The sequence below is a fragment of the Hyperolius riggenbachi genome, chromosome 5, assembly GCF_040937935.1.
Source record: "Hyperolius riggenbachi isolate aHypRig1 chromosome 5, aHypRig1.pri, whole genome shotgun sequence".
NCBI classification, from domain to species: Eukaryota; Metazoa; Chordata; class Amphibia; order Anura; family Hyperoliidae; genus Hyperolius; species Hyperolius riggenbachi.
The window spans coordinates 422,013,006-422,273,089 of record NC_090650.1 but is presented as its reverse complement, the minus strand read 5'-3'; the positions used below and the strand labels follow the sequence as shown (position 1 = coordinate 422,273,089).

At 45.4% G+C, this 260,084-nt stretch overlaps 2 protein-coding genes across 3 annotated transcripts; both read right to left on the bottom strand.

Annotated features, from left to right (window-relative positions):
• Positions 1 to 19,295: 19,295 nt before the first annotated feature.
• Positions 19,296 to 200,060, bottom strand: EFR3A (EFR3 homolog A). 2 transcript variants are annotated; one of them, XM_068238033.1, is made up of 24 exons: positions 199,984 to 200,038; positions 183,511 to 183,562; positions 125,219 to 125,295; positions 121,627 to 121,754; positions 118,164 to 118,314; positions 110,031 to 110,152; positions 107,882 to 108,031; positions 105,616 to 105,753; positions 94,403 to 94,481; positions 92,759 to 92,894; positions 84,706 to 84,870; positions 74,935 to 75,046; positions 70,694 to 70,745; positions 66,623 to 66,795; positions 62,557 to 62,632; positions 53,609 to 53,770; positions 47,201 to 47,332; positions 45,580 to 45,647; positions 40,017 to 40,144; positions 27,523 to 27,611; positions 24,646 to 24,691; positions 21,728 to 21,831; positions 20,623 to 20,672; positions 19,296 to 19,535 (listed from the first exon to the last, which is right to left on the bottom strand). In XM_068238033.1, the coding sequence occupies exons 2-24, from the start codon at positions 183,518 to 183,520 to the stop codon at positions 19,430 to 19,432; spliced, it is 2,454 nt and encodes an 817-aa protein (XP_068094134.1). In that variant the 5' UTR covers positions 183,521 to 183,562; positions 199,984 to 200,038; the 3' UTR covers positions 19,296 to 19,429. The 2 variants fall into 2 exon arrangements, with proteins under 2 accessions (XP_068094134.1, XP_068094135.1); XM_068238034.1 differs by lacking the exons at positions 19,296 to 19,535; positions 20,623 to 20,672; positions 21,728 to 21,831; positions 24,646 to 24,691; positions 27,523 to 27,611 and adding an exon at positions 34,618 to 34,978 and having other exon boundaries at positions 183,511 to 183,564; positions 199,985 to 200,060.
• On the bottom strand, positions 85,616 to 89,043 carry LOC137517885 (uncharacterized). Its single transcript, XM_068234949.1, has 2 exons — positions 88,169 to 89,043; positions 85,616 to 87,814 (listed from the first exon to the last, which is right to left on the bottom strand). The coding sequence occupies exons 1-2, from the start codon at positions 88,707 to 88,709 to the stop codon at positions 85,764 to 85,766; spliced, it is 2,592 nt and encodes an 863-aa protein (XP_068091050.1). The 5' UTR covers positions 88,710 to 89,043; the 3' UTR covers positions 85,616 to 85,763.
• Positions 200,061 to 260,084: the final 60,024 nt, after the last annotated feature.

Sequence of the window (260,084 nt, the reverse complement as noted above, 5' to 3'; positions counted from 1 at the left end):
GACACGACAGAGGAAAGGAGATAAGATTTATTACAGAGACAGTGCAATTAGGAAAGCCAGAGCACATTAGAACAGGCATAGGAACTTATAGAAGAACTAAGGCTGAAAAATTTGTTACAGAGTCTCTGTAAAGGACATGTGAGCCAAAAGAGAAAAGTTAAGCTTCTTCCAGCCCTTAGAAGTCTTTCTAGTCCAGCTGCCACTGATTTCTTTTTATTAATGGGGGAGGGGGAAGCAGAGGAGACACATGGGGACAGAAGGGGACACACATGGAGTAGCAAAGGAGGACCCATGGAGCACAAAAGGAGACAGACAGGGGACACAGGAGCACAATAATTGAGAAGAACATCTACAAGACACCCTTGCACCATGGATGCACTAGGTTTAGTATATATTTCTCTCCCCTGGAGTTTGCCCTGTAAACCTAGGTGCGTCTTATAGTCCAGAGCGTCCTATATGCTGAAAAATATGGTCATTTTCTCCCAATACTGCGAAGAAAATCATCAGCACCAAAGCTAGCTCTATCAATTTAGTTGATCTCGCCACATATGACCTCTAGTGGCAATTATTTGATCTGCATGAGACAAGCTCACCATTGCCCTGAATAAGAAGCCTTTTCCCCACACAGCTGTTTACTGCACATTGGAGGTAGGAAGGGTATTCTGTACACGAATGAGGCTGTAAACAGAATGGGGAGGCAGCAAACGGAAGATGGAAGCTGCTGCACATTGGAGGAGGGGCTTTTGTTCATTGCTGGGGGATGGGAGGCTTCACATGATAATGGAACTCTGCTGCAGAAGTATAAGGGCATTTGATTTGTTAAGTGCCAAGCTGCATGCAAACCCCAGCATGATTTGCTTCTCATTCACCCATTTCGATTGCTGTACATGGAATCAGAGTGGGATAAGACATTTCACCTGTTTGTTTAATGGTGGTGGGGAATATAAATCAGGCTCATAATATTCAAAACCTGTTATCCCTCATGCTATATGGAGGGGGTAAAATTGTCCACTGAATGGCTGATTGGCCAATCAAAACTCTACATGCGCACCAGACTTTTAACAAGATTAAGAAAGGTTGCTGAGGTTCTTAGAGCTGAACTGGAACAGGAGAACAGTGGGTGGTAAGGATAGAGGCAAAGGGGGCAATTGCCCCCCCCCCCAAAACAATATGCCCCATTACCCTTTTCAATTTGGTCAGCAGCTGGCAACACCACTGTGTAAGAAGAGAAGTGAGGACAAATGGGCAAAACAGCTCTCTGGCACCATCTAACGGCCAAACTGAGCATAGCCAGCATAATTACTGTTGAATAGTGGCATACTTAAAGAGACACTGAAGCGAGAAAAAAAATATGATATAATGAATTGGTTGTGTACTATGAATAATTACTAGAAGATTAGCAGCAAAGAAAATATTCTCATATTTTTATTTTCAGGTATATAGTGTGTTTTCTAACATTGCATCATTCTCTAATATGTGCAGATTACACAACACTCAACATTCAAAATGAGTCTTTCAGAGCAGTCTGTGAAGTAATGACCTCTCCTCTAGCAGAGGAAAAGTAAATAGTCCAGGAACAGTTGAGATAATAAAAGTCAGATAACAGCCCTCTCCACGACTTTGAAAGTCGTAGAGATTAATGGCTTTTTTGCATAGAGATAACAACTGGAGTTTCTTAACTCTTCCTGTACTGGAAACAATTACACTGATGTATCTGATCTTAATGTTTTATTTCTTAGCTGTGCTACACATACAAATCATAATATCATCATTTTTTTTTCGCTTCAGTGTCTCTTTAAAGTGAACCAGAGACGAAGCACCCTCATGTATTTTACCATAGAAATCAGTGGGAACATTAGAGAAAACACCTACCCTGCTCTCTGTTCCATCCTCACTGCTAAAAGTGTCTGTTATCTAGCTGAGATAAGAATCCCGGACTGAGCATTGAGTTTGGCTTTGCTATAATGACTCAGCTATAATGATTTCTGAGCAAAGCCAGCAGGGGGCAGGCTTGGACTTGAAAAGACACAAAAGAACACAGTCTCAGCTATAATCTTTCTGTAGCAAAGCCAGCCGACTGCTTAGTCGGGATTCTTATCTTAGAGGTGATAACAGGCAAATTAAACAGAGAACAATGTAACAAAGAGCAGATTAGGTGTTTACTGTCATGTTCCCACTGATTTATAAGGTAAAATACATGAGGGTGCTTCATCTCTGGTTCTCTTTAAAGAGAAACTCCGACCAAGAATTGAACTTTATCCCAATCAGTAGCTGATACCCCCTTTTACATGAGAAATCTATTTTCACAAACAGACCATCAGGGGGCGCTGTATGACTGATATTGTGGTGAAACCCCTCCCACAAGAAGCTCTGAATACCGAGGTACTCCTAGCAGTTTCCTTTCTGTGAACCCTGTTGCATTGTGGGAAATAGCTGTTTACAGCTGTTTCCAACTGCCCAAACAGCAAGCAGCAGCTACATCACTTGCCAACAGTAAAAATGTCACCATGTAATAAATGTCAGAATGTAAATCAGGGAATTAAAAGATTTTACAATGGGCAAACACTGACAATCATTTATACATAATTATTGTAAAAATGAAGCACTTTTTTTATTACATTATTTTCACTGGAGTTCCTCTTTAAACGTTACATATTAGTGCTGTCAGGCTACACAGTGAGGAAGTGGATAGAAAAATAAATCCCTATTTCTCACTGTCAATTATTTAATCTGGAATGTAACCTGGGAGACCAGGGAGAAAGCAGCTGGCTCAGGATCCTCATTTTCAATAAAGGGCCCCTAATAGCGCTTTAGAGATTATAGGGGCGGTCTGGTCTGTCAGGGGTGCCCCATGGTTACTAGAGCCGGCCCTGGTGTGGAGAGATGATTTCCTAACACAAAGCTCTAAAGCCTTGTACACACTTCCAATTATTAGTGGCCAATCACCGACCAATATCCCCATCTCCATGCAGTATGAGGGTTGACAAATATTAAATACCTTGAGCAGGTTGTGTAGGTAATCTTTCATGCTACATGGGGATGGTAAAATTGGTCAGTAATTGGCCAGTCATAATTGAAAGTGTGTAAGTAGCTTAACCATTTGGGGACCGCCTGCCTAACAAATTTGCATGCTGGGGGGGAGGGGGTCAGGCAGCGGAACCCCAGTGTTGCTTGTTGGGCTGTGTCCCCCCTGTAGCCAGCAGCCTTTACCCACCTTTCAGGCTCCAGCGATGAGTCGCTGTGGACCCCTCCACTCATCAAGCCTGGGACTCAGCACTGACATCGGAGCAAGCGGGGATGTCGGCCAGAGCGGAGGGGAGCGCCAGGAAGATGAGTGGATCTTCTTCTCCCTACCGCCCCAGTTTACTGGTGATTACTACGATCCGCCGCCGATCGCAGTGATCACGTGATCAGTAGCCATACGCAATGGCTTCTGAAAACTGAGGGGAGATGTCAGCTGTCATATGACAGCTTAATCTCCCCTCTCGAGTGCTCAGGATCGTGTCGGGAGTGGACATGGTGGGTGGCATAAAATCCTACACCGCATCAGCCTAGAGCAGCCACAAATGCAGCGTAGGATTTACTGCCAGCGGTCAGGAAAAGGTTACGAGATTCAGTGTTGAGGAAAGACAAGTGTAGGTTTGATTTAACTTTATATGAAACACACTGACATTATTCCATTCATTTTTTCATTACTATTCTTTGCGGAGATTAAATCCTTCATGTATGTAATATGTTCTTGACCAGGGAGGTTGTCTTCCCATTGAAGAAGAACCTCAAAAATACTGTACAGCTATTCTTAGGCCTGGTTCACATTAGCGGTGGCCGTCCGGAATCGCCGTGCCGGAGCCGGACCGCTTGCAGAACGGACGGAACGGACGCACGGCATGGCAATGAAAGCCTATGCGTCCGTTCACATGCGTCCGTTCTGCCGGACCGAAGCCGGACCGGATCCGGGCCGGATCCGGACTCCGGCGTCCGTTCCAACATGCGCTATTTTTGGGTCCGGCTCCTCCGGCAGCCGTATCCGGGGCGGAGCCGGACTGCACCATCCGGCCAATACAAAGCAATGAGAACCGGAGAGCGCACAACACACTGGCTAAAAATCCGGATGTTCTACCCCACTTCCTATGCGGATTGTTGCGGCGATTTTGGATGGGGACACATGGGCAAGCATTTTGGAGTGGAGCAGCAGTGACTTTACACGAGCTGGAGATGTTGGCAGCATGTCGGAGGTGGAGGTGAGTGCTAAACAGCAGAGGGCCTGATTCCACAGGTCCCCCTTCTGCTGACCTCCCAGACCCCAACATTTTATTTGGTTTGTACTTAACTTTTGCCAAACGGATCCGGATCGCATCCTGATGAACACCTGATGCAACCTGACCGGATCCGGATCGGATCCGGATCAGAACCGTACGGTTCCGATCCGGATCCGGTCAGGTCATCCGGTCCGTTTGGCAGACAACCGCAAGTGTGAACCGGGCCTTATACTAACCTGAAGTAATCTAAATGCAGACCCGCTACAACATGACTGTTTGCAATTGCTTGCTATTTGTGTGCATCTTTTCTTTATTATATTAATGTGGTCTGAAATCTTTATAGTTCATTTCTAAGATTTTGAGTCGACTGAAAAATGTAAATATACATGGATACAAACGTTGCATAAAGACCTTCACAAAGACGAGTCCAGAAATGGTTTTTACTCATCTGGTAGTAACAGTCGGGAATCATGGCGGCAGTTCTTTCTGTTGTACAGAACACTCCCAAATTCCTATTTTCGTACACAGAGTATAATTACTTCTTAAAGGAAAACTGAAGTGAGAAGTATATGGAGGCTGCCATATTTATTTCCTTTTAAACAATACCAGTTTCCTGGCAGCCCTGCAGATCTATTTGGCTGCAGTAGTGTCCATGGCCAGATTTCTGGCAAGGCCCGCATAGGCCATGGCCCAGGGCACCAAGAAAGAAAGGGGCAGGCTGTGGGTAGCAGGGTGGCACTAGCAGTTAGCGTGCCAAACACTAGTCCTGCAACACAGAGTTTACACATGGCAGTGGGCGTCTACCAACAGCCAGATCTGGCATACAGGGGATGAAGGGGCAGCGAACAGGCACTACAGTGTTCTTTGAGCTGCCTGTCACTCACTAAATGTGCCGCCCGCCAAGGAGTTTACAATCGAATCTCTTCCATCATGTCACTAACTGTCCTCAGAGAAGCCTACAATCTAATCCCTGCCGTGTTGGGGGGAGGGGGAGTTTAGGATGCTGTTGGACCGGGGGCGGCTGGTCATAGTGGGACTTGGGCGGCAAAAAGTTCAAACCCGGCCCTGGTAGTGTCTGAATAACATATGAAACAAGCATGCAGATAATCTTGTCAGATCTGACAATGTTAGAAATACATATTCTGCATGCTTGTTCAGGGTCTATGGCTACATGTATTAGAGGCAGAGGAACAGCAGAATAGCTAGGCAACTGGTATTGCTTAAAAGGAAAGAAATATGGCAGCCTCCATAAACAATTCTGATGTTGAAACCAGATTACTCACCATTGCAGTATGATTACGTCCAGATTTTAGGGTCTAAAAGTGATGCCATATTTTCACAAGCTTTTAGACCCTAAAAGCAGGGGAAAAAAAATAATCACACCGCTGGATAGTTCTGCGTCAGCCCTGCACTTATTCACATCCCCTGGATCCTACGCTGAAATTCTCCATCTGTACACTGGGTGGCACTCTACCCCTAGTGAGATCTCCATAGACAGGTAGCCTCCGATGACCGGAAGAATGAATGGCTGTCAACATCTGGATCCTGGTGGAGGAGAGTTGGCCATACCTCCCGGTGGCTACCACGAGTCCGGTTTGGGGTCACAGCTCTGAGCTGCAGATTTCCGTCACGAGCCTCACTAGGGGGTTACCGCTAAGGAGGTTAACGTAAGTTTGGGTATCCTGCATAATTTTATGTTCTCCTTTGAGTCGTTACAGGTCCTCTTTAGAAATCACAGGTTTGACCGTCCCTCCTGAATACCTGGAAATGTGAATTTCATGTTTTAAAGTAGATCCAAGATAAACTTTTACTCATTGCATAGTTGTGTTCCTTTCATATAGTTTACAGGGCATTCCTCAAGCCAAATACTTTGTTTTAATACTCTAATTCCCTATAAACTAAACAACCCTTGCCCACAGCTTTTCCAGAGAGCCTTGGCACTCTCAGCCTTAGTAGCAAGGGCTTATGGGAGCTCAGTCTGGGCAGGAGGAGGTGTTACTAGCCAGAGATTTCAAAGGCAGAGGGGAGGAGTGAAGTTTTCACAGGCTGAGGGCTGGAGATGCAGAGCAGCTTGCCTGTGTGTAACGTGACAAACAGAACATGGCTGCCCTCATTGTATCACAGGAATAAATAATCATATACTGTTGAAGCTGTTTGCAGCTAGATTTGCTGTGTAAACCTTCTAAACTTTGGATAAGAAATACAGACAAGTTACTTGTTATAGTTAGTCTTTCAACTCGGATCCGCTTTAAATACACCCATTCTTTAAATGTCATAAAAATAATTTTGTTGGTAGAAAAAAAGCCTTGACACATTAGTCGAGTGGAAATATGCATGGCGTAAATTTATTAAGCTTTATTCTCATGTACAAAATATATTCAACCCTTCTGGCCAACGAAGAGCTGGAAAATATCTATCATATATTAACATTCATTAAGCCAAAATGTACGCGGGTATAAAGAATCGTCTAAGTCAGCGTACAGGTCTACTACAATGGAGTGCACTCAGTACAGGAAACACGGCGATACGAGCGGCACTTGGCGAGGTGACGGGCTAGAAGTGTGAGTGGAACAGGACTGTGAAAGAAGTGATTCTAACAAGTGCTACAAAATTATCTGCTAGATCACGATAAATACTGCAGGACAAAGAGAAGGATATAGAGCCTTATCCACAAACTCTCTGGAGTAGGACCGGTTCTCATCGTCCATACCCACCAATGGCTGTCTCCTCTCGCTCTCCCATAATGCACTGAGAGAACCTTGCTTTACGGTAGAGGCAAGAACCGGCCTTTCTGCAGATAGTTTGTTGGCAAGCGGCTGCGACAGACTCATCCTAGCACAGTAAACCGAACACGTCATACTAACGATATTCAAGCACAGAATTGCGACATTTAGCGCTTCACGTGATCACAATGTCCTGCATCACGGGATATACACACATATAGAAACAGAAATACGTATGTGCAAACATATACTTTGCTCAGTTTTAAGTTAAGTGCACCTGTCGTGTGGAGTCAGCCATTTTGTGAAGTGAAGCAGTGGCTGCTGCATAAAGAGCCTATTGTATCACAAGGAAGAATTTGATTGGTCACTACTGACAACAAAAACTTTGAAAACAAAAACACACAAAACAAAACATGAAACTGCATTTACAAAGTGAAGATATCAAGAGTGACTGACAACCCCATTGTGTCTTTCCCTAAGGGCGTGGTTTCCTGTCCCCCTCGCCCTTCATTGGTTACCGTTGTTCTGCAGCTTTATTCACACAATGGCCGCTGGACACAGATGACCGGTACACTATAAAGCTATGCAATGCACATCCCTAAAGAAACACAGTGGCTCGGTTTTCTCTACCACAAATAATAAATTAGGACATCACATTTCAGTAATTGGCTGTTGATTTTCTCCCTTTACAGAAATACAAATGTAAATTCAAATAAAATAATAAAAAAAAGATGGGGAGACCAGTACAGTACAGCACATGAGTAGCCATAAAGATGTGTAAGAGCATCTAATGATCCTCCTGTAATGTAGATCTGCTAACTTCATTGACCATCCCGGTCAATGAAACGCAAATAATTTTGAGTTGATGCAGGATTATGCAACTTTTGTATGCAAATGTATGCACCTTGCAAATGGACCAATCAAATTTTACCTCAGCAGGATTGGTTCATATTCAAGCTGCATACATTTGCATACAAAATTTGCATGATGCTGAATCAACTCAAAATTATTTGCATCTCATAGGCCATCCCTACTGCTAATTAGTAGGGATGTTTAATGAGACACTAATAATAAAGAAGCAATACAATTTTTTGTGGCTTGGAAATGGACCAATCGAATGCAGCAGCTGCCGCACTGACTGGCTAATTTCCAAGTTGCACCCGACTGCATAAAATTTGCATCACCTCAGTATTAGAGTCTCACTGACCATCCCTACTGCAGAATGGCCAGTTAAAGTAAAACCCCACTTTTACTGGGAAAAAAAACTATGCCTCGAATACACTATATTTTTGGGCGTTGTAGTTCTACTTCACTTACCAAAAGTGACTAAAGTTGAAATTGAACTTCTTTGCATGCTTGGAATCTGTACTCTTTGTAGAGTATGGACTGCCCAGAAACCGCCTATATTACAAGGGGGTGGATTAGCAGCACAGGATAGGAGTTTGTCAACTCATCTCCCACACCTGGATTACCTACAGGCAGCAAAATGTGAATGCTCCCATATCACAGTCTCTGTAAAGAATACTATCGGGTAACTGTTTTATTTGTCGCCATGCAAGCAAGCTCAGATCAGGCTTGTCACTAATACCACATAGAGGGGAACTGAAGGAACTGCCCAGTTCTCATTGATAGCGGAGTGCTGCTTTAACGTTCACTTGAACTGAGAGGAATATGGAGGCTGCCATATTTATTTCATTTTTAAAGAATACCAGTTGCCTGGCTGTTCTGCTCACCATCTACCTCTAAAGCTTTTAGCCATACACCCCAAACAGGAATATAGAGTTGAGTTTTCTGAGTGGATTAGGGCTCGTTTCCACTGTTGCGACGCAATTTCGCCGGCATTCCGACGCTTGTAAAAACGCATGCGAATGCGTTTCTACCCGCGATTAACCATGACACTGCCAGGGCAAAATAACATTGAAAAAGGTGCGAAATCGCACACGAATCGTGGGTAAAAACGCATGAGTTTTTACTATTAAATACATTAGCGGCGATTCGCACGGATTCCCGACGCAGGCGAATTTGGTGGGTCCCGTCGTGCAGATTTGGCCCGCCGCCAAATCGCTCCCGCACGCCGCACATGTGGAAACAGCCCCGGCCACTTCAATGTACCAAGCAAATCCGCATGTCGGCGCCGCATGCGGATTCGCTATGGTGGAAACGAGCCCTTAGTGTGATACAGTCAGTAAAGCAGCAAAAAAGATCAGCTAGCCTGCCAGGCAACTGGTAATGTTTTAGGCTGCTTTCACAGTAGGACGTTACAGGCGCACGTTAGAGCAGCCTGTAACGCAGCTCAACTCACAGTAATGAAAAATCAATGGGCTGTTCACAGTGCCCATGTTGCGTTACATTGTAACGCTGCACGTTATTGCGTTCTAGACTGTTTGCACACGCTGAGTATTTTTTTTTTTTTTTTTTTGAGGAGGGGAGAGTCCGCTATTATTAGCCACATGGCTAATTAATATTCACTGCACTGCCGTGTAATGATGGGAAGTTCGGCTCGATTCATTGAATTGATTCATTTAAATGAGCTGGACTTCCCATCACTACTGCAGTGTTTTCTTCCTGGAGCGATTGCTGATTGGCTGGCGGGACCACGTGATGCGGAGTGTGCCGATCACATGGTCCCCGCAAGGTATGAGACAAAGAAGGCGCACCAACAGCCGCACAACGCGACTTACCCTGGCATCCACCCCCAACACCACCAGGCGTTGCGTTAGGGGCACGTTATGCGACCTTAACTTCCCCTAAAACGCAATGCCTTGGTGTGAAAGAGGCCTAAAAGGAAAAAAATATGGCTGCCTTCATATAACTCTCAGTTCAGATGTCCTTTAAGGTTCTCTGGTTGGTTTGTGGACAGTAGTTCTAGGCTCAATATCAGGAGTCTATTTCTCTACCCAGAGTGGGGCTAAGACCAGAGCACACAGGGGAGCATAAAGAGTATCAAAATATATTTTGAGATATAAACTAGTGTTCCAAAACGTATGCTGACCTTGGATGATCAGAGATCCGGACCACTTCCAAGTATAATGAAGCCCAAATACAGCCAAAACTGAACACGGTAATTTCACAAAGCAATCACGCCAAGACGCATTGATTATTTGCAACCCAGCTATCAAAGTTCAAAAGCTGCCGGGATCAGGGGGTGCTAAGGAGGACGAGTGAAGCCTTATTAGTATCCAGACCCTTCCCCTCCTGAGTTGAACACCCCTAAGGGCACTTTTTCACTACAGGTACTCTTAACATTCACATTTAGCATTTGCCTTGTTCAGTTTTGGGCTTATTGGGGCTTTAATGAGCCAAATTCTGCACATCACCGAATAATCCGTTACGAGTGAAAATAGATTAATTTTTCTACAAAAAAACACCCTAAAACAACCTTATTTAAGAATAATAAGAATAATAGTGCAAAACTGCCATAAACATTCACCTCATATGTGTTGAAGAACTAGCGGTTCATTAATATCCAATCACAGTGGCACATTTAAAAAAAAGGGAAAACATGGCTTCTGATTTATTAAAGCCCTCTTCAGCGATCCCCGAGGATTCCTAGTGTGAATTCATCAAGTGATCCGGGAAACCTGGACTGGATTTATTAACAATTTCCTGTTATTAGGATTTGTCCCCTTCATCTGGGGCAGGTCAGATCATAGCCCTGGTACTGTAGTTGCAGCTACCCAAGCTTACTATAGATTTTCCCACCATATATCTGTCACTTTTTCTCATTAGAATTTGATCTCCTTAAAGGGCCCATACACCTAACGATTTTTCCGCCGATATATGGCCGATTCGATCACAGTGATCGAATCGGCTGTGAAATCGCCGCGCACACCGCTGACAGAACGATCGATTTCCGTCTGAAATCGATCGTTCCCGTCGATCCATCCGTGCGGCAGCTCCACAGATTGTGATTGGTTTCAGGCTGAAATCGATTCACAATCTGTTTGCAGTAAAGGTGGCCATACAATCCCTCTCTGATCAGATTCGATCAGAGAGGGATCTGTCTGTTGGTCGAATCTAAAGGCAAATCGACCAGTGTATGGCCACCTTTAGAATCTGATGAGATATTTTATCTTCTATTTAAAATAACTCAACAATCGAAAAAGTACTAAGAAGTAGGTGAAAAAAGTTAGTCGATAAAATCAACGGGCATCGGCGACCTCTTTACAGACGCTGAATTCATGGGTGCTTCCACAGAGAACCATCAAGCGGGTTTACAGAGCTTTAGGCTATGTTCAAAGTAGGATTTTATTGTCCTATGTTATAAAGTCATTACGCAGGTTTGTTAACCCTATGGGATGTTCACAATGCGACATTAAAGCCACATTGTAAAAGTTGCGTTATGGTAACTCACTGCTTGACGTGCATTACCTCCAAACGCAGACGTTAAACTGATACAGAGAAGCATACTTTTCATTGCCTGTATGCTCCACTGTATCTACTCTATGCCACAGTAACACAGCATTAATGTGCGTTACCACCTTTTTTTTGCGTTGCGTATTTTGCTGTGCTGCGACTCAAACATTGCATCACAACGCAACATCCCACTAAACGTAGCCTTAGATTTGCACAGTCCAAATGATCAGAGTGCAAAGGGGCGGGGCACAGACCAAACTACGATATTGTCATTCATGCACACTGCAGTCTGTTGTAGTAACCGGTGTTTGGACTCCTGGCCAGGTAATTTCCAAGCGTTTTTTGGCTTCGGCCACATCTGAAATGACCCAAGCAAAGGCTGCAACTTTCTGCAGCCACATTTTCATAAAAAGAAATCCAATCCAAGTGAGTGGGATGACTTAAAGAGAACCTAAAGTGAAATTAAAAATAACAAACAGATACTCACCTAAGGAGAGGGACGGCTCTGAGTCCTATAGTGTACTGGTTAAAGGATACCCGAAGTGACATTTGACATGATGAGATAGACATGTGTATGTACAGTGCCTAGAACACAAATAACTATAAAACACTTTCCTAGCAGAAAGAGGTAAAAAGGGGAATTTCTTATCAGTGAAGGTCACACTGTAGTCACTTCCTGACTGAGTCAGCCACTTACATACCTGATATTTAACTCTTTCAGGCAGAGAAAGAAAAAAAGAAACACAGCATAGCTATTTATGTGCTAGGCACTGTACAAACAGGTCTATCTCATGTCACTTCTGGTATCCTTTAAGGACACCACCTTAGACATGGGAGACCAGAGTTTGAATCCTGGCTCGGGTCATTAACGTTTTAGTAAGAAATCCTTGGGCAAGACCCAACACTGCTGGGTGGCCCCTTAAGTGTGCCCTTAGTGGCTGCAGCTTGAGTGCTTTGAATCCGACAGGGGAAAAGCGCTATACAAATGTTCGGATAGAGCCTTCCTCGTCTTCTCGTGGTCCCTGTGTTCCTCTGCAGGCTACCCAGTTAGCAGTCTACGACCCATGGGTTGTAGCCTGCTCTCTTCCGCTTCTGGTGGCCTTTGGGAGCACTCGGGCTTCCGAAGATGGGCCGCTCCTTACTGCGCGCGAGTGCCCTCTTTTGCGCACCTGCGCAGTCTAGAGCCATCCATCTTCAGAAGCCCGAGTGCTCCCGAAGACTTCCAAAGCCTCTCTTGGGGGAAGATTTGAACAGAGGTTCCATCGCTGGATTGCAGGGACCACGTGGAGGACGGGAACGCTCTGTAGGACCCAGAGCCTTCCGTCTCAGTTGAATTTTTTATTTTTACTACAGATTCTCTTTAAGGCCCCCATTCATCACGTATAAGCCTAATTTTTCAGCATAAAAAAAAAAATGTGCTGAAAGTTCCCCCCTCGGTTTATATGAGAGTCAGTGGAGCAGGTTTTGTTAATGGCAGAGGAGCGTAAGGATCGCGCACTAGTGATCCTGCTTGACAGCTGGCTCCCTGCTGTGTCCGTGCCCTTTATCTCCAGCAGCATAGTGCGCAGAGTACGCTGCTCAAGACTACCTGTGTCCCCTGGCTTGTAGAGTGGAGCGTGCAAGCAGCGTGTCAGCGGTACAATGATCGGGAATTCTTCCTGTGTGGCAACTGCTGTGTCTCATATCTATGACGACATCTAGTGGCTTTTTGAGACACAGCTGTATGATCCTTGGGGCACATCTGACTGTGGGGAGGGGGGCTGACTTGTACTGGGGGGAATATCTGGCCACTGTGGAGGGGGCTATATTGGGGAGGAGGCTTATACATGAGTCAATCACTTTTTCCTGGTTTCTGAGGGAAAAGTGGGTACCTTGGCTTATACACGGGTCAGCTTATATGCGAGTTTATACTGATCTATAGATTGATTGACACAGAATCAATTTTTTATTTCAGCTTGGAAGCGTAACATTGTTCAATCGCATACCATTCCGCTTGCAGTGTGTGAGCCACTAGTTGATAGACTTGGTTGACCACACTGTTGATTGCTCAAAAAAGTCAATCAATCGCTCAATGAAAATCAAGTAATGTATGGGTAACTTTTTATCCTCCAGTTTCAATAAAACAAACCCCATAGAATGGGGTTTTAAAAACTGCACAGATTAGCCAAAATATTGCTAAAATCTCTTCGATCTGTAGTTGCCAAACTCTTAACCCCTGCAGGGAATCCTGACCAACAAATATTGGTTATAGTGCTTTAAAAATCAGTTCCATCAATGGCTGCCCTCAACCTGGTGTTGGGAATTATTTCCCTTTCACGGTTTACATTGCAGACTACCGTACTTCTTTAGTTTAATGCATAAACATATCTTTAGATAACTAAGCTAAATAACTTTCAAACACAAGATAAATAATCAGCTATTTAGAAATAAACAAAAAGAAAAGAAAAACAAAACAAAAAAACAATGAAGTATTACAGTCCCTATACAACAAACACAACTGTTGTAAAACTACAACTTCCAGCATGCCCCTGGAGGGATGTATAGGTTTCCCGGGGATGGGGAGAAGAGCTGACACTTTACCAGGGAATGCTGGGATATAAAGCTAATGAATGCTGCACAGCACCAATTCTGACTGCATGGAAATAAAACAATTAAAAACCAAACAAATTAAAAAAGAAAAAACTCTAAAAAATAAAATAAAAAAAAGGGTTAAAACTTTGGTTAAAAACTGAAATGATCTTTCCTTTACAAAGATAGAACAGTTTACACACCCAGCTGTAGGTCCTTTCTCCAGCTAAGCTGCTTCTTGAAACGGACAGTGTTTGAAGACCCATTTGTAGGCAGGCAGATAGATACACATTTTAAAGAGAGTCTGAAGTGTTTAAAATCAAAACAGATACTCATCTAAGGAGGGGGAAGGCTCTGGGTCCTATAGAGCCTTCACGTTCCTCTCATGGTCTCTGCGTTCCACCGCATGCACCTCCGTTTTAATCTCCCGCCACAGGAGGCTTCCGAAGATAGGCTGCTCCGTACTGCACATACGCGAGAGAGCATGCTCACACACGTGTGGTATGGAGCGACCTGTCTTCTGGAGCACTCAGACTCCCGAAGGCTTCCAAAGCGGCATCAGTCGGAGACTGCTAACAGGGGAGGAACACGGGGACCGTAGGGGGAACAGGAAGGCTCTTTGAGACCCAGAGCCTTCCCTCTACTTCGGTAAGTATCTTCTGTACAGATGAGTCGTTAGCCTGCAGGCTGTCTTGGCTGAAAACCATCTAGCGTCTGTACATGGCTTTCCTGTTCCTGGGTCACCAGACCATGCAAGGAGAGTACTCCATGTCCCCCTTGTTTCTAGCAGTCATCACGCTGGGGGATAGTGAAAGGATAAGAGTGATCATGTTGGACATGGGTCATGCATGGTCAGTAGGGATGATCAACAAGATTAAATTATCTCCAAGTTCATGCACAATTATGTACATCTTTATGTAAATAGATGCAGCTTGAAATGGACCAATCCGTTTAAACCTGAGTGGAACTTGATTGGTCCACTTGCAAGCTGCATATATTTGCATAAAAATTTACATAAATCTGCATGAACTCAGAAATATTTGCTTTCACTGATCATCCTCAGTGGTCAGTGAAGAGGAGACAGTTATAAAAAAAAAAGCCTTGGATAAAGCAGGTATTCCGGATGAACTTTCTGTTTCAAGAGTAAACTTATCTGCAAACAAAGAAGTCTGCCGCTGGGCAAGGAGGCTCTCAACATGAAATACTATGGACTAAAACAGGATATAAAAAACAAGCTGTCAGAGGAAATGGCTCTTAGCTCTCACCCGCTCTCTGCACCTCACAGCATAAATCCCAATTTAACTGTTGGTCAGTGGGGTGCTAATAATTTTAAGTTGATGCAAATTCATGCAAATTTTATGTTCATTTAGACACCTTGAAAATGGACCAATCGCTCCAGATCGGTCTATTTCATGTACACCTCTATATCGCTGGTGCAAAAGTTGTAAGTGACGGTCAAAGCATACAAATTGCCACCGACTTTGAACCAATTGATCCTGGAAGCTGCTGATCAAAAAGAGTGTGCAGCTGGTTAAAAAACCAGCAGCCACAGGTTCTAATTGGCTGGATTTAATTCCTTCCCTGTATCAATCTGCTGTTAGAAGTATTTTCCTATGACCACGAACCATTTTATAACAGACTTTTTCCATTTTAGTCTGTGACCAACCATAACTTTATTAAATGCCCAATGATTCAGATCATGCTGGCCTGCAACCATGACAACGTTATAGTGTTTGGCATGCTAAAGGGATTCTAAGAATATGTTGGCTTGCAACCAGACAACGATATGGTGTTTGGCATACTAAAGGGGGATGCAAATTTTGTGCAGCTTTGAATTGGACCAATCAAATGCAATAACGGATTTCTGATTGGTCCATCAACTTCAAAATTATTAGCATCTCAGTGACCATCTTGGATAATTCCTAAAATTCTCATCCGGCCAGGAGTCTGAAATGAGAAAAGACGAACATCTCAGGTATCCCCTGCATGCCTTAAAGGGCAACTGAAGTGAGAGAGATGTGAAGGCTGCCATATTTATTTACTTTTAAGCAATAACCGTTGCCTGGCAGCCCTGCTGATCCTCAGCCTCTAATACTACTAGCCATAGCCCCTGAACAAGCATGCAGCAGATCAGGCGTTTCTGACATTGTCAGATCTGACAAGATTAGCTGCATGCTTGTTTCTGGTGTGATTCAGACACTTCTCCAGCCAAATAGATCAGCAGGACAGCCAGGCAACTGGTATTATTTAAAAGGAGAAAAATATGGCAGCCACCATATCACTCTCACTTCAGTTCCCCTTTAAGGATTACAAGGAAGCATTTCATTTGGTTGGCTGTCCGTCTAGCGGGATGCTGCGCTTATCCAATTCAATGCTGACAGAGGACAAATGAACCGAGAGTGCTATGGAGGTTGCCACATTTATTTCATTTTAAACACCAGTTGCCTATAGGTAATAGGACAAAACAGAGGTGCCAGGAAGAATTAAAATACACTAAAAATCATTTAAAAATGGGTAGTGGTGGGCTTACCCCTCCACTGAAGACTCTACTTGACTGACTCAGGCAACATTTTATTGACTACTACACAAAATAATGCAACATTTGCCTGTTTTTCACCAGCTTCTTCAGACAATTGACAAGAGTAACTGATTACGAGCTCTTAGCAGGCACAGGCTCCTCTGCTAAGAGATCGTAATCAGTTACTTCTGTTAACCTCCTGAAGAAGTAGTGAAACACCTGTGAAACGCGTTGCATTGTTTTGAGGCGTATGCAATAAAATTTTGCCTGAATCAGACCATTTGGTCTTTAGTGGGGAGGCAAGTCCGCTACAACCTCCCATTTTTAACCAGTTTTTAGTATTTTATTCTTCCTGGCTCCTCTGTTTTGTCCTATTACCTATAAGTATGTCCACCCTTCATGGAGGGGTCATACTCCCTATTTTCTGATCTACAGAGAGCAAATTCTAAACCCGAGTGTAGTCAGGTTTAATCTCCCCACCGGCCTATAGAGTGGTTGCATTAGCAGTTACCCTTCCTTGTGAATATTCATTCACATTGATTTTATTCTACTTAAAGGGGCAGTATAGTGAAAAATTGTAAAATTAAAATATATGCAAACATATAAAAATAAGAAGTATGTTTTTTCCAGAGTAAAATGAGCCATAAATTACTTTCCTCCTATGTTGCTGTCACAGTAGGTAGTAGAAATATGACAGAAGCAACAGGTTCTGGACTAGTCCATCTGTTCATGGGGGATTCTCAGGGATTTATGCATTTTCAAAAGCACTTAAAGGGAACCTAAACTGAGAAGGATATGGATTTTTCCTTTTAAAACAATACCTGTTGCCTGACTCTCCTGCTGATCCTGTGTCTCTAATACTTTTAGCCACAGCCCCTCAACAAGCATGCAGATCAGGTGCTCTGACTCAAGTCAGACTGGAATAGCTGCATGCTTGTTTCAGGTGTGTGATTCAGCCCCTACTCGATCCAACGAGTTCAGCAGGACTGCCAGGCAACTGGTATTGTTTAAAAGGAAATATCCATATCCCTCTCAGTTAAGGTTCCCTTTAATAAATGGCAGTTGCTCTGTCTAACTGCCAAAAAACTGTGTAGCAAACAGGGAAGCTGGCCAGCATCATTGTTTAAATCATTTTTAAAGAGGAACTCCAGTGAAAATAATGTAGTAAAAAAAGTGCTTCATTTTTTACCATAATTATGTATAAATGATTTAGTCAGTGTTTGCTCATTGTAAAATCTTTCCTCTCCCAGATTCACATTCTGACATGTATTACATGGTGACATTGTTACTGTGGGCAGGTTATGTAGCTGCTCCTAGCTGTTTTGGCTGTTAGGGCTCGTTCCCACTATCGCGAATCTGCATGCGTCCAACGCATGCAGATCCGCACATGTAATGCAAGTGGATGGGCCTGTTTCCACTGTAGCGTTGTTGAGGTGCGTTTTTTTCAGCGTGAAAAAAACGCACAAAAGAGCCAACGATTTCGCCTGCGTCGGGAATCCGTGCGAATCGCCGCTAATGTATTTAATAGTAAAAACGCATGCGTTTGTTACATGCGTTTTTACCCGCGATTTCGCACCTTTTTCAATTTTATTTAGCCCTGGCAGTGTCATGGTTAATTTCGCATGGCACCCTGCCATGCGAAATCGCGGGTAAAAACGCATGCGGAAACTCATCCGCATGCGTTTTTACAAGCGTCGGAATGCGGCTGAAATCGCGTCGCAACAGTGGAAACAAGCCCTTAGAGACAGCTGTAAACAGCTAATTCCTGTCTGTGAACATTGTTACATTGTGGCAGTTTGCCCAGAGTACCGCGGTACTCAGAGCTTCTTGTGGGAGGGGTTTCAGCACAAAATCAGTCATACAGCGCCCCCTGATGGTCTGTTTGTGAAAATCATTATATTTCTCATGTAAAAGGGGGTATCAGCTACTGATTGGGATAAAGTTCAATTCTAGGTTGGAGTTTCTATTTAAGGAATATCTTTATAAAGAATAAAAGCCTTGCTGAGAATCCCCTATGAAAAGATGGACTAGTCCAAAACCTGTCACTTCTGTCAGATTTTTACTACCTACTGTAAGTGACAGCAACATAGGAGAAACTAATTTATGGCTCATTTTACTCTGGAAAAAACGTACTTCTTATTTGTCTGTTTGCACACATTTACAATTTTCTCACTATAGTGCCCCTTTAACGTGACTTTAACATACTACACTATTGTGGGCTTTCAATTTCCTTTTGTTTTGACAAATACCAGTTGCCTGGCATACTGCTGATCTTCCAGCATTGGAATAACACACCTGAAACAAGCATACAGCTAATTCAGTCAGACTGCAGTCAGAGCATCTGATCTGCATGCTTGTTCAGGGTCTATGCCTAAAAGTATCAGAGGCAGAGGATCAGCAGTACAGCCAGGCAATCTGCATTGGTTACAAGGAAATACATACGGCAGACTCCATATTCCTTTCACTTCAGCTGTCCTTTAAAACACACCTCCCTCCACTTACCACTTCCTGTCGGAAACACACTGCAATTGCTTTTGTGATTAACGCCAAAATAGAAATAGATAAAAACTTCTGAATAAAACTCTGTAAAACCTTTACAATGTACACAGCTGATCTAATGAGGATTGTTTTTTCTTTCTAAAATGAAATCGAAGTCACAATTTAATATGAACTGTGTGTGGGGCAAAGAGCTACGGCAACTAACAAGCTCATAATGGCTATATTCTTACTTGGCTTCTAGAATTAAAACGTTACATCACAGTCAGTACACAGATCTTACACAATAAGACGGTTTTGCTGTTTGCTTAATTTTTGATTGTTTTTCATAGTTTTTTGGTGATCTGAAGAAACAGTCCTAATCTCACGCATGAGTCATTCTCACGTGTTTATGTAACAGCACTAACACCCTCCCTTACTCGTTTCATGGAGTTTCTGCTAATACTGTGAAGCGGATCTATTCCTACAACTGTGGGACCCCTGGATGGAGGAGTCTGGGGGTCTGCGGCTCAGTAAACGCACAGGTCGGGGAACTTCATCTCATAGACTGGGACGGACTGGTACTGGGCGTGTCCGGCTGTGATGGTGATGGTTCCGGAGGGGCTGGGGGGTGGCCTGAAAAAGGGGAGAAAAAAAAAAGTCAAAAAACGTTATTAACCAGTTAACCCCCAAGGGTTTTTACCCTAATGGACCAGAGCAATTTTCACCTATCAGTTCTCCTCCCTTATATTCCCTAATAACTTTATTACTACTTATCACATGAAAATGTTCTATACCTTGTTTCTTTCGTCACCAATTAGGCTTTCTGTGGGTAGTACATATTGCTAAGAATTTTTTATGGAAAAAAATAAGAAACTAATGTAAAACATTATTTCTCAGTTTTCTGCCTTTATAGTTTTAAAATGAAACATTCTCCTGTGGATAAAACTGACATTTGCCCAGTTGTCCCGATTATTAAACAGTTTAACTTATGTCCCTATCACAATGTATGGCGACAATATATTATTTTGAAATATAGGTGTTATTTTTCTGTTTTGTTTTTGTCCGGTCCATAATTACAAGCCCCTATGTAGTAAAGTAAAAGTAATTTTCCCTCATAAAATATAGATAAAAAAAAAGGTGAGTCCCTAACAACTATTTATGTATTTTTTTTAAACAGATTTTTTTTTACAAGTAATTTTTTTTTTGAGGGGGGGGGGGGGGGGGGGGGGGGGGGTTGGGTGCTTTGGGAGTGTAAGTATGTATGTGTTACACACTCCAACAACAGTATTAATGCAGACATTTTTTATTTTTTTTATTTGTTAACTTTCCTTGCTACTAGGGGGCAGTGTGAGACAATAAGAGGACTTCTGCTTTCAGTTTCTATTGTTTCTGCTAGCAGAGAGACATCAAAGCATTCCAAGAATTTACAGCACAATCAGTTATATCGGCTGAGGTCGAGAGCAGTGTACTATCCCAAACTAGATAATTCCCTTGAAGCTGGTAATGGGTTAAAAAAAATCCTCAAAATATCTACTACTTTGTCAAACTGATGGAACACCTTGCAATTATGCTCTTTATAGGGGGAACAGGTAAATTCCAATGATTCATATCATGCTGGCCTGCAACCATGACAATGGTATAGTGTTTGATATAGATTATCTTATTTGTTGTTCACATGCACTCTCTATGACTGCTATCCGACTATAGCTGGATACATTACCTTATGGTCAGCTCCAGTATCTGCGCCAATTTATCATGCAGCAGGTTGGCCTGTAAAAACAATAAAAAATATATACATGTAAAAATCACTACAAAGCATTAGCAAAGTATGACAGCCCCTTTGTAACGATCCCCTCCCCACCAATCGTAAGCTTTCATTCTTTTCTCTTCAAGGGAGAAATGTGGGAACCTCCAAAGTTTTTATTGCTGCTTGCGTCCCTGCTGAGTAAATTCAACTCCCTCTGGCCCTTATTCAATTAACTTTTTTCTCCTAAATGTTCTAGTCTCCCGATACCACCCCAACCACAATCTTCACCCTGCACACAACCTTCTTCTGTCCTCCTCTAGAATCACCTCCTCGCATTCACGTATACAAGATTTCTCACGTGCTTCACCCCTTCTCTGGAATCCCCTTCCACCAGACATCTGTCACTCTCCAACCTTTGAAATCTTTAAGCGCTCTCGCATAACTCATTTTTTCAAACAAGCATGCGCTCTAACTTAGGCCACCCCCCCTCCCCATTAACCTCGGCCTCTAGGTATACAGTACGTTGCATTTTACTCCACCTTGTTTCCTCCCTATTCCTTTATATTGCAAGATCACAAGGGCAGGGCTCTCTCAACCTTTTGTGTCTTGGGATTTGCTATGTATTTTGATCATCATGTTACATTTGGCACTGTAATTACAATGTCTACCAACTCTGTATTATGTATCAATGTATATATTTTAATCATACACTTATATGTATTATTCTTTATCCGTTGTCCGTTGCTTTGTTCAGCGCCACGGGATATATGTTGATGCTTTATAAATCAATAATGGGGAGGTGAAAAACACTAATTCAAGAATACAATATTTCTCACGTGCTTCACCCCACCTCTGGAATCCCCTTCCACCACACATCCGTCACTCTCCAACCTTTGAAATCGTTAAGCGTTCTGTACAGCACCACGGAAAATATGTTGGTGCTTTAGAATTCAATAATGGGGAGGTGAAAAACACGAATGTCAGTCATCTCTGCTCTAACAGCACACCATTTTTCCCTTGGATCCGCCTCCTGCCTGATCTCCTCATAATGCTGCACACCTCAGCTATTAAGGCTCACCTTAGATTCACACTGTGCCGCGATTTCCTCAAATGGTGCCTTCTGGAACTTCTCTATCACCAGACGCCTCTTCTCCTTCTCCTGCTCCTCCATCCCCGTGTTGTCTGTTTGGACAGAGAAGAAAAATACAAGATAAATACTTGATCTACTTACGTAACATTTGTAACGCACTGTCCATGTTTGGATTTCAGTAAATTTTATATAGTAAATAAAAAGAAAATGGTTTCAGACATTTTCCATCTTTCCTGCCTCTGACTGAAGCCAATCCTGATGTAATTTCCTCCCCTACTTTTTTTTTTATCCTAGAAACTACTCTGTCATATCTGGCTTGCTTTGTAAACACACTTGAGCACAGCATAGATCATATTTCAGCCTTCTCAGCCACGTGTCACACTGAACTGTCCTCAGCCAATCAGTGAGAAGCAGGAATGTGGGAGGGGAGATAAGCTTCCCTCTCCCCGGCAATTTACCAGAATAGATCCAGGCTGACTGAGATAAGATTTATTACAGCAGAAACATTTATGATTAGATTGGAATGCTTGCAGTGCAGGGTTGGGTTGTAGACTGCATAATAAACACAGAGCAGTGGGTACATTGAATTTGATTTTGTGGCTGACAATCCCACTTTAATCCAGTGAACAAGGAAATATTACTTTTTCACATAAACAGTCATTTTCCTTTGGTATCACAAACCTATAAATCTACCTGTAACGTTTTTGTGAAGGTGCAATTTCTTTTTAACTATGATTCAGTAGCAAGATTTTTACAAGGATTACATTTAAAAAAAAAAAAAAAAAGTTTTTGCTCTTATGGGGTTTGTGCCGGTTTAAAGGGATACTTAAAGGACTTACGAGGCGAGCATTGAAAAAAAAGTTAAGTACCTCATGTCCTTTGTAGTCCTTAGGGCAAACTATCGGCACCTTCCTTTCAACTGACTGGAGCTCGGATCAGCGAATCCACTCTGCATTGCCAGCCCCGACCCTGAAGTACTCTTCAAAAAAAATGTCAGCGCAAGTATATGACAAGTCACGTCTTGCGTCCCTCAGTGCTGCTCGTCTCTGCTGAGGGGGCGCGGCTGACTTTTACATCATTCATGTCATGTGGGCGGTCTTGTGGTCACGCCCACATGACGTACAACAGAGTGATAGGAGCGAGGACGGCCGCAGACATCACAGAATACCTGCGCAGCCGCACTGGGCTAAGAGAAGTGCGCAGACGCTGGAACTTTTAAACCGGCGATACTAGTCGCCGTCTGATAAGGCGACCCGGGGCAGGGTCGGGGCTGGCGATGCAAAGTGGATTCGCTGATCCGAGCTCCAGTCAGTTGAAAGGAAGGTGCCGATAGTTTGCCCTAAGGACTACAAAGGACATGAGGTACTTAACTTTTTCAATGCTCGCCTCGTAAGTCCTTTAAGCATCCTAAAAAAAAACTAGTCCATCTCCTCATGAGGGATTCTCAGGAGTTTCTTTATTTTCAAAAGCACTTAGTGAATGGCAGTTGCTCAGTCTAACTGCCAGAATAGTGTGCAAGCAAGTAGGGAAGATGGCCGGAAGATTCTTTCCTTAGAGTGCTTTGGTATAAAAGAGAAGAGTTACAGACTACCCAGCAAGCTCATGAAGAACCAGAACTCCTAGGAGTGTGTAAGGGGGCTACAAAGGACCAAAAAGCCCCCTTACTAAAATGCTATGCAAAACAGAAGTTTGCCTTCTTAAAACAGGAGGTATTTGCCATTATTCAGAAAAGAGTGAGCATATGATGTCTTCCACAATGCATCACTGCTGAATATACAAATCATCCCTTTGTTGTCCCTGTAAGCTAGCCACACCCCCAGAACCGCTGGAATGCACTTATGTGTCAACTTGTTAATTGTACAGAGGATGATTTTCATATTCAGCAGTGATGCATTGTGGGAGACATATGTTCACGCCAATTTGAATAATCACAAATACCTTCTGTTTTAAGAAGGCAAGCTTTTGTTTTGCGTAACAAATGAAGCAAATACTGAAAATTACCCATGAGGAGATGGGCTAGACTGTCAGATTTTCACTGTCTCATTTAAGTGACAGCGACATAGGAGTAACAGCATTTATACTGGATTTTACTCTGGGAGAAATGTACTTTTGTGCATTTTTAATTTTAACATTTTTTCATGATATTGGTCCTTTAACCCCCCTGGCGGTATGACTCCCGTGGCTGCGGGAAGGTTTTTTTCACTTTTTTTTAGCATTTAGCTAGCCTAGCGCTAGCTACATGCTTCCCCTCTCCCTGCGGCGTCCCCCCGTAGCGTCCGATCGCCGCCGGCACCGCTTGCCCATAAGGAAATCCCGTTCTGAACGAGATTTCCTTGAGGGCTTCCCCCGTCGCCATGGCAATGATCGGAGTGACATCATCTACGTCGCCGACGTCATGAGGTCACAGGGAATCCCGATCCACCCCATAGAGCAGCCTGGCGCCGATTGGTCAGGCTGCGCAAGGGGTATGCGGGCGGGGGGGCCTGTATCGCGGCAGGTAGCGGCGCATCGGCGGCGGCGATCAGACCAAACACGCAGCTAGCAAAGTGCTAGCTGCTTGTTTGAAAAAAAAAAATTATGTAAATCGGCCCAGCAGGGCCTGAGCAGCACCCTCCGGCGGCTTACCCCGTGTCACACACGCAGTTACCGCCAAGGAGGTTAAAGTAACATTTCTCTGTTTTCCAGATCCTTTCTCTAACTCCTCCTCCTGAGAGCTTCTGCCCTTCCCCTAAGTGTGCTCCTCCTACTATCCTGTCCAACCCAACAACGCTCTGGGCCACACCCTTTTCAGATTTCCCCGGTAGATGGGATGGCCTACATAACGTCACCATGTATAAGCAGAGTCCTGGGAGGTGTTCGGAGACACGTTATTTTGAACAGGTAAGTATATAAACAAAAGGTCTTACCAATGGCTTTTTTCAGTGACTCAAATGTAATTTCCTCAGTGTTCACCTACAAAGAAAGAAAGGAGGCATTTATTATTATGGCTTAAAGCGGTATTAAACGCTGACATAATATTCAATAAAAACGTGTTTTCCTACGTTTTATTACCCATACAGTTGTCATATTTGCTTTTGTGCGCAAGTATTATTATTCATTTAGAAATTACAAGTTCCCAAAGTACAGTTTTATTTGCTCTGGAAGCTGCCATTGCATTTTATTTATAACTGGTGTATTTATATTGTAATGTACCCAGTAATGCCCGGTTCTGGACATGTTAGAAAAAGTTTCTGCACAGTCAGGGAATGTTTACATTCCTCTCTGCTACAATTAAGCAAACACAAGATAATGTTATCACCAGTTCGGATGCAGATCTCCTTGCAGGGAGCTTTCTATTGAAAAAGTAAGTCCGGTGTTTTAACCCTTTGAATGCTGTTCTAAAATAAATTGTGGTCGTCTATTATATGCTGTAAATAATGTTTTAGAGCAGCAAAGAAGAAAGGTTGAGTTTTATACCACTTTAAAGGACAACTGAAGTGAGAGGCGTACGAGGCTGCTATTTTTATTTCCTTTTATGCAATACCAGTCGCCCCCCTGTCCTGCTGATCCTCTGCCTCTAATACATTTAACCATAGACCCTGAACAAGCATGCAGCAATTCAGCTGCATGCCTGTTCAGGGTCTATGGATGAAAGTATTAGAGGCAGAGGATCAGCAGGATAGCCAGGTAACTGGTATTGCTTAAATGGAAATAAATATGGCAGCCTCCATATTCATCTCACTTCAGTTGTCCTTTAAAGCTGTCCACTTAAAGCACCCCTGCCACTAGTTTGAATGAGATTCTACAATTAAAAATTATTTCTGTAGGTAGGCCTGAAGGGACATTAAACATGACACCATGGAATGGAGGAGGCACCCAGGGTGTATACAGCTCTTAAAAGCTACTAGGAGTAAACAAACTTACCTCCGATGAGGAGTTAAAATTTAGAGAAACCGAGAGCCCAATATACTGTAGAATGTTATGCAAAAATAAAGTAATGATAATCAGTGAGAAGAGTATACTCACAAGCGTGGGTTACCACAAAGGCAACCACTGTATAGGCAGGTGAGGAGATTAGACCTGTCCCCACTCAGGGATAAGAAGTCGCTCTCTGTAGATCAGAAAAAGGGGTAGATCACCCCTCCACCAGGGGTGGACACGGTATAGCAGTAGGAGAACAGAGGCGCCAGCAGGATAAAAGCGGATAAAACCTTTAAAATTTGCTTGAAGTGGTGGACTTACCTCCATAAAGCAGACACGAAAGACTGAATAGTAGCAATCACATTTATTATATAGTACCCCAAAAAGTGCAGTGCAACGCGTTTCGCAGGCCAAGCCCGCTTCATCGGGCAACGTGGGGACAAAACAGAATTTCGGCAATAACAGGTGTCCCCACGTTTATTACCTGATGAAGCAGGCTTAGCCTGCGAAACGCGTTGCACTGCACTTTTTGGGGTACTATATAATAAATGTGATTGCCACTATTCACAGTCTTTCGTGTCTGCTTTATGAAGGTAAATCCACCACTTCATCCAAGCAAATTTTAAAGGTTTTATCCATTTTTATCCTGCTGCTGCCGCTGTTCTCCGATGAGGAGTAGCTTTTAGAAGACATTATTGGTCACAAAAGATGACACGTTTCACGGGTCCTACCCGCTTCCTCAAATCAATAGAATAGGGTCTGTTCCAGCAAACCCATGCAAGATGGAGTCTTGCATTGGGGTCACGAATGCTTCTGAAGCCTTCTGAGGGCTCCTGCAGGCAGCAAATAGCGGGTGCCGTGGCGTTCGCTACATTCATAGCTGCAGTTTCTATAGTGGGCAGTCATATCGCCCGTTACTTTATCAGGTGACTCTGGCGCCCAATTTACCGTTATAGCTGCTATTAGCGACGTTTTACATGTGCGCCTATAGCGGAGCCATTTAATGTTCGGTATAGATAAATAAAAATCGTACTTTCTAATTTAATCCGTTCCTGCATTTACGACAGCGGCGTGGGACACGCCAACGCTGTGGAGGGGTGCATAATTTGTAATATTTCAGAGGCCCACTGCCTCTCTTCCCCCTGCCTGCATTGACCGTTCCTATTGAGCACTGTGTCAGCCGCTCAGGGACACAGCAGGAGCGCCTCTCATGTTGACAGGTGATGTCACCGCTGTTGGTACAGGAAGCCTGGGGAGGGGACCTTCAGAGTCCCATCTGTACAGGCACTGCTGCGGGCACCTATCGAGTCTCTGAGACTCCCGCGTGCACCGCTCAGTGCAGCTCTGTGTGCGGACAATATTTACTTCTGCCCGCCGGAGTAGTAGCTGTACTCCGCTCAGGCAGAAATAGCCGAGCCCGCTACTGCGCAGTAGAGTGGACCCCGGATATTTCTTCTGGAGCCCAAGCCGGAGAGCCTCTATTGCACCTGCATATGCACGCCAGCCAGGAGACCTTCGGGGGTCCCAGAGCTGGATTCCCTCTACTGAGGAGGAAGGGGGAAGCCTCTTTAGGATCCAGAGGCTTCCCCCTCCTGAGGTAAGTATGGCCTAGGGGAACTTTTTTCTTACAGATTAACTTTTACACACTGTCCAACCTCTCCAAGGTCTATTTCTTTGTTGACGTTAGAAAGATTCTCATGTAAAATAACTTCAGTGATGAGCACAGAAAAAAATCACAATCTGAAAAATTGCATACAAAACGTGCTCAAAAACCCAAGAAAAAACCATCAAGATCTAAAACCGAGGAAAACTGCATAAGGATTTTGCATGGACAAGTGCGGACACTGCTTCACTGACACTGGCCCAGAGAGTCGATCACCCACCTTATCCTCCGTGCTGCTTCCGGTCAGGATGTCCACCTGGATGGAGATGGTGTCCACAATGCTCTTCCTCCTGGAAAGTCTGTCTTCATCTGTTGGAATAAACCAGAGTCAGTATGGTAGATTATGCTGCTGCTTTCTTGCTGGGATCTGCAGTTCAGCAGCCACTTGCCAAACTTGCTCTAGCAGCCAAGATCAATGTAACCCAGGATTGAACTTTATCCCAATCAGTAGCGGATACCCCCTTTCCCCCAATAAATCATTACCTTTTCTCGAATAGGTCATCGGCAGGGCCTAGGGGAAGGCACATCACAATGTGATGTGGCCAGGGTCCTGACAGTTTCCTGTCTTATTGCATAATGGGAATTAACAGTTTTGCAAATGCCAAGCAAGCAATATCACCTGTCACATTGTTAGGTATTGTGTTTATTGGTTACCAAACCTCAGTGACTGCCTGAAGGGTACCAAACCTCATTAGGGACTGCCTGTAAGGTACTCTGTGCTTGCATCCAGTCTGCATACATGCATGCGCAAAAGACCCAGACTGGACCCGACTGAGCCAGTTACCGGGGCTGAATGCGGCTGAACAGCAGACCGCGGGAGGACGGCGTAAGTCTCGCATGTGTTTATGGGGCTGGAGGAAGCCCCGGGTAAGTATTGATTCTTTAGATATTGTGACCTCTGGTACACTTTAACTACTTCAGCCTTCAGTCGTTTTCACTTTATGCATCCGAGCAATGTTCAACTCCCATTCATTAGCCTATAACTTTATCACTACTTATCACAATGAACTGATCTATATCTTATTTTTCCGTCACCAATTAGGCTTTCTTTGGGTGGTACATTTTGCTAAGAGCCACTTTACCGTAAATGCATTTTAACAGGAAGAATAAGAAAAAAAACTGAAAAAAAAATCATTTCTCAGTTTTCAGCCATTATAGTTTTAAAATAATACATGCCTCCATAATTAAAACTCACGTATTGTATTTGCCCATTTGTCCCGGTTAATACACCGTTTAAATTATGTCCCTATCACAATGTATGGCGACAATATTTTACTTGGAAATAAAGGTGCATTTTTTCCATCCATCACTATTTACAAGTTTAAAAAAAAAAAAAAAAAAATTGAAATATTTAATCTTTACATTGATATTTAAACACTTAAGGACTGCAGTCATAAAACCCCTTAAGGACCAGAGCCTTTTTTTCCATTCGGACCACTGCAGCTTTCACGGTTTATTGCTCAGTCATACAACCTACCACCTAAAAGAATTTTACCTCCTTTTCTTCTCACTAATACAGCTTTCTTTCGGTGCAATTTGATTGCTGCTGCGAGTTTTACTTTTTATTATATTCATCAAAAAAGACATGAATTTTGTCAAAAAAATGACTTTAACTTTCTGTGCTGACATTTTTCAAATAAAGTAAAATTTCCTATACATTTGAGCGCGAAAGTTATTCTGCTACATGTCTTTGATAAAAAAAAAACCATTCAGTGTATATTTATTGGATTGGGTAAAAGTTATAGCGTTTACAAACTATGGTGCCAAAAGTGAATTTTCCCATTTTCAAGCATCTCTGACTTTTCTGCGCACCTGTCAGGTTTCATGAGGGGCTAAAATTCCAGGATAGTACAAATCCCCCCCAAATGACCCCATTTTGGAAAGAAGACATCCCAAAGTATTCAGTGAGAGGCATGGTGAGTTCATAGAAGATTTTATTTTTTGTCACAAGTTAGCGGAAAATGACACTTTGTAACAAAAAAAAAAAAAAAAAAAGTTTCCATTTCTTCTAACTTGCGAGAAAAAAAAATGAAATCTGCCACGGACTCACTATGCTACTCTCTGAATACCTTGAAGTGTCTACTTTCCAAAATGGGGTCATTTGTGGGGTGTGTTCACTGTCCTGGCATTTTGGGGGGTGACTAATTGTAAGCACCCCTGTAAAGCCTAAAGATGCTCATTGGACTTTGGGCCCCTTAGCGCAGTTAGGCTGCAAAAAAGTGCCACACATGTGGTATTGCCGTACTCAGGAGAAGTAGTATAATGTGTTTTGGGGTGTATTTTTACACATACCCATGCTGGGTGGGAGAAATATCTCCGTAAATGACAATTGTTTTATTTTTTTTACACACAATTGTCAATTTATAGAGATATTTCTCCCACTCAGCATGGGTATGTGGAAAAATACACCCCAAAACACATTATACTACTTCTCCTGAGTACGGCGATACCACATGTGTGGCACTTTTTTGCACCCTAACTGCGCTAAGGGGCCCAAAGTCCAATGAGTACCTTTAGGATTTCACAGGTCATTTTGAGAAATTTCGTTTCAAGACTGCTCCTCACGGTTTAGGGCCCCTAAAATGCCAGGACAGTATAGGAATCCCACAAATTACCCCATTTTAGAAAGAAGACACCCCAAGGTATTCCATTAGGAGGATGGTGAGTTCATAGAAGATTTTTTTTTTTTGGTCACAAGTTAGCGGAAATTGATTTGAATTGTTTTTTTTCACAAAGTGTCATTTTCTGCTAACTTGTGACAAAAATAAAATCTTCTATGAACTCACCATACTCCTAACGGAATACCTCGGGGTGTCTTCTTTCTAAAATGGGGTCATTTGTGGGGTTCCTATACTGCCCTGGCATTTTAGGGGCCCTAAACCGTGAGGAGTAGTCTTGAAACCAAATGTCGCAAAATGACCTGTGAAATCCTAAAGGTACTCATTGGACTTTTGGCCCCTTAGCGCACTTAGGGTGCAAAAAAGTGCCACACATGTGGTACCGCCGTACTCAGGAGAAGTAGTATAATGTGTTTTGGGGTGTATTTTTACACATACAGATGCTAGGTGGGAGAAATATCTCTGTAAATGACAATTATTTGATTTTTTTTACACACAATTGTCCATTTACAGAGAGATTTCTCCCACCCAGCATGGGTATGTATAAAAATACACCTCAAAACACATTATACTACTTCTTCTGAGTACGGCGATACCACATGTGTGACACTTTTTTGCAACCTAGGTGCGCTAAGGGGCCTAACGTCCTATTCACAGGTCATTTTGAGGCATTTGGATTCTAGACTACTCCTCACGGTTTAGGGCCCCTAAAATGCCAGGGCAGTATAGGAACCCCACAAGTGACCCCATTTTAGAAAGAAGACACTCCAAGGTTTTCCGTTAGGGGTATGGTGAGTTCATAGAAGATTTTTTTTTTGTCACAAGTTAGCGGAAAATGACACTTTGTGAAAAAAAAAAACAATACATCAATTTCCGCTAACTTGTGACAAAAAATAAAATCTTCTATGAACTCACCATACTCCTAACGGAATACCTTGGGGTGTCTTCTTTCTAGAATGGGGTCATTTGTGGGGTTCCAATACTGCCCTGGCATTTTAGGGGCCCTAAACCGTTAGGAGTAGTCTTGAACCCAAATGTCTCAAAATGACCTGTGAAATCCTAAAGGTACTCATTGGACTTTGGGCCCCTTAGCACAGTTAGGCTGCAAAAAAGTGTCACACATGTGGTATCGCCGTACTCAGAAGAAGTAGTATAATGTGTTCTGTGGTGTATTTTTACATATAACCATGCTGGGTGGAAGAAATATCTCTGTAAATGACACATTTTTGATTTTTTTTACACACAATTGTCCATTTACAGAGAGATTTCTCCCACCCAGCATGGGTATGTGTAAAAATACACCACAAAACACATTATACTACTTCTCCTGAGTATGGCGATATTACATGTGTGACACTTTTTTGCAGCCTAGGTGCGCTAAGGGGCCCATCGTCCTATTCACAGGTCATTTTGAGGCATTTGTTTTCTAGACTACTCCCTACGGTTTAGGGCCCCTAAAATGCCAGGGCAGTACAGGAACCCCACAAGTGACCCCATTTTAGAAAGACGACACCCCAAGGTATTCTGTTAGGTGTATGATGAGTTCATAGAAGATTTTATTTTTTGTCAAAAGTTAGCGGAAATTGGATTTTTATTGTTTTTTTCACAAACTTTTGACAAAAAATAAAATCTTCTATGAACTCATCATACACCTAACAGAATACCTTGGGGTGTCTTCTTTCTAAAATGGGGTCACTTGTGGGGTTCCTATACTGCCCTGGCATTTTACGGGCCCAAAACTGTGAGTAGTCTGGAAACCAAATTTCTCAAAATGACTGTTCAGGGGTATAAGCATCTGCAAATTTTGATGACAGGTGGTCTATGAGGGGGCAAATTTTGTGGAAACGGTCATAAGCAGGGTGGCCTCTTAGATGACAGGATGTATTGGGCCTGATCTGATGGATAGGAGTGCTAGGGGGGTGACAGGAGGTGATTGATGGGTGTCTCAGGGGGCGGTTAGAGGGGGAAATAGATGCAATCAATGCACTGGGGAGGTGATCGGAAGGGGGTCTGAGGGGGATCTGAGGGTTTGGCCGAGTGATCAGGAGCCCACACGGGGCAAATTAGGGCCTGATCTGATGGGTAGGTGTGCTAGGGGGTGACAGGAGGTGATTTATGGGTGTCTCAAGGTGTGATTAGAGGGGGGAAATAGATGCAAGCAATGCACTAGCGAGGTGATCAGGGCTGGGGTCTGAGGGCGTTCTGAGGTGTGGGCGGGTGATTGGGTGCCCGCAAGGGGCAGATTAGGGTCTAATCTGATGGGTAACAGTGACAGGTGGTGATAGGGGGTGATTGATGGGTAATTAGTGGGTGTTTAGAGGAGAGAATAGATATAAACGATGGATTTGGGAGGTGATCTGATGTCGGATCTGCGGGCGATCTATTGGTGTGGGTGGGTGATCAGATTGCCCGCAAGGGGCAGGTTAGGGGCTGATTGATGGGTGGCAGTGACAGGGGGTGATTGATGGGTGGCAGTGACAGGGGGTGATTGACAGGTGATCAGTGGGTTATTACAGGGAAGAACGGATGTAAATAATGCACTGGCTAATCGATAAGGGGGGGTTGAGGGCAATCTGAGCGTGTGGGCGGGCGATTGGGTGCCCGCAAGGGTCTAATCTGATGGGTAACAGTGACAGGTGGTGATAGGGGGTGATTGATGGGTAATTAGTGGGTGTTTAGAGGAGAGAATAGATGTAAACGATGGATTTGGGAGGTGATCTGATGTCGGATCTGCGGGCGATCTATTGGTGTGGGTGGGTGATCAGATTGCCCGCAAGGGGCAGGTTAGGGGCCGATTGATGGGTGGCAGTGACAGGGGGTGATTGACGGGTGATTGATGGGTGATTGACAGGTGATCAGGGGGGATAGATGCATACAGTACACAGGGGGGGGGGGGGTGATCAGGAGGGAGCAGGGGGCAGTTTAGGGACTAAAAAAAAAAATAGCGTTGACAGATAGTGACAGGGAGTGATTGATGGGTGATTAGGGGGGTGATTGTGTGCAAATGGTGGTCTGGAGGGTGGGCAGGGGGGGGTCTGAGGGGTACTGTGGGCGATCAGGGGGCAGGGGGGGGGCAGATCAGTGTGTTTGGGTGCAGACTAGGGTGGCTGCAGCCTGCCCTGGTGGTCCCTCGGACACTGGGACCACCAGGGCAGGAGGCAGCCTGTATAATACACTTTGTAAACATTACAAAGCGTATTATACGCTTCCTATCCGGGGATCGTCGGGTTAACAACCCGCCGGCGCTTCCGATTGGCCGGCGGGTTGACGTCGCGGGTGGGCAGAGCCTATTGCCGGTGGATGCGCGCGCATACCAGCGCGCGATCCCCGGCCAGAGAGTGCCCCAGGACCTGACGCCAATCTGCGTTACGTGGTCCTGGGGCTGCCACTTTGCCGCCGCCAATATGAAGTAGGCGGTCGGCAAGTGGTTAAAAAGTTTAGACCCTTAGGTAAATATTTAAATTTTTTTAATTTTTTTTATATTACACATTTTATTTGGGTATCTTTGGGAGGGTGGGATGTAAACAGTAATTTTTTTTCAGTAAATTGTTGATTTTTTTTTTTTTTTTTTACATTTGGTTGTAGTTTTACTTTTTGGCCACAAGATGGCAGCCATGAGTTTGTTTACATGACGTCACTCTAAGCGTTACGTGTTACACACTTAGAGGGACGCTAGAGCCAGAAAAAGCGAAGCTTCCGAGAGAAGCTGTCGCTTTTTCTGCGGGGGAGAGGAATCAGTGATCGGGCACCATAGCCCGATTCACTGATCGCCTGGCTAACAAACCACGGGCCGGGAGCACTCGTGCATGCGGCCGTGCGCGCACATGGCCTCCTGGACGTAGCTAGCATGTCCAGGAGGCGAAAGTAGTTAAAGCAACTTTTTTAAAATGCTGTATGTTATGGAAAACATCACAAGTACCAGGAGCGGTTTCTTTCCTCACATAGCTCTTCCTCGCTGCTGTAAAATCATCCCGATACATCCAGATACAATAGGTGCCGGCTTCGCAGGACTGGGCCATGATCCTGCACATCAACTGCGATCAACTCCTCAGTGTATAAGTCTAGTAATCACCTAGCTGAAAGAATCTTATTCAGGTGGTGATGAGGGGTTAAGTTTACAGCAATGTGTGTTTATTGTCTTCACTTATGTGACTGTTCAGAAAGGAATTATTAGTATATCTTTATTAAGGTCCTCCCCCCAGCATGGACAGCACTGAGCAGCCAGAGCTTTGTAACATGCTGCAGAGACAGAAGTGTAACATCACAAGCAGTCAGGAGTAGTGTATACATATCTCCCTGACTGCTAGTTATATTACAGCACATCTAGGTACCGGTTACCTCCTCTGATCAGCTTACCTACTCGGTCTTTCCTGCATGCTGTGAGGAGAACATAGTGGAGTATTTGTGAGCTGAGTTAAGAGTAAAATATGATTTTAAAGCAGACAGAGAGTACTGTGGGAATAATTAAAGTGCCCCTAGCTCTAGTGGTAATGTGAACCATAAAAGAGTATTAAAAACCATTTTTTACCGATAGCTGTCCCTTTAGTAAAAATTCTAAATTTATTTTAATTAACATTAAAAAGTGGATAAATCAGAGGATATTGGAAAGGTGGGGGAGGGAAAGTGGACTTATGCAAGGTACTGTATACAACACCATACATTTTTATTAATGAACCACAAGTCCCAGCAAGCAGGCACCCCGCTCCTGTTTTGGTTCGACTGCAGCCTTTTCGCGGGTTACACGACTTCATCGGATTGCGAGAAGCGCTCGTCTCTCAGCACGGAGGAGGAAACGTCTCTTTGAAAATTAATGATTTCATATTGCGCTTTCATGATTATACGTTCAATAATTCACGCTGCTCGATTCTTCCGCAGCGAAAGCCGGAATGAATGTCTCCTCTTCTCGGTGATGCAATGTTTGACAATGAACTGGAGATGTGACTGAAAACACGGAGCTCTGCAAAACTTCTCACCAAGATCTTCTAGCGGCACTGAAGAGAACCGGTCACGCCAGGGTTTACAGCAGAGTCTCAACATCTGCTTGTGAATGTACTATAACTGTGCAGACAGATATATTTATACTAATTCCTTAGATCATATGAACAGAATGTACGTATTCAAATGAATAAAGCCTAGATACCTTTTTTAGCAATCCCAAAATAGCAGACATGTGACTTGTGCTTTGCTTTTCAGATTCCGCTGGACAGAAGTCACATGATTACCTGTCCAGCTTTTCAAACCAATGTGGATCACATATTGCTACTGGGCCCTGAACCTAATCACTATGCAGCAGTAGCTGTGTAAGCATGTACATATTAACACCGGGTACACATGTGGTGTATTTGCATTTAGTGTCTTAGTCTGACAGTTGTCCTTTAATGTATTCTGCTGCTTCAGGCCATATGGATTTTTAAAGGGTACCTAAACTGAGAAGTATCTGGATTTCTCCTTTTAAAACAATACCTGTTGCCTGACTCTCCTGCTGATCCTGTGTCTCTAATACTTTTAGCCACAGCCCCTGAACAAGCATGCAGATCAGGTTCTCTGACTGAAGTTAGACTGGATTAGCTGCATGCTTGTTTCAGGTGTGTGATTCAGCCACTGCTGCAGCCAAAGAGCTCAGCAGGACTACCCCGCAACTGGTATTGTTTAAAAAGAAACATCCATACCCCTCTCAGTTAAAGGGGTTCTGTGGAGGGTTTTAAAAACAAAAAATTGACACTTTCATGGGGCTTCTATCGCCCCCCTGCAGCTGTAATGTTCCTCGCCATCCTCCTACGATCCTCCATTCCCCGCCAGTCCCGATTAATTATTCCTCTAATACAACTGCGGCTGCGCAGCCGCACATGTACGGTACTCACCTCTGCTCGTGTCTCCGGGAGCTTACTGCGCAGGCATAACTCAGTCCATTGTTTTTCTTCGGGATGATTTTATAGAATGTATTAACCCTCTTGGCGGTATTCCCGAGGTAGGGTCGGGGTGGAAAACCGCAGCTCAGAGCGGTAATCCCAAACTATGCTCGGGGTAGCCGCCGGAGGCTGTGTGCAGAGCAATGGGCGCAACGGGAGAGTTTCTACATACCTCCCAGGGATCTCGACGTCAGCCGCCATTCTTCCTCTCCACCGAGGCTTTGCTTCCTCCTGGTGAGATCGTCGGCTGTTTTCATGACGACAGCAGTCAATCTCACTTTAGAGTTGCAGCGCCACCTGGAGGATGGAGGGCAAACTGCAGCGCTGGTGCCAGGGAGGTGAGTGATTTCTGGAACTGCTGCAGATCTCCCAAGCAACAACAACAACAAATAACATTTGTAAAGCGCTTTTCTCCCATGGGACTCAAAGCGCATAAGCATGGCTCCGACCATCGTGGTACAGAGGAAGAATTTTATAAATCTGGAAATGCCAGGCTAAACAGGTGGCTTTTCAGTCTGGATTTGAATAGCTCCAGGGATGGTGCTGTCTTTACTGGGTGTGGTAGGGAGTTCCAAAGAGTAGGGGCAGCATGACAGAAGGCTCTGTCTCCAGATTTTTTGAGGTGCACTCTGGGAGTGACCAAGTTTATAGAACTTGCTGATCTGAGGTTGTGAGAGGTGTGGTGCAGCTTCAGCAAGTCCTTCATGTATCCAGGGCCCAGATTGTGCAAGGATTTGAATGTCAGCAGTCCAATCTTGAAGAGTAGTCTCCATGCTACTGGTAGCCAGTGCAGTGAGCGAAGGATCGGTGTAATGTGACAGTGGCGAGGCTGGTTTGTTAGCAATCTGGCAGCAGCATTCTGCACTAATTGCAGGCGACGCAGGTCCTTTTTGGGGAGGCCAGCATAAAGGGCATTGCAGTAATCCAGCCGTGATGTGATGAAGGCGTGAACTAGGGTTGGAAGATCCTCTGGGGAATAATTTTTTCCAGGTTTTAGGGTCTGAAACGTTAGACCCTAAAATCCAAAAAGAATCATAACGCTAAGTGGGGTTAATAATTGGTTTTCTGGGTGGAGATCCTTTATGCACACCCGTGGACTGTCTAATTTCTTCCATCAGCCTAAAGATTGGCCACAGACAATACAGGAGACGTCGAGGCCAAGCCGATCGCTCCTCTACTAGAGTCAGCCTCACGGAAAACAAGCTAAGCTACCCCAGGATGCAAACATCGTTGACGAGCATCCTCTGCACAGTTATAATAGCATCAAGAGGAGCATTATACCTCTCGCCCCATTGTAATGTTTCTCCTTTAAAGGCACAAAGGAAAAGGATTTTTCTAAAATTCTAGAAAAGCTACAGATCTGTAATAACTGTAGGACTAAATTAGTATTATCTCTGCAAACTACTTGTCAGTACACACTATAAAAAAAAAAGCCAACACAGTCTGTAACATTACGTTACGAGGGGGGAGTAACACTAAGCTAGGTCATCCTAGGAGGCGGAGCCAGATTACCTTTGGATCGGGTCGGACTTTTACGCACTTTTTTGATTGATGGAAAGAGAGCTACGTTGAGAAGTGGAGAGAACAGTTTCTTTTTGTAAAACAAATTGGATTGGTTAAATCACGTTTCACAAGGGGGGGGGGGGGGGGGGGGGAGGTTAGTGACAGGTCTACTTGTGAATAGCTTAAATACAAGCCTACAGCATACTGAAACTAGACCGAGAATGCAGGTACACAGTCTAACAAGCAGGGGTGTGAATTTAACAAGAAAAGCTGGTAAAATTACTAACAATGACTAAGCAAGCTAAAGAGAGAGCGGGTCTAAACTGACCATCATTTATCCCAAGACAATAGGAAAGACAACAACTCATTCAGCGGAAAACCCATGAAATGTCACAAGCACTTAGAGCAATTTTTGAGTGGCTCGAATTGAGGCAGCATATGACGTGAAATTAAATTTGCAGGCAAGAATTATTTAATTTCACTGACCCTCTCTATTCAATAGTGGTGCATTGTGGGTAACCACAGATGTCCAATTAAAGCTGAATTATCGCAAGGACCTTCTGTTTTAAGAAGGCAACCCACACCAAGCATTGCTTTTTAGTAGGAGGGCTTTTAGGTCTCTTTTATCCCGCTATACATTCCTAGTGGTTCTGGGTCTCCCCAAGCTGCTTGGTTACTGTGTTGTACTGATCCAAGCTCCATAGAGCCAATCCCTGCCTTGCACTGAGGAAGACCAAAAGTCTGAAACAGGCTGTCTGCATGTGGGGTTGGTGTGGCTCTGTAAAATCGAAAGCTACAGGCTCACTATACAGCAGTGGTTTTAATTAATGTAATTGTATTTAATTTGTAAAATGTCCCCCCCCCCCCCTCCCTTTGAGGGCCAATCAGAGTGATACTCTCTCATAGGCATCAGCTTATGAGAGGGGATCGCATACAGAGCCTCTCCAGGGGACAGCCAAGTGACAGGGCTGTCCCCAGTACATCGCTGCCGTAGATCGCAGCGATGTTCAATGTAAACAGACGGCGGTGTCACAATCTATCTGCATTAGGCGGTCGGGAAGGGGTTATAACAAGAATGCAAGATATTTGTATTCTATACTGGGGAGCGGGGCTCCCTAATACTGAGCTATCTATAGTGGGGGGCTGCCTAATAATGAGGGAAATAGACTGTTCCTTGGTGAGGCCCTATTGTTGCTGAGCCCCTGTATCTGCTGCTGTTCTCGTGGCCTGAAATGACTCTTCTGCCTCTTACGATCCATCCAACAGCGCAGGGTGTAAATTTAGACCCTTTAGTGGGATAACTTTGGAATGACAGGCGTGAATAGTACATAAAAAATTCTATGTCTTCTGTTATCAAGATAAAAGCACAGTCTAAAGAACCTGCTCTTCTTGTCCTCCTGCATATAAAAATAAAAATTCAATACGCTGTACTCATTTTTCTTTGTTCTAAATTTGGAACATTCTGAAAAGAATTTGAAAGGCTTCAAGGGCACAAACAAAAACACAACACAGCGAGTTCTAAGACAGACCTCAATCTGTGTGTCTGTTCTGCTGAGTCTGGTGTCAACCCAGGTGACACACAAGAGGAGTCAAATCAAGCCTGGAGAATATTGGGGCTGCCCTATTTACCCAGTTTTATAAAGTATTCATTAACGCCGACTTTCTGGGTTCAGTGTTCAGTGGTGTGGAGTCACACCCCTGCCAAGCGTACAGCCAGTAACTCCAAACTTGAGTCAGAACACCGATATACAGGGTGGGAGGAGGTGCCCCAGTGTGTGTGTAAACTACTAATTTGGGAGTTAATAAGGAACAGTCTTACCTTGATAAGGAGGTAATTTATTGGACACCAAAAACAAACTACGCTTTTCCTGAGTTTCGCCCACTTCTTCAGGTTAAGTGTCTAATCTCCCATGGCCAGCAAAGTTCTGCTAATTCCCAGTTTGTAAAACTGCGCAAGTGTAGAATGCTCCCAGCCACGGAAGCAGGATTATGGAGGCATGGAGGCCACGCATGCGCAGTAGCCCGTGACTGAGCCAGTTGGAGGCGTTAGTTGGGGGCACAGCGACACAACGCTGCGGGACGAGAGGACAGCAAGGGACCTGTCAAAGGACAATTGAAGTGGGAAGGTATGGAGGCTGCCGTATCTATTACAATACCAGTCACCTGGCTATCCTGCTGATCTATTTGGTTGAAGTAGTGTCTGAATAACACCAGAAACAATCATGCAGCTAATCTTGTCATATCTGACAATGTCAGAAACACCTGATCTGCTACATGCTTGTTCAGGGGCTATGGCTGAAAGTATTAGAGGCAGAGGATCAGCAGGGCTGCCAGGCAACTGGTATTGCTTAAAAGGAAATACGGCAGCCTCCATACACCTCTCACTTCAGTTGTCCTATAAAATTGTGGGGGGCTGAAAAAAGACCCAGGTAAGTAGATCTCACCTTCTTTAGCTGACTTCCTTAAACTGACAGCAAAATGGAAACTGCCATTGACTTCCTTTCCATGTGGCATGCTAAAGATGTACAGGTTATCCTCACTTTCTATCATTTGCAAGACACCAGGGGCATCACAGGATCGTATTTCCAGAAAGAGTTGTTGTTTTTCTAAAGTTACACAAAGGCTGCGTTCCGAGACTGCTCATTGTTCTACTGGGAGAGAGGCCTCCGAGAAAGCGGTCTTACCTGTCACCTGCGGAACGTAAGGGGAAGACAACCTCTCCACGCCGTAGCCGCTGCCGCCCAGGGACTCCGCTATCTTGTTGGTCAGGAAGTAGACATTCTTGTCGTGCTTCTCCAGGGATTTAGGAAGACTGTTAAAGACAACAAAGGGCATCATTCCGTTAAAGGATGTTTATTCTGCTGAAAAGGACATGCAGGATAACTCTACTCTAACAGTACTTGTTACACTACTCGTTACCATAGCAACGTGTGCTTTACCGCAACAAGGCCCATGGTGCTAACTGGTAAATGGAGGAGGCTCCACCGATGATTATAATGGTAAAACTGCTGTGCGCCCCCTGCGAATAGCAACTTTACGCATTTTATTGCATCTGGCCCATGGTGAGATAAAAATGAGTAAGCTAAAGGGAGTCTGAAGGGAAAAAAAACAAACAAAAAAAAACACCAACAGATACTCACCTAAGGAGAGGGAAGACTCTAGAGACTTTCCTCTCTTGATCCCGTTCTTCCTGCGCTGGCTCCCCAGTTAGCAGTCTACGACCGGGTCGAAGACTTCTCTCTTCCGCTGCGGGAGCCCTGGTGCTCCGTACTGCGCATTCATTTTCACGAGCAGTATGGAAAGGCTGGTCTTCAGGAGCACTCAGGCTCCCAAAGATTGACGAAAGCCACCCGCAGAGAAAGAGAGCAGTCTTCGACTCATCAGACGGAGCCTGCTAACCAGGACAAAGCGGTGGAACACGGGGACCATAAGAGTAACAGGAAGGCTCTAAAACGACCCAGAACCTTCCCTTAGGCGAGTTTTTGTTTTTGTTTTTTTTTTCTTCATTACACTTCAGACTTATTTTAACACGAGCAAAAATTTTATTTCAACACCTTCAGTTTTACTCCCATTTTGCATGAGCTGAACTCAAAGATCTGAAACATTTTCTACATACACAATAGACCCATTACTCTCAAATATTGTTCACAAATCTGTCTAAATCGGTGTTAGTGAGCACTTATCCTTAGCCGAGATAATACTTTATTTTTTTTTTATTCTTATAGTAACAGAATGGCCTCGAGTCATGAAAGGCTTTGCAATTAAAAAAAAAAAAATTTAGTCAGGAAAATACCGCATTCGGTATTTTAGACTTGTGTGCTCATGCATAAACATTTTCACAGCTGCGATAGAAATGCGAGGATTTTCCGAACTGAGCTGTCGGTAACATGAGGAATGTAGCTGGCTGAGTTGTTACATTAATGATTAGCTGGCTGAGATGTTACATTTGGCTGTTCTCCGTGCAGAGACAGCATTACGACAAAAGAGACATCCCAGCTTCATGTGCATGTTTAGTTTTACTGCCTCTCCTTGCCCTGAATCTGCTCTGAATCTGTCTAGAAGTCTTTCTAGACCAGGGGTCTCAAACTCGCGGCCCGCGGGCCATTTGCGGCCCTCGATAAAATATTTTGTGGCCCTCGCCGGCAAAAGCTTCCTTATAGTTCGCTTCAGTGCTCCCAAGTAATCTGCCGCATCCCCGCCGCTAAACGAGGGCTGCAGAGCCCCCAAATCGCCCGGGGGGCAATCCGCCGGCATTTCCTGGAAGGGGCAGAGCTTTCAGGGGCACGGATCACCGCCCCTCTCTGTGAAGGAAGAGTGAGAGGGGCGGGCAGAGGCGGCGATGCGCCGTGATTGTGAAATTCCTTATGCGGCCCAGCCTCATCCTGACTTTGCCTCCTGCGGCCCCCAGGTAAATTGAGTTTGAGACCCCTGTTCTAAACACTTTAATTGCCACAGCTTAGAAGAACTTCAAGAAACTTTACATTTCACATACATTTTACATATTCACCTCCAGCAAATACACATCTGAAAAACTGCTACCCAAGAGGTGAAAAACACAGCCTAGGGTATTCAGGAAAGCCTTGTTTGTTCTGTTCTCACCGCTGCTGCCTGTGTCTCACTGCTTCTGCTGAGTCTCCATTCATCCCTGCACTTATCGCTGTCTTATCACCTCTTCATAGCATGCGGTATTCCCCGTGCCATTACCGCCTGCACAAGGCGGTAATTTACCTCACTGCTCGGGAATATCAGCTTTTCATGCGGTAACAGCTTTTATGAATTGACATTTTGCTAAGTGCTCGGTAAAGTCAGCTGTTTTCTGCATTACCGCATGCGGGAATGCTTTATGAATCAAGGCCAATGTGTTACTAGTTTCTGTTCCTTGATTCCTGCTCCTTGCACTACTGACAGGTTTCCTATCAACTCTCAGAGTTAAAGCAAACCTGAAGGAAAAATAAACGTATGAAATAATGAATTGTATGTGTAGTATGGCTAAGAAATAGCACATTCGTAGCAAAGAAAAGTCTCGTTTTCCAGTACAGGAAGAGTTAAAAACTTGTTATCTATCGGAAAAGAACTGCTGCTGCGGGGGGAGCTTCGGAAGTCTTCGGGAGCCGGAGTGCACCCAAAGACTGGCCGCTCTGTACAGCACATGCATAAAACACCCCTTTGTATCTTGTGTACTCGACACAAAGGAAGATCTAGCCGAGAAACTGTTTTTAGAAATAGCAGGGCGAGCTGTATAAAAAGCTTAAAGCGGTTTAGGGCACAGCGGAACGAGTGATCTGTTTCACAGCCGCTAGTCTTCAGCCCGCCGCTGTGCGCGGATTACAGCTTCTGCTTTCAGCTCTGCTCTGATCAATACTGCTGTGTGTACTGGGAATCCTCGCCAACTATGCAGGCAGACTTTCTTGAGGGTTCCGTTGTAGAGAATCAGATTTCCCTGGAAGTGTTTGGTAAAATCCTCAGCATTCTATTGATGACACAGTGGACCTAATATGCTGTGTCTCTCCAGGCTGGAGAACATAGGAAAACACTGAACACCCTGGAGACTTGGCTCAGATTCATTGAAATAAAACGGTCTTTGGAGGCAAATACCGGCAACTCTTACCTGGGTTGTCCTCCGAAGTAAGGCACACGATAAACTGTAAGATAGGCGTTAGCCTTTCACTACTTGACAACTACAGGTTACTTCCCCTTATGGACCAGAGCAATTTTCACATTTTATTGTTACTCCCATTCATTCGCCAATAACTTTATAACTACTTATCATGCCTAAAATTATCCATACATAATTTTTTCTTTCGCTACAAATTGGGCTTCTTTGGGTGGTATCAGAAAGGTTAAATGGATTTTTTTGTACCTGCAATATTATACATGAATCAGGCACTTAGATTGGCTTTGGGAACATATATTCCCATTCACCAATCTGAAATGTACCGGCGGCTGATGGGCACGCACACAAGGCGTGCATAGAAATACAAAGACGAGCATCTTTAGTTGAAGTCCAGTGGGGCATAAATATACTGCCCCCGCAGCAATAAGTAGTTAAAGAGAAACTTTAACCCAGGATTGAACTTCATCCCAATCAGTAGCAAATACCCACTTTCCTATGAGAAATCTTTACCTTTTCTCGAAAAGATCATCAGGGGCCTCTGCATGGCTGATATTGTGGTGAAAGCCCCTCCTATAGTGTGAGGTCATTCCCATGGTCCTGACAGTTTCCTGTCTGTGAACCACGTTGAATGGTGGGAGAGAATGGCTGGTTTGCACTTATGTAATTTTTAGTTCCAACACTTTATGAATGATAGGTGTCTGGTATTGAGTACTTTCATGTTCATTTAGGCACGGTTATTTAGTCTGATGAAGTCAGTTTTTCTATGCTCACGAAACGCGTTGTCTAGTGCTAATAAATCTTATTTTTACTGGTGCAGTCTTTAAAGTAAGCCACTTTCCAGTTTAAACTTATGTGGTACTGAATTGTATGTGTAGTACAGATAATTTATTACAAAAACGTTTCATGTTATTTTCAGTACAGAAGGAGTTAAAACACTTCAGTTATCTATGCAAAGGAGTTTCTCTGAGCTATTCGACCAACTTGGTCGAACTCAGTACGGTTTTCTGAATATCTTAAACAGGCAAGAAACACTGAGTGACAGCTTGAGATAAGGTTTTACTGCAGGAAAGTTCCAGGGCTGTGGAGTCGGGAGTCGAAGCAATTTTGGGTACCTGGAGTCAGAGTGGGTGGTTTTATAAACTGAGAAGTTGGAGTCGGATGATTTTTGTACAGTCTTCACAGCCCTGGAAAGTTCGGGGATCATTAGCTCTGCACTGTTTTACAGCTTAAAATACAGTGTGGGTTTCTAAACTGCAAATATGACAGAATGGTGCACTGTCATAAATAAAGCCATAACTGAAAATAAGGAATAAAGAGACTCTTATCTTTGTTGCAGTGTCACATTAAGTGAGGAATGGGAGATAAGAATTCTTACTGGATACAAAAGACAAATGTGTTTCGCAGGTCTTACCGCTTCCTCAGGTCAACAGTACAGTGTTTGTAAGACAGAACCACAGACTTGGAGAACCTATTGAGTGGAGGGTGGGCCTCCATTTCACAGCATTTTTTTTTTAACTTGTAAGGTGTGCTCTTAAAGGGGAATTGAAGAGAGAGGTATATGGAGGCTGTCATGTTTATTTCCTTTTAAGCAATACCAGTTGCCTGGCAGCCCTGCTGATCCTCTGCCTCTAATACTATTAGCCATAGCCCCTGAATAAGCTTGCAGCATATCAAGTGTTTCAGTGGTTCAGACTTAAAAGTCAGATCTGACAAGACTAGCTGCATGCTTGTTTCTGGTTTTATTCAGATACTACTGAATTGAAATAGACCAGCAGGGCTGCCAGGCAACTGGTATTGATTAAAATGAAATAAATATGGCAGCCTCTTTATACCTCTAACTTCAGTTCCCCTTTAATATACAGAGCATGATTGTAGCCATCATATAACAAGATATAAGAAAAAGCAGTATAACCTTAAAGAGAACCAGAGACGAAGCACCCTCATGTATTTTATTACATTTATCAGTGGGAACATGACAGTAAACACCTACCCTGCTTTTAGTTTCATTCTTATCTGCTTAATTAGTCTATTAGCAGCTGTGATAAGAATCCCCGACTGGCTCAGTCTAGGTTTGACCTGGAATCATTATAGCTGAGTCACTCCTCTGTTGAGTCTTTTCAAGCCCAAGCCTGCCACCTCCTTGCTCAGATTTCCTGCTTTGCATACTGAGAGCTGTGATGACATGGGAGGGGCTGCTGCTGCTGAGAGAGAATCTCTGAAACAGACAAGTGTGGCTGCAATACTGTATGATCTGTGTGCTCTCAGTATAGATACTAATGACTGCAGATTCATTCCATTGAGAGACACTTCCTACCGGCAGCTGCACATCATATCAAAATGAAAGCACATAGTCTAAATAGCAGCCTAGTCTCATATAGCCTAGACAGCACATCCAGAACAACTCATAACCCGGAAGCAGAAGGGATATGATCCGGCGGCCATATTTGATTTTTCCCGGAGCAATAATGGATAAAAAACACAAAAAAGGCACACCAGAGCAGTGAAATTATCAGGTAGAGCATTTATTCTTTACAAGCTATCGACTGATATGTTTATTTTTTTTTTGTGTGAAACGTTCATCTCTGGTTCCCTTTAAATCAGGATAACTTTCCTTACAAAAGATTCCAAATTACCTGCATTTATCTCTGAAAATGTTGTCTGGCAAAAAATAAGGAGCTTCCACAGTTCTGGTTTCTATAACCTGAAATACAGAAAATAAACTCATTAAAATGTGCACTCAAAGTGAATGCAGGAAAAACAGAGGCACCAATCAGATTAAAAGAAGTTAAAACGAATAAACATAGGGGAAGTAACAGCTCCCTATTGAGGAATCAGTACGAGATTTATCTGAAAAAAAATCTTTAATTGTATACTCAAAAAATGCAACGCGTTTCACAGGACCAAGACCACTTCTTCAGGCCATAAAGCATAAGAAGCTGCTTTAGCGTTAGGTTGGCGAATTCAACAAGCCCTATGTTCAGAGGGACCCAGTGCTGGAATGGTTGTCACCAGGAGGATCTGGGAAGCCTCTGGTCTAGCCACAGTCCACAGACTACTGAGGTATCATTTTTTTTTTTTTTTTAACACCATTGCCGCAGCCCCGGTCTTATCCTGGGAACTGCTGGCAGCGTCTGAAGCATCGCTGACCCCTGACGGGTCAGCGTCTTCTGGGAATTCAGGCGCGGTACACTCCAGGTGACGTGATGTCGGCGATCTTCAGAGGCTGCCAGTGGGAGATGGGAGAGGACTAGAGCTGCCGAGAGGGACACACATGACTTGTAAGGGCTGGAAACGGCCCAGGTAGGTAAAGATAGCTTTACTTTGTTGTCTCGCTTGTTCTTTAGGGCCGTTTCCACTAGATGTGTTGCTATGCGGAAACCGCACCGCATCGCAACACAAAGAAACTGCAACCAATTCACGTCAATGGAGTAGTTTCCACTGACGCAAATTGACCTACGCGATCCGGCACGAAGCAACACGGGGGAATTTATGGACAGCATGCTGTAGATTACCGCAGCACGCATCCAAGTCCCCATAGCCGCCGAAAGGAAGCCACATTCTTTACGCTAGTGGAAACGGGCCCTTAATAATGAGAAACAGTTTCTCCGAGCCAGGAGCCAGTTCTGTTGCTCTTAAAAATAAGTCTGGGCTGGTGCACACCGAGCGGCTTTTTGGGCGTTTTCAGATCCGCTTGCGGCTGCGGATCTGCTTGGTCAATGTATCTCAATGGGGTGGTGCACACCAGAGCGGCAGGCGTTTTGCAGAAACGAAAAATGCCTGGGTGAGGCATTTTTTGGATTTCGGATGTGTTTCTGCCTCAATGTTAAGTATAGGAAAAACGCAAACCGCTCTGAAAAACGCCTGTTCAGAGCGGTTTTGCCGGCGTTTTTGTTACAGAAGCTGTTCAGTAACAGCTTTACTGTAACAATATATGAAATCTACTATACTGAAAACCGCAGCAGCAATCCGCAAAACGCTAGCAAAACGCCTCATAAAAATAAAAAAAAAGCGTTTAAAAATCTGCTAGCGTTTTGCGGATCTGCTAGCGGGTTTTGGTGTGCACCAGCCCTCTATTAGCTTCACCTCTTTCTCTACTTCTCTGTTAAACTCATTCGAGTAGCAGGAGTCACTGTGGCTCCAGGGGATGACTTAGGCATGGGAGTTTTGGGGTTTTTAAAGGCATACATAACAAATGTTATTTGCATGCAAAGCTCAGCTATATTGCATAATGACAACAAAGAGAACCAGTATTACCTTGCTGACGTGCTGGCAAAATGCTGGGACAGCGATCATCTGGCTCAGGAAGTTCAGATAAGCCGCTACCAGAGCCATAATGCTACAGCGATTAAACATCTGCAGATTGTCCTCATTCGAAATCGCCAAGTCCTAAAAAAAATAAAATAAATAAAAGCAGAAAACCCTGGATTAGGTGGAGAAAACATTTGTTAAAGCGGACCTGAACTTCCTCTAAAAAATATGCAACAGCATATTAACCTTTAAAGAAAAACATTTTTTTGTTACAGCTGATACATATCCTACAATAAACCTGAAGTGTGCCTACTTACTGCTTCCATTTCTTGCACCACTATTATCAGTTGTTTAGTTGACAATAACACAGAAATTGTAACCAGCTTGTGGCTTGAATGATATATTAAAGTGTTACTTAAAGAGGAACTCCAGTGAAAATAATGTAGTAAAAAAGTGCTTCATTTTTTACCATGATTATGTATAAATGAGTTAGTCAGTGTTTGCTCATTGTAAAATCTTTCCTCTCCCCGATTTACATTCTGACATTTATTACATGGTGACATTTTTACTGTGGGCAGGTTATGTAGCTGTTTCTAGCTGTTCCGGCTTTACAGACAGCTGTAAACAGCCATTTCCTGTCTGTGAACATTGTTACATTGTGGCAGTTTGCCCAGAGTACCGCGGTACTCAGAGCTTCTTGTGGGAGAGGTTTCAGCACAAAATCAATCATACAGCGCCCCCTGATGGTCTGTTTGTGAAAATCATTATATTTCTCATGTAAAAGGGATAAAGTTCAATTCTAGGTTGGAGTTTCTCTTTAAGCCGTGGATAAAAAACAAAACAAAACAAAAAAAAACAGTTTTACTCACCTGGGGCTTCTACTAGCCCCCTGCAGCCGTCCTGTGCCTTCGCAGACACTCACGGATCCTCCTGTCCTCCACCGCCAGCTAGTTTAGTTTTCGCTGACAGGCTTACTGCGTAGGCCTGGCCATGCGTCTCCTTCGCATTCCCATCCACAATAGCATCCTTTTTTCACTCACAATTCGACCATTATTTTACAGCAGCAACCCCTCCCTCCTTCCTCTGTCACTGTGGTCAGTATATCTTCCGTTACCCTTAACCACTTCCCGACCGCCGGGAAGTGGACGCCGCAAGGACCGCCGTATTGACAATTGGCGGCGGTCCTTGTATGGGCATGAGCGGAGCGATCGCGTTATCCGTGACGCGATCCTCCGCCTCCGCCTGGCGCCGCTCACCCGCCGCAACATCCCGCCGGCCATACAGAAGCGCCGGCGGGATGTTAACCCGACAATCGCCGCATACAAAGTGTATAATACACTTTGTAATGTTTACACAGTGCATTATACAGGCTGCCTCCTGCCCTGGTGGTCCCAATGTCCGAGGGACCACCAGGGCAGGCTGCAGCCACCCTAGTCTGCACCAAGCACACTGATTTCCCCCCCCCCCCTGCCCCAGATCGCCCACAGCACCCATCAGACCCCCCCCGCCCACCCCCCAGACCCCTGTTTGCACCCAATCACCCCCCTAATCACCCATCAATCACTCCCTGTCACTATCTGTCAACGCTATTTTTTTTTTTAATCCCCCCCCTGCCCCCCGCTCCCTCCTGATCACCCCCCCACCCCTCAGATTCTCCCCAGACCCTCCCCCACATGTACTGTATGCATCTATCCCCCCTGATCACCTGTCAATCACCCGTCAATCACCCGTCAATCACCCGTCAATCACCCCCTGTCACTGCCACCCATCAATCAGCCCCTAACCTGCCCCTTGCGGGCAATCTGATCACCCCCCCCACACCAATAGATCGCCCGCAGATCCGACATCAGATCACCTCCCAAATCCATTGTTTACATCTATTCTCTCCTCTAAACACCCACTAATTACCCACCAATCACCCATCAATCACCCCCTATCACCACCTGTCACTTTTACCTATCAGATCAGACCCTAATCTGCCCCTTGCGGGCACCCAATCACTCGCCCACACGCTCAGATTGCCCTCTGACCCCCCCTTATCAATTCACCAGTGCATTAATTACATCTGTTCTTCCCTGTAATAACCCACTGATCACCTGTCAATCACCTGCCAATCACCTATCACCCATCAATCACCCCCTGTCACTGCCACCCAACAATCAGCCCCTAACCTGCCCCTTGCGGGCAAACTGATCACCCACCCACACCAATAGATCGCCCGCAGATCCGACATCAGATCACCACCCAAGCGCAGGGTTTCCATCTATTCTCTCCTCTAAACACCCACTAATTACCCATCAATCACCCATCAATCACCCCCTCTCACCACCTGTCACTGTTACCCATCAGATCAGACCCTAATCTGCCCCTTGCGGGCACCCAATCGCCCGCCTACATGCTCAGATTGCCCTCAGACCCCCCCTTATCAATTCGCCAGTGCAATATTTACATCTGTTCTCCCCTGTAATAACCCACTGATTACCTATCAATCACCCATCAATCACCCCCTGTCACTGCCACCCATCAATCACCCCCTGTCACTGCCGCCCATCAATCACCCGCTGTCACTGCCACCCATCAATCAGCCCCTAACCTGCCCCTTGCGGGCAATCTGATCACCCACCCACACCAATAGATCGCCCGCAGATCCGACGTCCGATCACCTCCCAAGTGCAGTGTTTACATCTGTTCTCTACCCTAAACACCCACTAATTACCTATCAATCACCCCCTGTCACTGCTACCTATCAGATTAGTCCCCTATCTGCCCCTAGGGCACTCAATCACCCGCCCACACCCTCAGAATGCCCTCAGACCCCAGCCCTGATCACCTCGCCAGTGCATTGCTTGCATCTATTCCCCCCTCTAATCACACCTTGACACCCATCAATCACCTCCTGTCACCCCCTAGCACACCTACCCATCAGATCAGGCCCCAATTTGCCCCGTGTGGGCTCCTGATCACTCGGCCAAACCCTCAGATCCCCCTCAAACCCCCTTCCGATCACCTCCCCAGTGCATTGATTGCATCTATTTTCCCCTCTAACCACCCCCTGAGACACCCATCAATCACCTCCTGTCACCCCCCTACCACTCCTATCCATCAGATCAGGCCCAATACAACCTGTCATTTAAAAGGCCACCCTGCTTATGACCGGTTCCACAAAATTTGCCCCCTCATAGACCACCTGTCGTCAAAATTTGCAGATGCTTATACCCCTGAACAGTCATTTTGAGACATTTGGTTTCCAGACTACTCACGGTTTTGGGCCTGTAAAATGCCAGGGCGGTATAGGAACCCCACAAGTGACCCCATTTTAGAAAAAAAGACACCCCAAGGTATTCTGTTAGGTGTATGACGAGTTCATAGAAGATTTTATTTTTTGTCAAAAGTTAGCGGAAATTGATTTTTATTGGGTTTTTTTTCACAAAGTGTCATTTTTCACTAACTTGTGACAAAAAATAAAATCTTCTATAAACTCGCCATACACCTAACGGAATACCTTGGGGTGTCTTCTTTCTAAAATGGGGTCACTTGTGGGGTTCCTATACTGCTCTTGCATTTTAGGGGCCCTAAACCGCGAGGAGTAGTCTAGAAAACAAATGCCTCAAAATGACCTGTGAATAGGACGTTGGGCCCCTTAGCGCACCTAGGCTGCAAAAAAGTGTCACACATGTGGTACCGCCGTACTCAGGAAAAGTAGTATAATGTGTTTTGGGGTGTATTTTTACACATACCCATGCTGGGTGGGAGAAATTTCTATGTAAATGGACAATTGTGTGTAAAAAAAAATCAAACAATTGTCATTTACAGAGAAATTTCTCCCACTTAGCATGGGTATGTGTAAAAATACACCCCAAAACGCATTATACTACTTCTCCTGAGTACGGCGGTACCACATGTGTGGCCCAAAGTCCAATGAGTACCTTTAGGATTTCACAGGTCATTTTGAGAAATTTCGTTTCAAGACTACTCCTCACGGTTTAGGGCCCCTAAAATGCCAGGGCAGTATAGGAACCCCACAAATGACCCCATTTTAGAAAGAAGACACCCCAAGGTATTCCGTTAGTAGTATGGCGAGTTCATAGAAGATTTTATTTTTTGTCACAAGTTAGAGGAAATTGATTTTAATTGTGTTTTTTCACAAAGTGTCATTTTCCGCTAACTTTTGACAAAAAATAAAATCTTCTATGAACTCACCATACTCCTAACGGAATACCTTGGGGTGTCTTCTTTCTAAAATGGGGTCATTTGTAGGGTTCCTATACTGCCCTGGCATTTTAGGGGCCCTAAACCGTGAGGAGTAGTCTTGAAACGAAATTTCTCAAAATGACCTGTGAAATCCTAAAGGTACTCATTGGACTTTGGGCCCTTTAGCGCAGTTAGGGTGCAAAAAAGTGCCACACATGTGGTATCGCCGTACTCAGGAGAAGTAGTATAATGTGTTTTGTGGTGTATTTTTACACATACCCATGCTGAGTGGGAGAAAGATCTCTGTAAATGGACAATTGTGTGTAAAAAAAATTAACAAATTGTCATTTACAGAGATATTTCTCCCACCCAGCATGGGTATGTGTAAAAATACACCCCAAAACACATTATACTACTTCTCCTGAGTACGGCAATACCACATGTGTGGCACTTTTTTGCAGCCTAACTGCGCTAAGGGGTCCAAAGTCCAATGAGCACCTTTAGGCTTTACAGGGGTGCTTACAATTTAGCACCCCCCAAAATGTCAGGACAGTAAACACACCCCACAAATGACCCCATTTTGGAAAGTAGACCCTTCAAGGTATTCAGAGAGGGGCATGGTGAGTCCGTGGCAGATTTCATTTTTTTTTTGTCGCAAGTTAGAAGAAATGGAAACTTTTTTTTTTTTCTCACAAAGTGTCATTTTCCGCTTACTTGTGACAAAAAATAATATCTTCTATGAACTCACTATGCCTCTCAGTGAATACTTTGGGATGTCTTCTTTCCAAAATGGGGTAATTTGGGGGGTATTTATACTATCCTGGAATTCTAGCCCCTCATGAAACATGACAGGTGGGCGGAAAAGTCAGAGATGCTGGAAAATGGGAAAATTCACTTTTGGCACCATAGTTTGTAAACGCTATAACTTTTACCCAAACCAATAAATATACACTGAATGGGTTTTTTTTTAATCAAAAACATGTTTGTCCACATTTTTCGCGCTGCATGTATACAGAAATTTTACTTTATTTGAAAAATGTCAGCACAGAAAGTTAAAAAAAATCATTTTTTTGCCAAAATTCATGTCTTTTTTGATGAATATAATAAAAAGTAAAAATCGCAGGAGCAATCAAATAGCACCAAAAGAAAGCTTTATTAGTGACAAGAAAAGGAGCCAAAATTAATTTAGGTGGTAGGTTGTATGAGCGAGCAATAAACCGTGAAAGCTGCAGTGGTCTGAATGGAAAAAAAGTGGCCGGTCCTTAAGGGGTAGAAAGCCCTAGGTCCTCAAGTGGTTAAAGCAGCTAAACCCCTCCCCTCCTTCCACAGATACGGGACACAGTATGTTTTCAGAGCAACCCTTACAAGGGCCAAACCCCTCCATCCTTCCTCTGATACTGTGGTCAGCAGGGCTGTGGAGTCCGAGTTGGAGCAATTTTTGGGCATCTGGAGTCGGATGTTTCATAAACGAGTCGTCAAATAATTGTTGCATCTCCTCTATAGCCATGTAAGGGCTGTAGAGTAGGAGTTAGGAGTAATTTTGGGTTACTAGAGTCGGAGGGTTCATAAACTGAGGAGTCCGAGTTGGAGTCGGATTTTTTTTTTCCGACTCCACAGCCCTGGTGGCCAGTATGTCTTCAGAATTACCTTTCCAGAAGCCAAACCTCAACCTCCTTCTCTGACGCCAGTATGTCTTCAGAGCATTTCTTCCAGCACCCAAGCCCCTTCCTCCTTCCACTGACACTGTTGCTAGTATGTCTTCAGAGCAACCCTTGCAGCAGCCAAACCAATCCCTCCTTCCAGAGACACTTTGACCAGTATGTCTTCTGAGCAAAACGTCTAGGAGCCAAACCCATCTCTCCTTTGACACTGTGGCAAGTATGTCTTCAGAACAACTCTTCCAGCAGCCCAACCCCTCCCTCCAACACTGTTGCTAGTATGTCTTCAATGCAACCCTTCCGGCAGCCAACCCCTCCCCCCCCCCTCCCTCCGACACTGTAGCCAGTATGTCTTAAGAGGAACCCTTCCAGTAGCCAAACAACTTCCTCTGATACTGCGGCCAGTATGGCAGTCGCATTACTCATCTTGCCATGGTTTTGAGCCATTTGAAAATATTAAAAAAGTTAAACTTTAAAATTATTAAACATTATTTTCCTACAGTGTAGCAGAATCTAGCGATTACTAAGATTATTTACTATTGGTAGAAAATGTTGAAAGACCAACCTGCAATGCAATGGCCACCCGGATCAAATCGATAACAACTTCCTCATTCGCCAGTTCGATGGTGAACAAAGCCAAGGCTGTGTAGAGGAGTTCGAAGTTCTTGTGCACGTTGTCCTCCTCCTTGCATCCCAGATATATGTGACGGTACAGCTGCTGGCCATGCTAAACACAACACAGGGGGTTAGAGGGACAGGAACCACCTATACTCAGAAGGTGGTTCTGATGGAAGCAATTACAAATGTGTGATGCCTACTGGCTGTAGAGCTCTGAATCTAAATCAAGGTTGTCCAACATTTTAGAACAGAAGTCCTCTTTTGGGGTTGGGATACACTCAAGAAAGCCCATTAGGAATGCACCAAACATCACGCCCTCCTCAGCTGCCTGCAGCTTCGGGAACCGGGTCCCGTCACTGACGTTAGTTGCAGCCAGCTACGCAGAAGTGCGCTCTTTGCATTTCTAGCAGCTGCTGAAAAGATACAAAGAGGGCGCACTTCTCTTACGCCAGACTGGCTCCGACTGACAGAAGTGCAGGGACCCAGTTCTCAAAGCTGCGGACAGCGGAGGACGGCGGCGTGGGAGCGATCAGAGCGGATGGGGCTGGAGGAAGCCCCAGGTATGTATAAAATCTTTTTAAGGATTCATCTCTGGTACACTTTAACCACTTCGACACTGAGGGGTTTTACCCCCTGAGCAATTTTCACCTTTCAGCGCTCCTTCCATTCATTGGTCTATAACTTTATCATTACTTATCACAATGAAATGAACTATATCTTGTTTTTTCCGCCACCAATTAGGCTTTCTTTAGGTGGGACATTATGCCAAGAATTATTTTATTCTAAATGTGTTTTAATGGGAAAAATAGGAAAAAAGTGGGAAAAAATTAATTATTTTTCAGTTTTCAGCCATTATAGTTTTTAAATAATGCATGCTACTGTAATTAAAACCCATGAAATTTATTTGCCCTTTTGTCCTGGTTATAAAACCGTTTAAATTATGTCTCTATCACAATGTTTGGCGCCAATATTTTATTTGGAAATAAAGGTGCATTTTTTTTCAGTTTTGCGTCCATCCCTAATTACAAGCCCATAGTTTATAAAGTAACAGTGCTGTACCCTCCTGACAAATATTTAAACAATTCAGTCCCTAAGGTAACTATTTATGTATTTTTTTTAATTGTAAATTTTTTAATTTTTTTTTTAATTACAAAAAAAAAAAAAAAAAATTGGGGAGTGTGGGAGGTAATGAGTTAAATTTTTATGTATAAGTAATTCATTTGTATGTGAAAAATGTTTAGGGTGTAGTTTTACTATTTGGCCACAAGATGGCAACAGTAACTTTTTGTTTAATGTGACCTCCAAGCGCCCTTCCGGAGGCTTGGAGGAAGTACAAGGAGGCTGGTAATGTGTTTTTTTTTTCACAATGATCGCACTGCTCATCGGAGAGCAGCGGATCATTGCGGGGCTTAGATCAACGAACGGGAATGGATTTTTCCGTTCATTGCTCTCCGGGCGAGCGGCCGGCGGCGTGTTTAGGAGCGGCCGGCGGCGTGTTTACGAGCGTGTTTTGTGTCATACCCCCCTGCCAGAGGAGGGGGGTATGACACAAAAAAATAGTCCGGGTGAGTGCGGCCTGGGGGCAACATCCGACCCACCAGCCACACCCGCAGCCAGTTGCACAGCCATGTTCTAGCACTATCCGTTAATTTGAAGTGGAAGTTGGAGTATTGCAATCAATAAAATGATAAAGATGTAGGTATGGATGCATTTATGCAAGTATAACATGGAACAGGTTAACAACCTATCAATATTTACTGCCACTCCTGATTGTCTAACATCCAATTAAAGGGAACCTGAGGTGAGAAGGATATGGAGGTGGATATGTTTATTTCCTATTAAAGCGGATCCGAGATGAAAAACTAACTATAACAAGTAACTTGTCTATACACAGCAAATCTAGCTGCAAACAGCTTCAATAGAATATGATTATTTCTTCCTGTGATACAATGACAGCAGCCATGTTGTTTGGAAACATTACACACAGGCAATCTTATCTGCATCTTCAGCACTCAGCCTGTGAAAAAAAAAAAAACTAATCCCCCCCCCCCCCCCCCCCCGCCTCTGAAATTTCTGGCTAGTAACACCTCTCCCTCCTCCTGCCCAGACTGAGCTCCCATGAGCCCTTGCTACTGCCAAGGCTCTCTGAAAACCTGTGGGGGTGGTTTAGTTTATAGGGAATTAGAGTATTTGGCTTGAGGAATGCCCTATAAACAATAGGAAAGGAACCCAAATATGCAATGAGTTAGGGCCCGTTTTCACTTGTGCGGAATCGCCGCCGATTCCCCGCTGATGAAATCACATGCATGTGCGATTCCACATGCGTATTTTACCGCGATTTCCCATGCGATTTTGCATAGGTTAGTATTTATGCGATTTTAACCATGTCATTGCCTGTGCCATTTAACATTAATTTCTATGCGAAATTGCGGTAAAATACGCATGCCAAATCCGCATGCGATTTCCCTATTAAATACATTAGCGGCGATTCGCATAGCGGTGTGCGAATTCTGACAGCTCTTCCGTGCAGATTTCTGCCGCACAGAAAACCGCTCAGGATTCAGGGCCATCCGCTTGTATTGGCTATCCGAATCCACATGCGGACAACGCATGCGGATTCGCGATAGTGGAAACGGGCCCTAAAAGTTCATCTCGGATGCACTTTGAACAATGCACATTGCCTGGCTGTGCTGCTCACTCATTGCCTCTAATACTTTTAACAATAGACTCTGAACAGGCATGCAGCAGATCAGGTGTTTCTGACCAAAGTCTGACTAGATTACCCACATGCTTGTTCCAGGTGTTGAGCATTCAGTCTAGCTTTGCCCCGGAATTATTATAGCTGAATCAGTCTTTTGTGATGTCGATTCAAGCCCAAGTCTGCCCCCTTGTGGCTCCGATTTCCTGCCATGTATCCTCGTAACAGGAAAGCAGAGCCACAAGGGGGCAGGCATGGGCTTGAAAAGACATCACAGAAGACTGACTCAGCTACAATCATTCCAGGGCAAAGCTAGACAATGCTCAGTCTGGGATTTTATCAGAGCTGGTAACAAGACTGAGCAGTGAAGAATGAAACAAAGAGCAGAGTAGGTGTTTAGTTTACTGTCATGTTGCCATTGATATATATATGTATATATATATGGTAAAATACATGAGGGTGCTTCGTCTCTTGTTTACTTTAAGTCCGTGTTCCCCAACCCTGTCCTCAAGGCCCACCAACAGTGCATGTTTTGTGGTAAACTACAGAGGTAGTTTACTGAGACACTAATTACCTCACCTGTGAATGTTTTGTGGTTTCCTGCAAAACATGCACTGTTGGTGGGCCTCCAGGACAGGGTTTAGGAGCTCTGCATTAAGTGATTGTTAATAGGTCGTTTGGGATCAGCGAGCAGTAGAAATTACCTCTAGTTCCTACTAACCTCGCTGAGGTCAAGGGGTCACATCACGCGTTTCACATTGCTGGCAGGTGCTACACAAAATACGGGAAATGCTTCCACTGTTCTAAATTTCTCTGTGTTAATATGAGCTCAAGGTAATAGCTATTCAGTTATCCTAATTCCACAATAGCAAAGCACAAAGACATGAATAGATCTGTAACGGCAGCCGTAGAGAAGGTCTCTGGAACATGAAAACACTGACGACCTCGCGTTTCTTACGCTCCACAATCCCGGCTGTGAGTAATATGTGACCATGCTTTCACTATGCAATCTACGCAAGCTTTTTTCAACTCAAGGTCTTCTAGGCCCACTTTAAATAAAGAGGATGACTTTGGCTGAGTAATCCCTGGGGTGCTCAGCTTTCTTTTCCCTTTGTAGATCTGGCTGTATCGCCAGCTTTGATGGACTATGGTTCCTTCGCAGCTTAAGAAGTTATGATATAAGAGGATTTGTGCGCAAGAAATGGTCGTTATCCTATTACACGACAACAGAACCTGAAGGTTTCTCCTACTTGCAGAGTTTCTTCCATTAACCCATTAGCAGCTTCAATAGAGTTATCTCATTTGAGCTATTGATCTCAGTCAGCAGAACCTATTCTGTAAATTCTTGGAATGCTTTGATCTCTCTCTACTAGCAGAAAATATAGAAACTGAAAGCAGAAGTTCTCTGATAGTGTCCCACACTGTCCCCTAGTGACAAGTGGCCATAAAAGCACATTACAGCAGTACTAATTAGAAGCAAAAGAAATGCAACAAATAAGAAATAAAAAAGGTGCTAAAAGAAATTGGCCTGGAGCACTTGCAAGCTTCTAAATCAATTGGCTGCTAAAGGGTTAAGTCATCTATCTTATGCACGATTGGTGGAGAGCACAAATCCCAATAATTCTTACTTACACGTAAATATGATGCAGGCTGTATGCAGCTTGAAATTTGGCCAATCAGAATCAACGGAGTCAGAATTGTTAGTCCTCTTTTCCACGGTGGCTGAACTGCATGCAAGATTGTCAGGCAGCTGAGCCATACGGCCACAAGCACCATTCAGGCTGCAATTACAGTATTTTTCGGCGTATAAGACACTCCGGACTTGAAGACTAGGCTTAGAGTGCAAAAACCATGGAAAAAAAAAAATACTAAACTTGGGGTGTCCATGGTGCAGGAGTGTCTTGTAGATTTTCTCCCCCCATTATTGTGTCCCCCTTGTACCTCAGGTGTCCCCTTCTGCCACCTCACCTTATCAATCTGCGATCAGATCACTCCTCTCCCTCTTGGCTCCCCTAGTGCCTGCTGCTACTGATCGAATCATCAGCAGAAACCGGCACTAGGGGAACGGGGAAGAAGAGGAGAGGTCAGATCGCTGCTGGAGCCATGAATTAGATGAGACACGCTGCTGATAGTTATACACAGGGAGCGGAGGAGGGCACGGGGTAAGCTGAGGAAGACACAGAGGGACAGTACAGGGCAGTTCGTATCGGCGGGCATTCGTTTGGCATATAAAACACCTGACTTTTTACCCCCATTTTGGGGGAGAAAGTGCATCTTATATGCCGAAATATACGATACATACAGCTGAATGGCAGGGTTTGGCAACACTGGGTGTGTCATCTTTGACATGCGGAGGCATTATTCGGTATGCCGCAGGTGTGGAGCTGATAGGCGGTGAATTCACCTCCATCAGCTGCTCATGGAACAGAGGCCTAAAGCTTCTCATTGCGTTTCCAATCCCAACTAGAGATGTTCAAAGAGGCTCCCTACTGTGGTAACTGGTAAGCAGGTAAGTTTATGCTGAATATTCCAATATCCCTCCATTTCCATTTTTGAGAAAAGGCAGAGCTGTATGGAGTAAAGTCTCGTGCACACTTATGGTCACTCAGTAGGGATCTGGACATGATAACTCAAGCAAACAATTTTGGCCAAAGCTGTACAGACCCATTACTAGGCTACCGATACATTCAGTGTAGGGACAACGCACCATGAAGGGGGCAGAATAATAATGTCAGGCCGCATTCAGGGGAGATTATCCGGCATACCGAACCCTTCGCCGTAAACACACACACTAGACCCCCCTCTCACCCCGGGCCGTTTATATTTGCCATCCCGGCCAAGGTTAATCCAAAGTGTGCACAAACCTTAAGACTTGCAGGGCAGTCCTGAACTAATCAGCTTTGGCCCAATGTAGCCACTTTGTTTCTTTTAGGGGATTAGATGAATTTATGAAACCCAAAATTTCATAACTGCTCTTAAAGGATAAACACAGCATAGGAATACCTAGGGGAAAAAATAGCTGGTATGAAGTTACGCAAAGAGTTCACAATTCAGAATTCCACTTCCCAAAATAGGTTTTACCCTTAGCCTGAAAGCATTAAAAAATAAAAAGCTGAAAAAAAGCTACATGCCAGTGCCAGCTATGTTTGAATTGTGTTATTAAATGTCTTGCTCAAATCTACATGTACACATTAGCCAGTAGGGTGATTAGGCAGTAGGTCAGTAAGTCACTGAGGTGAGAATTATGCCAATTATTATGACACAGAATTTATGCTAATTATTAAAGTGAATAGGAACTGTTTTTTGTTGTTGTTATTTTCAATACCTGATCATTTACCGGTACCTACTACTCTCCTGTGCTGCTCAGTCCCCTTTTTGTTTCAGTCACTGCAGCCTGGCACCCAAAATCTCATTTATAAAAATGTGACCAGTTTGGTCGAATATAACGCTATTGGGAGGAGGCAGTTTCCACTGCTCTGTCTCTCCTCTGTCATTCATTGCCATCACCTCCCCTCTCCCCGCGCCTCTGAGCCGCGCTACCGATAATGCGTGGCTCCCTGGTCTCATACTCAGAGCGGCGCATACTAACGCTACTGTGCGCGCACACACGTGCTCATGGCTGCGCGTCAGAAACTACTGCCTCTCGCGTGGCTTTACCGGCGATACCAGAAAGGAAGAGGCTGCTGACCCGGAAGGGAGAGCAAAGGGCAGCAGCCATCTTGGACGAGTTGGGCATCGGTAATGAGGCAAAATAAACGGATCCAGGGGCAAGGGAGTGGCGAATATACAGTAAGGTAACTGCTGTGATCAGTTTGAAAGAGTGAATGTGTTTTGTTCTGTTTTTTAATTTTTGATTCCCATTGGCTTTAAAGAGGATCTGTAAAAATGAAAACATTCCCTGGGGGATACTTACATCGGGAGGGGGAAGCTTCTGGATCCTGATGAGGCTTTCCCCATCCTCCTCCATCCCACAGTTCAAGCGCTGGCCGCTCCCTAATGTCAGAGAGATAAATATTTACCTACCGCGATCCAGAGCAGGCGCAGTAGCAGCTTTCTGATCGGGCTCTATCAGGACCGCTGCACAGAAGATTCGCACCTGCACAGTAGAGCGGACCCGATCGTGCTCCGCTATTTCTGCCTGAGCCTGATTGGAGAGCAGCTACTGCACCTGCGCTACATCACGGTCGGTAAATCTTGCAGGCACCACAGCAGACATCCTCATCCGCTGCGGTTTTGGGGGAACCAGCGCTGTAACAGAGGGGCAGAGGAAGGAGGAAGCCTCATTAGGATCCAAAACTTTCCCCCTCTCGAGGTGGGGTTGGGGTGTCATTTTTCTTACAGATTCTCTTTAGGAAAATATATTGTAAAACAGACTAACCAAATCTTGCAATAAAAGCATTTGATTGGTCCATTTGCAAGCTGCATAGTTTTACAGCAACATTTGCATAGTTATACATCCAACTGAAGTTATTTGCATATCTCAAGCCAAGTAGAAAGTTGCCACTGACTCAAAACTTTCTACAAAAATGCCTTTCAGACGTCCGTGGCACATGGATGCGGAAATACAAAACCTAAAGGACTAGGGATGGGTCAACCAGATGCAAATAATTGTGAGTTGATGCAGGATCATGCACATTTTTTTATGCAAATTTATGCAGATTGAACACAAACCAATCAAATCCTATTGAGGTAAAATTTGATAGGTTCATTTTCAAGCTCCATAAATGTGCATACAAAATTTGCATAATCCTGCATCAACTCAAAATTATTTGCATCTCATTGATGCAAAACAGCGGCAATCTAAGGTTAAACTTATATTACAAAAAAAAAAATTATAAGTATATTTTCTTTTTTTACTGCTGACAGTTGGACTGTGAATTTACCGGTGGAATGAGCGATCGCATGCAATGTAATGGAAATCCAGACTTCAATCAATCTGAGCTGTAAATAGGACCTTTATGAGGAAAAGGACTTTAGGGATTCACAATGAGATTCAAACAGACGGGAGTAATAATGGGTTTTAAAGATATGAATAAATAAAGGCTGTAATCTGCCTCCCTGATGCCAGTAAAGGGTATATTGATATTCCTGTGTTTTTTTCCTTTTCATTTAGCGGGGAAAGAGGACGCTATTTCTGGCGTAATTACAAGCTGAGACCAGCAATCATGCAGTCCTGGCATTTGTCAGGTGGACAGGTCTGTCAGAATACATGTCGGCTGTTTATCACTTGTAGGATCCGATATACTGCACATGCTTATACAAGCCGAAAAACATGTTTAATATTATATAGCACTGACATCTTCTGCAGCACTTCACAGAGAACATAGTCATGTGACTGACTGTTCTCAGAGGAGCTCACAATCTAATCCTAACCATAGTCATAGTGTAATGCCCTACCATATTGTTATTACGCATATTATAGCACCGTCATCTGCAGCACGTTACAGAGTACATAGTCATGTCACTGGCTGTCCCCAGAGGAGCTCATAATCTACCCTACCATAGTCCAGTGATCTGCAAACTTGGTTCTCCAAGTCCCACAATGCATTTGCTTTTATGAATCATGAACGGTCGTCAGACTCCTGCGATGCATTGTGGGACTTGTAGTTCCTTAATAGCTGGAGAGCCAGGTTTGCAGATCACTGCGTATAAAGTCCTACCATATTATTTTGTATTAATATAACATTGACATCTGACATCTTCTGCAGCACTTTACAGAGGACATTGTCAGGTCACTGACTGTCCTCAGAGGAGCTAACACCTTACAGAGATCAGTCGTCAACCCCTAGGGCAAAATGGGCATTCTCCACACGCTGAAGGGGGTTGCTACATAGCAACCCTGGTTTGTAAGTCATCTTTCTGCATTCTTTTCTACCTCACCATTTCTGACATACTACACTATTTTCTTTCGTGCACTCCATTTTCTATCAAGGTGACTTGATCCGCTTCCTGCGAAGAAGCACGGACCCGATTGGGGTTAGCATTTGCTGCCTGAAGCCCGAGAGGGTCCGTGCTTCTGCACAGGTGCAGTGCGGCCGCGACCTTCAAGGATCTCAGCGATGGAAGAGCCTGGCCGATAAGGACGGAAGAACCCTCTGGAGGATCCAGAGGCATCCCTCTCCTGAGGTAAGTATAGCACAGGTTACTCTCCACAGGTAAATCCTCATGGGTTTGTTTTAAGGCTGAGGACAACTCACCTTCTTCATGAAGCTCACATCCTGCCGGCTGATCTTTTCCCGTTTGATCTTAAGGTCGGCAACATCGGGGATTATTCTGAGGAAACACAAACACAGCCAGTATTACAGTCAGTCCCAGAAACAGGAAGCAGCATTGATCAGAGTATATTTAGGGCGGGGCTGAATATAGGAAGAGGAATTGGTTACCTCTTTGGTGGTATTCCCACCCCAGACTCTGGGTGAATAAAAAGGATCTGTTGGCTATAATCCGGAGCCTGGACCAGGGTAGCCGCCGGGAGGTATATGCAGAGCCTGTAGCGGAGTGGTGTTAGCAACGACGCTAGCTGACCTTCTTCTTTTGGTCCTCTGAGGCTCTCGATCCCTCAGGTGAGATCATCATCGGACACGTGATCTCACCATAGAGCTAGAGCTCCACCCAGAGGACAGGAGGAAGAATTGCAGCGCTAGACCCCAGGGAGGTGAATAATGTGCAGAGACTGCTGCAGATCTTTCTGCGGTATGATTTTTTTTTCCCCCCTGAATTTTAGGGTCTCAATGCTATTAAAAAAATGTAACTGCTTTAAGACCCTAAAATCCGTAACGAATCTTACCATCAGGGAGGTTCAAGGAAGTTAGGGATTGTGTTTATGAAGGAAGATAAAGGTTGGTCAAAGAAAGGGGGAATTGGGTGGGGATCATTTTAAAGGGTAAGGATGGTTAAACATCAAGAAGTGGTAGAAGTTACCAGAGCGCCAGTAGAAGAACTGCCAAACTGTCGCTAAGACACATAAAATCCAAAACTGAAAACTGTACCGCAAGTTAAGCAATAAACGCAACCCATGGTACCCAAATCCAGTGTTCTTCCCAGATTCTTTTCCCAGCCGGGTGGCATGAAAAAGTAGCCGGGTGGGGCACGACGGGGAATGCAGGGCCGGCGAGACTTTGCTAACAGTATATGAGGAGGTGGGCCAGTGACAGCCGGGTGCTCACCAAAATTAGCCGGGTGGAGCACCCGGCTAAAAGAGCCTGGGGAGAACACTGAAGTATATACAGTATATTCTCGCTATAATAAATTCTGATATAGTAAACATTCGAGTATAAGTGAGAGTCCAGGTGCCAGCCAAGCACCATTACAAGTATATGGGAGAAAGGCCTAGTATAGTGAACCCAGATATAATAGAACTTCTTTTATAGTAAACCTGTTTTTTGGCACCAGCAGAATTCTTTATACGGCTATAGTGGAAAGTGGGTGGGCGCAGGAGTCATATGTCAGAGACCCATGGTCGGTGGGGGGCTGACAACTCGTAGCCCACTCCCTATCTGCACGCTACTCTGGGCCTGTGTGGATTACCTCAAAGCACCAGGCTATGAGACCTATGCTTCCTGTGTAAGCTGCTGCCTGATTACTGAGGGAATTGCCTGTCATCTGTGACTTGCTTGTGCATGGCTGCAACGCTACAGCATCATCCAGGCTGCACCGGAATGTGGACAGAGGAGCACACTATCAGTACAGGGGAGACCTATGCTTCCTGTGTACGCTGCTGCCTGATTACTGAGGGAATTGCCTGTCATCTGTGACTTACTTGTGCATGGCTGCAACCCTACAGCATCATCCGGGCTGCACCGGAATGTGGACAGAGGAGCACACTATCAGTACAGGTGAGACCTATGGTTCCTCTGTAAGCTGCTGCCAGATTACTGAGGGAATTGCCTGTCATCTGTGACTTGCTTGGGCATGCCGGCAACGCTAAAATATCATTCAGGCTGCACAGAAATGTGGACAGAGAAGCACACTATCCGTACTGTACTTGTACCTAGGCTTCCGATCACGTGATTATTGCATGCAAATAACTGCATATTGAGCACTGTGCATGTTGATCTATCTTAGACACTGTCTGTGCTCGCTTGCTGAGGCATTGAAAAAAAAAAAAAAAAAAAAAAAAAGACTCAATTATTAACCGAATTAAGATCAAGTACCATAATATACTTTATGTGCTTGAGTAGGACAATTTCTGATATAGTAAACGTCTGATATAGTAAACTACTTTTCCCGGTCCCTTGGAGTTTTACTGTAACCCCTTTATGGTAAACTCCAAGAGACCAGTAAAAGTAGTTTACTGTATTATAATTGGCCATACCATATATATTTATACAGATGCAGTTGCTGGGACCTGAGGTCTGAGTTTACTATATCCAGAGGTTTACTATATCAGAGTTTACTAGAACAAGATTCGACTGTACTAAAAAAAAAAAAAAAAAAAAAAAAAAAAAATACAACTTCCCTTTTTCATGAAAAAGTGGAAAACTGATACAAAGCGCCTCGCTTGAAATTCCGAAATGAAAACCCGCAAATAATGGAAGAGGAGAGGTAGTGGTCGTGAATTCCTGTCGCACATCAATCTGTTTATTCTAAATGACTCCACCTGCAGCACAGATAGTGCCGCAGTAACGCAAATACTGGAAGACAGCTGTATATAAAATATTAGCTGATAATTACAGCCACGCTCGGCAATTACACTGCATTTTCAATCTTCCATGATGGAACCGTCATAATTGCAGAGCGTAATTTCCACGGCACAATATTTACAGGGCAATCAATGCACTTTCTGCTGAATAAAAGCACAGCAGCATCCTATAAAGGGAACCTGAACCGAGTAATACTATTTAAAATAAACAGATGATGTACCTGCAAATGTATATTACATACTTGCCTTGCCATCAGTTCCTCTCAGAAGCTCACCATTTTCTTATTACCACAATCCTTTCCTATTCTGAGAAGATTTTGTCAGAACTGAAATATACCAGTTGCTGTCAGTTATATATCAGCTGCTGTCAATTACAACTGAATGTGCAAGGTAATGTCCATGTTTCCCTATGGCTCAATTGATATCACAGTTTAACAGTGTGCTGACCAGGAAGCTGTTATGAGGTAATGGCCATTTTTAAATGGAGGACGGATAATTCCATTGATCACACTGGACAAATGGGAAGCAGGAGAGTAGAAAGATTGAGGAGTAGACTACACAGGAGGTAAGTAGGACCTGTGTATGGTTATTTTGACTTTTATTTTCAGTTCAGGTTCTCTTTAAAGGAGTTACTTTACTTAAAGCTTCTCTGAGCTCTCCAACTCAAGTTGGGTTGGCTACAGTGCGGTTCTCTCAAGCATTTATCTCAACCTGTCTTTCCCTGTAACTTGTTTGTTTAAAGAGAACCTGAACTGAAAATAAAAAGTCAAAATAACCATACATAGGTCATACTTACCTACCATGTGGTCTGCTTATCAATCTCTTTCTCCTCTCCTGCGTCCTGTTTGTCCACTGTGATCAATGGAGTTCTAACCGCTTCCTGGTCAGCACACTGTTAAACTGTAATATCACCCACTTGAGCCATAGGGAAACATGGACATTTCCTTGCACATTCAGCTGTAACTAACAGCTGCTGGTATATAACTGACAGCAACTGGTATATTTCAGTTCTGACAAAATATTGTCAGAACTGGAAGGAATCACTGTAAGAAGAAAACGGTGAGCTTCTGGGAGGAAGTGACGGCGAGGTTAGTATTTTATATTCATTTGCAGCTACATCATGTGTGTATTTTAAATAATTTTACTCACTTCAGATTCCCTTTAAGGTTTTACTGCAGGAAAGTTCAAAGGGTCCTTAGCTCTGCTCTGTTTCATAATCATAACTTCATAATTTCATAATATAATCGCTTCTCTCCTGATCTGATAAAATAATCAAATCAAATAGTTGATGATACAAGAAAATAGAGTAATGTTTGGCCACCTTTACTACTCTGTCTGCCAGAGCTCTATACCACTTTGCTGACTGACCATAACGGTTACTGAGGTGGGGATAGGGCGTGAGCAGGCAGTTGGAGGCTGCTGAGGAGGAAAGGAGTACCTGTCACATTTCAGGCAGGAAATACTTCTTCGTTTCATTTTACAAGAACAACATTTAAAAAAAATAAATCTTATTTTTAAACCAATGTTCTATTTAATGCATAGGAGAAAAACGTGCTGGAATATCATTAAATATATCATTGGTCAGCACGCTGCAAGAAAGGCCACAGCAATGTGATCCGTACCGGATGCCTCGCAGCTTGGCTCTGTTGTCATGGCGATCTATAAGATTGTGCATTATCTCCAGCACCAGCTGGCGCAGCTCACAGTCCTCCATGAGGGACGGAGATAAGAGGGGGTCCACGAATGGCGAGGGCAGAGCCGCTGCTATGGTCTTCGCTTTATACCCGGACGTCACCTGCCGGGAACAAGTAACACAGAGTATAAGAAAAATACTTCAGGGCTTCACTTAACTCAGATGAACTGTCAGCTACGTCAAAAATGCAGCATTACTAAAGCCTAAAAATAAAAGTTTAGGGACTGTGAGCTTAGTGCCTAAATGTGAAAGCAGTACTTACCTGAGGCTTCCTCCAGCCCACCGTAGGCCGCAAGGTCCCCCAGCGTCCTCCTGGCTCCTCTCCCGGTCCCGGCTCAGTTATTAGACGATTTCAGCCTGAAGTCCTCAGGGCTGCTTCCCGCTTTGACTATATGTGTAATCCTGCCTGGCGGCGTGAGAGTGCAGTGCATGCGCGGTTCTCTAATATTGAAGCGAGCAAGTGCATAATGGAACCGCCAGCTGGGAGAGGAGCCAGGACGCCGGGAGACCTTGCAGCCTATGCTGGGCTGGAAGAAGCCTCCGGTAAGTTCCAATTTCATTTTTAATTAGTGCTCAGGAGCCCTTTAACTTACCTGTGCCCATGCCATCTTTCCACAATCCTCCAGCAAGCAGCAGCAACACCCCGAAAACTGCCCAGTTAAAGGTTACTGCACGTGCTGCCCCGCGCACCCTGATCATGCTCGTTGCCAGGAATGTTCTGCGCATGCACAGTAGGGATTTTCCCATATTGCGCATGCGCAGAGCGTTGCCATACACGGGAATGCAACATGGAGGGGAGTGGCCGCCGCCTGCTGGGTCCCGGTAGGACGCCGCAGACACAGGACGACTGTGGGGGCTGCAAGAAGTTAAACTGCTTATTTAAACTTAAAGAGAATGTCCAAGCAAAATAAAAAAATGAGTTTCACTTACCTGGGGCTTCTACCAGCCCCATGCAGCCATCCTGTGCCCTCGTAGTCACTCACTGCTGCTCCAGTCCCCCGCTGGCAGCATGCTGACCTCGGAGGTCGGCGGGACGCATTGCGTACGTTTTTGCGCATTCCCGCTAGTGCAGGAACATTAACACATACATTTTTACGCGTTACTGGTTCAATGCGTACATTTTTACGCATTGCACCAGTAGCGCGTAAAAATGTATGTGTTAATGTTCCTGCACTAGCGGGAATGCGTAAAAATGTACGCAATGCGTCCCGCCGACCTCCGAGGTCGGCAAGCTGCCAGCAGGGGACTAGAGTAGCAGTGAGTGACTGCGAGGGCACAGGATGGCTGCATGGGGCTGGTAGAAGCCCCAGGTAAGTGAAACTCATTTTTATTTTGCTTGGACATTCCCTTTAAGATTTCCTTTAATGGACAACTGATGTGAGAAGCATATGGAGGCTGCAATATTTATTTACTTTTAAGCAATACCAGTTGCCTGGCTTTCCTGCTGATCCTTTGCCTCTAATGCTTTTAGCCAGAGACCCTGAACAAGATGCAGATTAGGGGTTTCTGACATGATTGTCAGATCTGACAAGATTAGCTGCATGCTGGTTACTAATGTTATCCAGACACTACTGCAGCCAAACAGATCAGCAGGACTGCCAGGCAACTGGTATTGTTTAAAAGGAAATACATATGAAAGCCTCCATATTCTTCTCACTTCAGTTCACTTTTAAAGGACACCTAAAGTGGGATATGAGGCTGCTTAATGTATTACCTTTTAAATAATAACAGTTGCCTGGCTGCCCTGCTGATCTCTTTGGCTGCTATAGTGAATCCCACACATGAAACAAGCATATGGCTAATCTAGTCAGACTTCAGTCAGAGCACCTGATCTGCATGCTTGTTCAGGGTCTATGGCAGTGATGGGCAAACTACTGCCCATGGGCCATATCCAGGCCGCTTCGTATTTTTTCCCAGCCTGCCGTTTGGGTGGAATCCTCATCTCTGCAGGCACCCCACTTGGCCAGCTGCAGAGTTAGGTGAGCGGAGCATGTTGCAGCATTACTCACCAATCAGGGCTGATCTGCCCTTAGCCAGTGTCGCCGCAAGAAGAGTCATAGGGGAACATTTATCAAGAGTGTCTCAGACAAAATCTTGGCAGGTTTTTAGAAATCTGCTCAGAATTGTCTCAGACATCTTAAGAAATCACCAAATAGTGCAATTTCCTTCTAAAACCGTTGTAAAATAGGAGGAGTTAGGAAGGTTACTTAGACAGTGCAGTGTGTGAGGGAAATTGCTGTTGCTGAGGTAACCAATAGATCAGCTGTATTAATACCGGCAGGTTCTGAGGAGGAATTCAGCAGGGGGAGGAGAACTTCACAAATCATGCCTAGCCCGCACTGCTGCACAAGCTGTAGAACTGCTATTAAGCACTTCCTAATCTTAGGCAGCTTAGGGATGGAGTGCACTTTTCTTAACTGCAGTGCATCTCTAGAAATTCATGTTGAACTGCCATTATTACCTAGGATTTAAAGAGAACCTGTACTTAGTAAAAATATTTAAAATAAACACATGAGGTAAATTCAAATGAACAGTACATAGTTACCTTGCCATCAGTTCCTCTCAGAAGCTCACCATTTTCTTCTGACAATAATCCCTCCCAGTTCTGACAATATTTTGTCAGATCTGAAATATATCAGTTGCTGTCAGTAAAATATCAGTTGCTGTCAGTTATAGCCGAGAGGAAAACTGATGTACCAGGTAATGTCCATGTTTCCCTATGGCTCAAGTGGGCGATGTTACAGTTTAACTGTGTGCTGACCAGAAAGCTGTTATGGGTAATGGCCATTTTCAAAATGGAGGCCAGAAAATGCCCTTGATCACAGTGAACAAACAGGACGCGGGAAAGGAGAAAGACACTGAGGAGTAGACTACATGGAAGGCAAGTGTGACTTGTGTATGCTTATTTTGACTTTTCATTTTCAGTTCAGGTTTTCTTTAAGAAGTTTCTTATCAGACATAACTGATCCCCCTACTGGTTAAAACTGTTTAAGAAAAAAAAACTGTCAGTAATGCTTTGATAAATCTGGCCCATAGAGGGTATCCTCTGAGACGGCTTAAGACAGACCAGCAGCAAGAGGTCATGCTGCAGCACGCCCCGAATGCCTAACTATGCATACGGGGGTTGCCTATCTAATACTGACAATGTATATGAGGCGGGGGCACAATATATATGCGGCGAGGGGGGGGGGGGGGGGGGACGACGACGACCTACCTAATACCAGGGGCTCATCTGACAATGTACATAGGGGGGAGAAGAGACCTACCTTATAACGGGGGCTCATCTGACAATGTACATAGGGGGGAGAAGAGACCTACCTTATAACGGGGGCTCATCTGACAATGTATATGGGGGGGGGGGGGGGGGAATCTCCAAATCCAGGAATTGGATACTGGGGACTCATCTATCACTTCTGACCTGTATGCACTGCAGGGCTGTGGAGTCGAAGATGGAGTTGAAGAATCGGAGTCAGAGCAATCCTGGGTACCTGGAGTCAGAGGTTTCATAAACTGAGGAGTCGGATGATTATGTAACCAAATCCCCAACCCTGGTAAGTATTATTAGTACCATTTTTGGTACTTGGAGCCACAGCTGGAGTCAGTGGTTTCATAAACTGAGTCGTCGGAGTTGGATGATTTTTGCACCGACTCCAAAGCCCTGATGCACTGTGTGTGCTGATTCATGCGCTGGTAATTTTGTGGGTCCCCTGTCGTTCAGGACCCACAATGTGAGTACCTGCTTCATCGTTTGTTTTAAACCTTTTATGAAACAATTTGATCTCATCTTTGCAACCCCAATTGATGTTGTTTTCACATTTTTTGTGGGTTTGGTCATCTTTATTTGTATTTTGAGCATGCGGGTGACTGCAGGAATCAAGCTGCTGAAAGAAATCTTGACTATCTGATCTACCCATGTGTGATGTAGGATCTCTGGTACCTAACCTCCTGCATTGGAGCAAGAGGAGCGCTCGGTTTTTCTGCTTTACAACTTGGTACCTACCATCAGCAGTGACCTCAGGAGCATAATCTGGATTCTTTTTGTTCCCAAATCCCTAAAATAAAAGCAAAAAGCAGAATAAGCTCACTACATTATGGTGTAAAGATCTCAGGAAGACAGGCAAAACATATAGCATGGGGGGGGGGGGGGGGGGGGGGGGGAGAGGGGGAGAGAGAGAGAGGGGGAGGGAGGGAGAGAGAGGGGGAGAGTAGAGAGAGAGGGGGGAGAGGGGAGGGGGGAGAGAGGAGAGAGGGAGAGAGACCTAGGTCCTGACAGTTTCCTGTCTGAGCCTTGTTGCATTGTGGGAAATAACAGCATTTTCCAACTACCAAGCACCCAGTATCTCCCTCTGTGCATATGTACATCTATAAAAAACAACAACCTTTTAGCCTATTGCAATGTACAGGGGTATGGTTATAGATAATGCGACTGTCTGGTTCTTTCCACGGCTACCAGCAGTAAAGATGATGACATGCAGGCAGATTGTGGTTCAAACAATATGAACAAATTACGGGACATTTCGAAGATCAATCATTTTTTGATGGCTCTATTTAACTTGTAAATTTTCCCCCCTTTCCACAAAAGTTCCTCCGAGTGCTGCTTTAAGCGTCTCCATCCATTATTGCTTTCTGTGTGGCATAATGAATAGTCAAAGTGACTGTAGTATTGTAGTATGTTTCTTTGGCATAGAAAGCTGTATGAATGGTTTACGGTTTTCCATAATGCGTTTTGGAACATCCAAACTATACAAACCATTAATGAGGCAAAAATGCAATCTATCAATGAACTAACAATGCTGACCAGGGCACTTCCTGTTAGGCAGCGACAATACAAAGCCCACATACATCATATTGCTCTTGTGAAGTATCACTCAGGCGATAGTGAAAATAATTGTCTGTTTCTCTCTAATAAGGCAGCTGTGGCACATCTTTCTTTTTTTAACAATGAAGCATGAGTCCTTTCTGCAGCACTGAAGTGCACGCCATGTTTCCGTGGCAACATGTGACTGCCGTCATGGTAACAGACATCATTGTATCACACTGCTGCTCATTAACTGCTTTACCACAACAAGTCCATATAGTATGGGAAGGCGATTATACTAACAAGCTGGGAATGGACTTTCTCAGGGTGCTGTGGAACTGCAAGTCCAAGCATGCCCTACTCCCCTGAGGTGTGTGGACCAACTACAGTGCTACAGGCATAATTGGACTTGGGTCCGATTTTAAATTTGTTTTGGTCAGTTTAAAGGGACTATGAACAGTGCTAAAAAAAAGGAAATCTTGACTTACACAGGGCGTTCTCCAGCCCCCGTAGCCCGCAATGTCCCCCGGCGTCCTCTGGGTCCCCTCCGTAGTCCTGCTGGCTACTTCGGCCAGGGTGACGCATGCACGGATCATCTGCACACCCGGGACATCATAATGCTAGTTGACGTAAGCCTGCGCGGTTCTCAAAAGACTGACCCAAGCAAGTGCAGGACGCTTACGTCGACAGGCATGCACGACTTTAGCCGAAGTTTTCTGGTTAAAGGGGCACTATGGCGAAAAATTTTAAAATTTAAAATGTGTAAACATAGTCAAATAAGAAGTACGTTTTTTCCAGAGTAAAAAGAGCTATAAATTACTTTTCTCCTATGTTGCTGTCACTTGCAGTAGGTAGTAGAAATCTGACAGAAGCGACAGGTTTTGGACTAGTCCATCTCCTTATGGCGGATTCTCAGGGATTTATTGTTTTTCAAAAGCACTTAGTGAATGGCAGTTGCTCTGTCCAACTGCCAAAAAACTGTGCAGCGAGCAGGGAAGCTGGCCAGCATCATTGTTTAAATCCTTTTTAGGTCATATCTTTATAAAGAATAAAAGCCTTGCTGAGAATCCCCAATGAAGAGATGGACTAGTCCAAAACCTGTCGCTTCTGTCTGATTTCTACTACCTACTGCATTGTAAATGTTTGCACATATTTTAAATTTTACAATTTTTTACCATAGTGCCTTCTTTAATGGAGTGGCCAGCGTAATCAAGGAGGGGACACAGAGACCTCACAGGCTACAGGGGCTGGAAGAAGCCCCAGGTAAGTTCAGATTTCCTTTTTTTAGCGCTGTTCTGGGTCCCTTTAACTGCACTGAAGCTGTGCATGTTTCATTGTACAAGCTGCATTGTTCCCCATTTCCCCTAAATTAAGACATCCCCTAAAAGTATGGTAAGCCCGAGCAGGAATTTCTAGCATGCTCAGAATATAAGCCCTACCCCGAAAGTAAGCCCTAGCTGCAAAAAGAGGAAAACGTATGGCATGTATGGTAGGTTATTACTGGAGCTCATTGTCTTGTGGGTAGGACCACTTCTCTGTCATTGGGCCAATCACTGCACTCGCTGCTACTCAGCAACTGCAGTGATTGGGCCAATAACAGAGCCGTGGTCCAGTCTGCGAGAAACTGTGCTTAAGTAGAAACACAAGCTGCCATACATCTTTCCCATAAGCTGAAACTTTGGGACACAGTGGCATGGAGATAAGGGGGGGGGGGGGGAGATGCAGGGGGACATCAGAGGACACAGGGGAAACCAAGAGGACGTGGGGACAGCAGAAGACACAACGGAGGACATAGGACACTAAACGTACCAGGGGGACCCCAGGGGCACACAAAAGGCAGCACGGTGGGGAAGGAAGGAGGACACACAGCACAGGAACTTGTGTGTTTATAGAAATATAAGGCATCCCCTGAAAATAAGCCCTAGCACATCTTTTGGTGTAAAAATTAATATAAGACATTGTCTTATTTTCGGGGAGACACGGTACAGCTGTCAGTTGTGACTAAGAAGGGAGTGATTACTCCATGCTGTGTGAACACAGAACCAGCACCCTCGGCCTCCCTGTGCAGGATCCCTCCTCCCTGTAGAATAAGCGTGTGACAGCAGTGGGTGACTATGATGCAGCTGATTAGTTTTTGTATGAGGGGACTTTCATTGTACCGCAGCCCAAGCTCCACCCCATGTAAATACATACACAGTGGTATGTGCAGATTACAGGCAGGTTAAGAGACTGCATCCATTACTCTTCCACTGTCTGCATGTACCATTCGTAACTCTGCTTAAAGTGAACCTCCAGACTAAAAATCTACTCAGCAGCACTGAAAAGGCCTGGTGTTTCTTTAACAGTTTCACAGCATCAGAACTTTGTTTTTCTTATTTAAGCCTTATTTTTAGCTGCACAAAAGCTTAAGCTCCGCCCCATCAAAGAAAACTGCCTGGGCTTTTTTCCCTGATGCTATGCAAAGCATGATGGGATTTCCTGTTATTCACGTTGCCTAACTACTGGGAGGGGTGAACAGGACACAGGACAGTTTGAACTGTGTTTCATGCTCCCTGTCACCTCCTTTCAACCAAAAAGATGGCTGCCCCCATGAAATCACAAACCTTTGCCTGTTCTTTTAAAACAGGGTGGGTAAGAGATTATATTACCTATCTATTTTAATGAACATAATTAATGTAACTTAATGACAGTAGGTTTGTTTAGGCTGAAGTTCCTCTTTAAAAGGATTAAGGGAAAGCTGAGATGAAGAATACCTCAGAATTTATACTTACCTGGGGCTTTCTCCATGTCCCTGTAGTCCGCCTGTTCCCTTAAATTCCGTCTGGTCCATTTTGTTGTGTTGCTGTGAGGTCCCCCGACATCTGGGCCTGCCCATTTCGCAATCATGGCTGCGCCCGCCTTCAGATTGCACTTCTGTGGCTGGGAGCATTCCGCAGAAGAGCAGTTACAGCCTTTGGGAAACTGCACATGCGCAGAATGGGCCTAGCAATATGGAGGGGATGGAGAGTCAGGGAATTTATCAGGCCGGACTGCAGGGAGAATGAAGGGGACTGGATGGAAACCCGAGCAACCAGAACGACTACAGGGCGCTCTGGAGGAAGCCCCAGGCAAGTAAAAAACCTGAGGTGTTCATCTCAGGTACACTTTAAAAATGTGGTTTCTAGGCAGGAATTCATAAAATAAAATGGTATCTTCAATGATAAAAGACATTTTGGAAAGGTTTTGGACATCTCCATGCAGGAAATTCGTTTAGGGCACGATGGGGGTTGGGCATAGCCCTGAAATTTTGGGGACTACACATTACAAGCAAACGTAATGAAGGTGGAGGGCGATTTTACCCACGAGGGCCATGGTAACAAACTTTCCAGATGCTCAGAGTAAGGTAGTAAACTCCCCCCTCCAAAATTAGATGTTGTAACGTTATTACGTGAAAATTTACTAACCCGAGCTGGCTGGTATCGAGCGTGTGTGGCGATCCAAACACCGGAACTTTGCCCATAATGAACATCATTATTTCTGACCTCTGGTAATCTGGTAAGTTGCTGCCAAAGAAACCTGGAGGAAAAAAAATTGCAGATTCCATTACATCTAAATGACTGGCAAACTTTATTCTTGGGGAAGGGGGTGGCAGTACACACAAAGAAAACCTGAGCAATAAAAATAAAAAAAACATACACACGTCATACTTGCCTACTGCATAGTCTACTCATCAATCTCTTTCTAATCTCCTGCATCCTGTTCGTCTACTGATTGTTGTAATCCTATGTCCTCCATTTTAAAACTGATGATGACCACATAACAACTTTTGGGTCAGCACACAGTAAAAATGTAATATTGCCCTCTTGGGGCCTTAGGGAAACATGAGCACTGCCTTGCACATCAGTTCTTCTTTCTGTTATAACTGACAGCAACTGATAGTTGGTGGAAAAGGATCCTAAGGCTTTCAGTTCTGACAAGATCTTGTCAGAACTGGGAGGTATAGTTTTAAGAAAATGGTGAGCTTCTGAGAGTAACTGACAGCGAGGTAAGTATGTAATATTCATTTACAAGTACATCATGTGTTATTTTAAAATATTGTACTTGGTTCAGGTTCCCTTTAAAAACTTACAAAACTAAAAAAACAACACCATCAACCATTGTTTGGTTTATACGTAATACGGCATCAACTCAGAATTATTTGCATCTCATTGACCACCCGTAGTTGCCACTGTTGCAGTTTAGTTTGGAGTGCATCCTGAATGGCTCTACTGACAACAGGAAATGTATTTCTTGGTCAAGGCTTCTCTAGTTTACACATTGAGTCTACTATCCAGTGTTATCAGTTCTTGCATTAGAAGAAGAAAGACACAATAATTACAGCTGTAACATGGCTTGAGTTACGGTGGTAGTGAGGATTGTCCTGAGGGTTGTATTGGCATGTTCTCCACTGATCCTTTGTAATCATTCTTGATGGCTCACTGTAACTAGTTCACCCATGGTTGTATGCTCTCTATTAGCTACGGTGCTCTGTCATGGTGAGGTTGGGGGTGAAGGTCCAGCTTCAGGTGTTGGCTGCACATCTAGATGTTCTCCTGGATGTGCAGCCTGCTCCTCTTGTGTTCAGGTTGCAACCTCTAGTTCAGAGAGCAGCTTCCACTTCAGTGTGGTGAAGTGTTGGATAACAAGTGTGGATGTAGGTCATCTGTCCATACATGGTCCTCTCATGTTTCAGATGTCTTTTATCATTAAGTCTATTGCTGCAAAAGCATTCCATAAATTCCAGGTTTCTTAGTCATGTCCACATATATGGATCATTTCGGTAGACCCAATCATCCTCAAATTGTCCTGGTTCCTCAACATCTGACATCGACCTTGTTAAGAGGATGACATCCAAGACAGCGAGAACCTGTTCGCTTAGTCACTTATGTGAGGTACTCATGTCCAGCCCAAGGCCCCTATACTGGTAAGGCAGATTCCAACCGGATTTACAGCCCTTGTTTCCAACGTCAAAGGCAGCATTTTTAACAGCTATGATATCGAGCCAGTATGTAGATGGGCAGACAGACAGGTGAAGTGGCAGGAATATGGCTACTATTTTTACTTCCTCCTAAAAGCACCTGTTACTTGACCATGAAGCGGATGTATTTCCAGCAGTCGCAGTGCACCTGGAACATCTGACATAGGCCAGTGACTCAAAAATCTACCTCAGTCAGGCAATTAACGCCTTTAAATGTGAGGTCAGTAATGGCTGCTCCTGTATTCCTCTCCATTTAAGAGTCCTCTAAAACTAAGGCGTGTAATTACCAAGCCATTACAATCTTCAGCCAGCTACGATTATCGAAAAGTGCGAGAGAATTCAGGGAAAGAGGAAATACATTTTCCAAGGCTTTTATAGACAGAATTGACACCAAGAATACTATGATACATGCATATACATGGCATGAATACTACTTACCACTCCCCTGCCTCTCTCTTTTTCCTGTGTTAATTGTAAGGGCCATTGGCCTCAATTCTGGTAGCTATGTGAAGTAAATATTTTTTTTGTAGGTAAAATATTTCATGAGGTATTTTCCTATTTTTTTTTTAAGCAATTCTGAAAGATTTTTCTCTATTTCCGAACGTGAGGTGAAACATGAGGTAAAACACGAGGTAAAACATGAGTTAAATGCATAAAGTGAGGTAAAACATGAGGTATTTCAGCGGTAGGTAGAAAAAAAACCAAAGACTTGTAAAAGTAATACCTTTTAATGGCTAACTGATAACGTTAAATAATGCAAGCTTTCTGGGATCTAGTCCCCTTCTTCAGGCATATTTCCAGATGTAAGCTGTAGTAAAACACTGAGGGCTCTTTCACATCAGAGCTTGCGTTAGAGAACGCTCAAAGCATACGTTTTGTTGTGTGCGTTTTAATGCGTTTTGATATGCGTTGCACTGCAGTGAGTGTGCGTTTTTAATCCGTTTTCAATGCGTTACAGCACATAGAAAAACGCAGGTAATTTTTTTTTCTTTAAAGTTTTCAACTTTCTACATTGTTCCTCTGTTGCATTCTGGGACTGATTGCCTGCGTTAACGGATTAAAAACGCGCATAGTGTGCGTTTTACATTGACTAACATTGTAACGCATAAAGCTAGCGTCGGCCGAAAAACTGCGCCTGAGTGCCGTGTAACGCAACGCACAAAAAGGCTGCGTTACATGTGAAAGCTAAAATGAAAGTCTATGGACTTTCATTTCACCTTGGGTAACGCAAACTTTACCCTTTACGTTGAAACGCAGAAAATCTGCCCTAATGTGAAAGAGCCCTGATGCAGCGAAATAGCAAACATGAAGATGGCAGTTGTGTTGGTTGCTGTTTAGCAGTTATGTTGGTTGCTGTTTAGCAGTTAGATGTCAGGTGATCAGCAGGCTGGAGCCAGTGAGCTTATGCAAGCAAACATGAAATCTAGCAGGTTTCTGAAGATAGTGAAGCCAAGTCAATCATGTTACATAAGGAGTCATGAATCCCATTCCACAATTTAAACCTTCTGTTAATGTCTTGAACATTTTCATAAATTTGTACTCAGGAATCTTTCTTGCTTGTTAATTTTTGAAGTTACCCTTAATAACAAGTACTTTGAGATCTTGCATGCTGTGTCCTGGTTCACAGAAGTGTTGGCCCACTGGTGTGTCCATTTTACCCTCATTTAATTTAAAGCGGTGATGGTTCATCCTTGTGCGCATTTTTGTTTGTTTTCCGGTTTCTCCTATATAGATTCCGCTTGAGGGGCATTTCATGCAACGTATCATGTATACAACATTGGATGATTCACAGGAAAATTGGTCTGATATTTGATGATATTTCTGTGAGTTTGGTATTTGTATTTGGCTTGTGCACAAGATATAAGGGCAGGTCTCACACCTTGCGTTATTGCAGGGTAATGTGCCTGGAGATTCTGGTGTAGATAATGCACTTCTGATAATCATTTGTCTCAAATTGGGAGGTTGTCTGAAAGCAAGCATTGGTAAATCAGGAAAAAATTTCTTTCAGGCGTTTGTCTTTATGAAGTATCGGTTGCAGGGCTTTCGATATCTTCCTCAGTGTCTAATCTTGGGTTGTAGGTGACCACTATTGGGACTCTGTTGTTTTCAGTCTTTGGGGTGTACTTCAATAGTTCCTCTCTAGATTTTAAAGTTGCTCTGTGTATTTGATCATCAACGATTCGTGGATGATATCCCTGATCTATGAATATATTATGTAGCGACATAAGGTGACTGTCTCTGTCCTCTGAAATAGAACATATTCGGTTATACCTCAGAGCCTGGCTATAAACAATAGATTGTTTGGTGTGTTCCGGGTGGAAACTATTCCACTTGAGGTAAATATGCCGGTCAGTTGGTTTACGGTAGATGGATGTTTCTAAAAATCTATCTTGTATATAAATTGTAGTATCCAGAAAACTGACATGGGAGGATGAAAAGTTGAGTTAACTTGATGTTCTTGTGGTATTCTGAAAAGTGTTTGTGGAATTTGATTAATTCTTCCTGTGATGCTGTCCAAATTAATAGGATATTGTCTATAAATCTGTAGTAAGCCCATGGTTTAATTTCACAAGTTGAAAGGAAGTTTTCCTCCAATCTGGCCATAAATAAATTTGCATACTGGGGTGACATTCTACTTCCCATAGCACTGCCCATTGTCTGTAGATATATATCATTCCCAAATGAAAAATAGTTGTGAGTTAGTATATACCTGATAAGTTGTAGTGTGGGCTCTGTTGGTAGATCATTTAGCTGAAGGAAATGTTGGCAAGCTGCAATACCATCCTCCTGTGGAATGTTGGTATAAAGGGATTCAACATCCATTGTAGCCAGGATAGCACCCTCTGGGATTGGACCCATGGCAGTCAACTTGTTAAAGAGTAACTGTTAGCCCCCAAATTGAAATTTAAATCTCTATTGCAATGTTTTATTTAGTATTTAAAGAGACACTGAAGCGAGACTAAATCTCGCTTCAGGTCTTATATATAGCAGGGGCACGTGTGCCCCTGCTAAAACGCCGCTATCCCGCGGCTTAACGGGGGTCCCTTCACCCCCAACCCACCCCCCGCAAACCTTGGTCAGAAAATGGTCGCTGGAGATCTTCTTCCTGGAGGCAGGGCTAACGGCTGCAGCCCTGCCTCCAGTCGCGTCTATCAGACGCACATCGCCGCCTCTCCCCCGCCCCTCTCAGTGAAGGAAGACTGAGAGGGGCGGGGGAGAGGCGGAGATACGCGTCTGACAGACGCGCATGGGGCAGGGCTGCGGCGGTTAGCCCTGCCCCAACCAGGAACCGCTCCCCCGCTGCTCGGAGGGGGTTTGGGGGGACAGGGACCCCCGTTAAGCCGCGCTATAGCGGCGTTTTAGCAGGGGCACGCATGCCCCTGCTAGCTATGAGGTCTGAAGCGAGATCTATTCTCGCTTCAGACTCTCTTTAAGTGAGCCAAAAAGCCAATGCAGAACTTAAAAATCAATCTAATTTTTTTACTATGTAACCTTTTCCCCCAGCTCCGGACGCAAAGCCGCATATCAGATACTGCTTAGCATGCAGAGCATGCCTATGTCTGGCCGACCCCCCTCTCCCCCCCAGGACCAGGTGCCAATATATTCTCCCCACCAAACAGCTGACCGCTCTGACACGGAGAGAGAGCGGGAGCACTTCCAGCGCCGCCACCGCAGAGCAGCCGCCGCCGAGTCACATGTGAGAGAATCACTTGTGAGAGAGATGCTGCTGCTCTGCGGTGGTGGCGCTGGAAGTGCTCCCGCTCTCTCTCCGTGTCAGAGCGGTCAGCTGTTTGGTGGGGAGAATATATTGGCACCTGGTCCTGGGGGGGAGAGGGGGGGTCGGCCAGACATAGGCATGCTCTGCATGCTCATCAGTATCTGATATGCGGCTTTGCGTCCGGAGCTGGGGGAAAAGGTTACATAGTAAAAAAATTAGATTGATTTTTAAGTTCTGCATTGGCTTTTTGGCTCACTTAAATACTAAATAAAACATTGCAATAGAGATTTAAATTTCAATTTGGGGGCTAACAGTTACTCTTTAAGAAGGTCAGTGGTGTCCTGGGTGTAGCTGGCTGTATTCCTTACCATGGGTTTAAGAATGTTTTCTACCCAGCCAGATATATTTTCTGTTAGTGTCCCCAAACCAGAGATGATATGTCGACCTGGGTTTCCTTCTTTGTGTATTTTTGGTAAGCTGTAGAAGGTGCCTATTTTCGGATTATCAGGTATTAATGTTAGATGAGCACGAAGATATCCTGCGCTCCAAGTTAATGCTGCACACTCAAAGGATGGCTCTCCTTAGCACATTCAGCACTCCGCAGCGCTCCAACAGAGGATGATTGGCAGAAGTACTAAAAGAAGATGAAGCGCGCCATAGTGCATTAAATGTGGAGGAGATTTTATTAACAATTAAAAGTTATACTCACAAACATGAGTGATAAAATCGCTTCTCAGCGGACTGCCAGCCGCTTGCCTCTGCAGTGGGGGATGACGCGCTGTGGCCAGCAGCGCGATTTCCGATGGCTTGGAATCCGTCTCACTGGGAGGTGGGCGTCGCTGGAGTGTCAATCGGCGTGTGACGTCATTACGCGTTTCGGCGCACAGCGCCTTCGTCAGATGACGTCTCACGCTTGCGGAGGGCAACATATAGTGTCGCTCCTGAGGTCGCTATGGCGACCAAAATGCTAAAATAAACTTTATTATCCAGAGAACAACGGGGGGAGAAACATAAGGGCACGATAGCGCTGGAGGCTTATAGCAGCGCGTCATCCCCCACTGCAGAGGCAAGCGGCTGGCAGTCCGCTGAGAAGCGATTTTATCACTCATGTTTGTGAGTATAACTTTTAATTGTTAATAAAATCTCCTCCACATTTAATGCACTATGGCGCGCTTCATCTTCTTTTAGTACTTCTATTAATGTTAGATGATGCTGAGGAAAGATCATTAAGCATATTCTTCAATTCCCTTGAGTATTGTAGCGTGGGGTTTGTTTCTAGTCTTTTGTAGTAGGTGTTGTTGGAGAGCTGTCTGTTTGCTTCTTGAACATAGGTGGATTTATCCAAAATCACTACAGCTCCTCCTTTGTCAGCTGGTTTAATTACTATGTTGTTATTGCTTTTAAGGTTCAGTATTGCTTTCCTTTGAGTGTTGAGGTTGTAGCGTGTCTGTATTTGCTTGTCCAGTATCTCCAATTTGATTCTTTTCCTGAAGTTGTCAATATATTCTTCTAATTTCTTGTTCCGTCCTGATTTTGGTGTCCAGGTACTGCTCTTTTTGGTTTTGCTATTTGTAGGTTCGGGGTTTTCAAATGATGAATAATTAGGTCTGTTGTGAAAAAATTCTTTTAGTCGTATCCTATGAAAAAATTCTTCCATGTCACTACAAAATTCTGTTTCATCAAATCTTTTGGTGGGGCAAAAAGTGAGTCCTTTAGATAGAACAGCTAATTCAGTCTTGCTTGGGTTATAGCTGGACAAGTTAACCACAGGTAAAAGTTTGGCAGTTTTAGGCTCTGAATGGGGTTCACTTGTATCATTCTCCAGAATGTTTGCAGCTTTGAGTCTAAAGGTCCGTACACACGCCGGACTGGAGGCAACGACGGGTCCGTTGTCACCTCCCGCTGGGTGGGCGTTCCAACGACAGTCCGGCGTGTGTACGCACTGTCGGCGGACGAATACAGCTGTTTCTGAGTGATCCGCCGGGTGGAGGAAGCGGATTTTCCACAGGTATGTAGATTTTTTTATTTTGAAGGTGCTCATATGTGTCCTTTAATGCAGAGTTCATGGTATGCATATAGAGTGGGGTGCAGTACTGTATTAGCTAGGCCTATTTTTAACATCGACTCTCAAGAAAAGCCCATTTATCTGGCATCAGCCGATCCCAGTCGGTGCCAGATAACCGAGACTCTGGTTTATTTTCCTTCCCTCTCCTGCAGAGCATCCCATTATCACACAATTGGCATCCCTGGCATTACCCCCACCCAATAGGCTGCAACAAATATTTTGACATTAGAGGTCACTGTTGCGTCTCTGAAAAAAACAACTCTGCTTTCCCCGAAGTCTCTGAAAATGCTACAAATCTGAAAAGCCGCTACCTAAACTTCCTAATTGAGATGATGATGAGCCAGCACTTCACCGTCCCTGTTATTATATGTTAATTTCGGGCCTTTCATATACACAAGTGCATCTCTTTTTTTTCCCTGTTCCAGCAGCAGAGATAATTGTCAATTTGGCTCGGGGATCAGATAATGTGAACAATCACGCCTTTATCTAAACTTCTGCAAACACAACTTTCAACTCCACATTCTACAGAAAACAGAGGAACGAGTTGCTGCTGCGCACGGCAGAAATCTAATAGGGAAGACTTCTGTAGCAGAATTCTTATACCTCTTGTGTTTATTCCCTTTCAATTTCTGACGTGTGGAATTGTGAACTGGAAGATTAAATTGAAAGGTCGTATTCACAAATCCATGAGAAGAACATGATCTCTATATAGCAGTTCATGTCTCTCCAGTATTGCTATGCCCACCACAGTACTGCTACAAATACGGTCATGTCCTTAACCCTTTAGCAGCCAATTTAGAGGCTTGCAAGTGCTCAATTTATTTTAGCACTTTTTTTATTTTTTGCTACATTTGCTTGTTTCTAAATAGTCCTGCCGTAATGTGTATTTATGGCCACTTGTGACTAGAGGGCAGTGTGAGGCAATAATAGAGGACTTCTGCTTTCAGTTTCTGTATTTTCTGTTGTTTGCAGGGAGAGATCAAAGCATTCCAAGGATTTACAGCACAAAGAGTTCTGCCAACTGGGGTTAAAAGCAGAGCACTTATCTCACATGAGATAACTCTAGTGAAGCTGCTAATGGGCTAAAGGGGCATTCAACTTGGTTTCTCTAATAACAAAAAAAAAACCGGATGCTACAGTGATTAAATGTATTGAAATCATTGCCACCCCCAACCCCCTAAAAAAAAGGAAAAAAATATTACACAGTCAGCAGAATGTTCGAACCCGCGTTATTTTATTACTAAAGCCGAGAAAGAGGAAGTAGTTTTTTTTGTTTGTTTTTTAAGAGAGATTGTGATTAACTTTTTTTTTTTTTTTTCACATTCATCCTGCATCAAAAACAAAGTACTTCCCATGGTGGGAGGCTCTGGACACATGTAAAGGTATTAGATGTGCAGTACATTTATTGTGAGGGAGCCAAATAGAGTTATTTTAAATGTTTTTATTCATCATGGCTTAAAGAGTCTGAAGAGAGAATAAATCTCGCTTCAGAGCTCATAGTTAGCAGGGGCATGTGTGCCCCTGCTAAACTGCCGCTATCGCGCCGCTAAACGGGGGTCCCTTACCTCCCAAATCCCCTCCGTTCTTTGCGGGGATCTCTTCCGCATTGAGGCAGGGCTAACCGCCGCAGCCCTGCCTCCCGCGCGTCTGTCAGCGCCTATCTCCACCTCTCCCCCGCCCCTCTCAGTCTTCCTTCACTGAGAGGGGCAGGGGAGAGGCGGCGATGCGCCGCTGATAGACACGCTGTGAGGCAGGGCTGCAGCAGTTAGCTCTGTCTCCAGGAGGAGCAATGCAAGGGGGGATTTGGGGGTGAAGGGACCCCCGTTTAGCGGCACGATAGCAGCGGTTTAGCAGGGGCACACATGCCCCTGCTAACTATGAGCTCTGAAGCGGGATTTATTCTCACTTCAGAGTCTCTTTAAGTATGGCCCCCAGTACTACTATGTACCCACATCCCACTACAGTCCCCACTACAGACCCCAGGACAGCCATATCCATTAAGAATTGCCCCCAGCTTAGCCAAGTCCCCTCAGTATGGCCATGTCTTCCCACAATCATTTACCCCACAGCCACGCCCGATACACATGTCTTGAGCAATGATGATGTGACAAACTGTTCGTAGACGAACAGTTTGCGGCGAACAACTGCAAACAGTTCCATGAAGTTCGCGTTAGCCCCATACTTTAATATGGGGGCGAAGGCAAACTTTGTAAAAGTTCGTCCATGAACAGTTCGTCACATCACTAGTCTTGCGGAGAACTTCTGAAGAATAAACTGACCACGTCTACTCATGAGATGGGAAAATGCAGCCGACATGAGAGCAACCTGAGCTGGAACTGAAGATAAAATGGACCATGTCCCATCAAACTCCAACTAAACCAATGTCAAACTGATGCTGAAGTGAAGGTTAAGGTCTGCAAGCCCTTCTAGCTTACCGATGGTCTGAATGATGGCGTTCTGCACAATGCGTTCATCGCTCTCTCTGGTAGCTGACTGGAAGCAAGCGCTGCTCGATGAACCTCTGCGGTCCCCCAACTCGAAGTCCACGCTGAGCGTCAAATGCCTCAAAAGTGTGTTGAACACCTCCAGAACAGTCGGACCTGGTGAAAAACAAAAATAAAAAAATATTGACAGTTTCTTCACATTAATTTCTAAAAAAGGAACCTACTGTTTACGTGAAAGATCTTCTAAAACCTAGGTTCTCAACGTGTGGTACGTGTACCCCAGGGGTACTTCTGATGGTTCCAGGGGGTACTCGGGCTTGATATACCTTACCAATAATAACAAATTTAGAGCTTTAGAAAATGATAAATCTTATTTTAACAACAAATTAGTATTTTAGCTGATTAAAAGCAATGGTAAATGCTCGGAAATTGTTTAGAGCCAATTATCATGTACTATGAATAAATACCAGTATATATTTGTCAAGGGATACTTGTGATAATGTTTACTATGCTAGGGGGTACTTGGCGAGTACAGGGTTTTAAAAGAGGTACATACCAATAAAATGTTGAGAAACACTGTTCTAAAACACCGATATAAGTGCTTTGTAATGTACATTGAGCGATTCATGTCATTTTTGTGAAATAAAAGGCTTTGTTCATGCTACAAAGCAAATATGAACATTTTATTGTCAGGATCAGAGACAAAAGACTATAGTTACTTACGGTAATGTCTTTTCCGGAAGTCCGAAGGACAGCACCCATGAGACTTGTCTCCTTCCCCACTTCAAATGGACAGGAAGCTAAAAATACCACAGACATTTGCATATTCATTAGGCAGGCATATATAAATAGGGAACTCACAGTAAATCGTCAGTAATAAAAAAGACCACACCACACATAGTTCTGCTTCAAATGTATTTATTAGTAAGGGTGGGTCGCAAGGGTGCTGTCCTTCGGACTTCCGGAAAAGACATTACCGTAAGTAACTATAGTCTTTCCCAGGAACGTCCTCGGACAGCACCCATGAGACGAAAAACAAGATAAGTTAATTAGGGGGGGACAACTGCCTGCAACACTTTCCTGCCGAATGACAGGTCTGAACTAGCTGCAATGTCTAATCTGTAATGTCTGACAAACGTATTTTGGCTGGACCACGTGGCCGCTCTACAGATCTGTTCGATGGAGGCTCCCGCCTTCTCTGCCCAAGAGGCTGACACCGCTCTAGTTGAATGAGCCTTTATGGATGATGGTAATAACTTTCCTTGTTGGGAATAAGCCAACGCAATGGTCTGCCTTATCCATCTGGCTATAGTCGACTTCGATGCTTGTTTGCCTTTGAATCTTCCTCCGAAGAGAACAAACAAGGCATCCGATTTCCTCCATTGTTTGGAACGATCTAAGTAGCCTAAAACCGTCCTTCTTACATCCAGACAGTGAAGTTTCTTCTCCTTTTCATTGGTCGGGTTGTTACAGAAAGAAGGTAAGAATATTTCTTGAGAACGATGAAACTTAGAAACAACTTTAGGGAGGAAAGAGGTGTCCAACCGTAATGTGATACGATCTCCAGAGATAATGCAATAAGGTTCTCTCATGGACAGGGCCTGTAATTCACAAACTCTCCTGGCCGACGTAATTGCTACAAGAAAAGCCGTCTTGATGGTTAAACATTTATCTGAGATCTCCTCCAGAGGTTCAAAGGGGCTGTTACATAAGGCCTGTAGTACGGTGTTTAGGTCCCAGGATGGCATTCTTGACTGAACCAGTGGCCTGATTCTTTTAAGTGCCTGAAAGAATCGTATGAAGAATTCTTCTTCAGCCAAACGTCTCTCCAGAAAAACACTAATAGCTGCTGTCTGAACCTTCAGTGTGCTGGTGCTGAGGCCTTTCTGATAACCCTCCTGTAGGAATTCTAGTACTGAAAGGGATAAAGAACAGTCTCTGGAATTTTGTTCACACCATCCTTTATACACATTCCAAGTCTTTTGATAAATGTTCCTGGTAACCTTTTTTCTGCTCTGGATTAACGTCTCTGAAAGTCCGTTAGAGAAACCCTTCTGCTTTAAACTTCTCCACTCAGGCTCCAAGCTGAAAGCTGAAGGAGCCTCAGATCTGGATGAAAAACTGGACCCTGGGACAGCAGGTCTGGACGATCTGGCAGCATTACATGATCGACTGTAGCTAAATTCTTCAGTAGTGTAAACCATGGTCTTTTGGGCCAGTATGGCACTATCATGATCATCCGAGCTCGGTCTTTCTGTAATTTGTTCAGAACTCGAGGAATTAAGGAAAGAGGAGGATAGGCATACATCAGACCTGAATTCCACGTTATCGAGAATGCGTCCACTGAGCAAGGATTGTCCTGGGGGCATAGTGAGCAAAACATCTGGCACTTTGTGTTGTTCTTTCGAGCAAACAAGTCCATGTCGGGTCTGCCCCAGAGGTGTACCAGGCCCTGAAACACAACTTCGTTCAGAGACCACTCGTCCTGATGAAGTGGTGATCTGCTCAGAAAATCGGCTAAACAATTCAGGGTTCCCTTTAGATGGACTGCTCTCAAGGATTTCAGGTGTCCTTCTGCCCACTGTAGTATCTTGCATGACAGGTACCATAGAGAATGACTCCTTGTTCCTCCCTGTCTGTTCAGATAGGCCACCACTGTGTTGTTGTCCGTTCTTATCGTGACGTGAGTGCCCCTGATTTGGGAATCGAAGTGTGTCAACGCTTGCCAAACTGCTGCCAGCTCTCTGTTTGAAGATCTTTGCCCCGACGCTCTGGGCCAAGATCCCTGTACTGGTATTGTACCCAGATGGGCTCCCCAACCCCAGGCGCTTGCATCTGTTGTTATGACTGTCTCTGAGGGATAGCTCCAAAGACGTCCGTTCGTCAACTGTGAAGGGATCAACCACCAATTCAGTGAGTCCTTTATGAACTGGGGAATTAAGATTCTCCTGTCTAAGTCTCTTATACTCCTGTTCCAACTTCTTAAAATCCATAGTTGTAATGTCCTGGAGTGTAGCTGACCCCATTGAACTGCTGGGAATGATGAAGTTAGAAGACCCAGTAAAGCCATGGCGTTTCTCAATGATATTGAAATCTTGCCCTGGAAAGAAAGAACAGATTTTAGAATTGCACATATTTTCCTTTCAGGAAGAAACACAACACTGTCAATGGAGGCTATAGTAAACCCCAAAAATTCCATAGTCTGAGTAGGAACTAGAGAGGATTTAGACCAATTAATAAGCCAGCCTAAGGACTGCAGAAAATCGAGACAGAAGTTTATCTGTGTCTCAACGGTCTCATAGGATTGACCCCAAATAAGAAGATCATCCAGATAGGCTATGATCTGAACTGACTCTAACCTGAGTACTGCTAGAACCTCGGACAATACTTTAGTGAACAGCCAGGGTGCAGAAGATATACCAAAGGGTAAAGCTGAAAACTGGAAGTGCCTTACCTCTCCCTGTAGTCTTATGGCGAATCTCAGGTATTGCTGGGATCTGACATGGATAGGCAGGTGGAGATAGGCGTCCTTGAGGTCCATAGAAGCCATGTAACACTGACTCTGTAGCAGATTGACCACATTGCGTATATTGTCCATTCGAAATTTTCGATATCTTATTGACCTGTTTAATCCCTTTAGGTTTAAGATGAACCTGTACTCCCCCTGAGGTTTTTTTACTAGGAATACTGGAGAATAGTACCCCTGAAACTGTTGACATTTTGGGACCTGACGAATTACCCTCTTTTCCAGAAGGACAGCAATTTCTCTTTGTAAGGCTAAGCTTAGATGCTGATCTGATGGGGTCTGTGTAAGAAAAAAATTGTACTGGAGGAGCTGTGGCAAACTCTATCTTGTAACCTTCGAGGATTATATTTAATAACCATTTGTTCTGAAAGTGACTTTCCCAGTTTTCGTAAAAGTGCGCTACTCTTCCTCCCACTGGGAGCCTGATGTCATTGTTTAGATCCCTGGGATGGGAGAGGAAAGGACACATTTGGTCTTGGCCGCTGTGGTTTGTTCTGCCCCCATCTTCTTTTAGGATAGCTTTTGGACCCCTGTTCGCTCTGTTTTGGGTCTCGAAAGGAACGTTTGAAACGAAAATTCTTTCTTTTTATGGGAAAGTTCTTTTTATTGTCTGAGGACCTTTCTAGCGTTTCATCTAATTTGGAACCAAATAATAATTCCCCCTCACAAGGTATTCCGCACAGTTTAGATTTTGAGGAGGTGTCCCCTTGCCATGTTTTTACCCATATACCTCTTCTGGTAGAGTTCACCAAGGCCGTGGTCCTGGCAGATAAACGGACCGTGTCATCTGCTGCATCTGAAAGATAATTAGCAGCGTGAAATAAGTTATCAAAGTCTTTTAGTATCTCTTCTCTGGGTACCCCTGAAGCTATCTGGGATTGTGTATGAGACAACCAAAGTTTTAAAGATCTGGCTGCGGCTGTAGATGCGACAGCTGGTTTAAATGTTAGTGATGAAGACTCCCATGCTCTTCTTAACAGATTATCCATTTTCTTATCAATGGGGTCTTTTAAATTTCCAAAGTCCTCAAACTGGAGATCAGATTTTCTAGAGACCTTAGAAAGAGCGGGATCTAATTTAGGTGACGGCCCCCAGAATTTCTGGTCATTAGGGTCAAACGGATATTTATTGGCAAGAGACTTGGGCCAGAATGCTCTCCTCTCTGGGTTATCCCATTCCCGTTTAATCATATTCTTCAGAGAACTATGTACTGGAATGAAAACAACCTCAGGATCAGATAAACTCTCATACATATGATCGAGGGGTGATAGAGTCTTTTCCTCAGTCTTAATACCCATGGTATCACGCATAGCTTTAAGAAATAACTTTAAGGCATCAGTTGCAAAGGCAAATTTATGAGGCTTATCAGTGTCTAACTCCTCTCCTGAAGGAATTTCCTCAAGAGACGATATATCCACCTCTCCCTCAGATAATTCTGAGTCCCCTGAATCTTCACCCCTCTTTCTTTTTTGTAAATTTACGGCAGAGTCCTGCCCTGGGGGAGGTTGAGGTGTAACCGTGACATCACTACTAGATGTAGAAGGATGAGATGGAGGCACCATAGGAGAAGGAATAGGAACAGTCCCAGCAGCTGGAATGTTTGCCTCCTTAATAGCTTTAATGGCAGTAGCCATTTCAGAACGCATCCATCCCATCAAATCTTTAAACACCACGGGTGATTCTTTCTTCATAACTTTGTCAATACATGTTTGGCATAATGATCTACATGAAGAAGAGGATATTTTCCCGGCACAGATGGCACATCTTTTATGATCAGACTTCTGAGCCTGTTTTCCCTTGTCACTCTTATCAGCCTTGTCAGTTGGATCAGATTTGTCTTTATCCGTTTTAGGAGCATTAGGCTATAAAAGAGACAAAGAGAGAGTGTAACTAACCAGCCTCTTATATAAAAAAACTATTTATACATATATGAAAAAGGAGTCAGCAGATGACACCAACCAGAGAGGCTTCTGAGCCAGGCTCCACAGATCTGGTGGAGGAGGATCCAGCGGCAGTTTCCATGGTCAGGGAATGGATTCTGACCAGGAACTGAGCTTTAAATAAGCCGCCCAATTATGCCACGCCAAGGTAAGCCGCGCCCCCCCTGACAGAGTGCGCTTCCAAAATATGAACCCCCCGTACAACTGCTGCTGTACCTATAGTTCCTCCTTACCTTATGGGCAAGCGAACCGCTCCCTCACCGCCGGGCTCTGGGATGCAACGCGGCTCACTGCCCTCTGAACGCTGGATAGGCTTACCCGCGGTGACTGAGTGACGTTATCCGGCTGGCGCGATCACATGATCGGCCTCTTCTTCCGCCGGAAGTGCGTCAGACGCGCCTGTGCGCGCGAGATCCGATGGGGGAAACTATTCGGCCGCAGCTCCGGCGCACGCCGGGTCCCTGACCCGCGATACTCGGCCTGAGTCGTGCAGCAGCTCCTGCCTTACAGACATGGTTGGCTTCAGCTCCCCTGTAGCGTCCTGTGTGGTGGACAGAAAACAACTGACGATTTACTGTGAGTTCCCTATTTATATATGCCTGCCTAATGAATATGCAAATGTCTGTGGTATTTTTAGCTTCCTGTCCATTTGAAGTGGGGAAGGAGACAAGTCTCATGGGTGCTGTCCGAGGACGTTCCTGGGAAACAGAGTTGTCAACATTTGTCCTTTACCAGCACGTCTGTTGGATTCGCACCAGTAAATGGGATGCTATGAGAAAGCAAAATGCTAAACTGCAGGATAATCTCTCGGAGCGAAAACTATGTGCTACACGATGCATCCGCTCCAGATGGACAGTGAACACCAATGGAGCAGTACACCATGCATCTGATGCATAGTCTGTTCCACAGGGCTGTGGATTCCAAAGAGTCGCAGACGGAGCAATTTTTCGGTACCAGGCGTCTGAGTTGGTGGTTTCATAAACTGATGATTTTTCTACCCACTTCAAAGTCCTTGCCAGGGCTGTGGAGTTGGAGTTGAGGTGTCGGAGCAATTTTGGGCACCTGGAGTCGGTGGTTTCATAAACTGAGGAGTCAGATTTTTTAATTTTTTTACTCACTCCATAGCCCTGTTCCAGCTGCCTGGCTCACAGTGTGAACCGAGCCTAACTGCGGCAAATTCAATGGTTATAAGTAAAGTTATAAGTGCTTTCTAAACATCACAACTTTCCTTGAGCTGCACTCACAGCACTCACCAGGACTGTCCATCCTGATAGGTTTGTGGCTTTGCAAGGAATCCTATCCTAACATTTGTATAATGCTTTTCTCGTGTTGGACTCAAAGCCCTCAAGAGCTGCAACCACTAAAGGAGCGCTCAAGGGGCCACCCGGCAGTGCTAGGGAGTCTTGCCCAAGGACTTTTTATTGAATAGGTACTGACCCAAACCAGGATGCAAACCCTGGTCTCCCATGTCAAAGGCAGAGCCCTTAACCAGTACGCTATCCAACTAGGACAGGGAAGGTTAGAGTTGACAAAGAGTCACGGAGTTGTGTTCCAAGTCCTTCGGAGTCACGCAAAGGGGATGTGGAACTCGACTTTGCGACTCTCTCAGCTCCTATTGGTGATAAACTGCTGTGCACAGCATTGTCCGGGATTCCAAAACATAAATGCAAAACTAACAATAACTATCGATTCAATTTTATCGTGTATGCCCACCTTAAAGTGGATCCGAGGTTAACTTCTACTCACTGCATAATTGTGTTCCTTACATATAGTTTATAGGGCATTCCTCAAGCCAAATACTTTTTTGTTTTTGTTGTAATACTCTAATTCCCTAAAAACTAAATAAACCACGCCCACAGGTTTTCAGAGAACCGTGGCAGTAGCAAGGGCACATGGGAGCTCAGTCTGGGCAGGAGGAGGGAGAGGTGTTACTAGCCATTGATTTCAGAGGCAGAGGGGAGAAGGGGGGAGGGGGGATTAGGTTTTTTTCACAGGCTGAGTGCTCAAGATACAGATAAGCCTGCCTCTGTGTAATGTTTACAAACAACATGGCTGCTGTCATTGTATCACAGGAAGAAATAATCATATTCTATTAAAGCTGTTTGCAGCTAGATTTGCTGTGTAAACTATCTAAACTTTAGGTAAGATATATAGAACTTTAGATAAGATATATAGATAAGTTACTTGTTATAGTTAGTTTTTCATCTCGGATCAGCTTTAAGATTCTTAGAATCTGCTTCCGTTGGAAAGCTTTTGGTTCCATCTTACAACTGTTCAAGGATCACTGAGCATGAGGGTTCAGTATATATGAGCACCAGCGTCAGTGTCCAGTGCAGCCCCAGGCACTTTCTGCCTTTCAAAGGAACCCATCGCTACCTATAGGTGTAGCCACACCTCCTAGACACTAGAAAGACTATACAACTCATCTGCAAGATTGCCCCATTGCTCCTCCCACACTACTCTCCCACGGCCCCTCCCACTGCCTTCTCTTCCCACCTAAAGAATTCTGCATTTACAACAGAAAACTATTCTGTATGTTTAAGGGATGAAATAGATGCGAAGACGGGACCATGCATACCAATGGAGCCTTTAGCAGCGATGGCGACAGCTTCCAGCAGAACTTGGACAATGCCGGCCCGTATACGGGGAGAATCCCTCTTGTGTAAGTCCAGGTGCCCCAAAATCTGCTGGATCACATGATGAGAGTACTGTGCCTGGAAGATACAGAGGACACAAGGTCATCTAACACACAGTATAGCAGGATGCTAGTACAACAACAAGTAACCGCCAAATAGCTCTACTGGATCTACTACTAAAGGTGGGTACACACATCAGATAAAAGTCTTTGGAAAATGAAAGATCACAGACCAATGTTACCCCCTTCCATGTAGTATGAGAGCCATACCTTCACAGTCTATTCTATGGAGCTGAACTCCACATCAGATAAAAATCTTTGCAAGATGCTGCACACAAAGATGCTGCACACATGCAATAGATCAGTATCTGCAAAAGATCCGTTCCTGCAAAATGCATTCATAGTCTAGGATATCTGCAGATCTCATGCATACCTTGTTTAAAACCTGCCTGGCGTTTTGATTCCTGCAGCCGCACTTTATTTTTGCCCAATTTTTTTTTTTATCATCATGTAGCTAGCCTATCGCTACCTACATGATTCCCTGCTCCCTCCCTTCCACCCTTACGATCACCGCTGGCGTAAAGACCCATCCGGAAATCCCATTCTGAACGGGCTCTCCTTTAGGGCTACCCCCCGCACGGAGTGACGTCATCAACGTTGTGACATCACAGGGAGTCCAGATTCACCCCATAGCGCAGCATGGCGGCGATTGGCCAGGCTGCGCAGGGGGTCTGCGGGGGGGGGGCACTTTCGCGGCAGGTAGCGGCGCATCAGCGGCGATCAGGTAAGACATGCAGCTAGCAAAGTGCTAGCTGCGTGTTTTTTAAAAAAATTATCCAAATCGGCCCACCGGGGCCCGAGCAATCCACCGTGGCGTTACTGCCGTAACGCCCAGGTGGTTGACAACCATCTGCAGATCTGACAATTATCTGCACCCATCCTGGATGATCTGATCTGCAGATAAATGTCTGTTAAACAAGGTGTGTATGACGATCTGCAGATATCATAGACTATGAATGCATTTTGCAGGAACAGATCTTTTGCAGATACTGATCTGTTGCGTCTGTACAGCATTTGTGTGTGCAGCATCTTGCAAAGATTTTTATCTGATGGGGAGTTCAGCTCCATAGAATAGACTGTGTAGAGTATGGCTCTCATACTACATGGAAGGGGGTAAAATTGGTCTGTGATCTTTCATTTTCCAAAGACTTTAATGTGTGTACTCACCTTTAAGCCTCATCTACACGCGCAGATGAGGCGGCGATGTGGCTTATCAATCAAGCCGCTGATGCGGCTCGATTGATAAGATCCGACAGGACGAATCTCCCCACCGCCGATTACCTGCTCGTTCCCCGCAAGGGGACAATGGCAGGGAATCGAGCGGAAGATAAGCGGCGCTGGCGGGGGACGAGCGGGGAATCGCATCCGACGCACGCGCGAGCGGGGATGCGGAAGAGGCGATCCGGCGGCTAATCGAGCCGCCAGATCTGAGCCTCATCAACGTGTGTAGATGCGGATTTAGACTGCAGGAATACAGACAGGGAGTATTGCATGCCACTGACAATCGCCACCTGTGAACTCACTCACCTGAATGGAGTACATAATAATTTTAAAACAGGAAACCGCAAACTCGTTGGACTCCCAAAGTCTATGGTGGTCTAAGTGCCTGCAGGAGGAAAAACACAATTGATCAATATCTTAAAAAGGGAGACTGCACAGAAAACAAAAACAAAAAAACCTTCTGTTTGCACAGAGACACAATGCGATTGAGACCTGGAACCCACTACAAAGCACAAATCGTTATTGCAATTTCTAGCGGTTTTTAATTAGCCTTTTGTAAGTTAATGTCATGAGCACTTTTTGGCGATTTTGGTTGCGATTTTAAAAAGTGTACATTTTTTGCCAGCGATTGTGTCGCGATTTGCTTTTAGCGTTTTTAATTCCATTTGGCCCTTTCAATTTTAATTGTTTTTTTTACAGTGTGCAGTAATTCAAAAATGCTAGCAAATCGCTCTCTATAGCGATTCATGAGCAATTACGCCAGCGTTTATACACTTTACATTGCAGAAACGCAAACGCCAACGCTCAAAAAATGTTGCATGTCCTGCGTTTGCGATTTTGCTTATCGCAATCGCTCCAGTGGAATTTGGCCCATCCATTAACATTAGCTGAGCGTTTAGGGAAATCGCTAGCGGTTTGAAACGCTCACTAAACGCTCGGAGAAAAAGGAAAAAAAATAAATCCCGCTAGTGGGTTGTAGCCCTCACTCTGGTTAGACATTCATTTAAAGCGGACCTGAACTCAGAACTTCCTCTCTGCTGTAAAAGATACACAAAAGCATAATAACCTTTAAAGAAAAACATTTCTGTGTTACAGCTGATACAAATCGTGCAATACATCTGCAGTGTGTCTATTTCCTGCTTTCATGGAAGCAGACATATTAACATCATGTGCTTTCAAATGATCTTATCTGCTTCATCTGCCTTGGCAGTCAGGTGACAGGGGAGAGATCAAATTACAACTTGTGATTAGTCACATATGAGGGGGATTAATTCTCTAAATACATACAGGGTGAATGTCTCTTATTATTTTATAAACCGCCAACATATTCCGTGGCGCTGTACAAAGCGGGAAATCAAAACAAGGGGTACATAATGATATACATAATGATACAGACATACATCAACTATGGACACTGGTACAAATTACAGAACTGGTGATTACAATGACTGTTGTAACATGATGGATAAAATGTATAACAGAGTGCAAGCTAGGAAAAGAACAACAAAATCCGAGATACAAAAGGGTGAAAGCCCTGCCTCTGTTTTCCTTCTATCCTGTGCAAGAGTTCAGGTCCACTTTAAAGGGAACCAGAGACGAAGCACCATCATGTATTTTACTATATATATATATATATATATATATATATATATATATATATATATATATATATATATATATATATATATATATCAGTGGGAACATTAGAGAAAACACCTACCTTGTTCTGTTTCATTCTGCACTGCACAGCTTGCTTCTAATCAGCCCTGATAAATTCCCCGACTGAGCATTCCGTCTGGCTTTGCTCAGGAATATTTATAGCTCAGTCTGTGTTCTCTCATGTCTTTTCAAGTCCAAGCCTGCCCCCTGCTGGCTCTGCTCAGGAATCATTATAGCGGGGTCATTATAGCAAAGCCAGACTGAATGCTCAGTCGGGGATTTTATCAGGGCTGCTAAGAAGCAGGCTGAACAGTGAAGAATGAAATAGAGATCAGGGTAGGAGTTTTCTCTAATGTTCCCACTGATATATATGGTAAAATACATGAGGGTGCTTCGTCTCTGGTACACTTTAAAAAGAGACACTAAATCTGGACTCCCAGTTGCTACACACTTTCGGTCCAACGGACACAGCATGGATGATCTTCGTGTCACTGCCCTGAAGGGCGGCTTCAAAACGTCAAATGACCGATTAATAGCAGAAACAAAATTTATAAATTGGTTCAAAGCTGTGGAGAAGGGTTTGAATAAGGACAACAATTTTCTATATTGGTATGAGATTGATGATATTTAAACTGTCTCAACCACTCTAGCTGAACTTGTGAACTAAGAATTTACGATACCTCTGGGTCAATCCTAATACCAGGTCTGTGAGCAATGGAGTAAACAAGGATCCTTATCTTACCCCATTTAGATGGTCTGTTTGAATTAAGGCATCTTAATGACGTATTTATGCTTGAAAAAAAATATCTGTTTTCCCTTTTGATGTTGCATGTATATAAGCTGTCTGTACCACCAGCTTGCAAACTAACAGGATGTAAACCTGACGAAGGCTGCAAGGCCGAAAGCTTGTTTGTTCTTATTCATTTGTAGTTAGCCAATAAATGGTATCATCCTGATTTAAAACTTCTTGCTTTTACTGATGGCTAACACGGTAAAATACCCTACTGCTACTACTAAAGCAAAAAAATGATATAATGATTTGTATGTGTAGTGCTGCTAAGAAATAAAACATTAGGAGCAGAGACATAAGTCTAATATTGTTTCCAGTACAGGAAGAGTTAAGAAACTCCAGTTATCTATGCAAAAGAGCCATTGAGCTCCACCACTTTTAAAGTCGCAGAGAGCTCCGTCTTCTGAAGCTTATTATCTCAAGTGTCTGTCACTGTATTGTTTTTTTCTCTCCAGAGGATAGTTCAAAAGTTCACAAGACTGCTCTGTAAAATCATTTAGAATGCTGAGTAGTGTGTAAACTGCAAATATTAGAATGATGCAATGCTATTAAAAAAAAAAAAAAAAAAAAAAAAAAAAACAACAGTATATAACTGAATATAAAAATATGAGAATATTTTCTTTGCTACTAATGTTCTAGTAATTATCCGTACTACACAACCAATTCTTTATATCATATTTTTTTTCCGCTTTTTTTCCCCGTCTCTTACAAAGCTTTGCTTTTTAGCAGGTTGACTCTTTAAGCTCTTTTAGCCCCTTATACTTTCCTAGTGGTTCTGGGTTACCACGAGCTTTCTGGGTATTCTGTAGTACTGGTAAAAAGCCCTATCCCATAAAGCAATCCATAGCATGCACTGATGAGGACCCTCCCTAGCTAATCCTGATACTGAATAAGCAGTTGTGGCACAAGTTAAGTGTATTAAAAAGCATTAACAGTGTGCTTGTTTTATATCAGTGAACAGATGTATAGAAAAGCAAGGATACAGATGTTGGCAGCAGAAGTCGTCAACGGCCTGAAAAAGCACGATCGATCTGTGCAGCAAACCCATACTGCTATTTCAAGGTTGCAGCAAGCACACACTGCTACCTGAAGATCACGGCAAGCACACACTGCTACCTGAAGGTCACGGCAAGCACACACTGCTACCTGAAGATCACGGCAAGCAAACACTGCTACCTGAAGGTCACGGCAAGCACACCCTGCTAACTAAAGGACACAGCAAGCACACACTGCTAACTTAAGGACACGGCAAGCACACACTGCTAACTCAAGGACACAGCAAGCACACACTGCTAACTCAAGGACACAGCAAGCACACACTGCTAACTCAAGGACACAGCAAGCACACACTGCTAACTCAAGGACACAGCAAGCACACACTGCTAACTCAAGGACACAGAAAGCACACACTGCTAACTCAAGGACACAGAAAGCACACACTGCTAACTCAAGGACACGGCAAGCACATACTGCTACCTAAAGACCACAGCAAGCACACACTGCTACCTGAAGGCTACAGCAAGCCACTGTTTTCTTAAAATTAAATCAAGCACACACTGCTACCTCAACGCTACAGCAAGAACACAATGCTAACTCAAGGACACGACAAGCACACACTGGAAACTCAAGGACGCTGCAAGCATGCACTGCTACCTGAAGGCCACGGCAAGCACACACTGCTACCTGAAGGCTACAGCAAGTCGACAGGGCCACAGCAAGCAACTACTTTCTTAAAATCAAATCAAGCACACACTGCTAACTCAAGATCACAGCAAGCATTGATTGCTACCTGAAGGCCACAGCAAGCACACACTGCTTCCTCAAAAATCACAGCACTCACATGCTGTTGCTTCAAGCTCAAGGTCACAATTGTCACGTACTCTAGATGGCAGCAAGCAATCACCATCAATTTAGTTTTTGCACTATTAGGGATGATTTAGTCACAGAATTCTCTGCATTATCCTTTCAGTCAGGGCCAATTACCAAAAAAACCCACCAAAAAAACCCCACCAAAAATACAGTGGGGTATGTTATAGCCACCCCTCCCAGCCCAATTAGCTATTCTCATTCTGCACATGCCACAGTGCGCTGAAGGCAAGACTAAAAGATATTTTAAGGTTTTTAAAAGAGGGACTCCTCACTTTAAAAACTGGACTAGCACCTCAGAGCCGAGGCTATTAAAATATTGAGATGTGGCCTAGAGAGAGAAAATGGATCTTTTGCGGTAATTGGCCATAACGACAAGAATCAGGGGGCAATACAAGCATCGGGGATAATGGAAACGTAATTACAAAGCGGCTTCATTAAAGATAGATAACTGGCGGAGCGCAGAGTTTGTGTGCGTCCGTTTTTGTTTTCACGCTGTGAAGTATCGCCATAGCGCGGTATCAAACAATGCGCCGCTCTCTAATTAATAGCTGGTGAAAGCGGAGCATGCTGGGAGGCCACTCTTCAGTCCCCACCACTGAAAGGAGGAACCGAAGCACTTGGGAGGTGGAAAAAAGGGAAATACATTCACAAAGAGCGGACCGGGATTCACAAAATGAAAGGCCGACTGTTTTCAAAGGAGCGCGGCGCACAAGGAAATAAATGATACCGCGTCTGTACAGTCATTATTTCACTTTTTTTTCTTTAAAAATGAAAATACGGCAGCAGCAAGGCTGGATTTATTATTTGATATTGTAAAAAAAAGTAATGATAGCCATGCAAAATAGAACTACATTTATAAAAACAAAAACAAAAAAAAAAGCAATTTTATTCATTGTTTAGTCAGTGTTTGCCCACTTTAAAATCTTTCCTCACAATGATTTTATCACATGCTGCGACATCTTTACTGCTGGCAGGTGAATCATAGCAGAATGTAGGTTTATGTATGCGTGTTGCAGAGTGAGCAGAAACACCTGGTCTCCTAGGGTGCTCTGGGGCAGAAGGCTGCATGACATCATAGCCTAGGCTTAAGGTGCGTACACACATGCGACTATAGTAGTTTGTAACGATCGTTCCTCGATCTTTACCAACGACGATCGTTACAAAAAACGAACCACCGACTATTAAGGCAAACGACGAACGAGCCAAATCGCTACAAAAGAAAGTTCTGTCTCGGCGGATTTTAACCAACGACGATCGTTTGCAAAAGTAGTACATCGTTGGAAACGGTCGTTCGTACTAGGCTTGACATGCGCATTTCACTATTTCTCTGTGAAACTTCTCATTTTTATGCGCAGGCGCAATAGTTGCTACGTGGTGTAACGTTCGTTCTAACGATCAGATCGTTACACACCTTTTAAAACTATCTTTACTTAGGTCGTTCTTTCATCAATTAAAAGTTCGTTCGTCGTTCTCAACGAACGATCGTTGTCGCATGTGTGTACGTAGCATAAGAGTCACAGGGAGGGTGGGGTTAAACACCAATACACAGCAATGTATGCATAAAAGAAGGGTTTCTGATGCTGAAACCAAAATAATTAAAGAGGTCCTGTATAGAGATGGCCCGAACTGTTTGCAGGCGAATCTCTATGTGGGCAGTACTACTTCCGGGTTGCTATGACCCGGAGTAGTACGACTGCGCTGGCCCGGCGCGTCTTTGATCGCGCTCCCGTTGCCGGGCACTCTCTGCGCATGAGCGTGATGTTACTGATGATGTCACGCACATGCGCAGAAAGGGCCCGGCAACAGGAGAGCGATCTAGGATGCGCACCGCCGGCCCAGCGCAGCCGTACTACTCCGGGTCATAGCGACCCGGAAGTAGTACAAATGAGGCGTTCGCTGGCGAACGGTTCGGGAACCGTTCACAGACATCTCTAATCCTGTAGTGACATATAGTAGAAAGCAGTAAATTATACTGGATGCCCACTTTTACGATATCTGCATCAGAAACACTTCCTATAGCTATATATTGCTGAAGATTGATATGTGGCCCCACCCTTCCAGTAATGTATAGCCTAGGCCAGTAGTCCTCAAAGTACAGCCCACGGGCCGAATGTGGCCCGCCAATGCTTTTTCACTGGCCCCCCAAACACAAAATGTATAACTTATAGATGCGGTTCACTGCACCTTTAAATACGGGCGACATGCATATAGAATAGCAGTGCTGGTACCACCCATCCACATACTGTAGAAGCCAGAGAGCAGTCATTCGCTGGCTTACAATTATGCATCAGGTGACACAGCTGTCCAACTGGAAGGCAGATTGTCACCTGAGTATGCTTCACTGTCTGGTGCACAAAGACGTTCTTTGGGCGCCACATGACTGATTGGCTGCTGCTGGGAGTTCTCCTCTGGGCAAGATTGGGGGAATCAATACCTAGATACAATGTAATGTTTTTCAACATTTTTATGTATGTTCCAGCCTCCCAGCAGTCTGAAGTATGTTTACCCGGCCCTTGACCAAAAAAAAAAAAAAGTTTGGGAACCCCTGGTCTAGGCTGTTGATCTACAGTATGTGTCATTTCACCCCTCGAGCATTCTGGATAACTAGTATATTTTGCACTGGCTTGGGAACGCTCAGAAATAAGCATTCTTCAGTGATAAACACCTGCCAGCAGTAAAGATGTCGCTACCTGTGATACATTTCGGAATGTTAATCAGGGTGAGGAAAGATTTCAATGGGTACGTACTAACAAAAAAATTTAGAAATGTAGTTTAAAAAAAAAAAAAAAAAAAGAAAAAAAAAAAAAAAAACAGTTGTAGATGTCAGGCTTAAGGTGCGTACACACATGCGACTATAGTTGTTTGAAACGATCAATCCCTGATTATTTCAAACGACGATCGTTTAAAAAAAACAGCCAACGATCATTAAGCCAAACGATAGACGAGCTAGATTGTTAAAAATAAAAAAATCCGCCAGGACAGATCTTTTGAACGACGATCGTTAGCAAAAGTAGTACATTGTTAAGAAATGGTCTTTCGTAGCAGGCAAGACATGAGCACTTCGTTTTATAGTCAAAGCACATTAAATTCTCCTCTTGCGATCTAACGTTCGTTCTAGGATTGTGCCCAGTGACGTGTTGTATACTACATGATTATACCATAATATTTATTTTAACAGGACAAAGTGTATTTTTGTATGTTTTGTTAACACTATTATCTAGATCAGGGGTCTCAAACTCGCGGCCCGCGTGCCATTTGCGGCCCTCGATACAATATTTTGTGGCCCTCGCCAGCAAAAGCTTGCTTATAGTTCGCTTCAGTGCTCCCAAGTAATTCGCCGCATCCCCGCCACTAAACAAGGGCTGCAAAGCCCCCAAATTGCCCGGGGGGCAATCCGCCGGCATTTCCTGGAAGGGGCAGAGCTTTCAGCTTCAGCTCTGCCCCTCCTGACGTCAATCGCCGCCTCTCCCCGCCCCTCTCTGTGAAGGAAGAGTGAGAGGGGCGAGCAGAGTCGGTGATGCGCCGCGATTGTAAAATTCCTTATGCGGCCCAGCCTCATCCTGACTTTGCCTCCTGCGGCCCCCAGGTAAATTGAGTTTGAGACCCCTGATCTAGATGCTCTACTACATACCGACAGTATGAAATAGAAATTCAGTTATGTCATATACATAATGTTAGTTTTACAGTGTAACGTACGTTTTGAACCGTTCGTTACGCGTGGGCGGAACTTGCTATGTTGCAACTTCCAGGAACAGTATGTGACGTTGTTCCGGATCGTTCGTTAAACGATCAAATCGTTACACACCTTTAAAAGCTAGGTCGTTATTTCGTCAATTAAAGATCGTTTGTCGTATGTGTGTACGTAGCTAAAAGGGAATCTAAACTGAGAGGGATATGGATTTCTCCTTTTAAACAATACCAGTTGCTTGGCACTCCTGATGATCTCTTTTCCTGCAGTAGTGGCTGAATCACACCTGAAACAAGCATGCAGCTAATCCAGTCTGACTTCAGTCAGAGCCCCTTATCTGTATGCTTGTTCAGGGGCTGTAGTTAAAAGTATTAGAGACACAGGATCAGCAGGAGAGTCAGGCAACTGGTATTATTTTAAGAGGAATAATCCATATCCGGACATATGGCCGCATAGGGGTGCTATTTTGGCTGGGAACACGTAGTATCAGCCGCGTTCCCCAGCCTGACGGGTCCTGACGGCGAAACCGGAAGTGGCCGCCGGCGGGACCCAGAGCATCAGAGCGACTCGTCGTGGGCACCGATCAGCTGCAGGGGGCTGAGGTAAGCCCCAGGTGAGTAAAACTCATTTTTTTTTTCTCACTTAAGGTTCACTTTAACTCAACCAGGGTTTCCTGAGTACTCTGCAGGGGTTCCCTGGCATTTTCCCCCATCGTGGGGGAAGTATAATAGAGAGCACATTATAATAGGGGGAACTGTAAAAAGAAGCACTAAATCTGGGGTCAAAATAGTAATGAGCACATTAATGAAAAGGAATAGAATAAGGAGACAGTGTAATGAGGGGCAGAGTAATAGGGGGTAGTGAAATAAACGGTCATACCTACTTTTAAAGTCCATGCCTCCTGGAAAATAAAATGCAGGGGTTTCTTGAGATCCAAAAATTATTTGCAGGGTTCCTCCAGGTTGGTTGAGAAAGACTGTGCTAAGTGTATGAGCACAGCAGTACTGCACAGCAGTAAAGTACCGTCCACAGGAGTGGCTCTGTGCTACCTCACTGGTAGCAGCCTTACCGCCAATCAAAATTTGCCTGGTCTATTTGTTGGTTTCTCTTTAAATACCAAATAAACCGTGACCAAGAATTGAACTTCATCCCAATCAGTAGCTGATACCCCCTTTTACATGAGAAATCTATTCCTTTTCACAAACAGACCATCAGGGGGCGCTGTATGGCTGATATTGTGGTGAAACCCCTCCCACAGGAAACTGTGAGGACCATGGTCCTGGCAGTTTCCTGTCTGTGAACCTTGTTGCATTGAGGGAAATAGCTGTTCACAGCTGTTTCCAACTGCCAAAAAAAGCAAGCAGCAGCTCCTTCCACTGACATCACCTGCCAGCCGTGAAAATGTCACCATGTGATAAATGTCAGAATGTAAATCAGGGGGAGGAAAGATTTTTACAACGAGCAAACACTGACTAAATCATTTACACAATTATTGTAAAAATTGTACTTTGTACTGGTTGAACTCGATGGACGTATGTCTTTTTTTCAACCAAAATAACTATGTAACTATGAAGCACTTTTTTATTACATTATTTTCACTTGAGTTCCTCTTTAAGGCCTTTAACAGACTATCGCTGTTAACAATGCATTTAAAAGCCAGTAGAGTGTTAATCATTCTGTGTTGATGCAAAGTTTATGTCAATGTCATGCAAAACAGTGCAGCACGGATCTGGATCAAAGAAAAATAAACTGAACGGAACTGAACCTGAAGTGAAAATGAACTTATTCTCAGTTGAACAGCTTAATTTTTTAAATTGCCCCAGACTTTCATAGAGTTGCTGTTCAGAATCCACTCTGCTTTGTTAAACTGAAAGAGTAGCAATTACCTCATTACAAGCCTTATCTCACGGTTTCTCAGCTGTTATAGCCTCTATTTAGGCCTCTTTTCACAGTGAGACGTTGCGTTTGATGCGACGTTAAAGTCGCACAACGTACCCCTAACGCAGCGCATGTAGGTTATAAAATTGGCCATTGTTTTGCACTGCGTTATGTGTCCCTTGGTGCGCCGTTTCATCGCATACTGATGGAACGGAAACGGCGCATGCGTTACTTAAAAAAAAAAAAAAACCTTACTGAGCATGTGCAACACACATAACGCAGCAAATGTATTGCTAAACACACAGCATGCAGCACCTTCTAAATATTGCTACACGTTACACACAACGCAACGTGTGCACTGTGAATGTTGCACATACTTGGTATTGCTGTGTGTTAGCCTGCGTTAAAGTATTTTCTAACGTGCGACTTTAGCGTCCCACTGTGAAAGAGGCCCTACACTTCAGGAAGCCAGGCTAAAAATTGCACAAACTGTCAAGATCTTTTGCATAGATAGGAACTTATGTTTTTTTAACTCCTTGAGACTTCAGGGAATTTCTTACTAGGGTTAGTATTTTATGTACTGATGATCATCTCCAAATGTCACTTCAAAAATCTATTAACCCTTCGCACTCTCGCATGCAAATGTTCAAACGAATGCATTCACAGATTCACTCATCCAGGCACAACTGCTATCCCTACAGCTAAATTAAAAGCCGGGGTTTTAGTTCACAGAAGAATGCATTCTAGCCACACCCCCTTCAGCACCCCCCTTTCCTTAATAACTTATTTAATGTCCTAACTAGAGGCGATGTGCCTGGATATATGTATTTTTTTTCTTGTTACTGACCCCTGTGGCTAGGGTCTAATTCAGTGCACTCCCTCCTTCTCCTGTATGTGTTTGTCAGCATGCACACAGCTTATGCTGGTGTATGTGCATGGTGCACATGGACACATAACGTTAGCTCCCTTGTGCGATTGGCAAGATGCACTGTCTTTACCAGGAGAGGAAGTTAGGATGTGTGCTCCTAATCCATTGATAGGTTTGATGCAATGAATGCGTTTGCATGTCTGCACTATGCATGTTACAGGGTCAGAGTTAGGACGCCTATGTTTACCTGGGTACTTCTGCGCAGTATAGGTGACTAAGCATAAGAATGCATTCTTATGTGAACTAAGACCCCGGCTTTTAACTTAGCTGTAGGGATAACAGTTGTGCCTGGATGTGTGAATCTGTGAATGCATTTGTTTGAACATTTGCATGCGAGAGTGCGAAGGGTTAATAGATTTTTGCTGTTTTCTAGCCACACCCCCTTCAGCCCCCCCCCCCCCCCCCCCCCCTTTCCTTAATAATTTATTTAATGTCCTAACTAGAGGCGATGTGCCTGGATATATGTATTTTTTTTATTTTTTTCTAATGTCACTTCAGGTACATTTTAAATGCCATAGCCAAGATATTGATTGGGCTCGTTCAAAGCTTCATACATTGGCATAAAATTGTCTTAACGTATCTCAAAATTATTACCATCTTGTTGAACATCGCTAGCAGGTGGCAAGCAGATACAACAAAACTCCAGTGATGCCCTCGTCTGATTGGTTAACACGGCTAGCAGCAGAAACCAAGTCACGTCTACTTACGCAAAGACGGGTCGGACAGCGTTGTTCATGTTCCCGTAAGCTGCTCTTCCCAGGAGTTCCCTGAAGCAATTCTCAGCCAGCACACCGGGGTTCTCCTCTTTATCGCTGGCGCTGGGGGAAGCCGGGGGGCCCAGGCGACTGCGGAGAGACAATCAGAAAAACACATCCTGTTAAACGCTGACAGTGGGATCCCCGCATGGAGGACACAACTGAGAAATGACTGTGAATCTGACAACGCAACACGTGCGGATGAGCCGAGGCTGAAACGCTGATAGCGGGATCTCCATACGGACGTCACAACTGAGAAATGACTGTGAATCTGACAATGCAGCTGAAGAGCTGAGGCTGGAATACACAAGACAAAAAACAGGCAGTAGGAAGGGATTTATTATCCCATCGGATTTATAATTAGGGATGGTCAATGTGATGCAAATAATTTTGAGTTAATGCAGCATTATGCAAATTTTGTACGCAAATGTATGTAGATTGAGCATGGAACCAATCAAATTCTGTTGAGGTAAAATTTGATTGGTTCCTTTTCAAGCTGCATAAAGTTGCATGCTAAATTTGCATAATCCTGCATCTACAGTACATTATTTGCATCTCATTGACTTTTTATAATTATGTCCAGCCGGTCCTGAGGTTCAGGTGACCTCTAGAAAAGCCAAAGTACAGCCACATAACTGACCATGCGTCTCACCACTGTGTCAGGGAAAACAGGTTGGTTATAGACTAGTAATGAGACGTGGTACTTGGGACTTCGATTCCTTCTGCCCTAAGTCCCATACACGCGCTAGATTAAGGTTGGCTTAGGCGGCAGGTGACCGCCACCCGGCAAGCAATTCGCCAGGCGGACCAACTTGCTCTAATGACATCCATACCTTTCTTCTCGCCGCCTGACATCACGTATGCGCTCCGTCTTACTGCACAGCAGGAAAGGTGTTGTCAGCTGTACAGCCGTTAGGTCCCGATGCCCGTTGAGCAACATCAGTTTATTTGTGTGTATGGACACTTCAAAGGGAACTCCAGTGGAGAGAGATATGAAGGCAGGCATATTTATTTCCTATTAAACAATGCATATTGTCTCTATACCAGACCAGCGCTCCGACCATAAATCCTCTTTGTATAGATTGTAGCCACCACCAAGGACACCCTAAATGATCCACACTCACCAGCTGCGATGGGCCAGTAACCACAGTGGCCTTAATTCGCCTTTGAGGTACTTGCCAGGCTCCCCACACCCTGTGGCTGACACCACTCACAGACCTCTCCTTATCTCCTTCTTGGGTCACATATACACCTCAATATAAACAAAGGCTATCATTGCGCAGATATCATATGATAAAAGACGGTTTATTAAAAGGTTCCACTCACATATTACAAGCAGACGGTAAGCCTGTGGAGTATAGGAACGGGCTCCACCCCGTGCGGCCTCCCGGGCTGACCGCCGATATGATGTTAATCCAGGGTTATGCTCGCTCCACCACGCCACCGCGTCCCACTGCTCTCACTCCTGTTAGTTCCGCATGGGGCTCCTCCCTATTGATTTCGTCATGAAATGACTCATTCAGGGGATCCCCTGAATGAGTCATTTCATCGCAGCTGGTGAGTGTGGATCTTTTAGGGTGTCCTTGGTGGTGGCTACAATCTATACAAAGAGGATTTATGGTCGGAGCGCTGGTCTGGTATAGAGACAGTATTTACAAGAAAGGACCTACTCAAGCCTTTTTCCAGAAGTGGACCCATAGAACTGTGTGGCGTACAGGGACTGCATTTAATATACCTACTGTGTAGATTCACCAGATTGGTGTATGCCTGTTACATAAGATTACATAAAGATTATATGTGTGTCATAGTTGAAAAATCATATTGATTGTATATAACATATTTGAATCATATTGATTAGGTAAAGTGTAGGCATCTGAGCGCTGTAGAACTGTTCGGTAAACCATGCATATTGCCTGGCTGTCCTGCAGATCCTCTGCCTCTAATATGTTTAGCCATAGACCCTGAACAAGCATGCAGTAGATCAGGTGTTTCTTACATTATTGTCCGATATGACAAGACTAGCTGCATGCTTGTTTCTGATGTTATTCAGGAGATTACTGCAGCCAAATAGACCAGCAGGGCTGATGGGCAACTGGCATTGTTTAAAAGGAAATAAATATGGTAGCCGCCATATCCCTCTCACTTCTGGTGTCCTTTAAATCAAATGCGGTCCCCTTCTAAAATTATTCAGTGACAGGTGCACTTTAGTTACACAAACCTGTCTGTGTCTTCTATCTTCTGCATATTAAAAAGCAAGGAAGGAACGATCTTATCCATGTGTTGCGGCTCCCAGATTGTCGCTCGCAGCTCGTCATTCACAGTTTTACGGACAACTCCTTGGATACCCCGAATTCCGGCAATTCTGATTCTGCAAAACGGATAGAAAAATATATTTGTTCCACTGGGCAGCAAAATGTATTAAAAATCTCCTCTACATTCCGCTTAAAGAGGCATCGCAATGATGTATAGAAGAATGTAAAACATTTAGGATACCCACCTTCTAGCATCAGACTCAACTGCAATAGCTACCGTATTTTTCGGATTATAAGACGCACCTAGGTATAGAGGTCAAAAACTAGGGGAAAAAAATACTAAATCTGGTGCACATCCATGGTCCAGGGCAGGGCTGTGGAGTCAGAGTTGGAGTCGTCGGAGCCATTTTGGGTACCTGGACCCCAAAGCCCTGGTCCAGGGGAGTCTTATGAACCATTCCCCCACCCCTCCCAATTATTGAGTCCTCCTTCTGCCCCCATCTGTGTCCTCCCCCCTGTCCCCCTCTGTGTCGTCCCCCCTCTGTCTCCCCCCCCCCTTCTCTGTGTCCTCCTCCCGCCCCCCTTTTTGTTCTCCTCTTGCCCCCTTTTTGTCCTCCTGTCCCCTTTTGTGTCCCCCTGCCCTCCCCTTGTGTAATGCAATTAGCAGCGGCAGATGCATTCATCTCTCTCCTGATCCTGGGCGCTCGCAGCGATCAGCAGTTTCTCCTTTTACTGAGGCTGCATTTCCACTTGTGCGGTGCGAATCGCCGCGGTAAAAATTCGCATGCGGATGCGAATTTCGTATGCGGGTCCATGCGAATTTTCATGTGAATTCGCATGGATGACGATGTATGCGAATTTAACCATGGCAGTGCTGGTGTGCTTTTCCATTGTTTCTATGCAAATTCGCATGAAAATTTGCATACTCAAACCTTATGAGAATTTCCTATTAAATACATTGTATGCGAGTCGCATAGCGGTATGTGGTATGCAATTTTTTTTCTGCACAGAAAAACGCAAAGGAATCCTGACAAGTGGAAACAGTCCCATTCACTTGTATTGCTATGCGAATTTGCATGCGAAAAACGCATGCGAATTCGCGATAGTGGAAATGGGCCCTCACTCTTCCAGGAGTGCAACATGGACAGTAAAGGGAGTTCTCAACACACCATCAGGTAGTATCAGCGGGCAATTGTAATTTAAGGACTCCCTGCATTTGGACGCAGGGACTTTTTCTCCCCACTTTTTTAAGATAAAAAAAAAGTGTGTGTCTTGTAATCCGAAAAATATGGTATATTGCTGTACATTGGCATGTCCCCCCGTCCTCCTAGTGAGGTTTAGCCTAGGTTATACAGCTGCAGTGAACTCTGGGAGACCAGGTGTTGTTGCTCACTTCAAAACATCACAAAAAAAACAAACAAACATTCCACAGTGATGCACCTTACCAGAGTAAAGATGTCACCACCTGTGATAAATATAAGACTGTAAACCGGGGAGAGGAAAGAATTTTACAAACACTGTCATAACAATTTATAAACGGAAATTGTAAAACATATGAAATTTTAATTACATTCAGTAAAGTTCCTCCTTAAAGAGGAACTCCAGCCTAAACAAACATACTGTCATTAAGTTACATTAGTTATGTTAATTAAAATAGATAGGTAATATAATCTCTTACCCACACTGTTTTAAAAGAACAGGCAAATGTTTGATTTCATGAGGGCAGCCATCTTTTTGGTTGAAAGGAGGTGACAGGGAGCATGAGACACAGTTCCAACTGTCCTGTGTCCTGATCACCTCTCTCAGTTGCTAGGCAACGTGAACAACATAGGAAATCCCATCATGCTCTGCACAGCATCAGAGAAAAAAAGCCCGGGCTTTTTTTCTCTGATGGGTGGAGCTTAGATAAAAATGCAGCTAAAAATGATGCTTTGGTAAGAAAAACAAAGTTCTGATGCTGTGAAACTGTTAAAGAGACACCAAGCCTTTTCAGTTCTGCTGAGTACATTTTTAGTCCGGAGATTCACTTTAAAGATACTTGAAGATCAAACCCTCCCTCCCCGACACAGAATGGCTGTATAGGTAGGATATATAGGCCATTCACTTGCAACTTACTCTGTGCGCACTTCAGGGTCAGCGTGACAGGAATGACACATGGCGCTGAATCGAGACACAAAGAAATCGTAGCGCCTGTGATAGGAAGGGGTGTCCTCTTCAATGTTTGCAAACTTGACAAACTATAGAGAAACAAGGATAAAAAAAACACGTAAAAATAGACAATTCTTCACACCTCATGCTTAATGGGGAATGCAAGAATTCATGGGGGAACAAGGCATAGAAAGGAGTTCCATGAGTGTCAGAACATTGGCCGGACAACCCTTTCAACAGCCCTCCGGCACAAACTCTTACAGGGAACCCAAGGTCGGTCTTCGGAGGGAAGGGGGTGGTATTGCGCTATTCCCCCCCGAGTTTAGCGAGAAGATTTGTTGCTAACTTGGAGGTAAATAGAGGGGAGAGGAATTCCCCGTTTAAAATGCCCGCCAGGGGCGCTCTAACAGGGTTTCCTGAACTGCCATTGGGCATCTCTCTCCGGCCGCACCCCCTGCCGCTCCCCGCCTCCCTGCACGCTATGAGAGACAACACAGTCTTTCAGCGCAGCATCGTGAGGTCACGCAAACGAAAGTGGGCCATTGCGGCGCACAGGAGCGGCGGGGAGTTGTGTTTTTTGCAGCTACTTGATCCGCTCAGCCCTGCGGATCAGGTAGCCTACTACAGTATTTCCCTCTGGGCATATACTGTATGTAATGTATATCTATAAAAAAACAAAAAACAACCATTTAGCCTATTGCAATGTTAGTGGGCGAGGTTATAAATAATAGTTTGTGCTGTCTAGTTTTTTTTCTTTTCTGCCAGTAGTAAAGATGCTGACCTGCAGGCTCTTTGTGGGTCAAACAACAACAAAATTGCTATGTAAGAAATGATTGATATTCACCATGTAATGTATCGATTTATTTTTTCCCCCCTTTTCACTAAACGTCCTCTTTAAAAGACTTCCAAGGTGACACACTTAATCTATTTTTACTCACCTGGGGCTTCCTCCAGCCCCTTCAAAGCCATTTCAGTCTCTCACCACATCTCCGGTCCTCCTCTTTGTCCTGCTGTACGCACCCAGCGACGTGGTGAGCAGGAGAACAGACCTGCCAGCGGGCCACCAATCTTTACTGGCAGCCAGCAGGACACCGAGGAGGACCGGAGCTGCGGCGTGGGACAGAAATAGCTTGGAGGGGCTGGAGGAAGTCCCAGGTGGGTACAAATAGATTAAAAGTGTCACCACAGAAGTCCTTTAAAGGATACCTGAAGCGACATGATGAGATAGACATGGGTATGTACAGTGCCTAGAACACAAATAACTATGCTGTGTACCTTTTTTTCTCTCTGCCTGAAAGAGTTAAATATCAGGTATGTAAGTGGCTGACTCAGTCCTGACTCAGACAGGAAGTGTCTACAGTGTGACCCTCACTGATAAGAAATTCCCCTTTTTATCAATTTCTTGCTCTCAGAAGTAATTTTCTGTTAGGAAAGTGTTTTATAGTTGGAATTTCTTATCAGTGAGGGTCACACTGTAGTCACTTCCTGTCTGAGTCAGGACTAAAGGCTCATACACACATCAGACTATGGTCTTTGGAAAATGAAAGATCACAGACCAATCTTACCACCCTTCATGTAGTATGAGAGCCATACTCTACACCAGCGTTTCCCAACCGCTGTGCCGCGGCACACTAGTGTGCCGCGGCATGTTGCCTGGTGTGCCGTGCGTTCCTACTGTATGTAGAACGCAGGAGGGGGAAAGCAGCGCTAGAAGGAGGGGCAGTGGAGGCAGCGGTGGGGAGGGGGGAAATATCCCCCCCCCTCCCTCACCTGGGACCCCTCCTTCTGCCTCTCTCCCCCTCCATTTATGGGTGGCAAGTGCGGGGTCGGCGGCGGGGAGGCACGCGGAGAATTACTCACCACTTCCGCGTTCCAAGCGCCGGCAGCGTCATGTCGTCAGATCTCCGCCTTCAATGCCGCCCACTGTGCTTCCGCTAATCAGGAAGCACAGTGGGCGGCATTGAAGGCGGAGATCTGACGACATGACGCTGCCGGCGCTTGGAACGCAGAAGTGGTAAGTCTGCGCATGTCTCCCCGCCGCCGAGCCGCCCCGCACTTGCCACCGATAAATGGAGGGGGAGAGAGGCAGAAGGAGGGGTCCCAGGTAAGGGAGGGGGGGGATATTTCCCCCCTCCCCACCGCTGCCTCCACTGCCCCTCCTTCTAGCGCTACTTCCCCCCTCCTGGGCATCTATACTGGGGGCAACTGTACTAGCTATACTGGGGGCAACTAAACTAGTTATACTGGGGGCAACTAAACTAGCTATACTGGGGCAATTAAACTAGCTATACTGGGGGCAATTAAACTAGCTATACTGGGGGCAACTAAACTAGCTACACTGGGGGCAACTAAACTAGCTACACTGGGGGCAACTAAACTAGCTACACTGGGGGCAACTAAACTAGCTACACTGGGGGCAACTAAACTAGCTACACTGGGGGCAACTAAACTAGCTATACTGGGGGCAATTAAACTAGCTATACTGGGGGCAATTAAACTAGCTATACTGGGGGCAACTAAACTAGCTACACTGGGGGCAACTAAACTAGCTACACTGGGGGCAACTATACTAGCTATACTGGGGCACTACCTACCTATACTGGGCACTATGCTAGCTATGCTGGGCACTATACTAGCTATACTGGGCACCATACTAGCTATCTGGGCACTATACTAGCTATCTGGGCACTATAGTAGCTATACCGGGCACTACCTACCTATACTGGGGCACTACCTATCCATACTGGGACTATACTAGCTATACTGGGGTAACTATACTAACCATACTGGGGCAACTAAACTCCCTATACTGGGGCAACTATGCTAGCTATGCAGCCGCACCCCAGCCCCCCCCATAGCCTGCTACACACGGCACTGTCCACTAGGTCGCGCAAACACCCGCGCGCCCCCCGCCGTTCCCCGGAGAAAAATATGGTCAGAAAGTGTTCCCCGGGCCGGAAAAGGTTGGGAACCACTGCTCTACACAGTCTTTTCTATGGAGCTGAACTCCACATCAGAAAAAAATCTTTGCAAGATGCTGCACACACAGATGCTGTACAGACACAAAAGATCAGTATCCGCAAAAGATCTGTTCCTGCCAAAAATCCATTCCTGCAAATTGCAATGATAGTCTATGAGATCTGCAGATCATCATACACACATGATTTAACTGACATTCATCTGCAGATCAGATCCACCAGGATGGATTTTCAGATCTGCGGATGATTGCTTGATCTGCAGATGAATGTCAGTTAAATCGTGTGTATGATGATCTGCAGATCTCATAGACTATCATTGCAATTTGCAGGAATGGATTTTTGGCAGGAACAGATCTTTTGCAGATACTGATCTTTTGTGTCTGTACAGCATCTGTGTGTGCAGCATCTTGCAAAGAGTTTTTTTCTGATGTGGAGTTCAGCTCCATAGAAAAGACTGTGTAGAGTATGGCTCTCATACTACATGAAGGGTGGTAAGATTGGTCTGTGATCTTTCATTTTCAAAAGACTATGGTCTGATGTGTGTATGTGGCCTGAGTCAGCCACTTACATACCTGATATTTAACTCATTCAGGCAGAGAAAGAAAAAAAGGAACACTGCATAGTTATTTGTGTGCTTGGCACTGTACATACACGTCTATCTCATCAGGTCACATGTCACCTCGGGTATCCTTTAAGCAGCAATGCTGATTTACAAATGCTGTGAACAGACAGGTTCTGTATGACCTCCACATCTTTGGACTCTGTCAAGTAAAGCACTTGAGAATCCCTTTTGAAGTGAATGATTTTGAAAGCTGGCTGAAGTCGCACATTAGTAGCTCAGGCCAAGTATCTCAGGGGAGGCATTCTTTTAGTGTCTCCTCTCATTTCTTCTTTTTTATTTCCCTCAAAACATGTAACATGACAGTTGTCTGAAGGTTAAACATATGGTCCATTAGGTAAGGGGAGAAACTTAAAGGACAACTTGAGTTAGAGGGGTATAGAGGCTGTCTAATCAAACCAAGATCGACCAATCGCTCAAACTGATTGCAAAGTTTTCAATGCCGGGGAGTCAACCAGCCTGCACCCGGCAAAACAAGGAATTCACCGAATCCCGACCTGGATTTTGACAATTATAGCCCAATTTTTTGTAACCTAGCCACAGGTAAAGCATGCACAATGTTTCGACACACAGGCCTTTGTCTAGCACCTGACAAAAGCCTGCGTGACGAAACGTGTGCTGTTTGAAACCAGTCTGTCACAGAAAATTGCACAAAATGTTTCCACAACCACATTTGCGATTCTCATTCAGGTAAAGAAAATCGCTCACCGAGTAGAGATTGCAAACATAACTGTGGCAAAATAGCAGGGATTTTGCAGCAATTTTCTAGGTGAAACAGGAACTCAAGCAATATGGATAAACTTTGGTATCTAAATAATCCTCCTTACAGTTCCTCTTTTAAATTTATCAAATATACTCACAGATAAGCTGATGTTATGCCTCACAATAGTGTTCTACAACAAGGAACAGCACATCCTTAAACCAAAACATTTCAAGATTGGCATTGGTGAGTATAAATCATAATCACCACTTTGGCGGCCAACCTAAATATTCTTTTGAATCCTAATGACAGCTCCCGGACACTTACTTTCATCATGTGACTCACTGTCACATGACCAACTCTGAAGCTCACCCACAAGTATCTGGAAGCTGACTCATGCCTCATGCCAGCCAACAGAGAGGAGAATGTTATGTTACTCTGTCAGTGCAGGCTGGTGAGACCAGTACATGATTAGGAGCTGTATACTACTGAGGGGGGGCAGAGGCATACCTGCATACCAATGGGGTTGCCAGAACAGGGACCTGCATACTAAATGGAAGACACATCTAGGACCTCCATACTAATAGGGGCAGGAGGACCGCACAAGGATCTGCATACTAAATGGAGAACATATAAGATATTATTTATTTATTTATTTTGGGGGGCGCACCAATAGCATATGAGGGCCTTCATACCAATGAGAGGCACACGAGGATCTCCATGTCCATAGGGGGTACCAGGACTACATGCTAATAGGGTACACAAGACGCCCTACATGCCGATGGGGGACACAAGAGTGCCTACATACCAATGGGGGCATTAGGACCACAAGAGGACCTACATATTAATGGGGGGCCCAGGGACCTATATACCAATAGAGGGGGGCAGCAAGACCATAGGGAAACTACACAATAATGAGTGGCAAATGAGGGTAAATATACTAATGGTGGGCACAAGGACCATAAGAAGACCTATATACCAAGGGGGGGGGGAGGGGGGCAGCAATACCACAGGGGAACTACATAATAATGAGTGGTACATGAGGACCTACACACCAAAGGGGGGCACCAGGACTACAAGAGGGTCTACACGCTAATAGGGTGTACATGACAGCCTACATGCCGATGGGGGACAAAAAGTGGGCCTACAAACCAATGGAGTGCATCAGGACCAAAAGACAACCTATATAATAATGGGGGGCACAGGGACCTATATACCAATGGGGGGGGCACCAAGACCATAGGGGAACTACATAATAATGAGTGGTACATGAGGACCTACACACCAAAGGGGGGCACCAGGACTACAAGAGGGTCTACACGCTAATAGGGTTTACAAGACGGCCTACACGCCAATGGGGGAAACAAGTGGGCCTACAAACCAATGGAGTGCATCAGGACCAAAAGACGACCTATATAATAATGGGGGCACAGGGACCTATATACCAATGGGGGGGGGGGGGGGGGGGCACCAAGACCATAGGAAAACTACATAATGAGTGGCACATGATGACGTACATACCAACGGGAGGCACAAGGACAATAAAAGGACCTACGTATTAACGGGGGGCAGGAGGATCTGCATGCCAATGGCTTAATCAGGACCACATGAAGACCTGCATACCAATGCAGTGTCCCCAGAATCACACAAAGACCCACATACGCCTCTTATACACAGGAAATTTTTATGACATCTTCATTTAAACATCCAGGGTTGGCTTAACCGCTGATGGACTTATCTGAGAGCATATACAGCGCATTATAATACAAGAGCGCGTTTACGCTGTGCACACAACAGGACAAAGTAGGTAATGAATACCATTTACAGCATTTACCATCTCTCAGTATCAAGTCTGATGGAAAGCCGGCGATACACTGTAATTGGTGGGATTTTATTAAAAAAACAAAAAAAAAAACCCATCGCTACACTTATTTCTGATGAAGATGCCAGGCGATAAAACCAAACATTTCTTTCCAGGACCTCGAATTCCAGAATCTTAAAGGAAAAAAAAACAAAAAAAAAACGGGGGAAACAGGAGCTTAAAAATAGCTCTGGGAGCGATTAGAGAGATAACATCAAACGGCGCTCAGCTTGCCAAGAGGAGAACATTCTTGACCTACTTTTCTCAAGATAAGTACATTATGAATATTTTACCGAACGGAATATGGAGTCTAAATAAAGATGCTGGTTAGTGTCACCGTCTGACAGCGAAGAAGAAGACTGTGCGACGCCCTAAAAAATGGCTGGGAGTCAACAGACCACCAGGGTGACGACTCAAGAGATATTATGCTAACAATTAAAAACTGAAGTGTAAATGAAAAAAAGATCGGAGGTCGTTGCAAAGTGAGGTTTTCATTTAAAGGGAAAAAAATCCCCATATAGCTGCTTTCTGATAATTGTTTGAAAATATCTGCATTTACATTGGGGGGAGGAGGGGGAGGGGGGGTTCATTGTATTTTACAGTAAAGAGGAGATGTGCAATTATCTTTCTGTACATCTCTTGGCAGTATAGGCTATAATCATTTCATATGGTATTTAAGAGGGAATGTATAGTGACATTTTTTGCACTATATATTTCTTGATGATGGGTGATTAGCATTTAGACCATACATGTAAAACTAATTTGGCCTGCAAGTGGTCCCCACTTTGCATTATGTTTGGCCCACTCTAGACCACCAGGGAAGCTATATTGGAGGTGAAGCACTAGATCACCAGGACAACCATCTGGGGGAGAGAGGAGAAAAGCAACAGACACCAGGGAAATGTATGATGGGGGGGGGGGTGTTAACTAGACATTAGAGAACCACGTAGGGGAGGGTGGGGCCCACAAGACACAGAGAACAGTATAGAGGAGGGAGGAGGGCCACTAGACACCAAGGAGCTGTTTAAGGGAGGGGGCCATTAGACATCAGAGAACTGTATGGGAGCGAAAGGCTCAACAGACCCCCTGAAACTCTATAGGGGAGGAAGAAGACACTAGTGAACTGTACAGAGGAGGGAGGGGGCCATTAGACACCAGGGAACTTTATAAGAGTGGGCAGAGGTTACTTGATATTGAGGTTGGCCTGCGACTTGGTCCCAGTGTTCAATTTCACCAAATTTTGCATTTGAGTTGGACACCCCTGATCAGAGGTTGATGCACAAAGCAGCGGCAACATTGCTGTGGTCTGACAGCGCCCAGCAATAGTACTGTTACTACAGCAACTGTATTCCACATGTTGCGCAGTTAACGCAACCTGCGGTACATGGGTAACATCATCCTTAATATGGCAACGCGCATTCCGCTACGCACCCATTGCAAGTCATCACCGCAGCAATCGCGTTACCCATGCACCGCATGTCAAACGAATTCCACAACGCTGGCAGTAGTAACAGTAATGCTGCAATGCGCCGTCTGTCTAAAGTAGAAATAAAACACTCTAAAGCCCTGTAAAAACTATTGACTGTTCTCAGCCATGGCGGCCAATTGGGGCCGCCTCTGCAGTCCCCAACTGCGAGAGATCCGGAGTTCCAGATCACCTCATCTGAGCTTGGGCCAAGGCCACTGTTCTACTACTCACCAGCCCCTATATCAGTCCTCCTCCCCCCCTCCATGCAACAGTCCATGTCGCTATGCCTTCAGGTGGTCTAGCAATGCATCTGCACAGAACTCCGCCCCAAACTCGTCTGGTGTATCGAAATTCCAACCCCACAGACAGTAAATGTTCATGCATACGCAGCTCAAGTCTAAGTTTTGGGACATAGCGACCCAGTGCTGAATGGAGCGGTTTTATACAGCAAGGCACTACCGCGTGACTACTTACAGAATTTGTTCCATAGACCTGAAGTTTGGGCTCTCCGGACTCCAGTAGTTTGGCCACCATATGCAGGAAACTCTCCACAAAAGGCTTAATGCTCTGCGAATGGCAAGCCATCAGTAACTGGTCCAGAGCTTCCATGGCGATAAACACATTGCTGAAAAACACACTTATCATTAGCATTACCTTTCTATGCAAAGAGAAATCAAACAGGAAAAAGTGTCCTCACACTGGCCTATCAAGAGTGCGCGAGGCCTAGAAACATGTACACTCAGGGAAGAGCAGAAAGCCCAAGAAACAGCACCACTCAATTACACACAAAGCTTGAAAAGACATGATATACATGATCTTTATTATAACCTGATCAAATGCTAAAGCAATACCTGATGATCAGGAGGGAGAAGCCTCTGGATCCTAACAAGGCTTCCCCCGTCCTCCTCCATCCCGGCAATCTATCGCTGCGCCCCCCGAACAGCAGCAAGGTAAATATTTACCTACCGCCATCCAGTGCAGTAACGGCTCTGCGTTTAAGCAAAGGGCAAAAATAGCTGAGCCCGATCGATCTGCTCTACTGCGCAGGCTCGAGTTCTTTGCGCCTGCGCAGTAGAATGGATCCATCGGGCTCGGCTATTTCCGCCATCTTCATTTTTGATGAAGTTTTCTGACCCAATGAGTGGTTATACACCACTGATCTGTTTTTAACTTTTTTTAAAAATAAACTGGTACGCTTTTACGCGATGTGGAATCCGCTTTTTGCTTACACAGACTGGGAATAGCCGAGAGAGGACTGCCAGAGAGGCTGCGGGGTGGCCAATACCCCGAATGCGAGCATTGGCCTTGGAGGCCTAGAAGTCTGGTGAGTCTCTACCCGAAGGGGGGGCTTTTTCATTATATGACATATTTGCTGTGTCTAAGAAAGAACAGGCAGAGAAGAGCGCTTAACCATTTTTACTGAAGAACTTTATTTTGATGGTTGCACGCATCTAGGAAGAGCGCTCCTACATGATAATTATTATATGAGCAAGGACATTATACATGTGGTTACTGCCTGCTATTGTGTTTTACTTAGAATTTAGCACCTGTAATATGAATGTTTGATTCATTATCTTTTATATAAAACATTTTTTAGAGGTGACCTATATAACATCTGACTCAGCATATGAGCGCAGTATCAGGGTGCTGTAATTGTTGTGAATATTTCCGCCATAGCCCGAAGGAAGAGCAGCTACTGCACCTGCGCAGGATCACGGTAGGTCAACATTGGGCGCACAGGCACGCCACTTGTCTGGATTAGTTGAGGGACTTTCGGGGGAGCCATCGCTGGATTCCCCCCAAGCTACAGAGGATGGAGAAGCCTCATTGGAACCTTTAGGCTTCTTCCTCCCAAGGTAAGTATCCCCCAGAGGGGTGTTTTGTTTTTTTTTTTGTTTTTTTTTTTGTTATGGAGTCTCTAAAAATCCCAATAAAAATATTTGCCATGACACAATAATCATTTATAATCTTGCTGCCCAACTACAATCTACTGTCAGCATTAACCTCTGTGTGATTGATCTTGAGTTCGGTAATGATGAAATTCGCAGTGATATAAAGGTGCTAGTGTGGGCCTGGGCAATGTTTACGCAGCCCAGGCTGTTTGCGTGCGGGCAGCGGGGAATTTGAAACTCGCCTCGCTCACGGAAGTCCCGCGTTGCATCTCCATGGCAACGGGATGTCACAGGATGTGACGTCAGAATGTGCCAGCATATTACACGTCATGTGACGTCCTGTTGCCATGGAGATGGGATGCAGGATTTCCATGGGCGAGGTGAGTTTCAAATTTCCCAATGCCTTTGCGCAATTTTACAGGGAAGGAGGGGGGGGAGCAGGGGAATCCAGCCGCCTGTCAGCTGGCCGGTGTAACAGCGCACACGGGCCGGATTTGGCCCATGGGCCATAATTTCGGAGCAGTGCTTTTCAGCGCTGCTAGATTTGGGCGCAGCCGGCGCCTCCATAGACTTCAATAGGAATCATTCCTATTGAAGCGCTCAGTGAGTAACGTCGGCTCCGTCAGAAGACGGAGCCGAGGTTGCTTAAAAACATAATAATTTGGCCTCCAGCAATCGCTGGAAGCCGAATTATTTCATTCCCCCACTATCCATGTCGGCCTGGAGGGGGAATAGTAATTAAATCACCCGTACTTGTGCAGAAGCAGGATCAGCCATATACCGGCTGTATCCTGCGCCTAAGTCTACCGGCGCCGATTTCAAATGTACTCCATAATTTGCCCAGCGCTGTGCTAGTGCAATGCTTAAAGAGACTCTGTAACATCAAAAACGTCCCCTGGGGGGTACTCACCTCGGGTGGGGGAAGCCTCCGGATCCTAATGAGGCTTCCCACGCCATCTTCTGTCCCACGGAGGTCTCGCTGCAGCCCTCCGAACAGCCGGCGACAGGCCCGACTGTTCAATTCAATATTTACCTTTGCTGGCTCCAGCGGGGGGCGCTGTGGCTGCTTTCCGCTCCGAAGGAGGCGGAAATACCCGATCTCAGTCGGGTCCGCTCTACTGCGCAGGCGCCGGAGACTTGCGCCTGCGCAGTAGAGCGGACCCGACGGCGATCGGGTATTTCCGCCTCCTTCGGAGCCAACAGCCGTCAGAGCGCCTGCGCAGGAGCCGGGAAGGTAAATAATGACGTCACCGCTGCACGGAGGGCTACAGCGAGACCCCCAAGGGACGGCAGACGGCGTGGGAAGCCTCATTAGGATCCGGAGGCTTCCCCCATCCGAGGTGAGTACCCCCCAGGGGAGGTTTTGTCGTTACAGATTCTCTTTAAGCGCCAAAGTGAAATCATAATTAAAAAAAAAAAAATCAATATGCAAAGCAACATATCAAACAGTACAAATACACCTCTGTGTCAGAATTATGCCCAGGGAGCAGTCTATGAAGTGCATACTGAAGGAGGATAGCCAGATGCGGCTGTTCCTCTCTTTAGAGAGCAGGGAGACTCCTGTGGAACTAGTGGAGTCTGTCGGGGAGCCCCTCCAACCATCTGTGCCTACACGCCTTGCTCACCCTATTCTACATCTGGCAATTCTCTTGGGCTGAGTGGTCCCTGTCCATATGGAAGCCTTCATCCTCTCTGCCCCTGTACCACAGCCTGAAGTAGCTGCCTTGGTGTCTCGCTTCCCCAGCCCGCTGCAACGCATGGCAGGAGATGTACTTCATTGATGTTGTCACATCTCTCGGCCAATGGACTAAAGTTCATTGGACGTGCAACATCACCGCCGGCACTTCAACCTGTGGTTCTTTGGCACTGGGATTGAGAAGATGAAGGCTTCCATATAGATGGGGGCTATGAGCAGCCCCCAGAAGATAAGTGAATGCACGTTGCCCATGTCAAAATCCCACACAGGTTAAAAGTTTGACATGTTTCTTAAATAATTGCTTAGTTCTTTTTAAAAGTAACTCCAATGATATCGAAGCATCACTCACCCGTAGCGGTGCCTGACCACATCTCTGCTTAGCCGTTCTGCCAAGTAAGCGCCAATGCGGTCCAGCTTCTCAGGTGCAGAGACTGCATAAAACGTGAGTTTCTCCATGTCCGCCTTAACGAGGCCATCCTAGAACAGAAGATATGCTTGGATGCATCCATGTCATCTATATTCTGGTGCCAGGTACGTGATAAGAGTGCAATCTATACTTGATTTTCTCTTGGAGTGGGGGGTTGCACCGACAGTTCAAGTGGAAAACAGTGATTTTTCTTCATTCTTATTTTTTTAATAAGTTTAGCAACAGAGCTGGTTTCAGTGTAAATATGCCTTATACATAAAGATGATCTAGTGGTCAGCTTCCAAGTCTGGGGACTTGCTTATTTCAACAGCAAAGTGAAACTGTATTCTACATACAATGCTTAATTATGAGAAGCACAAACAAGAAACCTGGGTAATAAAACGAATTTCTAATGGCAACCCCCCCCCCCCCCCCCCAAAAGATACAAACCCAGAGGTTTGGAATTGCGGTACCATTCCCCTGTGTCTACTTTCTATCTGTACAGTTACAGCGGGGCGGCATGTTTAAAGTGGACCCAAATTAAAAATACAAGATTTCAGAAATAAAATCTATTTTCTAAATTATAATAAATAGCAGTCGTTTTTCAGCTGCATGATGACAAATATAAAATATTTTACATTTATTGGAGGAACCCCTCCCATCCTTTCAAATTGCCGGGACAAAATCCGGCAAACTGGTGGAGTAGATGGTGTCCGGCAATGGAGGAATTGCTAATGGCTGCCCCCAGTATAACCCTAGTTATGAAAAGAGAAGGGTGAAAAGCATGCACTGAAATGCTCATAGGCTTGAAGGAGTGTTTATTTATTTATCTTTGTATGTGTCAGAGTGGTGCAACTAAATATTTTTAATTAAATAAATGTTTGGTTTGGGTCTGCTTTAAGAATTGAAAGAACCCACAAGAGAGATTTTAAACTGGCTTACAAAAACTAAGTCGATATACTCTGCTTTGGAGACAGTAATTTCAGATCAGTTTGCCCCCAGCTGCCTAAATTACATTTAATGCAAAAGGTCTGGCTCAGGGTCAGAATTGTCCCTAGCAATCGCAGTCACAAACGCCAGCGATTGCGATTTTTCATTTGAATTGCATTATCTATCTTAAAATCGCTCCAGAAACCTATTGCGATAATCAAATCGAATCACTATAGTGGAAAATACTTCTCATGATTTCTATGATAAAGTAGCAACCCTAGCGATTTAAAAATCACTAGCGATTTGGGATTTTGCGATTCAGCTGTGCAATGGAAAAGGGTCCTAAAGTGGATCCGAGAAAAACCTTTTACTCATTGCATAATTGTGTTCCTTTCATATACTTTATAGGGCATTCCTCAAGCCAAATACTTTTTTTGTTTTGTTTTAATACTCTAATTCCCTATAAACTAAACAAGCCTCGCCCACAGCTCCTTTTGTGCCTTGGCACGGTAGCAAGGGCTTATGGGAGCTCAGTCTGGACAGGAGAAAGGAGGTTCCTAGCCACTGATTTCAGAGGCAGAGGGGAGGGGGGAGGAGGGAGGAGGAGAGGGTAGTGAAGTTTTCACAGGCTGAGGGCTGGAGAGGCAGATCAGCTTGCCTGTGTAATGTGACAAACAACATGGCCGCTCTCATTGTATCACAGGAAGAAATAATCATATTCTGTTGAAGCTGTTTGCAGCTAGATATGCTATGTAAACTACCATATCTAAACTTTAGATAAGCTATATAGGCAAGGTACTTGTTATAGTTTTTCATCTCGGATATTCGTTAATATAAAAGGGTTGCTTTACACCTATTTGGTTTGAATGCATCTTTACCTGAATTTAACAAACTTCTATTTAAAAACAGTTTGGTGAGCAAAGGGCCTGCAACTTACATAGATACTCAGAGGTTAACAACTTACTCCATGCTGAGAATTATTGACTAGGTTACAATTACCTTTAAGTGGGTTAAATGGTTTTCTATTACTTGCAACTAACAGGCCCGAAAAAGGTTGAAGAGATTAAATGGAGCCATGATGAATATTTAACTTGATCGCCCGAGTCTCTTTGAAAAAAGGGGACTTGCGTCTGTGTTGTGCTATGCTATTGGACTGCTTTCTTAAAGCGGAATATAACCCTGCATTTCAACTTTGCTCTAAAACATTATTTACAGTATATTATATGCAACCAGCATTTTTTTTTTTTACTAGACCAGCATTGGAAGGGTTACACAGGGCTTTAAAGTTCCTGGAGATTTCTGCAGACGCATCCGAAGCTGACATAGATACATTTTGTTTACACAAATGTATCTAAGTGTTGAATGTGACTCACTCTCTCTGACTGAGAAGGAGTTGGAGGACAGCCAAAGAGTGTAACATTTCTCAATAGATACATTTAACTAAATAGAATGTAACAATCTGAACTTCTGCACATCTCTTCACGGAACTTTAAACCTCTGTGTTTAACCCTTCCAATGCTGGTCTAGTAAAAAAAATGCTTTTTGCATATAATATGCTGTAAATAATGTTTTAGAGCAAAGTTGAAATGCAGGGTTATATTCCGCTTTAAAGACTGCTCCACGCCAATTGTCGTGGACACTGCAGCAGCTCCAGGACCGCCTAGCGCAGATCCGTGTCCAGTCCTGGGGGCGTGTTTTGCAGGAGATCGCGTGCGCCAATGCGCTCACATCTCCGCTTGAATGACGGAGCTCCGCCCCGACATCAGTCTCCCAGCAGCAATTGGCGCAAGGTGACTGTTAGACGGTGAAACCGCTGTCTAATAACACTGTACAGCGCTGCGATCTGTGTACTGGGGACAGCTGTGTAACATGGCTGTCCCCCTGGGGGAGACAGGAGTAATCCGTTGTCATAGGCTGAAGCCTCTGACAGCTCATCGCTGTCATAGGCTGGCACAGGGAGGGAGGACGGGTTAAAAAATTAAAGCAAAATAGATTTATTGAAAAAATAATAAAATAAGTATTTATAAAAAAATAAATAAAATGAACATCTTGGGAGCGACCATAGCCCACCAGCAGAAAATTCTGTTGCAGTGGCCTAAATTGTAAAAAATAGCCTGGCCACTAGGGGGGGGGGGGGGGGGGGGTTAAGACCGTGGTCCTCATGCTGAATGCTTGATCCATAAATTGGAGTAGTCCAAATAAGATGGACTAGTCTAAAACCTGACAGGTTTCTACTACCTACTGTAAGTGACGACATCGTAGGAGAAAGTAATGTACCGTACTTCTTATTTGAACGCGTACACATGTATTTTAAATGTAATAAAAAAAAAATAAAAAAACTGTCACCGTTAATTGCTTATCAATCACTGATGAATGATGAATGAGCTGTGACGTCTATGCTGAATATTGTGATCAATGCTTTTGACATGGTCATTAGCGGATTATTTTTTTGGGGGGGGGGGGGGCTATCTATGCCTGCTACCAAATGTTTTGTATACATTACGATTAATTTTTTTTTCTGATTCAAAAATAAAGACTCTTCTCCCCATAATCCCAACTACAACAGCATTTTAGGAAAAGAACTTCAATAGTAAAGGGGACTTACTTTTGGGTCTTCAGGAAAGATATTATCCACCAGACGTTTGTAGCGCGGCCGGAGAGCTCCGCAGCACCCACAGACACCTAGAATGAGAATAAACGCAGTGCGTTAGAACGCTACGCATATCTGAATGTCATACGGTACCGGGAAAGGCACTGAGCATCCATTTACCAAAACATATGAAACAAACCTCCTCCTAAAGGTGGCCACACACACACACACACACACACGATACAATAAAATGATGCGATTTTACAGCAATAAATAATGGGAATTAAATTTCCCAGTGTTCTCCCCGGGCTCTTTTAGCCGGGTGCTCCACCCAGCTAGTTTTGGTGAGCACCCGGCTGTTATCGGATCACCTCCTCCTCTGCTATAGCGTACATTTGAAATCGGCGCCGGTAGACTTGGGCGCAGGATACAGCGGTATATGGCTGATCCTGCTTCTGCACAAGTCCGGGCCGATTTAATTACTATTCCCCCTCCAGGCCGACATGGATAGTGGGGGAATGAAATAATTCGGCTTCCAGCGATTGCTGAAGGCCGAATTATTATGTTTTTAAGCAACTTCGGCTCTGTCTTCTGACGGAGCCGACGTTACTCACTGAGCGCTTCAATAGGAATGATTCCTATTGAAGTCTATGGAGGCGCCGGCTGCGCCCAAATCTAGCAGCGCTGAAAAGCACTGCTCCGCTGCTATAAGCCAAGTTGTGCACAAAAAGCACCAGCTCTGCATTCTCTCATCTCGCCCCACCCGGCTACTTTTTCATGCCACCCGGCTTGAAAAACAATTCTGGGGAGACCAATTTTTTTTTTCTCAAATCGGTAGTGGCAGAAATGTCTGATCATTTTTTTGCAAGATTGTGTGGTGTGTGGTAGATTCACAATTTTTTCAGTTTTCAATCTTTTTTTTGTCATAATTTGGGGAAAAACACACGTGTGATAACATTGGTCAGATTTTTCAATTGTTGCAATCAGTCAGAAAGATTGATAGTAAACCTTGAATTTAAAAGAAATATAACAAAATTGCATGGTGTGTTGCCACCTTAAAGGATACCCGAGGTGACATGTGACATGATGAGATAGACATGGGTATGTACAGTGCCTAGCACACAAAACTCGGCTATGTTCCTTTTGTTTTTCCTTTCTATGCCTGAGAAACTGACTCAGGCCTGACAGGAAGTGACTACAGTTTCACCCTCACGGATACGAAATTACAACTATAAAAAAAACGTTACTAGCAGAAAATGGCTTCTGAGAGCAGGAAAGAGATAAAACGGTCAATAGAACATACATTTTAGCTCTGGCATACTTGAATGAATCAGTCATTGAGCAAAAACAATAAACCAGTTTAAAAAACTTAAAAAGTAGATTTAAACATAAAATAAAACTGTGGAATATCTTAAAAAGTCCTTTTTAGGAAAAGGAAGGTAGATACAATCGGTTATTTCATGTGTTTATTTTCACCTCAGGTGTCCTTTAAGGCCTAGTTCATAACTACAAAAAGCAATCGCAATGCGCTTAGCGATTACAATTTTGCAAATAGATCTTTAAAAGGAATGTGCGTTTTTGCACAGTCTTAAGAAAAATCACGCTAAAAACGTTACGGGCAGCACGTTTTTGATTTTCTCAAAAGCGAAACACTGCAGTGAGAACACCCTCATAGGGAGACACTGGTGATCAGCGCACTAAGCGCAATCGCTCACAGTGTTTAGCAGCCCTAAAGGGCCATTTCACTCGAAGAGCATTTTTAAAAAGAGCTTTTCTGATCACCAGGGTTTTAAAAAGCGTACAGACAATGAAATCCTTTGGGTAATTTCACATCAAACATAATTTTTATTAAAGAAAAAAAAAATTGCAAAAGCTCTGCACGTAGCATATCTGTAGCGGGGATCTGTTAGGGCTCCCGTTGACTTGCATTAAAATCGTGGCAAAATAGCCGTGTAGAAGCCGACGCCAATATTTGACGCCAATACATACAGACCCGGCGTGAGGGAGATGAAAAGAAACTGTGCCGGGAGCTGGATCGGTGAGTGAAGGCTTCCACTGCATCGCTCTGCATATGAATACGGGGAAGGTGGGGGGAGGAGTAAGAGATAGAGAGGCAGCTTCTTTAGAGGTGGGCGGGCTAGTAAAGTACATAAGTCAACTGGCACTGCAAGGGAGGAAGAGAGAGTGGCGCGCCCCCCCCCCCCCCCATTATGGCTATAAGTTGGGACCTGTACACTTATAGTCCAGTGTTCTCCCCAGAATTTTTTATCAACCGGGTGGCATGAAAAAGTAGCCGGGTGGGGCAAGATGAGAGAATGCAGAGCCGGTGCTTCTGTGCGCAACTCTGCTTACAGCATAGGAGGTGGTGGGCCGATGTCAGCTGGGCGCTCACCAAAACTAGCAGAGTGGAGCACCTGCCTAGAAAAGCCTGGGGAGAACAATGTAGTCTATTGTATACTGTAACTTATCTGTATGTTTCAGGATAAGTGAGGAAACCAGAGTGCCTGGGGAAAACCAAACAGACAAGGGGAGGACATACAATCTCTGCGTAGATAGTGCCCTGGCTTGGATTCGAACTGGGTTCCCAGAGCTGCAAGGCGAGAGTTCTAACCACTCTGCCACTGTGCTGCCCTTCTTTCATGGACGGCGGCTGCCTCGGAAGATACAGCCAAGATCCTGTGTGACTAGATCTGTTAGGTGTGTACTGTCTACACGCCTCACAGAGAGAGGTTCCTGCGGAGACATTCTGATTGGTGTCTGGTACAGCAGAAAGGTGCCAAGTGGAGAAAAACTGCCAGCTAAACAAATATCATTTCCGTGAAAGTTCTCACTTATCCAGGTCACGGCATATTCAAAGAAAAATAAGATGTTTCATTTCTCCCACAGAGGAACTTCTCAACATTTAATGACTGAGGGAGATCAAAGCCGGTCAGTCCGATGCCTGCCTTATCACCGCGGCGACGCTTGCTTTACCACCGTGGCATGCCATTGGCCAGAAGAACGACAGAGCATCTACTATTAAAGCAAATCTGAAGTCATTTAAAGTGGTATGAATCTCAGCATTTCCTCTTTGTTCTAAACGATTTACAACATAACATAAATTACCACAAAAAAATAAAAATTGTAGCAGAACAGTATTCAATTGTATTTATAAAGCGCATTATTACGCAGTGCTGGACAATAAATAGGGATACATACACTATAAGAAGGGGTGACAGACAGAGAGTCAGCACACGGTTTTACAACATAGCACAAGGTTGTACATGCAATCAGGGTATAAAAGGCGTTTTACAGAGACCCAGCAAATCATGTCCGAGTTAGTCCATGAGGAGGGTGTCATTGCTGGGGTAGCAAAATTAAGGACACTAAGGGGGGGGGGGGGGGTTACAACCTAAAGGGTGGGGGAGGGACACAAGGTGGGGTTGTGGAAAAGGTGGTTGACAGAGAGTTGGAGTGTGGTAGATGTGGGGTAGGCCATTTTAGAGAAACATGTTTTGAGGGCTTGCTTGAAGGTGTTGAAGGAAGGAGCGAGTCTAAATTGGGAGTGGAAGAGAGTTCCATAGGGTGGGGGCAGCTCTTGAGAAGTCTTGTAAGTGTGCATGGGATTGAGAAATGTGTGGGGAGGTCAGGCGGAGATCATTGGAGGAATGGAGGGGGTGAGCAGGTATATATCTGTTGATGAGCTCAGAAATGTAGGTTGGGCAGGTCTTGTGCACAGATTTGTAGGTAAGGCACAGAACCTTAAAACTGATCCTGAAGCAGATAAGGAGGCAGTTTAGGGCTTCGCAGAGGGGAGAAGTGGAAGTAGTTAAAGACAGCACTTTGTTCTTCAGTGGAAAGCTTCTGGCTGCATCCAAAGGGGAGATAACATTATCTTTTGTTTACATTCCTTTGTTTGTTACAATTAGTATCCAGCCAACAGCATGCCGATACTGAGCTGCACACACTTCAGAACCAGAGAGGGCTGAGAAGTGATATTTTATAATACATTACAAAACAGTGGCTTGCAAAAGTATTCGGCCCCCTTGAAGTTTTCCACATTTTGTCACATTACTGCCACAAGCATGAATCCATTTTATTGGAATTCCACGTGAAAGACCAGTACAAAGTGGTGTACACGTGAGAAGTGGCACGAAAATCATACAGGATTCCAAACATTTTTTACAAATAAATAACTGCAAAGATGGGTGTGCTTAATTAATCAACCCCCCTGAGTCAATACTTTGTAGAACCACCTTTTGCTGAAATTAGAGCTGCCAGTCTTTTAGGGTATGTCTCTACCAGCTTTGCACATCTAGAGACTGAAATCCTTGTCCATTCTTCTTTGCAAAACAGCTCCAGCTCAGTCAGATTAGATGGACAGCGTTTGTGAACAGCAGTTTTCAGATCTTGCCACAGATTTTCGATTGAATTTAGATCTGGACTTTGACTGGGCCATTCTAACACATGAATATGTTTTCTTTTAAACCATTCCATTGTTGCCCTGGCTTTATGTTTAGGGTCGTTGTCCTGCTGGAAGGTGAACCTCCGCCCCAGTATCAAGTCTTTTGCAGACTCCAACAAGTTTTCTTCCAAGATTGCCCTGTATTTGGCTCCATCCATCTTCCCATGAACTCTGACCAGCTTCCCTGTCCCTGCTGAAGAGAAGCACCCCCGAGCATGATGCTGCCACCACCATATTTGACAGTGGGGATGGGGTTTTCAGAGTGATGTGCAGTGTTAGTTTTCCGCCACACAGAGTTTTGCATTTTGGCCAAAAAGTTCCGTTTTGGTCTCATCTGACCAGAGCATCTTCTTCCACATGTTTGCTGTGTCCCCCACATGGCTTGTGGCAATCTGCAAATGGGACTTCTTATGCTTTTCTGTTAACAATGGCTTTCTTCTTGTCACTCTTCCATAAAGGCCAACTTTGTGCAGTGCATGACTAATAGTTGTCCTATGGACAGATTCCCCGACCTGGGCTGTAGATCTCTGCAGCTCGTCTAGAGTCACTATGGGCCTTTTGACTGCATTTCTGATCAGCACTCTCCTTGTTCGGCCTGTGAGTTTAGGTGGACGGCCTTGTCTTGGTAGGTGTACAGTGGTGCCATACTCCTTCCATTTCTGAATGATCGCTTGAACACTGCTCCTTGGGATGTTCAAGGCTTTGGAAATCTTTTTGTAGCCTAAGCCTGCTTTAAATTTCTCAATAACTTGATCCCTGACCTGGATGGTGTGTTCTTTGGACTTCATGGTGTTGTTGCTCCCAATATTCTCTTAGACAACTTCTGAGGCCGTCACAGAGCAGCTGTATTTGTACTGACATTAGATTACACACACAGGTGCACTCTAGTCATTAGCACTCATTAGGCAAGGTCTATGGGCAACTGACTGCACTCAGACCAAAAGGGGCTGAATAATTACGCACATCCCACTTTGCAGTTATTTATTTGTAAAAAAATGTTTGGAATCATGTATGATTTTCGTTCCTCTTCTCATGTGTACACCACTTTGTATTGGTCTTTCACGTGGAATTCCAATAAAATTGATTCAGGTTTGTGGCAGTAATATGACAAATGTGGAAAACTTCAAGGGGGCCGAATACTTTTGCAAACCACTGTATATAAAATATTGCAGCTACACAGTAAAATACAATGGCAGCATTCAGCGCAGATAAACTGTACTTTGAGAATTTGTAAACAGAAAATATAACTTGTGCACAAAAGCCAATATGGGTGATAAAATGTAAGAAAACTTATTTTTATTGAATGTTATGTCAGCGTTTCAGACCACTTTGTAAGATACTTACCTTCGAAAAACAAAGATTTTGCCTCGAGGCCGCACTCCCATCTGTACTGCACTGCACAGTACCATGGAGATACTCCTGCATGGCTTTTTTAGTGCATAAGGGGCTCTGTGCTACAGGGCAGGCGTGGCCCTCTGTACACCTTTGCAGTGCAGCAGCGCTCATACACAGACGGAAGTGCACCCGCGAAGCGGAAGGGGGTTGCGGCAGTTTAGGCTAAAAGTTTTGGCTTTACACATGGGAGGAGGCAAAGGGGGTCAGGTGATCTGCTCTGTGCTGGGGAAGAAACTCACACTCTACTGGCAACAAGAAGCAAGCCCAAACCAACTTGCCAAGTACCTTCAGTTAAAGGGAAGCTTAGCTGAGAGGGATATGGATGTTTCCTTTCAAACAATACCAGTTGCCTGTCAGTCCTGCTGATCTATTTGCTGCAGTAGTGGCTGAATCACACACCTGAAACAAGCATGCAGCTTATCCAGTCTGACTTCAGTCAGAGCACCTGCTCTGCATGCTTGTTCAGGGGCTGTGGCTAAAAGCATTAGCAACACAGGATCAGCAGGGGAGTCAGGCAACTGGTATTATTTTAAAAGGAAAAATCCACAGCCTTCTCAGTTTAGGTTCCCTTTAAATACATACCTAATGCTCTTTTGAAGCCGGCGGCAGAGGCTTCTTCTTCTGCGACTACACAGCAGCGGAAGACGACGGAAACCTCTACCACCGGCTGCTACAGAACATTAGGTATGTATTTTACCATCCCTCACCAACCCGCCCGACTGCTGCACCCTCCCACCGCTCAGGTTTGCGTCCCTACATCCCCCGTGGAATGGTCCGTTTCTTCACTAGTGTGAAGAAACGTTCCGTTTCCCATTGCCCAAACGCTGCAGCATTTTTTGTCCGGTTCCGCTCCGCTGAGCAGAACGGTGTAGAAAATTAGGGCCTGCGGCATTCTTTAGGTCCGGGGAACGGAACGTGCAGAACGTATCTGTACCAATGGACCATAGGTTAACATTGGATCCTTTCACATTTGTTCCGCTTGTACAGTATACGTTCCGGTTACGTTCCGGGAAAAACGCAGATGTGAACAGGGCCTTAAAAAATACTTATGTGCAACACAAACACAAGAAAACAAAAAACAAAACAAAAACAACTGTGGGTGTTGGTAATTGATGCAAATTTACTCATATACATTTACAAAGTTGGAGGCTGAATGGCTGGGGCTTTAAACGAGATCTGTTTCAGCTTGGCAAGAAGACATTTTCACCTGCATGTAGAATTTATTCTGTCTGGAAAATTTACATTTCTAAAACTCATTAAAGGGCAGCTGTAACTGTGATATATTATTTAGTGAGACAGCCCGGCTGAAGCAGAAAAGTTACAGCAACAAATAATTTAATGCAACGGCGGCAACCTGAAATAACCCATCATCAAGCAAGAGGAGGGCAAAGTTACTATCGTGCCGTTTGACGAACACGCTTTCATCAGGGTGTTGCAACTGTTACTTCCTCCCACACAGCAAATTTCTGTTACGCCCCTCTTGCTGCCATTGGAGCTGTCCTTATACAGGTGATGTCAGCACTATACACAGAATAGGGAGAATTCAGATTCTCAGCCTGCTCTGCAGTCAACTCAGTTGAATCTGATTTTGAACTAACATGTGACATGAGGAGATAAAGATGGGTACTTAAAGAAAACCTGAACTAAAAATTAAAAGTCAAAATAAGCATACACTAGTCATACTTACCCTTCTATGTAGTCTACTCCTCAGTGTCTTTCTCCTCTCCCGCGTCCTGTTTGTTCACTGTGGTCAAGGGAATTTTCCGTCCTCCATTTTGAAAATGGCCATTACCCATAACAGCTGTCTGGTCAGCACACAGTTAAACTGTAACATCGCCCACTTGAGCCATAGGGAAACATGGACATTACCTGGTACATCAGTTTTCCTCTCAGCTATAACAGCAACTGATATTTTACTGACAGCAACTGATATATTTCAGATCTGACAAAATATTGTCAGAACTGGAAGGGATTATTGTCAGAAGAAAATGGTGAGCTTCTGAGAGGAACTGAGGGCAAGGTAACTATGTAATGTTCACTTGAAGTTACCTCATGTGTTTATTTTAAATATTTTTACTCGGTACAGGTTCTCTTTAAAGGGGCACCATGGCAAAAAATTGTAAAATTTAAAATATGTGCAAACATATTCAAATAAGAAGTACATTTCTTCCAGAGTAAAATGAGCCATAAATTACTTTTCTCCTATGTTGTTGTCACTTACAGTAGATAGTAGAAATCTGGCAGAAGTTACAGGTTTTGGACTAGTCCATCTCTTCATAGGGTATTCTCAGGGATTTAGTCATTTTCAAAAGCACTTAGTGAATGACAGTTGCTCCGTCCAACTGCCAAAAAACTGTGTAGCGAGCAGGGAAGCTGGCCAGCATCATTGTTTAAATCTTTTAGGGAATATCTTTAACCTCCCTGGCGGTTTATTAAAATCCGCCAGGGGGCAGCAAATACGTTTTTTTTTTAAAAAAAAAATTTATTTTTCATGTAGCGAGACAATGTCTCGCTACATGATAGCCGCTGCCGAGCGGCATCCCCCCAGCCCCTCCGATCGCCTTCGGCGATCAGAGATCAAGAGATCCCGTTCAAAGAACGGGATCTCTTGGAGGGCTTCCCCCGTCGCCATGGCGACGGGGCGGGATGACGTCACCGACGTCATCGACGTTGTGACGTCAAAGGGGAATCCGATCCACCCCACAGCGCTGCCTGGCACTGATTGGCCAGGCAGCGCACGGGGTCTGGGGGGGGGGGGGGGCGGCTGCGGCGACGCGTATAGCGGCGGATCGGCGGCGATCGGAGGTTACACGCAGCTAGCAAAGTGCTAGCTGCGTGTAACAAAAAAAAAATTATGCAAATCGGCCCAGCGGGGCCTGAGCGGTGCCTCCCGGCGGCATAGCCCGAACTCAGTTCGGGCTTACCGCCGGGGAGGTTAAAGAGACTCCGTAACAAAAATTGCATCCTGTTTTTTATCATCCTACAAGTTCCAAAAGCTATTCTAATGTGTTCTGGCTTACTGCAGCACTTTGTACTATCACAGTCTCTGTAATAAATCAACTTATCTCTCTCTTGTCAGACTAGTCAGCCTGTGTCTGGAAGGCTGCCAAGTTCTTCAGTGTTGCGCTTCTGCTATGAACTCCCCCTTCCAGGGCCCTCTCTGCACACTGCCTGTGTGTTATTTAGATTAGAGCAGCTTCTCTCTTATCTTTTACAAGCTGGATAAATCGTCCTCTGAGCTGGCTGGGCTTTCACATACTGAAGAATTACAGACAAGGGCAAAGCTGTTTGCAGGAAGAAACGAGCAGCCTGAAACTTCAGTGCATGAGAGATGCAGCGGGAAAGAAACACAATGATCTCTTGAGATTCAAAAGGAAGGTTGTATACGGCCTGCTTGTGTATGGATGTATTTTCTATGTGTGGACATACTGTACATCAACCTACTTCCTGTTTTGGTGGCCATTTTGTTTGTTTATAAACAAACTTTTAAAAACTGTTTTTAACCACTTTGAATGCGGCGGGGAGCGGCGAAATTGTGACAGAGGGTAATAGGAGATGTCCCCTAACGCACTGGTATGTTTACTTTTGTGTGATTTTAACAATACAGATTCTCTTTAAAGGAATTATCAGGCTAAAAAAAAAGTGTTTGGGCCTGTACACACTGAAAAACGTTTTTTAAATCGCAAGTGCATGTAGTTTTAAAAACGCATCGTATGCGTTTTTGATGCGTTTGCGTTTTCTTTTAATTGCTGATTGGCTAAAGAATCCTTTGTTGTTTTTCTAGTTTACATTTCAACAGCAATCAGGAAATTTCAGAGTCTTCTGGGATACTGACTTCTGAAAAACGCAGGCAAAAACGCAAGCGCATGCGTTTTTAATGCGTTTTTCAAGCGCTGCGCTTAAAAAAGTGCAGCAGGCACTGCGATTGCGTTTTTCTAAAAACGCATCGCACCAGTGTGTACAAGTCATCACGATTTTCATTCTTTTTCAAAAGACCTTACGATTTTAAAACCGCATGCGGTTTTAAAAACGCAGCGCAAGCGCAGCAGTGTGTACAGGCCCTTTCACTTACCTGGGGCTTCTACCACCCCTATGCAGCCATCCTGTGCCCTGGTAGTCACTCACTGCAGCTCCAGTACCCCGCCGCCAGCTGGTTTCATTTTTGCCAACCTCGGGGCCGCATTGCGTACATTGTTATGCATTCCTGCTAGTGCAGGAACATTAACGCAAACATTTTTTCTCGTGTTAGCGGTGCAACGCTAATAAATTGTTGCATTAGCGTTGCAACACCAAAATTTATTAGCGTTGCACCGCTAACGTGAAAAAATGTATGTGTTAATGTTCCTGCACTAGCGGGAATGCATAACAATGTACGCAATGCGGCCCGCTGACCCAGAGGTTGGCAAAAACCAAACTAGCTGGCGGCGGGGGACTGGAGCTGCAGTGAGTGACTACCAGGGCACAGGATGGCTGCATGGGGGTGGTAGAAGCCACAGGTAAGTGAAACACTTTTTTTTTGCCTGATAATTCCTTTAAAGGGGAACTGAAGAGAGAGGTATATGGAGGCTGCCATGTTTATTTCCTTTTAAGCAATACCAGTTGCCTGGCAGCCCTGCTGATCCTCTGCCTCTAATACTATTAGCCATAGACCCTGAACAAGCATGCAGCAGATAAGGTGTTTCAGACTTTAAAGTCAGATCTGACAAGATTAGCTGCATGCTTGTTTCTGGTGTTATTCAGATACTACTGCAGAGAAATAGACCAGCAGGGCTGCCAGGCAACTGGTATTGATTAAAAGGAAATAAATATGGCAGCCTCCGTATACCTCTTACTTCAGTTCCCCTTTAAAGATATTCCCTAAAAAGGATTTAAACAATGATGCTGGCCAGCTTCACTGCTCACTACACAGTTTTTCTGGCAGTTGGACAGAGCAACTGCCATTCTCTAAGTGCTTTTGAAAATAAATAAATCTGAGAATCCCCTATGAAGAGATGGACTAGTCCAATACCTGTAACTTCTGTCAGATTTCTACTCCCTACTGTAAGTGACAGCAACATAGGAGAAAAGTAATTTATGGCTCATTTTACTCTGGAAAAAAATGTACTTCTTATTTGTCTATGTTTGCACATATTTTAAATTTTTCGCCATAGTGCCCCTTTAATGATGCCACTTTAAGTACCCCTGAACCAGGTTGTAAATGAGATACTAGTCATACTGTTTAATTTCTTATGCTGTGACATACCTCACAGCACCTTCCTCCCCCTTCAGCACCTCCCCCCCAGCCCCATCCCCTTGTTCTGCTCAGCCAAATATTCGACTAAAGCAGAAGGTCAATGATGGGTGGGGAGGAAGTGTCAGTACTTCCTCCCCTCTGCTTGTCCTCAGCTCCGCCCCTGACACTCGCCGCTTATAGATCCCGATCTGGGACAGGTTCTCTTTAACCACCATCAACCATAAAAGTACTCTAACACACAAACACACACACACACACACACACACACACACACACACACACACACACACACACAACACTAACCTGAACTCACCCTAGTTAAAAAGCCATACTTGCCTCAGCGGCACCGGAAATCAGTCAGATCATCAGTGTCGACGCCATCTGCTTCCCAATACAGTACCATCTGCTCCGCAGTATCATCCTCCCTCTTCGTTTATTCTGTACGCCCACCTTAGGTTCACTTTAAACCTAATCAAAAGTGTAATGTTTTGTACCAGTGCCTCAACCACCTCCACCTCTCCCCTCCCCCCCCCCCCAGCTAATTGCTCATATATCATCCACTTCCTCAGCCCCCACAGATGACCCCCAGCTCTGGAAACTATCTGACCAATGTTTTGTGTAGCCCCCCCTTCCGTATTTACTAATAGTGAGAATCCCCTCATCCTCTCATTCATTGTTGTTTTGTTTCTGCTTTCTCCATTCTGACGCTGTTCTAAAGCAGCACTTCAAGCCTCCAGCACGATAATCTCCCCGTGCGATCGCTCTGCGCTTTCGTAGCGGGACGCAGTTCATTAGACCGCGCGGCTTCTGAACAGATTATCCCTTTGAATAATACAAGATGATCCAGTGAGATTGTGACTGATGACTGCAGGTGGAAATTAATCACCTGAAAGGCAGGGCGCTCCGGGAAACGGGCTGCGCGGAATATTTTACCGCAAATTGAAGCTAACTTCATCACCGTCGGCTCAGCGCCCCTCTGACTTCGGGGCCCAGGGGAAATACGGTGAAGGAATAAAGCTGGATTACTGGAGACGTACTCTGTGCGAGGTTTACCTGATTAAAGTAAGGCATGGTTTAGATTGGTGACTGCCAGCATTTGGGGAAATCATTTACCGCCCGGATCGACCTGAGAGCGTTCATCTCAATGCATTTACTGTGGTTTCTTGGAACGTTTTGGATGCTGCATGTAGTGTCCCAGGGTGGTTGTGTTAATCTACTTGGCGGTAACCCAGAGTCAGGCTCGGGGTGGAAAAAAGAAGCCTGGAGCGGTAATCCCGATCCTGACTTGGGGTAGCCTCCCCGCTAAACAAAGCATCTGTCCATCTATCCCAGTGATGGCTAACCTTGGCACTCCAGCTGTGGTGGAACTACAAGTCACATGAAGCATTGCAATACTCTGACACCTTTAAGCATAACTCGGGGAGGAAGAGGCATGATGGGATTTGTAGTTTTGTCACAGCTGGAGTGCCAAGGTTAGCCATCACTGATCTATCCCCAAGCACTTGCTTTAAAGAGAATCTGTACTCTAAAAATCTTACAATAAAAAGCCTACCATTCTATTCATTATGTTCTCCTGGGCCCCTCTGTGCTGTTTCTGCCACTCCCTGCTGCAATCCTGGCTTGCAATTGTCAGTTTTAGGCAGTGTTTACAAACAAAAGACATGGCATGTGATAGGCTGAGAGGAGCTCAGGCTGACTCACGCAGAGCCTGCAGAGGGCGTGGAGAGGGTGTGTATAACTTCTATCCTATCACAAGCAGAGCAGCACATTCCAGCCTGACTGCCTGAGCCCAACAGAGCAGTCAGAGGAAAGAAGATTGGATTATATAACAGAGATAATACAGCCACTGTGCAACTAGGAAAGGCTGCAGTAAGACAGACCACATTAGAACAGATATAGGAACTTATAGAAGAAATAACGTAGGGGCCCCAGTGGGTACTTTATCATTAACATTCTTGTGTTTCTCGCACTCTGACTGTCTCAGTGCCGATGAACTATGTGCAGTGTTACTAGACAGACCATGTAAATTGCCCAATTAACTCATACCCATAGGGTAGGGGCAGGTGGCATTGCTTAAAGTGAAGCTCCGGACTAAAAATTTACTCAGCAGAACAGAAAAGACTTGGTGTTTCGTTAACAGTTCCACAGCATCAGAACTTTGTTTTTCTTACCAAAGCATTTTTAGCTGCATTTTTTAGCTAAGCTCCGCCCCACCAAAGAAAACTGCCCGGGTTTTTTTCCCCTGATGCTGTGCAAAGCATGATGGGATTTCCTAGGTTATTCACGTTGCCTTGCAACTGGGAGGGGTGATCAGCACACAGGACAGTTGCAACTGTGTCTCATGCTCCCTGTCACCCCCTTTCAACCAAAAAGATGGCTGCCCTCATGAAATCAAACATTTGCCTGTGCTTTTAAAACAGTGTGGGTAAGAAATTATATTACCTATCTATTATAATTAACATAACTAATGTAACTTAATGACAGTATGTTTGTTTAGGCTGAAGTTCCTCTAACTACTTTCGCACCGCACTGATTGATTGAAATCTACGCCCTGTTTTAATGGCTATCCGGCTAGCAGATTTCAATCAACCGCCGCCGCGCGTTCTTGCCGCTTTCATCGCCCCCGACGATCTCGCCGCTGTCTACCCCACACAACTCACTTGCTCTGCAGCCTCTACGACGGCAGAGTTCCTGTTAGCGGGTCAGGAGCCGATTTCATTGGCTTCTGACCCTGTCTATCAACATAAGCAGCTCCCGTTGGCTTACATTGATAGGCAGGGTCAGGAGTCAATGAAAGCAGCTCCTGACCGGCTCACAGGAACTCTGCCGTCGTAGAGACAGCAGAGTGGGTGGCCCAGGTTCCCGACGTGCGGCTGTGACGGCGATTGTGGCGGGTATGTGCGGCGATTCACCGTATTCTATGTTTCCTGTACCAGTGGTCTCTGGTCCTTGAGGGGGCAGAGTGGTTAAGAGTGCCTACATCTAAGGACCCCATGAAAGTTTTGCTATGGGGCCTTAAGAACTCTTGCTACAACACTGCGCAGAACAATCTGCCTTTTTCTTCTTGGCATCTTACAGGTGTGCTTTATAAAAACAAAAACCACAATCAGTGTTGGCACGGCCCAGAAAAGAAGATATTGTTAAGATTACAGCAGATGGCAACAAGGCAAGATCTCAAATGAACATCCAGAGGAACAAATACGTCGGCGGTCTCCAGAGACGTCCCATCACCTGCGTTCCCAGCCATACCGTGTAAATATCACCAGCTGATCTCATTTACCAAACTCCCGGCATGAAATGATTCCATCGTCAACACGCACAACGGCATCCGGCTAATTAACAGGGAAATTTGTTGTGCTTGTAGCAGGTTGGGCTTTTGCCAGCTTACCCAAATTGTTTTGTGTGATCTTCGCATTACATGCGGCTGCCAGGTAATATCTCACAGAAAGGCTTCATGCAATCCTTGCGGGTTCTCTCTGCCATTAACAGTGTAAGAATGGCTGCAGTTTAAGTTTTCCCAATTAAAAATGAATGGCTGACATTTGAGTGGTTGTTTTATGTTCCGCCCACTTTCCCTGAATGTCTCACCTTGGTCACCATGTGCCCAAATGTGGCAAGTTTGGGGACTATGGCCACAATGCTAGCCAAAAATATTTAACCTCTTACAGCAAAGTGAGAAAGTGGGTGGGGCCAGGTGATCTTGGCTCACAACAGAGTAAGAAAATGGGTGGGGACAGGTGATCTGAGCTCACAGCAGAGTGAGAAAATGGGTGGGGAAAGGTGATCTGAGCTCACAGCAGAGTGAGAAAATGGGTGGGGAAAGGTGATCTGAGCTCACAGCAGAAAAAAAAAAAATTGGCAGTGATGGCTGATGCTGCTGAGGATCTCGATTGCTGACATCTGGCATTGCTGGCCAAGGTGTTCCAGTTCAAAAGGTGCGGCAGTGTTCATTTCTGTGGCGGGTCCCGTCTCCTGGTCAGCATTCAGCATGGCTGGTCAAGATAATCTGGCCGTCACAGAAGCGTCCGGCCACGGCGGCCCTTACTTCCAAATTAGTAGCTGGAATCAGAGGGGCTGAACCAAAAGTTGTCCTTGCTGTGGTGGAGCAGCAACAGTCGATGAATGGAGCCGACATCCAGCGAGGCCAAAGGTATCCCCATTGGCACAGTGTCTTCCAACCTCAGTGGAGCCCAGACCTCCGGGGTAGCAACAGTGGACTCCACACGGCCTGTACCTGCACAGACAACTGACCCAGGCAGTGGTAAGGTGAAAAAAAAACCTCCAGGTCCCGGACTACCTACAACACGCACCAATGTCATAGGCAGGGATTGGTAGGGAAAAGGGAAGAAAAACAAGAGAAGGCCAGAATCCTGTGGCCACAGCTGCCAATTAAGGCGCCATCTTCCTGAGAGACAGTTTAACAGGTATAAAGACTGTCAACTAAATGAATCAGAAGGAAAAGTCAACTAAATTAACTTACCAAGAAAGGTTGAAATAAACTGGGCTTATTTAGTTTTGGAAAAAAGAGACAACTTAATACACAAGAAAGAAATGGGTGCCTCGGAGGATGTGGGCCGTCACTGTCGGGGGACAAAGATCGAGTACAGACGGCAGCTTCCATGGCATAATCAAGTCGAGAGCTTAGAAGAAAAATTAATTAGGCCCAGTAAGTATGGATTTTTCTATATAAACAATTTTGGAATGTAAACATTTTTTGACCTATAAATTGTCAAATGCACTGATACACTGGTCAATGAGGCCAACAGATACATCCCTCTCAGATCATTATCTGAACAGAGAGGGGTCTAACTGATACACACACACACACACACACACACACACACACACACACACACACACACACACACACACACACACACACACACACACACACACACACACACACACACACCACTGAAAATCCATCACCAATGTCTGCTGGGACTCTCCATCTAAGTCCACCAATCCCCTCTGGGCCGAGTGTAGGGACTGCGAATACTCTTACCTGTCCGCCGATGCTTCCTCCGGTAACTTCTCTCCACTGCTAAGACTTCTCCCTCTGTCTTCAGTCATCAGAAGCTGTGTGTATCATGACTAAACATTAGGGGCCAACCACTAAGGGGGGGCAAACACGGGGGGGGGGGGGGTAAGCAAACACTAGCCTTACATATCTTACTTGACCACTAGAGGCGTATAGCGTTTGCCACCGTGACACATGGTGGAAAAAATCATGGGAGGGAGCTACGGCAGACAGGTGACAATAGCGCTGTCTCTTTGTTGGTTGGTCCGAAATTGAAAGCCACTAGCCACGTGCTCCAGAACCGTCGCTGATCAAGCAAAATTTTCCATCTGTCCCAATCGATCTCATCTGAAAATCGATTGGGAATCTTTTGCAGCACTGATTTCTAATAGATTCAATCTAACGGTCAAATCACCCGGATCATCAATTAAAAAATAAATAAATAGATCAGTGTATGGCCACCTTTACAAATCTACTTTAAAATGGGTTTATCGATGTTCTCAGAACTCTGCAAACATTAACCAGTACGGACATCCTGCAAGCAAACATCTGGACGGTTCACACTCACCCAAGCAAGTGATGAGCCGGGGTTCCCACGCAGGATTGAACTGGTAGGTGTTTTCCGCCTCCTCCGTCAGGACCGCCGTGTACTGCTGCATGGCGGAGGAGCTACGAGCGGACTTTGAAACGCACGGTTTTCCCTCCGCCGTTCCCGGCCGGGGACTCCTCCATCGCTCCAGCAAGGTTACCAGCTTGCCGAGTGCACCTGATGATTAATTACTATGCCAACGCAGGCAGCAGGTGATTACAGGGTGACATCACGGCCGTCGCTCTACACCTGGATACATTACAGATCAGTTTCTCAGAACAATGCACGGGGCAGACGCTGCGCACATCATGGAAACTTCTGCCGGCTCCCAAGGACACCCTCCTACGCCGCATCAGATAAGTCCTTCTTTTGCAAATATTTCAGCACTCGTGTGTGTTTTGTGTGCAAAATAAAATTACCCACCCGACCCGAGGAAATATAGACGCTGGTATGAAAGGTTTTACTAGTATTAGCTTTAACAAAGCGTGAGTATTGAGCAGTGCAGTAATTTCAGTAATAGGGGTGCAAATTACATGCTTAATATTTAGTGTTATTTATCAAGCACTAAGGCCTTGTTCACATTGCGTTCGGCTCGCGTGTCGGTCCGCGGTGTTTTTTTTTTTTAAAGCGTTTTCTGGTAATTTTCTGTGCGTTCGCTCCTTTTTGTAGGCGCTTTGCAGAGCTCTTCCGTCTTTAGATCCTGGAAAAAAGTACAATGTATTTTTTTTTTTTTAAAATGCTCACACAAATCGCTTGCAAAAGCGATTTTGTGAGCGTTTTGCGTTTTTTCCTACCTTCTATTGAGGCAAATCGCCTCAAAAATGGCCCAAGCACCGCTTTTCAAAGCGGATCGCAAACGAACCGCTCCGATATGAACGCTCTCATACAGAATCACTGCACAAGCGCTTTCAGGGCGATTTTGAAAAATCGCCCGCGCTTAAAATTTTACAAAAACTCCTATAATGCAGGGCTGTGGAGTCGGTACAAAAATCTTTCGGCTCCAACTCAGACTCTGACTCCTTAGTTTATGAAACCACGACTCCGACTCCGGGTACCCAAAATGGCCCCGACTCTGACTCCTTAGTCTAATACTTAACAGGGCTGTGGAATTTGTACAAAAATCACCCGACTCATGACTCCTCAGTTTATGAAATCAACGACTCCAACTCAGACTCCGGGTGCCCAAAATTTCCCCGACTCCTCGACTCCAACTCCACAGCCCTGCTATAATTTGAACAAGGCCTAACACAGTGCTCTCCCCAGAAATTGTTTTTCAGCTGGGTGGCATGAAAAAGTAGCCGGGTGGGGCGCGACGGGGGATGAAAGGCCAGCACATCGCCACTTACAACAGGAGGATGAGGAGGTGACCTGATCACAGCCGGGTGCGCACCAAAATTAGCAGGGTGGAGCACCCGGCTAAAAGAGCCTGGGGAGAACACTGCTGACATTACGCTGTGCTGTACAGTAAATAGGGGAAACATCTCAAAGTACACAAGACAGAGGGACAATATACCAGGAAGGTAGCATGGCGGCGTACTGGACAGTACTTTCACTTTTCAGGATTGAGTGCCAGAGGTTTGAATCTTAGCCAGGACACTATCTACATGGAGTTTGTATGTTCTCCCTGTGCCTGCGTGGGTTTCCTCCGGGCACTCCGATTTCCTTTAACATCCCAAAACCATACCATTAAAAAAAGAATGAACATTGTGATGAACTGTACACAGTGGTGCGATGCGATTTTAGAAAATCTCAATTGCAGTGACAGCAGGGCTTTTTGAGCGATGAGTTTGAAAAATCGTATACAAAACAAAGCTATGCAAATGCATTGCATTATTTTGAGGTCAAATCCAAGGAGACTTTGCAGCGCCTTCTTGAAGGACTTTTAGCTAATCACAAGTAAACCACAAAAAAAAACCAAACAAGCAAAAGCGCAGAGACTCAAGCATGCAGTTTTAAAATCGCACCGTATGCAATTTTAAAACCACATTGCATTTGCTATTGCAATTGGCAATTTTCAGGGTGTACAAGCTCTGATTTAGCTTGTTTTAGTTGTGTTTGACAAAATGACCAGTGGGACAACTGGTACTGGTAAAGGCAAACTGAAGCGAGAAGTATAAGAGGCTGACACATTAATTCCCTTTTAAACAATATTAGTTGCCTGGCTGTCCTGTTGATCTCTTTAGCTGCAGTAGTGTCTATATCACACCAGAAACAAGCATGCAGCTAATGAAAAAAATCAGTCCCATTCCCTTACAGACACGATCGGCTCCTCCTGTTCCCCGCAGCCAGCTACTTCCACTTCGCCGACAGGCCCAACAGGCCTGGCCACACGTAGCCTTTTACGCGTTCCTGTCCACACTAGCCTCCTGCGCAGGCGCAGTAAGCCTGTCGGCCAAAAATGACAGTAGCTGGCGGTGGGGGACAGGAGGATCGTGACTGATTTTTTTTTTTCTGTAAGCTTAAAGTGGATCCGAGGTGAACTTTTACTCATTGCATAATTATGTTCCTTTCCTATTGTTTATAGGGCATTCCTCAAGCCAAATACTTTTTTGTTTTAATACTCTAATTCCCTATAAACTAAATCAACCACGCCCACAGGTTGTCAGAGAGCCTTGGCAGTAGCAAGGGCTCATGGGAGCTCAGTCTGGGCAGGAGGAGGAGGAGGTGTTACTAGCCATTGATTTCAGAGGGAGAGGGGAGGAGGGGGGATTCGTTTTTTTTTCACAGGCTGAGTGCTCAAGATACAGATAAGCCTGCCTCTGTGTAATGTTTACAAACAACATGGCTGCTGTCGTATCACAGGAATAAATAATCCTATTCTATTAAAGCTGTTTGCAGCTAGATATGCTGTGTAAACTATCTAAACTTTAGATAAGATATATAGACAAGTTACTTGTTATAGTTAGTTTTTCATCTCGGATCCGCTTTAAGGATGACTTTAAAAAGAAATAAATATGGCAGCCTTCATATCCCTCTCACCTCGGCTGTCCTTTAAAACGTAAATGCAAATGACAGCCTCCATATGTCTCTCTCTTCGGGTTCTTTTCAAAGTGTTTAGTTAGAGCATCAATAACAGGTCCTCTTGAAACGATCAGACTTTCCTCCATGCTCTCTTGTATATAAGAAGATATATATAACAGCTAAATATGGATGCGGCGGGAGAGGCGGATGATGCGAGCTTTGTTTGGGAGCCTGGTGGCTGTCATCGGATTTACAGTGGATAAATTATTGCCTGGTGGAAGCCACAGAGGCTAAATGATCAATATAAATGCAGGCAGGCAGCTCTCTGAACAAGGTCACTGCAATGCCATGATATTGCGCCAGCCTGGAATACATCCCTTGTAAGCTGCCAGGGAAGCCTGAGATCCCAGCTACAAAACACAGCCTCATCCACGAGGACAGCCCCGCCTCCCCGTGCCCCGCTGCCAGGAGAGCCTGAGATCCCAGCTACAAAACACAGCCTCATCCACGAGGACAGCCCCGCCTCCTCGCGCCCCGCTGCCAGGGGAGCCTGAAATCCCAGCTACAAAACACAGCCTCATCCATGATAACAGCTCCACCTCCCCGCACCCTGCTGCCAGTGGAGCCTGAGATCCCAGCTACAAAACACAGCCTCATCCATGACAGCCCCGCCTCCCCGCACCCTGCTGCCAGTGGAGCCTGAGATCCCAGCTACAAAACACAGCCTCATCCACGAGGACAGCCCCGCCTCTCCGCGCCCCGCTGCCAGGAGAGCCTGAGATCCCAGCTACAAAACACAGCCTCATCCATGAGGACAGCCCCGCCTCCCCGCTGCCAGGAGAGCCTGAGATCCCAGCTACAAAACACAGCCTCATCCATGAGGACAGCCCCGCCTCCCCACTGCCAGGGGAGTGAGATCCCAGCTACAAAATACAGCCTCATCCACGAGGACAGCCCCGCCTCCCCGTGCCCCGCTGCCAGGGAAGACCTGAAATCCCAGCTACAAAACAGCCTCATCCATGGCAGCCGCTCCTCCTCGCGCCCCGCTGCCAGGGGAGCCTGAGATCCCAGCTACAAAGCATGGCCTCATCCATGATGACAGCCCCGCCTCCTCGCGCCCCGCTGCCAGGGGAGCCTGAGATCCCAACTACAAAGCATGGCCTCATCCATGATGACAGCCCCGTCTCCTCGCGCCCCGCTGCCAGGGGAGCCTGAGAACCCAGCTACAAAACACAGCCTCATCCATGATGACAGCCCCGCCTCCTCGCACCCCGCTGCCATAGGAGCCTGAGATCCCAGCTACAAAACACAGCCTCATCAATGATGACAGCCCCGCCTCCTCGCACCCCGCTGCCAGGGGAGCCTGAGATCCCAGCTACAAAACACAGCCTCATCCATGATAACAGCCCCGCCTCCTCGCGCCCCGCTGCCAGGGGAGCCTGAGATCCCAGCTACAAAGCATGGCCTCATCCATGATGACAGCCCCGCCTCCTCGCACCCCGCTGCCAGGAGAGCCTGAAATCCCAGCTACAAAACACAGCCTCATCCATGACAGCCCCGCCTCCCCGCACCCCGCTGCCAGTGGAGCCTGAGATCCCAGCTACAAAACACAGCCTCATCCACGAGGACAGCCCCGCCTCCCCGCTGCCAGGAGAGCCTGAGATCCCAGCTACAAAACACAGCCATATCCATGAGGACAGCCCCGCCTCCCCGCTGCCAGGAGAGCCTGAGATCCCAGCTACAAAACACAGCCTCATCCATGAGGACAGCCCCGCCTCCCCACTGCCAGGGGAGTGAGATCCCAGCTACAAAATACAGCCTCATCCACGAGGACAGCCCCGCCTCCCCATGCCCCGCTGCCAGGGGAGCCTGAAATCCCAGCTACAAAACAGCCTCATCCATGGCAGCCGCTCCTCCTCGCGCCCCGCTGCCAGGGGAGCCTGAGATCCCAGCTACAAAGCATGGCCTCATCCATGATGACAGCCCCGCCTCCTCGCGCCCCGCTGCCAGGGGAGCCTGAGAACCCAGCTACAAAGCATGGACTCATCCATGATGACAGCCCCGCCTCCTCGCGCCCCGCTGCCAGGGGAGCCTGAGATCCCAGCTACAAAGCATGGCCTCATCCATGATGACAGCCCCGCCTCCTCGCGCCCCGCTGCCAGGGGAGCCGGAGAACCCAGCTACAAAACACAGCCTCATCCATGATGACAGCCCCGCCTCCTCGCACCCCGCTGCCAGGGGAGCCTGAGATCCCAGCTACAAAACACAGCCTCATCCATGACCACAGCCCCGCCTCCTCGCACCCCGCTGCCAGGGGAGCCTGAGAACCCAGCTACAAAGCACGGCCTCATCCATGATGACAGCCCCGCCTCCTCGCGCCCCGCTGCCAGGGGAGCCTGAGATCCCAGCTACAAAACACAGCCTCATCCATGACCACAGCCTCGCCTCCTCGCACCCCGCTGCCAGGGGAGGATGAGATCCCAGCTACAAAACACAGCCTCATTCATGATAACAGCCCCACCTCCCTGCACCCCGCTGCCAGGGGAGCCTGAGATCCCAGCTACAAAACACAGCCATATCCATGATGACAGCCCCGCCTCCTCGCACCCCGCTGCCAGGGGAGCCTGAGATCCCAGCTACAAAACACAGCCTCATCCATGATGACAGCCCCGCCTCCTCGCACCCCGCTGCCAGGGGAGCCTGAGATCCCAGCTACAAAACACAGCCTCATCCATGATGACAGCCCCGCCTCCTCGCACCCCGCTGCCAGGGGAGCCTGAGATCCCAGCTACAAAACACAGCCTCATCCATGATAACAGCTCCACCTCCTCGCGCCCAGCTGCCAGGGGAGCCTGAGATCCCAGCTACAAAGCACGGCCTCATCCATGATGACAGCCCCGCCTCCTCGCGCCCCGCTGCCAGGGGAGCCTGAGATCCCAGCTACAAAACACAGCCTCATCCATGACATCCCCGCCTCCTCGCGCCCCGCTGCCAGGGGAGCCTGAGATCCCAGCTACAAAACACAGCCTCATCCATGACCTCCTCGCGCCCCGCTGCCAGGGGAGCCTGAGATCCCAGCTACAAAACACAGCCTCATCCATGACATCCCCGCCTCCTCGCGCCCCGCTGCCAGGGGAGCCTGAGATCCCAGCTACAAAACACAGCCTCATCCATGACATCCCCGCCTCCTCGCGCCCCGCTGCCAGGGGAGCCTGGCCTGAGTTTCCAGCTACAAAACACAGCCTCATCCATGATGACATTCCCCACCACTTGGGGTGCGTGCGCAACCATACTGCGCATGTGCCAACTGGCCCAGACATGCCAAACTTATGGGGCATGTAACGGGAAAACGAGGACGGCGTGGGAGCGATAGCTGCAGAGGGGGCTGGAGGAAACCCCAGGTATGTATAAATCTTTTATAGTTCTTCGTCTCTGATTTCTCTTTTATAGTTCTTCGTATCTGATCTCTTTAAATTATTATTAAAGGGATACTGTAGAGGGGTCGGGGGAAAATGAGCTGAACTTACCCGGGGCTTCTAACGGTCCCCGGCAGACATCCTGTGTTGGCGCAGCCACTCACCGATGCTCTGGCCCCGCCTCTGGTTCACTTCTGGAATTTCTGACTTTAAAGTCAGAAAACTACTGCGCCTGCGTTGCCGTGTCCTCGATCCCGCTGATGTCATCAAGAGCGCACGGCGCAGGCCCAGTATGGTCTGTACCTGCACAGTACACTCCAGCCCACGTGCGCTGCGCTCAGCAGCTGAAAGCAGAGCTGTGGCATGGGACATGTTTGCTGCAAGGGGCTGGAGGAAGCCCCAGTTAAAGAGGAACTCCAGTGAACATAATGTAATAAAAAAAGTGCTTCATTTTTACAATAATTATGAATAAATGATTTAGTAAGTGTTTGCTCATTGTAAAATCTTTCCTCTCCCCGATTTACATTCTGACATGTATTACATGGTGACATTGTTACTGTGGGCAGGTTATGTAGCTGCTTCTAGCTGTTCTGGCTGTTACAGACAGCTGTAAACAGCCATTTCCTGTCTGTGAACATTGTTACATTGTGGCAGTTTGCCCAGTGTACCGCGGTACTCAGAGCTTCTTGTGGGAGGGGTTTCAGCACAAAATCAGTCATACAGCGCCCCCTGATGGTCTGTTTGTAAAATGCAATAGATTTGTCATGTAAAAAGGAGGTATCAGCTACTGATTGGGATAAAGTTAAATTCTTGGTCGGAGTTTCTCTTTAAGTAGATGGGGAGGGGGGAGGGGGGGGGGGGGGAGGTAGGTTATTTTGGCTGACATTTACTTTAAAAGGAAAGAAATATGGCAGCCTCCACATGATGACTTTACATGACTGCAACTAAATACCCCACATGATGCTGACAGTGAGAGCCTTTCTGCATTAGAGATAGTCAATGAGATGCTAATTCTGAGCCAATGCAAGTGTATGCAGCTAGAAAATGGCCAATCACAGGCAGCAGCTTTAAGCGCATACATTTACATGAGATTAAAATAAAAATTCATCCACTGAAAAGAAAATCATGGGGGGTGTACGCCCAGCGTCATCCGCTCATAATCACCAAACATATGCTCTGCAGTGAGTTAAAGTGAACCTGAGGTGAGAGAGATATGGAAGCTGCCATATTTCCTTTTAACCACTTTATCCACCACTACAGTATATCTACGTCCTCTTTGACTTCATCTAAGCCACGAGTCAGTAGATATACGTCTTGTAGCAGAAGCAGTGCTGTGCAGGATTGGGCTTGCTGCTGTGCACATTTCTGGCACTATCTGATGCAGCATTTATTGGTGAATGGGAATATATGTTTCCTGAGCTAATGAGACTGATTTTTACCATTAAAAACACTTATTTTCTCAGTTCATAGTGAAAAACACACTCTGTAGCATTATTTCAGAATCAGATATCTTCACCATAAATTGTGACAGGAACATAATCTAAGTTTTGTGATAAGCGGTAAGAATAGCCAAACAAAATTTCAGTTTTTTAACTACAGTAGCACTTTTTATTTTTAAACTGGAATTGGTAACACTGAGAAATAAAATGTTTTTTCTAGTTTTTTCCTAGTTTTCCCATTAAAATGCATAGAAAACAAAATTGTATGAGGGAAAAAATGGAATACAACGAAAGCCTAGTTTGTCTTGAAGAAAAAATAGATTTCATTTCTGTGTCTTAAGACGGGATGAGGTTATTTCTGGTTAAATAAGGACATAGCTAAACTGACAAAACTGCTCTGGCCCATAAGTGGGAAACAAGGTCTGGATGCGAAGTGGTTAAGCAATACCAGTTGCCTTGCCGTACTGCTCATCCTCTGCCTCTAATACGTTTAGCCATAGCCCCTGAACAAGCATGCAGCACATCAGGTGTTTGACATTATTGTCAGATCTGACAGATTAGCTGCATGCTTGTTTCTGGTGTGATTCAGACACTACTGCAGAGAAATAGACCAGCAGAGCTGCCAGGCAACTGGTATTGTTTAACGGGAAACAAATATGGCAGCCTCCGTATACCTCTCATCTCGGGTCCACTGTAAGCGACAAGCAGAAGATTTGCTGAAATCTGCAGCCAGAAGAGAGCAGCAAAGGCTCAGAATAGGAGATCAGCCTCTCGGGAGAAGATCGCAGCTACGTGGTGAGAAAACGAGAAAACAAAGGCTGTTTATCTATTAACCGCGTGGAAAATACAGGAGGTGAGGAAAAACCTGGGGGCGGATCACAGATAGCGGCAGAATTAGCTTGCGGTAGAGGGAAGGTGCAAAGATGGGGGAGGGAGAAAACTTTCAGAATCTGGAGAGACATCCAAAGCCTTCAGATTAGTGCAGGAATCCCTCCGTCTGTGGCCAGATACAACTTCAGATGAAAAGAGCTTTGCACACAGGTGTCTGATTGGCCCATTTCCAAGCTGCATGCAACTTGTATGAAATCTGAATGCAAGCTGGAAGCATCTCATTGTCTCTCAGAGGCTAGCTAGGTTCACAGTAGTGCTGGGAATACATGACGATTTTTTGTTGGCAGATAGATGGCTCGATAGATAATTTCCGACATGTCCGATCTGATTTCAATCGATGGATCAATGGAAATCAGTGGAAATCGATCGGAAAAACGAGCCAGTAAATATGTTGGATAAAAACTTTATGTGTATTCCAAGCATGTTAAAGATGCAACGCAGCAAAAAAGTGGTAATGCACAATAACTTTGCGTTACTGTTGCATACGGTAGGTACAGAGAAGCATACAGGCAAAGAAAAGTATGCTTTCCTGTACCTGGTAACAAGTGCGTTTGGAGGTAAAGCAATGCAGCAGTGCGTTACCAAGCAGCTACAAGTTACAATGCAACGCCAACGTCGCACTGTAAACATCCCATCGACTTCCCATTGCAGTGCGGTAAGCTGCATTATAACGCTTCCCAACGTCCCACTGTGAACCGACATGTAGTGTCCAGCGTCGGTTGTGTTCACAGTTCAATGTCCCCGGAGGGGCTTAAAACACAATGCAGGGGAATGGTGCAAACCGGACCCAAACGCTTTTCTGCGTGGTAGCAAAAAAAGCGCTTAGCATTGTTTAACGTGCCGGCGTAAGCCATCCCACCAGTAGGGTTGGGCCTGCCTAGGAGAACTCATGGAGAAACGTGATCAGTTTGGTCAGCTGATATATTTGTAAGGCTCGGATTTGCAGTGATGACTTACTGGTTTAACACATGATCAGAACCAGCAAATCAGAACCTTACAAATCTATCAGCTGATCAGACTGACCACTTCTTCTAAGCAGGGCCATCCCTACCCACCAGTAGTCCGTGTGAAACAGCCTCTGAGATTACCACCATTTTTAGAAAGGCATTGCAAATTCAATAAAAAGAAAAAAAAAAAAAAAAAGGGGTTTTGGTGCATAATTTGCAATATGACGCAAGTGATAAAATCCGGAAATTTCCCAGCAGGGAAACGGTTAAAGATGAATTTCCATGACCGACATTTCGGGGAATTCTTTGTGAAGAATGCTGGCTCTGTCACAGCGTTGAACATCCTCAGAACAGGAGTCTTCGCACAATGGCTGCCGCGTACGTCTGCTTTCCAAGTACGTCAAAAGCTTTTCTGTAATTATCACATTAGTCGAGAACACTGGCACTTCGCGGATCTGAAAATTAGCAAGGCGACACTTGCATTGGCGCAGGCCACAAGACACTTGTCATCCCTTGGAAAACGGGAACTGGGACAGGTGGGGGGAGTTTAACGCTGGAGGGACAACTGATTTAAAGAAAAAAAAAAAAGAAAAAAAAAAATGGTGTCAAAATGTACATTAGCTGCAATTTACAGCCCCAGTCTGAGCACAAATATTTCCCAGATCTAAGTAGCCATATATGGCATAGCTTGCTTCTATTAGTGCATTTGTAATCTATCAGCTGATGTCAAAATCACTTTTTAAATAATTTGATCAGGAGCCCCTCCAGCAGTCATTCTGGCACACAAAGCTGACCTGAACTCACAACTTTCTCTCTGCTCTAAAAGAGAAGCAACAGCATAACCTTAAAGGAATACTATAGGGGGGTCAGGGGAAAATGAGTTGAACTTACCCGGGGCTTCTAACGGTCCCCGGGAGACATCCTGTGTTGGCGCAGCCACTCACCGATGCTCTGGCCCCACCTCCGGTTCACTTCTGGAATTTCTGACTTTAAAATCTGAAAACCACTGCGCCTGCGTTGCCGTGTCCTCGATCCCGCTGATGTCATCAAGAGCGCACAGCGCAGGCCCAGTATGGTCTGTGTCTGCACAGTACACTTCTGGTGACATCAGCGGGATCGAGGACATGGCAATGCAGGCGCAGTGGTTTTCTGACTTTAAAGTCAGAAATTCCAGAAGTGAACTGGAGGCGGGGCCGGAGCATCGAAGAGTGGCTGCGCCAACACAGGATGTCTGCGGGGGACCATTAGAAGCCCCGGGTAAGTTCAGCTCATTTTCCCCCGACCCCCCTACAGTATCCCTTTAAGGCTACTTTTGCACCAGGACGTTGCGTTTTAGGGGACGTTATGGCCGCATAACGTGCCCCTAACAGAACGCCTGGTGGTGTTGGATGTGGACGTCAGACTGAGCCGCGTTGTGCAGCTCACTCTGGCATCAGTGATGCGTACTCTTGGACGCACGCGGCATCACGTGGTCCCGTCAGCCAATCGCCGCACAGAGCGGCCGCTCCAGGAAGTAAACACTGCACATGTCACAAGTGCAGTGAATATTAATTAGCCATGTGGCTGGCCGAGGAGGAGGGAAGACCTCCTACTCCAAAACTACTGAGCATGTGCAAACAGTAACGCGGCTTAGCCGCTTATAACGTACCTCTCTGTGATAGGGTGGCTCAGTGACACAGGTAGAAGCAGAGTTCCTCTCTGGGATAGGCTGGCTCAGTGGCACAGGTAGAAGCAGAGTACCTCTCTGTGATAGGCTGGCTCAGTGGCACAGGTAGAAGCAGAGTACCTCTCTGTGATAGGCTGGCTCAGTGGCACAGGTAGAAGCAGAGTATCTCTCTGATAGGCTGGCTCAGTGGCACAGGTAGAAGCAGAGTACCTCTCTGTGATAGGCTGGCTCAGTGGCACAGGTAGAAGCAGAGCAACTCTCTGTGATAGGCTGTCTCAGTGGCACAGGTAGAAGCAGAGTACCTCTCTGTGATAGGCTGGCTCAGTGGCACAGGTAGAAGCAGAGTACCTCTCTGTGATAGGGTGGCTCAGTGGCACAGGTAGAAGCAGAGTATCTCTCTGTGATAGGCTGGCTCAGTGGCACAGGTAGAAGCAGAGTACCTCTCTGTGATAGGCTGGCTCAGTGGCACAGGTAGAAGCAGAGTACCTCTCTGTGATAGGCTGGCTCAGTGGCACAGGTAGAAGCAGAGTACCCTGTAGGGCACACTGAGGATCCTCCTACCCACAGATGATGCAAAGACAGAAAAGTGCCATGGAAGTTTTTCAGAAAGGGGGTGTTGCTAACCAACAAAACCTGGATTTTATGGCACAAGTAGACAGTTTAAACACCCTTTTTCCTTCCAGTTGCTTTGTTATAACTTCTGCTGCCTGTGCTGATAGTGTGAGTTTTATTTTTACATCAGAGTTCTGCTTTAACAGCTATAACTCATCACAGGTTTGCTTCAGGCAAAAGGCAACCAGTGGAGAGAGTGACTGAGAGGAGAAGCATTTGTGGTGTGGGAAGAGTGAATGAGTCAAGGAGCGGGAGAGCCGGATTGGAGTGATGACTAACAGGTCCTTCATCATCTCCACAGGAAGTGGCTACAATACTACTAGACTGGGAAACACTCACCGGCTCTATTAGCAATTTGGTTGTAGCAGGAAAATAGTAGGTGGCTACTGTATGACTGACCTCGGAAACATCGAGATATACTGTATAGGCCATAAGGATGAGAAGAGCCATCACAGACGAGTCAATAATACAGAATACTACTTCACAATAAATAGCAGAAGACTGAGCTCTGTGATTTATCCTACCTAATAAAATCTAACTGTCGCTGCGTCCAGCAGTTTTGTCCCTGTGTCCCAGGATTTTTGTTACTGCGCATGTGCGCAGTAACTGACAGCTGGGACCAGGGAGCTGGACGGGCAAGCGAGGTGGGCGGGTGCGGGTGAGCGAGGCGGACGGGTGCGAGCCTGCGTCGGTGCGCGCACTTGGCGGTTGCGTGCGCGCGCATGCGGACATAGACCTAGAGCCCGTTTTTAAACGGGCTGGGTCTACTAATTATTTGCAGCAACAATACTTTCTTAACCTATTGCCGACCGCGTCACGCCAATGGGCGTAGCCGCGGTGGCAGCCCCAGGACCGCCTAATGCCGATCGGCATAAGGTCCTTGGGGCTTGCTTTGCAGGAGATCGCGCATCAGCACAGAGCTCCGCCTTCAGCCTCCCAGCGGTGATCGCCGGCCGGAGACTGTCACACAGCTGTCCCCCTGGGAGACCCGACGGTGATCGGCTGTCATAGGCTGAAGCCTATGACAGCCGATCACGCTGATTGGCTGGCAGGGGAGGGAATACATAGAAACGAAAAAACAAACAAAAAAAAAATCAGGGAAATTTATTCTGTGCCGAGTTGTGCAGCCCTGCAGCAAGGCCTTAAAGCTGCAGTGGCCCATATATATATATATATATAAAAAAAAAAAAGAAAAATGGCCTGGTCTTTAGGGGGGGTTAACAATGTGGTCCTCAAGAGGTTAAAGAGTAACTGCCAGACATAAACAAAAAAAAAATCCTTTATTTTTATCCGGTAAACAAGTAATAAGGATGCTAACCAGGCAATCCAAAAATTAAAGAGACACTGAATCGAAAAGAATTACGATATAATGAATTGGTTGTGTAGTACCGATAATTACTAGAAGATTAGTAACAAAGAAAATATTCTCATATTTTTATGAGTGTTTTATAGTGTTTTTTCTAACATTGTATGATTCTCTAATATTTGTAGTTTACACAACACTCAGCATTCTAAATGTTTTTACAGAGCAGGTCAGTGAACTATTGACCTGTCCTCTGGCAGAGAAAAAGAAAATCCTTGCCCGACAGCTCAGATAACCTTCAAAATTTAGAGCTCTCTGCGACTCTGAAAGTAGTAGAGCTCAACGGCTTTTTTGCATGGATAACAACTGGAGTTTCTTAACTCTGTACTGGAAACATTAGACTAAGGCCCGATTCACATTGGCGTTCGCCGTCCGGAATCGCCGTACCGGAGCCGGACCGCATGCGGAACGGACGCACGGCATAGCAATGAAAGTCTATGCGTCCGTTCACATGCGTCCGTACCATGCGGACCGGAGCCGGACCGGATCCGGCGTAAGATCCAACACGCGCTATTTTTTGGTCCGGCTCCTCCGGCAGACGTATCCGGAGCGGAGCCTGACTGTTGCATCCGTCCAATACAAACCAATGAGAAACGGAGAGCGCACAACACACTGGCTATAAAAAACGGACGTTCTACCCCACTTCCTATGCTTTTTCTATGGTATAGCGGCCATTTTGGATGGGGACCACATGGGCCCAGCGTTCACAGAGTGGAGCAGCAGCGATTTCATGCTGGAGCTCTTTGGCAGCAACATGTCTGATATGTCTGATAACGAGGAGGTGAGGCCCTACACAGCAGAAGACCTCATCCTACAGGTGCAGCAGATACCAGCCCTGTGGGACAGGTTGTTATCTCTTTAAGAAAACGGATCCGGACCGCAACCGTGTTCATACCGCACGGAAAACGGATGCAAACGGACCGGATCTGGAACGGATCCGGGTAGGAACCGTATGGATCCGGTCCGAATCTGGTGCGGTCCGGACATCCGTTCCGGTTTTTACAAAACCGCAAGTGTGAACCGGGCCTTATGCCTCTGCTCCTAATGTTTTATTTCTTAGCGGTACTACACATACCAAATCATATCATAATTGTTTTCCCGCTTCAGTGTCTCCTTAAAGACACTCTTACTTTTCTTCTCCATAAAACATTCCCCAGTTTCCCTGCCTCTTATTTAGTACATCTGCCGCACAAAGGAAGGACAAAATGGAAAATCCTAAGAAGTATTTTATTTATTTATTTTTTTTAACTAAAGTAGAATCACTAAAATCCAAACGTGGACAGTGCAATACATGTGTTATGTAAGTAGAGCAAGTATTTATCTACGTATGTGTGTGTTGTTTTCTGAGATAGTATGGCTGACAGCTCCTCTTTAACCTGCCTGGCGTTCTATTAAGATCGCCAGGCAGGCTGCGGGAGGGTTTTTTTTTAATAAAAAAAAAACTATTTCATGCAGCCAACTGAAAGTTGGCTGCATGAAAGCCCACTAGAGGGCGCTCCGGAGGCGATCTTCCGATCGCCTCCGGCGCCCAGAATAAACAAGGAAGGCCGCAATGAGCGGCCTTCCTTGTTTTGCTTATATCGTCGCCATAGCGACGAGCGGAGTGACGTCATCGACGTCAGCCGACGTCGTGACGTCAGCCGCCTCCGATCCAGCCCTTAGCGCTGGCCGGAACTTTTTGTTCCGGCTGCGCAGGGCTCAGGCGGCTAGGGGGGCCCTCTTTCGCCGCTGCTCGCGGCGAATCGCCGCAGAGCGGCGGCGATCAGGCAGCACACGCGGCTGGCAAAGTGCCGGCTGCGTGTGCTGCTTTTTATTTCAGCCAAATCGGCCCAGCAGGGCCTGAGCGGCAGCCTCCGGCGGTACTGGACGAGCTGAGCTCGTCCAGACCGCCCAGCAGGTTAAAGAAGAACTTTAACCAAGGATTTAACTTCATCCCAATCAGTAGCCAATGCCGCCTTTCCCACAACAAATCTATACATTTTCTCGAGTAATCAGTAGGGTCTGTGTGGCTGATCTTGGGGTGAAACCCCTCCCACAGTGTGATGCCATGACCAAGGTCCTGACAGTTTCCTGTCTGTGAACCTTGTTGCATTGTGGGAAAGAATGTCTTTTTCCAACTGCAAATAAGCAGCATCTCCCTCTAAACATAGAACTCTCAGTAACGAACATTCCGCACAGATCACCTGGCAGGACTAAAGAGGTCACCACCAGTGATACATTTTAGAGATATATGAAGGTGGAGTTTGAGTGTTTAGCAGGAGCAGAGTAGAGCAGGAAGAGGCTGGGAAGACATACTGTATAAAGTTGGAGTTGGAGGTTTAGCAGGGCAGCAGCAGTAGCAGAGCAGGAAGTGGCTGGGAAGACATATGAAGATGGAGTGTTTAGCAGGAGCAGAGTGTAGCAGGGAAGCAGTAGCAGAGCAGGAAGTGGCTGGGAAGACATATGAAGATGGAGTTGGAATATTTAGCAGGTGCAGAATGGAGCAGGAAGTTGCTGGGGAGACATATGAAGGTGGAATTGGAGGTTTACCAGGAGCAGGGAAGCAGCAGCAGAGCAGGAAGTGGCTGGAAAGACATATCAAGGTGGAGTGTTAGCAGGAGCAGAGTGGAGCAGGGAAGCAGCAGCAGAGCAGGAAGTGGCTGGGAAGACATATGAAGATGGAGTTGGAATATTTAGCAGGAGCAGAGTGGAGCAGGGCAGCAGTAGCAGAGCAGGAAGTGGCTGAAGAGACATATAAAGGTGGATTTGGAGTGTTTAGCAGGAGCAGGGAATCAGTAGCAGAGCAGGAATGGCTGAGGAGATATCTGGGCCTCGATTCACTAACCGGCGCTAAGCCGCTTAGGAGGCCTTAACTGAGTGTGGGCACAAACCACAGCGTTAAGTGGTTAGCGCCCACAGGACCACCCACATCGCGCGCAGTGCGGCTGGCAGGTAATAGTGCGCATGCGACGATAACGTCGCACCCGGTGCAACGTTATAGTCGCACCGCGCACTATTACCAGCCAGCCGCACTGTGCGCAATGTAGCTTTGCACTGCTGTTAATGCGCGCAAAGCTACATTTCGGGTATTAAGTGGCTTTTCACTCCGGCGCTAACACTTAGCAGTGAATCAAGCCCATGAAGGTGGAGTTGGAGGTTTAGCAGGAGCAGAGTGGAGCAGGGAAGCAGTAGCAAAGCAGGAAGTGGCTGGGAAGAAATAAGGAGTTGGAGTGTTTAGCAGGAGCAGAGTGGAGCAGGAAGTGGCTGGGAAGAAATACGACATTGGAGTTGAAGTGTTAAGCATGAATAGGGCAGCAGTAGCAGAGGAGGATATGGTTGACTTATAAAAATGTCAGTTCTGTGCAGCCTGGCGCATGTAAACAGAAACGACTGCAGCATTACATCCTGTTTCACAAACTACATCAGTAACGCAATGTAATGGCTTTGACAGGGAAAGGGATTTACTGAATATCTTTACTGCAGTTACACTTTTTAGTACGAGAAACACGTAGAGTTTTGCACTTTGCTGCGGCGGCACGACAAGCAAATGAAGTAGCGGCTTTACATATGTAAAAAGCCCGAGCTTCCCTCCGTCACAAGCTGTTTATTGCGCCCAAGCAAAAACGACATCAGAAAAACAGGAAGAGAAAACACTGCAGATCGGTAGTTCATTTAGCGCTCTTAAGATCCTAATCCCATTAAAGCTCAGTTTTACATGGTGGTATGTAAAGATTTAGCGGATGAAGCTCTGCGCCTGGGGACGGGAGGAGCGGAGAGGCGACAGGTAATCAGCAGCAGTCTGGGGTGCGAACAGCGAGTGTCAGAAAATGTCACCGAAGCAGCGCACTCGCCGCCGCGCCTGCCAGCCTGACGATTACAGCATTTGAGTTCTGACCCAATTTCCTTCCCAGGGAGCGCTAATGAAGTGAGCAAATGTCCAAAGCAGGAGAAAATCCTCATTTAACCGTGTGCGCGGCAGAGATTTCAGCAAACAGCACAGAACCACACAAGTCTGGCTTCTGTTATGCAGCCGTTGGAAAACACCATGGCCATGCCTTTGCTTAACCACTTAAGGACCATAGGCTTACACCCCCCCCCCCCCCCCCCAGGGACCAGGCTATTTTGTCCAATTTAGGCCCCTGCAGCTTTAAGGCCTCGCGGCAGGGCCGTACAGCTCAGCACACAAGCGATTTCCCCCCCAACAGAGCTTTCTGTTGGTGGGCTCTGATCCTTGCCGACATGTTTTGTTTGTTTTTTATTGATTTATTTGGCAATTGTTTTTAAATACATTTTCCTTTTTTTAATTATTTTTATATCCCTCCCCCCCCCCCAGCCAATCCCAGCGATCGGCTCTTATAGAGCCCATCTCCCTGTAGATCGCAGCGCTGTACAGTGCAAATAGACGTCGGTTTCGCCGTCTAACAGTCTCCTAGCGGCGATCGCCGCTGGGAGATCAGTCATTCAAGTGGAGATGCGGGAGCATGCAATCTCCTGCAAACCCCGCTCCAGGACTTCACGCCAATTAGCATTGAGCGGTCCTGGGGCTGCCGCCAAGTTCACGCCAATTGGTGTGGAGCGGTCGGCAACCAGTTAAGTACCAGTGGTCTCTGCCCCCTTAAAGGAATACTATCGATACCCAAGCGTTCTAAAATGGCAGTGTGCAAATAATGTCTAAGTAGCTGTGTAAACATTTTCCTACTTTTCATGTTAAATATCAGAGGCAAAAGCTGTAATTTATTGAGGGTAGGATTTAGCTATATTGGGACAAATCAATTGCAGAAGTGGTGTCTGCTTCAATGCACAGCCAGAGTTGCATATCAGACTACAGAAAGCAAATATCAAACATATCAAACTCTGAAAGCAAAAACAGTATGAAAAGCTGTGACAGTTCGTTACATTTCCTCTGCTCTCTTCAGACACCTCAGTCAGAAACACAGGACACAGGAGCTGCAGCTGTTGGGAGCTCTCTTCTCTGTCACACACAGAGCTACACAGAGTTAACTGATCGAGTGTGAGGGGAATTTCCCCTCTCCTCGTGGCTCAGTCAGCCGTCAGTTTTGGCGTCAGTAAACTTTGAATGTATTTTGCTAACGGTAAACAAATAAGTTGCTACTAAAATTTATACACCAGTACTTAGCAGCACTTCCCAAACAATTCCTGTGTCAATTGAAAAAAATATGTGAATCGATAGTATTCCTTTAAAGAGACTCAGAGACGAAGTAAACTAAAGCTCTGATCCTTACCCGGGGCTTCCTCCCACCCCATAAACATGTCTAAGTCCAACGCCGCCCTCCCGCGGTCTGCCGTTCAGCCACGGTGAGCCCTGCTAACAGGCTCAGTGATGTCAGTCCAGGTCTACTGCGCACGTGCAGACCTCCCGCGCATGTGCAGTAGCCCTGGACTGACATCACTGAGCCTGTTAGCAGGGCTCACCGTGGCTGAACGGCAGACAGTGGGAGGACGACGTGGAGCTTTAGTTTACTTCGTCTCTGAGTCTCATTAAAGAGAAACTCCGACCAAGAATTGAACTGCATCCCAATCAGTAGCTGATACCCCCCTTTACATGAGAAATCTATTCCTTTCACAAACAGACCATCAGGGGGCGCTGTATGGCTGATATTGTGGTGAAACCCCTCTCACAAGAAGCTCTTGAGTACGTACTCCTGGCAGTTTCCTGTCTGCGAACCTTGCTGCATTGTGGGAAATAGCTGTTTACAGCGGTTTCCAACTGCAGCTACATCACCTGCCCACAGTAAAAATATCACCATGTAATAAAAGCAGAAATTTAAATCAGGGAGAGAAAAGATTCTACAATGGGAAAACACTGACAATCATTTATACATAATTATTGTAAAAAAAAAAAGAAGCACTTTTTTTATTACATTATTTTCACTGGAGTTCCTCTTTAAAGTGAATGGGAACCGCATTTAAAAAAATGAGACAGATACTTACCCAAGGAGAGGGAAGGCTCTGGGTCCTATATAGCCTTCCGGCTCCTCTCCTGGTCCCCTCGTTCCAGTGCTGGCTCCCCCGGTAGCAGTATTTGACTAAATTAGCCAAATACTGCTTTACCCGGCCGAAGGAGGCTTCAGAAGTCTTCAGGGAGCCCGAGTGCCCCTGAAGGGCGGCCCTGTATTGGGCCTGCGCAAGCACGCTCTCTTGCACGCTCACGCCTGTGCAGTATGGAGCCGCACGTCTACCGGAGGACACGGCTCCCGAAGACTTCCAAATACCCTTTCAGGGGGGGGATTGAAACGGGGGGAGGGGGGGGGGGAAGCCAGCACAGGATAGAGAGCACCGAGAGAGGAGAGGGAAGGCTCTATACAACCCGGAGCCTTCCCTCTCCTTAGTTAAGTATTTGCTTCATTTTTTTTTTTTTAAATGCGGTTCCCATTCACTTTAAGGACCAGAAACCACTGTTACAAGAAACTGCAAGATACCGATGCATCGCCGCACATACCTACCTCAATCACCGCATGGCAGGAACCTCAGGCCCCCACTTTGCCATCTCTTATGACGGCAGAGATCTGAGAGACAGTCAGGCACCGCCTTCATTGGCTCCTGACTGTGTGATCAATGTATGCCAATGGGAGATGCTTACATTGGTGACAGGGTCAGAAGCCAATGAACCTCTGTCAAGCAACCAATATCTCCCTCTTTGCATAGAGCTCTCAGTAACGAACATTCCGTACAGATCAGCTGGCAGAACTAAAGACGTCACCACCAGTGATAGATTTCAGAATGTAAATCAGGGAGAGGAAAAGATTTTACAATGGGCAAACACTGACTAAATAATCCATAAATTAATACTGTGAAAAATAAACAATTGTATTCATTATGTTATCTTCACTACAGTTCCTCTTTCAGGCTTATTGAAATTACAAAAAGGTTTTGCTCTTTAAAGGGAAGGTTCAGGGACAGTTGAAAAAAAATAAAAAGCCGAATCCACTTACCTGGGGCTTCCTCCAGCCCGTGGCAGGCAGGAGGTGCCCTCGGCGCCGCTCCGCAGGCTCCCGGTGTTCTCCGGTGGCCGACCCGACCTGGCCAGGCCGGCGGCCAGGTCGGGCCTCTTCTGCGCTCCATGGTGCGTTCCACGCCGGCGCGCTGACGTCATCGGACGTCCTCCGGGCTGTACTGCGCAGGCTGAGCGTGCGCAGTACAGCCCGGAGGACGTCCGATGACGTCAGCGCGCCGGCGTGGAACGCACAATGGAGCGCAGAAGAGGCCCGACCTGGCCGCCGGCCTGGCCAGGTCGGGTCGGCCACCGGAGAACACCGGGAGCCTGCGGAGCGGCGCCGAGGGCACCTCCTGCCTGCCACGGGCTGGAGGAAGCCCCAGGTAAGTGGATTCGGATTTTTATTTTTTTTCAACTGTCCCTGAACCTTCCCTTTAAAGCAAATCTGAAGTGAAACTTAAAGAGGAGCTGTTAGGTATAAGGTCTCAGAGAAAATAAACACATATATCAGTAGCTAAAGATTGGCTGTACTTACATTACATATGCATTTCACTGTCCACGTTTGGATTTCACAGAATTTGTATATAGTATATGCTGAGATAGATGCTCCTGACAGCTCATGGCAGGCTCCATGTTTTTCTGTCAAATGTGTCGTCATGTCCTGCCTGCTTCCTGATCACAGAAAAGCTGGTACTTGAACAACACAGTGTGCAGTGAATATTAATGAGCCATGTGGCTAGGAACAATAGCTGACTCCTGCAGTGTACTCTGCCCTGAGATTTATCAGTGCTACGCGCTGGACTGATTAGAAGCTGCTGTAACGTCTCATTAGCAGCCGAGGGGAGGGCCCCAGAATGCTTTGCAGTTTAGTATGCGGCTTGCGTCCTTATGGGTCTATAACAGCCTTTAAGATAAGCACACATCAAAGGTAACTGAGATTTTTATCTTCACTAATGGCTTTTGGGCTTCCTTCTAAACTGTTTAACACAGGAGAATAGAGGTTTAAATTAGCTTCTGCAGCCTGACAGTTACTCTTTAAAGCAGACCTGAACTCTTGCACAGGGCAGAAGGAAAACAGAGAAATGCACCCTGTATGTATTTAGAGAGTTTAGCCTGTCTAATTCCCCCTTATTTGTATCTAATCACTAGTTGTAATTTGATCTCCCCTGCGTCACCTGACTGCCTATGGCAGATAAACAGATACGCCCATTTGAAAGTACAGGTTGTAAACAATATGTCTGCTTCCATGAATCAGGAAGAAGGCACCCTGCAGATTTGATGCTGAATACACACGGTGCGTTCGCGCACTCAATTTCCCGCTCTATTCCAGTCGATTCGTTTATTTCCAACATGTCCGATTTGGATTTCGATGGATCGTTAGGTCGATTTGGCATACTTTGCATGCGAATCGACCTAACGATCCATCGAAATCCAAATCGGACATGTTGGAAATAAACAAATCGACGGGAATCGAGCGGGAAATCGAGTGCGCGAACGCACCGTGTGCATCCAGCATTAGGGTTTGTATCAGCTGTAACAAATACATGTCTTTTGTTTAAGGATTATGCTGTTGTGGATCTTTCAGGCCCAGTTCACATTAGCATTTTTTTCTGGAACGTAACCGGAACGTATACTGTACAAACAGATCGGATGTGAATAGATCCAATGTTAACCTATGGATCCGTTCACATGCGTCCGTTGGTGCGGATACGTTCGGTACGTTACGGACCTAAAAATTGCTGCAGGCCCTAATTTTCCGGATCGTTCTGCCCAGCGGAACGGATCCGGACAAAAATACTGCAGCATTGGGGGCAATGGAAAACGAAACGTTTCTTCACACTAGTGAAGAAACTGACCATTCCACAGGGGCTGGGCCGACGCGAACCTGAGCGACGGGAGGTCGCAGCAGCCAGGCGGGTGAGTGAGGGAGGGTTTATACATACCTAATCTTCCGTAGCAGCCGGCGGTAGAGGCTTCTGTCAGCTTCTGCGTCATGTGACTACATGACACGTCATGTGACTGGTGTCTAGTCACATGACGCGCAGCAAAAGAAGAGGAAGCCTCTACCGCCGGCTGCCTATGAAGATTAGGTATGCTGAGTAAAACTGGATCCGATCAATCATTGATCAGATCAGTTTTCATATGTGAACCGGGCCGCGGACAGAGCCATCCGGATCCGGTGAAGCGGAGACCGGATCCTTTTGGTTCATTTAGCAGATGTGAACCGGGCCTCAGAGCAGAGAGGAGTTCTGAGTCCAAGTCCACTTTAATAAGAACCCGAGGTGTGTTTAAAGAATGTTATCTGCACACAGAGTCTGTATCTGCCTATACAGCCCAGCCTCTGTTGCTATCCCAAACCCCACTAAGGTCCCCCTGCACTCTGCAATCCCTCAAATCACAGCCGTGCTGTGAGGCTGTGTTTACATCTGTAGTGTCAGTCTCAGCTGCTCCCCTGCCTCCTGCATAGCTCCGGTCCCTGCCCCCGTCCCTTCCCTCCAATCAACAGGGAGGGAAGGGATGCAGGCGGGGACTGGAGTTCTGCAGGAGGCGGGGAGAGCAGCAGACTGACACTATAGAGATAAACACAGCCAGCTCTGACAAGCTGTGTGTCAGTGGCATGGCTGTGATTTATGAGGGATTGCAGAGTGCAGGGGGACCTTAGTGGGGTTTGGGATAGCAACAGAGGCTGGGCTGTATAGGCACATCCAGCCTCTGTATGCAGATAATATTCTTCAAACCCACCTCAGGTTCTCTTTAAAGGGAAGGTTCAGGGACACTGAAAAAAACAAAAATCCAAATCCACTTACCTGGGGCTTCCTCCAGCCCGTGGCAGGCAGGAGGTGCCCTCGTCGCGGCTCCGCAGGCTCCCGGTCTCCTCCGGTGGCGCGCCCGACCTGGCCAGGCCGGCTGCCAGGTCGGGCTCTTCTGCGCTCCAATGTGCGGCTCACTGGTGCGCGCTGACGTCATCGGACGTCCTCCGGGCTGTTCTGCGCAGGCTCAGTTGTTCTGAGCCTGCGCAGAACAGCCCGGAGGACGTCCGATGACGTCAGCGCGCACCAGTGAGCCGCACATTGGAGCGCAGAAGAGCCAGACCTGGCAGCCGGCCTGGCCAGGTCGGGCGCGCCACCGGAGGAGACCGGGAGCCTGCGGAGCCGCGACGAGGGCACCTCCTGCCTGCCACGGGCTGGAGGAAGCCCCAGGTAAGTGGATTTGGATTTTTGTTTTTTTCACAGCGTCCCTGAACCTTCCCTTTAAGTATGTAAATTAAATATGTGCTGGAAAAGTTATATGATATAAGGCTCTCCTAAACAGTGTTACTTTTAACTAGAAAATCCCCCCATTTTACCAGGAGCAGGGAGAAAGTTCAGCTGTGCCTCGGAACCAGGGTGTTGCTCCTCCCATTTACAGCGACTTCCCGCCCACCATCTGAGAGAGCTTATTGGATGCAGTACCTTTTGTCACATATTGGGAACAAGTTCTAAATGACAGGTGAGCCAACTTCTGTATAGTTTATCCCCTAAAGATCCCCTCCTTTGTCATAGCTCCCAGTACCTTGTGCTATAAAAAAAAAAAATAAATATTGAAAACATAGGGGGTGATTTATTAATTTTGCAGAACAGCTGAAAACCTAAATGATCCAGCAATGCTGGACTGGGTCTTTTGTTTTTTTTTTGATTTGTTACAAAAAATGTGCTTGTATTTGGTGACAAATGTTTAAAACCCTCATCTAGGTCATATCAGATTTTGCATTGCTGGACAAGGGTCCTGGGTTCAAATCATAGCCAGAATGCTATCCCAGGGATCTCCCCATGCCCTTTTACCCAGGTGCTCCACCGGGCTGATTTTGGTGAGAAACTGGCTGTCATCGACTCACCTCCTCATTCTCTTAGGTTGTAAGCACTGGCCCTGCATTCCCCTCTCACACCCCACCTTGCTAAATTTTCATGCCACCCGGCTAGAAAAGATTTCTGGGTAGAACACTCCCCACACTTTCCACCTCTAAGCATCAGCACCTAGCCAACTCTTGGATTTCCTCTTACCTGTCTCCTACTCCAATACCAACCTTCCCATACACACTGTCTGCTGGTGTACCACCAGGTCCTGTTCTTGGACCCTCTCTTCTCAGTCTTTTACGGGTTATGATAATTAACATGCTCATTACATTTTTGGCATCACTTCTACATAAACGACACCTAAATCTATCAGCGCCTGACTACTGCCCTAGTATTTCGAGCCCCAAACTGTCTAGGTACTGTTTCTACATTAACATCACCCTGTTTTCTCAAAATGTAAATCAGGGTAAGTTAAGATTTCCCAGTAGGAAAATACTGACTAAATCTATAAATAAATATTGTAAACAATAAGCAATTTTATATGTGTCATATCACTACAGTTCCTTTTTAGGTACCACTCCCAGCACTGAGGAGCCCCAAATTTGCAAAGCACAAAGACGTCCTTCCAAACCAACAGCTTCTTTCTGTCACAGGGACATAGAACAGAAAATTGTTGTTTACTTGGCAGACAGAACGATCACATCTCAGAATAACAGACTGTTAAACAACGGCCATATTAAAGCGATTGTCTGGCCACAGAAATAGGACAGTGTTCCCTTCCACGTGGCCAGCCTCAAATCCAATAAATAGCACAGCCTATTATTAGCAGAAATTGTTTTCACTCTATACTAAAATTTTGATCCTCAAATTGCCGTATCCGTGTCCTGCTGGCTGACACCAGTCGCCCCTCTGGATAATGTCAGGCCGGGGCAATTAGCTGCGAGCTTCAACCGTGAGAGCAAGGAGGAAAAAGAAGCAAAGTTAACAAAAACAAAGAGAAAGGAAGGGAGGGGAAAAAAAAGAGAGAAGAAGCAAGGTAATGAGGAATAAACTACAAGTAATACCCGGTTAACAAATGAGATAGGGACTGTAGGCTCATTCTTAACCTGAATTTGTCCTTAAAGAGAAACTCCGACCAAGGATTGAACTTTATCCCAATCAGTAGCTGATACCCCCTTTTACATGAGAAATCTATTCCTTTTCACAAACAGACCATCAGGAGGCGCTGTATGACTGAAATTGTGGTGAAACCCCTCCCACAAGAAACTGAGGATCGTGGTACTTCTGGCAGTTTCCGGTCTGTGAACCTTGTTGCATTGTGGAAAATAGCAGTTTACAGCTGTTTCCAACTGCCAAAAAAGCATGCAGCAGCTACATCACCTGCCAGCAGTAAAAATGCCACCATGTAATAAATATCAGAATGTAAATCAGGGATTTAAAAGATTTTACAATGGGCAAACACTGACTAAATCATTTATACATAATTATTGTAAAAATGAAGCACTTTAGGGCAGTACGCAAGTCAGGTGTTCTTAAGTTGGGGACTACCTGTTCCACGTTACAGTACTAGTAGCATTTGCAGTATTATTACAGCCAAAGTAAATATATAGCTAAATTGCATACAGTATTTTAGAAGTCTACAAATATATTTTTGTTTTTAGCCTCATCCAATTTTATAAAAGGTTATTTTATGAAAATGTTCCTCATTTAGAGACCCTGCAGTGATCTAGTAGAATGCAGTAATTATTCAGGATATCAGAAACACTTCCTGTAGCTAAATATTGCTGTCAATTGATATGCAGCCCTGCCCTCCCAGTGATGCTTAAGGCTCATACACAATCAGACCATAGTCTTTGGAAAATGAAAGATCACAGACCAATCTTACCACCCTTCATGTAGTATGAGAGCCATACCTACACAGTCTATTCTATTGAGCTGAACTCCCCGTCAGAAAAAAATATCTTTGCAAGATGCTGCACACACAGATGCTGTACAGACACAAAAGATCAGTATCTGCAAAAGATCCGTTCCTGCAAAATGTATTCATAGTCTATGAGATCTGCAGATCATCATATACACCTTGTTTAACTGACATTCATCTGCAGATCAGACAATCATCTGCAGATCTGAAAATCCATCCTGGTGGATCTGATCTGCAGATGAATGTCTGTTAAACAAGGTGTGTATGAGGATCTGCAGATATCACAGACTATGAATGCATTTTGCAGGAACGGATCTTTTGCAGGAACAGATATTTTGCAGATACTGATCTTTTGTGTCTGTACAGCATCTGTGTGTGCAGCATCTTGCAAATATTTCTCTCTGATGGGGAGTTCAGCTCCATAGAAAAGACTGTGTAGAGTATGGCTCTCATACTACATGAAGGGTGGTAAGATTGGTCTGTGATCTTTCATTTTCCAAAGACTATAGTCTGATGTGTGTATGAGCCTTTAGCCTAGGCCATTAATTATGCAGATGCACCCCCACCCTCTTCCCCGAGCATTCTGGGAGACCAGATAGCTTTTCTACTGGCTCCTGAACGCTCAGTAAAACGAACATTCCACAGAGATCACCTGCCGGTTCTAAAGAAGTTGCCGCCTGAGATAAATCTCAGAATGTAAATTGGAGAGGATAGATTTTACAATGAGCAGACACTGACTGAATAATTCACAAATGATTATTATGTTACTTTGACTACAGTTTCTCTTTAATATTGAGAAGGGGGAGGACGACTGCAAAACAATTAAAAAGTTAAAGAGAAAAAAAAAAATGTAGTCAAGGTGATAAAAAAAAGAGTCACATAACACAAAACAAACACCTATTTTTAAACAAAGCACAATGCATTCTGTGATATTCACGGCGCCATATGGTGTGCTAGATTCGTTTTCTCTTCTGTCTAAGAGGATTAGAGTACCCCTGTGTCCTTGTTTCCGCGGCTGCAGTGTGTGATACGCACGCCATTGTCCACCAACACAGCCCGCAGCAACACACTGCGGACACTGGAGAAAAGTCACCGAAAACACAAAATGAAAATGGAAATAGTAGTTCAGCACAGATGTAAATGTGCGCTGCCAATCAGACTACAAGCCTGTCAGATGGCGTGCGTCCTGAGCATCTGCCAATTCATATACAGACACCAGACAACAGCATACGCATCAGGCAATGACTAACAATGTATGGACGCAGTGCACAAAAAGACGCTTTGCTGGCATCCGGTAATCGTAAAAAAAAAAAAAAAAAAAAATACGCAATTCCCGGTAGTGACGGGATTGAAAACAATCCGCCTGACAAAATGATTTTTGTTCAGATATTGGCCGGGCGTCGGTCATGAGGGGTTTGTATCCAAAATGAAAAACACCTGAAGGTTGCTGAAAGTCGAAGTACAGCCTGCCACGTTTTAAACAGGAGCCCGAGGTGTGAGACTGAAGGAGGCTGCCATATTTATTTCCTTTTAAACAATACCAGGTGCCTGGCAGCCCTGCTGATCTTTCTGGTCAGTAGTGTTTAAATCACACAACTGAAACAAGCATGCAGGTTATCTTATCAGATTTGTCGTAGACACCTGATCTGCTGCATGCTTGTTCGGGGTCTGTGGCTTAAAGGGAACCTGAAGCGAGTACAATTATTTAAAATAAACACACAACGTAGCTGCAAATGAATATTCCATACTTACCTCACTGTCAGTTCCTCTCAGAAGCCCATTATTTTCCTCTTACAGTGATCCCTTCCAGTTCTGACAATATTTTGTCAGAACTGAAATACAATAATTGCTGTCAGTTATATGTCAGCAGCTGTCAGTTACAACTGAATTTGCAAGGTAATATCCATGTTTCCCTATGGCTCAAGTGGGTGATATTACAGTTAAAGGCCTGGAACCCACTACAAAACGCTATCCCTAATCGCAATCGCTAGCGTTTTGTATGAGCAGTTTGTAAGCGATTTCATGAGCGTTTTATGGAGCGATTTTAGAAAGTGTAATCAATCTGCCAGTGGTTGTGTAGCGATTAGCGGTTTAAAGTCTGATTGGTCCTTCCAATTAATTTTGTTACAGTGTACATTAACTTAAAAACGCCAGCAAAATTGCTCCGTTTGATGAGCGATTATATATTTCACATTGAAGTGCAAAGGCTAACAAAATGCTTCATGTCCTGCGTTTGCGATTTTGCTAATCGCAATCGCTTCTGTGGAATTTGCACCATCCATTTACAATGGCAGAGCGTTTAGAGAAATAGCTAGCGATTTATCACGCTCCCTAAACGCAAAAAAAAATAAATAAATAAATAAAATCGTTCTAGTAGGTTCCAGCCCTCACAGTGTGCTGTCCAGGAAGCCGTTATGAGGTAATGGCCGATTGGCCATATTTAAAATGGAGGACGGAGAATTCCATTGATCACAGTGGACAAACAGGATGCAGGAGAGGAGAAAGATTGAAGAGTAGACTACACAGGAGGTAAGTATGACCTGTCTATGGTTATTTTGACTTTTTATTTTCCGTTCATGTTCTCTTTAAAGAATTAGAGGCAGAGGGTCAGTAGGACAGCCAGGCAATCTGCATTATTTAGAAGGAAATAAACATGTCAGCCTCCATATCCCTCTCACCTTAGATTCCCTTTAAATGGAACCTGAAGCGAGGAAGATTTTAAACACACATATTACGTAGCTGCAAATGAAGATTACATACTTACCTCACCGTCAGTTCCTCTCAGCGGCTCACCATTTTCTTCTTACAGGGATCCCTTCCAGTCCTGACAAGATTTTTGTCAGAACTGAAATATACCAGTTGCTGTCAGTTATAAATCAGCAGCTGTCAGTTACAACTGAATGTGCAAGGTAATGTCCATGTTTCCCTATGGCTCAAGTGGGCGATATTACAGTTTAACAGTGTGCCGACCAGGAAGCGGTTATGGGGTAATGGCCATTTTTAAAATGGAAGATGGAGGATCACTTTGCAGTTCTGGATTTGTAAAAAAGGTTTGGAATCATGTATGATTTTCATTCCACTTCTCATGTGTACACCACTCTGTATTGGTCTTTCACGTGGAATTCCAATAAAATTGATTCATGTTTGTGGCAGTAATGTGACAAAATGTGGAAAACTTCAAGGGGGCTGAATACTTTTGCAAGCCACTGTAGTCATGTCACTGACTGTCCTCAGAGGAGCTCACAATCAAATCCCTACCATAGTAATAGTCTAATGTTCTGCCTTACTATTATTATGTATGTATATAGCACTGACATCTGCAGCACTTTACAGAGTACATAGTCATGTCACTGACTGCCCTCAGAGGAGCTCACAATCTAATCCCTACCATAGTCATAAGTCCTACCATATTATTATTTATACTGTATAGCGTTGATATCTTCTGCAGCACTTTACAAAGCACATAGCCATCATGTCACTGACTGTCCGCACAGGAGCTCACAAAACTTCTCCCCACCATAGTTATTGCCTTATGCGGTGTGAGGTCAATTTTTAGGGCAACCAATTAACCTATATAAATGTCCTAAACCTAATTGGAAGGAATCGGAAGAATAACTGGCTAAAAGAAGCACAGTGTTCTTTACTGAGTCATCCAGGAGTGAACAACGTCCATTAAACTATGACACTCAATAAAATTTGTGATCCAGTAATACAAATGAGAATACACAGCAGATATCCAGTCTGACAATAGCTCACCTGCCAAAAGCTTAATGAGGCTGGCGATTATCAGCAATTATCACATTAAATACAAGACAATAGGAATACAAAGAACACAGACACCCTGGGCTCTGAAGTGGAATGTTTGCTTGCTGTTACATCACAGCAATCAATGAATAGGAATCTCTAGGAAATGTACATTATAGCTGTCCCCACATAGCGTGTTTAGCATGTTTAGCGTGTCTAATTCCCCTTTATCTGTGACTGAGCACAAGTTGTAATTGGCTGCAATGGCATAGAGATAACTGGTAAACACAGGGTGTTAACCCTATGTCTGCTTCCATAAAAGCAGGAAGTAGACACACTGGAGAGGAATTGCTGGATTTGTTTCAGCTATAACAAAGGAATGTTTTTCTCTAAAGGTTATTATACTGTTGCTTGTCTTTTAGAACAAAGAGGAAGGTCTGAGTTCAGGTCCGATTTAAGCTGGCCATATACTTCTAGATTGCCACCCGATGTGGCAAAGCGAACGGTTCATCTCTGAAAGGAGTCGATCCTTACCACACACTGCACATAGATTTTTAACAGATTCCAGCAGGGAACTCGCCGCTGCCCCCCCCCCCCCCCATGTAATATTGTGTATCCCCTCCCAGCTCACCAATCCAACGGGGCTCTTCCTCCAGTGACCCACATTTCTCCATCGCCACCAGGGGCGTCTGTACCCCATACCTGGCTTTGGAACTTTAACTGGATCTTTATGCTCATTCATTTACCAAGAAAGGATAAACTGGGTTTATTTAGTCTAGAGAAAAGACGCCTTAGAGGGGATCTAATTAACATGTATAAATACATCAGAGGGCAATATAATAGCTTGGCGGATGAGCTTTTTGTCCCTAGGCCTTCTCAAAGGACTAGAGGACATGATCTGCACATGGAGGAAAAACGTTTTAGCCATTTATTTAGGAAAGGGTTCTTTACAGTAAGAGTGATTAAGATGTGGAATGCATTGCCACAGGAAGTCGTTATGGCAAACTCTATACCTGCATTTAAAGGGGAACTGAAGAGAGAGGTATATGGAGGCTGTCATGCTTATTTCCTTTTAGACAATCAATACCAGTTGCCTGGCAGCCCTGCTGATCCTCTGCCTCTAATACTATTAGCCATAGCCCCTGAACAAGCATTCAGCAGATCAGGTGTTTCAGTGGTTCAGACTTATAAGTCTGATCTGACAAGACTAGCTGCATGCTTGTTTCTGGTTTTAATCAGATACTACTGCAGAGAAATAGACCAGCAGGGCTGCCAGGCAACTGGTATTGATTAAAAGGAAATAAACATGACAGCCTCCATATACCTCTCTCTTCAGTTCCCCTTTAAAGGGGGCTTAGATGCTTTCCTTGCGTTGAAAGACATCCATGGCTACAATTACTAGGTTATGCCCAGTGATCAGTGATGTTGATCCAGGGATTTTATCTGATTGCCATCTGGAGTCCGGAAGGATTTTTTTCCCTTTTGGGGCTAATTGGACAATGCCTTGTAAGGGTTTTTCGCCTTCCTCTGGATCAAGAGGGCGAAGATTGAAATCTAGACTTGGGTTGAGGTACAAGCTGATTCGTTGAGAAGTTTGGGGAGAACTCGGGCGAGGAAGGGTACTGCGTAGGGGCCAAGGGGAGAAAAATTTGGGTTGGGGCTGATCCTGTGTCTCTAATACTTTCAGCCACAGCCCCTGAACAAGCATGCAGATCAGGTGCTCTGACTGAAGTCAGACTGGATTAGCTGCATGCTTGTTTCAGGTGTGTGATTCAGCCACTACTGCAGCAAATAGATCAGCAGGACAGCCAAGCAACTGGTATTGTTTAAAAGGAAATATCCATATCCCTCTCAGTTAAGGTTCCCTTTAAAACAGAGATGGGAGGGGTCCGCTTTGTGTTCTCACACATGGACCTGGAGCGCTGTACACGCCCCCCTGCACAAGACCCCCCCACTGGTGCGTGTTCTATAACCTCTGGGAAGAACTTATCTGAGAGAGCCAGAGACGGCTTAACTAATCCATCACTCAGAATACATGGCTCTCCACTCGCTAACTACCCCCTCGGCAATAACTCACAGCCATCAGCTCAGATAGCGTCAAGCATGCAGAGATTAGGACGTGTCAATCTTGTCAGGTGACTGTAGAAGCTCGGTGACCTGCCAGTCTCTGCAGAGCACAGCGTGGGAAGAGGGGCATTAATGGCACTCGCTAACCAAGACTGAAACGAGCAAAGGGAAAGCAGACTGCAGATCCATAGACTATTTTTCATTAAAGCATGGCTGCAGTACGACAAGGAAGAATGCTTAAAGGGAACCAGAGACGAAGCACCCTTGTGTATTTTACCATATATATCAGTAAGAACATTAGAGAAAACACCTACCCTGCTCTCTGTTTCATCCTCACTGCTAAAAGTGTCTGTTATCAGCTGTGATAAGAATCCCAGACTGAGCATTCACTCTGGCTTTGCAGGGAATAATTATAGCTGAGTCATTATAGCAGAGCCACAAGGGGGCAGGCTTGGGCTTGAAAAGACACCACAGAAGACAGACTCAGCTATAATCTTTCCGTAGCAAAGCTAGACTGAGCTCAGTCCGGGATTCTTATCAGAGGTGATAACAGTCAGATTAAACAGAGAACAATGAAACAAAGAGCAGACTAGGTTTTTACTGTCATGTTCCCACTGATTTACAAGGTAAAATACAAGAGGGTGCTTCATCTCTGGTTCTCTTTAAAGTGAATGGGAACCACATTTAAAAAAAAAAAAATGAGACAGATACTTACCCAAGGAGAGGGAAGGCTCTGGGTCCTATAGAGCCTTCCGGTTCCTCTCCTGGTCCCCTCGTTCCAGTGCTGGCTCGCCCGGTAGCAGTATTTGACTAAATTAGTCAAATACTGCTTTACCCGGCAGAAGTCTTCAGGGAGCCCGAGTGCTCCTGAAGAAGGGCGGCCCTGTATTGGGCCTGCACAAGCACGCTCTCTTGCACGCTCACGCCTGTGCAGTATGGAGCTGCACATTTTCGGGAAGACACGGCTCCCGGAGACTTCCAATTACCCTTTCGGCGGGGGATTGAAACGGGTGAGGAGCCAGCACAGGATAGAGAGCACCGAGAGAGGAGATGGAAGGCTCTATACGACCAAGAGCCTTCCCTCTCCTTAGGTAAGTATTTGCTTCATTTTTAAAAAAATGCGGTTCCCATTCTCTTTAAAGCGGGATTGTCACCATAAAAAACAAAAACAAAAACAAAAAAACACACATTTCAACATCAACTGGTCTGAGTGTATTAAGTGATAAAGATGCGACATGGCCCCCACCAGGAACAGAATTCTCGTCATTTACTATATAACATTCACTGAAATGAAAACCTGGACAGTACAATACATGTGTTATGTACAGTAAGTAGATCAAGTATTTATCTACTTCGATACTTTTTTTCCCTGGCATAGTATGGCTAATCCTACTGGTACTAGTTGTCCTCCTGCTAGTAGGACAACTAAAGTGAGAGGGATAGGAACGCGCATTTCCTTTTAAAAAAAAAAAATGCAGATTGCCTGGCTGTCTTGCCGATTACTCTGCCTCTAATGTTAGAAAAACACAATTAAATTTTCTGGCAGATTTACTGTCAGGTCAATTATTTCCAACATTTCCAATCGGATTTCCAATCGTTTTCTGATCGATTTTTCATAGAAGTGAAGGGAAAATTGATCAGAAAATGATCGGAAATCCTATCGGACATGTTGGAAATAATGGATCTGACAATAAATCTGCCAGAAAATCTCAACATGCGTACCTAGCATAATACTTTTAGCCATAGACCCTGAACAAGCATGCAGTTGATCAGGTGCTCCGAGTGAAGTCTGACTGGATTAGTTGCCTGCTTGTTTAAGGTGTGCGATTCAGACATGACTGATGCTAAACAATTCAGCAGGACTGCAAGGCAAACTGGTGTTGTTTAAAAGGAAATACATATGAATAGAGTTGTGCAAATAGACAAACAGAAATGTGCACGCACGCAAGCACCTCTGAGCTAATAAACAATTACTTTAGCTGGTCAATGTTCTCCCCAATTTTGTCCAAAACAAATTAAATTAATTGGGAAGGGACTTAATTCTTCAATGTTTGTGATTGTGTCCCCCTTCAGTCATGTCACTTAAAGAGACACTGAAGCGAAAAAAAAAAATATGATATAATGAATTGGTTGTGTACTATGAATAATTACTAGAAGATTAGCAGCAAAGAAAATATTCTCATACTTTTATTTTCAGGTATATAGTGTTTTTTCTAACATTGCATGATTCTATAATATGTGCAGATTACACAACACTCAGCATTCAAAATGAGTCTTTCAGAGCAGTCTGTGAAGTAATGAACTCTCCTCTAGCAGAGGAAAAGTAAACAGTTCAATTGCAGTTGAGATAATAAAAGTCAGATAACAGCTCTCTCCACGACTAACTTATGCTGGGAATACACGTTAAGTTTTTACTTTAGATAGATGGGTTCGATAGATAAATTCCAACCTGTTGGATCTGGTCGATTCTACTTTCGTTTCGATTCTCCTCATTCAAGTGAATGTAATTGATAAGAAAAGATAAGGAATCGAGAGGGGAATCGAGCAGTGAATCAAGAGTAGAATCGATCGAAAGCGAAAACGACGGCAAAAACGAACGCAAAAACGCATCGTGTATTCCCAGCATTAGTCGGAGAGCTTAATGGCTTGTTTGCATAGAGATAACAACTGGAGTTTCTCAACTCTTCCTGTACTGGAAACAATTAGACTGATGTATCTGATCTTAATGTTTTATTTCTTAGCTGTACTACACATACAAATCATAATATCATAATTTTTTTTTCGCTTCAGTGTCTCTTTAAGTGACAGGACTGTCATTACTAGTCTGAAGTTAGGACTTATGTGAGCTTTTGTCCAAATAAAATGGTAAATTATTAATGAGGTCAACTTTTATTCCAGGATGTGACAGTGGAGAATATGGAGACTTTTAAAATGAAAACTTCTGCAAGGTACTGTATATTATGTTTCCATTATTTATATAGCGCCAATATCTTCTGCAATGCTGTATAGAGTATATTGTCTTGTCCCTTAAAGGAAACCAGAGCTCAAGAAAAAAAGTTTTATACATACCTGGGGATTCCTCCAGCCCCATCCGCCTGGATCGCTCCCATGCTGCCGGCCTCCGATGTCTGCAGCTCCGGTACCGGGTCCCGTCATTTTTGTCAATTGCGGCCAGTCTGATGTAAGAGAAGTCAAAAAAATCAAGGAAGGTCCGCACACTCAATCCATTAAAGATGAAGGTTTATTCAACCCATGTGACACAGATCCACTCCATAGACCAACGACCAATAGACCAAGGACCTTCCTTGATTTTTTTGACTACAGTTCACATGGTCCGGCACCTCCACAGTGGTGTGCGATTCTCCTACCGATTTTTCTGATGTAAGAGAAGTGCGCTCTTTGCGGATCTCTTTGCGTATCTACGTAAAAGGCGCACTTCTCCACCGTAGACTGGCCCCCGACTGGCTGAAGTGACGGGACCGGTACCGGAGCAACAGACAGTGGAGGAAGGAAGTGTGGGAGTGATCCATGCGGATGGGGCTGGAGGAAGCCCCAGGTATGTATAAAACTTTCTCTTCTTGAGCTCTGGTACATTTTAACTGGCCTCAGAGGGGCTCACAATCTAATCACTACCATAGTCCTATGTCTATGTATGTATCATGTAGTCTATGTATCGTAGTCTAGGGCCAATTTGGGGGGGGAAGCCAATTAACTTATCTGTATGTTTTTGGGATGAGGGAGGAAACCCACACAGACACGGGGAGAACATACAAACTCTATGCAGATAGTGCCCTGGCTGGGATTTGATCTGGGGACATGGTCCCATGTTTATGCATTCATATACCTTTCATAAAGGTTTTCGATCTGGACCCCCAACGTTTCATACGATGCTGTAGATAGAGCCATTTACTCTGCTAACATCATTTTACAGTGACACAAAAAAAAAAATTATTTCTTTAAAAAAAAAAAAATAAGATGGAAGAAACCTTATAAAAGAAATATCGAGGCAGTTTAAAAACTCCACAGAGCTATTTAAATATTGAAGCCCCCCATAAAGAATGTACCGATGAAGTTAATATCTTATGAGAAATTAATCCATTTTGATATCCTTATAAAGCATTAATATACAGAATTAATTCTAGAGCTTTAGCCAAGCTTTATGGTTTAATTTAGCCTTATAAATGAATGTAAGAGAGAAAGCCAATTACCTCATCCAGAGAGCCAGATAATAGCGCCGAGAACGGCTTCCCTACATACAACCGACAAAAACACACAACTCTCCTCTTATTAGAAGAATGGATATTATATGACTCCTATGGGATGCGTTGAGAAAAAAATATATATATTTCCATGGGGAAAAAATTTACTTAGAGGTAAAATGCACGAAGTACTGAATCCCGATATGTCAAAATAATAAAAGCGCAGAACTAAAGCCCAGAGGTACCCATCAGGGCTCTGTGGAGTCGGAGTTGAGGAGTCGGAGCAATTTTTGGGTACCTGGTAGGCCTGAACGATTTTAGGAAAAAATTTAATTGAGCGATTTCTGTCTGAAATTACGATTTCAATTTGATTCACAATTTCCTTCAAAACAAGTTTTGTTCTCCCTCTGTCCCCATCTCTCTTTTTACCCCCTTTGCCTCTTTATGCCTCCTCTAGGTCTCTCTCTTGCCCCTTTGTGTCTATGTTCCCGCTCGGTTTCTCTTTGTGTCTCTCTCTGTGCCTCCTCTGTCCCCCAAGCTGCATCAGTTCTGGACATAGCTTCAAGCACGAGTCCAGCGATGGCCGTCTATCCACTTCGCCGTCTGCAGGCTCTAATGCACGGAATACTTCCTGTGTGTCATGTGACATACAGGAACCTGGCATTTTGCCAAGCACAAGAGCCGGCAGACGGCTATCGAGGACAGACGACGTTGGACTCGTGCGGAAGGTATGTCCAATGCTGCGGGCCGCACGCGCCGGGACTTTGGGGAAATTTAAAGCCACTTCTTCAAACTTCCCCATGTGGAAATGATGCGATTGCGATAATTGCCGCTTTGACGATTCCGAAATTGTGATCTTGGTGATTGCGATTTCGGTTTAAATTCGATTCATCTTTCAGGCCTAGTACCTGGAGTAGGTGGTTTCATAGAATCAGAGAATGAATGCAGGGCTATTGAGTCGGTACAAAAATCATCTGCCTCAGTTTATGAAACTACAGACTCCACGTACTGAAAACTTGCTGCGATCTACTTCCAATCGAGAAACAGCTTGATTTTGAGTTGAGCATTGGTCACTGGTAATCAATAAGCTGTGTATTTTTTCCCAAGATCCTATCATTTTCTTCATCGGAAACAGGATCTAAAATGAAAATTGCATGTGTATCAGCCTTCAGGCCTCATCCACACCTGAAATCGGCGGACTGATACGGCTGTATCAGTCTGCAGACAGACTGTACACACGCCGGACTGTCGCTGGAACGCCCAACCAGCGGGTGGTGACGATGGACCAGTCGTTGCCTCCAGTCCGGCATGTGTACGGACCTTTAGATGCTTTCCTTGCATTGAAAGACATCCATGGCTACAATTACTAGGTAATGCCTAATGATGTTGATCCAGGGATTTTATCTGATTGCCATCTGGAGTCGGGAAGGAATTTTTTCCCTTTTGGGGCTAATTGGACAATGCCTTGTAAGGGTTTTTCGCCTTCCTCTGGATCAACAGGGATATGGGAGGGAGCAGGCTGGTGTTGTACTTTATACTGGTTGAACTCGATGGACGTATGTCTTTTTTCAACCAAAATAACTATGTAACTATGTAACTGTGTAACTATGTAACTGTGTGATTGTCATAGCTTGATAAAGGAGCATACCAACGCTCCGAAACGTCGCATGTTGTATTTATGTACTATATGACGGTCTTTCAATAAATCACTAAAAGAGCATATGATGGTGCCGGCTGAATTTTCTTCTACTTTATCGCTTGGTTGGAGACCGGGCCTGCCGTGGCACATCAGCTGAATACACACAGGAGTGTGCAACTCTACACGTTATACATTGTAAACACGTGGGGAAGAAATCCCCGGTGTTTACATCAATACGGCGCTGCTGCATATAAAGGAGACCGGCGATCCTCGGCCTCTGATTGGCCGGCGATCCCCGGCGACTGATAGGCTAAAGCCTATTAGAGGCGGCGCAGGATGGATCTCCGTCCTGCGCCGCCCACAGCATGGAGGGGAGGGAGGGAAGGGTGGAGAGGGCAGAATAGCACTGCAGAGGGGGGCTTTGAGAAGCCCCCCCCCGCAAAACCCAAGTAGCCGGCGGCAATCAGACCCCCCCAGCAGGACATCCCCCTAGTGGGGAAAAAAGTGGGGGTGAAGTCTGATCGCCCTGCTGAAAAGACGATCTGTGCTGTGGGCTGAAGAGCTCACGCAGCACAGTTAAGGGGAAAATCCCCTGGTCGTCAAGTGCTTAAGCAATGCAGATTGCCTGGCTGTCCTGCTAATCCTCTGCCTGTAATACTTTTAGCCACAGCCCCTGAACAAGCATGCAGCAGATCAGATGCTCTGGGTGAAGTGTGACTGGATTAGCTTCATGCTTGTTTCAGGTGTGCGATTCAGACAATACTGCAGCCAGAAGATGATCAGCAGGACTGCCAGGCAAGTGGTCTTAACTAAAAGGGAATAAAAATGCCAGACTCCATATTCCTCTTGCTTTAGGTTCCCTTTTAGACTATAGTACATCTTTATAATTTACGCAGGTGGGGGGGGGGGGGGGGCGGCAAACAGCGAGAAGAAACAAATCAAGTTCCTATACTAAAAACACAAAAATGAAATTACCCAGCATAAAAACCATCGTAAGAAGTGAAGAGAGGCGCCAAAACGGATAAAATATACTAAAGAAAAACCTTTAAAATTGCTGCGGATTTATTAACCACCTGAGCGGTCTGGACGAGCTCAGCTCGTCCAACACCGCCGGAGGCTGCCGCTCAGGCCCTGCTGGGCCGATTTACATCAAATAAAAAGCAGCACACGCAGCCGGCACTTTGCCAGCCGCGTGTGCTGCCTGATCGCCGATCCGCCGCGAGCAGCGGCGAAAGAGGGTCCCCCCAGCCGCCTGAGCCCAGCGTAGCCGGAACAAAAAGTTCCGGCCAGCGCTAAGGGCTGGATCGGAGGCGGCTGACGTCAGGACGTCGGCTGACGTCGATGACGTCACTCCGCTCGTCGCTATGGCGACGATATAAGCAAAACAAGGAAGGCCGCTCATTGCGGCCTTCCTTGTTTATTCTGGGCGCCGGAGGCGATCGGAAGATCGCCTCCGGAGCGCCCTCTAGTGGGCTTTCATGCAGCCAACTTTCAGTTGGCTGCATGAAATAGTTTTTTTTTTATTTAAAAAAAACCCTCCCGCAGCCACCCTGGCGATTTAATCAGAACGCCAGGGTGGTTAACATACTCCAAAACAGTTTTGCAACGCGTTGCACAGGTGTAGTCCTGCTTCATCAGGCAATAAACAAAGGAGTATTTTACAGTCAAATGTCACAATAACACCAAGCGCCTCTGTAAAGCATATAAAAACAGCCTCTCTGCACCCACTCTTTAATTGAGAATATTAACATCAAAGAGTGGACCAATGCGGGGATAAATGACATTCAACAACTAATTTCTGCCTCAGGAATGCTAAAGCTGAGTACACACGTACGATAACGATCGTTCGAAAACGAACGATAACGACAATCGGACCGATAATCGTGCGTTCCAAGTTTTCCAACGATCGTTTTTTTGGACGATAACGACTGTTATCGTTCAATCCGACCGATCCAACCCAGCGGATTTTTTCGAAAGATAATCGTTCAATCGTTGCAGTGTGTACAAAGATCGTCCGATAATGATTATCTGTGGAGCAGTACGCATGTTCTTATTGCCTGTCATAACGTCACTCCCGTTTGCGCACGCATTTTTTTATCGTTCGTCGCTCAGTACTTTATACTTATATCGTTCACGTGTGTACACAATCGTTCATTACGAACGATCTTTTCGGTCTAATTTGAATATCATGTAAACGTCACGAATCGTTCGTAACAAACGATCTTTATCGGACGTGTATACGAACCTTTAGTTTCCAACAGATTAAAGATAAATTTAATCGCAGTGGCCAAAATCATTACTCGCACTATTTGAAAAAACTCAGCTAGCAAAAAAATTGCACTGTTATGACCACTTAACTCATCACTTCCAAAAAAGCTTATTTAAATATATTGATTACTGGGCAAGAGAAATGAATACCAAAATTAGCATTGAACAATGGCAAAAAGCCACACTGCATATAACTAAATTTTCCAAATGCTCCTCACATTGGGAAACTCTTCAACAAATATTCTTGGATTGGTACTACACGCCTGTCAAACTACATAGATTCCACAGAGGAGATTCCAATCAGTGTTGGAGAAACTGTGGAGAGACAGGCTCGTTATATCACATATTGTGGCAATGCCCTAAAATTGCACCTGTTTGTTCCCACATCTTTACATAGATTTCCATGCATATAGGGAGGACACCCTATCCCTCCCCGCAACTAGCTCTCCTTCACATTGATTTACAAGTAATCCCACACAACTTTACACTAATAACCACCCACTTATTATGCGCTACCAGACATACCATAGTTCATAACAGGAAAGACCCTACGCCCCCCCTCTGTAGAGGACATTAAAGAGAATCTGTATTGTTAAAATCGCACAAAAGTAAACATACCAGTGCGTTAGGGGACATCTCCTATTACCCTCTGTCACAATTTCGCCGCTCCTCGCCGCATTAAAAGTGGTTAAAACCAGTTTTAAAAAGTTTGTTTATAAACAAACAAAATGGCCACCAAAACAGGAAGTAGGTTGATGTACAGAATGTCCACACATAGAAAATACATCCATACACAAGCAGGCTGTATACACCCTTCCTTTTGAATCTCAAGAGATCATTTGTGTGTTTCTTTCCCCCTGCAGTTCTCATGCACTGAAGTTTCAGGCTGCTCTTTTCTTCCTGCAAACAGCTTTGCCCTTGTCTATAATTCCTCAGTATGTGAAAGCCCAGCCAGCTCAGAGGACGATTTATCCAGCTTGGAAAAGATAAGAGAGAAGCTGCACTAATCTAAACAATACACAGGCAGTGTGCATATAGGGGCCTGGAAGGGGGAGTTCATAGCAGAACCACAACACTGAAGAACTTGGCAGCCTTCCAGACACAGGCCGACAAGTCTGACAGGGGAAAGATACATTGATTTATTACAGAGACTGTGCTAGTAGAAAGTGCTGCAGTAAGCCAGAACACATTAGAGTAGCTTTTGTAACTTGTAGGATGATAAAAAACAGGATGCAATTTTTGTTACGGAGTCTCTTTAAAAGACAGGCCCGCCTCAATTTAAATATGGAACAAAGACTTCGAGGCACTTTTATGGAAGTGGAAGTCGAACACTTCTGACTTATACTCAACTTTTCACCATATATCTACACACAGATGTTTCTCATCACGGATTTATATAGCTATTGGGAACTTATAGTGTATTTACTGTTATCGTCTCAAAGATAAGAGCCTGCTGTTTTGATTAGATGATTTAAGTTTCCTTTATGATCCATTCTCAACTTTTCATGTTTCATACGATCTCTATTATCCATACAACTATCTTACTTTACTGAGTATGTTCTATCCGACATCAATATATCTGTTGACCGGCTACATATCATCAAAATTGTGTTAATCAAATTCGCATAGGTTATACGCAATACCCAACTGTTTGTAAAATTTGAAAACTTTACAATAAAAATTTTGAAGTTTAAAAAAAACAAAAACAAACAGCCTCTCTGCTTACCTGCAGGCATGTTTCTGCACAGATCCTCGCTGCAGGGGAAGGGATGGAAAAAACCTACAGAGAAATGGAAAGAGAATCAAAAGTAACCCTAAAGTTCAGCCATAAACCAACAGAATATTAACAAGTGCTGCAAACAGCAGTATTTGGACAACAATTACAGGAGCTAAACAAAACATGAACTTGTAGGGTCTCGGCATGTGCTACACGTACCCCTAGGGGGTACTTGGACTGTTTTTAGGGGGTATTCAACGTTTCAAAGTAGACCCCAGGGATACAAATTTTAATAGTAATACCTCAATATTAGGGTCTCCTATTATACTAACCTGAATATTATAAGGTCTCCAGAAGCGTTCCTACAAATTAAGCCACTGGTAAATTTGGGCGCAGGGTAAAGACGAAAAAAGGCTCACCCCGCTCTTGCAAAAGTCCTAGTGGCACTAATTACTATTCTCTCTCCAGATCGCCGTGGACAGTGGGGGAAAGACGTAATTCATCTTCCAGCTATTGCTGGCGTCCAAATTACGCTGCTTTTTTAGCAAATTGGGGCCCGTCTTGTGACCGCACCCAAATTACTGTCTGAGCTCCACTTTAACCGTAATTCCTATTACAGCGGTGGAATTTCTAGTGCTGGTTTTAATTGCTTCCCTCCAGACAACTCAATGCTCTTTATCATGTCCAGGCTATCCGTCGTCTTGTCACTACAGAACCTGTTTTTAGCTCCGGTGGGATGAACAGGGTTCTCTGTCCATAAGCTTGTCCTCTCTATGAGCTCCCGCACAATTCTGTGTCAAAAGCATCACAGAAATGCACACGGTCCTGAACGAAGCATGGCCCAGGATGCACTCGGTCATGACAGCTGTGTGCGGCAGTTCAGGAGCTGGTTCTCCGAGGGGGCAGAGTGGAGAGCGCATGCGCCAAACATGGGCTACAGCAGCGGGGGGGGGGGCAGCTTGTGGCAGAAACAACAAGGAGCCCGGAAGTGTCTGGAGAAAGAATACTTAAATATTACGGAGGAAATTATAAGGGCCTATTTCCACTGAGTGCTGTGTCCATTTTCAAATCAGACATAACACCTGTGCTACAGAGTAGAGGTGTAGCGAACGGTTCGCCGGCGAACGGTTCCAGGCGAACTTAGGGGGTTCGCGTTCGCCTGCACCAGGCGAACTTTTGCGGAAGTTCGATTCGCCCCATAATGCACTATGAGGGTCAACTTTGACCCTCTGCATCACAGTCAGCAGGCACATTGTAGCCATTCAGGCTACACTAAGCCCTGGAGCCCTACCCCCCCTTATATAAGGCAGCCTCCGGCGGCCATTACACTCACTCGTGTGCCTGCTAGTGAGAGGAAAGGGACAGCTGCTGCAGACTTTTTCTCCTAGGGACAGAGTAGTTAGGTTCTAGGCTGCTTTGCTTGCTCCTGACTGATTATTATTGCTTTTAAAGCACCCAGCAACAGCTTTTTTCAGAGCTCAACCTGTACATTTTTTTTTCTGTGTGTCAAACTGACACTTGTTGCATGCACAGCCTTGCTAATTGATAGTGTGTGTGTGCCACTGCCAGCAGCCCAGCACATTCAGTGACTACCTGTGTGTGTGACAGGGAGCTGCACATTGTACTACCCAGTACTGCATATACCCCAGTACCTGTTGTGTTTACTTAACCCACCTCATCACTGCATATACCTAGCTTTGTGTTGAGTGAACCCAGCTCACTGCATCTAACTACCCAGTACCTGTTGTGTTTACTTAACCCACCTCATCACTGCATATACCTAGCGTTGTGTTGAGTGAACCCAGCTCACTGCATCTAACTACCCAGTACCTGTTGTGTTTACTTAACCCACCTCATCACTGCATATACCTAGCGTTGTGTTGAGTGAACCCAGCTCACTGCATCTAACTACCTGTTGTGTTGAGTGAGAACCCACCTCACTGCATATAGCTAGCATACCACAGAGATGGACAAAATGGACAAACTAGGTAGAGGAAGAGGTAGAGGCAGACCCAGAGGAAGGCCACCAGGCACCGGCAGGTCTGTGGCTGTGCGAGATGGTGTTGCTGTGATTTCGTGCGGACCTGCCCCAACATACAGTGCTCAGAAGAAGGCACGTGCCATCACTTCCCAAAATCGTGAGGAGGTGATGAGTATTTAACACAGAACACCTCATCTCCCGCAGCCACCAGCGCTACAACAAGCACCACATCCGCTGCATTTGACACTTCGCAGGAGTTATTTGGTGGTGGTGGTGAAATCACTGATTCCCAGCCACTACTGCAACAACAACAAGAAGGCGCAGGTACACCACCTCCTACGTCTGGGTTAGGTGGCGATAGTATGGACGTAACGTGTGTGGATGGGGATGATGGTGGACCACCTGAAGTTGGTGCACTTGAGGAGGTGTCTGAGGAAAGCGCAGCTGGCCAGGAGGATTATGATGACGATTATACGGATACCACATATGTTCCCGGTAGAGGAGATGCCCAGGTGGACAGTTCAGAGGAGGAGTCAGAGAGGAGTAGGAGGAGACGACTCCATGATAGAAGCAGAGGGAGCTCGTCCTCAGAAACAGCTGGGGGCAGTGTCCGGCGCCATGTATCACCAGCTATGGCCAGCCAGCACACATGCCCTTCAACGTCAGCTGCTGATGCCACCCTAGCGCCATCACCCCAGGGGGGTTCAGCGGTTTGGAAATGTTTTAACGTGTGTGTCTCAGATCGGAGCAAAGCCATCTGTTGTCTCTGCCAGCAAAAATTGAGCCGTGGAAAGGCCAACTCTCACGTAGGGACAAGTGCCTTACGAAGGCACCTGGAGAGAAGGCACAAACAGCTATGGAGAAAACACCTGAGGAAAAGCAGCACCCCTCAAAAGACAAGCCACCCTCCTTCTCCTCTTCCTCCTTCAGGTACATAGTCTTCATCCACTTTCTCCCTTGCACCTTCACAGCCACCCTCCTCCACACCGCCTCTTCCCTTGAGCGGTTCCTTCTCCTCTGCCCACAGCAGTACCCAGCTGTCCGTGAAGGAAGTATTTGAGCCGAAGAAGCAAATGTCTGCCAGTCACCCTCTGGCCCGGCATCTGACAGCTGGCATGGCGGAACTATTAGCTCGCCAGCTATTACCATACAAGCTGGTGGAGTCGGAGGCTTTCCGTAAGTTTGTGGCCATTGGTACACCGCAGTGGAAGATACCAGGCCGCAATTTTTCACAAAAGGCCATACCCAAACTGTACCGTGCAGTTGAGAGGCAAGTGGTGTCATCTCTGGCACACAGCGTTAGGTCAAGGGTCCACCTGACCACGGATGCCTGGTCTGCCAAGCACGGGCAGGGCCACTACATTACATACACAGCCCATTGGGTCAACCTGGTGACCGATGGCAGCAAGCAGGGAGTACGTGGCTGCGCAGAGGACCGACTTGTCACACCTCCATGGCTTGCAGGCAGGCCTCTAGCCACCTCCTCTCCACCTGCTATCACCGCTTTGCTGTCGTCATCATCCTCCTCCTCCTCCTCCTCGGCTGGTGCCGCCATCTCCTCTCCAGCTACACAGCCCCAGCACCCCAGGGCCTATGCTGCATGCCAGGTGCGACGGTGTCATGCAGTGTTAGACATGCCTTGCCTGAAAGCGGAGAGTCACACTGGAGCAGCTCTCCTGGCTGCTCTTAACAAACAGGTGGAGCAATGGCTGACCCCGCACAAGCTTGAGATCGGCAACGTGGTGTGTGACAACAGCAGCAATCTCATTGCTGCGTTGAATTTGGGAAAGCTGACACACATACCCTGCATGGCACATGTGCTTAATCTGGTCGTGCAAAGATTTGTGTCCAAGTACCCAGGCTTAGAGGACGTCCTGAAGCAGGCCAGGAAGTTGTGTGGGCATTTCAGGCGCTCTTACAAGGCCATGGCATGCTTTGCGGAGATTCAGCATAGAAACAACTTGCCGGTGAAACGCCTGATTTGCGATAGCCCGACTCGCTGGAATTCCACCCTGCTGATGTTCTCTCGCCTGCTAGACCAGGAGAAAGCCATCACCCAGTACCTGTATCATTACAGTACAAGGACACAATATGGGAGGATGGGGATGTTGTGGCCCAACAACTGGACACTGATGCGAAATGCATGCAGGGTCATGGAGCCATTTGATGAGGTGACCAAACTGGTGAGTCGTGATGAGGGCACCATCAGCGACTTGATCCCCTACGCCTACTTCCTGGAGCGTGCCGTGCGTAGAGTGGTGGATACAGCTGTGGAGGAGCGTGAACAAGAAGAGTTAGGGCAGCAGGAGTCGTGGGAGCCATTTACACACGAACCCGATGTTTCCACAACACCGGCGGCAGCACAGAGGGGGGAGGAAGAGGAAGAAGAGGAGTCGTGTGGGGAAGGAGAGGAGTCAGACTCTGATGATGGTGATGAGGAAGGTGTTTCTGTGGAGGAGGAAGAGGCGGCGGAAGGAGGAGAACAACCGCGGCAGCCATTACAGGGGGCTTCTGCTGCTCCACGTTCCCGTGGTATTGTTCGTGGCTGGGGAGAGGAAGAGGAGTTGCGTCCCGTCACTGAGGAAGAGCAAGAGGAGATGGAGAGTACGTCTGCATCCAGCTTTGTGCAGATGTCCTCTTTCATGTTGTCCAGTCTGTTGAGGGACCCCCGTATCAAAAAACTCAAGACGAATGACCTGTACTGGGTGGTCACGCTACTAGACCCTCGGTACAGGCACAAAGTGGCGGACCTCTTAGCAATTCTACAAAAGGCGGAAAGGATGCAGCACTTGCAGAACAAGCTGTCGATGATGCTTTACAAAGCATTTAAGGGTGATGTGGCTGCACAACGCAATCAAGGTACCACTGGCAGTAACCCTCCTCCTCCCAAGTCCACGCAGGCAAGAACAGCACGCTCCAGCGATCTCAGGGTGATGTCGGACATGCGGACATTCTTTAGTCCAACTCCTCGCCATAGTCCTTCCGGATCCACCCTCCACCAACGCCTGGACCAGCAGGTAGCCGACTACCTGGCCTTGAGTGTGGATGTAGACTCTGCGAAAAGCGACGATGAACCCTTGGACTACTGGTTGCGCAGGCTTGACCTGTGGCCAGAGCTGTCCCAATTTGCCATACAACTTCTCTCTTGCCCTGCCGCAAGCGTCCTGTCAGAAAGGACCTTTAGTGCAGCTGGAGGCATAGTTACTGATAAGTCGCCTAAGTCACGACAGTGTTCAGTACCTGACCTTTATCAAAATGAATGAGGAATGGATCACGGAGGGCTACTGCACGACCGAAGACTAAGTCAGTCCCCACACACAGCATCTCTGCCTGCAGGCCGCTTGACTGCCTTCTCCGCCACTACCAACAGGGTCCAGGACTCTAGGCGGATTCCTGAATTTTTAAGGCCGCTGCTAGCAGCGGCCGCTACACTAATTTTTCTGGTGCGTGTACATGTGCCCATCCCCCTTCGTGATCATTACCTTGCCGCGGTGAAGGGGCTTGCGCATCACAATGAAGCAATGACCGCCGGCTATTTGAGTGTCTCGGGTGGGGGCGGCACACAAAAGATAATAAGGTTGTTGCTTCATTGTGGTCAGACCAAATTTGATCAGCTGGACAGTCACTGTTCTGTCATTCAGCTACATCAGCCGGGCGAGCATATGGGCTGAAAAGCCACCATCACCTGCACTCTCGTCACGGTGCGCACCAGTCCAGCACGGCCGTCACTACACAAACGGCTGTTTGCAGTCACTGCATCTGTGACTGCACATTATACCTGGCAGTCAGTGCATAACTTGAACTTGAATGGATACACTTGTAAACAATTTAAAAATACAACCATATAAACTTTCAAACAATTTACAAATACAACCATCTATCATTTTCAAAAAATGTAAAAAAAGGGCAAAAAAACTTGCCCTCCGTAAAACATTCTTGGCAAATGCTTTCGACTTGGTTTGTCTTCCGCTGGCTCAAGGGTCCATCTGACCACAGATGCCTGGTCTGCAAAGCACGGTCAGGGCAGCTACAGCATGGGTCTCAGCAGGCTCCCACTTCGGGCCGGAATCCAACCTTCATTCCCTGCGGTGACAATGGCAGACTTGCCCTCCATAACGGATTCCCGTTAAAGGATTTAAAGTTAATTCATTTCAATTAGGGCCGCAAAAGGTCCTCCTGAGTCCTGTATTGTTATTTTTGGTCACTACCTCGGGGCGGGCGTGCATGCCTGCCTGCCTCCCTCCTTGCCTGGATGTGTGGTGGTAGACGTTGATCAGGCTCCAACTCCGGAACGCAATACAAGAGGGAGCTCGTCCTCAGAAACAGCTGAGGGCAGTGTCCGGCGCCATGTATCGCCCGCTATGGCCAGACAGCCAACATGCCCTTCAACCTCAGCTGCTGATGCCACCGTAGCGCCATCAGCCCAGGGGGGCTCAGCAGTTTGGACATTTAACGTGTGTGTCTCAGATCGGAGCAAAGCCATCTGTTGTCTCTGCCAGCAAAAATTGAGCCGTTGAAAGGCCAACTGTCACGTAGGGACAATTGCTTTACGAAGGCACCTGGAGAGAAGGCCCAAACAGCTATGATTGGCAAGAACACCTGAGGAAAAGCAGCACCCCTCAAAAGACAAGCCGCGGAGAACAACCGCGGCAGCCGTCACAGGGGGCTTCTGCTGCTCCACGTTCCCATGGTATTGTTCGTGGCTGGGGGAGGAAGAATGGATACACTTTTAAACAATTTAAAAATACAATTATCTAAACTTTCAAACAATTTAAAAATACAACCATCTAAACTTTCAAACAATTTAAAAATACAACCATCTAAACTTTCAAACAATTTAAAAATACAACTATCATTTTCAAAAAATGTAAAAAAAGGGCAAAAAAACTTGCCCTCCGTAAAAACATTCTTGGCAAATTCTTTCGACTTGGTTTGTCTTCCGCTGGCTCAAGGGTCCATCTGACCACAGATGCCTGGTCTGCAAAGCACGGTCAGGGCAGCTACAGCATGGGTCTCAGCAGGCTCCCACTTCGGGCTGGAATCCAACCTTCATTTCCCGCGGTGACAATGGCAGACTTGCGCTCCATAACGGATTTCCGTTAAAGGATTTAAAGTTGATTCATTTCAATTAGGGCCGCAAAAGGTCCTCCTGAGTCCTGTATTGTTATTTTTGGTCACTACCTCGGGGCGGGCGTGCATGCCTGCCTGCTGCCCTCCTTGGATGTGTAGTGGTAGCCGTTTCTCAGGCTCCACACCGGATTCCATCCCTCATTCCCCGGCCATTACCCGGGGTCACAAATGGCAGACTTGCCCACCTCCATATGATTCTCGTGAAAGGAATGTGGTGTCATCTTTGCCCGCCATAACTGGTTCTCGTTAAAGGATTTAAAGTACATTCATTTCAAATACACAGCAGGGCCTCGAAAGTCCTCCTCCTGCATTGTTATTTTTGGTCACTACCTCGGGGTGGGCGGGCGTGCGTGCCTGCCCGCTGCCCTCCTTGGATGTGTAGTGGTAGCCGTTGCTCAAGCTCCACACCGGATTCAAACCCCTCATTCCCCGGCCATTAGCCGAGGTCACAATGGCAGACTTGCCCGCCTCCACAGGACTCTCGGTACTGAACAAGTACACAGCAAGTAGAAAATGTAATTTAAAAACAAAACGCAAGCTTTTTAACAATGCCATGAAAAGTTGAGAAGGAAGTCACACATTACCTGACATCACTGAGTGAGGAAGAGCAATCTCGCCATGTTGCGCAGTAGTCCTGCATGGCAGTCACTACACAAACAGCTATTTGTGGTGCGTTACACAGTGAGTTTGGTGTGTCAGTGTGAAGCAGTACTCTAATTACACTCCCTGATTGATGTATACACATGCAAGATGGTTGACAGCACATTAGGCCTGCAATTTAGCATTCAATGTGATTTCTGCCCTTAAAACGCTGCTTTGCGTCACATCCAGATTTTTCCCCGGGACTTTTGACGTGTATCCCACTCCGCCATGCCCCCCTCCAGGTGTTAGACCCCTTGAAACATCTTTTCCATCACTTTTGTGGCCAGCATAATTTTTTCTATTTTTCAAAGTTCGCCTCCCCATTGAAGTCTATTGTGGTTCGCAAACTTTTCCGCGAACCGAACCTTGCGCAGAAGTTCGCGAACCGAAAATCGGAGGTTCGCGACATCTCTACTACAGAGGAGCCGCAGACAAATAGCTATAGACGTGCCAGGTTTAAAAATAAGTGTGTGTGTGGTGTGTACACCCCCTCTTTCCCCGAAATTAAGACATCCCCTGAAAGTAAGCCCTAGCTGCAGTAAGAGGAGAAAAATATGGAAACTTGTGTTATTACTGGAGCCCATAGTCTTGTGGGTAAGTAGACACGGGTCACAGGACAGGTGATAGAGGATACAGGTACAGAGGGGGACACCGGGGTACAGTTAAGGTACATAGGGGGAAAAAAAGTGGAACGCAAGAGGTTGATCCAGCTGAGGAAAATGCACCCTGTATGTATTCAGAGAGTTTAGCCTGTCTAATTCCCCCTCATCTGTGACTAATCACTAGTTGTAATTTGATCTTCTCCTGTGTCACATGACTGCCTATGGCAGTGATAGCAGATAAGGCCATTTGAAAGCACAGGAAGTAGATAATATGTCTGCTTCCATGAATCCGGAAGTAGACACACTGCAGATTTATTTTTGGATTTGTATGAGCAGCTGTAACAAAGATATAATTTTGTTGAAAGGTTATTATGCGGTCGTGTATCTTTTAAGCCCCATCTACACGATACGATTCGATTACGATTCTATTTACGATCCGATTAAATCTGACATGTCCGATCGGGATTCGATTCGATTTGCCATTGTTTTGCAATGGCAAATCGAATCTTGATCGGACATGTCAAATTTAATCGGATCGTAAATAGAATCGTAATCGAATCGCACAGAGAATCGTATCGTGTAGATGGGGCTTTAGAGCAGATAGGAGGTCAGAGTTCAGATCCACTTTAAAGGGACACTTAAGTCAAACAAAAAAAATGAGTTTACTCACCTGGGGCTTCCAATAGCCCCCTGCAGCTGTCCTGTGCCCTCGCCGTCTCCCTCCGATCCTCCTGGCCCCGCCAGCAGCCACTTCCTGTTTCGGTGACAGGAGCTGACAGGCTGGGGACGCGAGTGATTCTTCGCGTTCCTGGCCACAATAGCGCCATCTATACTACTATAGCATATATCATATACCATATAGCAGCATAGAGGGTGCTAATGTGTCTGGGAACGCAAAGAATCACTCGCGTCCCCAGCCTGTCAGCTCCTGCCACCGAAACAGGAAGTGGCTGCTGGCGGGGTTAGGAGGATCGGAGGGAGACAGCGAGGGCACCGGACAGCTGCAGAGGGCTATTGGAAGCCCTAGGTGAGTAAAACTCATTTTTTTGTTTGACTTAAGTATCCCTTTAAGTGGCAGATTCCGGAATGTTGAGAAACACTAAGAGTGCACACTTGTGTCCCGAAACATACACTGAAAACTGATTTTAGCTACAAGGCGGTCTATATAGCTGTACGTCTTGCTGTTGTCTGCTTTTTGCTGTAGATTATTCCATAACTGGGGACACATCACGCTTTCTTGCACACTGTAAAATGCCATAACCAAACCATAACCGTATGCAAAAACCATTCACAACTTGTAAATCTATGCAAATCAGGGTGGAATTTGCAGGATGTTTTCCATCAAGATGTCCATTACTGCCTTTGTTACTGGACTCCTAGTAGCACAGTACAGAGCAGACAAGTACATTTGTAGAATACGGACAAAATCGTTACTTAAAAAGGACAACCAACAAAGAAAAAAAAATTATATATATAAACAAACAATCAAAAAATAAAAACACATGTAAAATGTACATTTCTCGCACAACAGAATGCACTATTAAAAACTTTTTCCTATGTTGCGGTCCCTTTGTAGGTATTACAAATCTGACAGACCTGTCATGTTGGACTAGCCCATCTTCCTCAAGGGACAGATGTCATGTTTAATGCTGGATACACACCATGCGTTTCCGCGTTCGATTAGTCCGTCGATACGCATCGATTCGATTATCTCCGACATGTCCGATTCAAGCTTCGATGGATCGTTAGGTTGATTTGCCATACTTTACATGGCAATCGACCTAAAAATCATCGAGATGCGCTCGGAAATAATCGAATCGGCGCGTATCGACGGACGCATCGAACGCAGAAACGCATGGTGTGTATCCAGCATTAGACTAGTCCGTCATCTAAAGGTGGATTCTCAGTTATTTCTTCATTTACCAAAGCACTTCAGTGTTGTCCTCAGGCTCTTTTAGCCGGGTGCTCCACCCGGCTGATTTTAGTGAGCACCCAGCTGTCATCGACTCACATCCTCATCTTCCTCCAGTGCTATAAACAGAGGTGCGCTGGACCTGCATTCCCCCATCGCGCCCCACCCGGCTACTTTTTCATGCCACCCAGCAAGAAAAAAAAATTCTGGGGAGAACACTGCACGAACTGAAGTTGCAAAGTCCAACGGCCACAATAATGTACAAACAGGGAGGTTGGCTGACACCTTTGTATAGACCCTGTCCAGAGAGTGCTTTGTAAAAAATAAAGGCAATTCTGAGAATCTGCCATGAAGAGGTGGCCTAGTGCAAAATCTGTCAGCTTTTTTACTACCTAATGTAAGTGACAGCAACAGAGGGGAAAAAAAATAAATTAATAATTTTTCGTGCACTTTACTCTGGGAGAATATATAGAATATATATACCCCAGTTAAAGGCAATAGGGACTGTTGGTTCGTTCTTAACCTGAATCTGTTCTTAAGTCAGAACAATATGCTATCCCTGTCCCCTGTACCTCCTCTGCCCTTTGTGCCGGCTTATACAAGTTTAAAAGCCACTCTTTGAATTTTTTAAAAATCAATTTTCTCAAAAACTGCAATTTGAAAGTTTTTTTTGGCTTGTTCCCATGGAAGCACTGAATTCATGCCATTCATATCGGCAGGGCGTTCGTAAGGTCAGGGACTATATAATTTTCATGACAGTTGTCCTTTAAAGTGAAATTCTTCCACTCACTGAACATAGATTGATTGTGCACAAATCTATCTGCAATGTAATTTTAATTGAAAATGTTCTTTTCATTTCAGTTTGCAGCCAGCAAAAAATTCCAAACAATTGACAGTAAAGCTAAAAATGCACTCCTCTGCAACCATGGCAACACTGCGGAGCACAGACTGCCCACCAACTCTCATCAATCTGCACAAGACTGAACAGAGCAGGTACCAATATTACCGTACTAATTTTCAACATCTGCACAGATCTATTTGACAGGCAGCACATTTTGGCACGCCTATTCACCAGTGTCGGAGTTATTGAGCTTTATGTTTCCTGAAAAAACAACTCAAGCAAGCGTATTGGTTTTCGTTTTACGCCTCTTTTTCGAAGAAGGCTGAAAGTGGCGAATTCACTGCCTGCCAGTTGTCCCCGTTCCCTGGTCAGGTGCTCGCTAGTGCAAGACATGAGCCTACTTAGGGAAATACATCTGAATGCAGCAGTTGCCGTCCTCAGACATACCAAACACACAATTGGAGAACCTCACTCCCAAACAGTTCTCTGCTGCTTTATAAAGCCTGCAGGCTGCTTATAAGCCAATGAGAAGTGCACACATAATACACCTAGCTTGCAGTGATAATCAAGCAAAAGCTGAGCAAGTCAGCCAATTAGTAGGAGAGGGCTTCAGTTGCATATAGACAATGGCTATATGACCAGCAGGGGGCACCAGCGTGCAGGATATTCCCTCTCATCTCTCATTGGCTTATAAGCAGCCTGCAGGCTTTATAAAGCAGCAGAGAACTGTTTGGGAGTGAGGTTCTCCAATTGTGTGTTTGGTAAGTTTTAGAGCAGTAGGAGACAGGCCTTGGAGGTGGCAGCTCCAAGGTCTTGGCTGCGCTCACATATGGTGTTAGATGCTGGTTCTGGGGCCCCGGGCAGTGAGAGTTCCCGGGGCCCCAGGCTGGCTCATGCACCATTGTTTTTAATTATTGCCGTCCTCAGACATAACAAGACTTTTTTTTGGCACTGGGTATTACCATTGTATGTCAAGCAATGGCGTGTGGTGTTACCAATGCTGTACTGCGGACCCAGGGCTGTGGAGTCAGAGCACCTGTGGGTAGCTGATGTTTCATAAACTGAGGAGTCTGAATATTTTTGAACCGACTCCACAGCCCTGGTACTGCCCAACAGGAACACAGTTTAACGAGCCCCTGGAAGAGAGGCCTTTACAGCCTGTTCAGACTGATAGTTGAGAAAGATTTTTTGTCTCCTTTCATTTGAACGTTGAATGCTTTCTTGATGAGCATTTGAAAATCATTTGTGCAATTGATTGTGTTTAAAAGCATGCAAGTACAACGTCAAATGTGACGTACGTACGTATGTACGTGCATACACACACACGTACACATATATACATATATATGTGCCCTGACCAGATTACATTTTTTTATATTTAAATTTTGTAAGTGAAAATTGTACTGCAGGAAATTCTGTGCACCAGTAAAAACAAAACCATAAAACCATACAAATGTTAATGCACAGTTACGGTTTATTTTACAAAGCTCAAAATTATGGAATAAATCAGGGCTGTGGAGTCAGAGTCGGAGCAATTTTGGGTACCCGGAGTCGGCGATTTCACAAACTGAGGAGTCTGGAGTCAGAGTCGGATGATTTTGTACAAAATCCACATCCCTGGTAAGTATTAGACTAAGGAGTCGGAGTCGAGGAGTGGGAGCCATTTTGGGTACCTGGAGTCGGAGGATTTTTGTACCAACTCCACAGCCCTGAAATAAATCAAGTTTTTCGACTAGATCACCCAGCATGCATTTTGGCGGTTTGGAACACGCAACACTTCAAACTGCGGTACCTCTGGGCGGCAGTACATCTGATAAGAACACTGTGACAATTTGAAAGCCAGGGAAAGCCACTAGTAGAATATTGGTATAATTGACAATGTTCTACTACTAGGCAAAAAGTACAATAATACAATACAATAACATTTCTATAGCGCTTTTCTCCCATAGGACTCAAAGCGCTTAGGCTCTCTCAGATTCAGTAATTAGTAGGATGAAGTATTCACACAACAAAAGTTATATTTCTGCAAATGCCAGACTGAACAGGTGGGTTTTCAGTCTGGATTTAAACACGTCCAGGGATGGAGCTGTCCTGATCTGTTGAGGTAAGGAGTTCCAAAACGTAAGGGCAGCATGACAGAAGGCTCTGGGACCAAAAGTTTCCAAGTGGACTCTGGGTATGACTAGATTATTAGAACCTGTTGATCTGAGAATGCGGGGATTGCTACGCAGCTGCAACATATCTTTCATGTATCCAGGGCCTAAATTATTCAGGGATTTAAATGTCAGTAGGCCGATCTTGAATAGGACCCTCCATTCTATAGGTAGCCAGTGAAGGGAGTGCAGGACTGGCGTTATGTGGCAGTGACGGGGTTGGTTGGTTAGCAGTCTGGCAGCAGTATTCTGTATCAGCTGTAGTCGGTACAAAGTAATAGGATAGTGAAATATCAGTAATTCCCTTGGGCCTACACTTTATCTAATTTGGACTATTGTAACATACTACTTTGCGAACTACCAACTGACAGACTGGCACCGCTCCAATCTGTACTGAACTCGGCTGCCCATCTCATTCATCTCTCTTCTCACTCCTCCTCTGCTGCTCCTCTCTGTCAAGCTTTTCATTGGCTGCCAATTAACCAGAGGATCCAGTTCAAACTCTTAACCCTAACATACAAAGCTCTCCACAATCTCTCTCCCCTGTACATCTCCTCACTAGTTTCCAGATACCAACCCAATCGTAATCTCTGATCTGCACATGACCTTATTTTCCTCCTCTAGAATCAGCTCCTAGCATTCACGTATACAAGATATTACACGTGCGTTACCCCTTCTTCTGGAATCCTCTTTAAAAACACATCTAGCACTCTCCAACCTTTAAAATATCTAAGTGCACCCTCAAAGCTCACTTTTTCCAACAGCATAAGCTCTACCTTAGGCAATTCACCTTTTGAGAAGTTGCACTCCTACTACTGTATATAACCTAAAACACACAAGATCTAGGTATGTTTATTGTATACTACCCCTCCTCTTGTCCCCCCAATTCCTTTGGATCATACATGTCAAACTCCGGCCCGTGGGCCAAATCCGGCCCTCAGAGACTTTTAAATTTGGCCCTCAAGTGGTGTCCCCACTTGGCATTATGTTCGGCCCACTCTAGACCACCAGGAAAGCTATACTGGAGGTGAAGCCCTAGAACACCAGGGAAGCCATATGAAGGGAGGGGAGCGCTAAACACTCTGGAAGTGTATAGGGGAGGGTGGGGGCTTCTAGTCACCAGGGAACTGTGTAGGGGAGGGAAGACCACTAGACACCAGGGAACTGTACTGTATAGGGGTTGGAGCAAAGTTATTAGACACCAGGGAACTTTATAAGGGAGGAAGGTGGCCAGCAGACTTCGAGGTTGGCCCACAACTAGGTCCCAGTGTACAATTTTGGCCCACTTTGTATTTGAGTTTGACATCCTTGCTTTAGATTGTAAGCTCACAAGGGCAGGGCTCTCACCCTTTTGTGTCATGGAATTTGGTATACAGGTTATTCAGTTACTTTTGTCACTGTAATTACCAGTTCTGTATTCTGTACCAATTCTGTATTTTGTATATTGGTGTAAACCATTGTCTGTATTATAATGTACCCCATATACCTCCAGAGGTTTCCCACATCGTTCTCAAGGCCACCGATCCAGCGATGGGACCCCCTGGAAGAGCGCAGCTGCGCTTCTGTCGGTGGACTGAGCAGAAGCATAGAGCTCACTCTGGATCATAAAGCCCTTTTGGAGCTGGTCTGGGGGAGTCCCAGCCCTGGATCAGAAAAGGCGGAGGGGGAGAGGAGGAGCCTCTGTTTTATGTACAGGCTACCCTCTATCAAGGCAAATATCCATTTACGGCATTTTGGTCCCTTAATGTACACTAAGTTTTAAGGTTCTAGTATACTTTAGGGACCAAGCAGGAAACCTCAGGTGAAAATTCTGCTAACGTGATTGGGTGGACGGCATCCTCTCAAACTAATAGGTTTCAGTAAAGAAAAATCAAAATCCACTTACCTGGGGCTTTCTCCAGCCCCAGGCAGCCGTCCCATGCAGGCCCGCAGACGCAGTACAGACCTGATGACGTCAGCTAGACCACGTGACCCGCACCGTGGAGCGCAGAGAAAGCCGACGCGGCGAGGTCGCCTTCTGCAGCGGAGGACACCGAAAGCCACCAGAGCTGCAACAAGGGCACGGGACGGCTTCCAGGGGCTAGAGGAAGCCCCAGGTAAGTGGATTTTGTTTTTTCTTTTAGCTTGGACCTCTCCTTTAAGTCAAAAGAAAAAAAAACAGTTTAACTTACCTGGGGCTTCTACCAGCCCCCACCGCCCTGTGCCCACACCATGACAAACTGATCCTCCAGTCCCCCGTAGAGACTGAGCCAATTGACAGCCACTCCCCACCACCGGGAGTATCCTGCACATGTGCTGTAGGAGAAAATTTCATACTGTGCATACACCAGACACTCCCGGCAACGGAAGCTTGATCGAGTGCACGCATGGCCAGGACTGTGCAGACGTAGTGGCCATCTTTGGCTCAGTCGCCAAAAAAACAAAACTGAGTTGCTGCAGGGGACTGGAGGATCGGTTATTCATGGCGCGAGCACAGGGCAGCTGCCGGGAGCCAGTAGAAGCCCCAGGTAAGTTAAATTGGATTTTGTTTAAGGACTTTAGGTTTCCTTTAAAGTACACTAGCACCAGCTTATCAGCAATTTCTGCTACAGCAACGGTTCTATGGAATCAGTGCCAACAGACTAGCCTTCACTTCTCAGGTCCATCAACGAGCCTTGGTCACCTACATTGGCCTCTATTCACTAAGATTATCTCCCATCTTTAATAACTCTTCTGAGCTGTTTCTACAGTTATCACCATAGTGATAACTGTAGAAACAGCTCAGAAGAGTTATTAAAGACAGGAGATAAGCTTAGTGAATTGAGGCCATACCTTGTCCCTCAGTTCATCAGCTGTCCTTCCTTGGACCACATTTGGTAGGTACTAGCGCCTGCATGCCAGAACGCCACACAAGACTTGCCATTTCGGAGCTGTTTAACCATCACAGCTGGACTCTTTATAAAACCTCTTAGATGTGTATGTTTGCCCATCTTTCCTGCTTCCAACACATTCTATATCCCCACCACTTCAAGGATGCCTGCCTAGTGAGCTTATCAGTGTGACTCCCATCAGCTGTCAGTTATGGTCATGCTCAGGCTGGTCAGTGTATGGAGGGTAACAGACTAAGCATAATGTATGGACAGTGTATTATATGGCTGTCATGTCTCAGGGGGCCTCTGCCCTGTCACAGCACACACGTCAGTCACACGTCACCCCGTCTCTCCAGCCATCACACAGCCTTACCTGTCCCCCTATAGAGACTCCCGCACCGCCAGACCCCTCAACCACCAGGATGCAACTCACTTCCCTGCTGCGCCCCGCCCCTCTCCTTCCTCCCCAGCCAATAGACAGACTGACAGCACGACGCACCAATCACTGCGAGCCTTTCCTCTCATCTCTGAGGCACGCTTTAGACCTCCGCTGAGCTGTGATTGGCCAAACTGACAGCGCGCCGCACCAATCACCGCCAGCCCTTCCTGTGAACTCTGAGGCGGGCGCGTGCCACTCTAGCCCTGCGCTGTGATTGGCTGCTGCTGCTGTTGTTACTTTGTAGCCTGTGTTGTAACTTGGAACGCGTCAGCAGCGTCGCTCCCGTCACTAGAGGTCAAACCTCCCTGCCAGAGCCGCGTCTGCAAAGCGCCTCATCCAGCTGGGGCGTCGGCCATGTCCTTGAAGACACACTAATTGAAATTCTGCCGCATAAAGCGCAGGCAGTATGGCTGCTAGTCGGAGACACTTGTTTAGTGATGGATGCGATGTCTTTGCAGCAGTTTTGTTGTTTGGGCTGGAGGAAGAAGAGATATAATGAACTGATTTATTAAGTGGACCTGAACTCTTGCACAGGACAGAGGGAAAACAGAGAGAAATGCACCCTGTATGTATTTAAAGAGTTCAGCCTGTCTAATTCCCCCTCATCTGTCACTAATCACAACTGTAATTTGATCTCTCAGCTGTGTCAGCTCGGTAATCTAGCTGTCTTGCAGAGCAGCTAATTTGTAAACGCAGGGTGTTAACCCTAGGTCTATTTCCATGAAAGCAGGAAGTAGACATGCTACAGATTGATTGCAGCATTTCTATCAGTTGCTACAAAGAAATGTTTTTCTTTCAAGGTCATTATTCTGTTGCTTATCTTTTAGAGCAGAAAGGAAGTTCTGAGTTTAGGTCTGCTTTAAAGGGAGATTTGGGGCATATGGAAATTCTCTTTGGAACAGTGTCTGTAGTTTAGCCTTGTCTACTATGCTATTGACATTATTTTTCATTTATTTTATTTTGGTTATTCAGTTGTAATTATTAAAAAAAGGCCTGCTTTTGTTAATTTAACATATTTTAATGAACAAACCTAAATCACTGCTGCAATGTCTCTTAATGTTTATATGGCTCTGCCAGAAGACCAGGGTTAGGCCCGGTTCACATTAGCGTTTGCTGTCCGGATTCGCCTGATCGGATCCGGACCGCATACTGTACAAACGGAACGTACGTTCCGCATAGCAATGCAAAGTCTATGCGGCCGTTCACACGCGTCCCTTCCGTACAGAACGGAGCCGGATCGGATCCGGACACTTTTCCAACATGCTCTATTTTTGGGTCCGGCTCATCCGGCCGACGCACCCGGACCGGAGCCGGACTGCACCATCCGTGCATAGAAACCTATGGGGAACGGAAAGCACAGAACACACTGGCTATAAAAACCTGACGTTCTGCCCCACTTCCTATGCGTTTTCTAGCGGCCATTTTGGATGGGGACACATGGGCCCAGCATTTCTGGAGTGGAGCAACAGTGACTTTAGTGCTGGAGCTGTTGGCAGTATGTCGGACGTGGAGGTGAGGCCTACAGCGGAGGACCTGATTCTACAGGTACACCTTCTGCTGACCTCCCAGACCCCAACAATATTTATATAGTTTGTTATCTCTTTTACCAAACGGATCCGGATCGCAGCCGTATCAATACGTATGCAAACGGACCGGATCCGGATCGGAACCGTATGGTTCTGATCCGGTCCGGTCATCCGGTCCGTTCTCTACAGAAACGCAAGTGTGAACTGGGCCTAAAAATCTCGGCTTTTCCTGTTCAGTAAAGAGACCTTGGACAAGATTCCCTAATACTCCTGCTTACTGAGTGTGCCGTAATGGCTGCAGCTCTGGCCAGGAGTCTGCCAGGAGAAAAGCGCAATATCAATGTTCTGTGTCTTGTATTATAGCTATTAGGGCCCAGTTACACTACAGGGAAAAATGCCACATTTGAACTAACGCAATTAAACGCAAAATCGGATGGTACATATAAATCCTTTGTTAATAACACTGCATTTACACTGCAAACAAAAAAAATGCAAATGAACAACAGACTTTTTGGACTGCAAATGAAAAATGCCGAACTGCTGCATTTTTCTGCACCCGCAACGCAAAATGTCTACCAAAATTATTAATTGGACACAATGCTAATTAATGGGAACAGACAGTGTCCATTTCCACTAGGCTTCTTGCCGCACGAAAAACCCTACCTGTATGGTACAGATTTGGCGCCACCATCCCGCTCGTCCCGTCCCTGCTCCACCCGGTTACCAGGAAGTATGAAGCTTCTTGTTGATTTGCTAAAAAAACCAATGGGAATTGCATACATGAAGTAAAGGCGCCTGGAAAAAAGGGTGCAGGGGAGTGCCGCTAGTAGAATATCGATACAATTAGCGATATTCTACTGCTGGATTCCATAGTAAAATATCGGTAATATTTACCAATATTTTACATTAGCTAAATCTAACCTTACTCTCACACAGAACCCTCCCCTGGTGGTGCTGAACTCTAAGACCCCCCAGTGGCAGGGGCGCCTCTAGCCATGTTGCCACTCCAGGCGAGAAAATCCGTGGCGCCCCCCACCCCCATGGCGCCCTTCCATGAAAAGAATCGTAATGCGGCAGCGTTTCAACAGGAAATAATCATAATGCAGCAGCGTCTCATCAGAAAATTTGCAATGCGGTTAGTGTTTCACCAGAAAATACACATAATGTAAGGCTGCAGAAGTGAGCTTACGGGCTGTGGGCCAGTGAACTGACGCAGCGTCTATTTGATGCCGCAAGCCTGTTCACCACCTGGGGATACAACATCTGGCGGACGGTGACCGCGGTCCCCCCTGCACAGCACTCATGCCCGCCTGGTCAGCCTGGCACCCTCTACAATGAGTCAGGGGACTAAAGGAGGCACACGGGGACAGAAGGAGGCACATGGGGACTGAAGAGGCACATGGAGACCAAGGAGGCACAAAGGGATACAGAAGGAGGCACAGGAGGACAGAAGGAGGCAGAGTGGGACTAAAGGAGGAACAGGAGGGCAGAGGTAGCACAAGGGGACAAATAAAGGCAAAGGGGACATAAGGAGGCACAGGGGGACAGAAGGAGGCACAAAGGGCACAGAAGGAGGCAGAGATGGCACAAAGGAGGAAAGAAGGATGCACAAGGCACAGACGTGTCAGTTGCCTGCAACTTACGCTAAGTAGATTCAGCAGAAGCAAGTAATAGAACAGCCATAGGGGTGTGGCTTAATCTTGGGTGGGGCTTAATTTGGGGGTGGGGCTTAATTATGCAGCGTGGCGCCCCCCAGGACAAATGGCACTCCAGGCAATGGCCTGTACTGCCTATGCCTAGAGGCGCCCCTGCCCAGTGGTGACTAACCCTAACCACCCCCTGGTGGTGCCTAACCCTAAGACCCTTCCTAGTGGTGCCTAATCTCAGGAGGCGCCCAATCAGTGGCAATCATTCAAAGTTTTTTCCTGTTTCGTGGGAATCCTCCTGCAACAGAGAAAATGGTTAATGTGGACCAATGAGAATCCTCCCTGTTGCTAGGTAGGATTCACGTTTTTTCGTTTTGCTTTTGTTTGTTTTTTTTACAAGCTAAAAGTAAGCCATATGCTTCCTGTACTCCGGACGAGTGGGGATGGCATGGATGCAAACGCAGCGGAGTGTGACGCCCATCTGCTCAGAACCTTTGCGGATGCCCTTAGCACAGCGTTTACCCATATGCTGCGTTGGCTCTATAGTGTGAACATGGCCTAACAAAATATATTTCTGTGTGAGCAGAAACAGCAGTCTAAAGTGAGCAAAGAAAGTTCCCATCAGCCAATGAAATCGGCAATCATCCTCTGACATTATCATATGACAAGGCTCATGTGTAACAAGGAGGCAATCTTTTTACCATAAGAGGTAAACGTTAGATTGTTGCCAGCAGGCTGTAATACATTTTGCTGCCCTACCTGTGGAGACTGACTCATGCTGCAAGGTTGCAGTCCACTATAAATATCTGACATACCTCTATAACAAGGCCTATCCTTGTAGCCGTATAAACCTACATCTCTAATGAAGGCCGAACAGCGTGAAGCAGCTGTGTGTATGTTGGATTATACGTTCTGCGAGATATATAAGCTGTGAGCTATAAACCCGTGGTTCTGGATGTATGGCTAAATTGCTAAGTAATTAAGAAATGTTTTCTACATTCACTCACTGATCTGGAGTACTGCCATATGGGAGTAACAGTTTGTGCATGTGAAGCTGAATACTTACCTACATTTCTATTTCAGGAAGGTAAAGTTATACCTTTAACATGGGGGTGTCCAAACATTTTAGTCCATGGACCATATCACCGTTCTCAAGAGACCTGGGGGCCAAACCAGCTAAATTAATATTATGAAACCTTTCCATGGAGAATAAAATAAACTATAAACCACGTGCATTTAGCACAGTGGCAGCTGCTATTCAATTCAACTGCTGCTGAATTAACAACTGGACCACCAGAAATGGCCCGGTAGGCCACATTTGGCCCCCGGGCCTTACTTTGGACTTGCCTGCTTTAAAGAAATCTAATCTGTAATAATAAAAAAAATTCTGAACTGAGAACTTTCACTCTGCTCTAAAGGCTCGTTTCCACTATAGCGAATCCGCATGCAGGCACCGCATGCGGATTCGCATAGGCAATACAAGTGGATGGGATTGATTCCACTTGTGCGTCGTGCGGGTGCGTTTTGGTGTGCAGGGGAAATCTGCACGGCAGAGCCGTCAGATTTCGCGTGCGGCTGGAATGATGCTTTTAATAGGGAAATGCGGCTTTGCGGCAAAATGCGGCTTTGTCATGCGGTTTTCCCCGCGATTTCGCGTGCAATTTCGCATGTAATGCTATGGAAATTTACACAGGCAGTGACATGGTTAAATTCGCCTGCTTCTTAGCCATGCGAAATCGCATGCGAAATCGCGGGAAAAACAGCATGCGGAAACGCATCCGCATGCGATTTCGTCCGCGGTGGAATCCAGGCGATTCCGCACCGCAACAGTGGAAACGAGCCCTAAAAGATAAGCAATGAAAAACAATTCTTTTTTGCAGCTAATAAAAATCCTGCAATAAGTCTGCAGTGTGCCTACTTCCTGCAGAAAAGTTGATTTTGGGTTTGTTTTGACCATTTGCAAAAATCCAAGTGGTTCTGGTTCTCTATGACTTGATTGGGTGTCCAGTAACAACAAATCGGATTGTCAAGAAAACAGGAAGTTTATTTATGGGAATTCCCGAGTGTCGGGTATAATTACAAATGCAGACTTAAGTAAATTATTGGTTGTGTAATTTTGGCCGCATGCACATACCTGCAGAAAATAAGCCTCTCTCATTTTTTAAAATTAAATTAATACAGTATTAACTAAACTCAGTGGTGTAGCTAAGGAGCTATGGCCCCCGATGAGAGTTTCACATTGGGCTCCCCAAGCACTCTATACATAACAAATGTTAAGGCGCACCAAAACCTGCCAAGCACAATTACAGTGTCAGAGGTGCAAGAAAAGGATGGGAAGCAGTGTATTAATGATCACTACTATCCAAAGCATCTATAGAAGTGATTATTACCAGCACAGGATCAACTGTGCAGGTGCAGAATGCTCCCAACAATGGGAGCGCGACTAGGAAGGTGCAAGGCCGAGGACGCACTTGCGCAGTAGTGCACGACTGGCTCAGCTGGAGACTTTACTGGAGCTGTAAGCGGTAGGACGGTGCAGATTGGGAAGACAGTGGGGGACCAGTTAGACTGTGGGGGCTAGAAGATGCCACAGATAAGTAAAAATCTACTTCTTTACTTAAGATTCCCTTTGAGGCCGGTTTTACACTAGAGGCATGTGGTATGAGCACCGCAGGTATGAGGCTTCATATGACCCTACACTACGGTGTGGCGCAGGGTCATATGATATGTATAGGCCCAGGCCCGGATTTACATCACAGGAGCCTATAGGCACACGTGTCCTGGCACCCTAGACTCCGCCCTCCATGAACCTACAAACCGCCGCCGAACCGCATTACAAGTGTGCTGGCTGGCCCAGATGTCACTCCTCCCTTACTTCCCTTACCCTTCATAGGCAGCTACAGGTGCCCCTTAAAGGTCCAAACAGTTTAAAAATAAAAAAATCCACTTACCTGGAATTCTCCCAGCCCCCTGCATCCGTCCTGTGCCCACGCTGCAGCTCTGGTGGCTCCCTGTCCCCTCCGGTGGAGATGCCGACCTCGCCAAGTCGGCTTCCTCTGCGCTCCAGCATGCGGCTCTCAGAGTCGTGCTGACGTCATCCGGACTGTACTGCGTAGGCGCAGAACTACTGCTACTACTCCAATCCGGATGATGTCAGTGTGACTCTGAGAGCCGTTTGCGCAGGGGCAGTGGACATCCTGCGTCGGAGGGAACCCTGGGCCATCGGCGGTGAGTGTAGCTGCGGCGGGGGCACAGAACTGCTGGCAGGGGCTGGAGGAAGCCCCAGATAAGTGTTTGTTTTTTTTAAACAGCACAGATATGTCCTTTAAAACTAGCTAGTGGTGTCCCCGACTGAAGGGAGATCTCGTCAATGGAATGCCAAGACCTGGGTGAGTAACCTCTCATTTATGCTCCGCTCAGGACTCTGCATCCAGACGGAGGTACTAAGGGAGGGGAGTGAGCCACCTTTCTATCATCAGGCACCTGAAGGCACATGCCTACAGTGCCTTATGGTAAATCCGGCCCTGCCCGTCCCCAGTATAAATTAAAGGAATACTGTAGGGGGGTCGGGGGAAAATGAGTTGAACTTACCCGGGGCTTCTAATGGTCCCCCGCAGACGTTCTGTGCCCGCGCAGCCACTCACCGATGCTCCGGCCCCGCCTCTGGATCACTTCTGGAATTTCCGACTTTAAAGTCTGAAAACCACTGCGTCTGCGTTGCCCTGTCCTCGCTCCCGCTGATGTCACCAGGAGCGCACGGCGCAGGCACAGACCATACTCGGCCTGCACAGTACTCTCCAGGTGATATCAGCGGGAGCAAGGACACGGCAACGCAGACGCAGTGGTTTTCAGACTTTAAAGTCGGAAATTCCAGAAGTGATCCAGAGGCGGGGCCGGAGCATCGGTGAGTGGCTGCGCGGGCACAGGATGTCTGCGGGGGACCATTAGAAGCCCCGGGTAAGTTCAACTCATTTTCCCCCGACCCCCCCACAGTATTCCTTTAAAGAGAACCCGAGGTGTGTTTAAAGAATGTTATCTGCATACAGAGGCTGGATCTGCCTATACAGCCCAGCCTCTGTTGCTATCCCAAACCCCACTAAGGTCCCCCTGCACTCTGCAATACCTCATAAATCACAGCCATGCTGTGAGGCTGTGTTTACATCTGTAGTGTCAGTCTCAGCTGCTCCCCCACCTCCTGCATAGCTTCGGTCCCTGCCCCCGTCCCTTCCCTCCAATCAGCAGGGAGGGAAGGAATGCAGGCGGGGACTGGAGTTCTGCAGGAGGCGGGGAGAGCAGCAGACTGACACTATAGAGATAAACACAGCCCACTCTGACAAGCTGTTTGTCAGCAGCATGGCTGTGATTTATGAGGGATTGCAGAGTGCAGGGGGACCTTAGTGGGGTTTGGGATAGCAACAGAGGCTGGGCTGTATAGGCAGATCCAGTCTCTGTATGCAGATAATATTCTTCAAACCCACCTCGGGTTCTCTTTAAGTATAAATTAGTGCTAGTGTACCATCTCAGGTTTACTTTAAAGCTGTGCCTGAAATGGATTTTTATTTCTTAGAGACTCTGAAGTCTCCCGAAAATGAGGCTTTTACTTTAAAAACCTCATTAAAATTATTGCCCCTCTTAAAACGCAGCAGAACCGCGGCTGAAAACCCTCTCAATCACCCCAAACTCACGGGGGTACATCTTGGGCTCCTTCCGCATAGAGGCAGCACGGCTCTGGGTCTATGCACGTCAATCAGCTCAGATCACCGCCTCTCCCCCGCCCCTCTCAGTCTTCCTTCACTGAGAGGGGCGGGGGAGAGGCGGAGGTACGCGCTGATTGTCGCGCATAGAGGCGGCAGCGAAATCCACGACCAAGAAAGTCGTGGATTTTGTCTGCCGAGTAAGGGACGAGTTTGGGGTGATTGAGGGGGTTTTCAGCCGCGGTTCTGCGGCGTTTTACAAGGGACGATAATGTTAATGACATTTTTAAAGTAAAAACCTCATTTTCGGGAGACTTCAGAGTCTCTTCAAACAAGAAACCAATATTCCATACCTCTCTAACCACTCTTCTGTCTGTGTGACGGGGCAATTTCCATTTTCCTCTGCAAAGGGAAATCACAGAGCGATCGATACACTCCGCACCTTCTATACTTTTTCTGTTCTGCAGTCTTCCAGAAATAAATGGCAGAGTTCAGGAAAGTTTTATTTGATAGCCGGTATTAAAGAGCTGCCAGGGAACGGCATTTCCCCTGGACGGCTGGCTGGCTGGGAGGACGGCATTAGTTCCCCATTACACTCAGTACAACACTCTCTCCTGCTGGAAATTGTGCCCCGGGGTCTCATATTCATTCCCATTTAATAACACGGCAATCCAGGCAGTTCCCAGGCCTATTGTTTGCTGGTAATTTGGCTCCCATTCTAGTTCTCTGTATAAATCACACTTTATTTTGCAGCTTGCGTGGCCAAGTTGTGGCAGACTCTTATAGCAGACGTGATCAGGGCTGGATTTGACATTTTTACCACCCAAGGCCACTTTCACCAGCTGCCCCCTGACCAACAGCAGACCCCCCACCAGTCAGACTCAAAGAGCAGCTAGCGGTAATGGTAAACAAAAGCTCAGGTCACAGACAGGAAGCTGCTTCCTTTTGCTGCTCCTTCATCCCCGAAGTCCGTGACACTTGCCTGACCACTGTGGTTCACGTGTTTGACAGCTTTATCGGATGAGTGTGCCAGCCTGCTGTCCGCCCCTTGCTTCCTCACGCCCTAGGCCATGGCCTTTGTGGCCTGAAATCTGGCCATGGACTTGATCAGGATTTGTGTCCGGCCACACCTGCAGCCAAAGGTCTGCACATGTCCTTCCCGACGGACTAACGGGTCCCTTTGGAAAGTCTAATAGACTTAAAGAGAACCAGAGATGAAGAACTGTCTTGTATTTTACCTTATAAATCAGGGGAACATAACAGTAAACACCTACTCTGCTCTTTGTTTCATTGTTCTCTGTTTAATCTGACTGTTATCACCTCTGATAAGAATCCTTGACTGAGCACTCAGTCTGGCTTTGCTACGGAAAGATTATAGCTGAGTCTGTCTTCTGTGCTGTCTTTTCAAGCTCAAGCCTGCCCCCTTGTGGCTCTGCTATAATGACTCAGCTATAATCATTCCCTGCAAAGCCAGACTGAATGCTCAGTCCAGGATTCTTATCACAGCTGATAACAGACACTTTTAGCAGTGAGGATGAAACAGAGAGCATGGTAAGTGTTTTCTCTAATGTTCTTACTGATATATATGGTAAAATACACAAGGGTGCTTCGTCTCTGGTTCCCTTTAAACACAGAGATCGTCATAGCACCCTTTTCAGAAAACAGTATGAACATTTAAAAGGGGGGATCATGTTTATCCAAAAATAAAAAAATGCCAAAAAAAATTGTACCCCAAACATATATGTAAGTAGGCCTCTAACTGCAGGAACTGTGCAGTGCCAGTGGAAATGTGGGGATTTATTTTTTTATCTACATAAACAAGCCTATCTCAGCATGCAAATACCAGAAAACTTCCTATTTCAGATAAGATAAGGACACTAAGGATAGTTTCACGGTGTCAACTATGGTCATAAGTGCTTGTGCACACATTGAAGCATGCAGACACTTGAACGTTCATTTTAATTTGAACATTATTTTATCCTTTTGGCGCCTGTGTTTCTGATACAAGTGTGAAAGCTTTGCTCTCCTTCTGTCTTTTGGCTTTCGGCTGGCTTGCTTCGTTATCAGAGCAGAAAACCCACTATCCAGGCAATGCCGTTCTTCCAAGAATATATACATGTAATTACCTTTCTGGCTTGAGGCCTTCTAAACAAACAGATACCGCCAAGATAAAACGCCATACAGCGCCATTAATCCAGCCTTTTATGGAGGCAGCACGGCGCGGATAGGAAGTCCTGCACGCCGATTGATCTGGCATCACGTTCGCTGCTATTTAAAGGAAGAACGTAAATAATTAAACAGAGTTTTCTTTGCAGAGGTGCTGAGAATACTTAACCGAGAGGACTAATTGTAGGTGATGCTGGGCTTTGATTTCCCATAGCTGTGATCTTCCCGCTAGAACCATTTATAGAACTCTAGGTGAACGGGAGCATCATTAAAACTGAGAGGCGGATGGGGCTGATTCTATCCATAATCTGTGCACAGTTTTATACTTTTTTTTTCTCTTTTAACTCAAAAGCCATTTTCAGGGGATCATTTTTTTTTCTTAACCGCTTCAAAACTGAGGGGTTTTACCCCTTCAGCATCCGAGACAGAATTGAGGTTTGAGACAGCACCCATGTATAGAAGATGGTGTGCCCAAGCAGTCGGCCCTCCACACCACCAGAGCCGTCAGATGCAGAGAAAGGATCTTGCAGGCACCACCGGTATAGTTACAGCTTCTTTATTGGTCACATCAGACTTGTCCAGAAGATACGACAGACCGCTGTTTCGAGCGATGTAGCTCTTTATCAAGTTGTCAAATACTGCATAAACTCATCAGATAACATGCAAACTTATATAGTGTCTACTGACCAATCAGAGGTGCATCACCAAAATCCTCCAATCAGAGAGCGCCCTGTCAGAGGTGGACCTGATGGAAAACTGAACAGAGAAGGAAAAAACCTCCCCTTTTGACAATAAAATCAACATTGTACAAAATGCTCACATTTAATATGTAATGCGCATATAAAAATCAATAGTGCTACTCATACCTGTCTAAATACCTCCACTGTCGCCAGATACCTGCTTCGTAGCAGGCTCAAAAGCCTGTAACCATAACAGACCAATCCGCATGCCGCATCACAGGAGGATCCGCCTCCCTGTCACATGCCATACGGACAATAGTAGCCCATCGCTTCAGCACAACCGCCGACCAATCAGAGCGTCAAACATCTCATGACGCTCCCCCATGACGTATGCGGAAATATGTCCGCATAGTCATGCGCACATCAGCATAGGGAAAGTCCGCCTTCATGCGGATGTAAACATCACGTGACGTGCGCATGGCATAGGCGGTATACACCGCCGCCAATCAGCGCTGACTCCCCTCCCTTGTTGCTATAGGGACATAAGCGTCCCAGCAGTGTGTATCAATACGCTGACATGCATCCTTACTGCCGTACACTGTTGGGGCACATCAGTCCCCCCAGCATACCACAACCAGATGCATATATTAGCATGTAGCTGGCAACAATAGAGATTACATCAAAATGATTCTAAAATTTCTTTATTAGAAAAGACACTAAAATTGGCCCACTTGACGCCAGATCAAGATTGGAATGATCCTAGCTATACACCTATATTAAAAACAATAAGCCCCCCACAAGAACACCTGAACATTTTCCTCCGAGCAATTTTCTCCTTTCAGCGCTCCTTACATTCATTCGCCTTAAACTTTATCATTACTTATCGCAATGAAATGAACTATATCTTGTTTTTTTCACCACCAATTTGGCTTTCTTTAGGAGGGACATTATGGCAAGAATTATTTTATTCTAAATGTGTTTTAATGGGAAAATAGGAAAACATTTGGAAAAAAAATCATTATTTTTCAGTTTTCGGCCATTATAGTTTTGAAATAATGCATGCTACTGTAATTAAAATCCATGTAACTTAATTGCCCATTTGTCCCGGTTATTACATCGTTTAAATTATGTCCCTATCACAATGTTTGGCACCAATATTTTATTTTCAAATAAAGGTGCATTTTTTTCAGTTTTGCGTCCATCCCTAATTACAAGCCCATAATTTATAAAGTAACAGTGTTACACCCTCTTGATATAAATATTTAAAGATTTCAGTACCTAAGGTTACTAGTTATGTTTTTTTTTATTGTAATTTTTAATTATTTATTATTTTATTACAAAAAAAAATATTGGTAACAATTGGGGAGTGTGGGAGTTAATGAGTTAATTTTATATTGTAAAATAAAGTATTTGTATGTGAAAAATGTTTTTGGGTGTAGTTTTACTTTTTGGCCACAAGATGGCCACAGTAATTTTTTGTGAATGTGTCCTGCAAGCGTAGGAAGTACGCTTGGAGTAAGTTCAGGGAGGCAGGGAAACTGTTTTTTTTTTTCACAATGATCGCACTGCTTCTCATAGAAGCAGCCGATCATTGCTGTGGGGCACAGATCAACGAACGGGAATGGTTTTTCCCGTTCATTGATCTCCGGACGAGCGGGCGACGGCGTGCACGATCGCGGGAGAGCGCGCACGTGCGAGCGGGAGCGTGGACAGCGGCGGCAGCGGTCGTAGTGGCTGGGGGTGTGTATATCCAGGCTCCGGGTGGGGAACTGAAGTCCAAAGGAGCGGAGTGGTTAATTACGCTCCCCCCCAAATTACCAACCTGTCTCCACCCTAAACCCTTTATATATTTCTCTACGGGGATGTCATGTCAACTCCAAAGTTGGACAGCCATGAGGCTCCTATGTACATGTTTTTATTTCAGACACTGGGCTCGATTCACTAAAACGTGATAATGCTTATCATGGCTGTGATAAGTGCTTTTGCGCACGATTTCACACGCACAAAGGTTTGCGCGTGATAACTAATGACTTTGCGCACAAAGATCACATGATCAACATCAGTATCACGTGATATCACTGCAGATCACACGAATGGAATGCAGATCACGCATTATAACTGCACACAGCACATCACGCGATCCACTTGAAACTTTGTGCGCAATCAGCATAGAATAAACCCCCCCCCCCCCTCCAAAAAAAAAACTTTTATACACACACTAAATAATCCAATTGAAAACAGCAGGAAACTAAATTACACACTGCTGTGCGTAAAGTATATCGCGCGCAATGAATTACGCCGTATTGAATGAACTCACATGTTTCACAGCACCATTGCTGATTTCAGTACCAAACTCTATCTGCTTAACCGTAATTATCACGTGAAACACGCGCTTATCGCGTGAAGCACAACACCATAAGCGCGATAAATCACGCGATCGTGAAACTTTTCACGCGCAAGTCGCGTGCACAATGGTTTACGGCTGTGATTCGAACTGAGGGAACCCAGCGATTCAAGGTAAGAGTGCTAACCACCACACCACCGGGCTGTCTATCAGAAGTGTCAGCAAGAGGGTGGGCTGATGTCATGGTGTGCCATCCCATGTCCAGAAACCAGGGGAGCCCCAGTAGAAGGCACAATGCAATGCAGGGCTGGATTTACCATAAGGCACTGTAGGCACATGCCTATGGGCACCTTGGGCTGGAAAGGCGGCCCAATGCCCTCCCCAAGCACCTCCCTCCCTCCTTCCCTATGCAGAGTCCTGATGAGAGTGTAAATGAGAATGCTTTTGGCATTCCACTGACAAAAACTCCCTTCAGTCAGGGGCACCTCTTGCTACTTAATACTGAGGTTCCTCCAGCTACGTAATACTAAGGGGCACCTGTAGCTGCCTATGATGGGAAAAGTGACAGCCAGGGCAGCCAGCACAATAGTGGTGCGGTTCGGCAGGGGTTTGTAGGTACATGGAGAGTGAAGTCTAAGGTGCCAGGATATCTTTGTCTATAGGCTCCTGTGAGGTAAATTTGGTCCTGATGCAATGGTATGGTTTGAATTTCAGGGGTCCACCAACAAGGTGGTTCTGGGAGGGGCAACTCTTTAGTGTTAGATAGAGAATGGAAAGAAGGGGAAACCAAAAAAAGTGATGGCAAAATATAAAATTCTTATACTGTATAGTATTATATCATGTTTTTGGCCATGTCAATTCACTTCTTCGCTTTACTGCCCACTGTACACGCACCCTCTGACCACCAACCTAGACTCCCATTCTTCCCAGTCTTTCCTTTAAAGTGGACCCAAATAAAAAATACAAGATTTCAGAAATAAAATCTATTTTCTAAATTATAATAATAAATAGCAGCCTTTTTTCAGCTGCATGATGACAAATATACAATATTTTACATTTACTGGAGGAACCCCTCCCTTCCTTTCATATTGCTGGGACAGAATCCGGCAGACTGGTGGAGGAGATAAAAAGCAAAAACAAAACACAGGCTGCTACTGATGATGTCACAGAGGAGGTGATCTCAGCTTGTGTGAGATTTCACATAGACGACGCCCCTGTGAGGGAGGTTAGCTGATGACAAACACACCCATGATCTAAAACCTCCTACTAAGCTCAGAAGTAATGGCTGCCACCTGTATAACCCTAGTTATGAAAAGAGAAGGGTGAAAAGCATGCACTGAAATGCTCATAGGCTTAAAGGAGTGTTTATTTATCTTTGTATGTGTCAGAGTGCTGCAACTAAATATTTTTAATTAAAACAATATTTGGTTTGGGTCCACTTTAACATGCAGTCATTTGGCTGATTCTTCTGAGCTCGGCACATTTTAGAATCTCTTTCCTACGACAATTTTGTCATTTCCTCGGAAATGTGATGATTAGCCGTTGCCCCCGTTCGATTCTCCTTGAAAGACGGCTAATGTGGAATTATACATTGCGCCTGAAGAGTCATTATTTAGGTCTTGCGATGCTCTGTGTGTGTTGTTTGCAGCTAATGCTATTGTATTCCCCTGCGCAGACAAATTAGCAAAATACTTGTAAAGCCATTTGCTGAAGGCTTCATTCTATTTCACCGAGTGCTAGCAGCTTCTATTAAGCCCATGCAGTGTCTCCGCGAGACATCCAAGCGGATGAGAGCAAATATTTCCTTTATGTGTCGCCAGCCTCCAGTGAAGGGAAATTCGCAGCCACCTCCGTTTTTATTCAGCACAAAACTATTTCGGGGGGATTCGCAAAACCAAAAACATGCCTAGCTCTTCTGCAAAAGTCACATTTTCAGACAGGAAGAGGCGGGCTTGCTGCATATCACCATCCTACCACCTTCCCATTCCCTCCTTACCCCCCCCCCCCCCCACCTCATTCATTCACCTTAGGGGCGGGGAAGAGGAGAGAATAAGAGAGTGATTGGAGAGGACAGTGCAGCGAACCTGCCTCTTCCTGTCTGAAAATGTGACTAACGCCAAAAGTCAAATTTTTCAAGGTCTGAATAAAGAGAACAGGGGAACGAGAGGAGGAATGGACCAACGCACAGAGTTATGTGAATCCAGCATGAACATAACTCTGCTCTTACCTTGGGTAGCTTTGTCTCAGGTCAGGTATCCTTAAAAGGGCACTATGGTAAAAATTGAGCTGTTTAAATATCTCCACATCATTTATTTAATAGAGACAGCATAACTTTCACCATGAAGCTTGTATTAAAAAAAAAAAAAAAAAAAAGCTTTAAAGAGAATCTGTATTGTTAAAATCGCACAAAAGTAAACATACCAGTGCGTTAGGGGACATCTCCTATTACCCTCTATCACAATTTCGCCGCTCCTCGCCGCATTAAAAGTGGTTAAAAACAGTTTTAAAAAGTTTGTTTATAAACAAACAAAATGGCCACCAAAACAGGAAGTAGGTTGATGTACAGTATGTCCACACATAGAAAATACATTCATACACAAGCAGGCTGTATACAGCCTTCCTTTTGAATCTCAAGAGATCATTGTGTGTTTCTTTCCCCCTGTTCTCATGCACTGAAGTTTCAGGCTGCTCTTTTCTTCCTGCAAACAGCGTTGCCCTTGTCTGTAATTCCTCAGTATGTGAAAGCCCAGCCAGCTCAGAGGACGATTTATCCAGCTTGTAAAAGATAAGAGAGAAGAGAGAAGCTGCCCTAATCTAAATAATACACAGGCAGTGTGCAGAGAGGGGCCTGGAAGGGGGAGTTCATAGCAGAACCACAACACTGAAGAACTTGGCAGCCTTCCAGACACAGGCTGACAAGTCTGACAGGGGAAAGATACATTGATTTATTACAGAGGCTGTGATAGCAGAAAGTGCTGCAGTAAGCCAGAACAGATTAGAATAGCTTTTGGAACTTGTAGGATGATAAAAAACAGGATGCAATTTTTGTTACGGAGTCTCTTTAAGGTGGCTATACACTGATAGATTTGCAGCAGATTCGACCATCAGATAGATTTCTGTCAGATGCCTGTCAGGTCGAATCTGACAGGAATCTGTCTGATGTGTGCCACATACTAGGAACAGATTTCCAATATTAAAAATCTATCTAAAGGCATTACTGCACCATTAGATCCAATGCAACTCGATGGGCCATCGATCTGCTGCCAGCAGCCAGCAGCAGATATACCTAGATTTTCCATCCTGTCAGATAGATCAAATCAATCAAAATCGGCCGCAAATTGATCGATTTGATAGAATCGATTTCCGATCGACCGATGGCTGAAATCGACCAGTGTATGGGCCCCTTTAGCTTAGCTTACGCGGCCTTGTGGCGGGGGCCAGAGACATGCACACTTGTTTGGAATGGCGTCAGACTTTGCGCACGCTTGCACAAGGTTTTGGCGAATGTTTATGCACATGGCGTAAGAAATTACGCACCAAAAGTGCTGGTCTGCCAGTATAAAAGGCCTGTTCCCCCTGCAGTCAGTGCTGCTCGTTATGACAGCTAGTCTGGTCATCCCATCGTCTTGCTGCTGACCAGCCTTTTGTTTCTTTGATCTCCTGTTGCGACCCAATCTGTTTGACTATCCTTGATCTGCTCCTCCTGATTGACCTCTGCACATAACTGAACTTTGTTTATCTGCCTTCCGCCTGCTCTGACTCGGATTGTTACTGGACACTGATTATCTGCCTGCCGCCTGCTCTGACTCGGATTGTTACTGGACACTGATTATCTGCCTGCCGCCTGCTCTGACTCGGATTGTTTACTGAACTCTGATTATCTGCCTGCCGCCTGCCCTGACTCGGATTGTTTACTGAACTCTGATTATCTGCCTGCCGCCTGCCCTGTGTTATGATCGCTTCTGCAGCGTTTACTGCTGACTGCAGTGGTATTGCAAACCAAGCAGTTCTAATGTCATTACATGCATTTGCTTGCATAGTTTGGTTTGCACTTAAACTAGTTGCTGATTCCATCTGCAGTCGCTCTGAAGTTAATGACAGTTTAATATGCTTTTGTGTAAACAAACATTGTCTGCTGCAATGGAGGGGCAATCCCTTTCCTGCAGGCTGCATATCATTGTCTGCCTTTTCCTGCTATCAGCCTGTGATTAATTACCATTCACTTGTGTGGGAATCTGCAGGTCTGCTCCCATTGGATGACCTCAGTATAAAGAACTGCTTGCTGCAATGCCTCATGGGCTACCATAGTCTCAGATTCTGTCTGTTACTCTGCTCGTGCCCCACCTCGTTCCTGGTCCGTGTGGACTGCGCTGACTCCTGCGAAGGGGTCAGCGAGTCCTCCTAGTTCTGCTCTTGTTCTAGAAGTTGTTACTTTGCTTGTCTTGTGTCATATATTGATTCATCGCCAATATATACGCATACTTGCACGTTTATTATTTTCCTTGTATTCGTGTTACGTTGATACATCAGTGTCGCTGATATATACGTACACAAACTGTTTATATCCTGTGTTCCGTTAGTCAGCGTTCTAGCACGCTGAGCTAGTTATCCTGTTCCTGGTCCTGTTTGTGGATTGCGTTCATCTCTGCGAAGAGATAGCGAATCCTTCTGAGTCCTGTCCCCTGTATTACTCCAGTCTTAGTCAGAGTTCCTGCTTATGTCATATATCGGTTCATTGCCGATATATACATATGTTAGTCAGCCGTTACAAATAGTTTCATTGATAGCTGTAATTGTAATACGCTAGGAAATCATACTTATTGTATATTTATCTGTGTTACGTTCATCTATCTTGATCCTGCTATTTCCTGACTATCCTGTCCTGTCTTGGTGAGGCACGCCATTGCTGCAAACGCATTGGCTACCTCATTCCAGTCTGTTTTATTGTGGACGCTTGCTGTCACTAAGTAGTGGCTAGTTAAGCAAGCGTTCATTCTGTCTACCTGTCCTGATCTCCTCAGTTCTGGTTTATGCTCTCAGCACTACTTTGCGCTGAGACGTTATTACGAAAGTGTTGTTTGTGGCTGTTCGGATCTGCACCGGCTCTGTGCACCACAATCTCCTATTGGAGTCAGTCCTCTCCTCCACTAAACTGGGGATATCCTGATTCCTTGTGCTGGTGTGTGTACCTCCTTCACGTCAGCTTATGTGTTGCATGCTGACTGTGGAGATTACACCTCCAAGCTTAACACCCTGACTCAGATTATTTACTGAACTCTGATTATCTGCCTGCCGCCTGCCCTGACTCGGATTGTTTACTGAACTCTGATTATCTGCCTGCCGCCTGCCCTGACTCGGATTGTTTACTGAACACTGATTATCTGCCTGCCGCCTGCCCTGACTCGGATTGTTACTGGACACTGATTATCTGCCTGCCGCCTGCTCTGACTCGTATTGTTTACTGAACCCTGATTATCTGCCTGCCGCCTGCTCTGACTCTGATTGGGCCAGGATCCTGGTAGGAGGCAGCGAAAATGTGACAGGGGGGGACAGGAGGTGAAAACCTACAGGCTGGTATGTTTATTTATATGAGGTTTTTAGGTTACAGATTCTCTTTAACGGCCTGATGCCTTTCCCTAACTCGAATTGTCACCGGAATCTGCTTAGCCGCCTGTCGCTTGCCCTGACTCAGATTGTTACTGGACACTGCTTAACTGCCTGCCTCCTGCCTTGACCCAAATTGTCACTGGACTCTGATTATCTGCCTGCCGCCTGCCCTGACTCAGGTGGTTGCTGGACTCAGGTTATTTAGGCTATCTGCCTAGAATCCTCGCATTGAGGTGTCACTGCTCTCTCAACTACTAGCTGAGGCTATTCCAGTCATGACCTGGTTGGCACTAGGCTGCATAGCCCATCCTCCCTTGCGGGATGCTCTGGTGAAGATCTGTGGTCACCTAGACTCCACTCCTTGGTAACACCTCTGCCACTAGTGGAAGGGTCAACAGTGTTTGAAGACATAACTAGTACTGTTCTTTTTACTGGCTTTAAAATCTAATTTCAAAGTGGACCTTTAAAAAAGATTTAAAAAAAAATAGCCAGTAAGAGCAACCAACTGGATAGCGAGGCGGAATATAAAAATAGCTCTTAGCCTTTCGTATATTTTGATGGGAAGTGAACTGCACCGGCAGCAGAGATGCACACAGAGCATCCGTCTCCAGCTCACTGTGTCCTCCTCCGACAGAAAATATAATCTAGTAAACAGCAGGTAACAATGTAATCCCCCAGAGGACAAACCCAGCGATGGCATCAATCTCAACTGCTAGGCAAGGTCAGATGAAGGTCAGCAGGGGACTGTGTAGCGCGAAGGTCAGGTGAAGGTCAGCAGGGGACTGTGTAGTGCGAAGGTCAGGTGAAGGTCGGCAGGGGACTGTGTAGTGCGAAGGTCAGGTGAAGGTCGTTCAAGAACCGTACAGCTCCACAAGTTGACTTCATTAGTTTGGGGCAGATTATTACGGCAGGTGACTGAACTATACGGAGAGGCTGCTCACGACGCAGAAAGTTAATTAGCGCTGAAATAGACAGCGAAAGCAGGACTATGAGGAGGAAGCCTCTAATGAAAAGCTATTGTTTTCATAAAAATAGAACATAAAACAAGAATAAAATGATGTGGAAAAAAAATCACATGTATGTATATTTCCTGTAAGGCTTTGTGGACACTATACTCTTTGTAAAAAGCATTGTGAAAAGTGTATGCAATTTTACACATTTATAGAAAAGTGGTCTTGCATTTTGAAACCTTCTTGCTTAGCCAATATTCATCCCAAATGCCAAATCCAGCCATGCCCCATTCACACTTACCCCAAAAAGGCACCCTACTTACACAGCAGGGACAGTAGTCGTGGCCTACGGCCAGAAAGGCCTCCCTGTGACGGGCGATATCTGGCCGGAACCTCCCGGGAATTCTGGTTCCACATTTTAAGCGATTTGCCGGATTTGCTTTATACATCTAGACAGCTGTGGAAATGTCAGATTTTTGGAAAGGGTACAAAAAGCAAAATGTCTCATCTATATGCATGAAAGTAAAGATTAGCGCGGTTCAAACATCTTTTGACTTTTTCAAATACGAACGTTGAAATTGCTCGTTTATCTCATCCCGTCCAACCTTTAAGAAAGACCTCACATTGTGTTTATTGAGAACATTGTATCTGTAAATCATCATTCCATTTCAGCTGACAGCCCAACTGCAGCACATACCTTATCCTAGGCTTTCCTATATGGAGAGGCATCTAAGGGCGTAACAATAGACCTTGCAAGGGATGCAGTTCAAGGGGGCTCAGAAGCCATAGGGGGCCACATTCTGAGAGACTGACAACTACGGGCACGGAGAGAAAAAACTTTCTGCTCTCTGCACAATTGTTCTTATGACTGCATCTGCTCAGCCACTTATAACGTATCATTCAAAGTTTTGTAGGCAAAGATTTGTAGACAGTTCCTATTCAGTGTGCAGGAGGAGGGGGCCCCATCCAAAGTTTTGCAGGGGGGCCCAGTGATTTCTAGCAACTGTTTTATATCAATGCAGCACCCTTATTATACATCTGGCACCAATAGAGAAAAGACTTGCATTGGTATGAATGAGGCACACTTTTTAATAGGCGTCATTATTACGGTTACATACCTACAGTATAACAGAATGCAGTAAATTATTCAGGATACCCACTTTTACAGTTGTATTGTCCTGGTTTCAGCATCAGAAACACTTCCTGTATCTATGTATTGCTGTATATTGATTATAGCCCCGCCCTCCCACTGATGTCTAGCCTAGGCTCCAAAGTTATGCGGAATTCACCTCCCAGAGCATTCTGGTACACCAGGTATATTTTGTACTGGCTTCAGAACACCTAAACAAACATTCCACAGAGCTGCACATGACAGGACTAAAGATGTCATCACTTTTGATATATTTTAGAATATAAATCAGGGAGAGGAAAGACTTTACAATGGACAAACACTGACTGGTATTTACGTATTATCCCAGCTGGAAAGTTTGGAAGCTTCTTGTTAGAGTTCTGTTTGATCCCCTAGCCAGATCTAACCATTTTTGGACAGCTGAAAGTCCCGGCTTTCCTTTTCACTGGGTCCCGATTCAATGCGATGCCCCATTCCCAAGTTAGGGGGGGGGGGGGGTTGGGGGACAGGTGTCTTCTGCACTTTGCTGCAGAGAGCACAGTGGAATTTAGTCTCCTGCCCATGCAAGTAAGACAGAGAGGAGACGAGGTGCATAGCTGCGCTGCTCCTTCATCTGTAATGAGAGACCCAGGGGACTTGACATAAGTTTTGAAGACACAGATTTATGCTGCAAAGGAAGAAGAAGAAGACCTACCGCTGCTTATGATCATGTCGTGTTCGTCCCATACTTATGTAATTGCACTTTCTGCAGCCAAGTTCAGGGGACACCCCTTCTTCTAAACCCCATAACTTGGGAACTGAGCATCATACCGACTGGGGACCCGATGCAACAGAAAGCCGGGGCTTCCAGCTTTCCAAAAATGGTCTTCATGGGGAAGCAAATAAAACTTTAACAAAAAGCTGCCAAACTTTCCAGACAGGATAATATGTAAGTACCCACTGACTAAATAATATATAAATGGATATTATAAAAAATAAAATAGTAAAAAAATCATTTTTCATTACGTTATTTTCACTAGAGTTCCTCTTTAAATTCCAGTGGAAGAAATGTTTCTCATGAAAATAATAAGGTTTGAGGACTCTAAGTAGGTTTTGGTTCATAGCGGTATCAGTCTATGGTATATGTTCTTGCGCGTTGATAAGATTTCTGTGACTTGCCCAGCGCTCTTCAGAGACACACATGTGGTTATCACTTCAGTGTTCTCATTCATGGAGAAGTGAGAGATCACCTGCTAATGTGTGATACCAAACCCCATCTGACAGTCACTCATAACAGCAAAACATGCAGCCCTAGAGGACTGCTACATGACACAGTACTTAGGCTGGTCATTAGAGGCAACACTGCTCTCCTAACCATTTCATCATCCTAACTGTATGTATTCCAGCTACTTAAAGAGAGCCTGTACTGAGTAAAATTATTTAAAATCAACACGTGAGGTAGCTTCAAATGAGCATTAAATAGTTACCTTGCCATCAGTTCCTCTCAGAAGCTCACCATTTTCTTCTGACAATAACCCCTTCTAGTTCTGACAACATTTTGTCAGAACTGAAATATATCAGTTGCTGTCAGTTATAGCGGAATGGACAACTGATATGCCCAGTAATGTCCATGTTTCCCTATGGCTCAAGTGGACAATGTTACAGTTTAACAGTGTGCTCACCAGAAAGCTGTTATGGGGTAATGGCCATTTTCAAAATGGTGGACGGAAAATTCCCTTGATCACAGTGGACATACAGGATGCGGGACAGGAGAAAGAGATTGAGGAGTAGATTACACAGGAGGTAAGTATGACTTGTGTATGCTTATTTTGACTTTTAAATTTCAGTTCAGGTTTTCTTTAACAACTTAACGTTCCCACGCTTAACCCCCAACCAAACAACTAGGCTCTTTTTTTCTGAGCTGAGCTGTGCAGTTTTTTCGGCCCCCTGCACAGCCCAGCTATGGAGCCCAGCGATCGGACTCGCCTCCTTTTTTGTTGTCCCTAAGGGGACATGCCGCCGGAGGTGTCCGATCGCTGTGGCAGTTTTCTTTTTTTCTCAGCCTGTATGAGGCTTTTTCTCCCTCCCTCCTCCCCTCTGTGTTATGTATGAAACAGGACAGCGATCCGTCCTGTTCTGCCTCTCATAGACATCAGCCTATGAGAGCATGGCGATCCCAAGCCAATCAGAGGCTGGGGATCGCCGTCGCTGATCTCGTACAGCGCTGCCAGGGACCGCAGCACTGTACGGATGTAAACAAAGGGGATTTCTTTCCCCTTTAATTTACAAACAGCCTACTAGCCGCGATCGGCGGCTAGCAGGCTAATCACGGAACTCCGCACCGTGAACCGGCAGGGATCGATCGCGCATGTACGCCGCCATTCCCTGGGAAACTGCAGCTCCAGGACTTGACGCCAATCGGCGTTAGGCGGTTCTGGGGCTGCCGCCGCGGTCACGCCCATCGGCGTGACGTGGTCGTTATGTAGTTAAAGTGACACTGAAGTGGAAAAAAAAAACGTATGATATAATGAATTGGTTGTGTAGTACGGATATTTAATAGAACATTCGTAGCAAAGAAAAGAGTTTCATATTTTTATTTTCAGGTATATAGCATTTTTCCTTTTTTTTTTTTTATAACATTGCATGATTCTCTAATAACTGCAGTTTACACAATACACTCATTGCATTTTAAATGATGAAACAGAGTGGAGCTAATGACCCTTTGAACCTTCCTCTGCAGTAAAACTTTAAACAAACAAGAAACAGTGAGAGACAATTGAGATAAGTGCTTCAGAAGACAGAGCTCTCTGCGACCAAACATTGGTCGCAGAGCTCAGAGAAGCTCTTTTGCATAGATAACAACTGAAGTTTCTTAACTCTTCCTGCACTGGAAACGATATTAGACTCATATCTGTGCTACTAATATTCTATTTCTTAGCTATATATAACACTATATAAGTGTTTGTTTGTCTGTTAGCTGTATTACACATACAAATCATTATATCATATGTTTATTTTCACTTTAGATTCCCTTTAACCACTTCACAACTGAGGGGTTTTACCCCTTCAGCATCCAAGCAATTTTCACCTTTCAGCTCCTTCCATTCATTAGCCAATAACTTTATCTCTACTTATCAGAATGAAGTGTGTTAAATGTGGGTTTTTTTTATCACTAATTAGGGTTACTTTGGGTGGTACATTATGCCAAGAATTATTTTATTCTAAATGTTTTTTAATGGAAAAATATGAAAAAAATGGAAAAAAATCCATATTGTAATGATCGGTGTCAGCACACAGAGAGAATCTGATTATTGGTGATCTGCAGTATCACCAATAATACAGATGTATACCTGATTATTGATGATCTGCAGAATCACCAATAATACAAGTATGACGAACCTCTGGACACCTAATAAAGTGTAAGTGTTTTGGTGTAACAGTAAAAGGCTATCTCCCGTGGGGCGGCAGATACAGACACTACTGCAGCCAGTGGACACCTGAGGAGCAGGTGGCCTCCGGGCTGTGCAGAGACTATCTCTTTAAGAGGAGGAGATGGAGATAGTGAAGCAGCCAGGTATTCCCTGATAGTATAGGAATCAGACTGCACTGCAGCCAAGGATTCCCTGATGGTTGAGGAATCAGACTGTACTGCAGCCAAAGACTCCCTGATGGTATAGGAATCAGACTGCACTGCAAGGAGGACTCTCTGGGGAACAGGAGGTCCTTGCAGCTAAGAGACACTTGGTGGATAGTGTCAAAGATAATACAGATAGACTGATCACTTGAGGAATGAGTGACAGCCAGAAGGGTCAGACAGGCCGGGTTGGCAACTGGTAGACAGATAGGCAGAGGTACCAAATCAGAAAGCAAGAGAGAGGTCAGGAAAGCCAGAGGTCATAACAGATATAGACAAGCACAATCCTAGTCTGAGGTGTGAGGTCCTTGGTCTCGACACCCAGGAACTAGTCTGATAAATAACACAGTTTCCTAAGCTAGGGTGTGAGGTCCTTGGTCTCAACACCCGGGAACTGGTCTAAAGTACAACACAGAATAATGCCACAGCAATCCTAAGCTTGGGTGCGAGGTCCTTGGTCTCAACACCCTGGAACTGGTCTAAAGTACAACACAGAATAATGACACAGCAATCCTAAGCTTGGGTGTGAGGTCCTTGGTCTCAACACTCTGGAACTGGTCTAAAGTATAACACAGAATAATGACAGAGTAATTTGGCTAAGTGTGAATTCCCAGCTCCTGCTGGTTCTAACACACTGTATGATCTGACTGAGGTCTGAGTGCTCACACCTAAGTATTCGCAACGGCAGACAACCGGCAACTGAACCACAAGTGCTATATATACACTACAACGCTCCGCAGCGCCGCCCACACCACTCAGCCAATCATCCTGATCAGCTGATACCTCTCCTGCTGGCATAAAGGTCCTGACTTCTGGCGCGCGCGCGCGTAGCTGTCCATCTGTGTGCACTAGCAGGCTCAGGCGAACCAGACCTATGTTGCTGCGCGGAAACCGCCGGCATGAACGCGGAGACAGCCGCCCCGCCGCCAGACCGCGCGGCGGCATCTCCGCCATTCATTACACTTATTTTTCAGTTTTCGGCCATTAGAATTTTTAAATAACACATGCTACCATAATTAAAGTCCACGTAATTTATTTGCCCATTTGTACCGGTTATTACACCATTTAAATGTCCCTATCACAATGTCTGGCGCCAATATTTTATTAGGAAATAAAGAAGCATTTTTTTCAGTTTTGCATCCATCACTAATAAAAAGCCCATAATTTATATAGTAACAGTATTATACCCTCTTGACATACATATTAAAAAAAAGTTCAGTCCCTAAGAAAACTATTTATGCATTTTTTATAATTGTAAATGTATTTTATTTTACTTTTTTACAAAAAAAATAAATGTTGGTAACTATTGGGGAGTGTGGGAGGTAAGGGGTTAATTTAAAATGTAAAAACAGGTCTTTGCATTTAAAAAAAAAATGCTTTTAGATGTAGTTTTACTATTTGGCCACAAGATGGCCTCAGTCTTTTTTTTTATACCTCCTGTAAGCAAAATATTTATGCTTACAGGAAGTGTACTGAGGATGAGAAACTTTTATTTATTAGAATGATCGTGCAGCTTCTCATAAAAGGCGCCGATCATTGCTACGGGGACTTAGATCAATGATTAGGAATTGCTTTCCCATTCATTGATCTCCTGGCGGGCAGATGGCAACATGAACGAGCGCACAAATAAGCGGGAGCGCATACAGCAGTGGTGACAGCGGGGGTACGTATATTTACTCACCTGGGCGGTTAAATGAGGTCTGCAGGGGAGTACTGTACTGAAGCTGTGAAGTGGAGGACCGTTATTGTGAAAAATTTTAACATTTAAAGATAAATGTAAAAAAATTATATATAACTTACCTTCTCTGCAGGATCTTTACACTAGCAGGTGCAGAAGGAGAGCGTCTAAGATTGCCTCTGACCCCTCCCACCCTGCCTACTCCATCTTCTAGCTCCTGTCTTCAGGACTTGAGATACCGGTCAGTTGCAAAAAAAACAGCTTCCTACCACAGGCGGTAACCATGCTTAACACGGAACCACACTAGAGCTGCAAGGACTGGAAAACATTATGTAACAGAACCAAAAATGAACACTTCTCACCTTGTTTGCTACCACTTTACTTTGTACACTGTCCTTGACTTGCACTTCCCTACACTGTGTGACCTTGCATCATTTTTGTCTGTGTCTGTTAAGCAACCGCCAACTAGTCAAATTACTTGGCAAATTTATGTGGCCAAATAAATGGATTCTAATTCTGAACCCCCCTCCCCATTTCACAGAAGTGCAGGGAGTGCTGTAATATCAACCTGGTCTGCATTACACCAGGCCTCCTCTCAGAAGTCACATGCTCTATACTGACATCACATGATCACATGACATGCATCGGGAGCTGCTGGAGGATGGCAGCATGGAGCGCACAGTTTCTGGGAGGCAGATGAGACCAGATGCAGCACGGACCAGGCAAATGTTACAGAGCTTTCTGCGCTACTCTACAAGGATAGTCATGATGACTAGTTATCAGCTTCAAATTTGGGGGGGGGGCTCAAAGGGGGAGGATGGCTGTCTGGTGGGGCCTATTTGGGTGATTAAAATCAATCTTTGTTTGACGAGCTTTAGATATTTTTTGCCCAACTGTGATAAAAGTAAGGCTAACTAGTTCAACAATCATAGGAACCAAATGTAAACATCACAACTAGAACTCGGAGGCTTTTGAGCAGAACAGATTGTCCAAATGATGGTGCTATTATTGAAGAAAAGTTACCTGGAAACAATTAACTACAGTATATGTTACTGAGAGGTGGGGGGAGGGCACTCAGGAGGGCACAATGATTCCCAAGGGTGCTTGTGGCCCTAGTGTAGCTCCACCCATGTTGTTATGCCAATATATATATATATATGTGTGTGTGTGTGTTTGTTTATTTCTTTATTACCCTTTAATTTTGCCTTAAAGAGGAACTGTAACGACAAAACGGCCCCTGGGGGGTACTCACCTCGGGTGGGGGAAGCCTCAGGATCCTAATGAGGCTTCCCACGCTGTCCTGCATCCCTCGGGGGTCTCGCTGTAGCCCTCCGTACAGCCATGACGCAATATTTACCTTCCTGGCTCCTGCGCAGGCGCTCTGATGCCTCTCGGCACCGAAGTAGGCTGAAATACCCGATCGCCGTCGGGTCTGCTCTACTGCGCAGGCGCAAGTTTCCGGCGCCTGCGCAGTAGAGCGGACCCGACGGAGATCGGGTATTTCCGTCTATTTCCGTGCCGAAAGTCGCCACAGCGCCCCCGCTGGAGCCAGCAAAGGTAAATATTGAACTGACAGTCGGCACAGTCGCCGGCTGTTCGGAGGGCTGCGGCGAGACCCCCGTGGGACAGAGGACGGCGTGGGAAGCCTCATTAGGATCCGGAGGCTTCCCCCACCCGAGGTGAGTACCCCCCAGGGGAGATTTTTGTTGTTACAGAGTCTCTTTAACACGTGGCTGTCAGAGAGACCTTTCTAACCTGTTTACTTGCAAAAAAAACTGTTTCTAACATCATTATCCAGCTTTACAGTGTTAAACTGCAAATGAAATGCATCCTTTGACCCACTGGTGGAACTAAACCTGAATCTGTCATGGGGATCAATGATATATCGCTTTCCTAGTTCTCCCACAGAATCCTCCCTGGGCCTGACCTGCAGCTATGGAGATGATGTCATGAAAATCGATGAAAAAGTGGATTTCCCACCAGGATTGTGAGCGGTTTGCTTCTGCCAAATGGACCAGTGGTAAATAATATTTACATTCCTGTGGGTTCTGTTTATTATAAAGGTGAACAGGCTGGGCTGGGATTTTTGCAGATATAAAGGCACTTAATAGTAGGAATAAGCAAACAAAAGTTTAGAATTCGCTGCAAATCGGCCTCAATCTCAATAAAAGTAACCAAACACCATGACATTTTTTACATTTATTATCATCTAGATTAGAGAATTATGATTGATGTTACTGATTGATTGTAGCTTTTGAAGAATCTGGCTGATGTATCACACATGTACTAGTTTTCCCCCCAATTATGTAAAAAAAAACATTCTCCCAAAAATATTGCATTGGTCTATAAATCCGAAAATTGACAATCGTGGTTACTTTAGATTTCCAATGCATGGGTATAAGTAGCTCCTGAGCTTCGTTAAATAGATAGGGCAAGACTGGACATCTGTATGAGTTTGCTGGAAATTCATGGCCATGCAGTAGAAAAATCTATGGGAAGAATGGGATCGTGGTATCTGTAATTCACTGCATATATTCATGTATTAGTTTCCAAAACTCCTTCAGTTTAGGGCAATCTCACATTATGTGAATGAAACTGCCATCCAGGGCATCACATTGGTTCAATATTTTGTTTAAAGTGAACCTCCAGACTAAAAATCTACTCAGCAGCACTGAAAAGGCTTGGTGTTTCTTTAAAGGATACCCGATGTGACATAATGAGATAGACATGTGTGTGTACAGTGCTTAGCACACACATAACTATGCTGTGTTCCTTTTTTTCTTTTTGTGCCTGAAAGAGTTAAATATCAGTTATGTAAGTGACTGACTGTGTGACCCTCACTGATAAGAAATTCCCCTTTTTATCTCATTCTTGCTCTCAGAAGCCATTTTCTGCTAGGAAAGTGTTTTATAGTTGTAATTTCTCATCCGTGAGGGTCACACTGTAGTCACTTCCTGTCTGAGTCAGGACTGAGTCAGCCACTTACATACTTGATATTTAACTCTTTCAGGCAGAGAATGAAAAAAAGGAACACAGCATAGTTATTTGTGTGCTAGGCACTGTACATACACGTCTATCTCATCATGTCACATGTCACTTCGGGTATCCTTTAACAGTTTCACAGCTTCAGAACTTTGTTTTTCTTATCCAAGCCTCATTTTTAGCTGCACAGAAGCTAAGCTCCGCCCCATCAAAGAAGACTGCCCAGACATTTTTCCCCTGATACTGTGCAAAGCATGATGGGATTTCTGATGTTGTTGTTCTCGTTGCCTAGCAACTGGGAGGGGTTATCAGGACACAGGACAGTGTGGACGGGGAGCCCCAGGTGAGGGGGGTGTCTGAACCCGCTCCCCACCGCTGCAGAAATAAAGGCACTTAATAGTAGGAATAAGCAAACAAAAGTTTAAAATTCGCTACAAATCGGTCCCAACCTCAATAAAAGTAACCAAACACCATGACATTTTTTTCATTTATTATCATCTAGATTAGAGAATTATGATTGAGTGTAACTTTTGAAGAATCTGACTGATGTATCACACATGTGCTTGTTTTCCCCCAATTATGTAAAAAAAAAAAAAAAAACATTCTCCCAAAAATATTGCATTGGTCTATAAATCAGAAAATTGACAATCATGGTTACTTTAGATTTCCAATGCGTTGCGTGGGTATAAGTGCCCGAGCTTCGTTACATAGATAGGGCAAGACTGGACATCTGTATGAGTTTGGTGGAAATTCATGGCCATGCAGTAGAAAAATCTATGGGGAGAATGGGATCAAGTTATCTGTAATTCACTGCATATATTCATGTATTAGTTTCCAAAACTCCTTACCTCCAGACTAAAAATGTACTCAGCAGCACTGAAAAGGCTTGGTGTTTCTTTAAAGGATACCCAAGGTGACATGTGACATGATGAGATAGACATGTGTATGTACAGTGCCTAGCACACAAATTACTATGCTATGTTACTTTTTTCTTTCTCTGCCTGAAATAGTTAAATATCTGGTATGTAAGTGGCTGACTCAGTCCTGACAGGAAGTGACTACAGTGTGACCCTCACTGATAAGAAATTCCCCTTTTTATCTCTTTCTTGCTCTCAGAAGCCATCTTCTGCTAAGAAAGTGTTTTATAGTTGGAATTTCTTATCAGTGAGGGTCACACTGTAGTCACTTCCTGTCTGAGTCAGGACTGAGTCAGCCACTTACATACCTGATATTTAACTCTTTCAGGCAGAGAATGAAAAAAAGGAACACAGCATAGTTATTTGTGTGCTAGGCACTGTACATAAACGTCTATCTCATCATGTCACATGTCACTTCGGGTATCCTTTAATAGTTTCACAGCATCAGAACTTTGTTTTTCTTATCCAAGCTTCATTTTTAGCTGCACAGAACCTAAGCTCTGCCCCATCAAAGAAAACTGCCTGGGCATTTTCCCCTGATACTGTGCAAAGCATGATGGGATTTAATTCTGATGTTGTTGTTTTCGTTGCCTAGCAACTGGGAGGGGTGATCAGGACACAGGACAGCTTGTCTGACCCCCCCCCCCCCCTCCCCACCGCTGTGCCCACTGCTCTCCCTTTCTGGCTGCTACACCCTTCCTGGCTGCTACCCCTTTCAGCTCAGCACCCCCACCCCATAGCCAGGCGGGCACCACCACACCACTTCCCGCCACCTGAGGAACCTGCCTCACCCCGCCTCATGGGCGGCCCGGGGCTGCCTGAGCTCAGAACTTCCTCTCTGCTCCAAAAGATAAGCAACATGTTAAGAGCCCTGCATGAGAGATAGATGATGTGTGCCAGGGCATCTTCTAATGGCATATGCCGTTTTGCTGCCTAATGCCGCTATGCAGAGTGACCCAGGGAACTTCGTTATATTTACCTGTTTCGGGCGGCTGGATTGGCTTGTCCTCTTCATCCACTCACGATGCTGCACTCCCGGCATCCTCTTATAAGTTCTGATCACATCAGCAGAAGTCGTCACTAGGGGGAGCCATGCAAGAGACGAGAGGTCTGTGTTCCCTGCTGGAGCCATTGATTAGGTGAGACAAGATGCTGCTTCTCCATGCTTATACATGGTCAGAGCAGGACAAATGGGAGGAGGGGGCAGCAGGAGCCCCCGGGGGGTAGAGCAGCACAAACAGGGGGGGAAATATCTATACAGAGATGTCAGTTAGTTTCTCTACTAGTTTGCACACTATTTTGTCAGGTAGGCTGAGCTACTGCAGTCACTAAGGCCCCTTTCAGACAGACGGCTGAACTGTGCGTTTGCTGATTATAATCAAATTGGACGAAAATTGGTGCTGCCAAGTGCATGCCCGACCGACAAAGTGACCAATTTCGGGATGAAAATTGGCCGCACGGTCGATCGCGCATGCTGCAAGATGTCGGCCGAAGTTGGTTAGTCGGGTGCGTGGCGGTACCGCGGGTAATTTGCAAACGAGTGACGAGATGACGAAACCCCAGCCACTGCCGCAGCAATGTATAAATGTATGTAGCGTGTAGTGCATTTACACATTACCTGTCCGGTGTCAGCCTCCACCCGGTTTCCGTCCATCTGCCGGGTTCTGCATACACGCCGGTGGCGCATAGCGGCTGACGTCAGATGCTATGCACCGCTAGCGTGTATGCGGCTTACCCGGCAAGATGGACGGACACCGTGCGGACGCTGCTACAGGACAGGTAATGTATAAATGCACTACACTACATACATTTATACATTTTGGGGGCAGCGGCGGGGCGGACGTGGAGGCTCAGCCAATTCCCTGATGATTTCAAGAGAACCCGAGGTGTGTTTAAAGAATGTTATCTGCATACAGAGGCTGGATCTGCCTATACAGCCCAGCCTCTGTTGCTATCCCAAACCCCACTAAGGTCCCCCTGCACTCTGCAATCCCTCATAAATCACAGCCGTGCTCTGAGGCTGTGTTTACATCTGTAGTGTCAGTCTCAGCTGCTCCTCCGCCTCCTGCATAGCTCCGGTCCCTGCCCCCGTCCCTTCCCTCCAATCAGCAGGGAGGGAAGGGATGCAGGCGGGGACTGGAGTTCTGCAGGAGGCGGGGAGAGCAGCAGACTGACACTATAGAGATAAACACAGCCAGCTCTGACAAGCTGTTTGTCAGCAGCGTGGCTGTGATTTATGAGGGATTGCAGAGTGCAGGGGGACCTTAGGGGGGTTTGGGATAGCAACAGAGGCTGGGCTGTATAGGCAGATCCAGCCTCTGTATGCAGATAATATTCTTCAAACCCACCTCGGGTTCTCTTTCATGCTGAAATCGGACGGGAATCGGCCTGTAGTGTATGGGCACATTTGAAAGGAGACAAATTTATCTCTAATCAGATTCGATTGGAGATACATTTGTCTCTTGGTCGAATCTTCCCATAATCTTCTGATGTATGGCCACCTCTTAGACTAATAGCAATCAGTGTGTGACGGCTGGGGTGGGAGGGATTGGGGGGGGCGCACTTTGGTGTCTCAGCTTTGGGTGCTGGAGGACCTTGTCCTGGCTCTGCATACAGCCTACGAGTGCCATGTCCTTTTTTTGCATTTGTTCCTTGAAATTACAGGGGCGGTGTACCTGTTGGATACTGGTCACCAGCTGGACGGATTTTTGCCGGTTTCTTACCCAAGCTTGGAGTCTTTCTACCACTGTCATCTATATCAACATAGGAAAAAAGTAGTTAATAGTGTATTACAGCACTGCTAATATGGTAGCGCTTTATAAATATATTTTAATACTACTACTAATAATAATAATAATATTTTACTCTGGGATAAATGCATATTTACAGTGGGTTGCAAAAATATTCAGCCCCCTTGAAGTTTTCCACATTTTGTCATATTACTGCCACAAACATGAATAAATTTTATTGGAATTCCACGTGAAAGACCAACACAAAGTGGTGTACGTGTGAGAAGAAAATCATACATGATTCCAAACATTTTTTACAAATAAATAACTGCAAAGTGGTGTGTGCATACTTATTCGGCCCCCCTTGATCTGAGTGTAGTCAGTTGCCTATAGACATTGCCTGATGAGTGCTAATGACTAAATAGAGTGCACCTTTGTGTAATCTAATGTCAGTACAAATACAGCTGCTCTGTGAGGGCCTCAGAGGTTGTCTAAGAGAATATTGGGAGCAACAACACCGTGAAGTCCAAAGAACACACAAGACAGGTCCAAGACAGGTCAGGGATCAAATTATTGAGAAATTTAAAGCAGGCTTAGGCTACAAAAAGATTTCCAACGCCTTGAACATCCCAAGGAGCACTGTTCAAGCGATCATTCAGAAATGGAAGGAGTATGGCACAACTGTAAACCTACCAAGACAAGGCCATCCACCTAAACTCACAGGCCGAACAAGGAGAGCGCTGATCAGAAATGCAGTCAAGAGGCCCATGGTGACTCTGGACAAGCTGCAGAGATCTACAGCTCAGGTGGGAGACTCTGTCCATAGGACAACTATTAGTCATGCACTGCACAAAGTTGGCCGTTATGGAAGAGTGACAAGAAGAAAGGCATTGTTAACAGAAAAGCATAAGAAGTCCCGTGTACAGTTTGCCACAAAAGCCATGTGGGGGACACAGCAAACATGTGGAAGAAGGTGCTCTGGTCAGATGAGACCAAAATGCAAAACGCTATATGTGGTGGAAAACTAACACTGCACATCACTCTGAACACACCATTCCCACTGTCAAATATGGTGGTGGCAGCATCATGCTCTGGGGGTACTTCTCTTCAGCAGGGACAGGGAAGCTGGTCAGAGTTGATGGGAAAATGGATGGAGCCAAATACAAGGCAATCTTGGAAGAAAACCTCTTGGAGACTGCAAAAGACTTGAGACTGGGGCGGAGGTTCACCTTCCAGCAGGACAACGACCATAAACATAAAGCCGGGGCAACAATGGAACGGTTTAAAACAAAACATATCTATGTGTTGGAATGGCCCTGTCAAAGTCCAGATCTAAATCCAATCGAGAATCTGTGGCAAGACTGAAAACTGCTGTTCACAAACGCTGTCCATCTAATCTGACTGAGCTGGAGCTATTTTGCAAAGAAGAATGGGCAAGGATTTCAGTCTCTAGATGTGCAAAGCTGGTAGAGACATACCCTAAAAGACTGGCAGCTGTAATTGCAGCAAAAGGTGGTTCTACAAAGTATTGACTCAGGGAGCTGAATAATTACGCACACCCCACTTTGCAGTTATTTATGTGTAAAAAATGTTTGGAATCACGTATGGTTTTCGATCCACTTCTCACGTGTACACCACTTTGTATTGGTCTTTCACGTGGAATTCCAATAAAATTGATTCATGCTTGTGGCAGTAATATGACAAAATGTAGAAATCGTAAAGGGGGCCGAACACTTTTGCAACCCACTGTATATGTGTATGTATTTTACATTTTACAATTTGTTGCAGTAGATGTGCTAAACTAAATTACAACAAATTAAATTGGATTACAAATTTAAAGCATATTAATTTACAGTATAATGTGTATTTGCTGTAATATGTTATTTCAGCCACTAGATGGCAGCAGCATTTTCACTTTCATTTCAGAATGGACCCACTTGGGAACACCCATTTCTGCATAGCATTTTAAAGGGAATCTTAAAGGAATACTGTAGGGCAGTGGTCCTCAACCAGTTGGAAATTGTCTAACAGATCCGATCTGACAGAAAATTGTACGGTGTAGATGAGGCTTTAGTCCCAGACACTTGCCCGACTGCTGCAGTTCACACGTTTGGCAGCTTGACTGCATGATTGTGTGCCAGCCCACAGACCGCCCCCAGCTTCCCGGTGCACTAGGCCATGGCCTTTGTGGCAATACCTGAAATCCAGCCACGCCCAGACATGGATTAAGATGAAATGAGGCCCTAAGCAAGGTAGTAGATTCGGGGCCCCCTTGTGGTCCTTTTGGAAGTGGAAGAGGTCATGACAGCTCGGCCCCAAACACCTGCCTAGGTTGCCTGGTGGATAATCCTTTTCTGACGTTACTGATATTCTATTGACCCCCCCCCCCCCCTCCATTTTCCCCAAGACCCATTACTGCACGTCGATGGCAGCAGGAAGGTTTACTCTTGACCTTATGGGCCTATTTACATCGGTGCCTAATGAAACCTTATGGGGAAGTTCATACTTCCCACGTTGCGGTACGCTGCGCCTGAAGTCCCTAGTCTAAAAAGTCGATGTCGTGCATGCGTGGAAGCGTATTTTTACAAATATTTTTTGCATACCCCGAAGCAGGAAGTGAACGCAAGTGGTTACTTCCTGCTTGGCTGGTGGCCAGACAGGGAACACCGCGTAACACCGATGTGTTCCCTGAAGGCATGTTTCTGGTGAATCGGTGTGACGGACGCTGCCGCCAGTTTGTAGTGTGAAACCAACCACAAGGTCATGACCTTCCGAACCCCTAACATGAATAGTACTTGCCTATTAGGATGGAGAATCTCAGTAACCGCTTCAGACAGCTGGACCCACCTGGCCTCATAAAGCTTCTACTATACAGGCAGTCCTCCTGTTATTATGTCAAAATTGATGTGCTTTTTTTTATTCTTTTTTTTTTTTTTTTTACCTTTCAGGATGCTGCGAATCTCTGGACGCACGCCACAACATTGCAGTCATTTATCAAAGTGGCACAGTGTGATTAATGGCCCTGCTTAAAATCTACGCTTAATAGAGTATTTTTTCTCCTTGCTGCTACAAGTAGGTCACTGTCTGTTCCTTAAACACATTAAGGGGGTAAAAATATCCCAGCGTCTCTTTAGCGTAGCCTCCGCCGCTGGCCATTGTTTTCTCTTTACCTACCCCTCTCGCCATAGCGACGGGAGGATTCCGTGGTGATTCGCAAACACTCACCGGCGATCTTCAATTAAACGCTTGTTTAAATGTAACGGGCGGAAGCGCCAACAATGTGTTTGGTTTTTTTATCAGAGTCAGAGGAATTCATTAAGCGCAGATAGTCCGCCTTGGTCAGTATTCATTAGCCGCTGCGAGAATCAATGGTGTCCTGTTTAATTGCCGCAAAGGTTAGACATGCCAATACGCCATCACTGGACGAGGCCGCCTGTCAGACGCACGTCAATGCTTGCCGCCTCCGAGCCGAGCCGGGTCCCCCCGAAGCACCGGTAGAAATGTTTTAAGGCAAATTAAAGCGAAACTCTTAAAGAGCAAGATTTGTGGAGGAGACATGGTGGGATTCTCATAGCTGCCGATAATAAGTGCCTACTGGCATTCAGTAGCGCCCCACATAAAACCTGGCACACACACATCCAATTTTGATTGCCCAATGACTGGCAAGTTTTACCACTTCTATGTACAACAAAGTCCCCGTTATCTGGAACTCAGGCAACTGGCAGACTCAACTAACCGCCATGCCTGAGGGGATAATGGGGACTTTGTTTTTGAGGTGTTTGCAGCCTTTTAAAGGATACCCGAAGTGACATGTGACATGATGAGATAGGCATGAGTATGTACAGTGCCAGTTTGTAGTGTGAAACTGGCCACAAGGCCATGACCTTCCGAACCCCTAACATGAATAATACTTGCCTATTAGGATGGAGAATCCCAGTAACTGCTTCAGACATCACTAACAAGATAAAAAAGTGGTGTGGTTCCACCCCTAGATACTACAGAATTCAACACAAATTAAAGCGAAACTCTTAAAGAGCAAGATTTGTGGAGGAGACATGGTGGGACTCTCATTATTTGGCACACAAATAACTATGCTGTGTTCCTTTTTTTCTTTCTCTGTCTGAAAGAGTTAAATATCAGGTATGTAAGTGGCTGACTCAGTCCTGACTGACAGGAAGTGACTACAGTGTGACCCTCACTGATAAGAAATTCCAACTATAAAACACTTTCCTAGCAGAAAATGGCTTCTGAGAGCAAGAAAGAGATAAAAAGGGAAATTTCTTATCAGTGAGGGTCACACTGTAGTCACTTCCTGTCTGAATCAGGACTAAGTCAACCACTTACGTTCCTGATATTTAACTCTTTCAGGCAGAGAAATAAAAAAGGAACACAGCATAGTTATTAGTGTGCTAGGCACTGTACATACACATGTCTATCTCATCATGTCACATGTCACTTTGGTATCCTTTAAATACTTACCAAGCCTCCAGCGAAGTTTTGCAGCCTTCCTCTTGCTCCCAGTGGCTTCCAGCATCCATGCACAGCTCCCGGCGTGTCATGTGACTCGACTGCAGGGCCGGTGCTTCCATAGAGACAAAGGGGACAGTTTCCCCGGGGCCCCAGAGCCTGAATGGGCCCCTCAAGGAGCCCCCCAACCCACCTTAACTGTGCTCCCCAACAAGACATTGCAGGGGCCCTAGGGAGAACAGCTTAGTTGGAAGGTGATCTGGGACGGTGGCAGCCCGGTGAGTGGGAGGGGGCCTGTCAGGAGCACCCCCTCTTACTTTTGCACGGGAGCCCCATTGTAAATACTGCTTACTGAATATGATTTAATGAATACAATTACCGATTTAATGCAGTATCAATTTGTAAATGATTTAGTCAGTGTTTGTAAAATCTTTCCTCTTCCTGATTTACATTCTCACATTTATTACTGGTGATGACATTATTATTATTATTATTATTATTATTATTATTATTATTATTACTAGCTGATTGCCCGGCATTGCCCGGGTATGTATTTGGCTGGTGTTGGCTCCGCCTACTTTTTCTAACCCTAACACACAATTACTCACTGACCAAGTTTGTGAGCTTTGCGGTCTTTGGTATCAATAATCTGCATTGAAATGAAACAAATCTGATTGAGTGTGTGTGGCTCCACCCCCTTTTCTGAATTTGAACCCCAGTCACCCATTAACCAACTGTACCAGGTTTGAGGCCTGTGCCATTAACAGTTCAAGAATGGTAGCAATTAAATATTCCCCTTGAAAAGCAACAGGTGAAGTTTGATTCACTTTTGTAGGCTCCACCCACTTTTCTGAATATTAATCCCAGTCACCCAGTGAATAACTGTGCAAAGTTTAAAAACTCTGCCATTAACAGAATGGCTGCAGTGTACATTTTCCCAGTGAAATTTGTATTTGTCTCCACCCACTGATGACCCGGCGTTGCCCGGGTATGTATTTGACTGGTGTTGGCTCCGCCCACTTTCTAACCCTAACACACAAACACTCAATGACCAAGTTTGTGAGCTTTGGAGTCCTTGGCATCAATAATTTGTATATTCCCATAGAAATTAAACAAATCAGATAGGCTGTTTGTGGCTCCACCCCTCTCCAGCATTTGAACCCCAGTCACCCAATGACCAACTGTAGCAGGTTTGAGGCATCTGCTATTAACAGTGTAAAAATGGCAGCAATTTAAATATTCCACTTGAAAATCAACAGGTGAATTTTGATTGGCTATTATAGGCTCCACCCACTTCCCTGAATATCTCAATCACGCAGTGACCATCTTAGCAAAGATTGGGAACCCTGAAATAAACAGTGTAAGAAGGGCTGCAGTTTACACTTTCCCAGTGAAATTTGTTTTTGGCTCCGCCCACTTTTTGTAACCTGGACACAAAGTCACTACTCAATGCCCAAGTTTGTGAGTTTTGGGATCCTTGGCATCAATAATTTGTATTTTCCCATTAAATGAAACAAATCTGATTCACTGTTTGTGGCTCTGTCCCCTTTTCTGAATTTGAACCCCAGTGACCCAATGACCAACTGTACCAGGTTTGAGGCTTGTGCCATTAACAGTGCAAGAATGGCAGCAATTTTAATATTCTCCTTGAAAAGCGACATGTGATTTTTGATTGGCATTTTTAGGCTCCACCCACTTTTCTTATTATTAATCCCAGTCACCCAGTAACCAGCTATGCTAAGTTTGAGAACCCTGCCATTAACAGTGAAGAAGGGCTGCAGTTTACAATTTCCCAGAATAATCTGTTTTTAACTCCACCCACTTTTTGTAACCTTGACACACAGTCACTACTCAATGACCAAGTTTGTGAGCTTTTGGGTTCCTGGCATCAAAATTGTGCTAATGGAAGCAGTTTATCCAGCAAAGAAATCTGGCTGTTTTTGGCTCCGCCCCTTTACTGAATTTGAACCCCAAACACTTAACGACTGATTGTAGCAGGTTTGAGGCCTCTGCTATTAACAGTGTGAGAATGGCTGCAGTTTCAATATTCCCCTTGAAAATCAATAGGTGAATTTTGATTGGCTCTTGTAGGCTCCACCTACTTTTCCGAATATTAATCCTAGTCACCCAGTGACCAACTGTGTGAAGTTTGAGAACCCTGCCATTAACAGTGTAAGAAAAGCTGCAGTTTACATTTCCCCATGACATACAGTCACTTAATGACCAAGTTTATGAGCTTTGGGGTCTTTGGCATCAATAAGTTGCATTTTACCATTGAAATTAAACAAATCTGATTGGCTGTTTTTGGCCCGCTCCCTTCAGAATTTAAATTTCAGTCTCCCAGTGACTGACTGTAGCAGATGTTAGGCCTCTGCCATTAAGAGTGCATGAATGGCAGCAAAGTAAATATTCCCCTTGAAAATCAAAAGGTGAATTTTGATTGGCTGCTGTAGGCTCCACCCACTTTTCTGAATATTAGTCACAGTCACCCAGTGGCCAACTGTGTCATGTTTGAGAACCCTGGCAATAACAGAATGGCTGAAATCAATCTAACAAATCTGATTGGCTGTTTGTGGCTCCACCCCTTTAGTGAATTTGGATCCCAGTCACCCAATGACTGACTGTATCAGGTTTGAGGCCTCTGCCACTAACAGTGTAAGAATGGTAGCAATGTGAATATTCCTCTTGAAAATTAATAGGTACATTTTGATTGGCTGTTGTAGGCTCCACCCACATTTCTGAATATTCATCCCAGTCACCCAGTGGCCAATTGTGTAAAGTTTGGGAACCCTGCAATGTAAAAAATGAAGTTGTTGGCACCGGCCACTTTTTCTAACCTTGACATATAGTCACTCAATTAACAAGTTTATCAGCTTTGGGATCCTTGGTATCAATACTTTGTATATTCCCATTGAAAAATAAACAAATCTGTCTGTTTGTGGCTCCGCCCACTTCCTGAATTTGGACCCTAGTCACCCAGTGACCAACTGTACCAGGTTTGAGGCATCTGCTTTTACCAGTATAAGAGAATGGTAGCAGATGAAATATTCCCTTTGAAAATCAAAAGGTAATTTTTTATTGGCTGTTGTAGGCTCTACCCTCCTTCCAAAATCTTAATCTGTGACCCAATGACCAACTGTGCAAAGTTTGAGAACCCTGCCATTAACGATGTAAGAATGGCTGCTGTTTATATTTTCCCAGTAAAAGTTGTTTTGGCTCCGCCCACTTTTTGTAACTTTGACACACAGTCGCTCAATGACCAAGTTTGTGAGCTGTCAGGTTCCTGGAATCAAAAATGTGTGAATGGAAGCAGTTTATCCACCAAGGAAATCTGATTGGCTGTATGTGGCCCCGCCCCTTTAGTGAACTTTGACCCCAGTCACCCAATGACCGACTGTAGCAAGTTTGAAGCCTCTGCCATTAAAAGTGTAAGAATAGCAGCAGTTTAAATATTCCCCTTGAAAATCAATAGGTAAATTTGGATTGGCTGTTATAGGCTCCACCCACTTTCTTGAATCTTAATCACATTCACCCAGTGACCAACTGTGGCAAGTTTGAGAATCCTGCGATTAACAGTCTAAGAATGGCTGCAGTTTACATTTTCCCATTTAAAATGAACGGCTGAAATTTGATTGGCTGTTTTATGCTCCGCCCACTTTTCCTGGATTTGTAACCTCGGTCACCAAGTGACCAACTGTGCCAAGTGTGGGGACTCTGGCTTGATTACTGGCAGAATGGCAGCCTTTTACATTTTTTCCATTGACTTGAATGGGTGGAATCTGATTTGCTGTTTGTAGCTCCGCCCAGGTGTGCAGGGGGGCCGCGAGACCCCCAGAACATATCATCCCAGGTAGTAAGGGATCTGTGTACCAAGTATCGTTCAAATCGTTCAAGCCGTTTTCGCGTGATCGCGGCACATACACACACACACACACACACACACACACACACAGACACACCACACACACACCACACACCACACACACACACACACACACACACACACACACGATTTTATATATATATAGATTTATTGTATTTATAAAGCGCCAACATATTACGCAGCACTGGACAATAAATATATACAATGATACAAGGATGACAGACATAACAAGGTTATACAACATAGAACAAAGTTATACATGCAAATTGTACAAAATACATGATCATGCAATATGGGCTGGTTAGGTAGGCCCAGTAATACAAGTACAGGCTGTCATAGGACAGGAGCACATGATCCTGTAGATTACACTAGGGAATGGAGGACATCTTTAGTCCTGTCAGGTGATCTCTGCGGAATATTCACGTACTGAGAGTTCTATAGCCAGATGAAAATATAGCTGGTCTCCCAGAATGCTCGGGGGTGGGGGAATTCCACATAATAAACAACCTAGGCTAAACTTCAGTGGGAGGGCGGGGCTCCAAATTAATATACAGCAATATATAGCTAATGGAAGTTTTTCTGAAAGTGGGTATCCTGAATATTTTACTGTATTCTACTATATGTCATTTCAGTTCCTCTTCAGAGGGATCCTGAGCAGACGCCATGGCATGGATTATGCATATGAGCATAAGCAGGGCTATTCAGTTAAGAGGAGAAACTCATCGGCCCCTTAGATAAGCGCTCCTGCTCTCGGGCAGGCCGCTATCCATTACATTGGATTGGGCAACTCTGCTGAAAGCCGCGCTCTGACCCGGAACAGGAAGCCTGCGGGTCCTCTCTGCGCATGCGCAGGCTTTCTGACTACTTCCTCCTCCCTCTGCTGCGCGCCATATTGCCGTTCACACGTAGAGGGGAGGAAGAAGCCAGGAAGTCTGCGCATGCACAGAGAGGACCCGCAGGCTTCCTGTTCCGGGTCACAGCACAACTTTATGTCAGAGTCACCGATCCAATGTAATTGATAGCGGCCAGCCCGGAAGCAGGAGCACTTAGATAAGGGGCCACTGAGTGTCTCCTCTTTACTGGTATGCTTTTATGCATGCCCACGGCATCTGCCCAGGGTCCCTTTAAAGCACCACTATCACGAAAATTGTAAAATGTACAATGTATATAAACACATTCAAATAAGAAGTGCATTTCTTCCAGAGTAAAATGAGCCATAAAGTACTTTTCTCCTATGTTGCTGTCTCTTACAGTAGGTAGTAGAAATCTGACAGAATCGACAGGTTTTGGAGTAGCCCATCTCCTCATGGGGGTTTCTCAGGGATTTCTTTATTAACAAAAGCACTTAGCAAATGGCAGTTGTTCCGGCCAACTGCTAAAAAAAGTATAGGGTGAGCAGGGAGGCTGGCCAGCATCTTTGAGTAATTCATTTTCAGGGAGTGTCTTTATAAAGAATAAAGGCCATACTGAGAATCCCCATGAAGAGATTGACTAGCCTAAAACCTGTCGGTTCTATCAGATTTCTACTACCTACTGTAAGTGACAGCAACATAGGAGAAAAGTAATTTATGGCTCATTTTACTCTGGAAGAAATGTACTTTTTAATTGTATGTGTTTACATTTATTTTAAATTTTACGATTTTCGCAATAGTGGTCCTTTAAATACTTGGTGAGGTTGCTGGTGTAAGTTTCCTTCACAGTGACTTCCCTTTCCAGACGTATTTATTTCTGTTAGCTGACGGCGGCTCCATCCCCGGTGTGAGGCATAAACACAAACACACTCATTTTATGTTACCTCTAAAGTAGAATGCATTTAAAGCACACTTACCACCCCACTGACTACAGCCCCTCCCGACTCACAACACATTCAGGAAAGTGAAGGGATTGGTCTCACGACGAGCTGTGTGCTGTAACTTAGGGAAACTGATCGAGTACCGGGGCTCTTCAAGAAGAAACAACACCCCGCTGGCTCCAGTAATTATACTGCGTCTATAACTTGCGGAGTATGCTTTGTATAGGATGGAGTGGTATAATTAGCCCGCTAATCCTAATTAAATACAAGCTGCAATTGATCATAGCATTAGGCTGCTGTCTGATGCAGTGACATTTTATAGCTGGGGATTATTAACCGCTAAGAAGGCAAATGCCAGCGGAGGGGTCGCTGTGCCTCTCTGTGATATTCATTAGAAAGCTATAATGCATTGTGACAGTATAGAGAAGTATCTGGAGATGGAGCGCGTTACTAAGGCACTGTGCAGAAATCAGGAGCCCAGCAGGGAGGGAAGAACCAGTAAGCGGTGAAGCGGATACTGTATACGGGTTATATGTCTGATGGCGGGGGATCTTCCCAGACTAAAACAGCCAAATACCAACCATTCCTTTCATGCAAATACATTTTGCTTTTCTATTTTTGCAAAGAGAACCTGTGAGGAAAAAAGTGCCCCTATGGCAGGGCCGGATTTACCATAAGGCACTGTATGGAAAGGCGCCCGTTGATGGAAAGGCGGCTCATTCCCCTCCCTGAGTGCCTCCCTCCGCTTTACCTATGCAGAGTCCCGAGTAGAGTGTAAATAAGGGGTTACACACCTGGCTCTCGGCATTCCACTGACCAGATCACCCTTCAATCGGGGGCACCTCTAGCTACCTTTATACTTGGGGACACCTCTAGCTACTTAAAACTGAGCTGCCTAAGGGCTAGTTCACACAGGTTTCTGCTGAGCTTCCGCTCAGCGTCTCGTTCAAACGCTGTGGCTTTTTTTTTTTTTTTTTTTTTAAGAATACCAGCGTTTAACAGCTTAGCTTTTAATGGCTTTCAGGAGAACGTTGCGTTTTCTGGGCTTTTGGTGGCTTTTGCAGGAAGAAAGGCTGGGCTTTTATGGGCTTTCATTGGCTTTTGCTGGATTTCAAACGACTTCTAGAAGCTGCATGTTGCTTTTGACGAGACACTGAGATCATCTGCCTGCCTTAAGGGCCGGACGCTTGGCAGCATTATCCGGCCTTCCGTTCTGTGTCTTAACATTCGGGGGGTGGCGCCGAGCTTCCTGCGGTGATTGTCGGCGTCCCACCACAATCGGCAGTTTTCTTCCCCGCAAGGGGACATGAAGGCGCAGAGGTGGATCGACCCTAGAAGCCACATGCAGCTTCTAGGGTCACCTTAAACGACGCGGTAAATCGGGATCGGAAGCTGCTCCACTGATTCGCATATAAGCCGAGGGAGTAACTTTTTTGTGCTGAAAATGTAGGCTTATATGCGAGTATATAAGGTATACCTGTACATCAGTCCTGAAAAAGAGGGACAAATGAAGAAGAAAGAGGCTCAGAGGGATTTGGTTCCCAAAGAGGGACTGTCCCTTCAAAAGAGGGACAGGTGGGAGCTATGCTTTGTAGTTTTGGACGGACATTGATTTCAGTCTGCTACCTTAGCTGAAGCTGAACACTTTTTCTTTTCTAAGCTTCATTTTAAAAAAACAAAGCAAAACAGTCGGAATTTGTCAGGAAGAGGAGGGAGGCAGATCTGCAGCTTCTGGCGTCATCTACAGCTTGGCTGACAAGGCCATCCACGAACCCGGTGCTGAATTATTTAAGAAGGAGAACCTTAATCAATGGCTTCGTGACTTGCCGAAGGAAAGCCCCTGTGACAACACAGCCCCGGAAGATGAGAGGACGCGGCAGAGGCGCGCGGGAATGACTGACACTCTGCAGGAGCAGAGCGTTTCAGTTCTGGCACAACAAAACAGTAATTGTGCCGAAAATACCGCATCAGCACTAAATCAACACACAAACATGACAACAAAGCCACCGGAAGCTATGCAAGGAAGGGAGTGCTGTATAATTAGAAATGTGGGTTGACAATGTTTTACTATTGAAACAGAGTTAAAAGCCCAACTGGAATAAATAGTATATGTAGCGTAGCGCACCACAGAAATACCCTATGGGTGCTGGAGCAGATTTAAAGAGGAACTGTAGTGAAAAGAACACAATAGTAAAACTGCTTATAATTTTTTTTTACACTACAGTATAATCTCTCTATAGTGAACTCCAAGGGACCAGGAAAAGTGGTTTACTATATCAGAAGTTTACTATATCAGAAATTGTCTTAGAAATGGCTGAGCATGCCCTGGTACATTCCCTGCTGCAAAGGAGCAACTCTGTCCTCCCATTGCATAGGCAAATGCGGGGGGGAATTACAGCTGCCCAGAATCCCCCCTCAGATCAGGGCAGGTGCAGTGTCTGGGGACAGGCAGAGACACCAGAATATCTGCAGGTATCCTGCAGCTCACAGCACTAACCCTTTCTTTCCCTGCTTTGGATGGAGCAGCAAGGTGTGTACAGAGCATGGAGCAGCGTGTGTACAGAGCATGGAGCAGCGTGTGTACAGAGCATGGAGCAGCCGTGTGTGTACAGAGCATGGAGCAGCAGCTTGTGTACAGCGCATGGAGCAGCAGTGTGTGTACAGAGCATGGAGCAGCAATGTGTGTACAGAGCATGGAGCAGCAGTGTGTGTACAGAGCATGGAGCAGCAGCGTGTGTACAGAGCATGGAGTAGCAGTGTGTGTACAGAGCATGGAACAGCAGCGTGTATACAGAGCATGGAAAAGCAGCGTGTGTACAGGGCATGAAGCAGCAGTGTGTGTACAGAGCATGGAGCAGCAGCGTGTGTACAGAGCATGGAGCAGCAGCGTGTGCACATAGTATGGAGCAGCAGTGTGTGTACAGAGCATGGAGCAGCAGTGTGTGTACAGAGCATGGAGCAGCAGCGTGTCTACAGAGCATGGAGCAGCGTGTGTACAGAGCATGGAGCAGCAGCGTGTGTACAGAGCATGGAGCAGCTCTGGGAAACTTAACAGAGTCAGGTATGAGCACAGCCCTGTGCCCTGTTGTATGAATGCTTCACTTTCCCCTTCATGTCGGCTGTCCTCATTATTATCTGTATCCAAACTGCTCCTGATCAATCCTGTTGTCGGTCGTTTGTTTGGAAGATTGCATTATGTGTACCCAGCATGATGTCCTACCATATTATTATACTGTATTGTGCGTGGCTGAGGAAGACCTTTCAGGAATCCCCCCGCCTCTTGAAATTCCTGGGTTTGCCACTGCATTGGAGGTGCAGTACAAGCACTTGCACATTTGGTGGACTACAAGGTTAAGTATCCCTGGGCTGCATAGCCAGGCTGGAGAAATTGCTGGTACAGGATCCAGGGCTCCTTAAAAATTGCAGCCGTCATTGAATAGAGGCAGCCACTCGCATCCTGTGAGTGGCTTCGATACCTCCGCGGGCGGGACTTGCAGCACGTGTCCTGCAAAACTCCCCGCTCACACTTGAGCCAATCATGCAGCCTCTCTCCAAAATGCAGCCAATCATAATAAGCCAATCGCATCTAATGGGAGTGTCTCTGATACCTCTGCGGGCAGGACTTAGCACTCTCTTCTCCACTCTCCTTAGTTTTGCAAGCGAGCAGGCCCGCACTGATCTGCATTACAAGTGAAAGTAGCCTGTACTGTGCTCTGCACGCTACCAGGAGCGTCATTGCTAATAAGGGAAGAGTGCGTACAATCCCGTGGGAGGACTGTGACGATACTTTTATCGGTGATGTGGGTTCAGGCCCTTATTCTTCATTTTCCCCAGGCTGCTTATTTGTACAGTACTGTATATCCAGCGCCGGTGCTATTTTTCTTGTCTTACAAATGTTATCAGACATCAACTCACCTGCAACCAGCCTGAAGAGAGCAGCCAACCATGGGTTTCACACTGACATGTGATGCATGCGCCGCCCACTGACATGTGATGCATGCGCCGCCCACTGTTTACTATGTGCAACACACACAATTGCTCACTCCCAGTTCTAGCAATTACCTACCTTTATCTGGTCAGCAGGCGCCTGTCAGCCAATCAGGTGCACAGTTATACACCCTTTGCCTGCCATACCGAATCTAGCAGGTATTGCATAACTTAGACAGCATTCAGGTGGGAGGCTTTGGTTGGACATCAATCATAGATTATGTCATCTAGCAGGCATCCCTCCCACAGGGGTCCCTCCCTAACCACTCACCTGTCACCCGCATCCTGGAAGCTGCAAAAAAAAGAAAGTCAGCATTCAGTATCGAGGCGGTGGGGGTGAATTCCCTGGTGGTGAGAGTCCGGGGCCCACCCCCACATTCCGCTAGGTATCGCATGGTGGTTTGGGGCCCCGGCCAGTGAGAGAGTCCGGGGCCCCCAGCTGTTGTGTGAACCAGTGTTCACTGTTTACTATATCCAGAGTCAGTATAATGCAGGGGCCAAAAAACATGTTTACTATAACAGACGTTTTAGTATATCAGAGTTTACTATGCCAAGTGTTGCTCCCATAGACTTATAATGGAGATTGGCCGGGACCTGGAGAGGTAGTTTACTATACCCAAACGTTTACTATATCAGAGTTTACTATAACGAGATTACACTGTTTTCATTTATAAATTATTTACTCAATGTTTGCCCATTGTAAAATATTTCCTCTCTGAAATTTATCACAGGTGTAACCTCTTTAGTGCTGTAAGGTGATCCCTACGGAATGTTCATTTACTGAGAGCTCCAAAGCCAGTACCAAATATACCTGGTCTCTCTGAATGCTCGAGGGGGTGAATTCCACATAGCTAATTAGCCTAGGCTCAGCGTCACTTTAAAGTAAATCAGAGATCACAAAATCGAAAGAATCGATACTTACCCAAAGGCTTCCTCGAGTCCCATACGCACGTGTGAGTTCCTCGCTGTCCTCCCGCGGTCTGCCGCTCAGCCGCAATCAGCCCCAGTAACTTGCTCAGTCGTGTCAGTCCGGGTATACAACGCATGTGTGGGAGGTCCGCGCATGTGCAGAAGACCCAGACTTGACCAGATTGAGCCTGTTACTGGGCTGATTGCGGCTTATCGGCAAACTGCGGGAGGACGGCGAGGAACTCAGACGTGCTTATGGGATTCGAGGAAGCCTTTGGGTAAGTATCGATTCTTTAGATCTTTTGATCTCTGGCACATTTTAAATCAGGGGTCAGGAACCTTTTTGGCTGAGAGAGCCATAAACACATATTTTAACATATATTTCCGTGAGAGCCATACAATAAGTCTCAAACTGGGACAGTGCGCATGCGCCCTCAGAGGGCCATGTTGCCATGGTAATGTGTACACAGTTGATCCGCTGGGCAGCGGAAGTGTCAGACACGCCTTCAGCTTCTCTTGGGTTTTAGCAACATCAGCAATTTCCCCGAGAGACAGACAGGAGAAATACAGACTAACAGTTTGTACAATTAGCTTACTGATTTGGGGGCTGATACACTTTGTAGGATGAGATCCCCCGCCCTTTGGCCCAGTAGGCTGCCTGTCAAGTGACAGCGTATTGGGCCAATCAAAGTGCAGGGATCCCGTCCTACAAAGACCTGACAGGATCCAGGGTGGGACAATTGGAGCAGCTGTTCGTTTTGGGGGTATCGCAAGTAAGTTAGTAGTGCATGCTACAGCAGTAGCGTGCCTACTTTGAAAATGTTACTTGCGCTGCCACACTAAGCTGCGCTGCTTGAGCAGTGTCGCTTAGTGAATCAACCCCTAACTGTGAGCCAGATGTAGCCATAAAAAGATCCATAGGTTCCCTACTCCTGCTTTAAAGGCTACATTCAATATACAGCAGTATATAGATAAAGGATGAGTTTTTTGATGCTGAGACCAACATTAAAGAGGGTATCCTGATTAACCATTTCAGCCCGCGGGGATTTTTCACCTTATGCATCAGAGCAAAAATCACCTCCCATTCATTCGCTAATAACTTTATCACTACTTATCACAATTTATCGATCTATATCTTGTTTTTTCTGCCACTAATTAGGCTTTCTTTGGGTGGTACATTTTGCTAAGAATTATTTATTTATAAATGCATTTTAACAGGATTAATAAGAAAAAAATGGAAAAAAATCATTATTTCTCAGTTTTCGGCCATTATAGCTTTAAAATAATCCACGCTACCATAATTAAAACCTATGTATTTTATTTGCCCATATGTCTCGGTTATTATACCATTTAAATTTTGTCCCTATCACAATGTAAGGCGCCAATATTTTATTTGGAAATAAAGGTGCATTGTTTCCGTTTTGCGTCCATCACTATTTACAAGCTAATAATTTAAAAAGTGTTTGTAGTATAGCCCCTTCAAATGCATATTTAAAAAGTTCAGACCCTTAGGTAACTATTTATGTCTTTTTTTTTATTATTATTGTAAAAATTTTTTTTTTACCATTAACATTTTTTATTTGGGTAATATTTTGGTGTGGGACATAAACAGTTAATTTTTAATGTTGTTGAATGTGTAGAGTGTAATGTAAAAAATATGTAGATGTAGTTTTACTATTTGGCCACAAGATGGCCACCTTCGTTTTTGTTTTCCCTCCTTGTACTTCTCGCTAAGCAGAAGCACAAGGAGGATGAGGAAATTTTTCCGGGCAGAAGAACTGAAGCCTCACGGGTGAGCGCTTCAGTTTTTCTGCGGGGGACAGGGATCGGTGATCGGGAACCATGTTCCCTTTCACTGATCCCAGGGCTACCAGGGGACACGGGGGCGCGCCCGCAATCGCGCGCAGGTGAGCAGCCGCCCGGACGTGAGCTTCACGTCTGGGTGGCTGAAATGGTTAATTAACAGCTACACTACAGTGTCATATAGTAGCTCAAGCTCAGCCACTTGCGCCACTGTGTCAGCTCAGGAATCTCCTCTGCCATGGCAGAGCAGCTAATATGTAAACAGGATGTTAACAATATGTCTGCTTCCATGAAAGCAAGAAGTAGACTCACTGCAGATTTATTGCAGGGCTTGTATTAGCTGTAACAAAGAAATGTTTTTTCTGTAAAGGTTATTAAGCTGTTGCTTATCTTTTAGTTTAGGCTTTATTCACATCTAAAATGAAAAGATTTTTTTTGTGCTTTTTTTTTTTTTTCTCCCATTACTCCACTGTGTGCTACGATTTTTTTTAGAAAACGCTTTTCTAAGTGATTTGCCGAGCGGGTTGTTTTTTCACTTTCTGGCGCAAGTCAGGAAGTAAACTCTTTGACCCGGAAATTAATAAATACAATGTATTTATTCATCCAAGCGCAAACGCAGTTGCCGCACAAATCGATTTTGTGGGTGATTTGCGCTGTTCCTATACCTTCCATTGTAGCAAAATTGCCCTGAAAATGGTACAGGCAGTGCTTTGCTGAGCGCATCTGAAACGAACCGCTCATATGTGAACTCACTAATAGGGAATCATTGCACAGGCGCTTTTAGGGTGGTTTTTAAAATCGCCAGCGCTTACACTTAAGGACTGGGCTGTTTCTGCAGTATCTGTGCTGCGTGGGCTCTCCAGGCCACAGCACAGATAGTGATTACAGCAGGGCGAACAGACTTCCCCCCTTTTTTTCCCACTAGGGGGATGACCTGCTGGGGGGTCTGATCGCCGCCGCTCCGTGTGGCCGAGCGGGGGGGGGGTGTTCTCCTCAAAGCCCCCCTCCGCAGCGATTTCCGCCCTCTCTGCCCTTCCCTCCCTCTCTCTTCCCCTATGGGCTGCGCAGGACGGATATCCGTCGTGCGCTGGATAGGATAGGCTTCAGCCTATCAAATGACGGCGATCCCCGGCCAATCAGAGGCCGGGGATCGACGATCTCCTTCACGCAGCAGCGGCGCGTGTTTACATTACGCATGCGAGCCGCGATCGGCTCGCACATTGTTCACGGAGACACCCTCCGTGAAGTGGCATGGAAAGGCCGCTCGGGCGGCCGCTTCCATGCAAAACCACAAACGACCAGCCGCCGCTGGTTAAAAAAAACTCATAACACCCTCGGTGTGTTCAGGTCCTCTTTAATGTTGAGTGTCCTCACCTGCCGACCACAGCCGTAAGAAAATAAAATCAATACCAATCAGAGAGCGGAAGTGGAGAAGGCGAAGGGGGAATCCCGCTGTAGGTGTCGTCTTAAATGGCATTTGGAAATAGATCGTAGCGGGAGATGGTACTTGGGAGTGATTAATGGGAGCCAAGCAGTGAGGAGGAATGAAAAGCTATTCTGCAGGTACCTGGCAGGTCTCATTCATCCTGAGCTCAATGTCACTGAGAAAAGAGAAAGATTTCAGTAAAGACGCTTAAAATGAACCTGAACCTAGTAAAATTATTTAACCTCCCTGGCGTTATGATTATTTCCCGATTTAGGGTCTAAAAGCTGTGTAATTTTTTCCACAAGCTTTTAGACCCTAAAAACACCTCAGGGCTATTGGATCAGAGGCAAGAGGCACGACATTTCAAACAAACAATAGGGAAAAAAGGATATATAAAGAGAGAGAACCGAGAGCCCAATATAGTGTAGTAAGTATTGGTAAGTGGGATTATGAAAACGAGTAAAAAGATATACTCACAAACCAGGGTTACCTCCAGGCAACCACTGTACAAGCATGTGAGGAGATTATCCTGTCCTCACTCAGGGTTAAGAAGTCGCTCCCACCACCCCCTGGAGTGTACCGATAGATCTGCTTTGCTTTGAATACACAGCTTGTTGTAGTGATGGGTCGTTCGCGAACGAGCCGGCTCTAAGAGCCAGCTCTTTGCTGCGAACGACAAGATCCGGCTCTCAGTTTTGAAAGAGCCGATGCCTCAGCCGCCCCACACAGCTCTGCTTTGCTGTGTAATAAAGGGCGCTGAGGCATGCTGGGAAATGTAGTCCTCCTCGTGCAGCTTGTAGGAGTGTATGGGGCGGAGCAGAGCAGTAGCAGGGGGGATTGCCGGAGCCAGAGAAGCAGTCTGGAGTTGTCATGGAGACGGGGGCGGGGCTTTTACTCCGATTCTGAGTGGCATCTAATGAAATTTAATGAAGAGCCGATTGAGAGCCGTAAGAGCCGGCTCTTTAATGGGAGCCGATTCAGAAGAGCCGATTCTCCAAGAAGAGCCGAAATTCCCATCACTAGCTTGTTGTGTCTGCTTGCAGGAGGTAAGTCCACCACTGCCTCCTAAGCATTTTTAAACTTTTTAAGATCTGATTTTATTTTTTTGGCGCCTCTGTCCTCCGCTACGTTATGGTAGGGAAAAAAGCAACTTTTTCATTGACTTACGTTGACAGAGACTGCAGCAGTTCAGGGATTTTCCTCTTATTGTAAATAGATTGGCAGAGGGCCTTGAAATGTAATTATCAGTAAGTAACTTGATGATAATCAACCTTTTGTGCTTAAACAATAAACAAGCAGTATCAGAGGAAGCAGCGTGTTTAAGTGCGAGCGACCATTTGTCTTGTGTACACAACGCCGACAGTACATCCATTAAAAATGACACGTGTTACGGTCGCTCTAATAAGCCAACGTGGCGAGCGGAGTCAGCAGGTCACACGCCGAAGCACGCACTGCTCTTATAAAAATGACAAACAGCTTTTTTTTTTCAGAGGGCGATCTATCGTTTGAGGCCCAGAGGGATTTACATTGCTACACAGGGGATATCAGTGCCAATCAATAGGCTGCAGCTTATCAACTCGGCATGGAAGCGTTGGGTGTTTTTCTGCCAGAATGTTCAATATATATTCTCTCCAGACAGGATGGCTCGCCAAGAGGAAGAGGCTTCCGGCTGGGCGAACGGTTTCTTGTATTAAAGAGGAACTCCAGTGTAAATTAAAGTTAGTGTCAGGGATATATTATTTTACATTGCATTAGTGGAGCATCTGTTAATCCAAGCGTAACTGGCCTGGCACCTCCGGATAGGTAGCTAGAAATAGCCCCATGCATAGATAGAGATTTCTCCGAGGTATAGGTAGGTAGAGGAGTCCCTCGGAGTAGGTAGCCAGTGGTAGTCCCTCCCCCTCCCCCCCCCCCCCCCCCGCCCCAGTATTGGTAGCAGGGCTGTAGAGTCGGTCCAAAAATCCAGACTCCGACTCCCCAGTTTAGGATTCCTCCGACTCCTCGACTCCGACTCCTCTAATTTGCATATTACAATTTTGTTGATTAAAAGTATGTAACGTGAAATTCGTCTCTTAACTGCCAACGCTTAGGAATTTTACAAGACAACTGAAGTGAGAAGGATATGGAGACTACTATATTTATTCCCTTTAGACTAAAACTAGTCCTTGGTAAAAGTACTTACATCTATCAGGCCCTAGGCAATGTAACTGTGGGTACATGTAAGAATGATGTGCAGGTACTCTGCAGGGGAATGAGGAGATTCTTCCTCTATTACACATTCTTCATGCACAATCTGAACCAGGTTTATGGGTGATAGACAACACCTCTGTGTTCAATGTGCACAGCATTCTCAGTGGATTCCCTGCAGCTCTGTGGGGAGTGCATATGTAGAGTATAGTACTACTGTGTAACAAAGTAAACCTGAGAAAGATGAAATTAAAGTTTTATACATACCTGGGGCTTCCTCCAGCCTCCTTCAGGCTAATCAGTCCCTCTTTGTCCTCCTACACCACCTGCATCTTCTGCTATGAGTCCAGGTACTTAAGCCAGTCTGGCATAGTGCACATGCACACACTCTGCCGCCGGAAGCGTACTACACCTGCACAGCACTATTGCGCAGGTGCAGAATGTTCCTGGCTGTGGGAGCGGCATGCGGCCGGCCTGCACTGACTGGTTGAATTACCGGGACTCATAGCAGAAGATCCAGGTGGTGAAGGAGGACAGCGAGGAACTGATTAGCCTGAAGGGGGCTGGAGGAAGCCCCAGGTATGTATAACACTCTTCTTTTCATCCTTCTCAGGTACCCTTTAATTTGTAGTCACCAAACCAAATTTTAACAACATATCAAATTATTTGATTTCATGAGCAAAGGGAGTGCATACATTTGCATAAATCAGCATCAGTGCAGAATTATTTCCATCTCATTGACCATCTCTATTAGTGGCACGGCTACACATCAGGCTTTATTCTTACAGCATAGATGTTATTTAGTATATATAAGAGATTCCTGTGTACACATCATATATACAGTCACAATCAGATATGTATATCTGACCTTAAAAATACGGGGACTGCTTTATTGAAGCAGCACAAGTAACTAATTTTGATTGGTTTATTTCATTTTAGTGGACTAAGCACAGCTATTACTGTATATATACATTATTTTTAATGACTATTATCTGAGAAATAGAACATTTTATCATATTTTCTATTTTAATTACAGTTCCAAATTCATTAGGAGTCGGTGCATTTTTTCCCGACTCCGACTCCAGGCACCCAAAATTGCTCCGACTCCGACTCCACAACCCTGATTGATAGTGGTGTAGAGTTGTGAGTGGAATGGTGTAGAGAGGTAACTGTCCTCTGCGTACTCCAGTCAAGGATCTTCCCTTCAGCTTCCCTAGTCTCCTCTCTGTGGCTCCAGTGGTGTCTCTCTTCATGTAATCTGCCAGAGTGTCGTTGTCCTATCAGGAGAGATGGCACTGGAGCCATTAAAATGGGACGCTGAGGTAAGGAAAATGCATGCTCATCATTCTTCCATTCAGAGGACGCAAAGTGGATCACCATGAGGCCCACGGCGGACTCTGTTATTACCAAACATTCCCACAGAGTCTAGGACAATTACACATGGGATTTTGCTGCCCATGTGAACGGTTGTGGTAAATTTACAGTGGCATAAAAAGCCTTATCAGCAATTTCTCACCCTCTACTGATGGTTTCATATTACCACGTGAGATTATATAATTTATTGTTTTATGGAACTGTAGGCCACACTGTTGAAACCTTAAACTAGTTAAAATAATAATGACACGACTACTCCAGGCTGTGCTAGTAACGGCCGTGGCCATCTTTATTGGTTTAACAATTCAAAACATGAGGTCAAAATTGTATTCAACATTAAACTTATTGAAATCATTAACCATTGAAATAACATAAATCATGTTCTTTTGATCCACCACCCCGATTCGCACCAAATATAACCATAGCAACTTCCATTAGGACCCCAACATGACTGACTTGCACCTTCTTTGCTTGTCTTCTTCCAATAAAGATTTGACTACGACGAAATCTCTTGTGCACCCGGGAGTAGTGGGTAGGGAGCTTGTCCCAGCCATGCTGGAAATAAAGGCAGCTAAACAGTGACCCAAGCTTCATATATATGTTACAGGCAAAGTACGAAATCAGGCATTCTATAGAATGCCTGAAGTGATTAGGCAAAGTATGAAATGTCTGTTTTGTTACATACTTTGCCTAGGCATTCTATAGAATGCATCGGCGTCGCTGGGGCCTTTGATCCAGGGCACCGGCCTGGAACCTATTGCCATGGTGCCCCGGATCGATTCAGTGGCAGGAGGGGGCACCGGGCGAAGCGGCGGGGGGGAGTGGGCAGTTACAAACTCACCTCCGATCGCCGCAGACACAGCCTCCAGCTCCTTATGACTTCCTCCTCCGGCGTCCGTCGCCTTGGTTACAGCGCCCCCTGTGATGACGCACAGGGGGCGCTGTTACCAATGCGGGCTACGCCAAAGGAGAACGTTGGAAGGAGCTGGAGGCTGTGTCTGTGGCGATCGGAGGTGAGTTTGTAACTGCCTGCTCCCCCTCGCCGCTCCGCCTAGCTCCCCACCTCCTTACTCCCGCCTCCCTGGGGACAGTTACCTATCTAATCTATTCTATACTGGGGACAGCTACTTATCTAACCTATACTGCAGAAAGCTGACTATCTAACCTATACGTTATTCATTACAGGCGCATTTTATAATCTTAAATTTCAAGTGCAGTTTGAAAACGTTAATCTCCGGGCGTCCTTTTTTCCTGTTCTGCCCCCATCAAACGATATTTAATATGGTCTTGAGTGAGTGGTGGCACCCTTTTTGTCCACTTGACTCGTGCGCCCGAATTAGCTTTGGAAGAACTCAACAGGGCTAGAACTTGTAGAACTTTGTGATGTGTAACCTGAGCATCTGGACAACCTGGTCCCGACTCCTACTCTGTCCCTGCACTTGCTGATCTGTTGGCAGCACAGTGGCGTAGTGGTTAGCGCTCTCGCCTTGCAATGCTGGGTTGCCAGTTCATATCTCAGCCAGGTCAACATCTGCAAGGAGTTTGTATGTTCTCCCTGTGTCTGTGGGGGTTTCCTCCGGGTACTCCGGTTTCCTCCCATATCCCAAAAAACATACAGATAAGTGAATTGGCTACCCCCTAAATTGGCCCTAGACTACAATACATACATAGACATAGGACTATGGTAGGGATTAGATTGTGAGCCCCTCAGAGGGATAGTTAAGTGACAATATACTCTGTACAGCGCTGCGGAAGATGTCGGCACTATATAAATACTAAGGGCTTGATTCACAAAGCGGTGCTAACTGTTTAGCACGGGTGTGCTAAACATTTAGCACGTGAAGTGCCGTTTGCAGACTTTTGCGCGTGCAAAGTGCTGCGATTCGCACGATCGCGGACTTTTGCGCGTGCAATTTGCCGCGATTCGCGCTAAACAGTTTGCACAAAATTATACTTACAGAGATGATAGCAATTCTATTTAGCATATGGATTTGTTATTGGCATTCAAATCATATTTGTCCAGGCTGTGATGGTGGGAATGCTAGTGGGAACGCCTGGCTAATGCGAGTAAGGCCTTTCACTAAAGTAAAAGGATAGTGTTGAGTTAAGGGGCCCATACACCTAACGATTTTCCCGCCGATATACAGCAGATTTGATCACTGTGATCGAATCTGCTGTGAAATCGTTGCGCAAACATTGACAGAACAATCGATTTCCATCCGAAATCAATCGTTCCCGTTGATTCCCGTCGATCCGTCCGTGCGGAAGATTTTGCTCGATTGCTGGCAGGTCGGGAGTGCGTCGATAGCGGCGTTCGAATGGCCGACAACCGAGGCAATACAGCGGCAATACATTACCTGCTCCGCCGGTGCGTGTCCCCCCGGTCTTCACTGTCTTCTTCTCCGTTCCGGGCTCCAGCTTCACTGAACCTCCTGTCCCAGCAGGAAGTTTAAACAGTAGAGCGCCCTCTACTTTTTAAACTTCCCCGGACAGAAAGAAGTGCAGCCAGCCGGAACCCGGAGCCCAGCAGGAGAAGGAGCAGCGGGGACAGAGGGGGACTCGCGCCGGCCGGAGCAGATAATGTATGCGGGAAGGGGAGGGGGCGGCAGCTTCACAGATTGTGATCGGTTTCATGCTGAAATCGATTCACAATCTGTTTGCAGTAAAGGCAGCCAGATCAGAGAGGGATCTATCTGTTAGTTGATCTGATGGCAAATCGACCAGTGTGTAGTGGCTACCTTAAAGGTGGCCATACACTGGTCGATTTGCCATCAGATTCGACCAACAGATAGATCCCTCTCTGATCGAATCTGATCAGAGAGGGATCGTATGGCCACCTTTACAGCAAACAGATTGTGAACCGATTTCAGCCTGAAACCGTTCACAATCTGTTGTGGTGGTGCTGCTGCTGCTGCCCCCGCCCGCCCGCATACATTACCTGCTCCGCCGGCGCGACTCCAGTCCCCCGGTCACCGCTGCTCTGTCTGCGCTCTGGTCTCCAGGTCCGGCATGCCTCACTTCTTCTAGCCCGGCAGGAAGTTTAAACAGTAGAGGGCGCTCTACTGTTTAAACTTCCTGCCGGGCTAGAAGAAGTGAGGCATGCCGGACCTGGAGACCAGAGCGCAGACAGAGCAGCGGTGACCGGGAGACTGCAGTCGCGCCGGCGGAGCAGGTAATGTATGCGGGCTCTATTGCGTCGGTCGTCGGGCACTCGAACGCCGCTAGCGATGCGCTCTTTACCCGCGGGCGATCGACGGTTATTTTCCGCACGGCACGATCGACGGGATCGGACGAAATGGATCGAAATTCGGCGTGTAGCGTGAACGATTGGCAGCAGATTCGATCCCAGTGATCGAATCTGCTGTCGAAACGGGCGCAAATCGGGCCAGTGTATGGCCTGCTTAAGTGTGAGGATCATGATGGTACAATCACTAAATGTAATTTCTCTTCAAGATGGCCAAACATGATACAATCTGATTGTTAGGTGGAATAATCAGTTTAATGATGATTGGATTTACATTAAATCAGTTTTTCTGTCCACTGACAGAACAATGGGAAATAACAATGTATTGTTAGATGGATCACTGGCTTGTGCACACTTAAGGTGGCCATACACTCGTCAGATTAGCAGTAGATAGATCATCAGATAGATTTCTTATCTATCTGATGTTTAGGAACATTTTTTACCAGGAACAGAATTCCAATAGATTTCAGTTTGAAATCTATTGAAAATCGATCTGATGGCATTTTTTTGCCATCAGATTTGCATTGGGGCCAATGCAAATTGATAAGCAATCTCTTCAGATCGATTTTGATTTTCCACCCTGGCCGATGGATTGAAATCGATCGAAATCGGGCGCAAATCGATCGAATCGGCAAACGATTTGCAATCGATCGATCGATTTTGATCGATCGGCCAGAAAATCGGCTGAGTGTATGGGCCCCTTTAGGCCAGAAACCCACTAGAAGCGCTTTTCTGAGCGTTTAACGATTTGAAAACTCTTGCTAATGTAATGCTGTGGCTGTGATCCCACTTGAGCCATGTGATTTTATAAAAATCCCCCATAGCATTTGCCAGAGCTTTTTCAAATCACTAGCTCTTAGCAATAGCTGCTAGTAGGTTCTCGCTAGCGCTTAGAAAAGTCTGCTTGTGGGATTCTGGCCTAAATCATGATTTATCTTTTTGTCATTCTGATTCAGTCATTAAAGGGAACCTGAGATGGGGAACTAGCAATAAAATATACATACTGGGGCTTCCTCCAGCCCCCTCTGGCCTGATCGCTCCCACGGCAATCTCTTCTCCCTCTCCGTTCGCCCGCAATTGGCCCTGGAAGGTCTTCCGGTCCAGGGCCAACTGCGCATGTGTGGCCCAGCCGCGTGCGCTCCGCAGTGTTCACGCCGCCTGGAGCATTCTGCGTCTGCTCAGTATTACTGCGCAGGCACAGAACGCTCCCGGCAATGGTAGCGCGCCTGGCCGGACTGCGCATGCGCCGACTGGTTGACTGACTGAATGCGCCTGACTGACGAATTTTCCTGGGCCAGTAGCGGGCGAAAGCTGAGACAAAGCTCTTTACTTGTGAGAGATGCTAATAACATTGCCAGATAGATCTGTACAGAAATGGGCCTCATTCATGTAACTGTCTGCAATAAGAACTGCCTGTGCTACCTCCTAGCAACTCATTACACGGCATTCACTAAAGTTAAGTGGAACTCCAGACTAATGGTTTTGTTTTATATTTTGCAAAGCCTACGGAAGACTTCAGCTGACCATACACGCATCGATTTATACCAGCATATTTTATCACTGTGATCGAATCTGCTGGTTATCTATCACACAACAAGCTTCATCCATCGTAATTTCAATCCATTTGTTACAAAAGTCAACCAAAATTACCATAAGACCAGACTGTAAATATTGTGGGGTTGATCGGACGTGGCGGAGCAGTGGAGGTAGACCGAAGGTGCACAACATTGCGCTGTATTGAACAGTGCAGTGCTGCAGTACGATAGGTTCCATGGTGAAACCCATTAATCTCTGTGCAGTGTATTAAGGAATCAATCCCTCTCTGATCAGATTCCAATCACAGAGAGACTGATCATATTGCCACATTGGGAAATAGAAATTGAAAAAAGGCTCCGCCTCCCCTCAGTATTCAAAACAAACAAAAAAAACAACAAATTGTCAGATCTACTGCTAATCTATTTGCTATGCAGCAATATATACTTTTTAAAGGAGTTATCAGGCAAAAAAAATGTTTCACTTACCTGGGGCTTCTACCAGCCCCATGCAGCCATCCTGTGCCCTCGTAGTCACTCACTGCTGCTCCAGTCCCCCTCCGTCAGCTAGTTTCGTTTTTGCCAACCTCGGGGCCGGCCGCCACATTGCGTACATTTTTACGCATTCCCGCTGGTGCAGGAAGATTAACACATGCGTTTTTACGCTTTAGTGGTTCAATACGTAAAAATGTACGCGTTGAACCACTTAGGCTTAAAAATGTATGTGTTACTCTTCCTGCACCAGCGGAAATCCGTAAAAAATTACGCA

Coding starts and splice junctions, on each gene's coding strand:
- LOC137517885 (XM_068234949.1), bottom strand. CDS start 88,709: ATGTGTCCTTTCCTCTCCCATCCCAGGGATCTAAACAATGACATCAGG. Junction 87,815..88,168: donor CCATAAGACTACAGGGAGAG/GTAAGGCACTTC, acceptor CTTTCTTTCCAG/GGCAAGATTTCAATATCATT.
- EFR3A (XM_068238033.1), bottom strand. Junction 27,612..40,016: donor TTACGTTCCGCAGGTGACAG/GTAAGACCGCTT, acceptor TTATTCCAACAG/ATGAAGACAGACTTTCCAGG. Junction 19,536..20,622: donor ATACTGGAGCTGACCATAAG/GTAATGTATCCA, acceptor CCCCTTTTTCAG/GCCACCCCCCAGCCCCTCCG.